At 41.8% G+C, this 288358-nt stretch overlaps 9 protein-coding genes across 26 annotated transcripts in view; 3 read left to right on the plus strand and 6 right to left on the minus strand.

Annotated features, from left to right (window-relative positions):
• Window positions 1-2572, minus strand: part of WDFY1 (WD repeat and FYVE domain containing 1) — a 20000-nt gene extending 17428 nt beyond the window's left edge. The window contains exon 1 of the mRNA XM_072143153.1: window positions 2377-2572. Coding sequence (XP_071999254.1) covers window positions 2377-2510 — 134 coding nt within the window. The 5' untranslated portion in view covers window positions 2511-2572. The remainder of the gene's footprint in view (window positions 1-2376) is intronic.
• A 21744-nt stretch (window positions 2573-24316) lies between these two features.
• Window positions 24317-37610, plus strand: LOC140120641 (dysbindin-like). Its single transcript, XM_072139602.1, has 4 exons — window positions 24317-24441; window positions 24965-25100; window positions 32227-32364; window positions 36852-37610. Exons 1-4 carry the CDS (start codon window positions 24424-24426, stop codon window positions 37049-37051), a joined length of 492 nt encoding a protein of 163 aa, XP_071995703.1. The 5' UTR covers window positions 24317-24423; the 3' UTR covers window positions 37052-37610.
• Window positions 37611-47854: 10244 nt separating this feature from the next.
• Window positions 47855-51730, minus strand: POLR2D (RNA polymerase II subunit D). The gene is made up of 4 exons (XM_072143154.1): window positions 51552-51730; window positions 49120-49300; window positions 48843-48938; window positions 47855-48264 (listed from the first exon to the last, which is right to left on the minus strand). The coding sequence occupies exons 1-4, from the start codon at window positions 51622-51624 to the stop codon at window positions 48186-48188; spliced, it is 429 nt and encodes a 142-aa protein (XP_071999255.1). The 5' UTR covers window positions 51625-51730; the 3' UTR covers window positions 47855-48185.
• Window positions 51731-57343: 5613 nt separating this feature from the next.
• On the minus strand, window positions 57344-71069 carry AMMECR1L (AMMECR1 like). The gene is made up of 7 exons (XM_072143155.1): window positions 70915-71069; window positions 66415-66741; window positions 64903-65013; window positions 61985-62099; window positions 60183-60273; window positions 59032-59128; window positions 57344-58196 (listed from the first exon to the last, which is right to left on the minus strand). Exons 2-7 carry the CDS (start codon window positions 66726-66728, stop codon window positions 58085-58087), a joined length of 840 nt encoding a protein of 279 aa, XP_071999256.1. The 5' UTR covers window positions 66729-66741; window positions 70915-71069; the 3' UTR covers window positions 57344-58084.
• Window positions 71070-73959: 2890 nt separating this feature from the next.
• Window positions 73960-95181, minus strand: SAP130 (Sin3A associated protein 130). Of its 10 annotated transcripts, none has more exons than XM_072143163.1 (22): window positions 94952-95181; window positions 92745-92847; window positions 91654-91865; window positions 89548-89706; window positions 89105-89219; window positions 87877-88004; window positions 87635-87759; window positions 87389-87536; window positions 85925-86015; window positions 85538-85642; window positions 85251-85392; window positions 82614-82735; window positions 81441-81761; window positions 80782-80959; window positions 80590-80694; window positions 79714-80024; window positions 78670-78720; window positions 77827-78078; window positions 77509-77634; window positions 76378-76481; window positions 76188-76301; window positions 73960-74718 (listed from the first exon to the last, which is right to left on the minus strand). In XM_072143163.1, exons 2-22 carry the CDS (start codon window positions 92839-92841, stop codon window positions 74560-74562), a joined length of 3165 nt encoding a protein of 1054 aa, XP_071999264.1. In that variant the 5' UTR covers window positions 92842-92847; window positions 94952-95181; the 3' UTR covers window positions 73960-74559. The 10 variants fall into 10 exon arrangements, with proteins under 10 accessions (XP_071999264.1, XP_071999266.1, XP_071999267.1 ...); XM_072143165.1 differs by having other exon boundaries at window positions 89548-89703; window positions 94948-95181; XM_072143166.1 differs by having other exon boundaries at window positions 85925-86012; window positions 94948-95181.
• WDR33 (WD repeat domain 33) lies at window positions 95169-164378 on the plus strand. Of its 5 annotated transcripts, none has more exons than XM_072143159.1 (23): window positions 95169-95272; window positions 101981-102089; window positions 123879-124109; window positions 124711-124779; window positions 125017-125121; window positions 125215-125310; window positions 126908-127059; window positions 146036-146133; window positions 148589-148715; window positions 150138-150292; window positions 150367-150445; window positions 150544-150654; window positions 150738-150832; window positions 150937-151023; window positions 151115-151254; window positions 151815-151967; window positions 152535-154139; window positions 157482-157587; window positions 158191-158584; window positions 158701-158861; window positions 161179-161265; window positions 163354-163554; window positions 163832-164378. In XM_072143159.1, the coding sequence occupies exons 3-23, from the start codon at window positions 123906-123908 to the stop codon at window positions 164014-164016; spliced, it is 4410 nt and encodes a 1469-aa protein (XP_071999260.1). In that variant the 5' UTR covers window positions 95169-95272; window positions 101981-102089; window positions 123879-123905; the 3' UTR covers window positions 164017-164378. The 5 variants fall into 5 exon arrangements, with proteins under 5 accessions (XP_071999260.1, XP_071999261.1, XP_071999259.1 ...); XM_072143158.1 differs by lacking the exon at window positions 95169-95272 and adding an exon at window positions 95401-95497; XM_072143160.1 differs by lacking the exons at window positions 95169-95272; window positions 101981-102089 and adding an exon at window positions 95399-95497.
• A 4703-nt stretch (window positions 164379-169081) lies between these two features.
• Window positions 169082-176233, minus strand: GPR17 (G protein-coupled receptor 17). 2 transcript variants are annotated; one of them, XM_072143174.1, is made up of 3 exons: window positions 175664-176233; window positions 175447-175514; window positions 169082-171595 (listed from the first exon to the last, which is right to left on the minus strand). In XM_072143174.1, exon 3 carries the CDS (start codon window positions 171573-171575, stop codon window positions 170556-170558), a length of 1020 nt encoding a protein of 339 aa, XP_071999275.1. In that variant the 5' UTR covers window positions 171576-171595; window positions 175447-175514; window positions 175664-176233; the 3' UTR covers window positions 169082-170555. The 2 variants fall into 2 exon arrangements, with proteins under 2 accessions (XP_071999275.1, XP_071999274.1); XM_072143173.1 differs by lacking the exon at window positions 175447-175514.
• A 10210-nt stretch (window positions 176234-186443) lies between these two features.
• MYO7B (myosin VIIB) lies at window positions 186444-271165 on the minus strand. Of its 3 annotated transcripts, XM_072143177.1 has the most exons (50): window positions 270982-271165; window positions 269259-269320; window positions 264004-264053; window positions 261202-261293; window positions 257722-257829; window positions 257358-257510; window positions 257072-257256; window positions 256307-256428; window positions 254048-254190; window positions 253034-253147; window positions 252449-252602; window positions 251783-251859; window positions 250243-250362; window positions 248473-248615; window positions 246720-246930; window positions 246109-246244; window positions 230789-230949; window positions 229110-229247; window positions 226631-226789; window positions 225897-225989; window positions 225160-225254; window positions 224205-224289; window positions 223749-223967; window positions 220479-220607; window positions 220178-220375; window positions 219572-219745; window positions 218417-218500; window positions 215806-215930; window positions 214345-214471; window positions 211962-212081; window positions 210411-210584; window positions 209982-210209; window positions 208863-209030; window positions 207628-207745; window positions 207416-207542; window positions 204962-205137; window positions 204446-204627; window positions 202304-202428; window positions 201961-202118; window positions 201249-201402; window positions 200554-200709; window positions 200238-200343; window positions 199063-199176; window positions 198349-198433; window positions 198159-198265; window positions 197882-198067; window positions 197100-197216; window positions 196917-197000; window positions 196606-196725; window positions 186444-187551 (listed from the first exon to the last, which is right to left on the minus strand). In XM_072143177.1, exons 4-50 carry the CDS (start codon window positions 261241-261243, stop codon window positions 187474-187476), a joined length of 6378 nt encoding a protein of 2125 aa, XP_071999278.1. In that variant the 5' UTR covers window positions 261244-261293; window positions 264004-264053; window positions 269259-269320; window positions 270982-271165; the 3' UTR covers window positions 186444-187473. The 3 variants fall into 3 exon arrangements, with proteins under 3 accessions (XP_071999278.1, XP_071999276.1, XP_071999277.1); XM_072143175.1 differs by lacking the exons at window positions 186444-187551; window positions 196606-196725; window positions 196917-197000; ... (7 more) ...; window positions 201249-201402; window positions 261202-261293 and having other exon boundaries at window positions 201798-202118; XM_072143176.1 differs by lacking the exons at window positions 186444-187551; window positions 196606-196725; window positions 196917-197000; ... (9 more) ...; window positions 269259-269320; window positions 270982-271165 and adding an exon at window positions 265957-266160 and having other exon boundaries at window positions 201798-202118.
• Window positions 271166-283322: 12157 nt separating this feature from the next.
• The window catches only part of IWS1 (interacts with SUPT6H, CTD assembly factor 1), a 14850-nt gene continuing 9814 nt past the window's right edge, over window positions 283323-288358 (plus strand). Inside the window, exons 1-5 of one of the 2 annotated variants that reach the window (XM_072143178.1) lie at window positions 283323-283530; window positions 285560-285672; window positions 285757-287254; window positions 287657-287846; window positions 287976-288033. In XM_072143178.1, coding sequence (XP_071999279.1) covers window positions 283497-283530; window positions 285560-285672; window positions 285757-287254; window positions 287657-287846; window positions 287976-288033 — 1893 coding nt within the window. In that variant the 5' untranslated portion in view covers window positions 283323-283496. The remainder of the gene's footprint in view (window positions 283531-285559; window positions 285673-285756; window positions 287255-287656; window positions 287847-287975; window positions 288034-288358) is intronic. The other variant, XM_072143179.1, reaches the window with a different exon arrangement.

Consider the following 288358-nt stretch of genomic DNA (forward strand, 5'->3'; position numbering starts at 1 on the left):
CAGAAACAAGACTGCTGTAGGTTTGCAAGAAACCGGCTGATAGGTTTCCCATTCAGACTAGGTTTACATTTTCAGGTCTTCTGAGGCCGTCTTTGTAACCAAAAGCAGATGTGGATCATAAAACTCCTGGTTTTGTCAACCCAAAATGATTCCACTTAAGGCTCAACCTTTGTTCTGCATTGTTCTGCTCAGTCATAAGAGGAAAGCAATGGAGATCATGGAGAGATACAAGTTTTAAATGACCAACAAAGCCGATGGACTTTCATTCCCATGTCCATCATGTTGCCATACAAAAGAGTTCTGCCTGAAGACAGAATCTGTGAGGAAGGGTCCTAATAAAGCAAAGCCCAAATGTGTAAGGAAAGATGGAAAATGCTTCAGGCGTCCTTGTTTAAAATTTCAACTTTTATTTGAAAAAAATCCAATAAAAACATGTCAATGGCACACCGGATGAGACATATACAAAAACGGAATAAAAAGAGCGCTGATGTGACCAGTTTTGAACCCTGCTACAGAGTCCTGTACCGAGCCGACTGGACAAACATCTGCTGATCTTGCACTATGAACAATGGATTTGTGGTACATTTTGCGGTCCAAATGTCATCAGTTGCTGGGCCGTCTGTCCACAAAAATGTTCATGTAGAAGTAGACTAAGTAAAAATCATACTTCTTTTTAGTGGTAAATGTTGCGGAATAACATTTCATATACAGACAGTCCCCAGGTTACATACAAGATAGGGTCTGTAGGTTTGTTCTTAAGTTGAATTTGTATGCAAGTCGGAACTGTATATTTTATCATTGTAATCCCAGACAGAACTAAAGCACAATAATTTACCACCATCCAGAGGTCCGTTTGTAACTAGGGGTCGTATGTAAGTCAAGTGTTCTTAAGTAGGGGACCGCCTGTATGTCTACTTTACATTTTCATAATTTTTTAAATGTCTGGATAATTTATTTTGATGTTGCGCGGCTTACAAATCGAATAGCGATTTTCTGTATTTTTCAGAATTGACTATTGTGGGGATAAATACTGTTTTGTATGAAATTTACATATTTAACATTAAAAAACCCCTATATAAACAACTCATTTTCAAATCTGCACCCCTCCATCTATCAGAAACAGCGTGGTTCTTTCCAGGACAACAGAGAAGCAGGGTACTTTATGAGCCTAAGAGAATCCAGACTATATAGAAAGATCACATGAAAGGGGGTGAAGGGTTAAGTGTGACTCTTCATTTCACATGTTATGAGTTATACAAGAATTCCTTGTTCTGCAGGAAGAAGCACAACACCCCCTTTATTCTCAGACATCTACATCTCATCAATAGGGTTTACCAGGGGCATAAAGGACACTGAAGACATTGTGATCAGCCGCCTATGGCCAAAAAAAAAAGTGCCCATAGAAACGCCATAAAGGAGCTGTGTACGACCATAGATACTGACGCCTCACAATTCATGCAGGAAAGCAATGGAGGCTCTATCTGCATTGTGAGAAGGATGACGGCCATATTCACCAATCTATAGTATCTGTGTTTTGCTTCCTGGTGGACTTTATTGCCAAATAGCGTCTAATCTGCTCCGGGGCATATTTTTTAATCATTTGAGAAATGTATTTTATAATTTCCTCAGATTTTACCCTAAATATTTTAAAGGGTTAAATCAATGCAAAATAAGTTAACTCTATAGGGCAGTGGACGCTGCTGATTTAGAAAATTATGTAAGAATTTGTGGGTTTGGCGTACAATGTGACGCTCTCTAGATTTTCCTTCACACCTAAAGTCTCTCTGTGGCTACAAAGTGTAAAAAAATATAACAAGATGGTTAAAACCGCTGTAAAAGCCACAAAAAAACCCCACAGCAACAAGTGCGAATATATATAAAGAAGGGCAGATACAATACATGGCTACGCTATAGTAAGTCTAGGGAACAGTTATGCCTTGCAGTTCACTTAAAGGGGTGGGCGTTAAAGGGGTATGTCACACAACATGAATATCACAGAATATTCATGTGTGATATATGACCCAAGTGTATTACGTTTGTGATTAGTCACGTTTGGAGGTTTTTTGTAATAAAAAATGTAAAAAAAATTTCACAGATAGTTTTGCTTTTTAACCCCATCCTGCATAAAGATGTCATCAAACGAAGGTTATAACATGCAACCAATCAGATTTCAGCTCTCATTTGTCCCACTCCTTTTTGAAAAAGAAAGCAGTGCCGTGATTGGTAGCTAGGGTAAACTCCACCCCTCCCGTGCACTTGTTTTTTAAAGCCTCCCCCGGAGCCCTAGAGCTGTACACGGAGAGACGTGCTGCAGGACAATGGCTGTTACAGCCGGTCTCATCTTCTTGCTCCACCCCCGGCTCCGTGTATACTGACCGGTCCTCGCTGGCGGTAATGACGCCGTCCTCTCGCGGGATGAGGCAGGCCGAGGTCACGTGCTCCCGGTGCCCGGGAATCTTGGTGAGGAGCACAGGGCCGCGGGGAGACCGGGAGTGGATCTCAGCCGCCATCTCGAGTCATGTGACCTGAACAGGACCGGAGCTGTAATAGATGACATAGCCGCGCGCCGTCACTGAGAGTCACCGTAATGTCTGGTGTAGAGGCGCCTCCCCGGGACTGTAATCACTGAAGTATGACCAGTGAGGAGGCTATGCTGCCATATCCCCGTGCACACGCTACTGTTTTTTCTTGCGGACATTTCAGATTTATGTTAAATTGCTTTAAAACATGTCATTGAAACTTGTAAATGGTAAATGTATTTCTAATGTGTGAAGGTTTCTGTATCGGTAAAAATATTCGTTCTGCTCCTCCATACTTATTGTGCATACAGTTCAGATTTTTCATGCCTGCCTTTCACTAAAGTTACAGTCATGGCCACATATGGATCAGTACACATCAGTGTGACCAGTGCTGACAGCATTAATAATAACCACAATAATGACCACAACCCCCATCATCCTCCCTAGGGTCACCCATCGGGCTGCTGAGTGTACACAGGTGCCATTGATGTGCACAGCGGGTGGACAAGACCTGTCAGTATGACCCCCACTGTACTGTATATAGATACTGGGGGTGTGGGAGTAGCTGTATATAGGCACTGGGGGAGGGATGGTCACTCATCCTTATAATCCGGTGCCCCTTATATATGCCCTAGACGTTTTAGCAGGCATTTATTGATGGTGCGCCTTAAAATCATGTGCGCCTTGAAGTCCGCAAAATACGCTAAATAAAATGAAATGAGTTTTTAGATTCACCTTTTGGACTGTCTTGTACAGGTAGGTATTACAACTGGAGAGGAGGGTCCCCTGGTGTATATGACATAACACTTCTCTCTGGAGCACAATCCTCTCTCTGGTTTGTTGCCAAGAGAAACAATAGAAGGAGGTAAACAATGGGCGAGCCTTGTGGTGTTTACTCTGTATTTACACATTGCTGGCTGTCAGGACTCCACACGGTGATGGACTGAACTGCAGAGCAACAGCCTTCCTTCCACCCTTTTAAAGGGAATGTGTCAGAAACATTCATTTTGCATCATTTTATTTTCATGTTTTCATTTTCTTTTAATTCTAGTTTTAGTTGGTAATTATGAGTCCTGCCATCTTGTCTGAGCTCTATCACCAGCTTTAAGTGATATGGTTTATAGCATGGTCACACATATAAGAAAATCTACCATCAAAATCCATCATGATGAAGCATGAATCCAGGCACCGTGACTGTGTTAATCTTCCAATGTTTGTTATATTTCTATTTAAACGGAAAGCATATATGTGTGTGTGTGTGTGAAAAAAAACAAGTCCGTTCCGTTTTTCTTCCGTTTTGTCTCTGTGTCCACAAAAAACTGAAGGTGTAACATTTCTTTGAAAACATCACACCTGGTTTTTTAGCCTGATCAGTGAAAAAAAAACTGAAGTTGCGTCAGTTTTTTTTGCAGACCCATAGACTTCTATTGCCTTCTGTGATCCGTGTCAGTTAAAAAAATAGGTCATGTTTCCTAATTTTTTCCACATACAACATATCAGTAAAAATACAAGGCAATGTGAAAACATTGGGGGTCATTTACTAAGGGCCCGATTCACATTTTCCCGACGTGTTACCCGAATATTTCCGATTTGCGCCGATTTTCCCTGAATTGCCCCGGGATTTTGGCGCACGCGATCGGATTGTGGCGCATCGGCCCTGGAATGCACGCGTCGGAAATTGGTGAGCGTGGCCGAACGGAAAGCCGATGGATTCGGCTTTTAAAACAAAAAATGTGTCGCGGAGCTTGCACTTACCTTCACTCAGCCTGGCTCAGTGTATTCCAGGGCGTTCCGGGGAACTTCAGCGCAGCAGCGCCACCTGGTGGACGTCGGAGGAACTGCCTTAATAAATCCCGTCCGGCCCCGAATCCAGCGCAGAGATTTGAGTTTGGTTCCCAGAATAGTGATCAGTCCATGGCACAGCGCTTCTCACGTTCACAGATAATGTGAATACAGCCTTATGAAGCCTAATGGCGATTATGAGAATTGCAAGGCATAATAATGTCATCAATTCCAAAAAACTATGTTTAACCTAAAAAACATGGGCATATCATGTCGGCTATGTTAATGACTTAATCCTTAAGAGACACACTTATTGCAGTAGGCAGGGGAAAAAAAATATTTAATCATTTCCTCTCATGGGGGAAAATTACACTCAACTGTGGTCAGCTCTGTGCAGTCAGTAATTATTTTCTTCCTATGGAACAATAAGAACACCACTACATCTATTCACAGGAGAATGAGTCATCGGGTAAGTTAGTGTCTATCTGTTCTCTAAAGTGTGGATGTTAGAGCTGAAAAAGTGCATGCACTCACTAGTACTGTACATGTTCGACCAGAGCTGCTCCAGCTGTTTGCACCAGTTCTGTGTTGGGGCTGCATTGTGTCCGACAAGACAGAAAAAGTGTGCACCAAAAGGGGCTGTTACTGCTAAGTTGGACTATGTGACACAATTCTGCAGCATGAACAAAGTGCACCAAAAAATAAAAAATTTAGCCGCAGCCACATGGGGTACCAGATTCATGAAGACCCTGCAACGCAATTCATGAATCTGTCACACACTGTACCCTCTACAGGCAAACTGCAGATTTGTACTATTTTTGACAAATGTAGGTCAATGGGGCTCATTTACTAAGGGTTAGCGGAGCGCACTTTCTTCGGGTTTCCTGGTGATTTCTATTTTGCGCCGCATTTAAGAGGGTATTTTGCCGCACGCATTTGGATTTTGGCTCATCGGCGCCGGCTTGCAAACGGCACAAATTTGGGGGTGGGCCGTTAGACAACCCTACAGATTCGGACTACACGCGGGGTTTAACATTTCAAATTGTGTCGCACGACACACACTTACAGAAGAAGAAGGTGAACTTCGGCGGGGAAGCGACGGATACAGGAACTCCTGGAGCACGAGCTACGTGAATCACACCGCACTTCATCTTCGTCGGACCGTCCGAATTGGGGATCGCGACAGGACCGGGTAAGTAAATTTGCCCCAATGTGTTCAATGCTGGCATCCAATACCACATTATGGTTTGTGGGGGCCCCTGGGTGCAAAATCTGGTGGAGACCCCCACTGAGTGTAGCATACATACTCACTAACTACTATTCCCCTAGTAAAACATCCATATACAGCTGCCACACCCCCACAGTAATAAATCTAAATACAACCCCCAATACTCCCAGTAATACTATATAAAGCTGTCAACACCCCCCACAAGCAATACATCTATATACACTCACCGGCCACTTTATTAGGTACACCATGCTAGTAACGGGTTGGACCCCCTTTTGCCTTCAGAACTGCCTCAATTCTTCGTGGCATAGATTCAACAAGGTGCTGGAAGCATTCCTCAGAGATTTTGGTCCATATTGACATGATGGCATCACACAGTTCCCGCAGATTTGTCGGCTGCACATCCATTATGCGAATCTCCCGTTCCACCACATCCCAAAGATGCTCTATTGGATTGAGATCTGGTGACTGTGGAGGCCATTTGAGTACAGTGAACTCATTGTCATGTTCAAGAAACCAGTCTGAGATGATTCCAGCTTTATGACATGGCGCATTATCCTGCTGAAAGTAGCCATCAGATGTTGGGTACATTGTGGTCATAAAGGGATGGACATGGTCAGCAACAATACTCAGGTAGGCTGTGGCGTTGCAACGATGCTCAATTGGTACCAAGGGGCCCAAAGAGTGCCAAGAAAATATTCCCCACACCATGACACCACCACCACCAGCCTGAACCGTTGATACAAGGCAGGATGGATCCATGCTTTCATGTTGTTGACGCCAAATTCTGACCCTACCATCCGAATGTCGCAGCAGAAATCGAGACTCATCAGACCAGGCAACGTTTTTCCAATCTTCTACTGTCCAATTTCGATGACCTTGTGCAAATTGTAGCCTCAGTTTACTGTTCTTAGCTGAAAGGAGTGGCACCCGGTGTGGTCTTCTGCTGCTGTAGCCCATCTGCCTCAAAGTTCGACGTACTGTGTGTTCAGAGATGCTCTTCTGCCTACCTTGGTTGTAACGGGTGGCGATTTGAGTCACTGTTGCCTTTCTATCAGCTCGAACCAGTCTGCCCATTCTCCTCTGACCTCTGGCATCAACAAGGCATTTCTGCCCACAGAACTGCCGCTCACTGGATGTTTTTTCTTTTTCGGACCATTCTCTGTAAACCCTAGAGATGGTTGTGCGTGAAAATCCCAGTAGATCAGCAGTTTCTGAAATACTCAGACCAGCCCTTCTGGCACCAACAAACATGCCACGTTCAAAGGCACTCAAATCACCTTTCTTCCCCATACTGATGCTCGGTTTGAACTGCAGGAGATTGTCTTGACCATGTCTACATGCCTAAATGCACTGAGTTGCCGCCATGTGATTGGCTGATTAGAAATTAAGTGTTAACGAGCAGTTGGACAGGTGTACCTAATAAAGTGGCCGGTGAGTGTACATCAGCCACACTCCCCCAGTAATACGTCTAAATACAACCACCAACACCCACTGTAATACATCTTTATACAGCCGCCAACACCCTCAGTAATATATATCTAAATACAGCCACCTCACCCCCTGTAATACATCTATATACAGCTGCCTCCCACAGTAATACATCTATATACAGCCTCCAATCCCCCCAAGGAATACATCTACATATAGCCATCTAGACCCCCAGTAATAAATCTATACACAGCGACCCACCCCTAGTAATACTCCTATATACCTAGCCTGTACAGCTACCCCCTGCCCAGTACACTAACCTCCTTCCCAATAAACCTCCCCCATGCTCAGTACTAGCTCAGACCACACCACTGGATGGTTTCAGCCTGCTTGTTGCACCACCCATGAAGGTACTTAGTTATTTAAGTGTAAGTAGATTAGTGTGTATCTACTGTATGCAGACCAATTTTTACTACCATGCGGGGGAGGTGCAGATGAAATAATTTCGGTTGTAATATCCCAGGTATCTTCTCTTCATCTAACCCTTTTTCTAACTCAGACCCTTTTAAGGTTAAGTTTTTCCATCACTGTGTAAAATGGAAGTAGCACAATCTGAGTAATACCGCAGCTTGTTGTGTTGGCAGAGAGCCCGGCTCTTCCAGACAGTACTAGGGCGGAGGCTCACTCAGTTACCAGAGGTCCTGCACATTGACTAACCTATGTCTTCTGTATTATGAGCTCTGTCTGGTGTGGGGCTCGACGATTGCCGTCAGCTCCTTAGAGATGAATGGGGCAGCACGGACATAAGCGGCCAGCTGCTCCTCTCACCATGGGGAGCCATGAGGGGTCCGATGGAGGGACATCGGACCCCCGTATCGTGATCTGTGGAGGTCTCATCACAGACACCACCGTTCAGCAAGTAAAGCTCTATCCACAGGCCCTATCTAACTTGTTTTGTGGGCAAACACCTTTAATCCCTATGTCAATCAGGACGTACTAAAAGGTCCTGGTGTTGCGGGGGTGTATGGAGAGAGCTCACGGGCTGCACTCTCTATATTACACAGTGGGTATCAGCTGTATAACACAGCTAACACCCACCTGTCACTGCCGTGGTCAGTGCAGGCACCAATTGCGGCAGTTAACCAGCTAGGTGCACCTAACTTAGTAGCAGTATATTGTATTAGCATTTAGATCCGACAGGGTTAAAGTACCCAGGAGGGTCTGAATTAACGGTAGAAATCCGTTAAAAAAAAAGTTAAAGCAATATTACAAAATATTACAAAAATAACAGTATTGGCCTTAGAAAAAGGAAAAGCATTGGCCTCAGAAAAAAGGAAAAATTATTGGCCTCAGAAATTGGCAAATATTTTTTATGTACAAAATTTTTTAAAATCTATTGAAACTTAATAAAACCTATATTAATTTGGTATCCCTGTGATCGTACAGACCCAAAGAATAAAGGGAAAGTGTCACTGGGAGCGCAGAATAAATTCCGTAAAGAATACTCCGCAAATGTGTTTTTTGTCAATTTCACCACACTTGAAGTTTTTTCCAACTTTCCAGTACATTGCATGAAATATTAAATGGCACCACTAAAAAAGTACAACTTGTCCCGCAGATAACAAGCCATCACAAAACTCAGTAAACGTAAAAATTAAAAAAAAGTTGTTGCTTTTGGATTGAGGGAAGAAAAAAACAGAAACACAAATGAGTCCACATTCATAAAGGTGAAATAGAACTTGGTAGACTTGCTTTTGACTGGTCTTATTTTTCACCAAAAACTGCACCAAAAAAGTGTCCGAATAAATAAAAGAGCAGGAAAGTGTCGGGATTCACAAGATGCGCCCAAATTGAGTAACAAAAAAAGTGTCGAAAAAGAATCTAATTTAAGGAGCAGACACATAATAAATTAGGTGCACATGGTGCAGGCTGATGCATGAAAACCCCAGAGGCAGCAGATGTGACTCGTTTTCTTGGTCTAAAGTGTCACTTTTTCCGAAATATCTCGCTGATTATGCCATGCACATGCGTTTTCAGCTGACCACAAAAAAAAAATTCTGGAGTAGGTCATATTTTCTTTGATGTCAAGTGTATAACATGAATATAGAGGGAGCTGAATGTAATCATTATAAGCAATCACTCACCACAGTGACATCACAGATACATAATGACATCATCACTGACTGCCTGGAGCAGTTTGATGATTTCATTCGGATCTGGCAACATTCTAATGTGCATGGATGAACCAGCCGGATAAAGCAAATCACAATTACACATTGTACAGCAGGGGGCAACAGTGAGATAAAGTACAGTAAAGGATTTACATGATAACTAAACATGTCCTTCAGTACAATTTTTTCCTTTGCCCGCTAGTATCTGATTTATAGTATGAAAACTACTTCCTTCCCTAGAAAAATATTCACTCACTCACCGGCAAACTCTCACCCATTACATCATGCCCTTAAAGAAGGTGGTATGCAATCGAAGGACAATCACAATTCATGCTTATGGACCTCTTGTGGTATCAGGGGCGGATTAAGACTGCCGTGGGCCCTGGGCTGAATTAGAATATTATTGCCCCTGGAATTCACTTCCTATATATGGTTTCAGAATCAAGCTTTTTGGTGGATACGTCTTTTCTGACTGCTTTCAATGTGTGGTTTCAGGACCTTTGGAGGACCTTCAAAGGTCCTGAAATGTCTCTTGAGTATCTCATGTGTATTGAGAGCAGGGGGGGCTGAAGGCCCTTTTAGTATAAAATTTAATAGGTGGTTTGGGTGGCCAGGGGCCCCCTAGAAGTCTTGGACCCCAGGCTATATTATAAACCACTACTGTGTGGTATTATAGCACAATTCCAGGTATAGGTCATACTTTCTATGATGTTAAGTGTATAACCAAAATATAGAGGGATTGGAATGTAACCATTATAAGCCATCACTCACCACAGTGACATCATAGATACATAGTGACATCATCTCTGATTGACTGGAGCAGTTTGATGATTTCATTCAGATCTGTCAATATTCTAATGTGCATGGATGACCCTGATTATACCCCTACAATTGTTAGATCTTACAGAGGTTGTAATAAGCAGAAAACATGTAACCATTAAAGGGTTTTTAACAACGACTCGCTGTTTTGTGGACATCTGATGGGACCCCTAAAGTTCACAAGAACGCTCTCCTGTGCCCCCAAATAAATGGAGTGGCAGATTGTGAATGTGAGTCTCCCCTATTCAATTCTATGGAACTGATGGAGGTTCACTGTCTTCTTTAGTCACATAGAAAATGAATAAAGTAAAAAAAAAAGTGGTATATTATTTTTTGTAAATTATAAAATGAAAGAATACTCCTTTAAACACTACTACCAGTGTTTGGACGTAGCCCCAGAGAACTGTATAAACATACCTTAGTGTGACTGATATTACAGCATTATAGTTTCTCCTATTGCATATCCTCACACTGTTGTGCTCTTTACTCTCTGTCCTGAGGAAAAGATGTACAGCAGTATACTTCTGTTTGAATGCTACATTGGTTAAATATAGCAGGAAGGAGGGGACGTACAGTAACGCAGTGTAGAGATCTAAGAGCACAGCAGTGTGAGGACTCTGAGAAAAAGTTACAATTTTCAAATACAAATCTATTTTTTGCAATCCTTCTGCTACTTCTCCACGGCTCTCCATCTCTATATAGAGGAGCACAGTCTATCTAGCATGAGTGAGTGTAAATCATTCTATCATACGGGGGGCTGCTGTTTGCCTTTAAACTTGCTTTCCCTGAAATGTTTATTTATCACTGCCGACCCACAATGACATCATCCAGGCCCATCTGGGAGTGGAAAAGAAACCCTTTATGTTTCAGCCTGAATCTAAGCTCAGTACATACCATGTGAATGATGCAATCTGACCTGCTACTTACTCCCCTGCAATAGATAATTGTGGGGGAGATATAGATACATGCACACCCAGGAATGTTCACTCCAGCCTTTCCACAATAATACATATAAAATCCAAAATGAACATAGTGGTCTTAAAACTTACCTCGCCTGTCATCACATGACTTGCTGTCACTCCTGTAATGATGGTGGATTGTTGGCCGCTTTGTGATTTGTAAACCGCTACAGAATAAGATGGCACTACATAGAGTTTTATTATCAGTATTCTCCCTGACTGCTGCCTGCCCTGACCCTGGATTGTCATTTATTATCCTCTAACTGACCTCTAGAATTTGGCTTTCATGTCCACTGACCCCCCCTGTGTGATACGGACCCTAATATGCCACCCTCGGTCTTCTTTTATCTGAAAATAGATTTATTTTTACATCTATTTTTTCCAATCTACTCTTGGTTTAAGATTCAAAACAAGTTTTAAAAATATTTTAATGTGCAAACGCAGTCTAATAGCATGAAGTGAAATGCCACTGGTCACTGCTAGATGTAAATCTATTCATACATTTTCTAGAGCCCTAAGGTGCGCATGCACTGACCCTCGCAGATTTAAAGGGCCAGCACACCGCTGATTGGCACTGGTCACTTCCGGAATTCTTTAATAGCCGGCTGCTCCCAGCAATCCCCGCCGGATCTTAGAGCTCTATGCCTTTGAAAAAGCTTCTCCTGTGTGATTCTTGTTTCCTGTCCCCGGACCCTGACTTCGCTCCTTCGCTGCCAGCCCTGACCTTCTGCTCTGTTCCCATTTCTGCATCATTGCCGCCTGTCCTGACCATCTGCCTGTGCCCGACTTGGACACTGCCTAATGTTCCTGTACCTCGACCTTGGCTGCCACCGCAGACAAGTCGCACCTGTGGAATGACCTGGTGGCACCAACCAGCAAGACCAACCTGCTTTGCAGCGGGCACTGGTGAAGACTGGGTCCCACTTAGATTCCGATCCCAGGTGTCGGTTTGTGTCATCGTCCGCAATGGTCCAGGGGGTTCAGTAACCCTTAAGCGTGACAGTGGGAGACATTTATTATTTTTGGACCTTTTTTTGTGCCTGTTTTTAGTGCTGATTTGCACTGTGATTATATATTGTGGTGCACAACCATAATGCATTTGGCACAGTGCATGAAGAACAAATAAGCATCAGAAATTTCAAGCCGCATTCAAGAAGGGGTTTAGAAGTTGGTAGACTTGCTTTTTGTTGGTCCAATTTTGCGGCAAAAAAGAGTCCGGAAACTGGAAGTGAAGGAGAAGTTTTGGGATTGAGTGTCAGAAAAGAAACAAGGTGGCCAAAAAGCTAGCACAAAGTCAATCATCATTTTTCCACATGGTTTAAGAAAAAGACAGACTGAATCTCCCTAGTTTCCCCTCTGGCTTCAAGCTTGGGCACATCATTGGCAATGCTTAAGATAGAGATGATGGAAAGTATGTCATAGGTCATGACCCATGAACCAGTTCAGAAATGTCTGGAGTCTTCCAGGGAGCTTCCAACAATTCTAAGCAAGTCATGTGGTGATGTTAAGAATAAAACATTCAGTCCCATCTCAGAGACAGGAAGGAGGGTGATGATGGATACAGCAGACTGATGGATTTTCTGTATTGCTGTAAGCAGCTGGAAACTTGCACATTACAGTAATTATTGGTTGGAATCATTGTTCTGCTTCTCCCATAGGCTTAGTTAAAAAGCATGATCATCTATTGTGAAAATGCACTTAGAGAATGGGTTTCTTCTTGTTAATTCATTTGGATCTTCATTATATATGAAGAAAGTGTAAGGGGGCAGATCCCATTCCCTTCATGCATTCAGCAACATTTGATAAACATGCTGCAAAAACATGATATATAGTAATGTATACCTCCAACAGAAAGCTGCATACAGACATATTATTATTATTGGAATAATAATAATCTTCATTATTTTTATTATAAAGCAACATGTATTCCATGCACTCAACATAAAGTGGAAAACATTGTTGTTGGCTTCCATTGAAAAAAATAATACTATCTCGCACAGAGGCCATAAGGACATTCTTTTGGCCTCCTTCAGGTAGAAAGCGCCCTAAGTATATGCACAGTATACCGTATATTCCTTGAGTGCAGACCAAGGGGGTCTTTTATCATTAGTCTGAAAATTTGTACCTGTCTTTTTTGGGGGGGATTGGGATTGGTTTAACTTAGAGAGTATAAAAACTGGAATCCAAGTCTGTTGATTTTTTGCACATTTTTTAGGGCACCTTCTATATTATTTACCATGGCAGCAGGGGAGTGGGGGTACAATTCCACCAATGTGCCCAATAATAGTTGTAAAGAGAAATGCAAAAAAGAGAAAAGAATGTGTTGAATCCCCCCCATCATATGCAATATATAATACATAAAAGATTGTACTGCTTGTAACAGACTACATTGACTCCATGGGAAGGGCAGGCTACCATATAACTCTCTATTGAGGCCTTATCATAAATCAGCAAATCTTGGTTAAAAATAAAAGAACATGAATGATGTGTGGTTAAGTAGATTTGGAGGAGGCACTTCAGTGACATCAATGTCAGATCACAGGAGCCCAAGTGTTTTTGCGCCAGTTTTCTGCCTGACTTTGCACTGAAAAGAAAGTGCAAACTGCTTGTACATGTATTTATACACTGTTTGCACTAGTTTTATGTCGCGACTGCACATTGTCCATCACGGCCCAAAATTCTGCACCTAAAAGGGCGTTCCAGTGCCGATTTGGACCATGCGTCACATTTATTACTGCGACTCGACAACATTTTTCACATGTTGTAGGAGTACGGCTAACAGCTGACATCACGATACTCCCTGCTGTTTAACCCTACAGACGACACAGCAATGGTGATTAAAAAACTTTTTTTTTAAAAATCCCCTAATGCCCCATCTGTCACAAGCCTGTCCAAGCTGTCAGACTGGTAAGCAGTGGCGAAATAATCCGGCGAGGCTATGGTCCTGTAAACAGCACATACAACCATCCCGAACTCACTATCAGAAACCTTACTAACGGACTCTGAGAGCCCCTAAAAGGTTACAATGAAAACTTAGTTTATCTAGGAGCTTCTGGATGGTGGAGCGAACAGGTAACAGGAGATCAGCGACAGACCAGTGTTCACACTAGTACACAGAAAAGTGTCAAGCCAATAACAAACACAAGTCTGAAACAGGGAAAGCGGGGTCACAGCAAGAGAGACAAGACACAGAGGGACAAAGAACAGATAATAGCGAAGTCAGCCAAATTGAATCAAAACTTAGATGGCACCAAGGCACAGAAACCTGTAGCGAGAGAATGGTCAAATAAATGTAGCTGAGGTCAGATACACAGAATAGCAAAGATAACAATAGCACAAGCATAGGTAAAAGAAGACTGAAAATAACCAGCACCATCTGATGGAACTGGGAAGGATATATGGGGAATAATAGACACTGAGCCACTAGCACTCACTCAATCACTCAAACCACAGCCGCACAGAAAATGAGCTAAGACTAAAAATGAATACTAAGATATCATCCAAATTTTTCAGCTGGTCGAAAGCACAACGAAAAAATCAAAATCACCTTAATATGTTAAAGGAAATCTACCATTTGATTTGATATACATTATCAACTAAACATACCTTGAGAATGCTGTAGCTGCACTGATGCAGAAGCATATCTTGTTTCATTCCTGAGCTCAGTGGTTTTTCTGAAAAAACAATTATAAACTTCAGGACCTTCTGAACAGCCAAGACAACACTAATCAACCTGAGCTGGATCACTCATACACATATTATTCTGCCTGGCAGGGAGAACAGTGATTGCATCATCCTCTGGTGCAGTGCATAACTAATGTGAAAGAAAGAACACAGAACCCAGGCACAGAAGCGAGAGAGCTTCATTATCATGATTTTAGAATTGTTTTTTCAGTAAAACCACTCAGCACAGGGATTAACAAAGATATGATTCTCCATCAGTGTAGCTGCAGCATTCACAAGGTATGTTTGGTTCATAATGGATTAAATCAAATGGTAGGTTTCCTTTAAAACGTTCCAAAGTTATAACCACTTAAACATGTACAAATTGAAAAAAGGTCTGGTCTTTAAGGCAAAAACTGGCTTCAACGGCAAGCGGTTAAAAGACGCTTATGTGACGGTTCATGATGCATGTGTGTCATAGTTATCCTCTACTCTCTTTGTAGCATTTCATTCCTCTCTCCCTTCCTTCCAGTGATGTACTTAGGTTGATAAGTCAAAAACTGATGACAGGTTCCCCGTAATCTGACTCTGTTTATTAATAAAAACTGTATTGACTAAGCTATACATTCAACTGTGCTATTCGTGACCACGCTATAAAAAACATTGTAGTGTCCTGATACAACCCACACACTTTCTACATCACACTGCTTATTATTAGGCACATCAATGAGACAGAAAATTGCAGAATATCCTAAAATGAGTAAACTGTTAAAAATTAAAACTATGGTAACCAGAAGTAAGAACATCATTATACAAATATTAGAATACTGTAGGACTGAAGACAATGACAGATACATTAAGAAAAATACTGAAACATAACAGTAAATAAATAGCAAGGGTTATAAGGAAAATTGCACCACTTGTACGGTCCTTAATTATGTCATGTTTATGTCATAAAAAGTTGCGGAAGGACATTTACCAGTGTTTCTACGCCAGTTTTCTTGGGTAAAACCACTGAAATGAAACCACTTTGCCATGTGGGTGTGGAGGGGGCATGAAGGGGCACAGTAGCCAGCTGGAGTGGGCTAGTGTGGGGCTTTCCTGCCCGGTGCCTGCGCACTTTCTAAGAACCTTCTGAACGTTCTCTGTGGAATGTTTGTTTTCCGAAAAACAATGCCAGATCGGAACTGGCACAGCTTTGTCCACCAGCGCAGCACAGCCGGCAGATACATCATTAGGTCTAAGACTAATGATTAGAGATGAGCGAGTATACTCGTCCGAGCTTGATGCTCGTTTGAGTATTAAGGTACTCGAAACGGCTCGTTGCTCGGACGAGTATTTCCCCTGCTCGAGATCGAGCATTTAATTAAAAAAACACAGTGAAGAACAATGAAGAATAGAATAAAAACAGTGAACACAGGATCATTTCAGTGAAAAACACATTGAAGAACACAGTGAAGAATAGATTACAGATGTTCGGCACATCTGCTTACTTGTCGGAAGGGCGCGGAACGGTGCGAACAAAATGTGAAGAACAATATATAGCTCCTGGGCAGCTGCGGAGAGTAAAGGGAAGCAGAAATCTGGGGAGACTGAGGCTGCAGGAAGAGGGGTGTCCCGCTCCCCTGCAACCCTCCCCCAAGACGTGCACCCTGCATGGGCTCGACATGCGGCAGACAGCCCCGCACCCGCCGCCACTGATGACTGAGCCGCTGCATGTAGCTGAATCTTCCTGCTCGCTGTGTGGTATGTGTCAGACTGGCGCTGACTGTTGGATGTGTACCGGTACCTTGTCATGCCCGGCGGCAGAAGGGGTCCAAGCCAGCAGCAACTGTGCCGATCCGCTTTGCCCTCACTGCAGACTCTGATTGGCGGGACGTGTGGCAATGGCACAGGGTTAAGAAACAGGAATGGCAGCGCTGTTGGCCTCTCCGCCCCTCCGATAACCGCCCTGATCACCTCCGAGCCGGTGCGTCACTGCCGCATCCCTGACCTGCCGCTGGGCGGGAGTCTTCTTTTCAAGTTCCTCTTCTTCATCTACCTTCTGGTGTCGCTTTTCATCCAGTACATAAACATCTATAAGACGGCATCGGGGAGACTTCAGTGGAAGCAGAGGAGCGGATCCCGGGACAGCGTATCTCCCGACAAGTAAGCAGATGTGCAGAACATCTGTAATCTATTCTTCACTGTGTTCTTCACTGTGTTTTTCACTTAAATGATTCTGTGTTCACTGTGTTCACTGTTTTTATTCTATTCTTCACTGTTCTTCACATCTGCTAACTTGTCGAGAGATAATATACGCGCGGAACAGTGAAGAATAGATTGCAGATGTTTGCATACATCTGGTAACTTATCAGAAAACATTCTATTTCAATTAAATAACACATTTTATTCCCAAACCATGGTCCCTTTGAAAAATGCTCGAGTCTCCCATTGACTTCAATGGGGCTTGTTATTCGAGACGAGCACTCGAGCATCAGGAAAAGTTTGTCTCGAATAACGAGCACCCGAGCATTTTAGTGCTCGCTCATCTCTACTAATGATGTATCCAACGTGCCACCATATGCTAACTCTCTCCCTATGTCTGCTCTGTGACTAAGAGAAGTGTAGGAAGTGACAGTGATGTAACTTGAAGCTGATGGGCCCCAGTGCAAAGTCTGTGCCTGACTCCAGACTATAATGTATAGTTTATAGTACACTCTTCTCATATGGGAAAGTGACACCTTATGGACCCCTAAGCCTCTTGGACCCAGTTGTGACAGCACCCTCTGCACTCCTCAAGTTACTCCACTTGTAGGTGACAAATTATTGGCAGGAATGGACCAGCCAGGACTGGATAGCTGGAGATGAAACTGGACAAGGCAGATATGAATTTGATTACTGCTTCTTTAAATTAAATTGGACAAGTCTTTTAAAGGGGATATTCGGGGACTTGGATACAGAATAAATCTGCTCTCCACCAGGTTGGGTTAGGGATGGCAATGAAGGCCAAGTGCAAGTGGCAAGCCCAGACACCAAGTAAAGTACAGTCCTCATAATCAAAGGTGTAGATAGAATAAAAAGCAGTAGAGTGAGTGGGTGCATGCAAGTGCACAAGCTGTTATTATCATTCGGCTATGATTACTCTCTGTGATATAACAAGCCCATCACATGGTCAGATTTCTGTCCACTGGAAGTAAACATAAAGAAGCTTCCTATTGAATGACAGCAGGCAGAGATCTGATGATGAACTGATACAGAAAATTGTAAAATTGTATAGCTTTTCCGTCCACAAACAATCAACTATTTGCTGAAAGTGGAAAACCCCTTTAACTCATGGCAATGTTTTCTGCCACCAAAGTTCTGGTGGGAAACGTGACCAAAATCACCACTGCGTTAAGATTAAAACCTTTGTCCTAGACCCAATTTTATAACTTGTAAACTTTACAATGTTTGTCTCTTGGCTTCAATATTGTCATTTGGACATAGTTATGCTACAACTGTCCAATAGGTTTCTCAGGGGACCAGGTAGAAGCAATTAACAATTTAATTATTTAATTACAGTTTTGGCAGTGTGACATAGGTCGTCTCACTTTAAACTTCCCCCCTCTCAGTTTACTAAGATTAAAAGGTCCCTCCCTGTATTTAGGAAGAGTCCAATTATGCTAAGCCGGGCAGGGATATGGCAGACATAGGCCATAGGGAGGGTCATCACAGATAAAAACCTGGATTATTGTGATGGTAATTCCCATCATTTCACGTCTTATAGTAAATGCAACTAATCTTGTGTTCCAATGTGTCTTTAGAAATGTTGGCTGTACATGATTTTTAGATAAGTTCTCCACAGCAATTTTAATGTCAGGTGGGAACCCTGCCTATAGCATTGAGACCTGTGTGACTAAATCATTGAGGCCAATTGAATATGACTTGTGCTCCAGGTATCTGGCAAACAAAGTATGATAAAGTTAAAATATTTGATGAGAGACATGAAATTTACAATTTTTTGGGCCCACTTTTTTTGATGAAAAGGGCATTGAACAAGGCGGGCCAGTGTGTGGACTTTCTGGACAGCCAAATTTACTATAACCTATTTATCAGACGTGTCCGAGAACAGAACAGTTCTAGTTGCACATGGCAACCAATCAGAGCTCAGTTTTCACCCTCCCACATGTGTTTATGAATTTCTCATTGGTTGCCATTGACAGGTTGACACAATGAATAAGCTGCAGTATAGCAATGTGACCAAAGAATGCAACATCATTGGCCAGAAAAAAAAGAGGTCTGCTGTGCCCGGTGTAAACAGTTTTTCTTTGACAGCCTTATGAACCCTTTTAATTCCCTTTTCATTGTTTCATGTTGAAAGAATACTAAAAGCCAAGTAGCAAAACAAACAGCGTTAGGCTGGATTTATATTGTCCATGATTAGTCCCTGATATCGGAATGTTAAAAGTGCCGTTTTATGGACTGATCCCTATATCAATATTATTTACGGGCTTCAGTCCCCAGTAGTGATGTTGGTCCGTGTCTCAGGACTTTTTACAGTCTGTGGTTCAAGGACTGACAACAGCAGTGTGAATCCACCCTTTCAGCTTTTCAGATACAGTTTTTGACGTCCAAACCAGGAGTGGAGTAAAAAAACTGGAGGAGTTGCACCTGTCAATGATATGTTCTCACCCATTATGATCCACACCTGCTTTTGGTTTTGAAAACTGCAGCTGAAAAATTTAACTTGAAAATGCACCCAGGATGATGCCACGTCTGGCATTTTTGGTCTGTTTTTAACCCCTTCCCGACATTTGACGTAATAATACTGCATGGCGGGAGGTGCGTTCCCGCAAAATGCAGTATTATTACGTCATGCTTCTGGCGCCGGCTCCTGAACGGAGCCGGCGCCAGAAGCTGCGGGTGTCGGCTATATATTATAGCCGACACCTGCCTCTAACACCCGCGATCGGAGATTTCTCCGATCGCGGGTGTTAACCCCTAACACGCCGCGGTCGCATAGACCGCGGCGTGTCAGAGGCATTTAAATGCAAGCTGAAGGGAATCGGACCCCCCCGCGGCGCTTACCGGGGGGGTCCGCTGCTCCGATCGCAGCCCCGGGACTGCCGGTGCCCGGGGCTGCGAGATCTTCATCCGGAAGCCGGGTCCTGCCTTCTGGCAGGACCCGGCTGTAAGACACTGGGCATGCGCAGCATGCTCAGTGTCTTACATTACACAGTGCAATACATCTGTATTGCACTGTGTAACCTGTAAAAGAGCTTGAACAAGTGATCAGAAGATCACTTGTTCAAGCTTAGATGTCATTACCTGTAAAAAAAAGTTAAAATAATAAATAAAGGTTTTTAAAAATAAATAATAAAAGAAAGTGAAAGTCCCCCCAAACACCACATTTCCCTTTACACAAGTAATAAAGTATAAAATACACTAAATCACAAAAAAACCCCACTTATTTGGTATCGCCGCGTCCGTAACAATCTGTACAATAAATCCTAATCATAATTGGACCCGCTCGGTGAACGTGGTAAAAAAAAAAACCCAAAAACTTGCCAAAAATTAAAACTTTTTATCAAATTGCTTTACAAAAAATGTTCTAAAAAGTGATCCGAAAAAGTTACAAGCGCCAAAATGATACCACTGAAAAGAACAACTTGTCTCGCAAAAAATAAGCTCACAACCAGCTACGTCAACCAAAAAATACTATAGTTATGCCGCTATAAAGATGGCAATACTAAAACAAATTCAATTTTTTCTATTCTAGTTTTCCTTCAATAAAATTGGACAAATATAAATAAAACTATATAAATGAGGTATCACCGTAATCGTAGTGATCCGTAGAATAAAGATAATATATTATTGTTATGCTACAGCGAACCCCCCCCTCAAAAATGCTAAAAATCCAAAACAAGAATTGATGATTTTATTTTCCTCCACACGAAAAAAGTTAATAAAATTGCTTCAATAAGCTAAACACCCTCTAAAATAAAGTTTTTTTTACAGTGCATCGCGTCTCGCAAAAAATAAGCCCTTATTTGTCTAAATTGCTTAAAAAATAAAGATTGTATAGCCTATTCCCAACGCGCGTTGTAATAGAACGGTGCGGCGGGTAGTGACTTGCCAACACGGTTCAGACACAGTGATCGGGGCAAGATGGCAGCTGATCCTAACAGCCATCCATCCTGCCCCATGGACCAGAAGGGTTATGTCCCCCCCACGCACCCCCAGTTTATTATCGCTGCTATTGGCTCATCAATTCAGACGAGCCAATAGCAGCGAATTTACTTATGACGTCAGTAATACCGGTCACCATGTCTGTAGACACGGTGATCGGGGCAGAGTGGCGGCTGTTCCTGACAGCCACCAATTGTGCCTTGTGGTTCAGAGGGGTTTTGTTGCCCCCCTCTGTCCATGTTTGCCGCTATTGGCTGGTCGATTTGGTCCAGCCAAAAGCAGCAATATTCGTCACAATGGGCATCGCTAGGGTGAATAAGAGCAACACTTGGCGATAATTTCCCTACTAAAACGAAGATATGGTACAAAAGCGCTGGCCGTGTACATTGTACAGATTACGCTGTACAACTCTTACGAGCTGTTCCAATGTGCACGTCCTGCCGTATCATTTCTCCGTTTTCAAGAGGAAGATATTAGGAAACTAATATTGGGACAAGAAGGACGGGGCCCCTGTACCTCTGGTTTAGATGTTCCTGTATTTTGCCAGGACAGCATTTTCCCGGTGAATTCTGCTGCTTCTAATGGTAAGACTCAATAAAGAGTCTGTTCCAAAAGAGGAGTTAGGATGGACACTATATACTAAGGATGGACACTATATACTAAGGATGGACACTATATACTACTAAGAGACCTGTGACAACTCCAAGTGTGACAAAAGTTTAGATGGTTCCCTGGTCTATTCTACCTCCTTATACGCAACACATTCAAAATTCACGCCCAACCTGTTGTGAATTCAGTAAAATGAATAATTGTAACAACTGGTAAGTCACGTTGCTCCCTATACCCCTCCACATTATTTCATAAGGGGCGCCACATAACGGGCACTGAACGTTCCAGAAATAATTGCAATTTCCATCTTGGACTCCATCGCACATCGTATTTGGAAACCACCTGTATGTTCAAATGCTCATTTCACCACGTGTATTACACTACACCACATATTACACCTTGCTAAATTCCCCAAGGGGTGTACATTCAACAATTAGGGTCACTTTTCGGGTTTTCCTCTGTTTTGGTACCACTACGGCTCTCCAAATGTATCCTGACACATGTGAAGGATTTCTTGCAAATTTGGCCTCTAAAAGACAAACACCCCTCTTTTCCTCTACTGTGCGCCCATAAAGCATTTTATATGCACATGTGGGGTACTTCTACACTCGGGAGAAATAGTTTTACACCTTTTTCGGGGTTATTTAATATATTATCCCTTGTGGCTTACATAAATTAGGGGTAAAGTGACATTTATAGGAAAATTTTCACCTTTTTAATGTTTAGGGCCTAATTGGATCATTCACCTGTAGGGGCAAATACATATATTGCACATTGCAAAATTCTCTAAGGGGTGTGTGTTCAAAAATTAGGGTCACTTTTTGGATTCTTATCTGTTTTATACCACTAGGGCTCTCCAAATGCATGTCAAACATTTCTGTCAAATTTGGCTTCTAAAAGGCAAACCTCCCCCTTTCCTTTTACTGTGCGCCCATACAACATTTTATATACACATGTGGGGTACTTCTACACTCAAGAGAAATAGGTTTACACATTTTGGGGGGTTATTAAAATTTTTTTATCCCTTGTGGCTACAAAAAATTAGGGGTACAATGACCTTTATAAGAAAATGTTCACCTTTGTCCTATTTAAGCCCTAATTAAATCAAACACCTATATGGACAAATACTCATATTACACCTTACTAAATTCTCCAAAGGGTGCACTTTCCAAAATAGTGACACTTGTTGGGGTTCCCCTCTGTTTTGGTACCACTAGGACTCTCCAAATGCATCCTGACACATGTAATGGATGATTGTCAAATCTGGCTTCTAAAAGGCCAAAGCTCCTCCTTCCCTTCTGAGCCCCACTGTGTACCCATACAACACTTTATATGCAAAAGTGGTGCAGTTCTGTGCTTAGGAGAAATAGTTTTACACATTTATGGGAGTTGTTTCATCTTTTATCCCTTGTGGCTTACAAAAATTTGGGGTAAAAGTGACTTTTTTGAGAACATTTTCACCTTTTTTCCCTTTTGGGGCCTAATTGAATCAAACACCTGTTTGGGCAAATACACAAATTACACCTTGCTAAACTCTCCAAGGGGTGTACTTTCCAGAATGGTGTCTCTTGATGGGGCTTTCCTCTGTTTTGGTACCACTATGGCTCTCCAAATGCATCCTGACACATGAAAACTTTTTCAGCCATATTTGCCCTGCAAAAACGAAACAACGCTCTTTCCATTCCAAGTGCCCCCCTGTGCCCGTACAGAAGGGTACAGTGACAAAATGGGCATTGGCATGCTCAGGAGGAATTTCCTTAAACATGGTAAAATGCATTTTCCTTTTTAACCCATTGTGAAGTTGCAAATTTTAGTGTTCAATGAATCTATTGTAAGATAAAATTACATTTCTGTAATTTCACTTTCATTTATCTTTCACCCTCATGAAACGCTCAAAGGGTTAACAAAATTCCCAAAGGTTGTTTTGAATATTTTGAGGGGTGTAGTTTCTAAAATGGTGTCATTTGTGGGGGTTTTCTATCATGTAGGCCTTATAAAGTCACTTCTAACTAAACTGACCCTCCAAAAGTAGGTTTTGATGATTTTCGTGAAAATCAGAAAAATTGCACCTAAAGTTATAAGCCTCCTAACATCCTAAAAAAAAGGAAAAGATGTTTGAAAAATGATGCCAAGTTAAAGCAGACATATGGAAAATGTTAGTTATCAAGTTATTTTAGTGATATGACTAACTTTCCAAAAAGTAGAAAATTTTGAATTTTGAAAACATAGTTTTTTTCAAAATTTTGGGCAAATTTCCATTTATTTCATAAATAAATACCAAACATATTGATAAAATTTCTTGACCAACATGAAGTACAATGTGTCACGAAAAAACAATCTCAAAATCAACTGGATATGTTAAAGTGTTCCAAAGTTATAACCACTTAAATAGACACGTCAGATTTTAAAAAATGGGCCGTGTCAGGAAGGTGAAAAGTGGCTTCAGCGTTAAGGGGTTAAGCATGCGTTTTCAGTCCCTTTAAAAATGCATGCGTTTTTAAAACGCATCCGTTTTTTACCATTTACCGTTGGCTTCTTTTTTACACCTTTTTATCTCAATAGATAAAGAGGTTCAAAGCAGCCAAACGCATGGTAAATGGTAAAAAACGCATGCGTTTTTGAGCAGATTGAATTAAGATAACATATGTGTTTCTATGCAAAAGCATGCGATTGGCAATCAGTAAAGGCAGTAAAGACATATAACAATATTTTTATAAAATAAAATGGTAACATAATTTTACTATGTACTGAATCATTAAGAACGGAGATGTAGCAAGAGAAAATTCACTATATGGTAGGCATTATCATGGTATCACATGGAGGGGTTTTACTTAGAACTTCATATGCGCCTACCCTATTATTATATGTCACGAATAGGTGAAGTTCAACAATGAGCTTCATAGAGTTAAATGAGACATTTGTAGCTGTGTTACATCTGTATATATAGTTAGCGGTGTCTGTGGCACTTCATTCTCTGAGGATGAGTAATGAGACGTGAATGTTCCCTCCCAGCTCTGTGCTCACATTGTGCTGAGAACTCCTGACAACTTGTGTACGAGGAGGGAGCTCCCACATTGCACACCGCCGCTGACATGACAGCCAGATCCCAGGTCAGTATTCTCATTACACATGATCCTTATATAACCGCCTGTATATGGATGATACAGCTGCATACTCCTCAATAAGAGGAATTAGGGTGCTGCATGCACCCTAGTGAATCCCAGGCAGGACACCGAGGCAGTAGCTGTGTTCCCAGAGTTTACACTCATCTTATTTTCCGCTGTCATTTGCTATTGTATAAGTCACATTTCCTGTATGACTTAGACATTTAAAAGACTGTGAGATGTTCATGAAAAGTTGGACACAAAAGATAGTTCTGATCGTTTTGCTATGGAAAGAACAATTTTTTCCAGATGAGAACATATACTATAGTCTTTTATTGCCCTAAAAGGAAAATCATCAGGATAAGGGCAGCATTGACTAGCAATCAAAAGACATTGTTAATCATTTCTATTTCTATGATGGAAAGTATTATTTGTCATAGATACTTGGATCACGGTTGACGTTTAAGACCGTCTAGAACTTTCTTTAAAATGTGACCCTGTTGTGACCCTATCTCTCCCCTGTTTTCAGGGACATCCTGTCTTTCAGAGCCAGAGCTCCAGCTCGCAGCACTTGAGAGATCGACAGCGATTCTTTGAGGATGTCCTGGCGCATGATGTAGACATGTATTACCCCCATATTCACATGGTGAACGAGCGGTGGAGACGTAAGTGCAGGGTCCTGGGCTGCGGCTGGGATATACTACCCGGAAAGGATTAGCAAACTCCTCTCATGTAGCCTTGTAGGGTTACACATCTTGTTCTTGAACTGTCACATTCAACTAGAAATTTTTTTTTAGAACGTATCTATCAACATATCTCATATCCAACTGTCCAACTATCTATCTATCAATCGATCTATCTGCCTATCCTTTTACTATCCATTTGTCTGTCTGACTCATCTATCTGCCTATCTATTTACCTATCTATCTATCTATCTATCTATCTGCCTATCTATTTACCTATCTATCTATCTATCTATCTATATCACATCTATCTATCTAATCTATCTATCTATCTATCTATCTATATCACATCTATCTATCTAATCTATCTAATCTATCTATCTATCTATCTATCTATCTATCTATCTATCTATATCACATCTATCTATCTAATCTATCTATCTATCTATCTATCTCATCAATCTTATCTATCTAACCAACTATCTATCTATCTATCTATCTAATCTATCTATCTCATCAATCTTATCTATCTAACCAACTATCTATCTATTTATCTATCTTTCTATCAAGCAACAGAAAGCTTGATGGGATAGATACATTTTCTTATAGGTTTTTCCACATTTGCACACATAACCTATTCAGAACCTCCTTTCCAACACTGCTTAATGTAAGAAAAATGGAGAGAATGCATCTCCCGAACACCTCTCATGTAGCACTGAATAAATAAACAGCGATCAGGAATGGGATCTGGAATTTTTAAAGTGTTCTGTGAACGCAAGTAATAGGATGATATGTGCAGAAATTTTTACTGGAGGCTGAAGAAATGCAGGCAAGAACAAGCCTGAATTCTCAATAAGACGCACTCAGATGTGGAAAGTTCGTTCTGTGCAAGTTAATGTTTGGTGGATCTATAACAATATATCATGGAAAGGAACTCCCATTGGATTTAGGAATCTATACATTACCTAACCAGAGATCACAAGTGCTCCCACAAGGAAAATTAAGGTCTCGTAAACTCTATCCAGGGGGCAACTCAATGGAGAGATGTCTATATAAGCGTGTGTCCATGGAAGAGACAGATACGGCCAAGCATTTCATTTTATTAGACCCTTTATCTTAATAAGATTCAGTGATGAACACTTTTCTACAGTGGCTTCCACCGTTCTCTTCTTATCGGATTGCTCCGTCACCTCTAATGTTAGATATAGGATAATATAGGATAAAAATAAGTTCCTGCTGTAACATAACCAGGTTATGACTGGTGGCCGTAGGTGGATAGTTCATGTGGTAAGACTGTCAGTAAGTAAAGTTTGCAGCAAATGCTTTGTATTTATGGGTTGGGCGCATGAGATGTGGCGGGTGGAGGAAGTGCTGTACTTGTGGAGCAAAGAGATCTGTGCTCATAGTGTGCTCAAGGTGTGTCTGTAGTACTGTACTCCTCATGATCATCACATTTACCCCGTCATCTCTGTTGCATAATAACTCTACAGTGAATTCCCTTTTTTTTAAAAAATACCTCACTTTTGGATATGAGATGGCCCTTTGCTCCACTTCATAATGACCCAAACTAAGCATTTCCTCTGGAATAAATGCACAAAAATAAACACACTTTATATTTTTGTGTTAAAATGGGCAAAGCTTGATTTAAATCTTAAGACTAAAATAATCTCAGTTAAGATCTCCAGCTGTCTGAAATACAGCAACTAGATGAACAGCAAGATGTGGCCGACCATTCTAGCAGAGCCATTATACTTCAACTGCACTAAGGAAGATCTTTGCTCTGGTCCTTCACCATCATGGTCACCAACGCATGACACTACTATTTAGACCTCCTTCAGGTTTACCACTCACACCTCAGCTAATTCACCACCATGAGATTTTACATTCTGTATTAGGAGTAGTGGACTATAATATAAGCACTAGCCCAGGGGCCCAGGCCTTCTAGGGGGTCCAGGACAACCCAAATCACCAACCAAATTTATAATGAGATGGACCTTCACCCCTGGAATTCTCATACATCTGTTCATGCACTTAAAACCCATGTACACAAGAGCCATTTCAGGACGTTTAATGGTCCTCCAAAGGTCCTAAAACCAAACATTGAAAGCAGGCAGAAGGGATGTATCCTTCACCCCTCAATAATCTTAATTCTAATACCACATGTAGAAAGAGAATTTCTTATTTGTAGGGAGTTTAATATTCATGCAGCCCAGGACCCATGACAGTCTTAATCTGCCCCTGTGTATTAGTTAAAAAGAGCCCTTCAATAACATTCCTGCCACTTTCACCTGATTCTCCCTCCCAAACCCATGACCATGTTGCTCCTGGAAGTGTTGACCTCTGAACTTAACCTTAATTTTTACTGACTTAGGCTACATTCACACGATGTATACCCGCCGTACTGTAGTACGGCGGGCATACATCGACGCTGCAGAGAGGAGCAGGGGATGAGTGTTGCACCGTACCCCTCCCGTACAGGGCCGTGAGCCCATAGAAGTATATACGCCCCCCCGCCTTAGGCTGCATTCACACACATGTATGGGGGACGTATATATACGGCCGACGTATGTACGGCCGATATAGGTTCCCCATACACTTCTATGGGCTCACAGCATGGTACGGGAGCGGTACGGTGCCGCACACGTGCTGCTCCAAAGCCCGAGAAAAGATAGGACATGTGTTCCTATGGAGAGGGGCGGGGGTGAGCACCGCTCACCTCCTCCTCTTCTCCCTGCGCGCTGCGGTGTGCCCGCCGTGCTACGGTGCGGAGGGCAACGGCAGTGTGCATGTAGCCATAAACTGTACATGTCATGTAAAATTCCTGTACGTCACACCAGGTATTTAGATACAAGATGTACCAGTCCTAATATTGCCACTAGCCCAGTACAAAGAGGCAAAAATACAGAAGAATGTTATGTATTATGTAAGGAATGTGCTGCATCTCAACTTGTGCTAAAAACAGTAAATATACAGTATGTGCCTGAGGTTAATATAGAAATACTTATACACTATGTTATTTTGCAGAGGTTCATGAATACACATAAGATCTGCTGTATGTAAGGCAGATATCACATCTAAGTTCCTGTAGACGCCCCACCAGGGATATCTGAAAATTCATGAGTTTTACATGCAGTGATTCTGTACATAAAAAGTATTTATGGAACATTTTATGGATATTGTCTGAAGATCCATAATTGAATTTACTGGTATTCAAGTCAAAGGAATATTGCTCACTTTCTTGAGGTTGTATTTTTTTTGGAGACCTCTGTTTGGATGGAGACATATAGTACAGGTGCCATGTAAGGGAGTCATCAAAGATTGGAAGAAAGTCAACTTTTTACCATAACCTCACCACGTAGACTATGAATTATAGCCCTGAATAAATTGTCATTGCTTTTGTTGGTCTCCTAGTACTTGTCGCTCTACAGTAAATAAGTTCAGTATTAACCCCTTAACGCTCTGCGCCGTAGCTCTACGGCGCAGAGGTATAAGGGATGTATGAAGAGGGCTCACTGGCTGAGTCCTCTTCATACAGAGGTGGGGGTTTTTGCATTTTGCACAAAACCCCCACCGCTAATAACCGCGGTCGGTGCTTGCACCGATCGCGGCTATTAACCCCCTAAACGCCGCCGGCAAAGTCGCCGGCGGCGTTTAAAAGACGGCGGCGCGTGGGCGCCGCCATCTTTTTTTCGATCGCCACGCCCCCGAACGTCATCGGGGGGCGGCGATCAGTTGCCATGGTAGCCTCGTGTCTTCTTTTGACACGAGGCTATCTGGCAGCTGCATATTCGTTACAATGAGCCAGTGGCTCATTGTAATGAATGTGCTGCAAAAATGCCATATATTGCAATACAGAAGTATTGCAGTATATGGTAGCAGCGATCTGACTATCTAGGGTTAATGTACCCTAGATGGTCTAAAAGATAGTGAAAAAAAAAAGAAAAAAAAAAGTTTAAAAAATAAAAAAAATTAATAAAATATTAAAAGTTCAAATCACCCCCCTTTCCCTAGAACGGATATAAAACATAACAAACAGTAAAAATCACAGACATATTAGGTATCGCCGCGTCCCAAAATGCCCGATCTATCAAAATATAAAAACGGTTACGGCCGGCGGTGACCTCCGAGGCGGGAAATGGCGCCCAAATGTCCGAAATGCGACTTTTACACCTTTTTACATAACATAAAAAATGAAATAAAAAATGATCAAAATGTCGCACAGACCTCAAAATGGTAGCAATGAAAACGTCGCCTCATTTCGCAAAAAATGACCCCTCACACATCTCCGTGCGCCAAAGTATGAAAAAGTTATTAGCGTCAGAAGATGGCAAAAATTTTTTTTTCTTTTTTGTACACATTCGTTTAATTTTTGAAAATGTATTAAAACACAATAAAACCTGTATAAATTTGGTATCACCGCGATTGCACCGAACCAAAGAATAAAGTAGGCGTGTTATTTGGAGCGAAGAGTGAAAGTCGTAAAAACTGAGCCCACAAGAACGTGACGCACGTGCGGTTTTTTTTCAATTTTTCCACATTTGGAATTTTTTTTCAGCTTTGCAGTACATGGCATGTTAAAATAAATAACATTACGGGAAAGTAAAATTTGTTACGCACAAAATAAGCCCTCACACAGGTCTGTACACGGAAAAATGAAAAAGTTATGGATTTTTGAAGTTGGAGAGCGAGAAATGAGGCGAAAAACCCTGAGTTGGCCGTTGTTCAGACCCTGATGATGTATGATGATAACTTAACAGTGAAGACAAATAAGGGAACTGAAACTTTAAAGTTTACTACTCCTTCTAATGCAAATTTAGCATTTTGTGCAGAATAAAAGTTAACTTTTTTAGAACGGGAAAACCCCTTTAACCTGAAGAATATGAAAACTGTGACTCACTTAGATCCTGTGCCACTTGCAAATAAACATGAGAAAAACCTTTTCTTTTTTCATATTTCATTTTAGGATGTTTTACGATTCAATTTAATTTATATTTTATTTTTTCTCCACTGAAATGAATATGTTACGTATAGTTTCACATATAAACAGAGTTGTGAACCTCAAAACTGTTTGAGAGCAAAACTGTTTTAGTTACGTATGCCAACCAATCAGAGCTCAGCTTTCATTTTATAAACTGAAGTGGGAAAAATAAGTTGGATGTAGAATTTGCTCACATGGTGGTGAAGTCTGGACGCGTTTTTGCAAACTTTAAGAGTTTGAAGCTTGGGAACAGTCTGATGTTTTTGCAGTAATACTGTAACGTCCGTGCTAAAACGTCCTTCTATCCGCAGTTGGCAGAATAGGTGGCGTTAATTTGTGTGTGAACTGTGGCTTGGATTAAATGCTCCTTGCATTTCAGCCCTGCCCAGCAAGGGGTACTAGCCTGATTGACAGTTCCTCCAGTGTGCTGCTGGAGGCAACCGGGAACTGCCTTATATACCTGCCTACTCCCATCAGACCTTATTCAGTTATTCAGTCTGAACTGTGTATCTAGTGCTCTTGCCATTACATTTCTTGCCTTTCTGTGTACTGACTTCGGCTTTGCCTACTGACCATTCTATTTTCTATTAGACTCTGTACATTTGCCGCCATCTTGGTTTGGACCCGTTTGTTTGACTCCGCTTGTCTGTCTGTATCTTTTGTTTGTCCCTCAGTATCCTTTATCCCCTAGTGTGACCCCACTTTCCTGTCTCAGTCTTGTGTCGGTTTCTTTGCACCAGTGTGAACACCGACCTATATCTGTATTCCGGTTACCTGTCCGCTCCACCATCCAGCAGCTGTCAGACGAAGTAAGTCTTCCTTGTCATCTTGTAGGGTCACTCAGGGACAGTCAGATAGGTTCCTGATAGTGGGTTCGCCCTTGTCAGGGTGGTTTATCTGCTGTAGGCAGGGCCTTAGCCCGCAGGGAAGTCACAGGATGAGTTCGCCAGTCTTGAAGCTTTGCCCATTTTAACACAAAAATATAAAGCGTGTTGTGCATTTATTCCAGAGGAAATGCTTAGTTTGGGTCATTATGAAGTGGAGCAAGGGTCCATATGATATCCAAAAGTGAGGTATTTTTTTAAAACAAGGAATTCACTGTACAGTTATAATGCAACATAGATGACGGGGTAAATGTGATGATCATGAGGAGTACAGTACTACAGACACACCTTGAGCACACTATGAGCACAGATGTCTTTGTTCCACAAGTTCAGCACTTCCTCCACCTGCCATATCTCATGCGCCCAAGTTGACAGCTAGCGCCAAGCCTGGTTGTGGTTGTGTGGTTGCTGGACAGGTACTGACAAATACGTTCTAGAATGTGGGGGATAAATCTTTTGTAGCAGTAAGAGGGACAAAAGAGGTCCACATTTTTTCCCCTAAGCGGTGCCTTTTGCTCCACACTTTACTCTAGCTCCACACAGTATAGTTTCCCCCTTAGTGCCCTCTATCTTCCCCCCACATTGGGGCCCCTCCTCCTCCTCACGTTGTAGACTCCCTAATATTGTTTCCCCTGGCTCTCCCTCATATTAAAGCTTTCTTATTATGACACCGCCCTAGTTGGCCCTCACATTATATCCCCCCAGCCACTCCCCGGATATAGTGTCCGCCATCTCCCCTGCATATTAAAGCTCCATCTTATTGCTTCCCCCCCCCCCCTCCAGTAGCATCCCCTCATATGCTAACCCCCCGGTTGCTCCCTCTGATATTGTGGCTCCTCACCACCATTCTTCCTTGTTGCTGCTTAATGAACAAGAAACACAGATACTCAGCTCTCCCCATTCCCCAGCAGCTGCTCTCCTGCTCTCTCCTCTCCTGCTGTGTGTAGCTCTGAAGGTGAGATTACATCATCACATTGCGCCTGTCGGCCCTGCTCCACACAGCAGTAGCAGAGGAACAGAGTGTCTCTGTATTCAACTGTCCCGAGACACTGATGTGACAAGAGTTGAGCTAGATCCTTGAGGAAGCATCCGATTAGAAATGCATAAACTTCTACAAAGATTGCCCTGGATTTATTATTTATATATATATATATATATATATATATATATATATATATATATATATATATATATATATATATCAATCATATTTTCTGAATGTATAAAGCTGTATTCTCTTTTGCAGCTCCACTGGACAGTGTATCATCAATGGAGGTGAATATTGATTCAGTGGAATTGTCTGAACCACTGGACATTAGTGAACTGGAGCCCAGTGATACATTTCTGCCGTCAGAAGACCCTCTGAGCCCAATGGTTACTCCCGGTCAGTATTATACACAGCACCATTCTTCATAATAGCAGTTGTGGGTGTATATACTATACAATACCATGTAACAGCCAGGGATTTTGTCTACAGTTAAGTTCATTATATTGCAAAGAATAAAAATTAGAAGGGATTGTCCATGGTTAGAAAAACATTGCTGCTTTTTCTAAAAAATAGGGCCACTCTTGTCCACAGATTGCGGCTGGTATTGCAGCTGGACTTTTTTACATGAACATTGTGAAATGGAAGATGCAAAAATTGCAGAAAATAATGCATTCCCTTTAAAGGACAGCTACTATCAGTTTCCCACAACACTTCAAGGAGCAACATGCAAAGGGGGTCATGGCTTTGGGTGGGAGAATCAGGTGAAAGTGTCAGGGATGTTATTGAAGGATTTGTTTTAACTAATACACAGGGGCGGATTAAGACTGCCATGGGCCCTTGGCTGCATGAATTTAAATCCCCCACAAATCGGGAATTCTCTTTCTACATGTCGTACTCGAATCAAGATTCTTGAGGAATGGAGGATGCGTCCCTTCTGCCTGCTTTCAATATTTGGTTTCAGGAACTTTGAGAGGACATTTAAATGTCCTGAAATGGCTCTTGTGTACATGTGGGTGAAGAACCTTCTCAATATAAATTTGTTTGGTGGTTTGGGTTGCCCTGGGCCCCCTTGAATGTAACATCTCATGGTGGTGAAATGGCTGAGGTGTGAGTGGTCAGCCTGAAGGAGGTCTAAATAGTAGTGTCATGCATTGGTGACCATGATGGTGAAGGACCAGAGCAAAGATCTTCCTTGGTGCGGTTGAAGTGTAATGGCTCTGCTAGAATGGCCGGCCACATCTTGCTGTTCGTCTAGTTGCTGTATCTCAGACAGCTGGAGATCTTAACTGAGATTATTTTAGTCTTGTGATTAAAATGAAGCTTTGCCCATTTTAAAACCAAAATATAAAGCGTGTTGTGCATTCATTCCAGAGGAAATGCTTAGTTTGGGCCATTATGAAGTGGAGCAAGGGTACATCCGATATCCAAAAGTGAGGTATTTTTTTAAAACAAGGAATTCACTGTACAGTTATAATGCAACATAGATGACGGGGTAAATGTGATGATCATGAGGAGTACAGTACTACAGACACACCTTGAGTACACTATGAGCACAGATCTCTTTGCTCCACAAGTACAGCACTTCCTCCACCTGCCACATCTCATGCACCCAACCCATAAATACAATGATATTCACTGAAATTCATAAGATGATGATGAAAGCTTCCTAGCTAACAAAGCATTTGCTGCAAACTTTACTTACTGACAGTCTCACCACATGAACTATCCACCTACGGCCACTAGTCATGACCTGGTTATGTTACAGCAGGAACTTATTTTTATCCTACATTATCCTATATCTAACATTAGAGGTGATGGAGCAATCCGATAAGAAGAGAACGGTGGAAGCCACTGTAGAAACGTGTTCATCACTGAACGGAAAAGAGGTGCAATATCAGACACAACCTATTGTTTTCATACACTTACAAAAATTAAAACCTCCTGTATAAAAAAAAAAAAAAAATATTCATTTTGACATTTTATGGCAAAAATAACTTTTTCATACTTCGGTGTACGGAGCTGTGGATGGTGTCAGTTTTTGCGACTTTTGATGACATTTGAATGCTAACATATTAAGAACTGTACGGCATTTCGATCACTTTTTATAGAATTTTTTCTATATTTTAAAATGGCAAAAACGTGGCCTTTTTTACTTTGGGCGCTATTTTCCATTATGGGGTTAAACGCCGGGAAAAACCTCTTTTATATTTTGATACGTCACACGTCGGTAAGGGGTTAAAGGACAACTAACATTGCTCCTTAGGACTTCTTTTATTATAACTCTATATGCTGCAATCAGCATATTCCCCTCCCCCCATAGCTCTAGCGGTCCGGCCCCCCAACAGCATAAATTAAAATATGAGGCTCCTTGAGGCGCTTGGGTGATGTAGCCAGCGTATTACCATGGGTAATTTGCATACGTTTTATAAGTCTATATTTCTGTGATCTCCAAATGTAGAGTTATAATAAAAGAAGGAACTTCTTATTAGGAAACTGATAGTCAATATCCATTAAAGGGAATACGTTATTTTCTGCATACTTTTGCATCTTCCATTTCACAATGTTCATTTTGTGGCCCTGTTGTAATGTCTTGTCACTGACACTCACTGCTAAGTACACTGTACCGTCCTGATATATTCTTCTGTGTATACATATATATTCTATATACTTCTGAATACTTGGGCGCCTGCTGCTTCCACTATGTGGATGTATAATGTCTATATTCTTGTAATGAGATTACGGGGCAGGTATTTTATATATGCAAGATGATGGAATTATGCAGCATGAGAGGCACTTGTCATCTCTCCAGGATTTAAAGGAAATCTACCACCAGGATGAAGGATTGTAAACCAAGCACGCTAACATACTGATATGTTTCCCCTATGGCAGGATCTGCTCTTCTTTTAGCTTCTTATGCCCTTGTTTTAACTTAAAAAGGCTTTTAAAAATTATGCAAATGAGTCCGAGGAGCTCCTGCTCCATAACTGTTAATCCAGCCTTGAGCCTCTCAGGCTAATTTGCATAATTGTAAAGCCTTTTTTTTTTTAAAAAAACAAGGACATAAGAAGCTAAAAGAAGAGGGGGTACCAGAAGGGGGCTGTAAGTTTGCTTGGTTTACAAGCCTTGATTCTGGTGGTAGATTTCCTTTAATTTTCAGCGGTTGCAACATTTCTACGCTGATCACTATAGTATGAATTATGGAATCTGCAGTTTATTGGACTTGCATATTATATCGAAATGAGTATAATAGTCCTGCGGGTTGCCCTTACCTGTAGGACCTGGTAAGGTGACAGATATTTCTCACTACCTGACTAAATGGTCCGCCTACTCTTGACCTAAAGAGTGTGAGCATGACCATGATATGTTTTATTGGATAAAGTGAGGGAGATGTCTCTGGAGAGTTTTGCACTGGAAGCATTGACTGGACATATCAGACCGTGCAGGATACAACCCCCTACTAGTAACAACCAGATGTCAATTTATTCATACATTTACTAGCAGGACTTTTTAGTGCGAGTCCAATGTGTTCATCACCGCATTCGACTCACACAAAACTCTGAAACATAGCTGTTATTTAGATCTATGCAAACATCAAACATTTTTTCTCACTGTCCGTCTGCTTTGCGATGTGTCAGAAGTAGGGCATGTCCTACAGACAGTTCCCTACTTAAGGACACCCGACTTACAGATCACCCCTATTTACAGATGAACCCCTCTGCCCACTTTGACCTCTGATGAAGCTCTATGGATGCTTTACTATAGTTCCAGACTGCAATAATCAGCTGTAAGGTGTCTGTAATGAAACTTTATTGATAATCCTTGTTCCCATTACAGCTAAAAATTTTGAAAATACAATTGTCACTGGGACTTAATTTATTTTTTCTGGAGCTGCAATTCTAAAATATACAGTTCCGACTTACATACAAATTTAACGTAAGAACAAACCTAAAGAACCTATCTTGTACGTAACCCAGGGACTGCCTGTACTTTGATGCGAGTCAGGGGGAAAAAATGCATATTTAAGTCTATACGTGCGTGACAATAAAAATTGACCGCACTAGGATCACCCTATTGCGGTCAGTTTTTCCTGGGTGAGTTTCCAGCAAGTAGCTGAGAGCAGAGAGAATCTGACACAGGAGAAAGAAGATTTTGTGCTACAAAAAACGCATTGTTGCATCGCACTCGGACTGAACCATGAAAAACTCTGAATACACTTTGACCAAAATTTGATCAAAATCGCATGAGCAAAGTCGTGCGATTTTCAACACAGTTCTTGGGCAAGAGGCCTTAGAGGAAAAATACAAGATGCTCTAGAATAGCTTTTTATTTTAATTGGGAATACCAGTGTTTATTAAAACAGAGATTTCAGATATTGATATTTAATGATATTTCCTTTAAATCTTATATAATACTAGGATATATAATTATATGTTTTGCTATAACTATAGTGATTACTAGATGGAATTGAAAGATTCTTTTCTGAATTTATTGTTGTGAATTTTTATCAAATTTCTTAAAATTTGATCTTAATATTCATAGAAATTTCGGTGGGGCAGATCATGTATTCATCTAAACTTAGCAATTCAGTAACTGGTATCTGCATAATGTGGTTTCCATATTTTAATCGGAGGTTTAGAACTTACTGTTTTAGGAATCAGGAAACCCACAGGGAATGTATATAGCCAGTGAAGTACCATAAATACAAATTTTGAACTATGATAAGAAACCAACCCAGACACTGGAGCTCATCCAAAACTAAGAAGATCTCCACCCCTAGCTCCAGGATGGAAATAAAGCAGTGACAACCACTAAACTACAGTGCAGATGATATTATATGGTTGTGAAGTGTATAATTTGTATTTTGTTTTTTACTTCTGTTTCAGGCGACTTCCAAGGAATTGACTATTTTAGACTTCACTTCCCATTTTCACCTAGTCCCAGCCAGCAGGGCCCGGCACATGACAATGGTTACGCTAATAAAGGGAAAGAGGAAACTGGGGATGAGCAATCCAAAGAACACATCCTCAATCTGGATTCTGAAAGCAGCGACCACAACAAGACGCCCTTGTCCGAAGCACAATAGCCTGCAGCCTCCTCTGAAAAGACTATGGTACTCGCCAGTGGCCACTATGGCTTTTCTCCTGGGTTAGATTGTAAATGAGGTAAAGAGTGAATTGTTATTGGGGTCGTATGGGATCCGCTGTTGTGTAAGATGGGCATTCATAGGCAGCTAGCTCTGCACAATGCTGTATTTATATAGGTTTTTAATGCATTCCAGTCTTTTTTCACAGTATATTTATCCACACTTGGTTGGTTGGTATTAAGCTCAGGCTGCCCTTTTCAGGGGCCTACGTCTATTAATAATCATGTTCTAGGAAGAGAATGTTGATTGGAACAAAAGTGTAACATCCTTCTATTTCCGTCCTCGCCATGTGAAGTCAGATGAAGCGGTAACATGATCATAATCCTCCAGTGATTATGTCAGAGATTAAAATTTCCTTATGGTGCCCCCTAGTGAAAGTTCTGGTGATGCTGGGTGGCGGTCCTGAGAGATCAGCTTACTACAGGTATAGATTACTGTTTTAGCACAGCCTTCAGCTTTCTATACTGTGTTACTTACAAAATAAATGCAATTTGTAAAAGAAGAATTGTGTGAACCCAGATTATTTGTACAATAGCTGTAATATTAGAATAATCTCTCCTATGAGTAAGAAATGAATATGCGCTGAAAAACTGCTTTATCATTCAACATGATGAAATACTTCAAGAGAAATAGAATTACAGAGAATTTTCACTTGTATCTAGTACTAAAATCCCCACCAGGCACCACCCATATGCAAAGACAGCTGCAGGCTAGTAGCCTAGGATTGCAGTGGCTGGCTTGATGGCGGCTAGGCTGCAGGTGTCACGGGAGCCTTGGTCCTAGATTAGGCTTCGTCCGCATCCATCTGGGCCGGCAAGAAGAGGGGGTGCAGTGTAGCTATGTAGGTTTCACCCTGGGGCACTTGTAGTGTAGGTGAGTTGTCCCCAGTAGATGGGAAGAGGCAAGTGTGAGATGGAAGCAGCAGGCCAGAAACACACAGACAGCAAGCAGAGTTCTTGAATCAACTAACGGTTCCTTTATTGGGAGACGAAATGCACAGCAGCAGGTAACAGGCTGGCTATGAGCGCTGTCCTTCAAAGGGCTAGCAGAGCTGTAGATTGGTTTTGTCTAGGGCACAGCTGGCCAATCTTTATAGACTTTTACTGTTTAGACGCTCTGGGCTGCCAATCAATCACAGCCTGTTATACGTCAGGAATATTACAATATTTTAATAATTTCAGATGGCAGCAAAGTATTAACATAGAATAGCCGAGAAGGTCATTGATGGGGATAATGGCTCTTAAAGGGATAACTCACCCCTAAAGAAGCAATGAGCTTGAAGGTGGCATAAGAGAGCTTGCCAAAGTCTCTCCAACCAATCACAGGAGGCTAACTAGGTGTGTAATTTAGTAGGGCCCGTCCGCTGGGACATTACAGGTATATACAGTAATGTGGACTTTATCATTTCAGTTATGTTATCAGTATTCCAGTGTATAATAGATACTTTCTCAGGCAATGGTGATCCAGCTGCTGGGACACCATCAAAAATGAGAACGGGAGTCCCTCCATGTGTAGGCGACACATGCAGTTTGATGGGACTGTCAGCAATAGTTTTGCAGTGGACATGGATTCTTTTGGATAATTCCACAGAGATAAATTGAGCCTCATAGGGAACTATTCTAGATGAGAGAGAATCAAGACACCAGTTCTCTAGATAAGGCTTCCACAACTGTGGTCAGTCTTTGAATCCTGGACCATGTAGTGGCCGGATTTCCGCAGCGACCACTATGACAGGTGACTTCTTGATACTGTAATTATTAGATCTTCTAATAGCAATATTAGTATAATATGCCAAAAAAAAATTTTTAAATCACAGTTTGAAGTGTACTTCATATTTCCTTATTGCATTATTTTTCAAGGTGATCCTGGGGGAGGTGAGTATTTCTAGGTATTTTTGTTGGTTTTTTTTAATTGGTTGATTTCCTTTAACAAAAAGTGTTAACATGTTGGTGACATATAGGGGCACATTTACTTACCCGGTCCATTCACGATCCAGCGGCGCGTTCTGTGTGGAGGATTCGGGTCTACTGGTAATTCACTAAGGTAGTTCCTCCAACGTCCACCAGGTGTCACTGAACTTCACCAAGCCGGGCCGAGTGCAGGTAAGCGCGTGTCCAGCGACACTTTTTTTTAAATGCGGCGGTTTTTCCAAATCCGTCGGGTTTTTATACGGCCACGATCCCCCGGTTTCCGTTGCGTGCATGCCGATGCGCCACAATCCGATTGCGTGTGCCAAAATCCCGGGGCAATTAATGGAAAATCGGTGCAAAACGGAAATATTCGGGTAAATCGCTGTAAAAACGTGATTCGGGCCCTTAGTAAATGACCCCCATAGTGTGAACATTGCATTTTGTCAATACAAATGTTAACAGCAATGTAATCAGGCAAATCTCCTCTCCTCTGTTGTATAGTGTTTCAAAATGCTAAGTAAACGCCACCTGTGAACACAGCCTTGATGGAATTCTACCACCTGATTAAACTCTACAAAGCACCACCAGTCCTTTGTTTTTACAGATGTTACAAACAAGACATTCCATTGGTCAACAATAAAAAGTATCCTTTCCCTGGACGATATTAACCAGCTGCATTACCGTTTTTAAACACTAGATGGCTCACAGAGGTGATCAGTCTCTATGGGACACATTACATCTAACAGGAGTTTAATTGCGTAACACACTGCTTTGGCAGGGTAGTTATACCTCCTCTTGCACCCCTCCCTATGAGGTCAATCTGCTGTTGATGGAGTGGGTTGGGGGAGAGGAGGCAGGGCCTTTTCCAGTGCCCTTCAGCTTAATTAACATACAGATAACGAACCAGCTGGTTATTACCAAAAATAAAGGTATGTTGGTGTTAAGCTTTTTAACCTCTAAAAAGTTGGAAAAAGTTGTAAAAAAAACTCCTCACTTGGGTATTGAACCTTCATTGCTCCATTCATTTATATGCAGCTGAGCTATAATACCGGCACAAACTATGGTGCTGTAATACGCTGTTTTTTTTGGAAGAAAGCAGCAACAAGTTGGTATAAGTTGACTGAGGTGGTCGATTGCACTATCCAGGCTGGGCGTGCAAAAAGGTGCTGATTGGTATCTTGTGGCAGGTCCCTATTTGATAGGAAGTATCCGTATCATACACAGTGCTGAGTTTTTATCCAGGCAATGTACATATTGTTGCCAAAACTTCCACTTTTTAGTATAACTTAATAAAAGTTAAGTTTTAATAGGTGGTAAATGTGCAAAATTGTCTAAGATCAGTGGGAAAGATTAACAACAGCGAATGCTTCCAAATTCTGCCACAGATAGTGCCAAGAAACAGGCATCCATTACAAGTGGATAGATTTATTACTGGTTTACTTGCTACTTTAATTTCTGCTTAATATTTTTCAAAAGTGTCTTGATGTATGCTACAATTTTGGCACAAACTTTAGAAGTGAAGTAAACCAGCCGAAAGACTGTATAAATACACACACAGCATGTGCCACGATGATAGATTTGGCACAGATACTGCATGCTCTAAGTTTACTCTCCCTTTAATTTAGACATTTTCAATAAATCTACCCCAGTGTTTTAAGCTCTGCTCTGCTGAGGGATCAACTGTTCTACATAACATTGACATCACAAGTTTCAGATTCCAGATATTTCATGGCATCCTTCACTCAGAACATTGAGACAGGATGGAAACAAGCAGGAGAAAACAGCCGGATCTGAATTTCCTCCTTATACAATACAACCCCATGAGGAAAGCGTGGCTCATATTTGCTCAGCTATAATTAGAAATCTGTTTCCAACCCCAACAAATATTCTGAATATATAAAGTGCATGTCATAAACATACGGATTATGTAAGTATACAACCATAATTTAAAGTTCTTAAAGGGAAGATAGTAGATGTTTATCTCAATGCAAAAATCTGCACCACACCTGATGAATGCCCCCCAATAAGGTGCCACAATATAACATCACAGTGCAAATTGTCACGAAAATTGGACTCCAAAATCACCTACTGCCAAAAAAGATAAATACCCCCCAATGGGGCTTATTTATGGGTCCACGGATGCACTTTCGTCAGATTTTCTGACCTTCTCGGGATTTGTGCCGCTGTGACAGGTATTTGTGGCGCAGCTGCGCTGGCTTCCATGCAACAGAAATGGGGGAGGCATGCCGTCGGACGATCCGATTGATTCGGACTGAGCACAGGATATAAGATTCAGATTGTGTCGCAAGACAATGCACTTACATGCACCAGGAAGAAGAAGGTGAACTCCGGCAGACCTGATCGGGGAAGCATCACATGCAGGATATCGGGCACACGATCTTAGTGAATCGCCGTACAGTGTATTCCGGTAGGACAATGCACTTTCGGAGGAACTCCGCAGCCGGGTAAGTAAATTTGCCCCATTGTGTTTACTCCAGTCTTTGGTGTAAAATGCACATCAGAACATGCATGAAATTCTTTTTTACTAGCCATTGTAGGCTAGATTTTAGACCAGCTAGGTCTGCTGTGAAATTCTGCAGTGAACCCGGACCATGGAGATGATTAATCGGGGCTTGTATGGCAGTTTTCTAGCAAGAAAGCCCTGAAATAATCACAGTACTAGAGAGCCACCAGTAATTGTAATCATTTCCACCTTTATGCCAGCTCCACACCAAGTGAATATGGAAGGGCGTGAAGGGGTGCGTGGCCAGCGGCTGCAGGGCCGACCCAGGGCATTCTCTATATCCTGCAAACTTTCATGACTGTAAGGTTGAAAGTTTACAGAGTAATTCTAAATTGTTTGCCAACCCAAACCGCCTGACGGATACATCAGGTGTTCAGCACCTTCTCATGTTTCCGGCAGCACTGGAGTGGTGGGGTCTTCATTGTGTCGGCATATGAAAAATGTCCCTCCCTGTGTGTCTCCAATCTTATGAGCTAAAATGTGACTGTATTTTTTGCCTTGCCCCCATATATAGTCTTTCTATAGCACATAAATATGGTGCACATCCAAAGATTTCTTCACTGTTTATAACTGTACACTATCCATTAGGATTTACCTCTATAGATTCCTACATGAAGTTTTCTGAAAACTAAATCCATAGTTCATGTTACAGGTGATTTACCGACAGGCATTTGCTAACATTGGGCATAGAGCGTTACAGAGAGTAGCTCCACTAATATTTACACAGTCATAATCCTACTTACCTTTTAAGGAACTGTGGTCATATCCTGAGATTATGATTTCACATTTCCCTTGTAAATCTGGACAACATGTGGGGAAAAACCAATCTCAGAATCGCTTTGATAAGTAACAGTGTTCAAAAGTTCTAACCATATAAAGCGACGCAAGTCAGAATCCAAAAAATGGGGCTGAGCCTTAAGCTGTAAAATGGCTGCGTCCTTAAGGGGTTAAGTAAGTGTTTTATCATGCTGGATTTTTATGGTAGATTTCCTTTAAGTGGCATGGGTTGTCTGCATTACACACAGCAAATAATTGATATTGTTTGTGTAAAGAAGAATTCTAAAATTTTCCAATATACTTTCTGTATCAATTCTTCATGGTTTTCTAGATCTCTGCTTGCTGTTATGCAACAGGAAGCTTTATTGTTTACTTCTTGTAGATAAACACCGGTCCGTGGTCATGTGATATCACACAGATGCACGTCACACAGTGTAATCAAAGCGGCGTGATGCTAATGAGCGGTGCACCTGTTTGACATCACATGACCATGGACCGCTGTTTATCTACAAGAAGTGAACAATGAAGGTTCCTGTTACATGACAGCAAGCAGAGATCTAGAAAACCATGAAGAATTGATATAGAAAGTATATTGTAAAATTGTTACATCGTTACACAAACAATATTAATAATTTGCTGGCATGTTCTTAAAGTGGACAGCACTTTAGCCCTGCAATCTCAGTTTTGTGTAAACTATAGGCTCAAGTCCTGAAAAACATAACGAGGGGTTTGTGGAATGGTCTAAAATATTAATAAAACTGCTCTGTGATTGGCTGTTGTAGGCAACAGGTTATCTCTTAGAGCTCTCTATTAATCATTGCCCAATGTTTCATGAATCAAGTATCTCATTATCAAATTATACCAGGAACATATTTCGCACTTCTGTCGAACTTCCTGACGTTTTCGCGTTTCGCACAGCTGGGACAGGTATTTAGAAGGGGATTGTGTCGCATGTGATCCTGAATTTCATGTTAAATTACGTTTGACTCCATTTCTTTTAGAATCACTGGATCCACAGGATTGGGAACGGTGTTCCGAGGTACTTTTGTTGGACGCCTTGTTGCTCCCCGAGATGAATAGAGCAGACGACCTTGCATGTCCGTTCTGCTCCATTAATCTTTATTGAGCTGACGGAGATTGCTGAGTGCCAAGCTCCACAATCTCCGTAGAAATGAATGGAGCAGAACGAACATGTGCGCCCATCTGCTCTATTCATCTCGGGGAGTGACAAGGCGACCAAAAGAGGTCCCTCGGACCCCATTGGACCCCCATTCTTGTGATCTGTTGGGGTTTCATCACTGAGACCCCCAAGTTATGGCGTAACCCGTTTGTTGAGAAAACTCCTTTAAATGAACACTTCTTGTCAGGGCCAGCTACTTGAAAAAGATCCAAATAATTAATATGTTTTTAACTCTGTAATCTTGAGTTCTGTAGCACATGCAACACAGGCCCGATAGTGAAGATGAAAATCTTATCTTAGGTCCTTATAATTAAGGTTCTGGTATCAGATTAAAGATGAGAATCTCAATTTTCAAACTGCTTTGAGGCTGTGGTTTTGCGATCTACAGGGAGTTAAACAAAAAGGCAGAACTTGGAGCTTTATCTGTAGCTTGCATTCCCTGTAAACTATAAATTTACCTGCCCATATGCCCGGTCCTGTAGATCAAGGAACCTCAAGCCTAATGTCATTTAGAAGATAGAGCCCTTCTCTCAACAATAAGAGGCTGCATTATAGGTATGCTCCTGGCCCCTACTGGTCACATACATACATTACACTTGGGTAAATTGTTTTCACAGATTATCTATGTGTTTAAAGTGGTTGTCCGACTATGGCTAAAATCAGGCAGGGGGGCTGGGGAGGTAGGTTTTAAAAAATGAAAGCTGTACTCACCTCCTCCATCGCTCCCAGGGTCCTGCGCTGCCGCCTCGCTGGTCAGTGCCACTGTACACGTTCTTACAGTACCAGCACTGCATTTCAACTAGCAAATAGGGAGTCCTTGTATCATATTTTTGTATGTCCTGTGCAATGTTTCTAGTCTGTGGGATCAAACACCTGCCTATGGATCCATTTCCACAGGCTGAACACAATGGGGCAGATTTACTTACCCGGTCCATTCGCGATCCAGCGGCGCGTTCTCTGCGGTGGATTCGGGTCTTCCGGCGATTCACTAAGGCAGTTCCTCCGACGTCCATCAGGTGTCGCTGCTGTGCTGAAGTCCGCCGGAGTCCACGATCCATTGCTGGGTGAAGGTAAGCGCGTGTCCAGCCACACCCCCCGATTTCCGTCGTGTGCATGCTGGCGCCGATGCGCCACAACCCGATAGCGTGCGCCAAAATCCCGGGGCAATTCAGGAAAAATCGGCGCAAATCCGAAATATTCGGGTAACACGTCGGGAAAACGCGAATCGGGCCCTTAGTAAATGACCCCCAATGTGTTTTTCTCTGGCTATTCTACCATTGAAACAAAAAAAGAGACTGAAAATGAGATCCCCAAAACTTTTAGAGCTTGAGCTTAATATACTGCAAACTGTTATTTCAGGATCAGGAGGGGTGTCCCCTTGGCCAATCATAGCCATGGCTAGTAGCTCGGGGCGTTAATTAGCCAGAGTAGCTGTTTGGAAGCCAATCTGACAATATGTCTGGGTCGCAAGAGGCGCACCTGAACCCTGAATCTGATCTCTAGATATCTGCAAGATTCTGCACAATTTCAGGTAAAAATTACATATGGTTATGAATGATGGAGGCGTCATCTCATATTCATAGATGTGTCACTATACCAGTCCAAACTGAAAGAAAAGTGCATCTGGAATGTCAGAGTCATTGGTTGCGGCAATGTAAATCCTCACCAAAGGTATTGGTTGTTTCCAACACATTTTACGTGATTCTCAAATATTTATTAGGTTTAAAATATATTTCCGAGTTATCTCTAAGAAACACATTTCAAGGTAACAAGACTGCTTCTTCCTCAGGCTAAATAACATATCTATGTCACTGTCACATTTAAATACACATAGATTGGCGCCAAACAAGGTCACATGATTTTTTACAAATCTGTGCAGGGGCGTAACCAGGAGAGACTGGGCCCCATAGCAAACTTGTGAATGGGGCACCCATTCCACTTACATATGTCATAAGGATTTTACATATAGCACAGTGCGGCATCACAGAGGATGGGACTCCTTGCATCATAGTGACATATGATGCAAGAGATCCACGCAGAAAAGCAACACCAAACTGTGATCAATTGGGAAGGCAGGGACTCCATACCAAATATATCCCGACGTCTGTACTATGCTCGGTCTTTGAAACCCGGGCATTGACTGAATGCTGCTGTGTGAATGATTATAAATCCATACCCACACAAACAGTACATTGTACACCCACACCTATGCATAAAGTATATTGTTAACCCATATAGATAAAGTACATTATACACTCATATACATGCATACAGTACATTACACGTATACACTACATCAAACACTCATATATACGCACATTATACATTATACAAGCATATACATGTAAATGGTACGTAATACAACCATATAGATATAAAAATTATGTGCCGTGCAGGATAGTTAGACACTGCTGCACATCTCATCCCCAAATATTTACATTTGTGTCAGTTTGGGGGGCCGGGCCCCCTGATACTGTGGGCCCCATAGCGACTGTAGTTACACCCGTGAACCTGTGTTTACAAATTTCATTTATTCATATTACGGTATGTGCCTACCACATGATTCATTTTAAAAACACCCCAAGTTTTATCCTTGTCTATTTCTATGTGTCATTGTTTATGTGTGATTTCTATTATTTTTATTCTGTTCTGTACATGTGATATAGGTCCACCACTGGCCTATGGGGACGTATATATGACCCCCAAGGGCCGTGTGTATGAGGTCTTATACAGCAAATAAGTACAAATTTGTGCAATTAATACTTGTAATAAGTGCAGAGTAGGAAGAGCTTCTTTTAGCACAGAGACAGAATTCCTGCTAGTTGTTAGGGGATCAAATACTTATTGCAAGCAATAAGATGCTAATTATTGAGAAATCATATGTGTTTTTTTTTAGATTCAGTCACAGTTGGATTGAACCTACAATAAAAATTACAGACCTCTCCATTCTTTGTAGGTGGGAAAACTTGCAAAATCAGTCTGGGAACAAATACTATTTTCCCCTACTGCAGCTTTTCATCCTCCTTTTTCATTCAGGACTGGCGCAAGTGTTATGGTAGTCGTTTCATCTGTATTGGCTTGTCTATGAATGCTGACTGTAATCCTAAAGGATCAGTTCTCTTTGTTCCAGTTATTGGTTATTTTGATCAATGGCGGCTGCTTATCTACAGATGCTGATTTGACGTCAAGAAGAAATGACGCAGGATGGAAGAAGCCACACAGATAAACCAGATCGGGGGGGGGGGGGGATTCATGACTCAAACGATGTTAAATAGCTGCTTGTTCATAGTCCAAAAGGGCTACACTTTGCTTTGACACTTCACAGTCATTAAAGGGAGTCCGTCAAGGGAGTCACAAAGAAGCTAAACAACATAGTACCAAACATAAAAGTGGATGATGGATACCAAACATTAGTGGATGATGATACATCATTTCTGAAATCATAGTTAAAAGTTAAAGGCACCAACTAGGTGAGGTCATATAGAAGTATTTCCATTAATGGAAGAGTTCTTCCCTGAACCATAATGTATTGTATTTTGTGCCACAGATCCTAAATTTAGTCATTTTAACCTTCTGCCATGTTGCTCTCACTGTACCCAGATTTAAATTGTTCACTTGATGTGTATGGTAAGAAGCTTTAGCCACATTTCTATGCGTCCAAAATTCTGAGGAGAGGACTGCCTGGTGGTTCCTTATGTAGTTCATGCTAGTGGTATCAAAATGGCCATTTTGAAAGTGCTGGCAGTTTTGCTGACAGACAGGGAGTCCTTGCATTAGATTTCTTTATGATGCAAGGACTCCCGTCCACTGCATAGTGTTCATTATATGGGATCTGACCAACACAGATCCATTTCCACGAAAGAGATTATACAGGCAGTCCCCAGGTTACGTACAAGATAGGTTCTGCAGGATTGTTCTTAAGTTAAATTTGTATGCAAGTCTGAACTGTATATTTTATAATTGGAACCCTGGAGAAAAAAAAATTCTAATCTCTGTGGCAATTGGATTTTAAAAATGTGTTGTCAGACGAACTAGGATTAACAATAAAGCTTAATTGTAGACACCTTTGATAACTGTTATAGCTGGATATTGTAGCCTAAGGCTAAAGTACAATAAATTACCAATATCCAGAGGTCCACTTGGACCTCAAAGTCGGGTGTTCTTAAATAGGGGACTGCCTGTATACGTGTGCAGCCGGCCTTAAACAGAGTCCTGCCTCCCACTCCAGAAGATATTTTGTGGCAATTTTCTTACATGATCACTGTATAAATTTTTTTCCTAATTCTTTCTACCTAGGGATCATCAGCCACCCCACCCTGTATTGCTACAGGTGTTCTTGACACTACGTCATCTTATACAATGAACATTTTTTATTTCGCTCTTGCAATCTTTACAACAGACAAATCATAATTATGTACAGAATCTTTTTCTCCAGCTACCCTTCTTGTCTAAAACACAAGAAGTTACGCAAAATGTAAAAATCAGAAGAAAACTCCAAGGTTCATTAACAGGACAGCAGTGTTTGCAGGGACTGGTAAGGAATTGAGCGTTATGTTTAAAAAATATATATATATTAAAGGATGGACACTATAAAATAACATACACAACGAGTAAAGAGTCTTTGCTTGAAAGAGAAAGAACAGTGTAGTGGAGGACATCATGGTGGAGGATGAAGATGGTTCTTCAGTACTGAAAGCTTCTCTTGGTCTGAATGTCATCTAATATTTGCTGAAGCTCCTCTTCTTCAAAACGTCCTTCAAGGCTGGAAGTAACAAAGAAGAAAGAAGGTTCATTACAAAAAAAAAAAAAAAAGTGATATTCAGGCTCCCTGCAAATTAATATGTACAAGGCCTGGTACACAGGGATGTTTTCTGACAAACTTGGTTGATGCTTTGTCCAGATTTACCGGTCTGAATCCAGGGTAGATAAAAATCAACTGGCCTTCCATGGTAAATCCAGCTATGTGCAATGGTAAAGGTGGAAAATGGTATATACAATAAAACCACCTGTTGCATTCCTCTACATGGAGGCCAGGGCATGGTTGCATAATGGATATCTTAACTGCTGTAAGGTAGACAGAGGTGAGAAGCCTGAACTTAGTCAATGTTTTTCGATTCTCATACCACAGCAACTAAACAGCTAATGTCTACATAGATTGTAGCCAAGTATCTGGCAGCAATCTGTATAAAAGACATGAGCTCATCCCAAAACAGCGACAAAATGTAGTACTTAAAAGGGATTTGGCCCCCACTGAGCAGCAAATAATTACATATGATGTGGATACCTCGTAAACTTGGCCCCCGAAACTGAGAAGAGCCTGATCACACACAATCTACATACCTTGGAATTAAAGCTTTTGCCTCATCCGCTGTTTCTGGACACAGGTTGGCTAAACATGCCAACTCAAACCTGTGCAGCTTCTTCTGCAGTAGCAGGCTGTAAAAGAAGAAAAGTGTCATTATACAACGGGAGCATAAATGGAAAGGAAAAACTCTAATATGATATATATATGTGCCAATTCCATTTGCATATTTCAATGTTCAGATTTTTTACAAATGCAACCATTTTCATGGTAGACAAAGATACATATTCATCAGAGTTCTAGTTATGGGGTTACCTTCTGACACTGGCAATGGTCTCTCTGTTTTTAAAGCGGCTGAACCTGGCTGTGTAGTTAAGCGTTTTCATGAAGACTTCAGATAACTCCTGTTCCTCTTCTGCGCTTTCATTTTGCTGTTTTCTGTGCTCCAGCAACATGTGCACCTCAGAATTCAGCAGCGTCTCTGCACTCTCAAACTCTGTGCAAAAAAAGAAGATTTTTTTAATTTTTTTTTTTTTTTTTTTTTAAATATGCTGTAGTTGTTTAACAAAATACTCAGAGAAAATAAATGAGTTATGGATCTGCCAGTATCCAGATCCAATGCTGTCCAGGGTCCCCCCCAGTCTTTACTTTCTGCTCCCTTTTGACTCGCAGGAGATTCTGTTGTTATCAGGAGCTCAGAGCAGCGGGGAACCTATTGCCAGTATGTGCAGAGGGAGCAACAACTGGTGGGGAACCCAAACAGTTACCATAGGACTTGTGGGGGATAGGCAAGTATAACCTCATTGATTTCTACTCTAAACCCTTTGTAAAGTTCACTTTCTGGATAAGCTAACGATATTGATGAGCCCAATATTGAGGACAGAACAGTGTGTCTGCTGCCCCATCCACTGTAGATCCCAGCACTGGAAGCAGCCATGATCAGCAGATCATGGGAGAGAGAAGTGTAGGAACCCCTTGATCCGATACTGACCATCTATCCCCAATAAAATTTATTCACAGACATAGGATAGGAATGAGAGGTCTGGGCCTTCAACATCCATTACCTCACAGATCTGATGAAGCAGCGCACACAAGTTCAACAATTTAATAAATTATCACAAACGGATTCTTTTACATCTATTGGGTTGTTCTGAGAGCTGTCTTAGCAGGTTCTAAAGAAGTGACTAGAGTGCCCTTGTTCTCATGATTGCCAGGGGTCAGAACCTCGGCAGCGAACAACTAACCACTGTGCCGTGTAGACGGACGGTGTATTTAAAGGGGGTTATCCCAACTTATTACGCCATCACCTATCCATCCACAAGATGGTAATCATTGAGGGTCCAACTGTTGTGAGGGAACCTCCGTGACCCAGAGGTTTTCACTAAGAGGTCACAATAGGTCACTCCCTCAAAATTGAATGAAGTGGCAGGACCCATGATCAGTTTCTCTCCACCCATTAGGGAGAACTGAAACCATTCTCATGATTGGTAGAGGGCTCCCAGATATGGAAGATCTCTATAGATATAGCTCCTATGTCATGTGTGCCATTCATTTACACCAACACGGTAGCTTCCAAAATAAACCAAAGAAAAGAAAAATGTCTAAAACCTTCCAACTTAATCCAACTTCAACTTGGATTAAAACAAGCTCATGAGCTTTAGGCCTAAAGTTCAGAGGTTATTTCCATCTAAGATGAAATAAAGAGGAAAATGTTTGTGCACACTGGAAGATGCTGCACCTCATGATAAACAACTGGGTGAACATGTGAGGATAGACGCTGGTTGGTGTTCTATTAACTAGGATATATAATTTCCAATAGGGTTAAATAATAAATAAAAGTCAATGCAAACCATGCAACTGGCAGCCAATGCAAAGCCCCCTGCCTGGTATACCCAGCATACAAGCCCACTGTAGTGCCCATCATGATTAAAGGGCACCTACCACCACGATTCTACCTATAAAGGTAGATCGGGTGGTAGCTGGATGAATGGGACGTGAGGATAGCCCTTTTTTGGGCTAATCCTCACGTCCCGGTTATCTTTAAGAAAGATATGTAAAAAATTTTAAGCGGCCACTAGGGCGTGGAATGGTCGGACAAGAGGCTACACGTCGGGGCTACCATGTCATCTTCGGCGCGCAGCCTTCGTCCAAGTACCCAGCATCTCGGCAGTAGCTCCGGCCTCCTAGCTGTGGCCGCACGCCTGCGTTCTGAGAATTTGCAGAACGCCGGGTATTTGGACCAGGACGCGCAGCTACAAAGAGCTGCGCAGCGAAGATGCAATGGTAGGCGGAGAAAAGAGGCTACTGGGGCATGGAGTAGCCGCGACGTGTAGCCTCATGTCCGGCTACCCCACGCCCCAGTAGCCACCTAAAAAAAAAAAAAAAAAGTTACATATCCCCTATTACAGTTTTCTTAAAGATAGCAGGACGTGAGGATTAGCCCAAAAAAGGGCTATCCTCATGTCCCATTCATCCACCTACCACCCCTTCTACCTTTATAGGTAGAATCGTGGTGGTAGGTTCCCTTTAATACTAGGCAACCCCTCTGTGTGATACCATGTAGCTCCCATACACTGAGGCCAAGATATACCGACAGCCCCTCAGCAGGAGCACAGCACAGTCTAGCAGGTAGCGGCCATTGTAGAGGATGTGCTGTGTACACGGTACGCCTCCCTCTGCCGCCACATCTCATCTACGACCTCATACACACAGTCTCCAGTACCGCACCCGCAGGACTACAGCCTCACCTTTAGGAAAGAGTAACTGCGAGGCGTCCTCCTCCGGATCCCCGGCACGAGCATCACCACCACCTGCCGCCATTCTTGCTTTTCTCCAATAAAGCTACCGGAAACGGAAGTATCATAGAAGTGTAGTGATTGTGGGCGGCCGCTCTGGCCGTTGCTCTCCTCTCTATGATGGATCCGGAGGAGCTGCTGCTGTACACACAGAGCGGCAGGCTATGTCTGTGATCACGTGACTGCGTCTGGTCCCTGTGACATCAGGTTACACACAGCAGTAATGGCGCCGTCACTTATGAGGGACGAGTTTGCACAAAATTTGTTTGTAAATGATTTTCTGGAGGGAAAATATACAACAAAATGATCTACTTGTATGGTGCATTAGTGGCTGGTTCACGTCTGAACGTGTGTTAGGCAGCTGTATTCATAGTGACCCCATTGTATGAGTATAATCCTTATGAGGAGCCTCCTCCTACTGAGTCCTCCTAAAATCTGATGCAAAAGCCACTTAAAGGGGTTGGACACTTAACCTCATGTTTTTTGTAATGTATGGGGGAGGCAGGATATTATGCAATTTACCAATATACATATATATTCTGTTTCGCTTTCTTGATATGTAAAGTGGATCCTCCTGTTTTTTACATCAGCCAGACATTCCTGACCATAAAATGGCCACAGACGGAGTGTCATGTGATCTCTATCTGTCCACAAGCAAACCTCACGACTGCGCAGTGAGTTTTCTACCCCGTCATGTGCAGTCAGTGTTGCGGTGAGGCGCATATCACTGTGCATGTGTCCCATACCTCACTGCACATAACTGGGGTAAAAGGCTTATCATGCAGGCACAAGGTTTGCTTGTGCAGTGCACCAACGTCATGAGGTGGAGGGTTGAACACTGAAGAGCGGGGCCGAGGGAAGGCAATATGAATTAGGAAGCGCATGTTAGTTTTTGAAATGGGCCATTCCTTTGGGAGTTTAGAAGAACATTCTGGCACAGAGTCAGGTAAACTTTATAATGGAATATTACAAGAACTAAAGAACACTGAGGTATGATACAAGCATGTCCACTATGGGAATCTAGAGTGTCTATGGCAGTGGCGGTGTACCAATGGCACTGGTGCCAGAGGTTGCACTCATAGCCCTCTATATGGGCAGCCTTGCCTTCACCTCAGCGCAGAGTTCACCAAACAGGGCTCAAGGCGTCTTGCAGTCCCAGGCAGCCCAGAACCCTAGAAGGTTCTTTTTACTGTATTGGTGCCCTCAGGTGCCTTTTACAATTTAAACCTGTGACAGAGCTAATAAGTTACTGCCTATATTGTCGCATCGGCACGAAAAATACGTGAATTTTGGTTGTAGTTTGGGCACTTGGTGTCTAAAAGGTTTGCCCCACTGGTCTATGGGAAGCTATCCACACTTAAATATAGCCCTCTGGTGACAGGCTCCCTGTTAAATGACGATGAAATTATTGTTTTATCGGAGAGTTCTCTTCATGTAGGTGTTTTAATGTATTAAAGAAGCAATGACAACATCACTACGTATCATAGCCTGATCCAATCAGTTCAATTTATTCTCAGCAGCATGAAAGGAAAAACAATCTCCCATGATTGAGCAAAGGGGGGTAGTGGGGTTGCGCCTGGCAGGATACTTGTCAATCTGCTGCCAGAGGAACCAGTTGGGGCAGGCTTTCCATGTAGGGAAACACGAAAACAGAGTTTGACATCAAGAAAGTCTTGACATTTCATGTGCAACATTATCCTCTCTCCCTGTCTCTGCCACGCGAGTTTACAATCTTCCCCTGAGCTGCCTCTCCAGTTTGCCAGCAGACATAAGACATTGTCATGAAAGTTGTAACCGAAGACAGAATTCATAACTTAAAATGAGGTTTATATGGTTAAGGGGTTAACTATTTGCTTATAAGATCAGTGGGTTTTGATTCTCAATCTGGATAGGAAGGGTGGGAGATTCTCTGTTTCTACGTTGATTACATTATAAAATGAATATTCTGCTAAAATCAAGAACATTAAGAATATGGTAAAAACTACCATAGATATTTTCTGTGTCTGAATATGGAACTGTTAATTTTGCACAGATTTTCCTAAAGGACATGTTTTGGCCGCCTGTAGCCACCACTAGAGGGAGCTATCTTCCGCATACTATTAAGACAGCTTAAAACTACACAGGAAACTCCCTTTAGTGTTGGCCACAGAAAAATGTAACTCTATGCATGTGAAGAAAAGATATATCAAGAAATTCATCTATACAGAGTTTTTGATCCAAAAACAACATGTAAACAATTCTTTTAGGCTCCCAGATTTCTAGCTCAGTGTACAAAAAAATACATGTGCCGACATAGCTGTCAGGGAGGGGAAGATGGCTGCCAATACCTAGTGCTAGACTGCAATCCACATGGTATTTTATTCCTGAGGATCAGTTTCCACCTGTATTTGTCAGGTTCCGTTCCCCCTCCTGTTATAAAATAGTGGGAAAAATGGCACAGCAGCCAGCGTCTTTTTACACTACTGTAAATGAAGGTGACCTTCCATATATGAAAGTCAGTCCGTTTCTGTATGGAGAGGATAACGGAAACCCCTGACACAGGTGCGAACTGAGCCATAGTCTGCAGTGCAGGGGATTTAAAGGGGTTCTATACTGATTTATAAATAGAGCTTTAGAAATAGATAGTTCTCTGGATTATTATTGTGCTGGTTGCAGTGACTATTTCTAGAAATATGTATAAATCCAAATTGAAATTGCACAGTTCTGTGTATAGTGGCCAAACCAGCGGCGTGACCACCCCACACTGGAGAGAGACATCTCAACTGGAACAGTTTCAGGTCCTGGGTGTTTTTCTTCCACCATCCCGGTATTGATAGCCATTACCAGGGATATCAATATGAATATTATAAACTATTTTATCGAAGATTTGAATCTCTGATTGTTGAGGGCACAACCTCCGGGACCCAGAGTAATCCGGAGAATTATGTATTTTATCACTGCATCTGGTTCAAAGTTTTCTAACTGCATCAATTTTTTTCACGGATCACATTCTAGCTGATTCTTGACCGTGAAAAACAGGGCTGAGAATCGGCATATTTGTGGAACTATAACCTCAGACTAATAAAGTTTTTGAGTCCCTGTCCTCATCAGTTTCTTAGTGCAGCTACACAAAAAAATTAAGCTGCTAAGAGCCAGTTCCCAACTGTGTTTTGGTTACCATTAAAAAAAACAACAGATTGTAATTTAGCAACTTCAAGACGCAAGTTTTTTTTGTGTTTCTATTTTTCACTCCTCTCCAGAAGCCATACCTTTTCGAATTTTTTTTTTTTCATTTACAAAGCTTTATGCTGGCTTGTAATATGCAATATAAACTTAATTATCCATTTAATATTCTGTGACATGTACTGGGGAGCTAGAAAGAATTTCCAAAGGTAGTGGAATTGGCAAAAAAAATCCCATTGTTGCGCCATATTCTGATGGGATTTAGTTTTACGGCTTTCAATATGCGGTTGAGATGATACCGCTTTCTTATTCTTTGGATAATACGATCACAGAGATACAAAATTTATAGAGACTTTAGTTATATCTCAATACCTTTAAAAAAAAAATCAGACCTTGGAATAATAAAAGAATGCCTTGTATGCCCACATTCTGACACTCGTTACTTTTTCATACTTTGGTGCCCGGAGCCGTGGGAGGTGTCATTGTTTGCAGTATGGGATGACATTTTCATTGATACTATTTTGAAAACTGTACTACATTTTGATCACTTTATTAAAATTTTTATTGAAGGCAAAATGGCAAAAAAGTGTTGATTCAGACATTTGGATGCTATTTTCCATTGCAGGGTTTATCGCTGGGAGTAATTGTTTTTTTATAATTACAACTGCATTGCAGCATATTGTTGATTTACTCCTTCTATATTAGCCTGTCTCAGGCAGCTATGACAGCCTTTAATAGTCTCCCAGCTGTCACTGCCCTGGTCGGTGTCAAAAGGCATTGAAAGATGGCAGCGCCCTGCAGCATGCCTCTTAGGTGCCAAGGTCGGGTTTGACTGCCTTCGACAGGTTAACTGCCGTGATCAGTGCCAGCACCGACCATGACAGTTCCTGGCAGGTGTCAGCTGTCTAATGCAGCCGACACTAGTCGCATATGGAGAGGGCTCTGTATGTGAGCCCTCTCCAAACTCCCCGACGTAGATTTACAATGGGCAGTCGTGAAGTAGTTAATGTCTGGAAGGATATATTAATAGCAAAGTATCATTCTTTTTAATGGATAATTTTAATGGATTTTATAACCGTCCATTTATTTTCCAATTATACGCTCAAATAACGAAAGATGTAAAAACAGACACTAATGGACCTCACTGTAAGTCTACGGAAATCAATGGGGAAAAAAAGTCATAACCGTCATTCATCTTTTTTTAAACGGGAACTCCGAAATGGAAACCTGGACGCAGATGGGAACTGGCCGCAAGCTGTTCAAAATGTATAAATTCTAAAATTTTTCTTTAAAGAAAATCTACTACCAGGATGAAAGATTGTACACCAAGCACTGACATATGGGTGTGCGCCCCCTCTGGCAGGATCCCCTCTTCTTTTAGCTTATGCCCTGGTTTCTACAAAAAAAAAAAAGGTTTTTAAAATTATACAAATGAGGATTCCATAGGTGTTAATGGAGCCCCTCTGACTAATTTGCATAATTTTAAGATCCTTGATCTGGTGTCCTTTAAATCCAGACTGCCATCTCCTAAATTAAAAAAAAATGTTAAGACAAGTGTCTTAGTGTTTTAGAGGAAAAAAAATGTTTTTGACCGTTAATGAGCTTCTTTGTAGCCCAAAACTGCAGCTGTACCGGCTGGTGGGTGTACATTTACTTCTTTCTATGGGGATGTCAATCATACTGGAACGGTCCAGAGCGGCACTGGACAGTATTAAAGGAAGAGCCATCAGGGGCCGGCAATGACTACTGGAGCACCGAGAAGCTCATCTGTATCAATATAAAAACAGAAAGGTCTCTAAAATGATAATTACTAAACAGGAACTATATATATCTGGAAAGCTTCGAGCCCTACACATTGCTTTATGGATAGAACGTACTTCTGAACAGAAATTATTTAGATTTGCATAGAAATAGTTTTATGCAATTTGGGGGATTTATAATGCAGAACAGAGCAAAACTTCAAGAATTGTTAACATGAATTGCAGCCTAATCTGCTATGAGGATCTGATAGAGCTGAGTAGCTTGACATACTATAGTTTTATAGGAAAGATCCAGTATAAATTCTACTTTATTCTTTGCTCCATCTAAGCTTAGAAAAAGTCATGGGGACCGTTCTATTACTGAATGACTGCTTTCTATTTACACCATCATTAATGGTCACATAGGTCAGCACTTCCTGCTCTATAACATGCTGCATGCAGGTAGGACACAATGTAGAATCTGCTCAGCTTCTACTGTTCTATAACATCCTGCCTGCAGATAAGACACTGTGTACAATCTGTCCAACTCCTCCTGCTCCATTAGATACTGCCTGTGGTTAGAACACCATCTACAATCTGCTCAGCTTCTACTGATCTATAACATCCTGCCTGCAGATAGGACACAGTGTACAATATGACCAACTCCTCCTGCTCCATTAGATACTGCCTGTGGTTAGGACACCATCTACAATCTGCTCAGCTTCTACTGCTCTATAACATGCTGCCTGTAGTTATTCCATCTGCTCAGCTCTATAACATGCTGCCTGCAGATAGGGCACTACGTACAATCTGCTCAACTCTTTCTGCTCTATAACACACATACTGCAGATTACAGTGCATTTTCATGGTGTAACATTTAATACCTGGAAGCTAAGGCCCCTACGTAGAGGAATTTCATATACTGGCAAAATAATATCTGCTTCTGGAAATTGCTTTCAGTGGGTCATGCTTACAGCTCAAGACTAGTTTTGGTCTGTTGTAAGTAGGGATCAGTTCACATCTCCAGGTGTTTCATCTGGTTTTTGCATTAGTTCTTAGCCAAAACAAGTTGTGGAGACTTCACAGCAGTAAAATAAGCTGGAAAGATTTGCACCTTCCCTGTCTGTTTGGCCACACTTGGTTTTGGCTCACAATAATGCACAAAGACCATTCTGGAACTAAGGGAGCAGATGTCACAAAGTAGGCCTTATTCTTCAGGTTAAAAAAAAAGATATATTAATATATGCAAATATATAATTAAAAAAATCAATATAGAATGTAAAAACCTAAAAGTGCGTTTTTCCGGGGTGAGTTACCCCAAACACTGTAGGGGTTGAAGGAGACTGTAATTTCGCATTGATCTCTCCCTCCCACTCTAGGTCCCTGGAGTGAGTGGGGTGAGGTAAGGCTGCTTGTGTCTGCAAGTCTCTGGGCAATGCGCCCTCCTATGGTAAAACTCATAAGATGGTGCAGTAGTATAGGTAACTGGACCAGGAGGAGGGGGCTGAGGAGGAGTCAGATGTCAGGAGGTCACAGGCATTGCCGGCGAGCGGGGGGCAGGGCTGCGGTGTTGGCAGCGCTGTGTCAGGAGTAATGCGTATAATGAGGCAGTGCATGCACAGTGCCATTTTGCTGTGCATTCTGGCGGGAGGCCATATATTCTGTGTAGCTGATTGTCACCTTCTCACTGCGGTACCTGCATAAGAGAACACAGTGTTACACTATGACACAAAGAGGGACATATGCAAAGAGTAACCTACTGCTATCACTAAACTGGAGGGACAAATAGTGGCTGAGAATTCATCTACATTATTATCCTGCAGCAGCCTGTGACTGCATTCTTCCTCTGCTCCGCACCACTGATGTGCCATTCATGAACGACAAGAGATGGCTCACTTAACCCCGACCCTTACCGTCTCACCACGGGTTAAAAGTGGTGTGGCTTGGGGTGATTGACTGGCCTGAGGCTCCCTTTTATATATTTAATAGGGAGCCGTTCAGGAGCTGGCTCTTCTTAGTGAGCGGAGCCTAATGAGCCAGCTCCCTAAGAGGAGCCGTAATTCCCATCACTACTCCACACCATGCCCCTCCTGGATGAGTCTGAAGGAGAGGAGACTGACACAGGTATACAAAAGCTGCAGCTGCCCTGGGACTCATCACACGCTCCTGGCAGGGAGTCAGGTAATGTGAAATAAAGTTTTATAAACTTAGTATAGTATAAGCTATTGGAACATGTCAGCAGGTTAAATGACATTGCTAGTGACAGGTTTGCTTTAAATGTATAAATAAAAGTAAATAAGGATCTTTTTTTTCTATCAAGGTGATAAGTCTTCACCACAGCAGTCAGTTTGCAGCAAGACAGCTGTGGGCCCTATAAGTATAAGTGACAGCTATCCTTTCTATTCCCAGATATAGGGTAAGGAGTCATGGGGTATAAGAAAGTCACCCTTCAGCATGCAGAACTTGCCTCACTATAAAAGAGGGTTTTCTAGATGAAACCCTTCCTAGGAAATACATATGACGCTGCTCACCTTGTGAGTTTGATGCTTTTCCTAAATTCGTTAGTAATGGGAGCTTTGAAGCCACCTTTCCTGAGCAGAGAATCTATTGTCTGAATGTGATCCCAATCTGAGAAGAGATGCATACAGAGAAATACAGACATCAGGAGCCTTCCAAGGTACTTACCGTATATACTCGAGTATAAGCCATGTTTTTCAGTACAAAAAATGTTTATACTCGAGTCAAGAAAAAAAAAAAAAAAGTCAAAGGTCACCTTTCCAGCAAACCGGGCAGGTCTTCTCTTCTTCCATCGGCAGGTCTGTGCAGCTATGACTTCAGCCGCCACTGACATTGTGTGCGCCGGCCAGCCATGTGTACGGACCCGGCCCTGACCTGGAGCTGAAGCAAGTAGAGGACCTGCCCTGGGCGTCGGAAATGTGAGTACTCAGTTTATTTTTTTTGTGCTGGGCAAACTGAGGACTGGCTAGCTGTATACTACACGAGGCTGCCTAAATACAAAGAGGCTGGCTGGCTGTATACCCCAGGGGGCTGGCTGGCTGTATACCCCAGGGGGCTGGCTGGCTGTATACCCCAGGGGGCTGGCTGGCTGTATACCCCAGGGGGCTGGCTGGCTGTATACCCCAGGGGGCTGGCTGGCTGTATACCCCAGGGGGTTGGCTGGCTGTATACCCCAGGGGGTTGGCTGGCTGTATACTGGGAGGCTGTGACAAATGCATTTCCCACCCTCGCCTTATACTCGAGTCAATAGGTTCTCCCAGTTTTTGGTGGTAAAATTAGGTACCTTGGGTATATACGGTACATTAGAGTTTCATCACAATTAGATATGTGATTGTTAGACAAGGGCATGTTTTAAGATGTAAGGCTAATCAGATTTCCATAGGGCTTACATGTTAGGCGGTGTTCACATATAAGGACACATTTAAATAAAACCCGTGAAATACACTACTCTGAACACAGATGTCAAGGGCTTACATATAAAGAGAAGAAATTTCAGGGGTAAAGTTTAATAAGGAATAGAGAATTATCAAGCTTTTCACCATGATAGAGAGGAAGGGAGTTTATCTGTGGAACCCCAAACCCATGGCTTCGACAGGGCGACCCAGTTCCACCTCCCCGGCACCTACTCACAAGCCACCATAACAGTTTTAGGTTATACAAGTACCTTGTTCCTTGGCTACTTCTGGTAGGTAGGTGGCTGTGCGTTTTACCCCCTTTTCATTCACAAATTCAATCCGGATCCCATGGATTCCAACCTAAAACAAAAAATATATAAATTAATACTATTCTTCAAGACAAGTCTGTTACAACATTACATTTACTGTATAGTTATGTATCTGCATGGGCTGGTACTTATACAGATGTAGATATCACACATGACCATATGATATAATTAATGTGTAGGTTATATCCTGACGTTTATAGGAACTGCGGGTACATAAACTGTTCATTGCTCAAATCGGTCATATGGCTCTCTCTACATATTATACGTGATACATAATGTCACTATATATTCTAATAGTAATTAACAAATAATCCTACTACTTTTAGAATACAGTTAAAAAGTATTTATCATTAAAGCATGGTTATGTCTATGTGCTATAACCCACATAACAGTGTTAGACTACATGTACAGAAACGGGTATTTTGGCTGCGTTTGGACTACAAATTATAGCGCAGGTCCTATTCTTGCTGGTGTTTGCAGCTCCAGGAGTCTTTTCTACTGTTATTGGCATGTGAGCACCTTGTATGCAGATGACACACGGGCCACAAACAATGGACTATGAGTGAGATGTTTGTGGCCTATGAAAAGGACACTTACGGGTGCAGATAGGCTTGGACCTCATGCACGACCGTATTGGGGGCTGTGATATGGTCTCACAATTTGCAGCTTTATCACGTCTTCCATAGAGGTCAATGGCACCTGCTCACGGTGCAGCGAGCACACAGCTTCTCACATTTCCTATATTTTGCCGGAATGTGGCGTTTGTCCACTGGAGGGGGCATCTATTGAGCGCCAGAACATCATGTGATGTTATCCCTGCATTATATCAGGTGCGGCACAGCTTGGTATAGAATTGTGCTAGATCCCATGCCAGGAATTGGTGCAGGCTATAGTAAATGCAGCCCCACAAGGCACAATCCACACCCACTTGGAGTAAAAGTGGCATAGGGGGGGCAAAGGGTTCATTGTACATCAGTTTATATTTGCCCAATTTGACATTTCGTTTCAGATTCTATTTTAAACAGTTTGGGACACAAAGCAAAACATCCACAGATTACACATTTATTATAAACCCATAAGAGTAGATCATACTGGATATAGGTCTGGCAACAATGGTGTGGACATAGTAGCATACATATAGTCACCCTATTCCATTTACTCCTGTGCTTTGCGTTCTCACACCGCAGAATTAGGGGTTGTCTGGGAAGTAAAATGTGTGTAAGTGCCCCACCTAGGACTCTAACACTGCTCCTTAGCGCCTGTAAATATTTTATTCTTACAGCATCTCCATTATCGTGTTAAAACACACACACAATGGGGGAGATTTATCATCAGGTTTCTGAGGTAAAACTGTTCTAGTTGCCCATTTAAAACAATCAGGGCTCAGCTTTAATTTTATAAAACGCTGTGGGAAAATGAAAGCTGAGCTCTGATTGGTGGCCATGGGCAACTAGAACAGTCCTGCTCTAAGTGACTTATGATAAATCTCCCCCAATATCTTTTAGACTGTGTTATGAGGACACCATCTTCCAGATATTTTATAAACCAATAAGATCATTTCCTTCATGTTACACCCTAGGGTTCTAATTGATTTGGTTTTCCGATTGGTTTCTGGCGCCTCTGTAAAACTGCAGAAGAAAATGAGTAGTGAGAGGATGCTCATTTTTAGCAGTGATGACGCGACTATGCGAAAAACTGAACAGCCCTTGCAGTATTAATTTAAGTCACGTGGAACGTTTTACCTCCCAGTCCAGGAAATCGCCTACATCCTCAAAGTTGGTGAGCAGAGACACGGAGCAGGACAGCTTGGGCAGCTCCTCACGGGTTAGAGGAGGGAAGCGGCTGTCCTTAAGGGCACTGCAGGTTGACAGGAATATAGGTTTTTATTGTAAATAATACAAAGACTACAGTTATGGAAGGCAAAATGTGTATAACACACGTCACCATTGACTTTTTATCGTGAACCTGTCATGTTGAATATAGTTGTGTCACATTATAGATTCAGTATAACTTGTCATTTATTGATTGAAATCCCTTTTTATGCTTAGGAGTCCATGGGGTGGTGATACTGAAAGATTTACAGCCTACATTGTGCATACAGAGATAATAGGGCCACTTCACTCCTGAAAACCAAAATTGAGATTTAGATGAATACATTACAAGCTATACTGCTACAGTGATCTATAAGCATGTCCTGCTCTATAACATGCTGAAATAGACTGCATATTCAACGCGGCAGGTTTCATTTCGCAGTGTATATCAATCCAGTATGTCCACTGTCCACACAATAGTCATAGGAAATACCCCTGGAAGTAGAAGAATGCTAAACTGTCCAATGAAAAAGATACAATTGGAGTGGAATCTTAGAGAAAACTGCACATATTACGGAAAATCCACAGTCTAATACAGTGGCTTTGTTGTGTATGAGATTTATAGCAATCTCATACACAGTGGTGTAACTAGAAGCCGATGGGCCCCAGTGCAAAGTCTGTGCCAGGCCCCCGACTATAATGTATGGTATATAGTAATAGTCTTCTCATACGGGAAAGTGACACCATAAGGGCCCCCTAAGCCTCTTGGGCCCGTGTGCGACCGCAACCTCTGCACCCCCTCAAGTTGTGCCCCTGCTCATATACATATTACAGAAATAATCTGCAGCAGAAACTATTTAGCCCGGCAGATTTTCATTTGTCATTATATTATATTCCTGCCGATGCCCAGGGGCGTCATTTTTCACACACTTTTTTGTGCTTTTAAAGCATTTTCAATCCGTTTTTCATGCGCAGACAACGCCCATAAAAAACCTCATGATTGTGGTCTAATTTTTTTATCTAAAACTTGTGCAGATATCCTCCATCATTTTACATTTTGTTTTTTGCATCAAGTGGATGGACTTTGTATAAAACCCATCCATAATGCTGGTACTGTAAATCATTGTTGGTTACCCATGAGAGATATAACAGCAGCTAACCTACATAATTGTTTGAAAGGAGTAAATTGGGGGGTTATTGTGCACCAGTTGTGATACTCCCCCCATCGGTGCACCCATATATAAGAGGCTTCAGTGTAGGATGCTGCTATAGCCTGGCGTGAGCAAGTTGAAGCCCACTGTCCCTCCATGCCCAAGGATAGGTTTCCATTTGCACCGATTTTAAGAAAGGCTCTGAGTCCCCATTCTGGCGAGCCTAGGGGTCTACTGACAATATCTAACCGTCCTTTAGATAGTTGGTGAATGGCGATTGTGGCCCAAAAATGTTGCTATTTAGCTACAAGAAGCAGTTAAAATACAACACATAGTAAAGGTCAGATGAATAACGCAAACCTAGGAAAGAACGTGCAAACTGCGTGTGCATGTAATTTTAAAGTGTTTGCGCCAGGTTTGTGTTGCATCTGAACTGTGTTCGACAAGACAGAAAAAATGTGCACCTGAGGCACACATGGCGTTTTGTTTGCATTTAAAGCATGTATTTTCAAACAGCTGCAGAGGAGATTTGCCCAATTACATTGTTTACAACATTGCCTTTACAAAGCACAAGTGTTAACGCAATGTTAACATGCACGTTAATAAAGCGTTGACAAATACATATGTTAACATTGCGATAATGCGTGTGTTAACAACGTGTTAACACATGTTTTGTAAACACAATGTCGACAACAATGTAATTAGGCAAATCTCCTCTTCAGCTGTTTGAAAACGCATGCGTTAAACGCAAACAAAACGCAACGTGTGTGACCGCAGCCTAAAGGGCTGTTAGGTGGTTAGTCATACATGCACCACAATTCTGTATGACGAGCGCCACATTTTGCCGCACCCTGCACACTGTTTAATCAGTTTGCACTGATAAAATGTGGGCCATTGTGTTTGTACCTTATTTTACAGTCTTTTTTTCTGTTAGGGTATTAGGTTGAAGCACAATCTTTTCTGAGCTGTGGAGACTTGGCAGGACTATACTATGTTTGACATCTCTTAAAACATAAAACCCAATTCACACACCAGATGATATCAGCTCACAACAGGGGGCACGTAAAGGGACAGTCCTCTCTGCGTCCCACGACAATAGACAGCATTAAAAGTAGTGCATAGCAAGCAATCTGACACGTTTCTGACCGTCAAGGTCCTAAGGACTGCTATGCACTACTTTTATTGCTCTACTGTATATGTGACAAATAAAGCTGGATGTCGATTTTGCAAAGACGGTGGAGTGCCCACTTTTCTTCTGAGGTATTGTTCATCTATTTCTTAAAACATGTCAGGAGATTTGCTGATCAGGGTGATGACCCTGTAGGGTGCGGTCACATGTGGAGTCTGTGATGCATTTTTACACATGTCATCATGCATTTAGCTGGATTGAAATTTTTCATTTTTCTTCATTGCTGGAAGTGTAAGCAGCTGTGAAAATGCTAACACGGCTGCTTACACTTCCAACAATAAAAAAAAATAATACTTTTAATCCAGCCAAAACGCATGTAAAAACACATCACAAATGCCATGCCACTCGCTCTCCCAGCAATCAAGAAAATAGACACGTTACACCCCTGGTCACCAGAATCCACTGTTCATGTCAAGTCAGACAGTTTTGTAATTGACAGAAGCTTTTCAATAGGATTATCTATATATGCAGTTATTGTGCTCAGTAAAAGTTAATGTTGCATAAAGTACCTTGTTAAGGTGTATTCCCTGAGTCCTGAGTGTAAGTTCATGGCGGAAAAAGTGCCAATACAGCCACGAAGACGCTTGTCACGCCCAGCCTTCCATGTGACAAATAGAGGGCTACAGGTGAGGAAAAAAGATACAGTATGATAAAGCACAGGATAAAATATAATACACCGGGGAGAACTGTATAAAAGAAAAACCTGACACCAGGCGAATGGACACACACACACATACAAAGCTAACACCGGCCAACATATTTATACTTCCCTCTAAAAAAATAAATGTTCATGGAAGCCTTATTATTATTATAATATCTTCTTCTACGAACGTCTATGATTTAATGGAGGACATGGGGACAAATCATCTTTTGAAGGGGATTTCCCACTATATAAACTTAAAGGGAACTTTTCATCTACTTTTATCCCAGTAAACTAGTAGCCCCCTCATGTAGGGTATGAAATGTCCTATCACTCCTTTATGTAAAATCTCCAAAGTCAAGGGAAAATGAGTAGAAAATGGTCATCTTTAGTCAGGGATGAGTCAGGCTCAGAGGCTGGAGAGGGAGCGTTACTTTAGATTCTTATATCTTGGGTTTTATAGCAGCTAGAAGTATGGCAAAGCAGAGAATATTTGAGGAGGATTTATCATACACCAGTACATGGTGCACCAGTGTATTATGTTCCTCCTACTGGATCTATCCAAAGGTTCTGGCCTCCTGATAAATCTGGCAGGGGTTGTGCCGTGAGCAGTTCTATGCCAGGTCCACGTCACCCTTCATGCCCACTTGGGTGGCGTAAAGGGGTAAGCAGGCCCAATTCCTGGCCGTAAGCCTATTTCAGGACTTGTAACCAGAAAACTGCCTACAAGCCCTGATAGATCCTACCCCTTGGACTTTCAAACCGCACCCAACGTAAGGTTGGAACTGGATCTTTATCTGAAGCCAGCATTCCCAACTATGTTTTACCTGCCATATCTCCAGTTCTGTATATCCCAGAACCACAAACCTGGTTTGTAAAAATTTTTTATTGTCTTCTTTAATAAAATACCAAAAAAACGTGGTTTTAGCTTTTGTAGAGCCCAGGATATTGGTATCTGAATTAATGTTCCCTCTCCAGCCTCCGAGCCCGACGCACAGACTTTGGATGAGATTTTTTAAAGGTAAACAGGTGAAATCTCACATAAAAAGAGACAATTCTAAAAGTACGATTCATCCTCTACTTAAGGAGGCTGCTAGTTTAAGGGGGGGGGGTGTAGGTGACTGGATCCCTTTTAAGAGTGGATTGCTGAGGCCTGACCGCCGGAAGGGAGTCACCAAGTGCCCTACATGAAAGAAGCAATGTTGTGCAAAATTGGCCAGTGCTTCTTTCATTTTTATTTTTTCCTTTAAGAGATGTGGATTTTTATTACAGACTGGCAGCCAGAATGTTGTTTGTCCCAGTGTGAATTGTAGTTGAAGGGTAAACCTTTATAAGCATTGTATGCTGCAGTGTGTGATAGGTCTATAAGCTGAACACTTACTAGGGGTCATTGGTGAAACGTGGCAGACGTGGCTGTGGGAAGCCATGCAGGTGACAGTAAAGAACATCAAAACAGTAGCAGCCCATTTCAGCTGTCACCACCAACTGCTCCCTTCCGCTTGTGATCCCATTAGGGCGGGAGAGTGGGGTGAGAGCACCTGGCCCCACCGTTTTGTCTTCGTGGGGTTGGCAGTTATGTGGGACTGGAGGCTGAACACTGCCAGCGGGAGAGGGGCACAATTTGGGCTTTTTCACTCCGCAGCAGCCTGAAGATGGCTTATTCTCTGTTGTTGACACGCAGCGTCTCTTCCCCATTCTGGGATACCCCCTGCAGGTAACAGACAATGTGTAAGCTCAGCTTGCTCTATCCAGATTTTACATGTTAGGACAGTCACATCGCTTTATGATGATGAGATGCTTTGGGTAGATACAACTTTAATATGTAATAGTTCTAAAATTTTCCAAGGTAATAAATTATCTATATTACCTTTATGGTAACAATTGCAGCAATTGGTGGCTTGGATTGATTTATTTGCTGTCATGTGAACATCCGTCTGAATGTAAAGGTTAAGCCTAAAGTTACCATCAGGCATTATGGAGGCGCCAGTGTCTATTCTGTCGCTGGCACAAATAGTAAAGGGGGTGTTTTATGCAGGGAGAGCTTGACTTCAGTGCTAAATTCTCCTCCTCCTTGATACAACTAATTCACATCTCACTTCTAAGCTGATTTTCTGGATGATGCCACCAAACAGGACCATGAAAGAAACATTATCTGAAAGGTGTTCAGCTGCATGACAACATACTAGTAGTGGTTTATTAGGTCAATATCAATATATTTATCCCTTTAAATTCACGCCTAACTCCAGGTCTTAAAGGGGAACTATCCATAAAAGAATAACCAACACATCAAGAAGGTATAATGTACTCTATCTGCTAGGAACCATCGCAAACAACCACAACGCTCATAGATATTGTTTTATATGACAATGCAAACATGTACTGATACTAAAAATAGAACAGAATTACAAAAATACAAACAAAAAACAATCATTATCAAACTTCAATGACAAAAACACAGAAAAGTTGCAACACTCATTTAACCCATCTAGAGTGGAATGTATCCAAAATATTTCTTGTTGTAGCAGGCAGCGCCTAATGCAGTCAGTGCTGTTTATCTCAACTTCATAAATCATACACTTTATGTTTCAATTCATGAGAATGTTTAGCCACTGTTGTCTCACCATAGTGTTTTTTTTAGTGGTCTCATGTGTCTCTTTCCTTGTCTTTATTCATTTTAGCCTCAAAAGACTTAAATCGCTGAGCGATGCTCGTTCAGCCTTAATTTCACAGGGCGAGTGGTCTCCCCTACATATATTTTACCACCGGGACATTTCTACAAGTACACCACATTGCTTGAATTGGGTGAGTCCTCTTTATACACACATTAAGTTTGCTGAATATTGCAGCAAACACCCATCTCTAACACCCGAGGTCAGTGCTAGCATAGTTTGCAGCTGTTAACCCCTGGATTGCCGCCAGCAAAGACAGTGTGTGCACCCAAGCCCTCTCCCCCCACCCCGCAGTCCCAGGCCACCCATTACGTGCTGTGATCAGTGCTATTTTGAAACAATACATCCTGAGCTTACTTGAGGCTAGAGGAGAAGGTGTGAACAGAGGTGGATAATCATTGGTGCTCCTGGTCTGGGCCCTGCAATTCTTCCTACTTAGTGGACCCTGGAGGAAAGCTACAATAATAATCCCAATTTCTCCTCCCCCTGTCTACTGTATTGGTGTCCTCTGGATGATGATACGATTGAAAGCTGTGACAAAGCAGGGAGCAATAAGTCACTGTTTAAACTGCTGTGTTGGCACTGTGTGATAAGTGGGTTTTTGTTGTAGTTTGGGCACTTGGTCACTAAAAGCTTCACCATCACTGGCCTAGGGGATCATGAGTGGGTGACGGACAGTGGGTTCCCCCACCATTGCCAGGTTCCAGGTCTTATGTTATACTTGGTGCAGTCACACGCACCGCTAGTACGGCGTTTACGTTGTTTTAGCGCACATGGGTGGGTCTCTACCTGATCGCATGTATGTTTCTATGGAAATGCATGTGATCAGTAACCAGAATCCGGTGCATTAAAACAATGCAAGGTAGAAGGTAGGTTAATGTCTTTTGAGACTTTGAAAGATATGTTTAATATAAATGACCAAAATTTTTATAATTATATTCCGTTGATTCACAGAATAAAGTCTAGGACAGTGGTGGCGAAACTATGGCACGGGTGCCAGAGGAGGCACTCCGAGCTCTTTCTGTGGGCACTAGGGCCATTGCCCCAGCACACCAGACAGGAGTCAAAGAATCTCCCTGCAGTTCCAAACAACTTAAAAGATGCTGCTTTCAGTGATATTTTAAAGTGAAGCGTACATGGGACTGTAGGAAGAGGGAGAATGTGTAGACAGGACCAAATTATCTTTGGAGGACCTCCTGCTGGCCCCATGATTCTCTTTGTACAGAGGGACACTGGAATAAAGCTGCAATGATGCAAATTTTCCATCTTATTTTTCTACTATGTTGGTGCCCTCAGGAGGCCAGTACAATTGAACGTTGTTGAAGAACAGGGAGCAATAAGTTACTGCTTTATTTTTGGTTGGCACCTCGCAATAAATGAGGGGGCTTTGGGGTTGCAGTTTGGGCACTCTGTCCCTAAAAGGTTCACCATCACTGGTCTAGGAGATAAGAAGAAGACACTAGAAGTTAGGTATTATCACGTAATAGATTATTTTGCAAAGCTTAATGGCGGGAAGAAACTATTATCTAAAATATATAAATATATAATCACGAACTTAAAAAATGTAGAGTTTCACATAAGTAGAAGTAAGTGGGAAAGGGAAGTCGGTATATTATCAACAAAACAATGGTTAAGTATATTTCAAAACATGAACATAGTTAGCTCCAAATCAATCTGGGTAATTCAACTTAAAATTATATGTAGACCCTATTATCCCCCTGAGGCGGTAAATATCTTTAGGAAGACACACTCAGAAAAGTGCCTAAAATGTCAGGATCCAAAAGCGGACTTTCTCCACATGATGTAGAATTGTGTAGAAGTTTTAGAATTTTGGGAGGAAGTACACACGGAGGTCTGTCGAGCAACGAACTTGAGGGTCCCTATGACTCCTGATGTTTTGGTGCTTGGTAACACGAGTGATATTGTTGGCCCTATACAATTAATTAGATGGGTGGGGATGGCATTACAAGTAGCACGATGTACAATTGTTTATGTCTGGAAGTCCCCGAAAAAGCCTAATATAGTAGAGTGGGAAAATAGGCTAAATAAAATAAAAAAAGTTTGAGGAGATTAAATTTGCAGACCTAGGGAAAGGTGAAATCTGGCAGAAAAAAATGGTTATGTGTGAAATAGAGCGGAATTTCTTCTTCTCCTTTTTTTTTTTTTTTTCTTGACTGAGGGAGGGTGGGAATAGGGGAGGCATGGGCATTGTATTTCAATATATGATAAGACATTTATTGCATTCAGAATTGGATATCTGTATTGATAATTCTATATTGAATGTTAATGTTTAAATACTAAGGTTAGAATTAACAGTTTATAACTGGAAATATATAGTGTTTAGACTATTGCAGACTACAATAACATCGATATTTCACAATATGTATGTGATATAAACTGTATATATATCTCTGACAGTGAATGTCTTCGATAATTCTTGTTTTTATTAATTTTGTATGCATAAAATATTAATAAAAAGATTTAAAAAAAAACAAAAAAAAAAACAATGCAAGGCACCGAATTCTGGTTACCGATTGCTTGCGTTATAGGCCAGGGCCCGTCCCAATACTCTGCATTTGTGAACAACTCGCCCAGTGAAACACGACCGTGTTCCGTCTATGAATGTGCTGACCCGATTTCAGGGACCCAATACAGAACAGAGGATGGCGCTTTAAACATCAGAGTGATATGTGATGACCCAGTTTCCACCTGAAACAACAGCAGCGAACAGTTATAATGATTACAATGGGATCCGGGTGGGCACACGGGATTCTGTGACCCATCACAGGCGTGTGCCGCTGTCACTGAGAGGAGTCCTTATTTCCCCTGCAGATACTGCTTTCTATAATACAGATCCATGTCATGCACTGACTGGCCTGGTCCTCCAGAGGCGCCCTACACTTTGCAGAGCCTTTATCTAATAGAGGGGGGTTCCTAGTAGGGATCCCCCAACCACTTATAACATCACAGTCTCCAGTATCCATGACTGGTTCATTAATGCATTAGAAGAACTCTGATACATGTATATGTAGGGTGAGACATGGCCCAGCATTGTCTGACAGCTCATTACCATATATCATAGCGGGTTGTCGTCGGGGTCGGATGCCTCATTAGTGATGACAGCTCACATCTGCACATCTGTTATAGATGAATAATGTCTGGCTGGCAGCTTACTGCACATCTATAATGTCAAAAGATATACAAGGTCTCACCCGCTCCACCCAGTGCTGGTTCCGGTTCCTTTTTTCTTCCACCCCCCGGGCCGGATTCTGCCATCCGCAGCCGAACCGAACCGGCCGGTAGATGCTAGAGCCCACAGAGAGCTAAAGGACCTTTGATGATGTCATCACCATGTGGTCTATCACGTGCCGGGGAGATGCGAGCCTCCAGGCTATGCCTGATGAGTCAGGACGTGAGCAGAGAGTCCTTCACAGCAGAGCCGGGCGTGCGTGTCCTAGAGGCGCCGCAGAGCCGGGTGTACGAGTCCTAGGTGCTCCGCAGAGCCGGGTGTGCGAGTCCTAGGGGCGCCGCAGAGCCGGGCTTGCGTGTCGTAGAGGCGCCGCAGAGCCGGGTGTGCAGCTGGGTGTAGGCGCCTGTTCACATCTCAGTTCATATTTCATCAGTTTTTCTCTGCATCGGTTATTGTAAACTGAAACCAGGTGTGGAGGTTACACGGAGAGAAGGAATAATATTACATCTGATAAAAAAAAAAAAGCTGAATGTTAGTGCAGTGCGTGGTGTGTGCATACAGCGGAGTTGTCTGTAGTCAGCCATAGCATTATAGCTAGATTATATATATTTTATTATAATTATGGTGGGATATGTTGGCACAGAAATCAAATTAGGCCTCATTCACACGCCTGTCTGGGGGACATATATATATATATATATATATATATATATATATATATATAGCCCCATTTATGTCCCCATACACGGCAATTGTAGTGGTGCCACACGTGTCGGGCTAGCATATGTGTGTGTGCATATACCCTTACCAAGGTACTACGCCACAAAATGTAGGACATTTTCCATATATTGCATTGAGTCAAATAGCAAAATTATACCAAAATGTGCGACAGAGTTTTAGACTGCGGCACTTGATTTAGCTTAAAGTTCCAGATGTGGATGTCAGAAAAAGTCATACACTTTTACACAATCGTGGTCCAGAGAAGGTGGAGTCAAGGGGTTGCTTTAACATTTTAGACTTGTGTGCAATATTTGAGATTTCTCAAGAAACTACAGACTCGCATGCCTCAACCACTACGATAAATCAGGCAGGCCAAAATAATTCAAACGTTTCCAGACTTAAGATAAATGCCACCGTGTGTGCTCACCATACCTGTGACCAGGGGCCTTTGACCTGTATGAGGGCTGATCTCGAGAACGGTCATGTGCATGAGACCTTAGGCTCTAGGTTGGCACAGAGAAAAGGACATGTGGTCCACACAGTAGAGGAAGTATGGACCGGTTCTGTGACCAGACGGGGTCTAGAGGCAAGCGTTTTATAAAAGTAATCAGTAATACACAATGGCCCATGGCAGTCTGAATCCAACCCTGCAGACAGCATTGAATCACTCAAATGATTTACATCTCTATATTTGACTGTGGATGAATTCCAAACAGAACCTTAAAGGACATCGATCACCAGATCAGAGGTGTGCCCCTCTGGCAGGATCAGCTGTTCTCTTAGCTTCTTATGCCCCAGGTTTTTAAAAAAATTTTTTTAAGGCTTTTAAAACTATGCAATTGAGCCTGAGGGGCTCCAGGTTTCATATGAGTTAATAGGCTCATTTGCATAATATTTTTCAATATGTAATATTTTTCAACATGTAATTGGTGCACAAATTGTGCTATACACAGGGATGTTAGATTGTGTTAAAAGAGGTTAAGAATGGTGAAATAGAACCCCATACAACAGCTGTTACAGCTACTGTACATCAAAACCAACAGTTATACAACCTGGTAATGAAAATATAGAGTTAATACAAAAGTTTTTTTTCTAAAATGATTGCCATGTTACACAAACCAAAACGATGAAGAGAATTGTAAGGGTATATGTCCCCATCGCAGGTCATCTTTATAAAGAATGGCTGGACAATTATACAAGCTCTTTACCTTGTGTCACCCCCTCATCCCCAGACTGTAAGCTCTTGTGTCACCCCCTCATCCTCATAGACTGTAAGCTCTTGTGTCACCCCCTCATCCTCATAGACTGTAAGCTCTTGTGTCACCCCCTCATCCTCATAGACTGTAAGCTCTTGTGTCACCCCCTCATCCTCATAGACTGTAAGCTCTTGTGTCACCACCTCATCCTCATAGACTGTAAGCTCTTGTGTCACCCCTCATCCTCATAGACGGTAAGCTCTTGTGACCAAAGTCATCATCACTCCTATTGTTCCATGACTGTTTTTACTCTATTTATTAGTCTATTTGTACATGGTCTCCCCCCCCCCCCCCCAATAATTTGCAAAGCACTACTAGGGGATATGATGGCGCAATATAAAGATTATGGGATTGTTACATTTTAAGTGGCTACTAAGTGCTTCAAGCTATACAATGAAAAAAAGAGTGAATCTAGTGCAGCAATGGCCAATCTTGTGTGAAAATAAAACACACAGGAATTATTCAGGTGGTGTCACTTTTAGACAAAACCATCATTTTGTGATTGCTATTGCTTAGCAATGACTGAGGAGGGGTACACCGGCAGATAATGGCTGGTGTGTAAGGCGCACATACCTTCAGTTGACTCTCCTATCCCCCCCGGTAGTTACTGGAATGGACCTTGGACCAGCCACCTGCCTGACACCTGTAGGACATAGTTCTAGCATAGTTCATCCCAATGCTTGTATTCACCACAAGAGAACATTCCTTTATTCTTTATAAAGGGGGAAGGTAGTCACCCTTTTTGGTCTCCTTTTCAGTAAATCCTTGTATTATCCATGAAATGACAATTCAGACTTTTTTAAATTAAAAACAACAGCTGGGTGTTCTTATCGCCTTGGTGTGATACCCTGTCACTTTCAGAATTATTCACCATTTTCCTGCAGGAATAAGAGCAGTTAAAAGTAAAGGCAATCCTGTTCTGATATCAGGAATATGTCAGGAGAGACGGGATCAGTCCTCTTCAATAAACATACACATTTTATGTTTTTTTTTTCTCATTACAGATCACATTCACTATTTTTTTTGTTAAAAAAAACAAAAATTGAAGAAGTGAAAGCGTTTGTTGAAAGGCATTACAAATAAATACATGATGAGTTTTGTCCAGTACGGATTTATAGAAATACTAGAGAAGAAAGCATAAGCAGTTACATAAAAATGAAATGTAGAGGGTATGTACATGAGTGTTTTTTTTGTGTTTTTTGATTATTTTAAAACACAGACACATAATCAGGTCACTACAGTTAACAGCAATACAATGACAGATTCTGCGAGTGAATGTGTGGCATCTTAAAAAGGATTCTCTTCAAAATATGGAGCACAAATAAGAATCACTTTTGAAGTGTGTGCACATAGGGGTGAAAAAAAAACAGCACTATACACAAGCATGTGTCACACACACTAAAAATTAGTTCCCATACACAGCACCAGGTAATAAATGACAGGTTTCCCCTCACGGCAGAGGAAGTATTGAAGTGTCCAAAAAAAGAAAATAAAAACTGAGCCATCAGTCCTGAAGCAGGCCAAGAATACAGGAATGACGCATTACTAGGTTCATTCCAGTTTCTTAAAAAAAAAAATTAGGATATATACATTTTAGGTGAATGGTCTGCTGTCACTAGAGCAACCCTACGTGAGCAGCTGCAAGTACGCTATGGTCTTGGGTAAACTGGAAATGGCGCATCGTCCTCCGCTCAAACTTTGTCTTTGTGTTTCACTTTTGAAAGCCTGCGTGATGTGCCGCTTTTGTTCAGTAATTTGAGGACCCGATCCTTGTGATCAAGTACTTTAAGCATGCAGTCCCGGGATTCTGTAATCTGATCCATCACTAGTTTACACCGCTGCATGTTACCCTGCAAAAAAAGGAAGAATAAAAAGAGTATAATTACATCCACATCACTCACTGTATGTACATATTATACACAAATATATCTACATACACATACTATATATTTTGGACTGTAACACACACCTTAGATTCAGTGTTCCAAAGGAAAGAAAAATATTTGACTCCAATTAAAAAAAAAAAAATGTTGGTCTGGCATAAGCACAGCACACACAGCTCTGCTACATAAATTCATATGAACACATTCGGTAGTGCTACATCCATGCACACATAGCTCTTGTTCATTTCCAGGGGATAACTTCTTCTCTGACCCATCCCCTGGCACGATGAAAGGGGTTTAAAGGACACCTGTCACCACTACCTTATGGAGCAGCTCACAAGGATCCCATCCCAGCCTTTATCTAGTTATTTCATACATTAATCATTGCAAAATCATCTTTTCTTTATTATGTAAATGAGGCTGTCACATGGTCAGAGGCAGTGATGTCACCCCTGTTACCCCTCCCCTCTCCTCCCCCTGCTCATGTCTGTGTGTAATGTATAGTAAAGCATTGCGGGTGTCTGTGCTTTATCTGCTGACATGCTGCATCCTCCTAATACACAGGTGAGAGACACAGACATCAGCTACACATGAATCTGACATGTTCTGCTGTAACATGGCTGCCTGGAGCTGCTGTATCTCTCCTATACACACGCACACACAGGCTGCAGGGAGCGTGGCCACCAGCACCAGGAAGCACATCATTATACAGGCTGTCAGTCAAGCACTGGGGGTGTGGCTGTGCCTCCCACTCGTGAATAAGCTGGACAGCTTGAATATGCTAATGACTCATTGGACATTTCACAGGTCATTTGCATACAGCTTTAGGACCTCATTGCTTAAGTTTACAGGCATGTAGTGGGACAATGAAGGGATAGAGGAAATGCTCTCTAAAGGCAGTTTATGAAAATATATTTAGTTTAGGGGGTTATTTTGCCTGACTGGTTCTCTTTAAGGACCTTGCAGTGAAGCATGTGGTCAGTCACATGCTTCTGACATCACTACAGGTCCTGCAGGAGAGCATTGTAGAGTTTCTGCTCTCCCGGTGATCTCCAGGACAATGCTCACAAAACTTTTTCCTTTATAAAAAGACTGTTTTACAGTCCATGAAATATGATGTTTATATATCTGCTATGTCCACGTTTAGAATTTTACAAAATTCTGACAACTACAATATTATTCACACTATCCTGAAGAATCCGGGAATATGTTCATATCTTCAATTACATTGATGTGTACCAAGGACAGTCTTCTATAAAAACATTCAGTACTCTAAACATGGATTTGCTGAGCTGGCTGGGGTTGAACAAACACTCATGTTCACCTGACTATGTTGTTTTTAGGAAAGGACTTCTAGAAACAACAAAGCAAATGGCAGGAAGTAAACCATTCTAGAGACAGGTGGGGGACATAAAGGAGAGCAGTAATGAATGTACCTGTATGAGTTCATTGATCCTGTGCAGGTCATCATCTGTGGCAGTTTTCTTTTTGGGAATAAGACCTTCTTGAAGCACAGTTAAGCGATCAAACACGTCTTGCTCTAGTTTAGTCTGAAGGAGAATTATATATGCAAATGTAAAGAGGTGGAAGTAATAATGTAAAAGAAAACAAATGACAGACACTCACTAATTGGAGAAGCTGCGCAGCACAGAGATGAGTCTTCCAGCCTTGCACCCGACAAGCAATCCCCTTCTGGTTGGCAATCTCCTGCAACGTCAACTTCTTCTCTTCTGCAAAGAAAAATTTCTTTAACAATCCTCAGGATAGGGGATAGGATCTCACTGCTAGGCCCCTTACTGATTACAAGAAAAGGGGACCCATTCCAACCAATTAATGAAGCTGTATGCATACCAGCATTGCATTCAATATGTTGGAGCCACAAAAATTGAAAATCACTCTGGTTATCTCAGATAGGGAATATGAGTGCTGGAGATAAAGCGCTGTGCTCAATAATATCTGACACTGTTGTATGCAATGGAGTGCCAGAGCGGAAGCTCAACATTCTCCATCAATTAGAGAGAGCGGGACCTTCATCAATTTGTGATTGTGGCGGTCCCAGAATCAGACTGACCATCAGATTGTTTTACCCTAAGCTTTGGATTGGAGATAAAATTCAAAATGGGATCAACTCCCTTCATGGCTTAAAGGGAATCCATCAAAATCCAGCATAATAAACCAGGGACACTTACCTGTAGATCCAGGCACCGTGACTGTCATTCTTATATTTGTTATCCATGGCCTCCCTCCTTCTGAAATCAACTTTTACAATTACGCTAAGGAGCCTGATGGGCTACCCTAGTCCCTCTGATCTGGCTTTACAGGCTGTTAAATGGTCTCACCCTCCTACATGCTCCATTAGCACTTGTGGAAGTTCTCACTGCACAGGGTAGCCCCTCCAGGCTCATTAGCATAAATGATTTTAGAAGGAATAAGCCCATGGATAACAAATATAAAATAGGATTACCAATATAAAAGTCGGCCCTGGTTTATCATGCTTGATTTTGATGGTAGATTTCATTTATATTCCTTCTTCCACATACACAGGTCCTACTCAGTGGCAATGCTGCCTAGTGATGCAACCAGGTCCCAGTAGTTTAAAAGGATATTGCACTACCATGCAATGCTGATAGCAAGTAGACATTGTGCATAGACAAAGAAACAGAAATGTTCAAAGTGTCACCTTCAAACCAAAACCGCATACTGAAGGACTTTAACATATATATAGGCCACCCATATGCTAATTCTTCATTCACTTACCTTTAACCCGTACATCACTGTAACGCTGGAAATGATGATATGCAGCTTTCCAAGGATTGCGGTAATGGCGTAGAAGAGTAATTGGGGGTCGAGGTTTAACTGGGACATAACGTACACCTTCCTCATCTGAAATAAAGTACCATGACTGGCTTAGATTACTGCTGCTCTGACCTTGTGTTCAGCCACAATAATACATTTAAATAGAAGATTTTTAGAGTTTTTGGAATTTCCTCTTTGCAAGAAGACCGAAAATACTTAAGTGCTTTAACTAAATTTACCATAACCCCCATGACCGAATGCAAAAATAACATGCAGTACCTATGTACTCTTTAGGTGGGGACTTGCGTTTCTCTGGACGAGAAGTTAGAGGTTTTATAGAGTGGCATTTCTCTTCATCTGTACTATTTGTCTCCATCATATCTCCTTCCTCCGTAGATATGACATGCTGCTGTTTGCGAGGCTTTTTACGTGGGGAAGCTCCCGGTGGCAATTCGCCAGCACTAACAGAGATGTTATTGGCTAATAGAGCTAGTGGGGAAGAGATAGATCCTGAAGTCAGTGGCGGCACTGCTGATGAAAAAAAACAAAAAAAACATTTTAGCATGGTAAATAATCTAACAATAAACTAAAGCCAAACTCTAACATTAACAGGGTTGCCCATCTGAATACACATTGAGATCTTATATACCAGTGGTGGCGAACCTATGGCACTGGTGCCGGAGGTGGCACTCCTAGCCTTTTCTGTGGGCACCCAGGCCTTCACCCCAGCATAGAGTTTACCAGACTCAAGGTTTCCTCCTGCGGTCCAAGACAGCTCATGATGTGCCATGCTCAGTCCTATTTTAAAGCAACATCCTTGGCTGCCAGGAGGAGCAAGAAGGTGTGGATAGAGATGGATTGTCATTAGAATTCCTGCTCTGGGTCCCCTGATTCTTCCTCTTCAGGACACCTTGAAGGTAAGCTACAATCCAAATTTCTATTGTTTTGGTGTCCTCAGGATGCCAATACAATTGAAACCTGTGATATAGCAGGAATCAATAAATAATTGCTTAAATTGGCATGTCGGCACTTATAGATGGGTTTTGGTTGTAGTTTGGGCACTCTGTCTCTAAAAGGTTCGCCATCACTGTTATATACACATACAAACATGCGTTTTCTTACCCTTCATTTCCCCCACAGGTCCTGCAGCTGCAGCAGCAATTACCAGGGGACCTGCAGGGGAAGGGAATGGCAAGTATAAAAAGGTTAAATTTTTTTTTTTTTTACCCAAAATCATTAATGCTTTAAAAAGGTTAGACAGTCCCATTAAGTGCCAAAAAAGCTACTGGTGTTACTACCCTCTGGGTCGCTGCACCCATGAAAACCATTTATGACTTATCCACTGGATAGGACAGAGAATAGATACGGGTCCTACCTTTGGGATCTCCACCATTGCAACATTGGAATGGCAAGTGATTTAACAGGTAAGAAATGTTCCACCATAAATTCAATTCTATGGGAATGTATGGTCTTGGCCATTTTCTTTGCTCTCAGAGATGAATGGAGAATTACTTTTCAGCCCAGCTGCGGGCAGTACTTTCACTGGACCCACGTTGCCAAAATAGATATCAGTCCCCAATTATTACCATCAGTTACATCACTTGCCACTCAAATGATCCACGGGTCCATGATAGTCTCTGTATTCTTGATTTGATAACAGCATATAACCACAGAGGCCAACGATTGGCTGCATGGATATATGGCATGTTATCACTCCACAAAAACAGATACCAGTAAGGCTACATTCACAGAACACGGCAGTGCCAGGGAGAGGAGTAGGGCGAAGAGCGCCGCTCACCCCCGCCCCTCTCCAAAGGAATATGTGGCGCACTGTGCCATATCTTGTCAAAAGATAGGACATGCCCTATCTTTCTACAGGGTACGGAGCAGTACGGTGCCGCACGTTCCCGTTGGGCGCCGTGCGCCCATTGCCGTCTATGGGGGAAGTATATCGGCCGTATATACGCCCCCCATATGGCCATGTGAATGTAGCGCAAAGACAAATAAAGTGTTGCCGTTTTTTTTTCTTTTTAAAGCACATTTCATTTATCTTCTTTATCCCTCAGACAACCCCTTAAATTCACTTCAGCCCAGGTCCCCAATGTAGCTCACAATATATTAGGAGAAGCTTTGTATCAGAAGAATTGTAAAAAGAAGATGGCATACCAGAAACTGGCCTTGCTATGTCCATTGGTTCTGCTTCTTCCTTCACTTTCGGTTCAGGGACAGCTGTTCCAGATGGTGCACTGCTCAGAAGAGGTGGAGGTGCTGATAATGTAGGGACAGCGGCTGGAGGGACATGGATACTGCTGGGTAGAGGTCCAGGCACAGGCTGAGAGGGAGGGCTGGGTACAGCGGCTGCAGGATGATGAGAAGATGGCAGTGATGCAGCTGCACTCGGCTGCTCACCACCTGTGCCTGGATCCCCAGTCACTCCTGGTGCCACAGTGATGTGAAGTTCAGCTTTAGGTTTAGCACTGCAACATTAAAAAAAAAAAAGAAATACATGAATAATTTTAAGGGGGGGGGGGCAGTATGCAAATATACAGTACTGTAAAGAAGAAAAGGGATAATGCAACCCGTAATGTGCAGACATTTGCCTGGGAAAGCAGTTAACGATTAATATATGTATCCAGTCAGTGGATTTCTTGGTACAGGACAAGGGATAACTACATTTAATAGTGATCTAAAAGAAAACTGGTCCTGAGACTGAAGCCATACTTCTTTCAATACGCAGAAGAAATAATTATACCCCCTTCCAGCCTTCACACAGAAGATCTGAAGGCAGATCAACATCTGTGCTGGAGGCTTCCACTACGATGCAACGGGAACCATTCCCATCTCTTATGAATTGGTAGGAGATGAAAATGGAACCAAAATTATAACAGTGCCATAGACGGTAGTCAACTATGAGTGCCACTAGTGTTTATAGATATAATTTTGTAGGAGAAAATTATTTTTTGGATGCAAAAAAAGAACATAATCATTACACTGCTAAATAATATACAATTGATATTTTTGTGTAGGAATAGAAAAAATTACCTAGCAGGTCGAGGGGAGGCAGATGTAGTCCGCAGGGCACTGTCATGGCGAGGACTCACTGCATCTGCTGGGTGAGGAGGAATAAGGCTTTTCCGAACAGACAACCTTTTAGTAAGGAGAAAAAAAAAATGTAAGTGTATACATGACAATAACTGCATCAAAATGGGACTAGATCAAAGCTAAGTAACTCACCCATCAGTGGCAGGCTTCTTGCGCAAGATGCTGGGACGTGGAGAGGAGCCCTGAGCTGGGGCACTGCCAATACCTGGGCTTTGATTGTGACCCTGCATGACTGTAGCACTTGCTGGTGCTGTAGTGAAAGCACTATTTAGCGGATTCGCAACTATTGTGGCTCCTTCGGCAAGAACAACTGTAGGAAAAGGGGTGGTTATAGAGTCACTACATATTCTTTGTAGAGGATATTATATTATATTACTGTGATATTCCATGTAAGAAGTAGTTCCCACAGACTAAAAGCATTAAAATACCTACTCCAGAAACTACATAATTCAATGTTAAGTCTAAAATATTAAAGGGGTTGGCAATATATACAAACTTTAACTTGGTAAGTATAAGACGCCAATATGGTCACTCACATTATACTTATACCCGGTATCATAACTTTTCTGCAACTAATGATATGGGAGAGGTTAAGACGAAGGGGACACAGGAATCCTGCTTCCAGGGTCATGTGACCCACAGCTAATACTAATGGTTATACTTCCCCTCTTAAAGTTTGGTATAAGTGGCCAACTCCTTTAATATTAATTTTTAAAGATACTTAGAAGCAACTAATTTCGAATCGGATTTCAGCAAAAGAAAACATTTTTGGCATTAAACCAAGACAATACCAGGCTTGGCGTCACTTGAAGATTGCTGAACATTAACGGAAGAGGTCTGGACACCCTGAGTGGCAATTGACCCAGCAGGATGGATTCCTTGGCTGCTGATTGGAGGTGGCTGAATTCCCTGGGTACCAATTGATGTTGCTTGAATGCCTTGGGTAGTGAAGGGTGCAGGTTGCATCCCTTGTGCACCGACTGGTGCGGGTTGGATTCCTTGAATGTGACGCGGGTGTGTTGGGTCAACATTTATTAGCGTCATAGGGTTCAAATGGACTGTGGATGCCACCGACTGTGCCGTGAGGGCAGAATTTGGTGCTTGAGCTGAAACTAAATGAAGAAGCAGGCATTATCCTTCAACTGAAGTGAAATATTATTGTGCATAAAGCCATTATTTAATTGGTGTTCAAGCTTTGGGATATTTAATGACCAATTCCATCGCTCAGGACCTGCACCTAACAGTTGATTCTGGCAGTCTTGGACACCAGAGCAGCAACAAAAGATGTGTAGTGGCCAGACCATGGTTATGATGTTGAGCTAACTACATGGTGATAAAAAATAGAAATATGGCCATAAAATATTCCCAGTTTAGATATATGACATATCCATGAGATATGCCATAAATGCATAATAGATGTCTGTCGCATCTCACAATTGCATAAATTATGAAAACAAAGTTGGGTTTCTGCCACAGGAGATGTGAAAAATGTGGCAGCGGACTTGTAGAAATCAGACATCGGCAGAAACTTCTAAATGCTTTAAAGAGGTTTTCCCACAGAGAAAAGTTAGGCTCTATCCACGGGATAGGGCCTAACTTGCTGATCAGTGGTGGTCTGAGTGATGAGACCCCCACAGATCACGACAAAAAGGGGTACGTCAGTCCCCTCATTGCTCCGTCAGACTATTGGAGGAGAAGGCCGCGCATGACCATTTGCTCCATTGATCTCTATCGAGCTGACGGAAATTGCCGAGCACCGCGCTCAGCGATCTCTGACCGCTCCATGGAGATTAATGGAGCAGAATGGTCATGTGCAGCCGTCTGCTCCATTAGACTGACAGACCGACTAGGGGTCTGACAGGGGTACGTACGTCTCATCAATGATCTCGTGGATAGGGCGTAACTTTTGTTCGTGGGAAAACCCCTTTATGCCAAAAGATGGATATGTTTATCCATATACTGACCTGGATACTGACGAATAGTAGATACAGAACTGGTTATGGGGGTGTAAGTGTGGGCAGCCAATGGATAGCCTGGTTGAGGATATGTGGGTAGAAAATACTGTAACTGCACTGGTACTGGGGGTCTGTAAAAGAAATACAAAAAATGTAGAAAAAAAAAAATGCATTACACAACCAATTATGAACGTGCTACTCTCTGGATTTTGTCATGAAACTGAAGTAGAAGTAATCACTGGGAAATTTTCTTTTTTAGACCTTATTTTTATTTCACCGACAACTCTTTTTAACCCCTTTAAGGACGGAGCCATTTTTTTTGACTCAAGTCTCAGCCACATTCTTTCTGGCATGCATCAATTTATATGGTTATAACTTTTGAACACTAACTTATCAAAAGTGACTCTGAGATTCACGTTAGTGGTTAACTTTGGTTAAAACAATTTTTTTAAACTTTTTTTTTTTTTATAATTTTTGAAAAATTTGCCATTTTCGAAATTATCTAGGTTTCAGACAGATCGTTTTACCACACAAATTAGTTATTAAATTTCACATGTCTTTATGTTTTCATCATTTTTTAAATGTCTGTATATTTTATTTTGAGGTCACGCGGCTTACCAATCGATTCGAACATCGGTTTTCCGTAATTATAAAGAGATTTAAGACGGAGGGTCATTTTTGTTTTTAATAAGCTTTGAAACATCTAATATTAAAAAACCCTATATAATCAACCCATTATCAAATCTGCACCACTCAAACCATCAGAAACAGCTTTGAGATCTTCATAGTAATTAAAGTAACGAAATGAAGGTAAAATTTAGAATGCTCCAATTTTGTCACTGCTACGTTCGTTTAGCCCCCAAATTTAAAAAAGAGAAAAAGAGAAAAACCATCTTGAATTTTGTAATGCAATTTCTCCCTAGTATGAAGAACAGTGTGTGTGTGGGGTTGTAGAAAAACATCATCGCTACAGCTCCCCATACATTAGTATATCATATATATATGTATTCCAAGAGGTTGTGACATGGAGGAAGAATTAAAGGAAACCTACCACTTGAAGTGGCAGGTTTCAGATGGAAATACCGAGCACCAGCTCAGGGTGAGCTGGTGCCGGAGCTTATTTTTGTTAGTGTTTTAAACCGCTGTATCGCAGTTTAAAACACTTTTTAAACTTTATAGCCGGCGCATGGTAAGCGGCTATAAAGTTTAAAAAGTGTTTTAAACCGCGATACAGCGGTTTAAAACACTAACGAAAATAAGCTCCGGCACCAGCTCACCCTGAGCTGGTGCTCGGTATTTCCATCTGAAACCTGCCACTTCAAGTGGTAGGTTTCCTTTAATGGGATAAAATGTCGGTGGGGTTGGAAATGCATTATTAGCAGCTACCAGGACAAGAAGGTGTCACTGAAGTTAAGTGCTAAACAAGAAAGATTGGGATCAGTGATTCCAATTGAATTGGAGACGCTAGAAATTCATTGTGAAATTTCGTTTGTAAAGTTTTAAGGACTTTAGAGAAGTTGTTGACTTGATGTTGACTTTGTTCATAAATTCCAGGATCGTTAAAATGCACCATAAATTATTGTACATGGAAATAGACTCCTAAGAAATTCTTGATGTAATTTAGGCTGTTATGCTAATGCATGTGATGGCATGACTACAGTATATTAATAAATGCTGATTATGTAAATTCTTGTTCGTGGAAAAATAAGATAATCCCTGAAAATAAGCAAAAATTAATATGAGACACTGTCTAAGGAAACATGGTATATACAGGCAGTCCCTGGGTTACTTACAAGACATGTTCTGTAGGTTTGTTCTTAAGTTGAATTTGTATGCAAGTCAGAACTGTATAATTTATAATTGGTCTCTGTGACAATAGGATTTTACAAATGTTGGATTGTTATAAGAACCAGGGTTAACAATAAAGCTTAATTGCAGACACCTTAAGTAACTGTTACAGCTGTTTATTGTATTCTAGGGATAAAGTACAGTAAATTACCAATTACAAGAGGTCCTTATGCAACTAGGGGTCGTCTGTAAGTCAGGTGTTCTTAAGTAGGGAACTGCCGCAACAATCTCGTAGGAAAACCACATAGGTACCTGTATAATTGCATTCCGACTGGCCTTAGGCATCTAGAGTCACTTCCCTTCCCGCCCCCCTCCCTCTCCAGATGTGTGTGTCCTGTGTTTGTTGCTTTGTGTCCTGATACAATAACATGTCTAAGACAGATGATGATATAAACTACCATGTTTAAAATGGAACAGACTTAATTGTCTGTACTTTTCTTTTCTTTCTTGTTAATATTTTGTTTGATACAAATATTTGTAATAAGTTTATTGTAGCTACTAATTGTTACAACACTTGAGTTCTATGACCGGAATTCCGGTACAAGTTGTATACCCTATGTAAAGTTTTTTGCCATGTCTCTATGAGAAAAACTAAATAAAAATACAGTTAAAAAAAAAAAGTAGGGAACTGCCTTTATTAGAGCTTAATGGTCTCTATAATAAAATCTTATTATTTCAGGGAATGTTATTAATAGGCAAAAATCACTAATTTAACCAAGAGCCACAAAAATAAATAAATAATTGAATTAGAAATAAGAAACTTGTTGCATTACATGCAAATCAGAGGCTACAACTCACCTATTTTCACTCCTAGCCTCCATCGTCATGGGATTGGGTGAGGCTCTGTGACCAGGAATAGGTATCAGATTACTTCTTTCAGGTCCATACTCTGACTGTATCCGAGGTGAAGTGTGTGTGATTTGCTGTGGGACAACTTTTGCTATATAAAAAAAAAAAAAAAAAAAAAAAAAAAAAAAAGTAAAAATGAAAAAGAAATGCATTGAAATGCAGATCTTAGACATCTTGGATTATGTTAATAAGTTTCACAAATATAAAAAGGAAAAACAAAAAACAGATTTACTTACCCACAGGAATGTTAGAAGTGGTCACCGCTGTAGCATGGGAAGAGTGAGTTGGCATCGTCATAGTGACAATGGTGCTCGTAGGAACTTGTGTGTGGGGGGCAGAACCTGTGCCAACAAAACAAAAAGTGGTGAAGTTAACTATAACAAATGGTGACAAAGCATATACATTGTTACAGAATTACTCTACTAAGGTAGCTCTATTGGCTGTAAAGCAATCACAAATGTTATTTACAATCTCATCATTTGAGGGGTTTCTGGTCCCCAATCTATGAAGGAATATGCGGTGCATTGTGTGAAGGCAGTGGATATGCCATTGCCCTACACTATGACGCAATACAGAGTTTCATATACATGTACTACATTTTTATTGGATAAATAATTTCTTACCTGATGTTGTAACAGATGGCAAAGTGTTTGTTGCCAAAATAGGAGCCACGGTTGCTGCAGCTACAGGGTTTCCTGTGCCAAAGAGAGTCTTCTGCCAAAGATATGGTGCATAATTTGTTAAAAAAATTTAATGAAATAATGTAGTACTTTCAAAATCAATGACAGCAGATGTCTGCATAATCAAAAACAACAACTTTATTTCTAAAAGTTCAAATCTCTGGATCATTAAAGGGAACCTGTCACTAGGGACCTCATTTTCACTAAAGACAGGTTGCAGAAGCCCATTACACATGCAGTGCACATATGCCTTTGCGTTTTCTAAGCATTTGCATTACAATATAATTGTGTGTTATAACTTACATTGCACCCTGACAGAATCCTCTGTGTAGCCCCAGGGGTTGGCTTTGGTTTGGATGCATTTCAAAAAACACCATGTGACTTGTCTGTGCTACTCATTCCTCAGCTCTTGGCCCCCACCTTTGTGCTCCTGTACAGCTCCTCCCTTCCACACGGATGTCAGCGCACCAGGCTGTGAACTCTGAGGAGGCAGAAGCTGTACAGGAGCACAGAAGATGGGGGCCAAGAGCCCTGTAGCGAGTAGCACAGACAAATCATGTGTTTTTTAAAATGCATCCAAACCAAAGCCAAATCCATAAACAGAGGATTTTGTCAGGGTGCAAGGTAAATTATAACAATTATATTGCAATACAAATGCTTAAAAATGGCAAAATTTGCAGCGCAGGTATGATGGGCTTCTGCAACCTCTCTTTACAGTGCAAGGTTCCTTACACATGAATGTATGCGAAGCCTGGGCCAGGACCCGGTCGTTGCATAAGTTGGGCTATAGAGATGAGAAGCGCTCACCCCTCCCATCTCCAGAGGGATGCATGCTGCCAAGCCTTTTTTCCAGTGACACACGTGTGTGTGCTCACTGTACTGAACCGTGTACAATGCTACAGCGGCCAGCTAGCATACGGAGACCAAATATAGTCATGTGCAAGTGGCCTAAATATGAAGGTAAACCAGAAGTAGAGCACAGGAGGAAAACATGACTGGAAGATGTAGAGTTTTGTTTGCAGTCATGGAACAGCAGCTTTATCAAGCTAGAGTATATAGGGCTACACTTCGGCTGCATACAGCAAGATGTTAAACCTGTGATAAACCTGTGATCATGCTTTTGTTTTTCCATGCTGCCACTACACTTACAACTGTACATATAACAAATGCAAATGTGATTTATAAACAAATGCTAACTGGAGCCAAATCTAATATATAACCTGTATCCAAAGTATAAAACAGACATCTGTCATATCTAGAGTATGAGCAAGATTGACCACAAGTCTGACCTGAGGCCCTACTCACTCTACAAAATAATGTAGTGAATTAAAATGTATTTATATATTTATAAATACATGTATCTAAATGAACATCAAAGTATGGGACAAAAGCCCCCAATTACTGTACCTGCGCCATTGCATGCAGCTGTGGTTTCTGTGCTCCCAAAGCGGGATGTGTTGGCAGAGTAATGCGTGTTCCAGTATCACGCACCTGAGCGGGTCTCTGAATGCTGATTGTTGAGGGAGGAGGGTGCTGTTGTATCGACAAAGTTGGTCTAGGAAGGGGCAGATTAGTTCAGAAAAAGTGAATGCTAAGTGATGATAAAAACAATTAAAAAAACATAACATAAGAAAAAGAAGAGTCCACACTTACCTAAGGACTGGTTCTGCAGAATGTGCCGGAGTGGTGGTGATAACTGGGGACTGCGCTCGAGTAGCGGACACTGTAGCCACTACAGCAGGTGTTACTGAAGTGGCTGTAGTAACAGGAGGGCGCGACTGTGACAATTACATAGAAGTAAAACAATTATGCTTTTTACGGTCATTATCAGCATTTTTATTTTCCAAAATACAATTTAAAATACCATAGTGCAATACAAAAATAAACACACTCACCTGTATAGGGGGATGTATGATGTGCTGAGCTACTGACTGGGCAGCTGCAGCAGACGGCATCTGGTTAGAAGCTGGTCTTAAAACTGTAGTTACTTTGGAGCTGGACATCACAGCAGCTGCAGCAGCACCTAATAAACAGATTGTTGAGAAACTAAGGATAGCTTACTCACATAAACATTAATATGCAAACTTAGAATTCAAAAGATGGTGTTTTGGGGGGTCATTTGCCAGAAAACATGCCTGAATATCCCTTGAGTATGTCCACAAGACAAAATGTGGTGCATGGCTTAATCTATGCAGATTTTGATGCTCATGCTATAGGGCTAAATAAATCCTATTGGCAAATTCCTGTGCAGAAAAGACATTTATAGCCTTTTGAAGTTGGTCACTGTCATGATGTTTATATCTTCTGGACCCTGGCACCTAGAAACACAATTCTGTCATATTATACAAGAGAATCTCCCCTTTAATATGAAATAAGGATTGTGCATGGATGCTTCAGAGAACCGGACAAATCCACTCTTAAAGTACTGGTAAAAAAAATAAATTTTAAAAAAAATCACAGCTTTCCATTTCCGAGATCTCGGTTTTTAACTTTAAGAGTGGATGTATCCGGTTCTCTGAAGCATTTATACACAAACCTTAAACTATAGTAAAGGGGAGATTCTACATGCCAGGGTTCAGGAGATGAAGGCAGAATGTAGAAGGAGCTCCTTCTACATTCTGCCTTCATCTCCTGAACCCTGGCATGTAGAATCTCCCCTTTACTATAGTTTAAGGTTTGTGTATAAGAATTAGCTTACAGTTTGCAGAAGTACATGCACCCTCTGCATATGTAGCTGAAATTGGGGAAAGGGTGATGGAATGGAAGCTGTACACATTTAGAAAATATTTTGGTAAATTTTTTTTCAGTTTTATTACTTATTTAAAAAAAAAACTTTAATTGGAAAAATGACCAAAAAAAGCAAATTATTTTCACATTTGTCCTTTATCGGCTAATTTTATAAAGAAAAATATGTAATTAATAAAATTTATCCTACATGTTAAAGTCTCATAGATAAAAAATTCAGGCATCAATGACCATCGGTCACAAAGGAGTTAAGAAGAATCAGGAGCTCATTTCCCCTTTTGGGGTGTTCTTGTGTAAGACACCAGTTTTTCAATGTAACACTACCAGAAGAATATGGAATGATGGCACAACGCAGACACACTGTCTAATAAGCATTACCTCTTGGGAGATGGGAGGCTCCAATATGCAGAGGTGGTCCTGGGGCGTTGCTGCGTATTATAGACATCTGAACATTAGTTGCGGTCATTATGTGATGAAGATTGTTGGGGTGTCCCTAAAAGTAAAGTTAAAAAAAAAACCAGACAGTGAGCAAATAGAGAAGAAATGTAAAAATGCTTATTAGTAAGTAAACCATAAAAATCAAGTACTCCTCCAAAAGAAATGCATGGATGAAAAAAGGCCACTTTTATACAGTACAAGTTTTGCAGGTTTCCTAAAGAATTTTTGATAATCTAATGGAGCATTCAACACAGATGTGAACCAAGTCTTAACATATAATATTAGTATAAAACAGAACAGAATAAAGGAAGAGAAAACACAGTCTGATAGTTAGATGAACTTCACACTGTACAAGTTGTGAGGTTATCAGTGCTGATACTAACCTGCTGACCACTAATAGTAGCCACAGGGATAGCTGAAGCCTGAGGTAGGCCACTCTCCATTGTGACCGTCACTGGCCCAGATACCTTTGGAACAGCAGACAGGGCAGAGGGAGGTGCTGGAGCAATGGGTCTGCTGGGAATCGTTGGTTTCAAAGGCTGCTGTGAGAATACATCAATGATGAACTACTACGTGAGATCCATACAAGATCTACAAGGTGGTCCAAGTATGGAGACACCACAATAAAGAGAAAACAATGGCTGGGAACGCTGTATAATGTTCTGTGAGAGGTTGTGTCCAAAATGGTGCCCATTTTGAAAGTGGCAATATTTTTTTTCTCAGATGGTAAGGTGTGCAGGTGACATTTACCCAATTAATTTTCCTCTTTGTTACAGGAGAGGACAGAGACTGTGCCGATATACTCTGATGAGGTTATCAATGCTTACCATCCTAACAGAACCCACCATTAGAGATGAGCGGACTTGATGTTCGGGTTTGGTCACCCGACCTAGACATATTGCCGGGTGAACAGCCAAATGAACGCCCCTAGCAACTAGCTATGGATTAGCCAGTCATAGCTGTCGCTAGGAATGTTCAATTGCCAGATTGGCTTTTCGGCAGGCAATGCAGAAATATATTCGGGGTGTGCGTCTAAACCCCAATGAGTACAACAAGCCTGCTCATCTCTACCCGCCAATTATTACGCCACAGTTGGTTTTGTGTTGGACATGCCAAAAAGAGAATGTAACAAAATTAAAAAGGACATCTACCACCAGGATCAAGGATTGAAAACTAAGCATTGCCACTGACATACTGGCAAGATCCGCTCCTCTTTAAACTCCATATGCCCTTGCTTTTAACAAGGAAAGAAAAAAAAAAGCTTAAAAAATTATGCAAATGAGCCTGAGGGGGCCCAGGTTCCATTAACACCTATGGAGCCAGTAGCACCTCAAACTAATTTGCACAATTACAACGGCCTTTTTTTGTGAAAAATCAGGGCATAAGACGCAAAGGGGGAAAAAAAATGGGGATCATACCAGTATGTCAGTGTGCTTGGTTTACATCCTTGATTTTGGTAGTAGATGTCCTTTAAGCCAATGGTCCCCAACCTTTTTGTATTTGGGGATCAGCTGAACCCAAATTTTTTTTTCAGGGACCGAACCCATGGTGCCTTTGGCCGTCTGCCGAGAAGCCACTGGGAGAAGAGTAGCGGCAGAGGTGAGTTTACATCCCGGTCTTGGGCTGCGTGTTCTATGACCTTTAACAACACTGGAAGTTATATTTACCTGTCCCTGCACGGATTCCTCACCAGATACAGATGTGATCTGCACTCCCTCCCATCACTCCCCTTCAACATAGAAACATCCCTCACACAGGATGCAGTTTGCAACCATTGTTTTCCATTTACTCAGGTGTCTAAATAGTCTTGGACCTTCCAGTAGATGACATGTTATAGAGGAGATCAATAGAAGACCCAAACAGATCATCTATATATACTCCACAACATTGATTTTCATAGGGTCCTATTACACAACAGATAGCTGTTAGCTGAGTTAGCTAAAAGTTTGTGCAAACCCCTCAGACGGATCAGACAAACATTCATGCATCTTTTCTTTTCACTCAATAGATTATCTAATAGAACAGTGCAATTGTTCTAATGCTACAACATATTAAGGCACATTAAATTTTTTGTTATGGATCATTCAGATGGCAGTGTTCCCCATGCCTGAACACACACTGCATTAAATACATTGAACTAAATGGGTATAATGACATACATTACCAGCACATCCACATTTACCATCAACCATAATCACAGCAAACGAGTGTATAAGCAGGAATGTATTTCATACCCGATCTGAAGGTTTAGAAGTCAAAAAATGCTGACAGATAACTTTTAAGATGTATTTATCATAGTTGTATAAAAGTAGATTTGGGCAAAAATTTAAAGACTTTGTATTTTAAAGGAGTTTCTAAATATTTTGATAACTGTGATCACCGTATATGACATTCATATCGATTTGACATGGATATTTTCTGTCTATTCAAGTTATTAATTGCTCTCCACCAAAGCACACAGCAGATTCATGCAAAGACAGGATAATCACCTTGAGCATATTCTCCGAGAAGGTCAGTGGAACATTTGGGAGATGAGCGGACTGGGCGGTCATAGTGAGGGGACTTGCTGAGTGGTTAGGAACCATCTGTAACTGAGGGTAAGGCCTGACCACCACAGCTTCTTGTTTGTCGTCCCTTGGGGGAAGAACTGTATTTGCAGTAAGACTGTCACGTGATGGCCCCTCCATTTCCCTCCCTGAATCTTCAGAAAACAAAAACACACACAAAAGAATTTTAAATGGAATCAAATTAGCATAATTGAATATTAGAGACTTAGGCGTTTTTGGTCCATTTTTAAACAGGCTTTTTCAGTCCATTTAAAAATCCATCCGTTTTTTGCGGTTTACCATGCGTTTGGCTGCTTTGAACTTGTTTATCATGGTAAACGGTAAAAAACTGATGCATTTTAAAAACGCATGCTTAAAAACGGACCAAAAACATCTTGTGTGGCATCACCCATAGTGATGTCTTCTCTCTTATGTTCTTACATATTATCTCATATCTTGTGTTCACATTGAGGCTCTTAGAGGAGCATTCAAAGCAGATTGTTGGAGAGAAAGGAAGGTAAAATAATAGACACAGCAATAATAGGCACTAGGAATAGGACCCCATTATAGTTAGTGGGGTCTTTTTTTAGCACAGTTGGAGACTAATCAGAGGCTACCTCTTTTTCTTCTGCAACAGAGCAGACCGGAAGTCCCTGAGGAAATGTGAACACAGCCTTATTTAATATGGCTTCTTTCTCAACTTCTATGTTTCACTCTAAACTCTCTAATGAATGCAATTGAACTCTACTACTAGCCCTAGATATGGCCATTGATGGCCGGTATAGAATAAATTCTATGTCCTTGGCCAATAATTTGCTGCTCTGAAAGGCTGTAGGAGACTTGTCATTGGCAGTGGAAGGACACGACTTGTCACTGAGCCACTATAAGGTAGATACAAATAAAATTACAGCAAAATCCAAAGTGCTGGATCCACACATGCGTATATGCGCCATCTGCCTAGGAATTGCCAATAATCTTATGAATGAAAGGGAAAGATACAAAGTTGATACACATGCACATCTTAAGGATATTACCTGTCCCTTGAATATTTGGCCCCACAGCTGTTCCACCACTTACAATCTGGGGAGAGGGAATGGGAGCCCCTTGACGAGGGTACTGTTGCGAACTCATGTCCTCCTTAAAAGAAAAAAAAAAAAAAAAAGCAATATTTATTTTTTATAGAGCACCACAATGCTGTACAATTTGTAAGGGCTTCACATGCATTAATGCAAAAAGAAATGCAAATACAAAATCTACAGAGATCTGGAAAAAGTGGGAGGAGGACCCTCCCTGCGCAAAGAAGTGCAGTTATTGCGTGTTGTAGGCAATCTCGAACAGGTAGTTTTTCAGGTTACGTTTGAAAGTTTGGTGACAGTCTGGCACATTTTGGTAGAGAGTTCCAGTTAAGGGGGTATGCACGAGAGAAGTCCTGAAGAAGGTTGTAAGAAGAGCGGATGGTAACTGAGCGAAGCAGAATATTCCTGATTTACAAAAGACCCTTAGTTAGAGACTGACCTTTCTGGCCACTGTGACCTCTGGATGCTTTACCTTGTACGTAACTCGGGGATTGCCTGTAAATAGGAGATGTGAAAAGACGACACCAGTACACAACCGTGTCTGGGCCTTCAATCACATTCAGGTGACCGAAGGTCAACACAAGGCCTCACGTTCCCTATAGACTTGTGTTTTTAAGTGCCAGTGTTCAGAAGATATAGCAGAATGGAGAAGAATCTGCAGGCAGACAGAATTGAGAGTTTGCTGATGTACAAGCTGCTACACATTTGTAAACTATCCTGGTAAAGGTCTATTCAATTTTACTACTTATGGGAAAAATAAAAAATTTTTTGTTAAACATTAACAATAAATAAAACATATCAAGATAAAGGCTAAGAACAATTGTTAGAACAGAACAGCAAAATTCACCTGGATATTGAAACACCAGTGACAGTTGTTCTTGAAAGGGTTAACCAAAAAATAAAATAATTAAAAAAAAAAAATAAAAAAAAAAAAGGATATAAATTATCTGGACGTAATGACTTAAAGAATAGAATAAAGACCAATTTGACCTGCATTGTGCAGCGCTGCGTAATCTGTGTGCGCGATATAAAGAATTATTTTGATTATTATTAAGAAAAAAACCATCAAGTAAAAGCCATAAGAAAAAAAGTTATAAAACTGGCAGAAGTAAAAATCTAACACATACTGGAATTTCTTTTTCCAGCTCCCAGTTGGAAAAAAACTTGGATTACCTTAAAAAAAATCCTCTGAAAAATGAAAACACTGGGGGACACTTCTTAAGAATCATTGCCAAGGAGCATTTCACGGAGGTTTAACAAAAGTGCACTACCCCACAGATTTATCATTTGGTTGGCTAGTGTCTTCCAGAATCTTATGAGCTCACAGATCAAGATAGGCTGGTATATAATGTAGACCAGGGAGAGGGACCATCATTAGGGGACAAACTGCAGCATTATCACCAAGATGCTGCTCTATAATATGCTGACAGGACACTGTACAATCTGCTCAGCTCCTCCTGCTCTATAACATGCAGCCTGCAGATAGGACACTATGCACATGCACCATGGGGTTCCCAGATGTCTGCCCTATAAAAAAGTAGACTGCTATAAACTTAAAGGGCAAAAAAAAAAGTTAAAAAAATTAAGGTGCAGGAAAAGGTATTTTTTTATTGCATTCTTCTTTGCAAATTTCACCCCATGCATTGCAGCAGCTGAAATCTACTGCATATCCTTGACACAGCCATAGACATATATCATGAGCGGGTATCTTCTGCAGTGTCAGGAGTGACAGTTCTACCAATCTCCTCCAAATCGCTACAGGTTTTTCTACACCAAAATTCAGCCCTCTAAGAACACAACCCTAGGGTGTAGATGCCTCCCTCTACTATGAGCTGAATTATGAGGGTCGATGGAGTCACATCTACAGAATATTAATAGTCAGATTACATGTATACAGATGACAGGGCAGAGGTGTCACACAAGACACAGCTTTATACTGTGTGTAGTGTACGCCAGTGCCGCACTCTTCCCTTCGCTGCTGTTCACACACGAGCTATTACCGCGGTACCTGACGTAATCAGTTCTGCAGCTGCAAAGTGCCCGGTCCCCCCCCGGTGATGAGCACAGCCCGGTGCACACCAATGCTTCACACCACAGCAGTACAGGTCACTTTACAAATACAACAAGGTAGAGAAAACAACAAAAAAAAACAACAACGTACATACGAGGTGATGGACACAGCCCGCAGCGCCTCTGCCCGCCGCGATACACCTGACGACCGCGCCGTCCCCGAGCCCCACTCACTGCTCCGCTCTCTCAGTTACTCTTTCGGTTTCCGGTTCCGGTCTCGGTGCTTCTCTTCCCTCAGTCTGACTGAACCGCGCTCCGCCGCCAATCACGTGACACGTCACGCCCCGCCCACAAGACAGCCAAACAAGACCAGTAGCGGCGTCCAGGCTCCCCACACATGACGTCTGCCTTCTAATTCTTTTTTTTTTTTTTTTTTTTGACGAACCCAACTTTATTGCCGGAATATGGAAATTACCGTACGTACAGTATGTCAGCGCTGTAATAATGTAACACTTCCTAGATTTTCAGATCTCGCACGCATTTACTTTCACCAGACAAACGAGAGGAGTTATAATCAACGTAGTTTGTCTGAGGGACAATAAAGTTTATTGAAACGTACAATGGTTTGGGAGAAATTCAGTCAGTGGGGAACACAACTCAGGGCTGCGGCCGAGCAGATCATGTCACGTGATCCAGTGCAGGTATGGAGCTTGTTGTATCCGAACAAGTGCACACAGGGGCTACAGTACATGCCAATGGAAGCCTCTGTGCTGGCAATAAGCAGCTGTCTGCTTCTTGGCTGTTAGGGGAAGCTGCTCCATTACTACACAAGAGTGGTTTTGGACAGGGGACCATGATTTTTGGTCATGCACAGTAGCATGGGAATTTTACAGCACTGTATTGTTTTTGGGACACAGCACAGGTGAGATTGACAGGGTCATCGGATTGTAATGTAAACCGGTAGGACTGAATCAGTACATTGGTGGAAATCACTTTAAAGAAGGACTGTCTGCACGATTTGGGACACTAAAGCCGGTGACACATGAAGCGTTTTTGTTGCGTTTCAGCTGCGATTTTGAAGGCATTGAAAACCCATGCGTTTTTCAAATGTTTGCTTGCGCGTGCGTTTTTAAAATCGCAACGCTTGATGTGCGGTAATTGCAGGCAGCTGTATCTCTTGGAATTTTTGAAAACGCATGTGGGCATGTAATCACATGTGCTTCAAAACGTACACCACAAACACATCCGTTTTCAAAAACGCAATCAAAAGGCACAAAAAAAATGCAGGGGAGAAAACGCCAAGTTAAGACACTTTAACCTAAAACCCATTGAAAAGCCAATATGTAAATATGATGCGTTTTTCAAGGATACAAAAACGCCATGAAAAAAACGCCACACCTGTCACAGGCCTAAACCACCCACAGGTCCTTTAGCAAGTCCCTCTGTGGACGCTATAAAAAAACAAAAACTCACAGGACCACGTTGGACAGGACCATTGTTCGCCACCCAAGAACTGCAAACATTCACGTGCACGAAGCTTTAGATGGTTGTCCAGTGCAGCTGAAATTTCAGCATTTTTTTCCCTGCAAATTGCTGCAACATAGATGAATCTGTTTACTGTGCAGTAGTTAAAGGGGTTGTCCGAGAGCATAAAAAAAACTATTGATGGCAGGGAGGTGGCTGAATTAAAAAAAAAAAAACATTTTACTTACCTTTGCAGTCCCTCCCGGTGTCCTGCGCTGCTATTTCTCCGGTCTGTGTCCCATGTAAACAAACAGGGGCAAGGAAGCCACACTGCGTTCAGCTTCCGGCCAACCAAGGTGGCCGCCCCGCATTATACAGAGCTGGGAATAGGGACAAGTGGGCATGGAAGCTACCCGGAAGCTAAACGCAGTGTGATCAGAAGATCACTTGTTCAAGCTTAGATGTCAGTAACTGTAAAAAAAAGTTAAAACAATAAAGGTTTTTTAAAATAAAAATAAATAATAAAAGAAAGTGAAAGTCCCCCCAAACACCACATTTCCCTGTACACAAGTAATAAAGTATAAAATACACTAAATCACGAAAAAACCCCACTTATTTGGTATCGCCGCGTCCGTAACAATCTGTACAATAAATCCTAATCATAATTGGACCCTCTAGGTGAACGTGGTAAAAAAAAAAACCCCAAAAACTTGCCAAAAATTAAAACTTTTTATCAAATTGCTTTACAAAAAATGTTCTAAAAAGTGATCCGAAAAAGTTACAAGCGCCAAAATGATACCACTGAAAAGAACAACTTGTCACGCAAAAAATAAGCTCACAACCAGCTCCGTCAACCAAAAAATACTATAGTTATGCCGCTATAAAGATGGCAATACTAAAACAAATGCAATTTTTTCTATTCTAGTTTTCCTTCAATAAAATTGGACAAATATAAATAAAACTATATAAATGAGGTATCACCGTAATCGTAGTGATCCGTAGAATAAAGATAATATATTATTGTTATGCTATAGTGAACAACCCCCCCAAAAAAATGCTAAAAATCCAAAACAAGAATTGACGATTTTATTTTCCTCCACACGAAAAAAGTTAATAAAATTGCTTTGATAAGCTAAACACCCTCTAAAATAAAGGTTTTTTTACAGTGCATCTCGTCTCGCAAAAAATAAGCCCTTATTTGTCTAAATTGCTTAAAAAATAAAGATTGTATAGCCTATTCCCAACGCGCGTTGTAATAGAACGGTGCGGCGGGTAGTGACTTGCCAACACGGTTCAGACACAGTGATCGGGGCAAGACGGCGGCTGATCCTGACAGCCATTCATCCTGCCCCATGGACCAGAAGGGTTACGTCCCCCCCACACACCCCCAGTTTATTATCGCTGCTATTGGCTCATCAATTCAGACGAGCCAATAGCAGAGAATTTACTTATGACGTCAGTAATACCGGTCACTATGTCTGTAGACACGGTGATCGGGGCAGAGTGGCGGCTGTTCCTGACAGCCACCAATTGTGCCTTGTGGTTCAGAGGGGTTTTGTTGCCCCCCTCTGTCCCTGTTTGCCGCTATTGGCTGGTTGATTTGGTCCAGCTAAAAGCAGCAATATTCGTCACAATGGGCATCGCTAGGGTGAATAAGAGCAACACTTGGCGATAATTTCCCTACGAAAAACGAAGATATGGTACAAAAGCGCTGGCTGTGCACATTGTTCAGATTACGCTGTACAACTCTTACGAGCTGTTCCAATGCACGTCCTGCCGTATCATTTCTCCGTTTTCAAGAGGAAGATATTAGGAAACTAATATTGGGACAAGAAGGACGGAGCCCCCCAGTACCTCTGATTTAGATGTTCCTGTGTTTTGTCAGGGCAGCATTTTCCCGGTAAATTCTGCTGCTTCTAAAGGTAGGACTCAATAAAGAGTCTGTTCCAAAAGAGGAGTTAGGATGGACACTACATACTAAGAGACCTGCGACAACTCCAGTGTGACAAAAGTTTAGTTGGTCCCTTGGTATATTCTACCTCCTTATACACAACACATTCACAATTCACACCCAACCTGTTGTGAATTCAGTAAAATGAATAATTGTAACAACTGTTATGTCCCGTTGCTCCCTATACCCCTCCATTATTTCATAAGGGACGCCACATAACGGGCACTGAACGTTCCAGAAATAATTGCAATTTCCATCTTGGACTCCATTGCACATCATATTTGGAAACCACCTGTATGTTCAAAATGATCATTTCACCATGTGTATTACACTACACCACATAATACACTTGCTATATTCCCCGAGGGGTGTACATTCAACAATTAGGGTTTTCCTCCGCTTTGGTACCACTACGGCTCTCCAAATGTATCCTGACACATGTGAAGGATTTCTGTAAAATTTGGCCTCTAAAAGACAAACATCCCTCTTTTCCTCTACTGTGCGCCCATAAAGTATTTTATATGCACATGTGGGGTACTTCTACACTCAGGAGAAATAGTTTTACACCTTTTTCGGGGTTATTTAATATATTATCCCTTGTGGCTTACATAAATTAGGGGTAAAGTGACATTTATAGGAAAATTTTCACCTTTTTAATGTTTAGGGCCTAATTGGATCATTCACCTGTAGGGTCAAATACATATATTACACATTGCAAAATTCTCTAAGGGGTGTGCATTCAAAAATTAGGGTCACTTTTCGGATTCTTATCTGTTTTATACCACTAGGGCTCTCCAAATGCATGTCAAACATTTCTGTCAAATTTGGCTTCTAAAAGGCAAACCTCCCCCTTTCCTTTTACTGTGCGCCCATACAACATTTTATATACACATGTGAGGTACTTCTACACTCGAGAGAAATAGGTTTAGACATTTTGGGGGGTTATTAAATTTTTTTTATCCCTTGTGGCTATAAAAAATTAGGGGTACAATGACCTTTATAAGAAAATGTTCACCTTTGTCCTATTTAAGCCTTAATTAAATCAAACACCTATATGGACAAATACTCATATTACACCTTACTAAATTCTCTAAGGAGTGTGCTTTCCAAAATGGTGACACTTGTTGGGGTTCCCCTCTGTTTTGGTACCACTACGGCTCTCTAAATGCATCCTGACACATGTAAAGGATGTCTGTCAAATTTGGCTTCTAAAAGGCCAACGCCCCTCTTTCCCTTCTGAGCTTCACTGCGTACCCATACAACATTTTATTTGCATGTGTGGGGCAATTTTATACTCGGGAGAAATGCTAGTACACATTTTTTGGGGTTGTTTCATCTTTTATGCCTTATGGGATACAAAAATTAGCCGTAAAAGTGACTTTTTTGGGAAAATGTTCATCTTTTTGCTTTTAGGGACCTAATTGAAGCAAACACCTGTAGGGGAAAATACACATATTACACCTTGCTAAATTCTCCAAAGGGGGCACTTTCCAAAATGGTGACACTTGTTGGGGTTCCCCTCTGTTTTGGTACCACTAGGGCTTTCCAAATGCATCCTGACACATGTAAAGGATGATTGTCAAATCTGGCTTCTAAAAGGCCAAAGCCCCTCTTTCCCTTCTGAGCCCTACTGTGTACCCATACAACACTTTATATAAAAAAGTGGTGCAGTTCTGTGCTTAGGAGAAATAGTTTTACACATTTATGGGGGTTGTTTCATCTTTTATCCCTTGTGGCTTACAAAAATTTTGGGTAAAAGTGACTTTTTTGAGAAAATTTTCACCTTTTTTCCCTTTTGGGGCCTAATTGTATCAAACACCTGTTGGGGAAAATACACAAATTACACGTTGCTAAACTCTCCAAGGGGTGTACTTTCCAAAATGGTGTCTCATGTTGGGGCTTTCATCTGTTTTGGTACCATTATGGCTCTCCAAATGCATCCTGACACATGAAAACGTTTTCAGCCATATTTGCCCTGCAAAAACGAAACAACGCTCTTTCCCTTCCAGGTGCCCCCCTGTGCCCGTACAGCAGGGTACAGTGACAAAATGGGTAATGGCATACTCAGGAGGAATTGCCCTAAACATTGTAAAATGCATTTTCCTATTTAACCCATTCTGAAGGTGCAAATTTTAGTGTTCAATGAATCTATAGTAAGATAAAATTACATTTCTCTAATTTCACTTTCATTTATCTTTCACGCTCATGAAACGCTCAAAGGGTTAACAAAATTCCCAAAGGTTGTTTTGAATATTTTGAGGGGTGTAGTTTCTAAAATGGTGTCATTTGTGGGGGTTTTCTGTCATGTGGGCCTTATAAAGTCACTTCTAACTAAATTGACCCTCCGAAAGTAGGTTTTGATGATTTTCGTGAAAATCTGAAAAATTGCACCTAAAGTTATAAGCCTCCTAACATCCTAAATAAAGGAAAAGATGTTTAAAAAATGATGCCAAGTTAAAGCAGACATATGGAAAATGTTAGTTATCAAGTTATTTTAGTGATATGACCAACTTTCCAAAAAGTAGAAAATTTTGAATTTGGATAACATTGTTTTTTTCAAAATTTTTGCCAAATTTCAATTTATTTCATAAATAAATACTAAATATATTGATTAAATTTCTCAACCAGCATGAAGTACAATGTGTCACGAAAAAAACAATCTCAAAATCAACTGGATATGTTAAAGCGTTCCAAAGTTATAACCACTTAAATAGACACATGTCAGATTTTAAAAAATGGGCCGTGTCAGGAAGGTGAAAAGTGGCTTCAGCGTTAAGGGGTTAAAATAACACCCAAATTGTGGTTATATGTGTCACCTAACAGAAGTTCTGGCCATCTAAAACTGTGCTCCGCTTCAGCTAAAGAAACATGGAGGGAGGGATTTGGAGTGTGCAAATAGTGAAAATGCTCTCTGTATCAGGGCATAAATCAACCACCTTCCCGAGGATGGGACTTTGATATCGTAGGGATATAATAATTAGTTTACTCATTTGTTAGTTATGTATTAAGGCTACATTGATATATGGGATGAACAAAAGGATACAAAGTAGAGAGTGACCGAAATAATTTCTAATGAATATCACAAATGCAATTTTTATTTATCACAATAAAAAAGCGAATAAATACATACAGTAATATGTGGACCAAAAAAGGGATAAAAAGTGACTTATACAAAAGTGATAGCCAGGAAATGAGAGGCTTAGAGGTAGGTTGTACAATCCATAATAAGATAAGGCATGAGGAAAAAACAAACATGGAAGAGAAAGTTATATGTTCACACAGCCAAATCTAGAGCCTAGACTTAGTAGATATACCATGCCACGGACCCCGACACGTGTTTCGCCCATAGGCTTTATCAAGGGGAGTGCTATGTGTTGGGAATGTCCAATATTTAAGCTGCCTTTGGGCCAATAGTAGCTGCGCTAAATGATTGACACATAAATAGTAACCAATACCGTATAGAGACATACCGGGGAGACGGGCGTCTGGTGGTGCACGCTGTACAACGGTCGCAGCCCAGCGAAACAGCCCGCATGCGCAGGAATAGCGGAGCAGCGCGAGAGCACGTGCAACAAGCCGACATGAAGGGCCCGATGTTGGAGAAACACTCGCGCATGCGCAGGACCGGAAGACCTGTAACCTGCATGCGCGAGTGTTTCTCCAACATCGGGCCCCACCACTAGCTCTTGTCTTTCTTTTGTGTGTACATTGATATATGGGATGTAAAATTAAATACCTGTCCGCTATTCAATTTTTCTTTGTACTGCAGATTTAGTGTTCCTTTTGACACCTGCTCTGGTGACTATAGACATGTGGAATATGTATGAACGCCTCCCAAGTTGCATGCAGATTGTACAGACCGTCAATAGTTTATCAAGGTAAATGCTAAGGGCAGGTTGTCTGCTTTCTAATAAATGCAGGTCTTAGGAGTGCACTTTTTATATGCTTTATCACAATAGATCTTTGTAGGTTGTTAGTTTTATCAAGTTTATAACTTATAGCTTGTTTATGATTGTTTAACGTTCATGGGGTACAGTGAAGATGAAACAATAGGTGTGTGGGCCCTTCTTGTAAGGAATTAGGGTGGGACACAGGAGTAGTCATTTAGTTTTTATGATCTATTTTGATGGCCATAGGACATGTTCAGCTTGTATATATTTAGGGGATAGGAGCATATTTGTTTTGTTGCTTTTTTTTTTCCATAAAAATCAATTTTTATGTATTTTTAATTTTTAAAAAAAGTAACCACTATATAACCCCTTAGCAAAGTGTGAAGTTTTCGTACATCACATATTGGCTGCCATTGTATGGAATGGGCTCACAGGCTGAGCCCTCTCCATACAAGGTGGGTGTTTGCTGCATATTGCAGTAAATGGACACCGGTAACACCCCTGATTGGTGCAGGTGTTAACCCTGCGTTTGCAAAAACTCGTTGTGGTGCCGCCATCTTGACTTTGGCTTCCCGTGACATCATCAAGGAGCATCCATCTGTTGCTATGACAGTCTCGGATCTTTGTAAGACCTGAGGCTGTATAGTGTCTGATCATTGTTACATACATAATCAGTAAAATCCCCATATACTGCCATACAGTATTATGGCAGTATATGGTAGGATCAATCAGACAACCTAGGGTTAAAGTACAATAGGGGTTCTGAAAAGCAGTAAAAATAAATAAATACATTTAAAAAAAAAAACATTAAAAATCCCCTTTTCCGTAGAACTGATATAAAAATAAACAGTAAAAATCATAAACATGTTAGGTAAAGCTGCATCCCAAAATGTACGATCTGTCAAAATATAATATTGATTATTCTCGCCGTTTAACCCCATAACAGAAAATGGCACCCTCAAGTCCAAAAAATGCCACATTTTGCAACGTACACTACTGCTCAAAAGTTTGAGGTAACTTAGCAATTTCCTTATTTTAGCAAGAAAAGCAGATTTTCTTTCAATGAAGCCAACATTAAATAAATCATAAATACACTAATGTCTATTCTAGCTGCAATCGTCTGGTTTTTAATGCAATATCTAAAAAGGTGTATATAGGCCCATTTTCAACAACCGCTACTCCACTTGTTCAAGTATGCTAGCACAGCTGAAAACAGTTTGCCTGATTAGAGAAGCTATAAAACTGCCCTTCTTTCCTGAAAGCTGGAGCATCGCATTTGTTTGTTCTATAAAAATCTCCCAATGGGCAGAAAAAACAACTTTCTCACGTGCCGTTTTTGCTGCATTTTTAAACGCATCCAAAACACAAGTGGGAGGGGGATTGGCCAAAATGCATATGCGTTTCCAATTAATCTTACAGGCACTGCCTGCGGACAGCCCTTGGGTCCTGATCGGACCTCAAGGCTGCCATGACAGTGATCGGCACCCCCAGAAGACAGCGCAAGCGCAGGGGAAAGGCCCCTGGCAGGCACTTTAAATCTTGACAGGTTAAACAACCGTGATCGGAGCTCAATCCAATTGCGAGTGTTACACTAAGGGCGGTTTCCCACGTGTCCTTTTTGTTGCGTTTTTAAATGCATCCAAAAGCGTTTTGGCCAAAACGACATGTGGAAAACCGGCCTTATGTGAAACTCCACAGTCTATTTTTGTTCTTAGAAATGAAGGCCATTCCAAGCGACAAAATTCCAAGAAACTGAAGATTTCCTACAATGGTGTATACTACTCTCTTCAGAGGAGAGCACAAACACGCTCTAACCAGAGTAGAAAGAGAAGTGGGAGGCCCCGCTGCACAACTAAGCAACAAGACAAGTACATTAGAGTCCCTAGTTTGAGAAACATACGCCTCACAGGTCCTCAACTGGCAGCTTTATTAAATAGAATCCACCAAACACCAGTGTCAACCTCTACAGAGAAGAGGCGACTCCAGGATGCTGGCCTTCAGGGCAGAGCGGCAAAGAAAAAGCCATATCTGAGACTGGCTAATAAAAGGAAAAGTTTAATATGGGCAAAAGGAAACATTGGACAGAGGTGTTATGAACAGATAAATCTAAGTTTGAGGTGTTTGGATCACAGAGAAGAACTGAAAAGATGCTGGAAGATGCCTGGCGCCATTTGTCAAGCACAGTAGAGGTCATGTGATGCCCTGGGTCACATAGAAACGTAAAAGAACAAGAGTAGAGCACGTTTCAAGAACGATTCAGTTAGAAATCCCTTGTTTAAAAAAAAAAAAAAAAAAAGTGCTCTAGAAAGGAACCCAATCCCTTTTAATATGTGGTAAGGTCACAATAAATGTCACCTTACTAAATAGTGATGTTTTGGTCTTAACAACCGGAAATAGGCGTATACATAGGCTGAACACCCTGCAGTACATCAGTGTTTCGGTATTATCATGTGCAAGCAATCAGATGATTACCTGTTCTTGTACCTTATAGGGACTATTGGGGGAGGGGGTTAAAAAAAATTAATAAAAATGCCCCCAAAGCCTCTATACTGACAAGTGACTTATATAAATACAATTGAAAATGACAATAAAACCCACATATACGGCATATACAGTACAGACCAAAAGTTTGGACACACCTTCTCATTCAAAGAGTTTTCTGTATTTTAACTGGTTCACGACCGCCCCGCCGTGTATTCATGGCGGCGGTCGGGTCTCGCTGCATGGAGGGGGCTCATGGGCTGAGCCCTCTCCATAGCTGATAAGTCTTTGCTGCATATTGCAGCAAAGACTTACTGGTAACAGCGATTACCGGTAGCGATTACCGGCAGTGACCGCTGCCGTCAAAGCTGCTGGCAGCCTCAAAAAGATAGCGATGCATGGGCGCTGCCATCTTGCCTTGGATCGTCACTCCCCGTGACGTCATCGGGGAATGGCGATCCTTCTCCATGGTAGCCTCGGGTCTTTCGTTTTACCCCCTTCATGAATGAGGAGGAAAATCCCCATGTACTGTAGTATGGCAGTATATGATCGGATCGATCAGACAACCTAGGGTTATAGTACCCTAGGGAGTCTGAAAAATAGTAAAAAGAAAAATAAAAAAGTTTAAAAAAAAAATTATAATAAAAAACCCTAAAAATTAAAATCGCCTCCCCTTTCCCTAGAACTGATATAAATAAAAAGTAAAAATCATAAACACATTAGGTATCGACGCGTCCGAAAATGCCCGATCTATCAAAATATATTAACGGTTTTTCAATGCGTTTAACCCGTAACGGAAAATAGCGCCCAAAGTTGAAAATAGCACTTTTTTGCCATTTTGAAAAATATTAAAAACATCTATAAGAAGTGATCAAAATGTCGTACAGTCCTAAAAATGATATAATTGAAAATATTATCAAATGTCGCAAAAAAATGACACCACCCACAGCTCCGTACACCAAAGTATAAAAAAGTTATTAGCGCCAGAAGTTGGCAAAATCAAAAAAATAATTTTTGTACAGGAGGTTTTAATTTTTGTAAATGTATGAAAACATTATAAAACCTGTACAAATTTGGTATCCCCGTAATCGTACCAACCCAAAGAATAAAGTAGACATGTCATCTGGGGCGCTCAGTGAAAAACGTAATATCCAAGCACACAAGAAAATGGCGCAAATGTGTTTTTTCACCATTTTCACTGCATTTGGAATTTTTTTCCCGCTTCCCAGTACATGGCATGGAATATTCAATATCATCACTATGAAGTGCAATTTGTTACACAGAAAACAAGCCGTCACACAGCTCTTTACGTGTAAAAATAAAAAAGTTATAGATTTTTGAAGGTGGGGAGTGAAAAATGGAAATGAAAAAACAGGAAAGGGCCCGGTCCTTAACCGGTTAATGACTATAAAAATTAGAGATTTACACTGAAGGCATTAAAACTGTGAATTAACACATGTGGAATTGTCACCCATAAATTGGGCACTAGGGGCTGCTTACTAAAGTAAGCAACTCCTAGTGCTTAAACAAACGCCGCAATGTTAGAGTGACATCCGGTAACGCTATCTAACACTGCGGCGGAGTACAATGTAAACTCTCGCTCGCAAACGGTCCAACGTATTCATGGGGGGGGGGGTCGGAGGCCCTGCCTCTTCCCCGGACCGCTCGCTCCATAGGGCGGCGGTGACTTCTGCACGTCATGTCGCAGTTACCGCCCCTAATCCCGCTCCCTCTGGCGAGCGGTCCGGCGTTTACATTGTGCTCCGCCACTGTGTTAGATAGCGTTACCAGATGTCACTCTAACATTGCGGCGTTTGTTTAAGCACTAGGAGCTGCTTACTTTAGTTGGGGCCATCAGTTGTGTTGTGCAGTAGTCAGATGTATACACAGCTGATAGTCCTACTGAATAGACTGGTAGCTGCTTTTTCTAGCTTTTTTTTATTTGGGGTTGAAAGTTTAAAAAGGTTTTTTTTTTTTGTAATATATACTTCTTATTATTTTCAAATGAACTCAAAATGAACATCATTTTGTTCTGCTCGTTTTGATATATAATATGCATAGTCTTGGGCAAACAGAGCGACTATGGTTTTTTTTATTATTATACATTCACATTGGGAAATGTGAATTTTTATTAAATTTTTTTGGTGTCTTTACGTCCCCTATGAGGCCATAAAAGACCCCTGGAGACTTTTTTACCATTTTTTGTTTTTAATTTTTTTTTTTTCTTTTGCAAGATTTCCCCGGTAACTAGGGCATCTATAAGAGCCCCAGTTACAGGGGGAACCAACCTGGTGTGAGGACTGATGTTGATCAGAGCTGTAATGGGTTTGATCAGACCCAGCAGCTCTGATTAACCCCTTTAATAATATCACAATAAGCCTGTATGGAGGTATAGAAGGTACAGTCCTCAGAACAAGTCAAGGTATTTGCTTACAAACAAGTAGTGCCCATTACCCAGAGGAATAATAAAGGACAAGGGACACATCAACAGGTATATACAGACCACGAGTGGACTCCGCCCCACATGTGTTTCACCTTGCTTTGTCAGGGGTATCACGTGGTGATGGTGGTCTTCTTTAATGTTTTAACTTACCGTATTGTTAACCGGACAGTAATACAACTGTCTTGAGTCATTATTAAAGGACACCTGTCATCAGGTCTCTGCCACTAGTCCTGTCACCTCTACCTGTTGGAGCAGCTCACAAGGATCCCATCCCAGCCTTTATCTAGTTATTTCATACATTATTCATTATAATATCATCTTTTCTTTATTATGTAAATGAGGCTGTCACATGGTCAGAGGCAGTGATGTCACTCCTGTTACCCCTCCCCTCTCCTCCCCCTTCTCATGTCTGTGTGTAATGTTTAGTAAAGCATTGCTGGTGTCTGTGCTTTATCTGCTGACATGCTCCCCTCCTAATACACATGTGAGACACAGACATCAGCTACACATGTACCTGACATGTTCTGCTAGAACATGGCTGCCTGGAGCTGCTGTATCTCTCCTATACATACACACAGGCTGCAGGGGCTCCAGCACCCGGAAGCACATGGAGGAGCCATTACACTATTACACCTCACACCATTATACAGGCTGTCAGTCATACACTGGGGGTGTGGCTGTGCCTCCCACTCATGAATAAGATGAACAGCTTGAATATGATAATGACTCATTGGACATTTCACAGGTCATTTGCATACAGCTTTAGGACCTCATTGCTTAGGGTTACAGGCATGTAGAGGGACAATGAAGGGATAGAGGCAATGCTCTCTAATGGCAGTTTATGTAATATATTTAGTTTAGGGGGTTAATTCGCCTGGGTTCTCTTTGAGGGGTGATTCTAATGGTCATGATGTTTTGGGCCTTAAATAAGGTTCATATTGATCGTTGTATAGTGTTTTTCACAGTATGTTGATATTATGTGGTCACTACGAAGCGTTAAATGGGTTTGCCCATGAAAGAAAGTTCTCAAATGTTAACCCCCTAGTGATGTTTACACAATAAACATAATATTTTACCCCCTTACTTTACAATTTTACACAGTTTTATTGCTGTTTTGGGTCCTATCACTCTGTGATGGTCAATGTAAAGAGGATCTATTTATGAGAAGAATCTGCCCTGCCCGACCCTCAAGTCAGAAAATTTATGGTCGTATCCAGGGGCAACCAAAACTGTATACACCAGGACAGATTTGTACAGTTTGGAATTATATATGTGAAATGCTTTATTTTGTTAATGGTGAATTAAAGAATGTGTTTTGTTATCTTGAGTATATTTAACTCCTTAACGCAGTGTCCAATATATCGGACACTGAGCGCGGTTACTTAGCCGATACCAGCTCAGCTCGAGATTGGAGCTGAGCCGGCATCTGATAAACAGTCTTTGGGGGGCGCGATCGCTGTCATGGCAGCCCTGAGGTCCGATAAGATGACCTGTAAGGTGCCGTCTGTGCATAGACTGACACTGCTAATACCCTGCAGCACATCAGTATTGCAGGGTATTATCATGAACAAGCAATCAGATGATTGCTTGTTCATGTCCCATCGTGGAAATAATTAAAAAAAGTTTAAAAACTGTTCTCAAATTCTTAAAAATGCCAATAAGCCCCATAAACCTGCCTAAAATTGAGATACAAATGTTGTCTGATGAGGATGGTTATCGTCCCCTTTCATGTTATCCAGCAGAAAAAATATCTAGGGAACTGAAGAAAATTCTGGATGGAGCCCTAAATGTTAATCTGATCAGTGAACAGGAGCACAAAATTCCTGTTCCCCAAATTTCCAACCACAGCAAGTTCCATAAGGGGTTCCCCAACCCTTTAAAGGATGACCCATTGTTTCTGGGAGTACCCCATAGTCTGACCCAGAACATCCGCCTCTATGTGGATCAAATATTAAGACCATTTGTCACGAGCTTTCCATCTTATGTTCGTGACACTACTGACGTCCTGAAACAGGTCTTGTTATCCAAGACAATTCCTTCAATCAATCTGTCTAGTCTGCATGTGGAGTTTCTCTACTCCTCCATCCCCCACACTAATGGATTTTAGGCAGTGGAGGCCTTCTTAAGTACGAGAGGCACACAGTTTGGTAGGCATAATCGGTTTGTGAAAGATCTCCTCAAATTTATACTGAAGAAGAACGTTTTCTGCTTTGAGAACAGCTGAGGGGTACAGCTATGGGGAGCCCAATTGCCCCCAGCTAAGCTAATCTATACCTCGGCTGGTGCGAGGACCGCATAGTATTCTCAGAGGAGCATGCCAGATGGATATCCTCTATATCCATCTGGCTGTGGGATATAGATGACAATGCTTTTGGTCATCTACGCCCTCTGATTTCCATGATTTCGTCCAGGCACTGAATTCAAATGACCTGGGTCTGAAATTTACTAGTGAAATTCATGAGAAATCTATTGCATTCCTGGATATACGCATTATGAAATCCGTTGATGGTCAACTCCAGACCAAGGTGCATAGGAAGGTTTCACCCTATCCAGCTTAAAAGGGGGATACCAAAGGGACAGTTTCTCAGACCACGCTGCAACTGTAGTCATGTTGAGGACTTTTTGTCACAAGCCAGAGATCTGAGTGACAGATTTGCACAGCAAGGTTTTCCTAGAAGAACTGTCACTAAAACCTTTCAGTACACTCTATCCTCAAAAAGGGAGGATCTTTTAGTCCCTCGAACAAGAGAGAATGGTAACATTTTACGTCTAATAGGCACCTTTGATTTGAAAACAGATACTGTCAAACAGATCCTTATTAAATTCTGGAGTATATTCAGAAAAGATCCAGACCCTTGCAGTCAGTCACATATAGGAGGGGGAAAAAAGTTTACGTGACAGGCTTGTCCATTGCCATCTAGAGCCAGTACAATAACCTAGAACAGGGATGTTTTTAAATGTGGCAATTGCAGTAAGTTTGCCCATTTGGTTTTGTAAGTTATACCTTTCAGAGTGGAAACACTGGTGAGATTTTTTTTCTATCGGGGACTATGCCAACTGGGGGACAGAGGGAGTGGTCTATATGCTGACATGCCCCAGTCCTGTGAATTATGTGGGTAAAACTTAACGTCCTGTCAAAGTCAGGATCCAAGATTATGTTGGAGATCATGTTGGAATGTCCTCCTGTCAGGCCATTGGTTGTATTATCTATGACGCTAAGGGGCATCTCCATAGCAGGGGGCTTCGGCTTCTGCATTGGATCAGTACCACTCTGTGATGTGGCTTTGGTCATAAATACCCGCCGCCCCCCAACAACCCCCCACCCCACCCTGCGGGCAACTGTCGCTATAATCGATGCGGGGACACGCTATCCAAATGTGTTATACTATGTGTTGACCGTACATGAGTCATGAACATCAGACCTAGTGTGTGGACCATACAGTAGTTACTAATATCAGATTCTTGATGAATGTGTTCAGGAAACGCTTCAGATGGATATATTTGTAGGAGAGCTAGCTGAGGATAGAGAGTATCTATGTAGCTGCAGTACGACAGTGTATGAAGGCACCTAGTCTGTGGTCTCTTTCTGTGTGGCAGCAGACTCTATCCATACACTATATCAGCAATCGCCCTCCAAAACACTATTACTGATCCCAGAGTATGTCGGCGATCATCATGCATTAATTTGGGTCGGATGACTGATTTTAAAACCCAGGTTTAAATCAAGGTTATGGTGGCACTTATCAATCTCTGTTGTGCCGAGTCTGAGTGCATCCACAGTAGGTCTCAACACCGAATGAGACCAGAGAAAATAGAGCAATCTTTTTAAATGGGTGTGGGCACAATCAAAAACGGTTTCAGATGTACAGAAGTAACACGTTTTTTTAATTTATAATAGTTTCTAAAATATGACAGACATTGAGTAATAATTAAAATGAATAATGTAAACACATCTGCGTACAAATCATGTAAAGATCTTAATATAGATATAGGAACTTAGTTCGACCTTAATTGTATGTGTATCTTGTTAACAGGATTCATTTAGAGCTTTGTAAACAATTTTGTAAACAATTTTGTAACCACTTTTGTAAACACTTTTGTAAACACGTTTGTAAACACTTTTGTAAACACTTTTGTAAACAATTTGGTAAACAATTTGGTAAACAACTTCGTAAACAATTTCTATTCCTTCTGATACTCAGAGACAATATAGCGGTTGATTATCTAGATATAGTAATATTAGTAGTCCCGTACACAGTGGGGAGTCCTATGTCCCAATAGAAAGATTCATAAAGATGAAAAAATTCGTAGAGCTGAAAAATTCATGGGGATGAAAAAGTACATAAAAAAGAAAATTGCATGCATTAAAAAAAAAAAAATAAAAAATAAAAAAAAATAAAAATAAAAATGAAAATGGATAGTTAAAAACAAATTTGTTTAAGAGTAAATTGGTATCCAGGAGGCTTTTATGTTGCACAAAGTGTAGGGCCCTACACTTGTGTAGACTCTTACAGCTATTTGCCAAAATATATAGGATGTTTAAAATCTAATCACTCACAGTTAGTTGATCATATGCGTCTTTCTCTCTGTTCGAACTGGAAACGTTCACTCTTGTGGAGGTTTTGGTAATCGTTTTTAATATGTGATGGCGTCCTCCACGTGCAGCGGCATCTGTGTATGTCCTCCGGGAGCGCTTCCACGGGAAACAAGTTCGTACGTTTCACACTCCTCACTCTCCTCCCTTCACGGTGTGGACTCCGTGCCTGCCAGATGCCGCGGGGGATGTCACACCCGAGAACATGCAACGTTCCAAACAATAGGCTCGAGCCCACCCACGACTCGTAGGTGAAAGTTTTCTTGTATTTGTATCGAGGGTGGTGTAATGGATCAAATTGTGAGGATATTTAGGTTCTGTAAGAGTCCAGTAATTTGTGGATAATGGCTAGACGCGTTTCAAAGCGCAATGCTTCTTCCTCAGTAGCCTTGCAGTTTTAAAACCCTTGATTAGAAAAAAAACATTAATTTGATTTAATCACTATAAAGATCTCAATTGGTTAACAATCTTCCTAAAAGCTGTTTCTGATAGTTTGAGGGTTGCACATTTGAAAAAAGGTTGATTATATAGGGGGCTTTAAATATTTAAAATGTCATTAAAAACCGTAATTATCCCAAAAATAGTCAATTTGGAAAAAAACAGAAAACCGAAATTCAATTTATAAGCCGCGTGACATCAAAATAAATTATCCAGACATTTCAAAAATTCTGAAAATGTAAAGTAGACATATGGGAAATGTTATTTAGCTGGTGAAACGATCTGCCTGAAAATGTGATGATTTTGAATTTTGAAAATGGCAAATTTTTTTAAAAAATTCATCACTTTTCTTATCTCTTTGTTTATGAAAAAAAAAAACCGCAAAACTCATCGGCCAAAATTTACCACTAAAATGAAGTACAACGGGAGGAAAAAACAGAATCGTTTAGATAAGTAACAGTGTTCAAAAGTTAAAACCATATTAAGCTATAAACTGGCTGCGTCCTTAGGGTGGTGGCACACGTGCCGCTTTGTCTACGTTTGCAATCGCAGACAAAGCCGCACCCACCGGGCGCGGGCCATGGCCCGATCGCATCGGCGTTTCTATGGAAACGCCTGCGATCGGGAACGAGCCGCCGGTGTGTTGCATTAAATTAACGCAAGTACTGATTTAGGGCCAGTTCAGACCCGTTAAACTCTATATTTTAGTAGAGTGTAAATGGAAACGTGAAGGCTAACAATGCATCCATCTATTCACCGTAGACTCTAATGAACCTTCTGTTGTCTTTCATTATGCATCCGTTATTAGTAGCAAGAAAAAAAAAAAGGTGAGGTCTGAAAAAGGGGTATTCTCGTCCGGGCATTCACATTCAGTTTCATTAATCTTCCATATGTAAACATTTCTTCAATTGGATGTTATTAAAAAAAAAAGTTCCTGTGTGAAGATAATTTCTCATAAATGTAGTCATGTTGTCCCTTAGAAACGAGATAGCTTCCTCGGATACGGCCACCTCACATTTTGGCAGCAGTGGCCAGACATGCGCTATAGAGCCCTGCCTGACCACCAGGATTCAGCAATCATTACCACAGGATGGCTGTGGTATATACAGTAACTCCCAGACATTTCATACACAAACACCTTTTGTTTATTAGTGCAATCCCTCCAGCAGAGGTGGCCGTATCCGCGGAGTAAGTCCTGTTTCTAAGGGACCTTATGACTACATTTATGAGAAATTATCTTCACAAAGGAACATTTTTTTTTAATAACATCTAATTGAAGAAATGTTTATATATGGCATATTAATGACACTGAATGTGAGTGCCCAGATGAGAATACCCCTTTAACCTTAAGCCACATTTACACGTATGCCTGCCCGGCCGTAGTGACCCCTCCCCTCTCCATAGAGATGCATAGCACACGGCTATGCACACGGGAAAAGATAGGACATGTCTTATCTTTTCCTTGTGAGCAGAGTGGTACGTAGCTGCACGCGTGCGGCACCGTATTGCTCCGTGCGCCCATTGCCATCAAAGGGGACATATGTACATCCGCAGGCTTGTGGCTGTACATACATCCCCCATATGGTCACGTGAATGCAGCCTTAGCTGAAAGTGTCTGTTTTCTATGTCTGGTATTTTAGTATTATGGTCCTGTAACTCCAGCCCTGGGGCCAGTGTCATTTTAGAGCTGCACAGATCAGCGGCAGGAGAAGGGACAGGAGATCTGCTGCAGGGAGACCAGGGTATTAATAGTTGGTGGGACAAATTAGGGGTGTGCTACATTATACAGTGTAGGAGCCCTAGATTGGGGTGTTATACTGTGTGGTTACACTAGGAGGCGTGGGGTTTAGAGGTGGGTAAAAGGTCAAGACATAGGACATCATGTGGGTCCTTCTTTCTTCACCTTTAAAGGGGTTTTCCATGAATATGGAAAGCCAAAAAACACACCTGCTTAACCACTCCCTGTCACTGCATTACTCCCGTGCCTTGAATCTGACTAAAGGTTTTAGGGGTCACATGACTTGTTTCATTCACTGACTGACCCACCTGTTTAGACCAGGGGACAACACAGGAAGTCGTGTCCCTGGTTCATGAAGGATAATCAGGGATTGAAGCCCTCTGGTTCATTTTCATGGAAAACCCCTTTAAAGTTTTCAAGTCTTGTATAAAGTGACTTATATTACTGGTGAATTCTGACTGTAGCCATCTTTTATGACATAGTAAACAACTAGCACTGGATCTGACAGACGCCCCCTATGCTGGTTACGTGTTGTGGTCCCCTTCCCCCCCCCCCCCTTTTTTTTTTTTTTTTAAATAAAGTTTCTGACAATTAAAAAAAACAGATGCTGACGTAATTCGCAGTTTTCTACAGGGGAAGGGGCGGGCTGTGTAGTCACGTGATTAATGGCGGAGCGGCGGCGGCTCAGCGCTGCTGTGGGGGAGAGAAAGACCGAGACTGGAACCGGAAGTGTACAGAGAGTCTTAGAGCCGCGTAGTCGTTAACGAACAGGGGGTGAATAAGAAGGAGGAGGTGACGGAGGCCCGGGCTTCGTATGTATATAGTACGTTCGCGCTTGGTGGGTTTGGTAGAGTGGACGGGCCTGTACCGGAGCGGTACTACTGGCCTAGCTGTAATAACACTTGTACTGAGGTGTAGTCCCGCGAGGGGCCCCATCACCCATCTATGCGGTGTGCTGTGTAGGCCGTCATAGCAAGGCCTCCCAGACTGTCCTGTGTCCTCCATCAGCGCTGGGCAGAGCCTGTACAATGTGCAGCTGTGCTGAGCCATACTTACCCGGGGCACACAATGATCTAGGTCATGGGGTGTGTTCACACTACGGAATTTGGCCCAGTTTTTTGTGCCCAGAAATGTCGAAATCAGTTATCGGGTGTTTCACTGTGCCATTTCTAGTGGAATCCATACGAATTCTCCTCTTTTCTCCATTTCCTTATGGATCCAAGTTTTAGTGTACCATATCGCCCTGTATTTGTTGTTTTCTCCATGCCTGCAATAAAATAAATAAAATGTATATAAGTTCAAAGCTCTCTGCGCACTCAGTCAGTGAAGCTGGTGTAGTACATACTTCATTTGATTCACCGCTGAGAGCTGATGAGATGCCTGGATAATCTCCAGGTTGGTATAAACCTTATTTTTTAAAGGAAACCTACCACTTGTAGTGGCAGGTTTCTGATGGCAATACCGAGCACCAGCTCAGGGTGAGCTGGTGCCAGAGCTTATTTTAGTTAGTGTTTTAAACCGCGGTATCGCGGTTTAAAACACTTTTTAAACTTTATAGCCGGCGCAGGCAGGTACGCGCTCGGCGCTTACCGTGCGCGCGGCTACATAGGAAGTGAATGAGAGCCGCGTACCTGCCTGCGCCGGCTATAAAGTTTAAAAAGTGTTTTAAACCGCGATACCGCGGTTTAAAACACTAACTAAAATAAGCTCCTGCACCAGCTCACCCTGAGCTGGTGCTCGGTATTGCCATCGGAAACCTGCCACTACAAGTGGTAGGTTTCCTTTAAAGCTGAATAAAACAAACTAGCTGCACTTAATGAAAGATTCTCTTTAGCCTTCTAACAGTTATGTCACCATGAAAATCCTAGCAGAACATACCAAAAAGCTGCGGCACGTAGTGGTCCGATAGACCGATCTATCTTCCAGCGGCCCGGCGTACTCATGAGGGTACTGTGACTGCAGCATCAAGCCTGGCAGTCACCACCGGCATCTGGGAGTGATGGTACAGGGGAGAAGCAGAAGATCGGGGAATGCCTGGACGACACCCCCCCCCCCCCCCCCCCCCCCCCTCGTGAATACGCCGGACTGCTGGAAGATGAGTCCTTCTATTAGAACACTATATGGCCCAGTGTGGCACAGCTTTTTGGTATGTTCTGATAAAGCTAGGAATTTCACAGCGACATAACTGTTAGAGGACTAGGCAGGTTCTTTCATTAGTAGGTGCAGCTAGTTCATTTTATTGAGCTGACTGGTGTTTTTTAAGCCAGTCCACAAGGAGCCTTTTAAAGGTTCCTTTTAAACGCCTATAGATTCAAGGGTTTTGGCACAGATTTTCCTCAACATGCCTGTTGTAGCCTATTCTAGAATGTGAACAGCGCTCACCGATAAATGAAGCTGCTGGACATATACTGGATCTGTTGATCCCTGTATTTGGGGTGGGCGCCTTGTTCTCATGATTGGTCGGTGTTTAACCCCCAAGATCAGCATGTTATCTCCTCCTTGAATAGGGGGTAACATTGAAACTTGGGACAACCCTTCCGGAGTAATGTGTTCACAGAACAGTAGCAACTGGGAAAGGGCATCTTCACACTTGGTATGAAGAACCCATGGTCACGGGCTGACCATACTGCAGGGCTGTGGTTCCTTACATCATATCAATATGATACAAAGAATCCTGTCCCTGCATTGTGGTCAGCACAATACTCTGGATTGTTCTTGATTATACCCTCATCACACTGTGTGTGAAACCACCCGATGATGCAGTTGCTTTGTTATCCCTCTTAAAAAAGTTTGACTATTGTGTCGCCAGGGTTAATGTCCCTGCGTAGTCAAAGGGCTCTTTCATATTACTGTGGTCGGTCCACGGGTTAAGATGGGACGAGAGACCATGAAACATGGTCCCACCACGGCAGTGTGAAAGAGCCCTGACACTGTGGTGCTATTTGTGAAGGGTTACACACAAGAGTTGCCATGTTCTAAAAGGGTTAAAGGGGTTGTTGGGGATTAGGACATTTTACATATATGGACCCCCAGGGGCATAAAAATAATACAGAGCACATTCTCACCCTCTGTCCCCCGGCACCCACTACAGTGGAAGTTGTGCTTAAGAGGTGAGTATGTGATCTTTAGCATTTTTATACACCACAGGGTCCATATGTGAAAAGCTGAAAAAACACTTAACTTTTTTGTTCATCAAAAAAGGGATTTTTTTTTTTTGTAAGGTTGATAATTTCGTTGGTGTTATTTCTTGTATGTAAACCTTTTTAAACACATTTTGTCAGGATGTGCAATAATTGTAATTTTGGCATAAGTTTTTATATATTTTTACTTTTTTATGCTCTTCACATAAAAGGGGTGTAACAACCTAATATCCCCGTTACCATAACATAACGAACATGCATTTGACGTGTTAACCCCCCCTAAATGTAGTGGTAGATGTCCTTTAAATTAACACAGTTCCCTGTTACATGTAAAATAATCCACGCTGGACACATGGTAATACTGATGCTCCTGATACTTCTATACCTCCATGTTTATATAAACTCATTAATGTCTAACTTGACTACTGATAGGTATTAGACTTATATACTAGTAGAGAGTGGAGCACGTAGATTTGGGAGAACTTCTCCCTCTTCTCTCCATCTGTTAGAGATGCTAACTTGATCAACATTCACCTCAATAATCCTCACCTCACTGTTGCTTGGGCAAGTGTCCTACCTGCTCCTCCTAGTACAGCGAGCATGTTCTGATTTTTACATATCAAGATCTGAAATGTACATATTATATATAATCTTATAGGGAGTCTTGTATTTTACCTTAATAAAGTAATATCCACAGGTTATGCTGTAAATGTAGCAGACCTGCAGGATGAGGGATTGTTGGGAGACAAATGCAGCCACCTCTACCCACTAAGTTGTGTCCATAGTAGGCACCTCAGATATTAATGACACTAATATTTGTTGCTGGCTTTTGAACCCCTATCTGATATATCTGATATTTATCATCTTTATATAATAGGATGGCTAACCTCTTTCTGGTGGTTGAAGACTGTTCTTTGGGCTATTATGGCTTTGTATGGATCTCTTCTGGCTGTTTATAAGCCTGCTCATCATTTCATACTACAGGGAAAGTTAAATACACACAGAGGGGCTTGGTAATCTTTGTAATGGCATCTCAGACCATAAAAATATAATAGTTATCTTCCAGTTAACTAGGATACTAAGGATGGAAAATGTTTCTTAATTGTTGCCTGAAAACTTTTTTGCCAGTATATTTTGTGATCTTCTTTGTGATGGCAAAAATAGCACAGTCTGAAGCACTTCTGGTTGATGATGGTGTTTGTGCCTAACATTCCTTATATAATATGTGTATATTGGTAAATCCCATTTAAATACCATTAGGCATAGCTGCATTATGAGCATTGGGCACTGGAGTGTATTGGGGTATAGTCTGCATTAGTTTTGCTTCTTGTATGTATCGTGATTCTGTTGAATATAATCCCTGAATGGTTGGTGGATTAATTCCAGTTTTGTTGGTCTTGTGACTTCTTGTCGATTGTGACAGCAATCATTCACATGATGTATATCGTGTATATAATGTCCCTGCTTACAGCTGTAGGAAGGTTGTAAGTATTTACTCTGGGACATCTCTTTACTCAATATAAGGTTTACATCAAAGAAGCCTTCATGAACAGACAGTGAGGCACCTGTCCTGCTCAGGTTGCCCATGTCATGGCACAGATGTCGGTTTGTTACAAATTTTTATTGCAGATTCCAAACTAATTTAATGCTGTATTTTGTAACAAAACTGTGACGTGCATTTACAGTCAGTATGAAAGTATTCAGACCCCTTTAAATTGTTAAGATCAAAATAGTTCTTTTTTTTTTTTTTGCTCATTAATGTACACTCTGCACCCATCTTGATAGAAAATAACAGAAATGTAGATATTTTTGTTTATTAAACAATTTAGTTATCATTATTAAAGAAAAGCTGAATACTTTCCGTACGCACTGTATATTCCAGGATTGTAGCTGGACATGAAGCAGTGGTGGAGAACTCCTCCCTGTAACTGTTTGTATGCAAATAAGGAACTAGTAACATGTAAGAATGTGCCTCTCATAGTGTATGCATGTAACTTTAAAGGGAACCTGTCGCCGGGAGCCCTTTTTCTGGCTCCCCCATGTCCCCATAGAGAATAGTTTACACATTGCCAAAGAGTTTTTATAGTAAAACTGTCTCCCCACCCCCTCGGGAAACCTTTCTGCCACGCATCGATATCACAAAAACCTCCCATGTCCCTCACATCTCCCCCAACTCATACATGTTTAACCCAATTGCTCTCTGGAGGACGGGGTCAAAAATGCCTTTTCGTACACTTTTTTAAAATAAAAGTTCTATATTTTAAATTGTGAAAATTGCATATACTAGGAACCTTTACCTGTTCCTGGTTATCAACCTGGGAGACAAGCCCATGACTGCTCCAGATTTGCTAAAGGTAGACTATACTCTGTTATATTAATCGGTCCCATAGATGGGACGGCACTTGGGAACGGCTGTTGGATTGGTGCACGGGACCCCCAGACTTGTGCTTAATAAACCAGAATTTGGGTATAAATGCATCTTATAAAGTTCCTCTTTATTTCAGTTTAGAACTCTTAAAAGCCTCATTAGCAGAAGTGGATCTTCCTGTAAAATTGTTGATGTAGTATACTGTCATGTTGAAATGTGTCTCCAGGAGACGTTGGTTACCTTGACTCTCTGGCAACATGGTTTTCTCTGAGGAGCTTGGTGAATCTGTGAATGTTGGATTTTGCACAAGGCTACAGTACAGGAGTATTAATAGCGCATGATGAGATACTATTGAGGCCATTGAACTGCAGCACAGAGCTCCTGACAATGTAATGGCAGTGCCATCATGTACTTGTTGCTATACGCTAGACTGCTCATGACTCGTTTTCTTTCCGAGAGCCGTTGACTTCAGCAGGTGGTCCATGAAAACTGACAGAATGCGATTAATATGGACTGCTGCGGAATAAGCACAAATGCAAAAGATAATTTAGAGGTCCTTTTCCACTTTCATATTTATTAATGTAGTTTTTTTTTTTTTTTTTTAAATAAGTCTAGAGCCTTGGCTTCAATTAAGAGTGGTTTCGCCTATCCCTTATACTTTTTCTCCCAGTATGATCCATACCTTGGTTTGACTTAACCCCTTAAGGTCGTGGCTCTTTTCGTGTTTGCGTCTTCATTTTTCACTCCCCACCCTCAAAAATGTATAACTTTATTTTTCCATGAATAGAGCGGTGCGAGGGCTTCTTTTCTGCATAATAAATTGCAATTTGTAGTTAATTTGTTAATATTCCATGCCGATTACTGGATAGTGGGGGGAAAAATCCAAATGCAGTAAAATTGGTGAAAAAATGCATTTGCAGCATTTTATTGTGTACTGTATATACTCGTGTATAAGCCGAGTTTTTCAGCACAAAAAATGTGCTGAAAAACGTCCCCTCTGCTTATACACGAGTCAATACTTAATATATATACTTAAAAAATATTTTAAAAATAATAAACTTATATACTCACCCTCGTTCCCGATGTCCGCACGGGTCCTCTTCTGGCTTCGGCGGCCGTCTTCTTGCTTCTCTAACTTCGTGCCGGGCGCCACCATTTTTTTCTTACAGGCGGCGCCTAGTATGACGTCAGCAGCAGCGCATCATACTAGGCGCCGTCCGGGGGAGAACAATGGCGGCGCCCGGCACGAAGTTAGAGAAGCAAGAAGACGGGCACCGAAGCTAGAAGAGGACCCGCACGGACATTGAGAGAGCAGCGCTGCACGTCGGGGGCACCGGAGGGTGAGTATATAAGTTTATTACTTTCTTTTTAACGCTGGGCAGACTGTATACTACTGGGGTCTGTGCTGTATACTACTGGGGGCTGTATACTACGGGGGGCAGGCTGGCTATATACTGGGGGGGTCTGTGACCATTGCATTTCCCTACCTCGGCTTATACTCGAGTCAGTAGGTTTTCCCAATTTTTGATGGTAAAATTAGGGGTCTCGGCTTATACTCGAGTCAGTAGGTTTTCCCAATTTTTGATGGTAAAATTAGGGGTCTTGGCTTATACTCGGGTCGGCTTACACTCGAGTACACACAGTAATTGGTCTTTGGACTTTTGGGCACTATTTTCTGTTGACCATTATAAAATTTTGATCAGACATTTTGGGACGCGACATAACCTTACATGTTTATGATTTTTACTGCTTATTTATAACCGTTCTAGGGAAAGGAGAGTGATTTGAATTTTAAGGTGTTTTTTTTCTCTATTTTTCAGACCCCCTAGGGTAATTTAACCCTAGGTTGTGTGGTCCTACCATATACTGCCATATTAGAGTCATGGTAATAATCACCGCTCCCCAATGACATTACGGGGTGCAACGATCTAAGCCAATATGCTGGCACCCACAAGCCACCCGCTTTTTAATGCTGCTGGCAAAGCTAGCAGGCTAGTGGGTGTTACCAGTGGGTGTTTGCTTCAAATGCTCACAATGTATGGAGTGGGCCCAGCCCGTGAGCCCTTTCCAAACACCTGCACCTGGTTTTCCCATGTCTGCACACTGCAGTGCTCTCTGTATCCTTCCCCCACCCCACCCCTGCATTACAAGACCAACTCAGACACAGGCACTTCCTGTCAGCAAGCAGTGTGCAAAGACTTAATCTACAAGAATATAACAGAGCTGACTCTGTGTATGTGTGTGTGTGTGTGTGTGTGTGTGTTATAGGTGACTTAGCAAAGCTGAGAGTCCATTGTGTTTTATATCCATCTCAAGGATCTCATCATCTCTGATCTGACTGTGTCGGATGTTAGTAAAATGTTCCGAATTTTTTTTTTTTTTATGTTGGTCTACTGCAAACTTTACATGCATATAATTACTAATCCTTATGTTTAGTATGTTCTTTAAATAAATTAATTTACAAAAAAATCATAAATCCTTTTGTGTCAGCTCTAATGTTTACAAGAACCTGAAAAAAAATTTTGGAAGTGATTTTGTGGGTGCAGAATCCAGGGTCAAGCTCTCCCTGCCCCCCACCACAGCAAAATCACAGCATAGAATGCATCAGAAGTAGCCCTTCTTCTATTTAGGAGACCCTGATTCATGTATGTGTCTGATCCACAGAAAGTTGTATTGCCGCTAGTGTTGGGCTATATTCACACGAACGTATGGTGGGTGTATATACAGGGTATATATGTCCCCCATACATCGCAATAGCCTCATGGCGCCGTACGGGAGCTGTACGGTGCGGCACCATAACGTTCCGTAGCTCCAGAATGTGGCGCCATGTGCCATATATTCCTCTGGAGAGGTGTGGGGGTACATGTGATTTCTCCAGTCCCGTATTTTCTTGCCGTATGAGACAGTATATACGTAACGTTTTTTCATCCGTATGCAGCACGTTTTTATATTTCCCCATAGCCTACTAAGGACATACAGAACTGAAATACAGGAGAAAATAGGACATGATCTATTTTTAAACGGTGTAAACAATGGCAATGTAAATGGTTACACATTTTGGCCATTGAAATGAATGTGGCCATATGTAACTAACCATTGGCTTTCGCTTTGGTATTCACTAGTAATGCTGCTTTTATTATCACACAAAGTATGTATGGTATTAGCAACAGTTGTTGTAAGAAGAATTAACCCTCATTTATTTTGTCATGGGGGGGTAAGAAGCCTTTTCTATTACAGTTGACAAAGTTAGTTTTGTATGTAGTCCTTCTATGGGTGAAATGTAATGTTGCTTTACTGTGGTTATATAACCCTATAGTATTTGGCTGGGTTCTCGCCATGTTTTTTCCCTCCATTGTAAGGATATGTTGGGAGGTTTCCTGGTGTATCCTTACAATGGAGGGCAAAGACTTATCCCACTGTGTGTTACGTTGTCCTGCTCCTCTCCCTCCCCACTGAAAGGGGGAGTGAACATGGATAGCATCCGGTAATTGGACATACTGTATATACATAATAATAATTATATAGTGCACACAGATTATGCAGCGATGCACAGAGTTTGCCAAATCGGTCCCTGTCTCCACGGGGCTCAAAATCTAATCAACCTACCAGTATGTTTTGAAGTGTGGGAGGAAACCCAAGGACTCGGAGCAAACCCACGCAAACATGGAGAGAGCATACAAACTCTGCAGATTTTAACTCTGGGACGTGAACCCAAGTCCCCAGTGCTGCAAGGCTGTAATTTTAAGCACTAAACCACCGTGCGGAGAGCGTTGTTACTGGGGACCTACCTCCTGCTGAGCGACGTATATGTTCAGGAGAGGTCAGAGGAGGGATGCAATATGTTGCAATGTGTTTTCCAGCAGATATTATGTGTATTATACAGACCAAGGCAAACAGGATGTTGTCTCCTGCCAGTATATGTCAATGTACACTTTGCTGATTGTAGCCATAAATGTGATGTGAATATAGCCTTTCCCCAGTTCCAGCATCTCTTCTGCCGTCTGTACACATACTCCTGGCTAGCCTGAATTGTCCAGACAGGACTAATCAACTTGAGCTGGAGGACTCCTACACAGCAGCTGGGGGAGGGGGGGGGGTGCAGCGAGAAGCGCCACACAGGCACAGGAACGTCAGAGCCTCATTAGCATAGTTTAAAAAAAAAAATAATAATAATAATTTCAGCAAAGCTACTTAGTTCAAGTATTAAACAAGATATGTTTCTGCATCAGTGTAGCTACAACATGCTTAACGATGGATAAAAGCAAATGGTAGATTTCCTTTAAATTACCTGGGCATTAATCAGCCTGGTTATATTGGGAAATGTAGTTGAGAGACAAAACAACATTTATGTATAGTGTCAAAGCATGCTGACATGTAAAAATTAATTCAAATGGTGCTGTAGCTAAAAGTTCTTCTCCGCAGTCTACTCTGGATTCGCATATCTGCATCTATGTGATGTAGATATAATATTGGCCACTTTTGGGATACTTGATTAGTTTTAGGCAAGTTGTTGTTTGTATGTATTAGTTATTTTCATGAATTTGTTTACTAATGCTTCTTTTAATTTTTATTCAGGTGTTCTAGCCCTCCGTAAGCTTCAGGATGGCAACAGAAATTGGTTCCCCGCCTCGCTTTTTCCACATGCCGCGTTTCCAGCACCAGGCTCCCCGGCAGCTGTTCTACAAACGCCCTGACTATGCCCAGCAGCAGGCCATGCAGCAGCTCACATTTGATGGCAAGCGCATGAGGAAGGCTGTGAATCGCAAGACCATAGATTACAATCCTTCTGTCATAAAGTATCTTGAGGTGAGAAGTCCATATGGCTTGATTTGTTTTGAGTATTTTGTCCCCATAATGTGTGATTAACCCCTTAATGACCGCCGTATCGACTTTGTACGGCGGTCATTAAGGGTACTTCTTCTGACGCGTACGCCTTTCTACGGCGGCGCGTCAGAAGAAGATTTCGGGACACCGGGTCCATGCAAGTGCCGGTGTCGGGCTGTGATATCCGTTTGTCAGTGTGCTTGGTTTATAATCCTTGATCCAGGTGGTAGATATATCCTTTAACACTTAGCTAAAACTGGTTTAGTTCCGTGTCGCCCTGAGTGATTTTTTTTTTTTTTTTTTTTGTTTGTGTTGTCCTCATCATCTAAACCCAAATTATTGTGTTTTAATCTTTGTGTACCTCTGGTTTCATAATGATTTTCACAAACAAACACAACTACTATGCAATGTCATGTTTTAGTCTCCTCCTCTTTGCTGCTTCTGCAAAAGAAAGGACATGTAATGACTATGTAATTTCTGCTATTGTTCTGTAGAATCATATTTTATTTATATTATGTGAAAATACACCAAGCAGTTCATTTGATGCTGCCACTAAACACAATAAATTTTTACTTTTTCTCAGAATCGGGTATGGCAAAGAGATCAAAGAGACATGAGAGCCATCCAACCAGACGCTGGATATTATAATGATGTAAGTAACACTAAATGTTGAATAAAGTATCACATTGGCTTCATGGACCCCTGCATATGTTGGCTGTATGTTGGGAAGACATGTAATTAATATTTGTAGACTGCAGATTTATTATGGCTCTCTTAAGTGTGTATAAATATCCTAAAAGAAACATATTTTTTGTAATATATATGTGTATATATATGTGTGTGTGTGTGTGTGTGTGTATATTTATATATATTTTTTTCCATTTCACAGTTAGTACCTCCTATAGGGATGCTGAACAACCCACTCAATGCTGTGACTACAAAGTTTGTGCGTACATCTACCAACAAAGTAAAGTGCCCTGTGTTTGTAGTAAGGGTATGTATTTTGGCTTTATATTTTTCACTTCATAAACTGTTAATTTGCTGCTGTGCAGATAAGTAGTAAAACTAAATTTTTGTGTCTTTGCAGTGGACTCCTGAAGGTCGCCGATTAGTAACTGGAGCTTCTAGCGGGGAATTCACTTTATGGAATGGGCTCACCTTTAATTTTGAGACCATTTTACAGGCAAGCTTTTTTTGATTGAATCTTTAGAATTTTAATGTGTACCTAAAATAAAGTCCAAATAAAATAATTTAATATTCTGTTTTTAAAAACTCATGTGTTAACCCCTTTTAGACTCGATGATGTAAAGGTACGTCATGAAGCACTGCAACTAAGCACTCCATGCCATACCCTTGTGTCATGGAGCTGATGCCTTTTCAGCTCATTACCAGAGCTGAACCGGCATCAGGAAACACAGGTTGTCAGCTGTGACTCGGGGTAAATTGCACAACAAATTTTAAGATGTCCTTTGTTTTTTTGTGAATTTGTAAGTGTTAGGGCTAAATGAACGTAAACTGTTTAAATTTCACGTCCATTATGTCTTAAGTACTATTAAGTTCTCAAAATATGTTTGTGTGGTGCAGATTTAAAATGGTTACGCAGAGCCTAGGTTCCGTAGATTTATTCGAACGTTGAATTTGTACACAAGTTGTGAAAGGTATATTTTGTATGTATACAACATATTTTTTGTTTAAAAAAAATTTTGTCCCGGTGACAAATCGATTTTTCTAAATTTTGGGTTGTCATGGGAAAAATGATTAACAAAGCTTCATTGCATATACCTTTGACAACTCTTACAGTTGAACATTGGAGCCTGGTAGTAAAGTTCAGTAAATTAACAGTATGCAGAGGATTGTCTGTGTGTGAGGTGTCCTTAACGGAAACCTACCATTAGAAGTATATCTGATGGTAGATTCCTTCTGCCTCTGCCCTAATCTGTAATTTAATAATCCTGGAACCTAACTTTTTAAAAACTCTATTTTAGTAATATTTAAATTAACTGCGGAGACTAATGGGGCATGTACTAGCCTGGCCGGGCACTGGGAGCTAAGGCTAGTACACCCCCCAGTCGCCTCTGCAGTTAATTCACATATTACTAAAATAAAGTTTTTAACAGGTTAGGTTAGGTTCCAGGATTATTCAATTACAGATTAGGGCAGAGGCAGCAGGAGGAATCTACCATCGGGTCTAGTTCTGAAGGTAGATTTCTCATGGTAGGTTTCCTTTAAGTCTGGGACTGCTTGTATATGGATGGTTTCTTATCTTGCATATTTCAGATCTAATTTAAAACAAAAATGATCCCCAAAAACGTACAAAATTCCCTTAAAAATCTGGAAAATCACTGATCGATTTGGAAGCAGTCTCACTTCATATTTCTGTACAATGCACAGACTGTCTTGTGCATTTTGTTCAGGCCATCATACGATGCCATTTCCATGGACTGAACGCATTTGTTTGCAGTCAGCCTTGTACTGAGTGACCTCGCGCAAAAATATATATCAATATTCTCCGCTAATCCTGCTCTTTAACGTTCAGTCTGCAGATTACACCACTATGTAATGTTTGGGGAAATGCAAACCTGCCTTCCACTCCTTTTTTTTTATGTTTATATCAGTAGAGGTCCTACCTATAGGTCAGGCCTTTTAATGTTTTACTTGATTTAATCTGTAACAGCTATAATATTATGCACATAACTGAAATATTTGGTCTTTTTAATGTGTTATACATTCATTTGTCTTTTAGTAATTTAATGTTATATTCTGTTTTATATTTTGTTTAGGCTCACGACAGCCCAGTCCGAGCTATGACCTGGTCCCATAATGACATGTGGATGTTGACTGCTGATCATAGCGGATATGTGAAGTACTGGCAATCCAACATGAATAACGTCAAGATGTTCCAGGCGCATAAGGAGGCGATTAGAGAGGCCAGGTTTATAACCACTCTACCCTTTTCCATAGATGTTGCTAATCTCTGCCTTCTTTGTTGTATCTATTTGCAGTCTTTAGGTTTTCACTGGGGGGCAGGCTTAGTCAGGTTAAAGCAGTATCTTATGCACGTCCATTCCTGTTATTCATTGTGTTCGCTCACAGCATTGTGTACTGTTTCTCGCACAAACTGTGTATGCAAAGACTTTTGCTTTATAAATAAAGAATTCTGTGCCTCTAATAGTTCACAGATGCAAAATAAAGCTCTAATCCATACAATAAAACCAACAGCTACACTTACCATGACAATAAATCAAATCGCCTACCCCCCACAGTGCTGAATCCTACAAGAAATGGAAATGGGTTATACTTTATAGCAATGATAAGGCCTGGCACTTTTTCCCCTATGTTCATCTTCTTCTAAAGCAAATTTAGGCTTTTCCTGGTAACAATTTGGTACTGGTGCATAGTTTGTGTAAAGTAATAAGCATAATCCATCAAATTCATGTCACGTCAAGTAGGGACAACGTTGAATTCACTAATATTGTAATCTCTATTAACAGTACAATGCAGTTAAACAAGGCAAATTGCTTGAAATACAGAGTCCTTTTTAGTAGATAATTGACTTTTGCTAACCAAAATGTATATAAATGATTTTTATTGGGGCCAATCATATTCTGGAGAGCCGAAGTAAGTTATACCCATAAGTTGTAATGCTCAGATCTTTTGCTTCCTTCAAAACTAATGCTAGTCTTTGTAGCCATCCTCTACTCACTTGTTGGAGTTTGACCTACCAACCCTTTGGTAGCCCAATATATGCCACCAGCATTTCAATTCTGACAAATCCTGTAGGTTCAAACATAGCGTTCAGATGAATACATCACACATCTAATTTTTATATTTTTTTTTATTTGGATAGCTTGGTCCATTGCATTTAGTGTCCGTGTGGCATACAGGGAGTCCTAGCAAAATATTTCTCTGTGGTGCAAGGACCCCTGCCCACTGCACTGTGCTTTGTACAAGGGATCTGACGTAAAATGGCTTACTGAGGATTTGGGCTTCACTGTTTTCCAGTAAATTATGAAATGATTCTAACACCTGGTGATTGCAGAAGGGCTGCAGCAAAGCTCAATAGTGCAACTGTCCATCATAACATTTTGTGGTGGGCAAACTTTAGAGTAAAAGATAACAAATTGGATTTCCACCTGTTAACATTTTAGCGGGTTTGAGATAGTGGTCGTCATAGTTTATAATAAAATGGCCTGTATAACATGCTGCAGACTCATGCAGTCTTGGCGAGGAGCTTTGCTTGTAAAGGGCTGATTTATCAACCTGGACCTTGAGGTAAGTAATCACTTGTAGTTTTATATAGTTTTATATCATGAATTCAGAAACAGAAGCCATACTTAAAGGGACTTTCCCAAGTTTCATACTTAGCCCCATAGAATTATGTATGTATGTATATATATATTTTATTATTATATATTTCTATTCTATTCTGGATCGAAGTATTAAGGCTGGGGTGAACAGCATTTATTGGTCCTCTCAACTTTAAAGGGCCGCACTAGTAACCAGCACCCTACATACAGCAAAGCAATAATGCCAGTGGAAAGATTCTAAATACTGCAATCAGGTTCCCCCCCTCCCTGCCAAGTGCAGACAAAAAAATCCTACTATGTCCTGGCTCCTCTCTTCCTCCCCGCACCACACTGCTGTGGAGCGGCAGGAGACCCAGAGCAGTGATAACTTCCCAGCTGCACACACCACTACCTGGCCTCCTACACCAATGAACATTCTCATGAGTTATGGAATCGCTCGTTGGACTCTATCAGAAGGGTGCAAGCCGCAACTCAAGGCTTGCCAGGCTGCATGTGGCCTAGGGTTGTGCATCTTCCAGGCTTTTTGTTGAAATGAATGTGTACATGCTCAATAGTGAAGCTCCTCTACTACAGATGACAGGAATAAGGCACTGGGAAGGAATAACTGCTATCATGCTAGAACTGCTAGAGGAAAACAGAACAGTGGAGTTGGATACTGCATTGGAGCTAGGGAAATTAAGCAGTAGGGGTCAGAAGTTTGGCTTGCAGCCTCCACAACCCTGCTATGAGGGCTTGTTTGGAGCAGCAGAACGCATACTTGACCTGCCTCTCTCTATCATGTGGACAAATCCCCAATAATGTAATACGGACAGGCTATATAAGTTTATTTCTCATTGGAATGTGGGAAGATAATTCTATCGTAACTTGGGTAAGTATTGAACGTTAAGGAAATCCACTTGGACCTGTGGTTTTTGTTTAAAAAGTGGTTCAAGTGCAGCATATGGAATTCCGGGAAAGGCTTGGGCTCTCACAGGAGGCAAAGTCACAGGGACACATACATGCAGAGACCTGTCTAATGGAGCAGATTTATTGAAAATCGGCCAACCCCTTAAAACCATGGTGTCCGCCTTCAGCTTGAGGAAGACCTACATAGGAGCGCTATTTTGGAAATTTTTACCCTCTTATACCCTCTATATACCAGTGGGCAAGTGTCCCAAATACCAGTGACCACTTTCCTTTTTAAAAAGGCTGGTAATTTTTATGATGATGACAATGGAAATTATATTGCAATACGTCCCTTTTGCAAGTGTTTAGGTCTGAAAGGATCAGCTTTAAAGAGAATATTCTCCCGGCTGTGCTTCAATTGGGTTTCTTAACACAATTCAAATGCAGCTTTTCAGTGTTAAAGGACATTGACTACCAGGATGAAGGATTGTAAAGCAAGCACACTGACATACTTGTGTGTGCCTCCTCCGGCAGGATCCGCTCTTCTTTTAACTTCTTATCCCCTGGTTTTTACGAAAAAAGGCTTTATAAGTTATGCAAGTGGACCTAAAGGGTTGTTTTTTTTTTTTTGTTTTTTTTTTTGGTGAAAACTATAGCGGAATAGTAGATCCTGGCACAGGGGGCGCACATAAGTTTGCCATTGTGCTTGGTTTACAATCCTGGTGGTGGATGTCCTTTAACCCCTTAAGGATGCAGCCACTTTATAGCTTAAGGCTCAGCCCGATATTTTTTTTTTTTTTTTTTTAAATTTATTTTTTTTGTATTCTGACTTGCGTCGCTTTATGGTTATAACTTTTGAACGCTGTTACTTATCAAATTTTGAAATGAAATTTTGAATGGTCAAATTGTGCCTGTTATATGTTCATTTAGCCATAAAATTTACACATTTCCAAAAGATAAAAAGAAAAAAAAACCCACCTTACAATTTGTTATGCAATTTCTCCTGAGTACAAAGCCCCCCACATTTGGCCGTTACTTGTGTTATGGGCGCACAGAGAGGCACAGAAGGGAAGGAGCGCCCTGCAGCTGCCAGGGTTTTGGTTTTCTCATTGGCCCCTTTTGTAGGCTATAAGATTTTAGCTTTTCAGTTATTGGGGCCATGTGACGGCATTTTTTTTTTTTTGCAGGATGAGATGCTTTTTCCAGTGTTACCATTTTGGGGTATTGTTGAAAATTTAGGAACTTTTTTTTGAGGGGAGAAGTAGAAAAGCATCAATTCTGTACTGGATTTTTTACTTTTTTTGGTGTTCCCCATATAGCCTAATAAAACCCTAATATGGGGAAAAAAAAATCTATCATTTGTGCATCTCCATCTTCCAAGTGGCATAAGATTTTAAAATTTTTTTGGCAATGGAGCTGGTTGATAGCTTGTTTTTTGCGGGACATGATGCAACGGTATCATTCTGGAGTACATATGTTTTTTTTGTTCACTTTTTATTGCATTTTTTGTGGGTTTCAATAGGTAAAAATCATCATTTTTGGCAGGTTTTTAAACGGTTGTTTTAGCGGAGTTCATCGTGCGGACGCGCTGATACTATATATGTGGCGTTTGTGTTTTGATTTAGACAGGTTTTTTGTTTTATATGTTATGGGGATTATGGGCATTTTTATTGATTTATTGTTGTATTTTTTTTTTTTTAATTCAAAAACTTTTACTGTTTCCACCATCTGATTGTTTGTTCATGATAATACTCATGAGACACCATCTTTCAGGCAGTGCCTACAGGCAGCACTGGGGTCCTGATCAGACCCCAGGGCTGCCATAGCAACGATCGATGCCGCCCGAAAACAGCTTGGTGGGGGGGAAGACCCCCCCTTCCCAAAGGCATGTTAAATGCCGCGGTTGCGCTGACTGCGGCATTTAACGAGTTAAATACCCGAGGTCGGAGCCCACTCCGACCACGGTTGTTACACTGGGGTGTCGGCTATGAGTTATAGCCGGCACCCCATGTGTCCCGATGCCGGTTCGGCTCATATGTTGAGCTGAGCCAGCATCAGCACCATGGCGAATATATCGGCCGCAGAGCGGGAAGGGGTTAGTATTGTATGAGGGATATTTTTGTGTTGAGTTACTTAGGCCACCTGTCATCAGGTCTCTGTCACTTGTCCTGTCACCTCTAGCTGTTGGAGCAGCTCACAAGGATCCCATCCCAGCCTTTATCTAGTCAATTCATATATTAATCATTGTAAAATCATCTTTTCTTTATTATGTAAATGATACTGGTCACATGGTCAGAGGCAGTGATGTCAGCCCTGTTACTCCTTCCCTCTCCTCCCCCTGCTCATGTCTGTGTGTAATGTATATAGTAAAGCATTGCTAGTGTGTGTGCTGCATCTGCTGACATGCTCTCCCTCCTAATACACAGAGACAGACATCAGCTGCACAAGTACCTGACAAGTTCTGCTATAACATGGCTGCCAGGAAGCACATCATTATACAGCCTCACATCATTATACAGGCTGTCAGTCATGCACTGGGGGTGTGGCTGTACCTCCCACTCATGAATAAGCCGGAGAGCTTGAATATGCTAATGACTCATTGGACATTTCACAGGTCATTTACATACAGCTTTATGATCTCATTGCTTAGGTTTGCAGGCATGTAGAGGGACAATGAAGGGATAGAGGCAATGCTCTCTAATGGCAGTTTATGAAAATATATTTAGTTTAGGAGGGTTATTTTGCATGACGAGTTCTCTTTAACATATTCTGTAACTCCTTCTCGACGCACTCTGTAATAGTATGGCGCATATGGGTGCAAGTTCAAGGAGAGGGCTCACGGGTTGAGCCCTCTCCATAGCTGGTAATTCTTTGCTGCATATTGCTAGCACCGATTGAGGGTGTGCCGCCATCTTGGCGACGATCATCGCTCCCCGTGATGTCATTCGGGAGCGGTGATCGGCCACCATGATAGCCGCGGGTCTTCCAAAGACCTGACGCTGTCTCTTTTTAACCATTTTATTACAATGTGCGATTAGCATATTGTAATGAATGAGTTGAAAAATCCCCATAAACTGCCATGGCGGTATATGGTAGGATCAATCAGACAACCTAGGGTTAAAGTACCCTAGGGGGTCTGAAAAATAGTATTACATTTTTTTTACTTTTATTTAATTTAAAAAAACTAAAAATTCAAATCGCCCCCTTTCCCTAGAACTGATATAAATAAAAAGTAAATATCATAAACACATTAGGTATCGCCTAATGCCCAATCTATCAAAATAAAATAAGAATTAAGTAGAAATGTTATTTGGGGTGCACAGTGAAATCTGTAAAATCCAAGCCCACAAGAAAACTGCACAAAAGCATTTTTTCACTGCATTTGAAATTTTTTCCAGCTTCCCAGTACACGGCATGGAACATTTAAATGCCGTCACTGTGAAGTACAATTTGTTACACAGCTCTGTACATGTAAAAATGAAAAAGTTATAGATTTTTGAAGGTGGGGAGTGTAAAATTGAAATGAAAAAACAAGGGAGGGCCTGGTCGTTAACGGGTTAATATAGATTGACAGAAACCGAGACCGTGCATTGCAAAACTGAGCCACTATAAGTGCAGGTGCAGCTGGGTGTTAAAGTTTTCAGTTTTACATGAAAGGTTAGGTTCAAGCTGCAGCCGGTTTTAGGGAGATTTGGATAACTTGATTTTGGGCCGACTGCACACATATGTGCTTGGTCCATTGCAGTTACAGAGTCAGTGCGGCTGTTCTAGCACCACATTTCTCTGACACCAGGCCCACTGCACTGTGCTTGGTCTGTGGGATCTGACATAATATGGCATCCTGAGGATTTGGGCTTCACTGTTTTCTCCACAATGGACACCTTTGCCTCACTTTTGAATAATCCAGGAATCTGCAAAATGCTTCTTACACCTGGTGATTTCAGAAGGGCTGCAGCAATGCTCAATAGTGCAACCCTCCATCATAACATTTGTGGTGGGCAAACACTTCGTAACAGGGTAAAAGATGAGAAATTGGAGTTGTTTTAGCATGGTTTGAGATAGTGGTCGTCCATGGTTTATAATAGTTGCCTGTTTAGACTGTGAGATTGCAAATCTGAGAGTCACTATTGGTGCAGGTGCTGCTGGATGTTAGCTTTAAATTTTACTTGAAAGGTTAGGCGATGCCATGCAAAAGGTCACGCTGCAGCCCGTTATAGAGCGTTAAGGCCTGCTCAGAGAGGAATGGGTAACTGCATAATATTTGCAACAACATTATTTTTTTTTTTTTTTTTAATTCTCAACAGCATTTTTAGAATACACAATTATTTTGTGTTGAGCATTTATAAAATAAATATGTTGTGGACTGCAATACATTAGTATTCCATCTCCTATCTAGTGAACTACTTAGTTCAGTGCTCAGATATGTCTTTAGTAAAGACAGATTTCAGTTCAAGTTCTACTAATAGTTAAGGAGCAGTGTAGATGAGCCACCCACGCATCAACGATTTCTACCTTTTCATAGCAAATTTCCAGGCGACCATTCTGAGATGCATAAGACAGGGACAGAGAAACCAGCAAAACGCACACAGACAGCTCTGCTACAAGCATCCACGCATGCGTGCATGCACGCGCTCACTCACACAAACACACATAGGGACAGCTCTGCTACGTGCGCTCACTCACTCACACAAACACACAGGTACAGCTTTGCTACATGCGCGCACACACACACAGGTACAGCTTTGCTACATGCGCGCACACACACACACACGGGGACAGCTTTGCTACATGCGCATACACATGCGCGCACACAGGGACAGCTCTGCTACATGTGCACACATAGATAATCCTGCTTGTGCTTTTCACTCCCTTTAACCAAAATGGCTCATTGCCTGCATGTGACTGACCAAATGCTTCTTGCATTAGTGATGGTCTTTTTATACTCTTCATTTTACTGGTGATAGCCATGTCAAGATTGGCTGGGAGATTTGGGTGTAAAGCTTTGTCAGCTCCCTGACCTGATCTCCTGGACAGCGGTCAGGTGGGTCAGTCACTGCTGGATGCTCCTGCCTTCAGACTATAAAACGCAGGCACTACTTACCAAGAGTTTTTCTTGCAAAAAAGTGCATCTTCTAGTCTTTAAAAATACGGTATTAAAAGGGTTCATATATGAATCTGGACTCTTGATTCACAAAAAAATATGCACAGCAGCTTACTTTCAACAAAATCTACCATCACAATCCATCACGATAAACCAGGGACACTTGCTCATAGATCCAGGAACCGTGACTGTGGCAATCATCTTATATGTGTTATCCGTGGCCTCCTTCCTTCTAAGATCAACTTTTAAAATTATGCTTATAAGATTACATTGGGAGGAGGAGGGACTGAGGGAACCTGTGAAGCTACAGTGTGGATGGGCTTTGGTTACACCCCCAGAGCTCTTCTGGCTCATTAGTATAATATTAAAAGTTGATTTTAGAAGGAAGGATTGCTTGTATAACAAACATAAGAAGATTACCACAGTAGCAGTGTGGATCATGATGGATTTTGATGGTAGCTTTCCTTTAAATATTAAAATAGGATATTTTCATATTTTTGTCCTCACCAATTCTATGTTACATGACTGTCACCAGGAGACCCATTTTTAGCACTCCCCCAGTCCCCACAGAGCATAGTACATACACTGCCAAAAATAGGTTATATTGTACCTTTCATTAGCATGTGCTGTGTGACTAGGCAGTTGCCTTTTGGGAGGAGCTGGAAATGAGCAGTCCCCCCCCCCCCCACCCTTGGGGAACAGCTTCTCCATGTGACCTTTTCAAATATATGAAAACACCCATCACTGGGCTTAGCGACGCCCCCTGCTCCTCTACAGCCAATCCCAAGTGAGGGGAGTTATTCATATATTTGAAAAGGTCACATGTTTCCCAAGGGTGGGGGGGAACTGCTCCTTTCCAGCTCCTCCCATTAGGCAACTGCCTAGTCACACAGCAGATGCTAATGAAAGGTACAATATAACATATCTTTTTTTCTGTAAAACCTATTTTTTATACAAAAATGTCCAAAGCATATTTTTTTTTTCCTAGCAACGCCTTTTGACTATAAGATGCTGTACAGCAAAATATGTCACCTCAAGATCTATTTTGCAAATCCTGATCCAAATGCCTTTTTAGAGTTCTATATTTTGTATCCTTCAAATCTACTTTCTATATGTTAAAGATTTAAAATACAGGCAGTCCCCAGGTTACATACAATATAGGGTCCATTGGTTTGTTCTTAAGTTGAATTTGTATGTAAGTCGAAACTGTATATTTTATAATTGTAGCTCCAGACGAAAAAAGAATTTTGCCCCAGTGACAATTGGATTTTCAAAATTTATCTGCAATGGGATCAAGGGTTATCAATAAAACTCCCTTACAGACAAATTACAGCTGATAATTGTAACTGGGGACTAAAGTAAAGCATCTAGAGAGCTTCACCAGGTGTCACAGTGGGCAAAGGGATCCATCTTTAACTAGGGGTTGTCTGCAAGTCGGGTGTCCTTAAGTAGGGGACCGCCTGTATTCCTTTTTTTTTTTTCAAACCTAAACAACCGTCCTTGTCCAGCTTGTTAAGGGTTCTCTATAGTTAGAAATGTTCAGCCAAGCAAGCTGACCCTCCAACAGGTTGAGCTAAGCAGCTTCCAGCATTGATGGGAGTAAAACATTCAGAAAGATGCTGAAAAGGTAAATATGCATATTATGTAATTATTAACAACACGCCTATGAAAGAATTGCTTTTATAACTGATTTTCTCTAAATGATTGCCCATGGTGATTGTGACTTTGCCATTTTACTACATGTTGACTTCCCTACACCTTTTAAGCTTGGTTTGTATGATTGCTACCTTGACGTGCATATAATATTTATTTATACACCATATAAGCCGAGGCACCCAATTTTAACACACAAAACTGGGAAAACCTTTGTAGTCGAATATAAGTTTAGGATGGGAAATGCATTGGTCACAGACTCCACCCAGTATATAGACAACCAGCATATAGCCATCCAGCCCATGTCCTCTAGTACAATGATCACCAACCTTTTTTTTTTTTGCCCAGGGACTGGCTGTAAACATAAATTTTCTCCAAGGACTGGTGGGTGGGGGCGGATGTGGTCTGGTGTCATAGTTTCATAGCAAAAACCATAGCAGAGGTGACTCTTATCCTCCGCTGCAACGGTGACTCTTGGTCTTCCTTTCCTGGGGCAGTCCTCATGTGAACCAGTTTATTTGATGGTTTTTACAACTGCACTTGGGGACACTTTCAAAGTTTTTCCAATTTTTTGGAGTGACTGACCTTCATTTCTTAAAGTAATGATGATCACTCGTTTTTCTTTACTTTGCTGCTTTTTTCTAGCCATAATACAAATTCTACCAGTCTATTCAGTATGACTATCAGCTGTGTATCCACATGACTCCTGCACAACACAACTGATGGTCCCAACCCCATTTATAAGACAAAAATCCCACTTATTAAACCTTACCGTGTGTGGAAACCTTTTCTGTTGACTACCTGTTGAAGCTCATTAGGCAGTGTGCAAGCAATAATCAGAGCAAAAGGCGGCTACTTTGTTTGTCAGCACACAGACAGAATTTTCTGGTACCTGGGTTAGGCCACTCCCCTTCCCAGAGGCCATAACTTTTTTTTTTTTCTGGTAAGTCGGGAATTCCCCTAACATGGCTTAAAACCCTTGATAAATAAGGCACACTGTTTTTCAAGCGGAAATTACTCCAGAATTCTGGCATAGACAGTAATACATTTGCAAAATAGGTGAAATGAAGATTGAACAAATCCAAGAGTCGGAGCAGTCTCACCAGATGTCTAACAACTCATCCAATCTACTCTGGCAAATAAATCAAATCATAGATGTCGATGAATAAGTTATCTATAATAATAAGAAATGCACCAGTTGTGGGCAAACGGTGCAAAACTCCCCTTAAAAAAAACCTTTAGAAAGCCATGACACCATCTGAGATCTCTCCTGCAACTTGTTTCAAAAATGATCAGCTGGTTTTAATGCTGGCCTAAGAAAAGTTTCAAGGTGCCATACAAGAGACATCTCGTGTCTCAATACCTTTGCAGCCTTATTTGTGACCAGGTGTTATTGGAAGAGTTGTCCATAAGCCAAGGCCCACCTGATGTAGAAGCTGCTGTTTGAACAAGGCTTAAAGTGTAATTTCATAATGATTTTTACCAAATTGTTCTATGTGAATCCCCCCTTTTTTTAAAACAAACAAAATGATGCCCATAATGTACTGTTCACGTGTTTCTTTCCAGAGTTAGGGCATTTTCTGTACAAAGCTACTTGTCAGAAATGTGTCTAAGCAGCAGTGATGTGGGTGGTTTAACCTCTTCCTGTCTTTTCCCTAAAGATGTCAGTTATAGGCTTCAGGCAGCATGCAGTAGAAACCAGCAGGATAATGCATTAAGTGCTAAAGATAACTTCCCTGCTGTGTAGATACTGGGGGGGGGTTGCTGCTGAGGAGTCTGAGACAGAAAGTTCTGCAGAAGCAGACTGAGATGGAGCGACTTATATCTCTGCAGCAGACAACTACATCCACTCATCTGCACAGACACAGCTCTTCTGCTAGCTACACATAGACTGCATCACACAACCCCCCCCCCCCTCTTATTTTAGTCAATTGATTTTTCTCTTTTGTCACTATTAATATTCAGGAGATGGACCTAATTAATAGTAGATGAATATCACAAATTTCATAGAACATTTTTTACATGTGAACAGAGGTTTTGTTATATATTTATCTTGTCTGCTTGCTTTGTCATCCCCCCTCCTTCCTAATTTGATTTTCACTGAAGTTTCTGTAAATTCCTTCTTGCTAGTAAGACACACAGAGGGTTATGTAGAATAAAAACGAAAAACGTGGCACTCCTGAATGTTGTAATTCTCTTTTATTGTGAGAAGGATGCAGTAATACAAATAGTATAACGTATCAAACATGGATTACACAGGGAGGTTGGGAAATGATCCAGAGCGAGAGGTTCAGAGGTACGCACCACCATAGAAGGTGAATACCATCAAACCTCTCACTCTGCTCACAGAAATGCTACAGAGATGACTGACATTGAAGACTTCAGCTTTTGTATCTCCTCATGTGGACACACTGGAGTTCAGATTGCTGCAAAGCCTGTGGGGAAACTCACAATTTTTGGCAGGGAGGGGGGGGGGGGGGGTTGTAGATAATAACAATTCTATTGAATATGGTGGTAAGGTTATTTGTCCGAATGTCCGCCATGCATCGCTATTCTTGCATTTAACATGTCAAAAACAAGATTGACTGACTCGGTCAATCACAGCTTTTTGGATTTTGTTGAATCTGTGACACTAACATGAAGTACAAGTTGGAAGGTAAACAACCAATACCATCCTTTTTATAGTAACTTTTTTTTTTTTTTTTTGAAAAAAGATACAATCTTACAGTGGTTATGTATGATACATTGGTCTGATTTTACTTGGTGTTGTCATAATGACATCTAAAGGTGTGAAGGAAAAAAAAGAGAGAACAGGTTCTCTCTCCTTTTTTTGTTTTTTCTTTTTTTGTGACTTTGACCCTTGATTTTTAAGCTGCCTTGAAAAAATAGATGAATAGAAGGGAAATTATTAACTTTGACAAAAAATGAAATAATCACAAATCCAACAAGTGACCGTTAATTGACAACAAAAATCCATATTAAAGCTACTGTTAGATATTTAACACCGGTCTTCCCTGTTCACACCTTTTTTGGTCAGTTTTGCCAAGCTAATTTGGGGTTTTGTTTTCTTGGGCAACATAACAAAGAAAAATCTATTTTGAAGACATTTATTAGATTACATGTTGGTGTATTAGTATTCAAGTGTCTATGTATTCAACTTCATTATTAAAAAACAGATTGAAGAATGTCACCAAAAGAGCAATAAATACTGCTCCATATAGTTCAACCAATAATCATACAGTATTTTTTTTTAAAAGGAAGACCTCCTCCTCAAGTTCTCAAATTCCTCCAATTATAACAATCGGTATGAACCTTTGAATCAATGTTACGTCTCAAACATAGCTCTGATTCCTGTAAAGTGCTTGTTATACTCTTGGGAAAGGTATTCCAGCCCCTTTTGGGCTTTTTGCGGATTGGTACTGTAACTGAAAGCCAAAACTTGAACAAATTTCTTAATTTCACAGCTTTTTTCCCAGTCTATGACAGAATGTGACTTTCTGCTTACTGCCCCTTTTGCCTTTTTTGTTCTTTTACACCAAAGACCATAACAAATTGCAAGATCTCTATACAGTCCATTCACCCATTATACAGTCCATTCACCCATTATACAGTCCATTCACTCATTATAATTAAGTCACCCCTATTATTACTTTCACCAGGACGTAACTACAGTGGTAGCCGTCATAGCAACCTGATACACTAAAGAATGGAGGATGTGCACCATTTTATACGTGTTATACTACACATTGTACAGCACGATGTATAACTGTACACATCTTTACAGTACACAGACTTTGTAATTTTTTCATCCGTCAAAAAAAACGCATGGATAACAGATCCCCTCCTAAATGGAACATAATGAGTGATGCAAAATTTACATTGATTTCAATAGGATTTTTAATTTTAAAGGTTAATCCTCCATTCCAAGTTACTGACGTTATTACCTTACCTTTCTAGGAACGATAAACTTTTTACTGCACATGATTTAGTAAGCACCATTTCACTTTGTAAACCTGCAGAGTCTTTTATCAAATACAAGCAATGTCAGGTCACAGTTACTTTGAGAATATTTTATTAAGAATTTACATGGTCAATCTTTTGGATAATGTGAACTTCGTGAATGTAGGTTCATCTTGGTCATCTTGTTCCACCGCTGGGCACCCAGTTTATGGTGGTGCTGAGCTATTTAGCCATGTAGTGCCATGTCTGGAGTCCAGTTCCCTGTCCACATTTTGTACAGTACAGGAAGCTCTTAAATATGTTTGAAGCCAGTGCTGTAATTTAATGCCACATTGTCTGAGACCATGAGAGCTTCCCTTTTAACTTATTACAACTTATTTTATGAATGTATCTTAAACATGACTTCTGCCTTGCAGCGCTCGGGTCCTGGGTTCGAATCCGACCCAGGTCAACATCTGCAAAGAGTTTGTATGTTCTCTCCGTGTTTGCGTGGGTTTCCTCCCATACTTCAAAACATACTGTTTAGATTGGGTTGTTTAGATTGTGAGCCCCATGGGGACAGGGACCAATTTGACATGTGCAGCGCTGCGTAATCTGTGTGCGCTATATAAATAAAGAATTATTATTATCTCCAACATTAAAGGGAACCTGTCACCACATTTGCACATATACAGCCAGTGACAGGTTCCTATAGAGCCCTATTAGCTGACTGACCCCCCTTCTTTTAGCTAATGATTGTTTCGCTTAAATCCACATAAATCACCTTTTATCTTGTATTCCCTGGCATGCTTGGCTGGCCACTCCCCCCCCCCCCCCCCCCCCCCCCCAAATTCCTTATGCCTCCTTACTGGTCACAGTTCATGTCATGTGACCAGTGACATCATCTCAGGTCCTTTAGCCTCTGAATAATAACAAACTACCCAATGGCATCTGGACTTCTTCTTCTCCTTTCCATCCTCCATGGAGGCTGCTGTGGCTTCATGTAATCATATACATGGTGTACAGTTTTCTATTGTTAGGAGATTGAGAGACCTGCGATGTCACTGGTCACATGTAATGAATGTAACACATGGCACCGTTTTAAAAGATTGACACAATATTTCCCATCTCTAAATAGAGCTTTAAATGTCCGTAGTTTAATATTGGTAGATGTCCCCAAGTACAAGGAGCAGGGCAGTGATTTGTAGAGACACGGAGCTTTCAGTCACAATAATTTGGCGTGGTTCACTGCCAGCCTAGGAGAGCGAAGAGTCACAGATACCAGAGATGATTTGTATATCAGAAAAATGGCTGTAATTAAGGTACAGCACCTAATGGCAGCTAATCTCAGATAATATAGGGAGGCCTTGTAACCCCTTATCAGCAGGCATTGTTAGAGGCATTAAAATGCTAGAGGATGTACTATTCTCAAGTTCTAGAACTTTTAGTTATCCTTTCAAATGGCCTGCAACTCTTTCATTTATATCATTTACAATCCATTGTCTCACACAGTTGCAAAGGTAATGTTTCAGATCATGGCAACCTAGGGTTAATCTTATCTGTAGTAATTTAACATGCCAAATATTTAAATAATACCTCATCTTTCAGAGTACTTATTTCTAGCAGTTTTTGACCTGCAAACTGTGTGTTGTTTTCAATTTTAAGATGGTTAACTTAGCTGCTGTGACTCATGTCCACTCCTACCTCTTCCCAATCTATAAAGCTTAAAGGGAACCTGTCACCACGGACCTTGAACCCTGACAAAATCCTGGGGTATTCCAAGGGGCTGGGCTTTGGTTTGGATGCATATTAAAAAACAACATGTGCGTCTGTACTACTCCCTCCTCAGATCTTTTCCCCCACCTTTGTGTTCCTGTACAGCTTCTCCCTCCTGCTCCTTCACAGAGGTCACAGCCTGGTGAGCTGACATCAGTGGAGGATAAGATCTGAGGAGTGATTAACACAAACAAGTCACATGTTGTTTATTGTCCAAAGTCCAGCCCCTGTCACAAACCCCAGGATTTTGTCAGTGTGCAAGGTAAGTTATAACACATTATATTGTAATGTAAATGGTTATAAAAGGCACTGCAGGTGTGATGGGCTTCTGCAACCGTTTATAGTGAAAGAGTTCACTGGTGACAGCTTCCCTTTAGAGGGAACCTGTCATCAGAAATTGGCCTAATAATCCACTACTATTATGTTGTGAAGCAGTTGAAAAGCTTCTAGATCATGTTTGTTTCCTGGCCCAGCTTGTTGGCATCATCCAGTAAATCTACATTGAAGTGAAATATTAATTGGTTGTATAAAGTCAGGGAGGCAGCGAGTTTAACAATGAAGCCGAACTCTCCCTGTCTCTGAACACCTCCATCTATGTGATAGACATCATGTGCGAACTTCAGGAGATCTGGTCAATTATGTCCTTGGATGCAGGACCATCAATTACAGTGAAAGGGGCGTTCCAAGGCAGGGAGAGCTGGACTTCAGTGTTAAACTCTCTGTCTCCTTCCTTGACTTCATAAAGCAAATATCATTTCAAAGTTGATTTTCTGGATGATGGCATCACACCAGACCATGAAACAAACATGATGCAGAAGCTGCTCAGCAACATACCGTGCTTATTAGGGCGATTTCTGATTACAGGTTCTCTTTAAGGCAGAGATTTATCAGGGCTTCTATGCCAGCTTTTCTGTGCACTGCAGGAAATTGACTTGCGAGTATGCCGCCTCTATCCCATGTGGCCCAGCATGGGGTGTTCCTGCCCCATGCCTGCGCACTTTCTAAAAACCTAAGAAAATTCCCTGCTGAATGTTAGCAGGTTTTTACCCAAACACTATGCCAAGTTGGACCTGGTGTAGTTTTGTCAGCCTCTTTTGCCCGGGTTATTCACAAAGCTGATTTAATGCTAATCAAGTTGCCCGCACCCAGTTTATGAAGCTCCATTCAGCTCTTATCATGACCTACCACTTGCAGGTGACGCTGCAGGGCCTTTGCGCTGACCTCTGCTATAACAAGTGATGTAAAGGTCTCTGCTCTGAACAGCATATTCTGCACATCTGAAGTCATTGGGTTGGAGGCGGGCAGTTTAGTTTAAAGGAAATCGTCAAAATCAATAATTGAATATCCAGGGACACTTACTTATAGATTCAGGCGCTGTGACTATATTGAATATTTGTTATCCATCAACTTCAAGAGCTCTGGAGAAGGGGTTGTTACCAGAGTACCTTTGTGCTGAAGCTTCGCAGGTTATTGAGCCATCTTTTCCCTTCCCTCTCCCTGATGTAATCTCACTGCAGCAGAGGAAGTTTCAGCACAGTGGAGGCGGAAGTGCTCCTGCACAGTTTAAAGGGAACCTGCCATTGAAACTCACCCACCCATAGAAATACTTAATTTAAAAAAAAAAAAAAACATATGATTGAAAAGCATCACCCTTTTACAGAAATGGTACCGTTCCATGACTGTGGTTTTTAAAGAAAATCAGTTTGGGTGATCCGTATAGTAGTTTACAATGTGAGTCCTATGATATTAATTGGATCCTTCATATGCAGTGTTCACTGCACTGCCCTTCGTCCCTAGTTCTGATTGACGGGTCGCACTGTTACCTGTATTTCTGTAGGAAATACTGTGTCATATACTGTTTTACACAGTTTCTTGCATCAACATTAAGAGAGAGCTCTGTTACATCATTAACCGGGGTGATGTCATCTAATGTTCTTTAGATTTGCCAAATCTACCCCATGTATGTATCTGATCACATGAAATCACAGCGGCCTCAATGGAGGGTGGAGAGAAGCCTATGGAGGCTGTTGTGATTTCACGTGATCAGATACATACATGGTGTAGATTTTGGTTAAAGGACCTTACATGACATCACCCTGGTCACATGATATAAAATGCTGAATGGAAAGAGGCGGCATAAGGCTTGGAGAGGAAATGCTGGACTGGGCCGAGGCAGCCATGCCCTCTCTGATGTCTGGTAAGTAACAAAGTTGATTTTATGGGGATGTAAGGGAAACCGTTTTTAGCTAAAAGATGGGTGGCATTTAGTTAATGTGTCTCTGTGGGAACCTGTCACTAGCTGTAATTGTGAAAAATGACAGGTTCTCTTTAACAGTCTGTGAATCTGCTGCATGGATGGGCTCTGGTAACACCCCTAGGAACCCTTCTGACTCATAGCTCATAAACTTAAATGTTGATTTTAGAAGGTAGGAGGCCATGGATAACAAATTTGAGCCACTGTTACAATGCCCCTGCTTTATCTTACTTAACTTTGATGGTAGATTATCTTTAACACAAAGTTACATCAATGCAGCTAAGTGCATGACCTGAACAACGCCTTTTTAAAGGTGTTTAAAGGAAATGTACCATTATATTTTACCAAAATCAGACTACACATAATTGCCTCTCACTGTCTTTTCCACAATCCTGGCGTTAGTCTTCTTCAATGTTGACATGCCGGGAAAAATTATAAATTAAATTTTTCAATCTCGCGTGGCATCTCCTCCCTCTCCCATGCTAGAGAGGTAACTTCACGTGAGAGGCGTGATCCCGCCGTGTCAAGATTAAAGACGACAGCGATAGGTGAAGATAGGTAAGTATGTGTAGTTTAATATTATATATGTATGCTTACATTCATTACAAAGAAAGTTTTGACTGCAATCCAAAGTGTCTCCTGGTTGTTCCCACTCAATGATTTGGACTGGGCACTTTGCATTCAGCACTACCCAATGCCAGGCCTTGCTTTTGTTTGACGCCTTTAAAGCGTTATTCTCTTTTTGGAAAATTACTGTTATTTTTTGCACGATGAAAAATTATACATTTTTCCCATATACTTTCTGTATCAATTCCTTGTGTTTTTCTGGATCTCTGCTTGATGTAGAAAGCTTCTGCAGTTACTTCCAGTGGACAGAAATCTGAGCATGGTCACACAGGTGCACGGCTCGTTAGTATCAGAGTAATCAGAGCTGTGTGATATAACGAGCCGTGCACCTGTGTGGCCATGGTCAGATTTATGTCCACTGGAAGTAAACATAGAAGCTTTCTGTTGAGTGACAGCAAGCAGAGATCTATAAAATTGTAAAGAATTGATACAGGAAGTATATTGGAAAATTGTAAAACTTTTCATTATACAAACAATAACATTTATTGTTGCTGAGATGGGATTTCTGAGATTGCTGAATCCCTGTTAATGGTTTCTGGAGGGGGCTATAGTTCTCATTGAAGAGGCGGGGATAGGGGGATTTGGCATAAAAAAACCTCTTCCTGCTTTACACATTGCGTATCTAGAATATCACCCTCATTTCAATGTTCTATGAAGTGGCTCTTCTCTTCCTATGAAATGGACTACTTTACAGGGACACCTCCAGAGCCTAAAATAATCTTCATTTGCCCTTTTGAAAAATGGCAAACGTATCTGGTATTTTAAGTCAAACATATATCGAGATCTATATATCTGGGTGAACTAGAAGCCTGTGATGGATGCAGTTGTATGGGGGCTTTCATGTACAGGATGACACAGAATCAGATGGGACAAGGTTTGACTTCTGAGGCCATGATGACAACAGAGTGCGGCATTAGACATGTAACTTCTAGGGAACAAGTACAACTATAAGTACATGTTATCAGTGTAGAAATGTATTTGTACATATGTGATGTACACTACTTCTTGTAGGGCTTTAGTAAAGTTTATGTGAGTTGAAGGCCTCTAGATAGTAAGTATGTATGTATATATATGTGTGTGTATATATATATATATATATTATACACACATGTTGGTTGGACTGATTAAACAACCAATTTTGGAGATTCTTTATTGTGGTGACAATTTCTAAATGGGAATGGACGCACATATTTTCTAGTAATTCTATAATCCTCTTTGTTCTTTTTTTTGTTAATTAAGGGTTAGGTCCAAGCAATGACTTGTAAAGCCTGCCCCCCCCCCCCCCCTCCCTTACCTCCAATTAGGGAATCTTTCACAGAAGCAATACCCAGGGCTTTTCCTCATGATGCTCCTTTTCATTCCACAGTTTCTCCCCTACTGATAATAAGTTTGCCACCTGCTCTGATGACGGCACAGTTAGAATATGGGACTTTCTCCGTTGCCACGAAGAGCGGATTCTACGAGGTTTGTTACTTTACCAATTTCATTCTTTTCCTTCTTCCAGGACATCAGCTGTGCATTACAGTTATCAAGTAAAAACATATTATTTTAGGGTCTTTAGTGTATCTTGCTTACTACAGATGACTTCTACCAATATACTTGTATTCCTCATAACATGACAATTTCCTATAACTCTGATCCTTTGCTGTTTAGATGTACAACTGTGTGTTAGGATCAGAGCGAGCAGTGGCACATCCACATTGATTGGTTGCTGTCGGACCATACATACACCTTTTTCATAACGAGATTGGGAACACCCATTTGCCAATTTAATTTTAAATGCCTTGGAGTATTCACAGAGAAGCCGTGCGAAACAGAGTTATAATAAAACATGAACAATTCTCTCATGGAGTATACAAGTATTTGCGAAAAATTTTTTGCATCTTTTTATCCTCAAACACAACTAATACAAAAATGCTGATTTGAGGAATTAAAAAGTGAGGCAAAAGATAATGTGGATCGGGCAGAGGTTGGTGATGGCTCCATTTTGAAGGAAATCTACCATCAAAATCAAGCAAGATAAAAGCAGGACACTTGCTCATAGATCCAGGCTTCCTGCTCACCGCAAAAGTGCCGAGTAGGCAGATCACATTAGCATCATTTTAGAAGTAAGGAGGACATGGATAACAAATATAAGAAGATTCCCACAGTCAGTGTTTGGAGCTATAAAATAATTGATGTGGTTTGTAAAAGGAAAAGTCATGGAATTTTCCAAAATACTTTCTGTATCCATTCCTCATGGTTTTCTAGATCTCTGCTTGCTGTCCTTGGATAGAAAAAGTCTATTTTACTTCCAGTGGATAGAAATCTGTCCAGGGTCATGTGATGTCACACAGGTGCACGAGCCATTATAATCACAGAGAGTAATAGGAGGTGTGTGATACTAACAGCTCACGCACCTGTGTGACATCACATGACCATGGACAGATTATATCCACTGGAAGTAAAATAGACTCTTTGTATCCAAGCAGAGATCTAGAAAACCGTGTGGAATTGATACCGAAAGTACATTGGAAAGTTGTATAACGTTTCAGTTCACAAAAACATTAATTATTTGCTGAAAGAGGACAGCCTCTTTTAAGGTTTGTTGGATTGTCATTACACTGCACAAATTTATCTGTCCAAATCAAAAGTGTCTCTCATGTTTCCATATCAAATAAAGGGAATATGTCAGCCATTTGACTATACAAAGTTGTTGGCCTGGAAAGCTATAAAACCATACATTTTTATTTTGCTGTTAGCTGCAGGACTGTGAAAATTGAACTTTTATTCCAGATTTGCAGCACCTCAGAACTGCTCTGAGTGACTGCTGCAGCATACACCTGGAATACTGCTACAGGCCTTTCTTATAACGGATGGGCATGGACTGCAAAGCATCTTGTTTAGAAGAGCAGAAACCTCTTGAGGGCCACATTCACACATTTTTGTACGCAATTCAAACGCAACAGGGAGGGGCTTGGCAAATGCATATGTGTTTCCCCTAAAATGCATGTGCTCTGGAATGAGAAAGCTGAGTTTTGCGTGTAAAGAATTCAAAACACCTGGTGCTCATTCCCAAACTCATGCATTTTATTGGAAATGCAAATGTATTCTGGCCAAGCCCCTCTCCGTTGCCTTAAAAAATGCTACGTGATCGCAGCCATATGTTGAAAAACCCGTCCAGACCCCTTGCAGGAGCTGCACGCCTAGATTATAACTTTTTGTTTTTCACAGTCCTGCTTCTACTAACAACACACACAAAGGTATGAAACATATCTTCAGAGCCATTACCTATTTGAATCATATCTTCATGTAGACAACCTAAGAAATTTTTTCAACACAAAATTTATGTCCGTTAGAAATCTTTTGGATGCACTTGGGCCCCTTGCACACAAACATGTAGAGAACGTATTAAAACGGCCATATATACTGCCCCATGCATTCCAATGGGCAATACGGCCATCCACATACATGGCCGTATTGTCCCCCGTACCGCGAGCAGGACGTATAAAAATATAGCGCATGTCCTTTTTTTCCACTGTATTTCCGTTCCGTACGGCCCATAGAAGTCAATGGCAACATATAAATTACGAGGTAAATAATTGCTGAATACGGCTCCGTTTGCTGCCGTATACAGGTGCAGTATCCAGAACCAGTGGGAGGTGCATTGTGTCAGCCAGCCAATAGTCAGCCATCCATCATCTGCAGCCCACCGTATTTTATACGGATACCGTGCAATACGTGCCGTATTTACGGCCAGTATACAGAATACAGCTGTATATACAGAACAGAAAAGACCGTACATTCATGTGCATGAGGCCTTAGAGTTTTTGTGTTCCATCTGCTTTTCCTATTTTGGGCACTTTACATTTTGTAGTGAAGTTATTTGATGTTCTTGTCCTTCTCCAGCAATTCTGTTATAAATTGTTACGTATTATAGGTCATGGTGCTGATGTCAAGTGTGTTGACTGGCATCCAACCAAAGGACTTCTTGTCTCTGGAAGTAAAGACAGTCAACAGCCCATCAAGTTTTGGGACCCCAAAAATGGTCAGAGTCTTGCAACACTGTAAGTATTAATCCATATAACAAAGTATTTATTGTAAAATTCCTTTACTAGTGCAAGCGGTCACATACTTGCCATATGGACTAAATCTTGATCCATACTCAGTCACACCAGAATAGGGAAAGGAGCAGCCACAACATTTTCTGAAGACAAAGAAAATTTGGTCCAAAAATACTTTCTGTTTTGAATAAGATATAAGGGTGGTCCCAAGTACCAAGTTTTTCTGAAAATAAAACCATCCCCAAAAATAAACCCATGTTTCAACTGGTAATATCCTCTGAACCATGGCACCTAGAAACAGAGTTGTGGTCTCATTGTAAAGAGTGAATCTCTCATTTGATAGATCAGTACTTGTATCTCTAGGAGACATTTAACCATTGTTAAAGTTACAGCCTGGAGTGTAATTTTTATATATTGCTTCCACTCCTAACAATAGCTTTAACATTGGAAATCTCCTTTTGGAACCTAGAAACACAATCCTTGTGCAATATAAAAGGACAGATTCTCCTTTTAAACAAAAAAAACTCAGCTTCTGGGTACCACAGAATTTATCACTGTTTGAAGTGTGCCCCTTTCTGCTGAAGATATTATGGAGAAGGAAGGTGGAGGAAAGATGCAATGGCTACGAGCAGAAGTAGCTCTATTTACAGGAGGGGCTCATTTAAGGAAAATGGAACCAGTTTTTTTTTTACAAAAAATTATAATATAAGACCCTGTTTAATTTTTGGTGTAACACTGTATCAAAACTATCCCCTATAAGGATAGGGAATCGGTTAGGCTCACACTTCTGGGACCACCAGAGGTCACAAGAACATAATCTACTTCTCAATAATAGGAACATTGGTCCTGCCGCAATATTCACTGTCCAAGTTGAACGAAGTGATGGGACACATGCACGTCCTGCCTCTCCACCCATTAGAAAGAGTGGGATCTCCGTCCTCATGATCAGTGGGGTTTCTAGCAGTCAGACCCTCCTTTTGATAGGGAATAACTAATGGAGCTTAAACTTCCCAATATTAAGGACACCCGACTTACAGACGACCCCTAGTTACAGACAGTCCCTTCTGCCCCCTGTGACCTCTGGTGAAGCTCTCTGGATGTTACTATAGTTTCAGGCTGCAATAATCAGCTGTAAGGTGTCGGTAATGAAGCTTTATTTATAATCCTTGGTCCCATTACAGCAAAAAATTTTTCAACTCCAATTGTCACTGGGACAAGAAAAAAAATTAGCCTCAAACTACAATTATAAAATACACAGTTTCGACTTACATACAAATTCAACTTAGGAACAAACCTTCAGAACCTATCTTGTACGTAACCCGGGGCCTGGCTGTATTGCCTAATGTGTTATTCCATTATGATGTGATCACTGCATTGTTTATGGGTGTAAACCTAGTTTCATGTATTTTCTCATGTGTTTAATAGACATGCTCATAAGAATACTGTGATGGAGGTGAAGTGGAACTTGAATGGGAACTGGCTCCTCACTGCCTCGCGGGATCATCTCTGCAAGCTGTTTGACATCCGTAATCTTCGGGAAGAACTTCAGGTTTTTAGAGGACACAAAAAAGAGGCAACAGGTCAGGAGATAAGTGGATGATGTGAGACCAGAGAGTAATGAGCTTCCAGTTGAACATTGATGTTCTCTTTGTAGCTGTTGCGTGGCATCCGGTACATGAGGGCTTGTTTGCTAGTGGTGGTTCTGATGGCTCCCTGCTGTTCTGGAATGTTGGGTATGTGTAATATTTGTTCTCTTTTCCTTTTTTTATTTAATTTTTTTGGTTACCGGCTTCATTACATTTTTCTTCTTCTTTTTTTTTTTTTTTTTTAGTGTGGAAAAAGAAGTGGGTGGTATGGAGATAGCACATGAAGGAATGATCTGGAGTCTTGCCTGGCATCCCCTTGGTCATATACTGTGTTCTGGATCTAATGATCACACAAGGTATTAAAGTCATGACGGCTTTTATACAGCAGGTAATCGTATCCTGTATGTCTTCCCATTAGTAACACTTGTTTTCCATTTAGTAAATTCTGGACAAGAAATCGTCCTGGGGACAAAATGAGAGATCGCTACAACCTAAATCTTCTTGCTGGAATGTCAGAAGATGGTGTTGAATATGGTAACCGCTTCTAGCTAGTCCTTCTAGAGTCCTTTACTCAATTACATATACCTGCCTTGAGAAGGTGCTATACCTTCTTATGTGTGTTTTCTCTACTTCTTTAGATGATGTTGAGCCAAACAATTTGGCTGTTATACCTGGCATGGGTATTCCAGAACAGCTCAAAATGGCAATGGAACAGGAACAGATAGGTAAGACGATGTGGCAGGTTTCTTCATTTGTTTCATTTCTCCACTTTCTTGTTTGCCCCCTGTGGTTAAGCTTTATTGTTCTATTTTATAGGAAAAGAAGAGTCTAATTCAGTGGAAATGACAATCCCAGGTCTGGACTGGGGAATGGATGAGGTGATGCAGAAGGACCAGAAAAAAGTCCCACAGAAGAAAGTTCCATATGCCAAACCTATACCTGCACAGTTTCAACAAGTTAGTGAACCCAATTCTTTTAACCAAATTTTTAGTTAAAGATTCTGCTTTTTCAGAACGGCAACTTGAAACGATGGAGCGAGGCGATCATTACACATAGATATTTAGAACAAGAGCCATTGTGTGGTGCACAATCCATCCACGACCATTGCCTTTTTATTACATATCCACCACAAGATCAGATGTTTTCCAATGTGGAATTCTTTATGCATTGAATGAAACAATGCAAATTCTGTAACATCTAATTTACAATGTGAAAACCCTTGAAGTAGCTTACCCTATTTTCCAAGAGGAATGCTTGTGGATTCTGCCAGAGATACAGGGCTTATCAGGTACCATGGGTGCCCACCCCAATAACTATTATAGGGTCTATCAGCTTTCTATCATTTCGCGCTGTGCTCGAAAAACTAAGAAAGATATGAACATCCTATAATTCAAGAGTAATAGTAAAGTAATGCTTTCTAATAGTTTTTTAATTTGTTCGATGGCAGGTTTTGCTTTGCTTCATATAAAAACTGTGTGAAAACCTCTAAAGTTGCGTTGTGTTTTAATACATCTAGGCCTGGCTTCAGAATAAAGTACCACTCATGCCCCCTTCAGAAGCCGTCCCAGAACGAAAAGAAGAAGTAAAAACTGATGAGAAGAAAAAAAATCAGGCTGAAATTGAACAAGAGATGGCAGCGCTACAGTATACCAACCCCCAACTGCTTGAGGTATATGCCAGATTCTAGAGAAGGATTGCATTTTTGTGTAATGTAAGGCAATGTAGACTGTTTCTGAAAGCTAAAAAAATCTTGTGAATCTCCCCAGTATGCATATTAGACTGTCCTCAAGGTTTAGTCTAGTGGGCCGCCGTCAGTTTACTTGCAGTATAATATATTGTGCTATATAAGTGCTGCTATCCTTAAAATTGTTACATGTTAAAGGCCCCATTTCTATGAGATTAAAAAATTTAAAGAAATGACCAATTTAAAAAAGATTTAATAAAATGTTTGGGGGGAAAAACTTAGAGGTACATGGTTGTTATTACTGGATCTGAAATGACCAGAGCTATACAAATGTTATGGTTCTCAACAAAATTATATATACATTTCTGTTTGGGGGAGAAAAATTTACAAAAAACGATCAAAAATCAAATTGGCAACCACAAAACCTTCCATAAACACTTCTGATTTCACCAAAAACATTTTTCAATTGAGAAATGCCAAAAAATTGTCTACTACATGATTTCAGGCTTTATATTAACTCTATATTTTACACATTTTTTTCTGTTTTTGTAGCAACTGAAGATTGAAAGGATAGCACAGAAGCAAGCAGAAGCTCCAGGGCAATCCCCAGGCCTTGCATCACCTTTAGGGGCCCCTCCACAAGGTTCTTCAGCCTTTTCTGCCTCAGGTCCCCAATCTCAGCCGCCACTTAATTTCCAACAACCTCATCCATCACAACCAATGGCAATGAACATGCAGCATGGCCCTCAAGGACAGTTCAGGCCACAAGGTCCCCAAGTATCTGCAGGTCCCCAAGGTTTCATGGGTCCAGGTCCACAAAATCTTCGACCTCAGGAAATGCATCCTGGAATGCCTCGGCTTTCGGCGCCAGTTGGTCCTATGGGCCCCCAAGGTCCTCCAGGCAATCCTGGGGCACCTGGACATTTAGCTCCCCAAATTCCACAAGGTAACAGAGGAGTTCCACCCCCTCATCATGGGATGCAGGGAGGTCCTGGTCCTCAAGGGCCTTTAATGGGTGTTGCTCCTAGAGGTGTCCAGCAGGGTCCTAATCAAGGAATGCTTATGGGGCATCCAGCACAAGATTTGAGAGGCCCTTCAGGTGCAATGCTTGGGCATGGCCCAGATGTTAGAGGACCAATGGATATGAGAGGACCTTCTGATATGCGTGGACCTCAAGATATGAGGGGTCCTCCTGAAATGCATGTACCTCAAGACATGAGAGGCCTTCCTGACATGCGAGGCCCTCAAGACATGAGGGGTCCTTTAGACATGCATGGCCCTCAGGACATAAGAGCACCAGACTTGCGTGGACCTCAGGATATGAGAGGACTTTCTGATATGCATGGCTCTGTAGACATGAGAGGGCCACCAGATATGCGAGGTCCTCATGATATGCGAGGACCCCTGGATATGCGCGGACCACATGATATGCGTGGTCCTCCTGACGTGCGTGGACTTCAAGATATGAGAGGACCACTTGACATGCGTGGTCCCCCTGACATGAGGGGCGGCCCTGACATGCGTGGTCCTCCTGACATGAGGGGAGGCCCCGACATGCGTGGTCCATCTGAAATGAGGGCTGGGCCTGACATGCGTGGTCCTCCTGACATGAGGGGGGGCCCAGAAATGCGGGGCCTTTCGGAAATGAGGAGTGGTCCTGACATGCGCGGCCCACCTGACATGAGGGGTGGTCCTCAAGACATGAGGGGCGGGCCTCTTGATATGCGAGGCTCACATGACATGAGAGGGCCACCTGATGCACGTGGTCCACAGGATATGAGGCGATCTGATATGAGAGGGCCACCCGATATTCGTGGCCAGCAACATATGAGGGGTGCTCAGGACACTAGAGGGGCGTCTGACATGCACATGTCTCCAGACATAAGAAGCCCTCAGGACATAAGGGGTCCTCAAGACATGCGAAATCTTCAAGATGTTAGAGGACCACCAGATATGGGTGGTCCTCATGAATTGAGAGCTCCCCAAAGCAGGGGGTCAAATATGGGACTTTCTCAGGATACTCGTGGACAGTCAGTAACCCAAGGTCCCACAGGAAATTCTCAAGGTCCTCATAATTCGCAGAATCCAACAAGGGCATCCCACCAATCACAGCAGAAAACCCCATTACTGGGAGATGGTCCTAGGCCTTTTAACCAGGTAAATGCCTTTAATAATGACAGGAAATACTTTGACAGAAGACGCCATTTCTAGTGTCACATTGTAGTCTGAAAGACCTTTCCAGATCCATTGCACGACAAGCGGTACAGACCACCCGGAGCAAATCACTTCTTAACTTAAATCTGACTTTAAGAAGTCTGCAACTTGAAGTGTTTTTGCTAACCTTAAGATAAATCTATGTGAATAAGCACATTTCTGAGCTGGTCATGGCAGAAAATACATGGTCCGTAGATATTGTGTACACCATGATATAGCAGAAGTAAGGATAACCGATTATTACAGTATTGCCTCTGAGAGGAAGTCTGAAGACCATGTGCAATGGATCAGCCTCCTGTTAGTGATCTGGAAGTTATGTGCCCGCACTGTAAATGGTTGATGCTGAAATTGAAAATTTAAACAGTATATTTTTTATACAAGAGAAAACGTATTTTGAAATTCTTCAATGACAATAAATTTTTTTACATTTTTTGCATCATTTAAAGTCTCTGCACTGAAAAGGTTTTTATTAAGAGCGACCCGCAATGCACCACAAGATCACATTAACATCAGTTTCTAGACACTGAAACCACTTGTACTTAAAGGGCATCTACCGCCAGGATGAAGGACTGTATGCAAATGAGCCTGTGGGGCTCCACACTCCATAGGTTTGTTTGCATACAGTTTTTCATCCTGGGGGTAGATGCCCTTTAAAGTGAACGTCCGGTATTGACATTAGATTATAGTATGTGTGCTGGAGGGGGGGATAGGTTTACAAGTGTGATCTAGTCATACAGGCTCGTAATCCGTTACGAGAGAGACTGAATGGCCTGGGGTGTCGCTGTACGAGACGAGCTTATGATAATTTCTTTGTAAGGGCCTGATATGTGAATTGTCTTTGAAATAGTTGATGCTTTCCAATTCATCAGGGTACCATTACTTTGATTCCAGGTTCCCCAAGGCAAATTCACTTATTGACCACAGTTGACCCTTAATTTCCTCAGATATTAGGGAAACTCTTTCTTACTTTACTTAGAAACTTGTCTATTGCTTTGCAAATTTTGCAACTTTTCCACTAAGGTCAAAGAGAGCAATGTCCAACTAGAAATAGGAAAAAAGACCTTGTTTACTTCTACGTACGACTTTGGCCTCCCTTATTCCTGTTCACATACGTATTTTCCATTTATTAAGTATATGCCTTCTTTTATTTCTGTTGGATGTCGCTGACTTCCGGTGAGGGTCAAGTGCCCAACCGGGCATATTAATACAAACGCCATCTGAGACATTCAGACTACGTCTAAGAATCGGCCATATTCGAAACGTGTCAGTTCCCTATAGTTCTTCTCATGGCGCCATGACTCCCTCTTTAATTTTTCTTTAATAAAGTGTGTTTTTAACTACTTTTTTTTTTCTACATTCTCTCTACGGAATGTCCAACCAGGTTTGGGAAAACTAGTGGCAGGCCCAAAGGGGCACAAGATTTACTTACAGGTTGTTAGTGGGCAGATATTGTTGTGGACTATATTATATAATAAAGTTAAAAAAAAGATTCGGTACAAGTTATAATTTATTTGTACTTCCAGTGGGCGGGGTCTAATCGATCTTCGACCCCTTCTGCATGTACACCCTTACCGAGAAGACTGTTAGTCATTCTTTACTGGACTCCTCAAAACACGTGAAGCTTTACTTCATCAATCTGCTCTGCATCTCCTGTGCTATAACAGGCTGCCTCTAGCTTCAGAATCGTGCAGGTCGTCAGAATATACGGTTACACAATGCTTTGTACCGCCGAACTTACAGTCATGAAATAAGTTATATTTGGAACCAATAAAGTTAAAATGGCCAATGAGCAGAAAACTCCAATGTATTCTTGATGATGGTTTAAGTAAAACAAAACCCGGTAGATCAAAAGCAAAGGATGAAGGAAGAAGAGGCATGGGACGGGATGGGATTGGATGGAAACTGCTTTGTTTTCCCATGTCACAATCTCCTGAGGCCAGTGTTGCCCGTTTGATCTTAAAGAGGACAACAGTCTGAAAAATATTTCTAATATGTATTCAATGGTCTGTAGGGCACAATACCCTAAGTCTAATCCCTACTCTACTCTAATATGTTCCCCATTAGTTTTAGTGAACTTGAAATGCCCAATTTATGTGGGAAAAGCATCTGAAGATGAGAAACTGATCGCTCCAATTTATGTCCACCGGGCCATGTAATGGTACCATGATTTTAAAACTAAAAATTGTCCATTCTTTACATACATTACCAATTCCAAAGATGTATCCTCTGCGCATAAGAGACTATTTTGGACACATGATCAGGGCCCAGGTGGGAGTTAATTTCCCCTCTGGCTCCATCCACTTATAGTCATTCAAATAAAAATACATTATCAGTGGAGTGACAGAAAAAGTGCATTTCTACAAGGTAGGAAGTAGAACACTTTAACCTGTAAATGGTGCCTTCTCTAGTAACATTACTAAGAATTAGGAATTGCCCCAGTGTATGAAGTGTGTTCAATGGCAGATCATACCCTCTGGGTTGATGACCTGGTTGGTGTTTTACTGTACTTTGCACTTTACACTTATCAGACCGTGCAGGGACCCTGTGAGGGTGTCTACAAAACCCGCAGATTAGTCGTAGAAGGACCTGGATTCCTTAGATTCGGGACAATACAGCTTTGCATCATCTGCATCTGCCATACTAATAGTGTAACGTTGCACGAGGAGCTATTCTTCCCCTTCCCCAAACCTCAATTAGAGGACATGCCAAAAAAATTCTTAATTCACAGCCAATGATGATAAATACTGAAGGCACTTCAATTAAGAATATTAATATCTTTATGTATTTGGAAATCATGTGCAGATTATCTCAAATGCCTTAGTTGATCGGCTATGAACTGCTTCAGATACTGAGCTTAATAGAGTGTGTTCGTGTCCTGCTGGTCGACCACTGTGATCAGAAAACGTGGTTCATTACTTGTAGGAAGCTGACCCCGGCACCAAAACCATTGCTAAGGTAGTTTCTTGTAACATGCAAATCTTCTGTTGATCAGCCCTGCACATAGACACTTTGACTTATAAGGCATCAATTAAAGTGTTGAAATGAGAATTCCCCTACGACACAAAGAGAAGGAGAAAGGACATTAAACAGAATATAACCGTGTAGCTGGTCCTCGTTCCAGAAATGTGTATTCATTTCAAAATGGTGGCAGTGGGTTTTGAAAATGTAGTATCTAACCATATACTTGAGAATTCAGACGTTTATTTGTAATACTGGCAAAGCAAGAAGGTGATGGACAAATACACTAAGGCTTTATTATAAGCCTTTATCTAATTTATTCTTCAGGGCGGCAAAGGTCAGGCCCCACCTCCTTTATTACCAGGCCTAGGAGGACAAGCGAATGCACAAGGACGTCCACCACCTCTGGGCCAAGGACCCAATGCTAACAAAGGTACTTGTCTTATAATTAATGTTAATATTAGTTTACTATGGCTTCTATTTGTGGCAAGTAAGATATGGTGGGGGGGTTATTTATGACTTGTATGCATGTATTAACTAAAAAGTTTCATATCCCTGCAAACACTGAACTGGAAAACTAGGCATATAAGGTTTCTACAGGTGGCCTGAAGCCATTGCCCATGAGGAAATGAGGGAACCTAGAATCGCTGAACTGATCGGACATGCTGAGTTCAGTTCGGTCCCGTAAATTTGCTGAAACTCACTTGTTGGCAATGAGTTTACACTTTAAATACTTGTCTGCCAAACACTCATTAAGCTTACTGCTGGTTTTCCTTTAAGGCAAACCATGATGATTATCTGAGGTCTTATTGTTTTTTTTCTTTTTGTTTCTACATGTTCTAATCTTTTCCACTACTTAAGTCTCTCTGATTGAAAAGTATCTTATTGCAGATCAGTCGTCCTTTATACATCCATTATACCATGTTAGTAGTTAAAAATTGCAGTTTTCATTGTCTAGATATATCCAACTTCAACTTTTCCAGAGCGCTTGTTTTTCACGTAATCTGGGAATTTCATATCCACCCTTGACTTGTAGGTGACATACGTGGTCCTTCAAATCATCCATCTGAACGGAGACGAGAGCCAAGTCCATTCAGAGGTGGACCTGAGTGGATGGATTCGAGAGACAATAGAGGACCATCTGACAGAAGGGGTCCACACTCTGAGGGACATGATCGACCAGATGATTACCAACAGGATGATCGCTACGGACCACGAGGACGTGACTTTGATGGAAGAGGTGCCGGTCCTTCCTTGCAAGATGAAAAATGGAGGCGTGGTAGTTCAGGTCCACAGTTTTCGTCAAATCATAGAGATTTCCCTGATCGAGACGGAAGGGATTCAAGTCGATGGGAGGGAAGGAGACACTCTGATGATCAGTATGCCAGGGACTCGGATGATGCAAGGTTTCGAGGACAAAGAGATGATAAGTGAGTTGAATATAGTAAGATAATATATGCATATCACTTGGTGACTTCAACCTCAAATCTGATCAGAGACCATCTCGACATAGACTATATATGGCTCACATATTTAACTTTTTCAGTTTCCGTCGAAGTGGTCCCCCAAGAAATGAGGGACGTGGTTCTCATGGAAGGGAAGGATTTTCTAGTTCTGATGACTTTGGTGCTAGTGATAGCTACGATAAGGATGAACCTGGTAGAGGGCGAGATAGTTCCAGAGGACGTGGCCGTGGTCCTCAGAGAGGTGAGCATTTTCATACTGCTTTCTTTGTTTGATAACTAGATAGTTTGGTTATACACAGAATCCAAAAAAATTTAAGGATGTGAAGGGTAAAATATCTAAAAAAAAAAAAAAAAAACACTTTTGCTACACTTTGGCACACTGCTCCGATAGATCAAATATCCCCCGATTCCATAGATTCTATTTGTGTGGTGATTGTAATACACACTTGAAAAAAGGAGTCAATCCAGAAAGCAAAGGTTTCATAGAACTTATCTTATTCTTCCAACAACGTCTCCTTCTAGAAAGAGGGGGCTCTCTTGACATTTGGGGGTTACAGAAATAGAAGCCTTCACACAGCAACACAGCTGATCCCATAAATGTTCAATGGGATTCAGTTCTGGAGAAAGTACAGGCCGTTCCATTTGGTGTACACCAGAATGAGATTAACATCCATGAAAATGAAATTGCCTGCATTGCTCATACAGAGGCACAATGACTCCATGATGTTAGAACATGAGAGTGTCCAGTACAGACACTAAATGCGTTTTACAGCTGATCATTACAGTCTGGGACTAAAGTAACATCCAGAGCGCATCACCGGAGGTCACAGTGGGCAGAGGGGTCCGTCTTTTAACTAGGGGACGCCTGTAAGTGTTCTTAAAGGACATCTACCATCAGGATAATGGATTATAAACCAAGTACACTTACATGCTGGTGTGTGCCCCCTTTTTATGTCTTTGTTTTTACAAAAAAAGGCTTCAAAATGAGCCTGGGGGGCTCCACGCTCCATAAAAGTTAATGGAGCCTGGAGCCCCTCAGGCTCAATTGCATAGTTTTTAGAGCATAATTTCTTAAAAATGAAGGGCATAAGAAGTTAAAAGAAGAGCAGATCCTGATAAATGGGCCCACACCAGCATGTACGTGTATTTGATTTATAATACATGATCCTGATGGTAGATTTCCTTTAAGTAGGTGACCGCCTCTAAACTAATTACAGAGTTGTGCCTTCAGCACAACCCAATACTTTCCACAATATACTTTTGTTATATAGATTTGCTTGATCAGGTACCCTTACACACAGACCACACTGATGTAAATGGCATTGAATGGTCTGATTTGAAACTTTGGTGCCTCTGAAACCCCTCAAATGTGACTGGTGTTGTGTGATGTGGTACATTTAACCACTGCTTCCACAGGACATTGTTTACAATGAAGCAGTCTTCAGTGTGTGATTGTAGCCAAAGTACATCTACTCCTATGCCTTTCAGAGACCCTTCCAGACACACATTTCTGTTGCAGCTACGTGATACTCTAAGCTCAGTGCTAACTTCAAGACTGAGAACGACTCGCTTGAAGTCTTGCAATGGCAAGGTGCTGTCATTTCTTGCCATTGTCAAAATGTGAACGGCATGATGAGGAGGACTGTTTAAATACAAACTATAACTGAACAAGGAAATTCATGGATGAAATGGCTGTTAAGCCCATTGTTAGAGAACAGAATGTTGTTCAAAAAGTTATGAAGTTATGAACATACACATTCAAACGTTTAGAGAGGGTCACAATATGGTTGCCTGTAAAGGTTAAAGTGCAATGTAGTTTTATCCAAAAATTTCACCTGAAAACAAACTATCCCCAACTTTTTGTGTGTAGTGTAGATCGTCCAAGGACAATTGGCAGCACCCTCATGCTGTTCCTGAGATGCCCCTAAATGGTTCCTTAAATTTAAAAATCTATATGAGCGACTATGACTATTACCAGAGGCCAATATGACTATTGGCATCAATGGCAGCAACATAGGTAGATGAGCCATAATGTATCTATATGAGCTGTTTCCTTTCCTCATACAGATACTATAGTCATACTGTAATATAAATATATATCTACAATTTTCTATCAGTGTATGATATTGGTGTTCACACTGTGTAGCCATTAACATTGAAAAAATAAGCAATTTTTGGACACCTATTTTCAACCACTGTGTTACGGAAATTTAAGTTTTTCACCAATTTCCCCTAAACTTTAAATAAATTAAAGATAAAACAATGCAGTGTAATAATGTGTAATGTAACATGAAGTCATATCCACTCCGATCTGTTCTGCCTCTTCTATCACCTGCCATGTGCTGTGATTACAAGTGATATTACCCACATTCATCGGCAATAGACTGAGCCCTCTAATGTGATGGATTGTGATCATGTGACCCAAGACAAATAAACTTTTGGTTCTTTTTGATCATGGCGAAGGGGGGATTTAAATGACTCTACAAGACACTTGGGTAAAAGAGAATTGTACTATTTCCCTAAAACCCACACATGATACTTTTTGTTTTGCTAAACAGAAACCAGAAAAGGACTTCTCCCCACTCCAGAGCAGTTCTCAGATCGTGGTCCTAACCACCAGGTCCGGGATTCAGCCAGGGAACCAGGTACATTTTATAATTGGTTGGGTATTCTCCATATCGGTATCTAAATATAAAAACTATTTGACACTGATGACTTTATTATCATTAGAAGGACTTTAAATTAGATGAACCAGAACATATTGCAAATGATATATATAACAAGAACTCAGGACACTGGAGGCAATGCATCGGAAATAATTTCAGCCCATATCAATGTAATGTTAACGTTGCTTTTTTCTCTTCTGTAGATGCTCCTCCTCACACTCGCTAAACACTTGTTCGTAGAGTCCATCGGAGAAGCAGTCTGACATGTCAGGTGTATCTATTATCACTGTTCTTCTAAGTGATGAGAAACACTAGTTGAAGCTGAACTATCAAGCTGACCATAAATTTGCTTTGTTAAAGGGGTATTCCGGGAATATGAACGTCTGACACAAAAACCCATGATGATATAAATAAATGAATGCAACAATACTCAATGTCATTAGTCACAAAAAGGAGCTTAAATAATTTGATTTTATGATTTACAAAATTTATGGCCTCTCTAAAGTAGGTGGAGTTATCACTAAGATGGCCGCCACTACAAGTTCCATGATCCTTTAGTTCTCAGTAACTCCTCCTCCGTCTTATGCTCTGCTACCAGTGATGATCTAACAGGTTTTCTTGCTCTGTTACCATAGTAATGATGTGTAACTGCCATCACCACAACACTGGCCATACTGGATGCACTGCAACCAACCGACTACAGCCTAACTTAGTGGTGGTCACATGACCCTGCCCAGGCAGGTACAGGACATGTGATGTGGACATGTGACCAGCGGCCATCTTCTTTTCTGCGACGGACCGCGCAGAGGAAATTAACGGACTGATTAAAGGGCCGGTAGCATTTTAATTCTTCATCACTGTGTATGTCACCAGCATTTTCTGCTAAGGGGAGCAAAATTTTAAATAACAACTAATTACACATTAGCTTATATTTTGAGTGCCCACTTGTATATGAATTATGCTGATTCCTGGAATACCCCTTTAAGTGTTTACAGCCACTGGAGAACACAGATACACTGAGCCATCCTGGCTGCTTCTCTGCTTACACGTTCTACTCAAGAGAAGAACCAACCTGCGGTGAGCGTGAGACCGAGCATCTACAGAAGAGATATACACACAACTAATTATTTTTTCGTAAAAGCCAATTTTGGAAATTTTTGGTCTATAATAGATGTAATGCATTAATTAAAATTTGTCCTTGGAGGTGTAGATTGCCTTTAAGAGAGCTGTGGTTTTATGTCATGATAGAACGTACATCCTCTAAGTTCTACAGATTTACATTTTACTTATGACTTTGGGTAACACTGGATCACAAAACTCACAATAGATGATGGAAACTACTCGCCTCCTCACCCACCACAGGTCGCTATTAAATTTGGGAAACTATAGATGGTGTTCTGTATAAAGGGGTTGTCTTCAGGGGCGTAACTTGAGGGGGTGCAGAGGTTGCGGTTGCACCCGGGCCCAAGAAGTTTAGGGGGCCCATAAGGTGTCACTTTCCCATATGAGAAGACTATTACTATAAACCATACATTATAGTCGGGGGCCCGGCACAGACTTTGCTCTGGGGCCCATCAGCTTCTAGTTACGCCACTAGTCTTCTTATCTGCCTTTTATCTTGCTGCTGGCTTTAATTTACATGAGACTTCCAGTTTTAGCTTTGGTGGTCTTATAAACAGTTCTTCCACAAGTGCAGAGAGTATCTTCACTGCCAGGAGGCTCCTGGACTATGAACACATCTGTATCCATTTGTTGCAGCTTATTGCAGGGAAGAGCACTAATAGTGCACAGGATAGGGCCTAACTTGCTGATCAGTTTGGGTTTCAGTGATGGGACCCCCTTGAATCATGAAAACAGGGTTCCGCTCAGCTATCTTCACCAGCACCATAAAGATGAACGGAGCAGCTGGCACATGCACGACTGGCTACTCCAGTCACAACAGACCCCCATCACTGGGGTCCCATCACTGATCAGCAATTTAGGACCTATCCCGTGGATTGGGCCTAACTTGCTATGACCAGACAGGCATTTTAACTACATTAATTCCCACTTTATATGTCTGCTCAGGTCCTGATCACTTCCAAGGCAGTCCTAACCGGGACACTCCGACCCCTGATGGTCACTCCCCAGCAAGTAGGGAACGTTCCTCCTCTCTGCAAGGAATGGACATGGCTTCCTTACCACCACGTAAGAGACCTTGGCATGATGGCCCTGGAACACCTGATCACAGAGATATGGACCCAAGTCTATCAGATGATTCGGGAAAAGGTAAATATTCTTCATTTTTATGGTAGATGAGGGTAATAAATTGTTAGCGTCCCAAAATATATATATATACTACCAAAATAATGATTTAGTGCATGTACAGGTTACATGGAGGTTAATGCTGTAAGTTTAACTCAGTTTAGCCATAAAGGTTTTAATCTTGCACTGAGGCCTTGGGATAGGGATCATAGGGATATTTGGAGGTTATACATCAGTCTACTTATGCTTCCGATCCCTTCTGTTTGCATCATGACTTTATTTTTGTTATTTCTAACTCTAGGACCACCATCCAGGTCACAGAGACTAAGCCGCTCCAGCTCTCGAGAACAAGATGAAGGCTCGTCTAGGAGTAATCGAGGAAACTGGGGAAGAGGGGGATCTGGATCCAGTAGCAATATGAACTCTCAGTGGAGAGGGGGTCCTCGGAGTAGTGGAAGTAGCAGCGGAGGTGGGAGAAATCGATAAGTCACCTAAGAAATATCTTGTTTCCAAGTCCATATTGGACCAAAATAAATTGAACTTCTATTGGATAAGGACAGCATCGCTGTGGAGATCCCTGTTTGAGATTCTAGATACATTCACAAGAACTGGAACACTGGAAGCAATGTTACGGACTTCACAGAACTCAGAATCCAATCCTGTTTGTTTCCTCTTTCTGTTAAGATTTTTCACTCGTCCACACGACCCATCACTTGTTCTCTCCTCCAGAGACGGGAGTTATAAACCGCAGAATCCTCGTCTACAGTTTGTTGGGAATTGAATTAATTTTTTTTTGTATGAAAAGCTGAATGTAATATGTTTAAGTAATAATTAAGGGGCGAAAAAGAGTCTTTTAATAGTTATTTCATGTTGTGGTTACAAGAGCCTCCGTGCCTGAGTTTGTATAACACTGTGAACTCTACATCCACATATCACTATTGGGATCGCCGCTGGTTCTGGACATCACAGGGCACAGAACTAGACATCCCAATGGGGAAAAAATAATCCTGGACCTGAATGATAAACGTGACTGTGTGATCATCTCCAGTTATACAGTCAGACACTGGGTACTGGTGATCTCCTGTTACACATAGGAAGCCGTGTTTCTCAAATTATTTGCAGAATCTTCACTAGAATAATACATTTATTGCAGGAATAACAAAAAAATGTTACATGTCATATTATTACATAGAGAATGCAAGTTTTACTAACATAGACATGCCACTAGGGTTTTGTTTATAAAAAAGACTTCTCTCCTAAAGGGAACCTGTCACCACATTCGCACTTACACAGCCAGTGACAGGTTCCTATAGAGCTCTATTAACTAACAGACCCTCTTCTTTTAGCTAAAAATGATTTGCTTACATCCACATAAATCGCCTTATTGGTCACAGTTCATGTCATGTGACCAGAGTGACATCACCTCAGGTCCTTTAGCCTCTTAACAACAGCAAACTGTACCCCATACATGTATCTGACCACATGAAGTCACAGTAGCTTCTATGGACTTCTGATCCTCCATGGAGGCTGCTGTAATTTCATGTAATTACATACATGGTGTACAGTTTGCTACTCTTAGAAGGCTGAGAGACCTGCGATTATGTCACTGGTCACATGTCATGAATGTAACACAAGGCACTGTGTAAAAAATTGCCACAATATTTCCCATCTGTACATAGAGCTTTATATGTCTGTAGTTGAATATTAGCAGACAGTGCCTAAGTACAAGGAGGCAGAGCAGTGATTTGTAGAGACACAGAGCTGTCAGTCAGAATAATGGGGGGTGGTTCACTGCCAGCCTGAGAGAGAGAAGAGCCACAAATACCTCTGGCAGCTAATTTTGGGTGATATGGAGAGGACTTGTAACCCTTTATCAGCAGCCATTGTTACTCAGGGTGGTCAAAATCTGGTGACAGGTCCTCTTTAAAGTCACTTTTCAGAAATGTTCCATCATAGCGATACTGAGCACAGCAACAAGACACATGGCAGTAAGGCTACATGTACACAACATGTGAAGGTATAAGGGATAAAAATAATGGTCTCGATGACTGTTGTTTGCATCTTGTGTGTCATCCATCTGAGAGCTCCACTCATGCACTAAAGACAGTGGAAAATGACTGCTCAGTATGCAAAAACTGGTAGTAATAGGACCCTCTCTATCGTTTTCATCTGAGACATTCACCTTATGCATAGGACCTTTTTTCAGTCCTAAATTCTGCATCAGAAAGGGCTTTCCAGGAAAAAGATTTCATCACAGACTGGGTTCCCTGCAGCAAAAATCAAGAACAATGTCGAGGACCTACTGTAGACACAGTGGACAGATATAGAAACTTTGTGCAGGAGATGAGGCACTTCATTCCCTGTCCATGCTGTAGCAGTCTCCCTTGGCTTTGCTGCTTATTTCTTTTACATCGCTTCTTCTTTACACAAAAAACAGATGGATTCTAACTACTGGAGGAGGGGCTTTTGCTCACTCTGGAGAGCGAGGTCATGTGATGCTCTCTGTATGTAGCTAGCAGGAGAACCTCATGTCTGTACAGATCTGTAGATGTAGAAGGGCCTCCCCTGTTCCATCTCATTCCTTCATCCCAGTCTCTGATTCTGCAGACCTTTCTCTGTATCGCTATACCTCAAGCTGTGTCATACACCTCACCCAGGCTCCTCCCTCTGGACACTATCTACACAATAGGGAAGCGTTTAACCATTAGTGTTCACAGTCTGTTCGCTTTATCTAACTGTTTTACTCTTGGTTTATACTACTTATTACATGCTGCATGCTCCTCCATGTAATGAAAACTGCCGGTATAGATCCTCTATGTAAACACTACGCAGAGCTCAGTTCATTTACTTATGGGAATGTCACAGGATTTGCTTCTTAAATGAACACAAAGCATCGTGGGAAGTGAGGGCAACTTGTAACTGAATCTGCTTTAGGGCAAAGACAGGAAGAGATAAGTGCCCACTTCACTGCTATTAAGAAGGATTTCTGACAGGTGTCTTTAGAACAGAAAATGGAATTACTGTGCAAAGAAAAGGGTGTTCAAAACAATATGGGTATCATATATAAAATATATATAAAATCCCGATGAAATCTGAGTTACACTTTAAAATAACAGCAGAAGCTTTGGACTGGTGAGCCGAAATGTGAAATATTTGGCCATAATACAAGGCAGATAATTGCTGCAGGGGACCTCCTTGTCAGTTTGGGCATTTACAACCACAGATAGAGTTCAGGATTTGGCAAGGATTAATAGTGCCGTCGTAGAAATGCAAACTCACCACCGGGCTGCGCCATCAGGGAGGCCGATTGGAACCACAAACCTACAATCAGCCTTATCGAGCACTATATTTAGCATAAAGGAGCCCTGGAATTTATGATAGCGCTCCCCATCTCAAAATCATCCATTCTGTGCAGGGTTTTAAAATTGTAGAAATGATTTGGTCAACTCCACATCTACAGAAAATTTATGGTTAGTTCTTCAAGATGTTTGAGACGACTTCTCTTTAGAGAAACACTGCAGGTTTACACAGAAGCGGCGAGTGAGTGTCTGGCATCTGCTACTTCCCCGTAGACATGTAGGGGATATTTCTCACAAATGTAAGTATTGGCAACAAATAGGTGTCTGGAGGCTGCTACTTCATCAGAGAATAACTGGTACCCAACAAAGATGATTCCTACAAATTAGTAGCTGAAATAAGTGTCCCCCTTTGTCAAAGGAAATACGATACAACACTTCTAAGTATAAAATAACAGTCTTTGGTTATTTCACACCAGAAAATATGCTAGGCTGAGTCCACACTATTCTCAGCATTTCCGTTAATTTATCTATGGTAAAAATAAATAATGGATAACTAAACATAACTGAAGATGTCAATGTCAGTCTTTAACATTTAACACACTGGGATGTTTAGAACAAAAAGTTCTACGCCACACCACCGGGCCAGAACCGGCCACAGGGCCTGAGCAGCCAGAGTGAGACCGACACCACATGCACCCCCGACCTCTGGGTTGTGGGACCTAACAAATTTTTTGCATAATAAACCACGCCACATCCCCTGCCCCTTATCCCAACCCCTAGCATGGGTTCTGTGGCTCACAATATTTAGTCATTTATAACCAAGGCTTATTTTTGGAGTAGGTCTTATTTTCAGTGAAACCCATATACTGGGTAATGTTATATCTGCGCTGCTTTTTGGATTTTAAAGGTAAATGTAATTTTTTCATCTGAAAATCAACATATCAGATTATTACTGAATATTACTTCCCTTAATTACATAAAACGCATGAAACTCACAAATTGTTTTTTATTTTTTCATGAAGATTCGCTCACATTGTACAAAAATCAAATCCTTGTCAGGTAACAAAAAATTTACACTTCTCTTAATTTCAGACAATGAGGAAAAGAATTCGCTATTTATGTTATTTCCATTAAATAGAAGTAATTAATTTATAATATTTATAGTCACAGAGTACAGAATGATGGGTAATAAAATATATCATGCAAATACATAGGATTTACACTGATTTTCAACATAAATTACATTGTATAAAAGAAGAAAAATCTGACTAATATCTGACTAGTGTAGAGTAAAATAAGCTGCGAGTATATAATTTATTTTAGATTATGAGCTCTTGTCGGCCATCTTTATATTTCACAATACTGCGACATGATCCACCACTATGACAATGTTATGTTTGTTCGTTTATTTATTGGAAAATGATAGAAGAAAAAAAGGTAAAGAGACAATATATTGGGGCACATTTATCATAAACAGTCCAGTCTGTACTATGTGCAGTTTGCCTATGTATAGTGCAGGGGGCGCCAGATTCAGGATTTCTGGGGTACATTCTTCGTGAACCTGGCGCCTCCTGCACTCCTCCGACAGACTGCAGCAACTTTTTTGGTGCACATTTAACATTGGGCATGCAAAACATGCAAAGAACCCCAAAATAACTATCTACAAATGGGGGTATAAGCTTTCACTGATATTATTTCATTTAGATAACATTTTTTTCTTGCATTCCTCATGTAATAGAAGTTCTTAGTACAGACAGTCCCCGGGTTACATACAAGATAGGTTCTGTAGGTTTGTTCTTAAGTTGAATTTGTATGTAAGTCAGAACTGTATATTTTATCATTGTAATCCCAGCCAGAATTTTTTTGGTCTTTGTGACAATTGGATTTTAAAAATGTTGGATTGTCATAAGAACCAGGATTAACACTCAACTGTGTGTGCTCTATGGAAATAGACTGCACCAGTCGCACGTATGTTAAACATCTGCTCAATTTCTGCCTTTTAGCAATGTTTTTGCACAGGAAATTCTCAGATACCTCAAACATAAAATTGAGCAAAAACTTTAAAATTGACCAAAAACCTCCCCTGTAGTAGCAATGGACCCACATACACCAGCTCCTATGTGGTGTAGTTGTGTGATTAAATTTGCGTTCTTTTGGAAATCCTCTGTTGATAAATGTGGTGTTGCACACTCTGTGGTGTATTTATTCCGCCATTGCGTGACTTTAGAGTTGCTTTTTTTTCTTGCTAAAAAAACTACCATATGATTTTTAGGATACATTTTAAAAATTCTGTATTGATGCAATTCTATGAGCCTGCATAACATGATATAAGTTGTACTTGATTGGAAGCACTGGGTCACTATATGTTGCCGAGTTCTAGAGAGTGAAACCCATACTTCAACTCTGTCCAAAATTTCAGGATATTTATCATATTTCTGAGATAGAATCGGGTATGACCTGGGCCAGCCCAGTCTAGAGGTGTCACTACAGTCTGTAGGCAGGCCCAGGGGGTGTCTGAGGTGCAGTTTGACACTACTTGTCGTAAACACCTTTCCATAAAGGCGCACATTTATCAAGCACCTGCGCCATTATTCTGGCGTAGATTGTACATAAATACTTGTGAAAACTGTTTGCACATGTATTTATAAAGAGTTTGCACCATTATTGTGTCACTGCTCCACTATGCACACCGGGACACAATACTGTGCACTTTATGGGGCGTTCCGGTACGTATTCACAGCGGCCACCACATTTATGTAGGAAGTTTGACATAATTGTGCCGCACGGCCATTAAACTGAGTGCACCAGAAAAAATATGGGTGCACTCAGTCCATATACTTTGGGCACCTGCAGGGTGCCCCAGATTCATGAAGAATGGGCGCACTCTGCACGATAGTAAGGCAAACTGCATGTTGTTTGCCTCTCTATTAATAAATGTGGGTCAAAAATGCATAAATCAATAGCAAAGATGATAATAGTAAACTTTGTAATAAATCAGATTTCAGACCCACACCCAGACTTACAGCTAATAGATATGGAGACAGTTTTCAGACTGCTCACAGAGCTGAATTATCATTAGAGATAATCTCTAGATATGCACAAAGTAAAATGTTAGCCCCCTGACCATGTTTATTTACTTTGTACCAACTGGAAAAGGCTTTCAGAAACACTGCTCACTACAGGAAAAGAAAGTAGAAAAAAAAAAAAAACCTTTACTGATAAGATTTAAACTTAGTGAAGTATGTTCCAAAGTTTACAATTATCATGTGCATGATGCATTTCTGAAAAAAATGATTTATACTTAAAAAACAAATTGTCCAAAGGTAAATAAAATTGAAAATTTGTCATATTGTTGTTTTTCCTTCACTATGAGATAATTAATATTATGTAGCTTGTACTTGTAGCTAGACATTCTTTTGTCCACCAAAACATATTATTGTGAATGCAAATTGTAGTATTTCCCATGTAGCCATAGTCCTCTTCTGGTTCTTATCCTGAATGACACACATCAGGATGGTTTGGACATCTGCGAAAGTCAGCTGCATACAAGCTACGGAATTTCTATTCTTGTGACCCAGTTTAACATCCCTGGACCACATAAATGCAGAATGTAGTTATGTGTCTCAATATTTTCCCAATATTGAGAAGGAATATTACTGACAATGTATTTTTTATTCCGCAAAAATGTTTTTATTTATTTGTGGTTTGCTATTGAAGAGATCCCACTTACACATCTGTCTTGGCACTGAGAGAACTGTCCTCTGTTCTGCCTTCCTCTCGGTTTTTCACATTGTCGACCCCATCCTGTTTACATGGCAAATGGAGAAGAATCTGACGGAATTTCTTGACAGCAAAGAAATAGACGAGTGGGTCAAGGGCTGCATTTAGGGTGCTGAGACACGAAGTGAAGCGATTTGCTAAGGCTAACCCTTGCCTTAACTCACAGGGGGATAGCATAGCTGCACTTTCACCTCCTGGCATCAGCACATGGTAAAGTGCTCGACTTAGATGGTAAGGGACAAAGCAGATGAGGAATATTGTAAGGACCAGGAGCACCATCTTGACAGCACGCTCTTTGGGTTTCCTGTCACCTCCTTTCCGGAGTCTCCTCAATATTAGACCATAGCAAATGACTGTAGCCAAGAAGGGGATGGCAAATGCTGCACTGAGTGATGATAATGCCCGCAGAGATGGTGTTTCACGATATAGTAGACGACAAACCCTTTCCTCTGTTGTCGCTCCTCGACCTAATAGTAAGGGTGCCGTGGCAAATGCCACAATAGCCCACAAGAAGCCACAAGCCAAGTGAGCATGTAGAGGTTTCCGAAACTTGACTGAGTTGAGAGGATGCACAATGGCCAAATACCTATCAATGCTTATGCCCGACAAGAAGTAAAGACTGGCATACATATTAAGGTAGAAGACAAAGCCGGAAATCCTGCATGCCAAAGCACCAAAGGGCCAGCTATTTCCAGACAGGTGATAGAAGAGCCGAGTGGGTAAGCTGAGCAACAGGAAGAGATCGGATAAGGCAAGGTGAAGGAGAAAGATGTCGGAGGGTGACTTGGGCTGCCGGTCTCTTATAAACAATGACAGGGCGACAATATTTCCCAGACCTCCAACAAATAGGCCAAGTAGGTAGCATACAGACAGCAGAGCGTTTTCCAGCCATGTTTCATGAACACATGGATCCACCCATCCCAGATTGGAAAAGTTATTGAACATTTTGTCTTCAAAATGAGTCATTGCCACCAAGATTTTTCACACTGGAAGACAGAGGCAAATGCATTAATTATTACTTACATTTCAGCTGTAATTCATTACTTATCTAATACAACTATATATAATAATATTTATTCCAGCTCTAATTAAAAGTTAAAAATTATGTGAAGTAACTTGAGGTTTTACATGTTCTCAGGAATGAGAAACTCACCATCTCCACACATACTACAAAAGGGACAGGCAGTCCCCGGGTTACATACAAGATAGGTTCTGTAGGTTTGTTCTTAAGTTGAATGTAAGTCGAAACTGTATATTTTATAATTGGAACTCCAGACAAGTTTTTTTTGGTCTCTGTGACAATTGGAATTTAAAACTTTTGGATTGTCATAAAAAACAGGATTAGCCACAAATCTTAATTGCAGACATCTTAAATAACTGTTACAGCAGATCATTGTAGCCAGGGGCTAAAGTACAGTAAGTTACTAACATTCAGAGGATCGTCTGTAAGTTGGGTATTCTTAAGTAGGGGACCGCCTGTAGTGTATAACAAAAGAAAGAAGACAAGGGAATGAGATAACTCTGTTTAAAGCAAACCTGTCACCAGGAATTTGATTTTTAGCTGGTGACAGGTTCCACTAGCCTAAGCTATGCTGACTTTAAAAATGCTTTTGTCAGCATTCTGAATCATTTCAGTACTTTTTATAAGTTTAAAGCACATTACCCGACTCCCTACCAGCAGCATGTGGTGAGTCCTGGGGAGGGGGCAGCTGCAGCCTGTGTGTGCCTGTGTCAGTCTTCTCTCCCTTGCAGCTTCCTCCTCACTTCCTGTCATGTGCATTGAGCAGGCAGGGAGTGGAGGGAGATGGTGTGGAGTAATGAGGAGAAACAGGCACACATAGGCTCAGGCTTAAACCACACCCAGGCCTTCACCCAAACACAGAGTTTGCCAGATAGGACTCAAGGCTTCCTCCTGTGGTCCAAAACAGCCCAGGACATGCTGTGCTCAGCACTATTTTAATGCGACATCCTTGGCTGCCAGGACTACAGGAGCAGAAGGTGTAAATAGAGATGAATTGCCATTAGAGCTCCTGCTCTGGTTCCCCCGATTCTTCCTCTTCAGGGGACCCTGGAGAGAAGCTTCAATCCAAATTTCTTCATCATCTTTCTATTGTATTGTTTAACTCAGGACGCCAATACGATTAAAACCTGTGATACACCAGGAATCAATAAGTTTCTGCTTTAATTGTCATGTTGGCACTCTGCAACATATAAGTGGGTTTTGGTTGTAGCTTGGGCACTCTATCTCCAAAAGATTGCGAAAGTGAGTGCGAAACCAGTGCAGTAAGTGACACAGAAATATCAGAGAAGGAGAGTTGGATTTAGGGCGGCTTCACAGTTGGTCCATGAACCACAGACCCCGGATGGTCCTGCTTCATGGATCTAACATACTGCTGGGGCAGGACTCCAAGTACCATATTTATATATAATCACAGGAAAACGTATTAACTTGTTGTGCCAAATTTTCAACTTTTTAGTCATAAAAGGCAGAACTGTACTGTGGTCATATGCCACACTTATCGAGGCTGTCTAATCCAACAGGATATATCTAAAGACACTTGTGTAAGATGATAAATCTGCCCCACTGAGGGTATTCAGACTCTGCTGTGTGAGCAGGACATGATGCAGTGAGGCTTGTAGCCTCTTGACGTAAACAAAGAACACATTAATATTAGCTAAAAACATAAAACTGTCACCAAATGTGGCAATTTATCAATTACTTTACAGCAAAAATATGTCATAAAAATTCCTTGTGCCATATGTATCAATAGTTTATGTCAGTTTTCAACACTTTTACGACTCGTACAACAGAAGGGACATGGTTTTACTGGGAAAAGGGTTGGTTTCAATGAACGACACTTGATTGCCACCAAGAATGTCAATGCTACATAACATTTATTATACAATTAATATGCTGAACCTAAACTTACAGACAAATATGTAAAAGATAAGAAATTAAATGGCTTGGTAAATGTGTTTTCCTATTCCTGAGTAAGTGTGTGCCACTAGGGGACTGGAGTGGTTTTGCACTTGAAATTTTGGACTTTTTGAAAGACAATGTTCATAAATCTGTCGTCACATAAGTGATAGAAGGAGTAGGCTGTCATGTTCTAGGTCAGTGATGGCAAACCTTTTAGACACCGAGTGCCCAAACTACAACCAAAACCCATGTATTTTTCGCAAGGTGCCAAGGCGACAATTTAAGCAGTAACTTATTACTCCCTGCTCTTTTGCAGGTTTGAATTGTATAGGCATCTGAGGAGGCCAATACAGTAGAAAGAAGGAGAAAAAGTTTGGATTATCATTGTAGCTTCCTTCTAGGGCAGTGATGGCGAACCTTTTGGAGACAGAGTGCCTAAGCTACAACCAAAACCCACCTGTATGTCGCAAAGTGCCAACATGACAATTTAAGCAGTAACTTATTCATCCCTGCTGTATCACAGGTTTTAATCGTATTGGCGTCCTGAGTTCACCAATACAATAGAAAGATGGAGAAATTTGGATTGTAGCTTCTCTCCAGGGTCCCCTAAAGAGGAAGAATCAGGGGACCCAGAGCAGGAGCTCAAATGACAATCCATCTCTATTCACACCTTCTTGTTCCTCTTGTAGTCCTGGCAGCTGAGGATGTCACTTTAAAATAGTGCTGAGCATGGTGCGTCCTGGGCCGTATTGGACCACAGGAGAAAGCCTGGTGTCATATCTGGCAAACTCTTTGTTGGGATGAAGGCCTGGGTGCCCACAGAAAGGGCTCTGAGTGCCACCTCTGGCACCCGTGCCATAGGTTCGCCACCACTGTTCTAGGGTCCTGGGCTGCAAGAGGCCTTAAGTCCTGTCTGATGAACACTGCCTTTGGGTGATGGCAAGGGTGCCCATAGAGATGGCTCTGAGTGCCACCTCTGGCACCCGTGCCATAGGTTCGCCACCACTGTTCTAGGTTATAGGATGCTTCATGAGCTCAATACTCAGCAGCTGCTGGACAAATCGCACTGAATGTTTCCTACAATTTACCAGTCTAGAGCCAAAGCTACTGAGCTCACAGAGCATTGTATAATAATAAGAATAATAATCTTTATTTATATGGCGCCATCAAATTCAGTAGCGCTTTACAGATTCTGGGGAACATATACAAATATAATAAGACATTACAGAGTAACACCAGTCATATGAAACAATAAGAGTGAGGACACAAATAGCAGATTTGTGCTCACGGCATGTAATATGTTAACGTCATATTTTACTGTACCCCTTTCTGGATTATTTAGCCTAAAAACTAACATCTTTGCAGGAAAAGTAAAAAAAAAACCCTAAAAATAATTGGTAGATATGATATATATAATGATATGTAGATGATGTCAGTAGATCTGATAATATTTTAAGCACATTAGGACCAATGACTAAATACTGGAAAACAATAACGATGTTCATAATTACCTGAACAAAAAATATTATTACAGGCAGTCCCTGGGTTACGTACAAGATAGGTTTTATAGGTTTGTTCTTAAGTTGAATTCGTATGTAAGTCAGAACTGTATATTTTATAATTGTAACCCCCAGCCAGAACTTTTTTGGTCTCTGTGACAATTGGATTTTAAAAATGTTGGGTTGTCATAAGAAGCAGGATTAACAATAAAGCTTCAATGCAGACATCTGTGATAACTGTTATAGCTGATCATTGTAGCCCAAGGCTAAAGTACAGTAAATTGCCAACATCAAGAGGTCCGTTTGTAACTGGGGTTGTATGTAGGTCAGGTGTTCTAAAGTATTATTAAAAAATTATTATTTTTACATTGATTGCCCAGAAATCTATGTTGCCATATAGCTAGGTTATTTTTCTCACCAATAATTTCCAAGATGAGATGAAACCATATAGCTGAGAGTACGTATTCACTTACAGCAAGCAGAAATCTGAAAATTTGCAGGAAATTAAAACAGAAAGTACATAAGAAAGTTGGGATTGAGTACTATACAGTGAGATTTTATAATGATAAGGACCAGATCCGATGAATCCGACCAAATGTGACAATGATATTCACTACAATAGATAATATACTTACAGTCTCATCAGTCTCCTGCTCCGTCCGTCACATGAAATGGTCCTCTGCTTTCTGTGTCTTAGTTTATGTAGCATTGCATGTCTGTATTGGGGTAATCAAAAAGGCTCTTTCACTAGCGGGGAGGGTGTCCCCCACATTCCTATCCCCTTCTTCACCCCCCGAACAGATAGGAACAGCAACATTTTTCACAGTTGGACAAAGAGGGGAGTGTGTCTGTAAAACGGATGAGTGCACTGTTGCCATAGGAACTTAGGGGGGAACTTGTAAAAGGGGGGTTATGACTTTTTGTCAGAAGAGACTATCATCCCTTGTGTGCTATTAAGCATAATAAGCTGCTCATCAGAGAGCCCCCGCCATGTGCTAGGCTCACACATACTCATCTTGTTCTACAGTCCAGCACAGCTGCAGACACATTGGGAGACTGTAGTCTGGCCCAGGACACAGAAAATAGTAGACTATATTTTTGGAAATGGGTCAATTAGGAGATGTCTCCTGTAGAAGTCACCTGTAGTCAATAAATGGTTCACAAATAACAAGGGCTTTTACCCATTATAAGTAATCACAGTTGTAGCACAATCTGTAAAAGAATCAATAATCCAAAAGAGCAAGAACTGCAAATGAACACAAAGTACAATTGTGTAGAGCGCGTTACTTTATAATGTGTGACCTTGCTAGACTTTCTAAGCGAAGGCACTCCCTCATAGATCCAGACACGGTGACTGTGGTCATCTTCTTATATTTGTTATCAATGGCCTCTTTCCTTTCAAAATCAACTTGTAATATAATGCTAATGAGTCTGAAGGGTTCTAGCAGATTTTCATTTTAAAAGTTGATTTTAGATGCATAAAAGCCTAAAAAACTGGTACAACGAGCCTGATCACTACCACCTTCTGTTGTTCTATTGCTGCAGAATCAACATTTGGCAGGGATGCAGGTTTTCTCCAGCTCTAGGAAGCAGGAACAGGTCATGTCTGCAGGATTTAGCTCTGTAAAGCTAAGTTCACACTACCGTCAGGATTTCCGTCTATTTACCTCCGTTACAAAAAGATAATGGATGGTAAATAAACAATAATGCAACTGAACATAGCTGATGATAGTGTCCACTAACAGTACAAACACTTTACTTTAACTTTCAAGACATCGATCTATAGTTTTTATATTTGTATATCTATCCGTCCCTCAAATCTATTTATCTATCTATCTACCTATCTATCCAAGAGAATGAGCAGCACTCCGTTTGTAGTGTAATCCAGATATGTTCCTTTTATTCCATCAACAATGACAGTAGCGACGTTTCGGCTCTGGAAGCCGTCGGCTTCGAAAAGACTCTTCGGGTGCCGAAACGTCGTTACTGTCACTGTTGATGGAATAAAAGGACCATATCTGGTTTACACTACAAACGTAGTGCTGCTCATTCCCTTGTATTTATGGTTGGAGGACTTGAAGCCCAGTCCTGAGACACCTGCACCCACCTGGTCAACACGTTGAGTGTGCTGCTTGGATTTTCTTATCGTATCTATCTATCTATCTATCTATCTATCTAAACAAACAAAAATTGCAAAGCAGCACAGCCTTCAGGAAAAAAAAGGGTTCAGACGGGTGCTATCCCAATACTCTTACCCAAAGAGTGTAGATATAGAAGCAAAAAAGTGGCAGCACTCCAAGGAATCGTGGAAAAAAATGTGAGGTTTATTCCATCTCTAGCAACGTTTCAGCTGTTAATCAGCTTGTGCTGCCACTTTTTTGCTTCTATATCTATCTATCTATCTATCTATCTATCTATCTATCTATCTATCTATCTATCATCTATCTATCATCTAACTATCTATCATCTATTCCTAAAATCTATCTGTCTATCCCTAATAGATGTCATCATTATAGATATCTCATTTCTACCTACCTATCGATCTCCTTTTCTATATATCTACTTATCTATCTACCTATTGATCTGTAATTTCTATCTGCCTACCTAGTTTTCTCTCTTTACCTCACATTTATCAATAATCTATCCATCATCTCCTTTTCTACCTATATATGTATATATTTACTATTTCTGTCTATTGATATCTGTCTATTTCTGAGACTTACTATTCATCTCCATTGACATCAATGTAAAAGATAACGGAATGTAATACGTTATAGTCCGTTATTACTTCAAACACTGTAATTTTTTCAATCCAAAAAAAGGGGAAAAAACGGATGACTGTCTAACAGATGACAAAGGATGACATTAAAAATTACATTGAATTCTATGGAATTTATAACAGATCCATTCAGTGTCGGACTGGCCCAGCAGAGGACCGGAGAATCCACCGGTGGGCCCCGATACTGGTTCGGGCCCCCTGGTAAGGGGAGAGAAACTTTTTTTAATTAAAAGAAAAAACAAAAAAAAGGCCCCCCGGGGTTCCGGGCGGTGATAGGGGTGGGCTGCGAGGACCAGGCGCAGGGCGCATCTTCACTTTCCCCGCTGGCTCCTGCACATCACTGTACAATGGTAAAGGACCTTTGATGAGGTCATTACCATGTGACGGGGAGGAGCTACTCAGCATGTTCTTGGATAGAGCTGCCCTGGGGTATGTAAAGTTATGCTGCACCTGTATGTATGTAGGGGGAATTTGGTGGTGCAGTGTAATATGCATGTAATGTAGGGGTGCAAGGGGGAATGTGGGGGTGCAGTGTAATATGCATGTAATGTAGGGGTGCAAGGGGGAAATGTGAATGTATGTAATGTAGACATTACAGTACATTACAGTGCGACATGGATGTAATGTGGGGGTGCAGTGTGACATGTATGTAATGTGGGGTGCAGGGTGACATGTATGTAATGTGGGGTGCAGGTGGATGTAATGTGGGGGTGCAGGGTGACATGGATGTAATGTGGAGTGCAGGTGGATGTAATGTGGGGTGCAGGGTGACAAGGATGTAATGTGGAGTGCAGGTGGATGTAATGTGGGGTGCAGTGTGACATGTATGTAATGTGGGGTGCAGGGTGACATGTATGTAATGTGGGGTGCAGGTGGATGTAATGTAGGGGTGCAGGGTGACATGAATGTAATGTGGAGTGCAGGGTGTCATGGATGTAATGTGGGGTGCAGGGTGACATGGATGTAATGTGGGGGTGCAGGGTGACATGGATGTAATGTGGGGTGCAGGGTGACATGTATGTAATGTGGGGTGCAGGTGGATGTAATGTGGGGGTGCAGGGTGACATGGATGTAATGTGGAGTGCAGGTGGATGTAATGTGGGGTGCAGTGTGACATGTATGTAATGTGGGGTGCAGGGTGACATGTATGTAATGTGGGGTGCAGGTGGATGTAATGTAGGGGTGCAGGGTGACATGAATGTAATGTGGAGTGCAGGGTGTCATGGATGTAATGTGGGGTGCAGGGTGACATGGATGTAATGTGGGGGTGCAGGGTGACATGGATGTAATGTGGGGTGCAGGGTGACATGTATGTAATGTGGGGTGCAGGTGGATGTAATGTGGGGGTGCAGGGTGACATGGATGTAATGTGGAGTGCAGGTGGATGTAATGTGGGGGTGCAGTGTGACATGTATGTAATGTGGGGTGCAGGGTGACATGTATGTAATGTGGGGTGCAGGTGGATGTAATGTAGGGGTGCAGGGTGACATGAATGTAATGTGGAGTGCAGGGTGACATGGATGTAATGTGGAGTGCAGGTGGATGTAATGTGGGGTGCAGGGTGACAAGGATGTAATGTGGAGTGCAGGTGGATGTAATGTGGGGGTGCAGTGTGACATGTATGTAATGTGGGGTGCAGGGTGACATGTATGTAATGTGGGGTGCAGGTGGATGTAATGTAGGGGTGCAGGGTGACATGAATGTAATGTGGAGTGCAGGGTGTCATGGATGTAATGTGGGGTGCAGGGTGACATGGATGTAATGTGGGGGTGCAGGGTGACATGGATGTAATGTGGGGTGCAGGGTGACATGTATGTAATGTGGGGTGCAGGTGGATGTAATGTGGGGGTGCAGGGTGACATGGATGTAATGTGGAGTGCAGGTGGATGTAATGTGGGGGTGCAGTGTGACATGTATGTAATGTGGGGTGCAGGGTGACATGTATGTAATGTGGGGTGCAGGTGGATGTAATGTAGGGGTGCAGGGTGACATGAATGTAATGTGGAGTGCAGGGTGTCATGGATGTAATGTGGGGTGCAGGGTGACATGGATGTAATGTGGGGGTGCAGGGTGACATGGATGTAATGTGGGGGTGCAGGGTAATATAGGTGTAATGTGGGGGTGCAGGGTGACATGGATGTAATGTGGGGTGCAGGGTGACATGGATGTAATGTGGGGGTGCAGGGTGACATCGATGTAATGTGGGGGTGCAGGGTGACATGGGTGTAATGTGGGGGTGCAGGGTGACATGGGTGTAATGTGGGGGTGCAGTGTGACATGGGTGTAATGTGGGGTGCAGGATGACATGGATGTAATGTGGGGGTGCAGTGTGACATAGATGTAATGTGGGGGTGCAGTGTGACATAGATGTAATGTAGGGGTGCAGGGTGACATGCACCTTCACTACTTTGGGGGGGGCAAGAATTGTGGCTACGTGGGGTCAAGACTATATCCACTAGAGGAGAATAATTGTGATCTCTAGGGGACACAGAACACTATTACATTTGTCATAAGAAGGTGGGGGAGATGATGATAAAGTGAGTATGTATACAAAGATACAGCCGTGACGTCACCACCATAGCGCCCCCTGTGCAGCCTCTGCCTGCAGCCTGTAAGCGTAACACTGACCACAGCCAGAACCTGCCACGGCTGCTGGTTGTGATGTCACTGCTGTGCCTCTGTATACATACAGCCCGCTGGTAATGGGGGACACAGCGCCAGAGGGGGGTAAATACAACTTCTTTTTTGTTCTTACACTTTCAAACCCCTTGAATTATGGAGGGCACTGTACACTCACCGGCCACTTTATTAGGTACACCTGTCCAACTGCTCGTTAACACTTAATTTCTAATCAGCCAATCACATGGCGGCAACTCAGTGCATTTAGGCATGTAGACATGGTCAAGACAATCTCCTGCAGTTCAAACCGAGCATCAGTATGGGGAAGAAAGGTGATTTGAGGCCTTTGAACGTGGCATGGTTGTTGGTGCCAGAAGGGCTGGTCTGAGTATTTCAGAAACTGCTGATCTACTGGGATTTTCACGCACAACCATCTCTAGGGTTTACAGAGAATGGTCCGAAAAAGTAAAACCATCCAGTGAGCGGCAGTTCTGTGGGCGGAAATGCCTTGTTGATGCCAGAGGTCAGAGGAGAATGGGCAGACTGGTTCGAGCTGATAGAAAGGCAACAGGGACTCAAATTGCCACCCGTTACAACCAAGGTAGACAGAAGAGCATCTCTGAACGCACAGTACGTCGAACTTTGAGGCAGATGGGCTACAGCAGCAGAAGACCACACCGGGTGCCACTCCTTTCAGCTAAGAACAGGAAACTGAGGCTACAATTTGCACAAGCTCATCGAAATTGGACAGTAGAAGATTGGAAAAACGTTGCCTGGTCTGATGAGTCTCGATTTCTACTGCGACATTCTGATGGTAGGGTCAGAATTTGGCGTCAACAACATGAAAGCATGGATCCATCCTGCCTTGTATCAACGGTTCAGGCTGGTGGTGGTGGTGTCATGGTGTGGGGAATATTTTCTTGGCACTCTTTGGGCCCCTTGGTACCAATTGAGCATCGTTGCAACGCCACAGCCTACCTGAGTATTGTTGCTGACCATGTCCATCCCTTTATGACCGCAATGTACACAACATCTGATGGCTACCTTCAGCAGGATAATGCGCCATGTCATAAAGCTGGAATCATCTCAGACTGGTTTCTTGAACATGACAATGAGGTCACTGTACTCAAATGGCCTCCACAGTCACCAGATCTCAATCCAATAGAGCATCTTTGGGATGTGGTGGAACGGGAGATTCGCACCATGGATGTGCAGCCGACAAATCTGCGGCAACTGTGTGATGCCATCATGTCAATATGGACCAAAATCTCTGAGGAGCTTCCAGCACCTTGTTGAATCTATTCCACGAAGAATTGAGACAGTTCTGAAGGCAAAAGGGGGTTCAACCCGTTATTAGCATGGTGTACCTAATAAAGTGGCCGGTGAGTGTATATGTTAGTGGGTCAGTAGCTTATGGTTAGTGGGGCTGGGTATAGTTGGCTTAGGGCTAGTGGCCACATTTAGGTTCCTTATGGTTGTGTTCACACACTGTATTTAGGAACACCGCACTGCACTGGAATTGCCTTCCTAAATGTAATTCAAGTGCAGAGTGTGAACGCAGTCAGAGGCCGCTTTCTGATGATACGTTTGCCATTGAAATTATTTGGGCAAAATGCATCAAATGCATCTGTGCTCTGTAAGTAGTAACATGTGCTTTGTCTTTTAATGTGACTCATGGCAACCAATCAGAGCTCAGATTTTGTTTCATAAACTGCTATGGGAAAATGAATGCTGAACTCTGATTGGAGATGGGTGGGGTTGTGCAGCGCTCTCCCCCTCCTCCTCTCCTGGGCGCTGCCGTGTGCCCGCTATGCTACAGTACGGAGATCATATTGTTCTGTGAATGTAGCCTAAAACTGTACACCTTTCTGCTGTTTTTATAAAGATAGGGTGGGCCCCAAAAATTATTTCCTCTGGTGGGCCCCAGGTACTCCAGTCCGACCCTGGATCCATTCAATTTCAGTTTATACTTTTTTAAGCAGGAGCTATAAACTGATATCTGATCGGTAGTGTGAACTGAGCCTAACCTTCATATACCCTATAGATAAAGGAGTTGTAAAAAACAGATAACCCCTTTAAAGAAGAGAGCTGTCCCTTGATATTGTTAAGGGAATCTTGAAATAAAACTTTTCATTACTAAAACTTCCAAATACAGGAATGTGGGTGTTTTTTAGATTAGTAAAGCCCTTTTTTATGTACTTTATGGGTTTACTTATTAGTTTCACCAATGTGCCTTACCTGGTTCTCGAGCTCTTACAGTCGGCTCTGCTACATATCGGGGAAACAAGAACTCGTGCATCATATATTGATAAATATCATATATCAGTATCACTATATATATATGTATATATATATATATATATATATATATATATATATATATACCGTATTTTTCGGATGATAAGGCGCACCGGATTATAAGGTGCATTTTCAATAAAGGCCTGCTAAGACGTCTAGGTGCATATATAAGGCGCACCAGATTATAAGGTGCAGGTAGCTTCTTGGTGGCTGCTTGGGTTAGAAGGGGGCCTGTGCGCGCGGCAGATGAAGAAGTCCCGTGGTTCGCACTATGGAGCCTGTTGTTGGCGCCCCGCGTGGTCTCCAGTTCCCGCTGGAGATTTGCTGTGAAGGGGCCGTCTCCGGTAGCGGGGACCCATGTAAGCAGAGTCTGCTGCCCTCCTCTGACTTGCCTCCTTGCCTCCTCCAGTCACTGCCGAGTCCTCCTCTGGTACTGCCGCCCATGCAGGGTCGCAGCCGCCGCTCCGGTCTCTCCATGTTACTGCCCTGCACTATGTTGTTATCACAATGCCAGGGCACCGGTGTGGGGTATTGCAGTGTGTGTAGGATGTTGGCAGAATATTGCTGGCATGGCCCGGAGCTCTTGTTAAACACGACCGTTTCATATATAAGGCGCACCGGACTATATCCGAAAAATACTGTATATATATAGTTCAATCCCCACTATAGTGATCAGTTCGTGGCATGGCACTCGTCACATCCATGACCACAGACTGATCACGTATTACTGTGAAACAGCCCTAAGAAACAACTTTTCACCTCTGATCAAGAGTATAGTTAAGTTAAAGGGAACCTGTCAACAACTTTTACATCACCAAACTAATATCCCAGTCAGGTAAGGTATGAAATATCCTTCTTAGAATTCCCTCTTTTATGGTAAATACTTTTTTTTTAAATCACAGTAAGGCAGTATGCTGGGGGAGTGTCACTGTAGACGCCTCTATATGCGTTTGTATAGTACCTAGAAACATGATTTAATGTGAAATTAAAGATAAGAATGTCATTTTCTAATAACACCAGTGTGGTTCTTTGAGGCATACAGCAATAAAAGACATACTTGGAAAATAGACCTTTATCAGCAGATCCATTTCCAAGCAATCTTTTTAACTGCCTGTGTCTCAAATTTTGTTGCTCACAGAACTACAAACGATATGATGCAATATTAAAGATGAGATTCTAGGCTGCAAAGAGACCAGGATTGGGGTGTCTGAAGTGATGCTTCTGCTGCAACCTATAAAAGTGACCCATCTCAGGAATGTCTCTATTCAACTTATGATAATAGGTGAGTTTTAACAAAACAAAAGGAATTATAGATAATAAATTTCATACTCTCCCTGATGGGCTGGTAGTTGAGTGGTGTAAATGCTGATGGCAGACCGTAGTGGATTATAATATAGGTGGTTTGGGCAGTAGCCCGGGGTCAAAGCCTTCTAGGGGGCCCATGGCAACTCAAACCACCCACCAAATTTTATTCTGATCATACATCTCTTCTTGCTCTCCATACACATGTACACAAGAGCCATTTCAGGACCTTTGAAGTTCCTCCAAAAGAACTGAAACCACAGATTGAAAGCAGGCAGATGGGACACATCTTCATTCTCCAATTAGCTTGATTTTATTATCATATGTAGGAAGTGATCCCAGACTTGTAGGAATAATATAATATACAAACAGGGAATATTCATACAAGGAATAATACAATATTCATACAGCCCAGTGCTCATCGCAGTCGGCCCCTGGTGACAGACACATGTTGAAGCTCTGCTGTTATTCACAACTGCCCTGGATACTACATGGTTTACCCTTTTTGTAACTTAAAGGGAACCTGTCACCAGGAGACCCATTTTTAGCACTCCCCCAGTCCCCACAGAGCATAGTACATACACTGCCAAAGTGTTTTTGTATTAAAAATTGATTTTACAGAAAAAAAGATATGTTATATTGTACCTTTCATTAGCATCTGCTGTGTGACTAGGCACTCGTCCCCTGGGAGTGGCTGGAAAGGAGCAGTTCCCCCCCACCCTTGGGGAACAGTTACTCCATGTGTCCTTTTCAAATATATGAAAACACCCATCACTGGGCTTAGCGACGCCCCCTGCTCCTCTACAGCCAATCCCAAGTGAGGGGAGTTATTCATATATTTGAAATGGACACATGGAGGAGCAGTTTCCCAAGGGTGGTGGTGGGGAAACTGCTCCTTTCCAGCCACTCCCAGGTGACGAGTGCCTAGTCACACAGCAGATGCTAATGAAAGGTACAATATAACATATCTTTTTTTCTGCAAAACCTTTTTTTTATACAAAAACACTTTGGCAGTGTATGAACTATGCTCTGTGGGGACTGGGGGAGTGCTAAAAATGGGTCTCCTGGTGACAGGTTCCCTTTAAAGAGAGCTCATCATCAAGTACAAAATACAATATTCTGTAATAATTTGATGACAGCTTTGCCAGAAATCAATAAGGAATTTGTCCATCCATTCAAAAGATATAACCCCCAAAAGCATCTACCAGTTCCTGGCAGTCATGGGGAGGTAGCCTTTACTTTTCTGGGATGTGTCCGTGCAGTGCATGAAAATAAAAGGTCACCACTCATTTGGCTAATATGAGCTCATTCACATAGAAGTAATGGAAGTACTAGTACTCACTCTGAGTATGAGGGCCTCCGGACACAACCTTATTTTGAGTGTGCATGTGTAAGGGAGGGCTGGGAGTCATTCTGCTCTGACCACTATCTAACTTACAAGACGAGAGATACAAACTACATGAGATCTAAAGATGTGTAGGGTCATAGATCAAGTATTAACCTCTTTGTATAAAATTTGGCAGTCAGTTCTGAGCAGGGTTTAATTATCCATAGCAAATGAATAAGCAGCACATCAGATTATAAAGGAAGGGACCCGAACAATGAATGTGGGGCTATAGCCAAAGGATCCTGGGATTTCTTGCCAAGATTTTGTATCAATGAGAGAACCCAAGGTTTTATTCCAGTGCACTCACTGCTATGATAGGACTGGCTAGTTAGTTCTAGCAGTGGTATTGTGAGACATTGCTTTAGACCCTAGTAACTACTATCTCTATATATTCAGTCAATGACATTGTATCAATCCAATCTTTATTGTATTCACTTACAGCCGGAGACTGATTTTACTTGTAAACATAATGATAAGTTACAAAGGTTTAAGTTACATTTCGCAATCTCGCTGTCATTTAAAAAAAAAAGAAAATATTCCACTAATTTCTCTGACATCTCATCCCGATACCAGGCATATGTCCAAGTGTGTTTTCTTTATCTTACATAACTGATATAGGCACCAGCATAGTAAACAGGGACTGTTGCAGCACACACGTATACCAAAGCATAGCAAGTCATGTGTGATATACATAAGAGTCTTAAATGATGAGTGCATTGCTTTTAGTAGATTTATGTTAGTAATAGAGAGCAAATATCAAGGGATCACGTACACCCCACTGATAACTTTATAACATGTCGGGTATCCATAGCACATGGGGCACAGGTACGCGCACTCACTGACTGAACCTGTATACCTATATACCTTACAGTATTTTGTTTTGTATCCCAGCTAGACCCTGCCTATGAAGGTACCACAGCCTCCTTTAAATTGTATAGTTTCCCCTAATAAACTTATTAAAGGGAACCTGTCATCACAAATTGACCTAATACACCACTACCAGTATGTTGTCTAGAAGCTTTACAGCTTTACAGCTTCTAGATCATGTTTCTTTCATGGCCCAATGCGGTTCCATCATCCTTAAAATAAAGTGAAATGTAAATTGGTTGCATAAAGTCAAGGAGGAGGAGAGTTTATCACTGAAGTCAATATCTTCCTGGCCCTAAACACCTTCTCCCCTGTGATGTTGCGCCGGATTTCTGGAGATATGGTCAGTGATGTCTCTGGGTGCAGGACCACCAATTATGGTAGAGGGGGCATTTAGTGTTCATGTCTCTGTCTCCATGACTTTATACAACCACTTTAAAGTATATTTTCTGTATGATGCTGCTACAATGGGTCATGAAAGAAACATGATCTGGAAGGAGTTCCGCTGATTGACAATATACTGGTAGTGGTTTATTAGGTCAATTTCTTCTGACAGGTTCCCTTTAACATATTAACTACTTACTTATATCAACATTACATTCACACATAAGCTCATTCTTGCTGCAATTTTTTTTGTCAATGAGTTTTATATACCCAGAGGTAGTATCGAAAAAAGACTAATGCGTTTTGAGATGTATCCTGCTTCAATGGCTTTTGTGTAATAACATGCTCCAGCAGTAGCTAAAGGTGTAAAGGTGAGTGTGTATACTGTATGTGTATATATATATATATATGTGTGTGTGTGTGTGTAATTTACATTACAATAAGTTGTGGCTGCTTTATGTACTAACACCTTTTCGGCCTATTATTTTACATAATGTCAAATTATGTAAAATAATCATCTATTGCCATGTATGGATATGACAGAACAGAGGTTCCAGGTAATAGTCAGATATATTTATAAATCCACTTGTACAGTATTGTCCATGTCCGTGATGTGGAATAATGACAGAAAATACCATTGTGAATAACACACAAGGCACAAATATTCTGTGTGTTCAGTGAAGATGAAACAGAGGAAGATACCAGGCAACACTTGTGGTGTTTCTGGATTTGCTGTCTTTTTATGGCAACATCAGGCACAATTGGCTAGAAAGAAGGATGGAAAATACGAGGGTCTTCCACCAGACGTACTAAGGATTGGTTGGTTTTTGTTGCATTGAGATGAAGTAACTTATATATGATGTCAGAAGGTCATCCATCTTATAGCCCTGTAGATAAAAAATACATATTACTATTGAATACAATACTGATCTACATTCATTATGTATCTAATCGTCTAAAGGACCAAGCACTGAAGGGAACCTGTAACCAGTGTTACCCAACTAAAGTACCAACCATCTCAGGTAAAGCATGATACTTCCTTTTTGGAATTCCTTCTGATATGTCAAATGTCTCCCTCAGCTATAAAAAAAATCTCTGCTCATTTTTATATCACTTTGGAGGAGAAGAGTCCTATTTTATATAAGACGAGTCAGGTTTAGAGGCTTTAAGTGGAGTATCAGTTCAGACGCTCCTATCTTCATTTCTCTAGCACCTAGAATCATGCTGGCGTCATATTGAAGATCACACGTGAACTACAGAACCCAAGATACAGGACACAGAACCCTAGATACAAGACATTGAACCCAAGATACAGGACACTGAACCCAAGATACAGGACACTGAAACCAAGATACAGGACACTGAACCCAAGATACAGGACACTGAAACCTAGATACAGGACACTGAACCCAAGATACAGGACACTGAAACCTAGATACAGGACACTGAACCCTAGATACAGGACACTGAACCCTAGACACAGGACACTGAACCCAAGATACAGGACACTGAACCCAAGATACAGGACACTGAACCCAAGATACAGGACACAGAACCCAAGATACAGGACACTGAACCCTAGATACAGGACACTGAACCCAAGATACAGGACACTGAACCCAAGATACAGGACACTGAACCCAAGATACAGGACACTGAACCCAAGATACAGGACACTGAACCCAAGATACAGGACACTGAACCCAAGATACAGGACACTGAACCCAAGATACAGGACACAGAACCCAAGATACAGGACACAGAACCCAAGATACAGGACACCGAACCCAAGATACAGGAAGCTGAACCCAAGATACAGGACACTGAACGCAAGATACAGGACACAGAAGCCAAGATACAGGACACAGAAGCCAAGATACAGGACACTGAACCCAAGATACAGGACACAGAAGCCAAGATGCAGGACACTGAACCCAAGATACAGGACACTGAACCCAAGATACAGGACACTGAACCCAAGATACAGGACACTGAACCCAAGATACAGGACACAGAACCCAAGATACAGGACACAGAACCCAAGATACAGGACACTGAACCCAAGATACAGGACACAGAACCCAAGATACAGGACACAGAACCCAAGATACAGGACACTGAACCCAAGATACAGGACACAGAACCCAAGATACAGGACACAGAACCCAAGATACAGGACACAGAACCCAAGATACAGGACACAGAACCCAAGAAACAGAACACTGAACCCAAGATACAGGACACAGAACCCAAGATACAGGACACTGAACCCAAGATACAGGACACAGAACCCAAGATACAGGACACTGAACCCAAGATACAGGACACAGAACCCAAGATACAGGACACTGAACCCTAGATACAGGACACTGAACCCTAGATACAGGACACAGAAACCAAGATACAGGACACTGAACCCAAGATACAGGACACAGAAACCAAGATACAGGACACTGAACCCAAGATACAGGACACTGAACCCTAGATACAGGACACTGAACCCAAGATACAGGACACAGAACCCAAGATACAGGACACTGAACCCAAGATACAGGACACAGAACCCAAGATACAGGACACTGAACCCAAGATACAGGACACAGAACCCAAGATACAGGACACTGAACCCAAGATACAGGACACTGAACCCAAGATACAGGACACTGAACCCAAGATACAGGACACTGAACCCAGGATACAGGACACTGAACCCAGGATACAGGACACTGAACCCAAGATACAGGACACTGAACCCAAGATACAGGACACAGAAGCCAAGATACAGGACACTGAACCCAAGATACAGGACACTGAACCCAAGATACAGGACACTGAAGCCAAGATACAGGACACTGAACCCAAGATACAGGACACTGAACCCAAGATACAGGACACTGAACCCAAGATACAGGACACAGAAGCCAAAATACAGGACACTGAACCCAAGATACAGGACACTGAACCCAAGATACAGGACACAGAACCCAAGATACAGGACACAGAACCCAAGATACAGGACACTGAACCCAAGATACAGGACACTGAACCCAAGATACAGGACACAGAACCCAAGATACAGGACACTGAACCCAAGATACAGGACACTGAACCCAAGATACAGGACACTGAACCCAAGATACAGGACACTGAACCCAAGATACAGGACACAGAACCCAAGATACAGGACACTGAACCCAAGATACAGGACACTGAACCCAAGATACAGGACACAGAAGCCAAGATACAGGACACTGAACCCAAGATACAGGACACTGAACCCAAGATACAGGACACTGAACCCAAGATACAGGACACTGAACCCAAGATACAGGACACTGAATCCAAGATACAGGACACTGAACCCTAGATACAGGACACTGAACCCTAGATACAGGACACAGAACCCAAGATACAGGACACAGAACCCAAGATACAGGACACTGAACCCAAGATACAGGACACAGAACCCAAGATACAGGACACTGAACCCAAGATACAGGACACAGAACCCAAGATACAGGACACTGAACCCAAGATACAGGACACAGAACCCAAGATACAGGACACTGAACCCTAGATACAGGACACTGAACCCTAGATACAGGACACAGAAACCAAGATACAGGACACTGAACCCTAGATACAGGACACTGAACCCTAGATACAGGACACTGAACCCTAGATACAGGACACAGAACCCAAGATACAGGACACAGAACCCAAGAAACAGAACACTGAACCCAAGATACAGGACACAGAACCCAAGATACAGGACACTGAACCCAAGATACAGGACACAGAACCCAAGATACAGGACACTGAACCCAAGATACAGGACACAGAACCCAAGATACAGGACACTGAACCCTAGATACAGGACACTGAACCCTAGATACAGGACACAGAAACCAAGATACAGGACACTGAACCCAAGATACAGGACACAGAAACCAAGATACAGGACACTGAACCCAAGATACAGGACACTGAACCCTAGATACAGGACACTGAACCCAAGATACAGGACACAGAACCCAAGATACAGGACACTGAACCCAAGATACAGGACACAGAACCCAAGATACAGGACACTGAACCCAAGATACAGGACACAGAACCCTAGATACAAGACATTGAACCCAAGATACAGGACACTGAACCCAAGATACAGGACACTGAACCCTAGATACAGGACACTGAACCCAAGATACAGGACACTGAACCCAAGATACAGGACACTGAACCCAAGATACAGGACACTGAACCCAAGATACAGGACACAGAACCCAAGATACAGGACACAGAACCCAAGATACAGGACACTGAAACCAAGATACAGGACACTGAACCCAAGATACAGGACACTGAAACCTAGATACAGGACACTGAACCCAAGATACAGGACACTGAAACCTAGATACAGGACACTGAACCCTAGATACAGGACACTGAACCCTAGACACAGGACACTGAACCCAAGATACAGGACACTGAACCCAAGATACAGGACACTGAACCCAAGATACAGGACACAGAACCCAAGATACAGGACACTGAACCCTAGATACAGGACACTGAACCCAAGATACAGGACACTGAACCCAAGATACAGGACACTGAACCCAAGATACAGGACACTGAACCCAAGATACAGGACACTGAACCCAAGATACAGGACACTGAACCCAAGATACAGGACACAGAACCCAAGATACAGGACACAGAACCCAAGATACAGGACACAGAACCCAAGATACAGGACACAGAACCCTAGATACAAGACACTGAACCCAAGATACAGGACACAGAACCCTAGATACAGGACACTGAACCCAAGATACAGGACACTGAACCCAAGATACAGGACACTGAACCCTAGATACAGGACACTGAACCCAAGATACAGGACACAGAACCCAAGATACAGGACACAGAACCCAAGATATGGGACACAGAAGCCAAGATACATGACACAGAAGCCAAGATACATGACACAGAACCCAAGAAACAGGACACAGAAGCCAAGATACATGACACAGAACCCAAGATACAGGACACAGAACCCAAGATACATGACATTGAACCCAAGATACATGACACAGAAGCCAAGATACAGGACACTGAACCCTAGATACAGGACACTGAACCCAAGATACAGGACACTGAACCCAAGATACAGGACACTGAACCCAAGATACAGGACACTGAACCAAAGATACAGGACACTGAACCCTAGATACAGGACACTGAACCCAAGATACAGGACACTGAACCCTAGATACAGGACACTGAACCCAAGATACAGGACACTGAACCCTAGATACAGGACACTGAACCCAAGATACAGGACACTGAACCCAAGATACATGACACAGAACCCAAGATACAGGACACAGAACCCAAGATACAGGACACAGAAGCCAAGATACAGGACACTGAACCCAAGATACAGGACACAGAACCCAAGATACAGGACACCGAACCCAAGATACAGGAAGCTGAACCCAAGATACAGGACACTGAACCCAAGATACAGGACACAGAAGCCAAGATACAGGACACAGAAGCCAAGATACAGGACACTGAACCCAAGATACAGGACACAGAAGCCAAGATGCAGGACACTGAACCCAAGATGCAGGACACTGAACCCAAGATACAGGACACAGAACCCAAGATACAGGACACTGAACCCAAGATACAGGACACTGAACCCAAGATACAGGACACAGAACCCAAGATACAGGACACAGAACCCAAGATACAGGACACTGAACCCAAGATACAGGACACAGAACCCAAGATACAGGACACAGAACCCAAGATACAGGACACTGAACCCAAGATACAGGACACAGAACCCAAGATACAGGACACAGAACCCAAGATACAGGACACAGAACCCAAGATACAGGACACAGAACCCAAGAAACAGAACACTGAACCCAAGATACAGGACACAGAACCCAAGATACAGGACACTGAACCCAAGATACAGGACACAGAACCCAAGATACAGGACACTGAACCCAAGATACAGGACACAGAACCCAAGATACAGGACACTGAACCCTAGATACAGGACACTGAACCCTAGATACAGGACACAGAAACCAAGATACAGGACACTGAACCCAAGATACAGGACACAGAAACCAAGATACAGGACACTGAACCCAAGATACAGGACACTGAACCCTAGATACAGGACACTGAACCCAAGATACAGGACACAGAACCCAAGATACAGGACACTGAACCCAAGATACAGGACACAGAACCCAAGATACAGGACACTGAACCCAAGATACAGGACACAGAACCCAAGATACAGGACACTGAACCCAAGATACAGGACACTGAACCCAAGATACAGGACACTGAACCCAAGATACAGGACACTGAACCCAGGATACAGGACACTGAACCCAGGATACAGGACACTGAACCCAAGATACAGGACACTGAACCCAAGATACAGGACACAGAAGCCAAGATACAGGACACTGAACCCAAGATACAGGACACTGAACCCAAGATACAGGACACTGAAGCCAAGATACAGGACACTGAACCCAAGATACAGGACACTGAACCCAAGATACAGGACACTGAACCCAAGATACAGGACACAGAAGCCAAAATACAGGACACTGAACCCAAGATACAGGACACAGAACCCAAGATACAGGACACAGAACCCAAGATACAGGACACTGAACCCAAGATAAAGGACACTGAACCCAAGATACAGGACACAGAACCCAAGATACAGGACACTGAACCCAAGATACAGGACACTGAACCCAAGATACAGGACACTGAACCCAAGATACAGGACACTGAACCCAAGATACAGGACACAGAACCCAAGATACAGGACACTGAACCCAAGATACAGGACACTGAACCCAAGATACAGGACACAGAAGCCAAGATACAGGACACTGAACCCAAGATACAGGACACTGAACCCAAGATACAGGACACTGAACCCAAGATACAGGACACTGAACCCAAGATACAGGACACTGAATCCAAGATACAGGACACTGAACCCTAGATACAGGACACTGAACCCTAGATACAGGACACAGAACCCAAGATACAGGACACAGAACCCAAGATACAGGACACTGAACCCAAGATACAGGACACAGAACCCAAGATACAGGACACTGAACCCAAGATACAGGACACTGAACCCAAGATACAGGACACTGAACCCTAGATACAGGACACAGAACCCAAGATACAGGACACAGAACCCAAGATACAGGACACTGAACCCAAGATACAGGACACAGAACCCAAGATACAGGACACTGAACCCTAGATACAGGACACAGAACCCAAGATACAGGACACTGAACCCAAGATACAGGACACAGAACCCAAGATACAGGACACTGAACCCAAGATACAGGACACAGAACCCAAGATACAGGACACTGAACCCAAGATACATGACACAGAACCCAAGATACAGGACACTGAACCCAAGATACAGGACACTGAACCCTAGATACAGGACACTGAATCCAAGATACAGGACACTGAACCCTAGATACAGGACACTGAACCCAAGATACAGGACACTGAACCCTAGATACAGGACACTGAACCCTAGATACAGGACACAGAACCCAAGATACAGGACACTGAACCCAAGATACAGGACACTGAACCCAAGATACAGGACACTGAACCCAAGATACAGGACACTGAACCCAAGATACAGGACACTGAATCCAAGATACAGGACACTGAACCCTAGATACAGGACACTGAACCCTAGATACAGGACACAGAACCCAAGATACAGGACACAGAACCCAAGATACAGGACACTGAACCCAAGATACAGGACACAGAACCCAAGATACAGGACACAGAACCCAAGATACAGGACACTGAACCCTAGATACAGGACACAGAACCCAAGATACAGGACACTGAACCCAAGATACAGGACACAGAACCCAAGATACAGGACACTGAACCCAAGATACAGGACACAGAACCCAAGATACAGGACACTGAACCCAAGATACATGACACAGAACCCAAGATACAGGACACTGAACCCAAGATACAGGACACTGAACCCTAGATACAGGACACTGAATCCAAGATACAGGACACTGAACCCTAGATACAGGACACTGAACCCAAGATACAGGACACTGAACCCTAGATACAGGACACTGAACCCTAGATACAGGACACAGAACCCAAGATACAGGACACAGAACCCAAGATACAGGACACTGAACCCAAGGTACAGGACACAGAACCCAAGATACAGGACACTGAACCCAAGATACAGGACACTGAACCCAAGATACAGGACACTGAACCCTAGATACAGGACACTGAACCCAAGATACAGGACACTGAACCCAAGATACAGGACACTGAACCCTAGATACAGGACACTGAACCCAAGATACAGGACACTGAACCCAAGATACAGGACACTGAACCCAAGATACAGGACACAGAACCCAAGATACAGGACACTGAACCCAAGATACAGGACACTGAACCCTAGATACAGGACACTGAACCCAAGATACAGGACACTGAACCCAAGATACAGGACACTGAACCCAAGATACAGGACACAGAACCCAAGATACAGGACACTGAACCCAAGATACAGGACACTGAACCCAAGATACAGGACACTGAACCCTAGATACAGGACACTGAACCCAAGATACAGGACACTGAACCCAAGATACAGGACACTGAACCCTAGATACAGGACACTGAACCCTAGATACAGGACACTGAACCCAAGATATAGGACACTGAACCCAAGATACAGGCAGTTAAAGAAATAGGCAGGAACTGGATCTTTATCTGCAGCTCACATTTCCAACTATCTCTCTGTTTGTATCTCTGGGTCTGTAAATTACATAACCACAATACTGATGTGATCAGAAATATTCTATTTTTCTCTCATGTTTTAGGTGTTATAGATCTGAAGATTAAGACCTTTGAATTGACAATCCCTAATAAACTTCACTTGATTTTTATAGAAATTCTAGAAAGGACATTTCATACTCTACCCAAAGGGGGCTGGTAATTAAAAGGGGTAAAATAAGGTGACAGGTTTCCTTTATACTAGGAGATGCATAATAAGCCCATTTCCATGTCTGCAATGTAACACACAACCCTATTTCTCCTGTAATAAAACACAATTTGAACAGTAACACAACCCATCAGTATGCAACTTCTGGATACAGAATCTCAAAAAACATGTATATATTTTAATATAAATCCTGTTACTATAAGAGGCCCAACAGAGGGGCATACAGAAGGAGCATCACATAACAGATTCAATTACACTTTCATAACCTTTAGGGGTTGTACAGGATAACAGTGTCCTTACACAGAGTAAAAATAACAAATGTACCCCACTTGATCATGATCACTTACGGTAATCAAAATAAGGAAGAGAAACATACTAATGACCTATTTGGATAGGTCTGGGAAAAAAAAAGCATAATGCTAATGAATTATGCAAATGAGGCTGAAGGGCTCCAGGCTCCGTTAAATCCTATGGAGGCCGGAGCTCCTCAGACTCATTTACATAATTATTAAAGCCTTTTTTTTTTTTTTTTTTTAAACAAGGCATACCAAGCTAAGAGAAGAACAGATCCTGCCAGAAGGGGCACACACCAGTATGTCAGTGTGCTTGGTTTATAATCCTTCATCCTAGTGGTAGATATCTTTTAAAAATGGCAGTACACATAATATGGCAGCATGGAATAAAATTATGTGGTTACACATGGTTAACTGGTTATTAAGATCTCAAGATCCAATTTTTATCTTTTATCAACATGAACAATATCATGAATTGTGAAGGGAAATATAACGTGAAGGTAACAAAGTACTATTAATGTACACAGACAGCAAGACATGTCACTTACCAAAGAAGTCTCACATAGGATCTTGTTATCTCGTACCAGGTTCCCAGTTGTCATCTGAAAATATGTGTTTCCACTGTTCCAGCGAGAGATTTTATTTAATGGATGGTTCACAAGCAACTCCTATGTGGAAGAATATAGAGTAGAGCTCACACTTTGCTACTGTCACCTCTTTCATCTGAAGGAGGATTCAGGAACTTTTATTTGCCCCATTAGTGATTAGGGATTATATTTAATCTTGTGACTGTAATCCACACTTTACCTACTTATTTAGAGTAAGATAATACTTACTCTACCGTAAACCTTACTCATACCTTAGTCTTGGGATGGAATAAGGATACTCCATGTTTGTTTATTGCAATAAGTACAATATCGGGCAATGATGGATCAGACGATTGCTGAAAGGTAAAGTTGTATTATCTAAGTTATATGGTAATAGTAAAAGCAGAATGATGTAACACACACATGAACTTTCCATAACTAGGAACAATACTTACCTTGACTTCAAAAAATGCAGAGCCAAAAGTCGGCCACCTGCTGATGTGCTTCAGAAACGCTATCTTAGCCTCTTCCACCGTTTTCTTCTCATGTTTATTATAAGCAGCTATTATGTTCTAGAAATAAAAGAATAATGTAAAAGTTTCCTTATTGGGCAGAATTGATTCCTATATACAGGCATCAATATGTTCTTAAGTTGAATTTGTTTGTAAGTCGGAAATGTATATTTTATAATTGTAGATCCAGACAAAAAACAATTGGGGTTTCAAAATTTTTTGCTGTAATGGGACCAAGGATTATCAATAAAACTTAATTACAGACACCTTACAGCTGATGATTGCAGTCTGGGACTATAGTAAAGCCTTCAGAGAGCTTCACCAGAGGTCACAGTGTACAGGGAGGTAGGTCTGTAACTAGCGGTTGTCTGTAAGTTGGGTGTCCTTAAGTAGGGGACTGCCTGTACTTGGCCTCTAGTGTTGGTTTGCCATGTGCTGCACTGTTTATTCAGTATCACTTCCCAAATCCAAATTAATACTAAATCTAGAGGGTTAAAGTGAATCACTTAGTTTACTGCCCTGCATCATTTTTGAGACATTTTGTGTTCCCCCAACACCCATAGTGACGATATGATCATCTACAAAAAAATGAAAATAATGATTCCTCTGCAAGGCCACAGATTTTCTAAAAAATGACCTTTAAGGTCATTGGAGGTCTGACTTCTGGAAATAGTAAAGGAGGAAGGGCAGGACTAGTGTATTATAAAATGATAGATTTCACCCACCTTCTTCCATTCTTCTTGTGTACTCATACGCAAAAGGTACTCCGGAACAAAATCTCGTAGGGTTTTATTGAGGTTGACAAGTTGAGAGCGGTCATTATTGTACTGTATTTTGTATATCAGTCCTGCTAGGTTCACAGCATCTTCTACAGTACATCGGTGGTAACCACGCATATACTTCGGCAATTCCTGAATAATACATGAAGAAAAGTATGGATGATTAATTTTTCCATTCTCCATAGGCGATATAAATATATCTGGGAGTATAAATGTTACTCACCTGATGATAGTGAAATATAGCATCAGCCTTAACATCCTTCCCGGGCTGAACAGACACCCACAGCTTCCGCATAAAGTACAACTGGAAACTGGCAAAGTAAGGCGCTCCTGTATAACAAGATCATGTTACACATGTTATCAACATTGTGTGATAAAATTAAGTATTTTGTCTGCTGGTCAGGCACTTTTACCTGCAGTAGGACGACTCTTTCGGATATAATCATTCAGTTGCCTCAGTGCATCATAGAAATAATCCTGTTCATTCAAGCTAATAACCTGTAGAAGAATCAGCATGCGATTAAAGGACATCTACCACCAGGATGAAGGATTGTAAAACAAGCACACAGGCATACTAGTGTGTGCCCCCTCTGGCAGGATCCGTTCTTCTTTTAGCTTCTTATGGCCTAGTTTTTAGAAAAAAGGGGTTTTGAGTGGATCCTGACACCAGTATGTCAGTGTGCTTGATTTACAATCCTTCATCTTGGTGATAGATGTCCTTTAATGTATCCAAAGATTTACTGACTGTGTGAAAGTGTCCTTGATGAAAGCTTAGCTGCAGTAACCCCGTACAGCCACTACATAATGCACAGGCATTTTGCCTCTGGATCATAGTTTGGTGGCTACATCTGCTGATATAAGGGGGGGCCGCCATGTATCTGAGATACACTGATGAAAACCCCTTTGGTTTATATACTGAAGAGTAAAAAGTTGCTTCTGGACTTACAGAATCCAAATAAATTTGATTCATCCTCAACTCAAATTCTCAATTTAAATTAATTTCATATAATATCAGCAAATATCAGCAGCAGGAAGTGATGTCAGAAATATATATTATAATAATGTCTTTATAATAAAACTTAGCCTCGCTTAATGACATTTTTGGAATGAAACCCTATTAGTCTTACCTTGTCTCCTATCTTTAAAAAGATGCTGAATCCATCCCAGGAGGTGAGCTGTAGTTTGTTAGCAATGTTCTGGCACACTTCCCTCACCTTAGTGTTAGTGCCAACTTCAAAGGCCTATGTGAGACATAACACTGACATTACAAGAAGTATACAAGTAGTGTACCTATACAATAGGTGGCCATACACCTCCATCAGCTGTCAGCTAAAGACCAGTTCCCATCTGCATTCAGCTTTCTCTTTTGCCGTTTCCATTTAAAAACAGATCCATTTTTTCCCCATTGATTTCAATAGACTTTCAATTTTAACATCTTCCGTTAGACCTTCTGCTATTTGGAATAAAAATGGAAGGCTATATAATAATAATTAAACAGAAAGTGACACTAACGGAAAGCAAAGTTTCTTTTTTTAAAACGGATCACTTAAAATTATCCTTTAAGACTGCACAAGAGGTGTCCTGTGGTTTCTTGTTGATTCCTTTTTAATTCCTTTTTATTGAATATAACGCACACAGATTACGCAGCAATGCACAGATCTTGCCAAACCGGTCCCTGTCCCCATGGGACACACAATCTAATCATTCTACCTGTATGTTTTGGTGTGTGGGTGGAAACCAGAGGACCCAGAGGAAACCCACAGAGAGAATATACAAACTCTTTGTATTGTATTGTTATTGCACATATTGCTTTTTATATGTCTTTTTGATCTACCTTGTTAACCCAAAAACATTTGAATAAACTGCTAAACGGAAGCCAAAATGGAGAACAGCTATTTTTTGTACTTAGCTGAGCCAAGCATACATGTGTTTACAATGAGGAAAGTGAAATAAGCCTCATTTCCAATGGGTGAAAAGGATCAAGCATGATGATATCCAGTGACCCATCTCTTTTATCCCAATACCAGTTTATATGAAAGGTTGGTACACCCCAATAAACACTTAAAAGTCAGGTGATGCTGCTGAAATAAGTAGGCTTGGGTGACTTTTATCTAATGTGTATGGCTACCTGGAAAAAAGTGGAAAAACTTTAAACGCTAATATTGGATTATTTCAGTAATATTCACCATAGTTAAATGTGTAAGTAATGTAAGAATCCTTCATCTATACAGATTTCTAGTGACATAAAAAGCGGGATGTACCATGGGGCACGTTTGAGTCTACAGAAGGATTGTACTCATACCTCTTCTGTCTCATTTGGAAAGTACACTTTGTGGTAGATCTTAGTGCTTATCTGTTGTATGGCTTCAACTTCTACCTGGTGCGGGGGCTGTTTTCTAGGGCCACTTCTATGGACCAAAACAAAAACACAGTGAGTAACATGTCCAGGAAATTAACTTGATATTCTAAACATTGTAAATTTTACTTTTACATATCTACAATTTACATATCACTTTAACAACTAATGACCCATCCATAAGGACGGATCAGACAGTGCCGTGTATCCAAGTGAATAACGCAGTCTATGAACTGTATATAAGATAAACAAGAGATATTACTGTAGTATTCTCTGGATCCTTCTTTTACATTCCTTGGATAGTGGTTCCCTTTGACGGTTCTCAATAAATCTCTGAACATGCACCAACAAAGTTTTACTTGGTGGAAAGAGCCCGGTGCATAGCCAAAGAAGCTGCCACCCACTGCTCAAACTATAACTGGAAGAGAAAGAAGCACAGTTTTATCTTCTGGAAGTCAAACAGAGAACAAAATTATGTGCTAAACAAAATATGGAAAACTAGAAAAAGTTTTATATCTTAGATTCTTCACTGTTGCCCCTTTTGATTTGATGCCAGCTGGTATTACAAGCACTTTTAAGGTACCCTCAAGAGAAGTCAAGAAAATCATTAAATACTGTGATAGAATCGGTTCGCATTGGTACCAGTCCAGAAAAGGAAGAGAAAAGTTACTACTACTGAAGAGGAGACATTTTTATTTTAAAAATATGTACCATAATGTATATAGATTTCTGTGTCAGAACGTAAAGATAAAACAGCCAATGTTGGAAGATCATTCAAGACTGTTGGGAAACTATTCCAGGTGACTACCTCATAAGGCTGACCGAGAGACTGGCAAGAATGTGCAAAGCTGCCATCAATACAAAAGAATGGCCAAAACTATGTTACTGTGTGTATATCTAATATGTATATGCATACAGTGTACTAAATACAAAAGGGGTCATTTTACAGTATTTTACCTGTTGCTATTTGCTGTCATTTGCTTCAAGATCTGGCAATAGATTTCATCTCTAAGGGATTCTTCACGCACAGGGCCAGAGAATATCTGATCTGTAAGTTCCACTGGGGAGTTGGTCTGTTTTGATGGATAGTCTCCCATGTATTTCATAATAGGTAGGTTATGTTAAGGTCAAATATTATACATTTAGAATCTGTATTTTAGAGAAGCATTTGCTCCATCATACCAATTATTACAAACACAATAGGGCAAGGGTGCAGAACCTTTTTTGTCTGCAGGTAGCATTCTCACAACGCTTAACTTCAAGGGGCCATACAAGTAAACAGGTCACCCATAAATACAGTACAGCACTAAATACCACCCCAGGAAAATATTGCATTTAGATGTTAACTAATACAGACACTGGAACAGGCTATACATACAGCACCCAGACCAGATGATAAATAATAACCACAGAACAGACAATTATAATGAAAACCCCCAGAGCAGAAAAATAATATAATGATTACGTTAGAAAAAGACTAATATTAAGCAGACACAAATATTAAAACGGACAGATCAGACAGAGACCCCTCTCCTACAAGAACAGAAAAGGATAATAATAGATCTAAACATTAAAACTTCAAAGGAAACTAAGAATAATAGTATACTACAAGATTTACTGCATATCATCCGTGTCATGTCACCTGTCCCCTGACTATAATAAAGGATATCAATGAAAGCCTGGCAGGCATAATCCCGCAGATCAGCCACTTCACAAACTTTCCGAAGCAAAGGTTGTCTTAGTGGTTCCCTGGAGTAAGCCCAGAGCTGTGACTTACCCCGTGTTCTCTGCAGAAAAGCCTTAGAAACACTCTCAGGGTCTGGAGGTCTTAAAGTGACAAAACAAAATAAAAACATTATACAAAACATTATATACAGTGCATTACAATATTACCTTGTTAGAAAAATTTGCAGATTTTTTTTTTAATTATTAACTGGAATATTTTTCTTCTATAAATGATTTAATTATACAACTGTACATATATTATATAATATTTGTAACAATGTGTGTACCTGAAATACTGCATGGAAAATTCCTCTAACGTGTATGGCTGAACTACTTCTTGTTGGGCAGACTCATCAATTGAAGAACCAAGTAATTCAGATTTCCGCTGTTCTGGTGACATAGCAATCACTCTCTATGGGCAAAAATGTAATCCATGAGTCAATAAACTATAACAGTCCTACAGCCTAAAGAAATGTTAGTAACAAATTCACAACAATAAAAGAAAACCACACTTACGGTAACTTGTTCACTTAAGTTATATAAAAAAAATGTTAAAATCCTGATAAAAGTGACAGTATTTCAGAAACTGCTGATCTACTGGGATTTTCACGCACAACCATCTCTAGGGTTTACAGAGAATGGTCCGAAAAAGAAAAAACATCCAGTGAGCGGCAGTTCTGTGGGCGGAAATGCCTTGTTGATGCCAGAGGTCAGAGGAGAATGGGCAGACTGGTTCGAGCTGATAGAAAGGCAACAGTGACTCAAATCGCCACTCGTTACAACCAAGGTAGGCAGAAGAGCATCTCTGAACGCACAGTACGTCAAACTTTGAGGCAGATGGGCTACAGCAGCAGAAGACCACACCGGGTGCCACTCCTTTCAGCTAAGAACAGGAAACTGAGGCTACAATTTGCACAAGCTAATCGAAATTGGACAGTAGAAGATTGGAAAAACGTTGCCTGGTCTGATGAGTCTCGATTTCTGCTGCGACATTCGGATGGTAGGGTCAGAATTTGGCGTCAACAACATGAAAGCATGGATCCATCCTGGGGAATATTTTCTTGGCACTCTTTGGGCCCCTTGGTACCAATTAGCATCGTTGCAATGCCACAGCCTACCTGAGTATTGTTGCTGACCATGTCCATCCCTTTATGACCACAATGTACCCAACATCTGATGGCTACTTTCAGCAGCATAATGCGCCATGTCATAAAGCTGGAATCATCTCAGACTGGTTTCTTGAACATGACAATGAGGTCACTGTACTCAAATGGCCTCCACAGTCACCAGATCTCAATCCAATAGAGCATCTTTGGGATGTGGTGGAACGGGAGATTCGCATCATGGATGTGCAGCCGACAAATCTGCGGCAACTGTGTGATGCCATCATGTCAATATGGACCAAAATCTCTGAGGAATGCTTCCAGCACCTTGTTGAATCTATGCCACGAAGAATTGAGGCAGTTCTGAAGGCAAAAGGGGGTCCAACCCGTTACTAGCATGGTGTACCTAATAAAGTGGCTGGTGAGTGTATATGTGTGACTTAAAGGAGATCTACCATCAAAATCAAGCATGAACCAGGGATCCTTAGTCATAGATCCAGAAACCGTGTCTGTGGAAATCGTCTTATATTTGTTATCCATGGCCCCCCTCCTTCTAAAATCAACTATGCTAATGAACCTTAAGGAGGTGTTACCAGAGCCCCTCTGTGCTGCAATTTCACAAGCTGTTACACTGTGCAGGAGCACTTCCCTTCTCCCAGTGTCTGCTGAAATTTCCTCTGTTGTAGTGAGATTACATTGGGCAGAGGTAAAGGGGAAGTGCTTAGAGGGCAGGGTGGAGCGGGAGGGAGAGACATTCCTGTGAAGTTGAAGCTGGAAGGGCTCTGGTAAAAACCCTAGGAGCCCTTCTATCTCATTAGCATAATTGTAAAAGTCGATTTTTAGATGGAATGAGATCATGTTAACAAATTACCAAAGATTACCACAGTTACAGTGCCTGTATCTATGAGTAGGTGTGCCTTGTTTATCATGATGGAATATTTTCTTTAACGTTAGGATGTAAAAAAGGAAGTGCAGCTACCCTTCCGAATAGTGGTACAAAGGCTGACACTTTATTTCTAACATTTGCCCCCTCTTTTCCCAGTAACATAAGGACATAGTGTAGAACCCCCAATGCAGGTGTAAACCTAGCCATACTGGGTCCAAAAATGTAATATAATACCGGTATAAACACATATATTTAGTTTTTTAGTGATTTTTTAGGTCTCTTTGTAAACAATTTAAAAAAAACACACAGGCAAAATTCATTACATTCTAAATTACAATATTTAGAAGAGTTCAAATTCTTACAAAATTTTTGTGCTATTTGCAAAATTCCAATCTACATCCATTTATACTGAACCATGCATACTGACAATGTTTGATTACCAGTATTTCAGCACTTGGTTTGGTAAGGGTTGGTACAACATAGATGGCATCCAAAGGCACAGCACCACTGTTTCCTGTTCTTTCATTTTTTGCATTGGTCCAGTTTGGCCCATTCTGAAGCTCTGGACTTTTGTTTAGAAGAAGCAGATCTCCATTCCGAAAGCTTAACAGGTCCGGCTCATCTGGGAAGCGGAATAAAGACATTGGGGGAAATTTATCAGGACTTGTATGGTTTGCAATAGAGGGAGTGTGGATGGAGAGGTGTGAAGGTGGGCAAATCTGTGGTGAGTTGACGCGGTGCCTGCACACTCCAAGCTGTATGGTCGCTGGTTAAAAGCTCAAATCTACACCAGACAGGACATAGCTTTGTACACTAGCACAGCCCGGCCGAAATATACATCAGATAAATATACCGCCAGGGTATGATAAATCTCCTCCATTATACAGTAAAAAAAACATTGTTATTCTCCCTTACAATCTCCATTAATATGGTCCCTAAATAAGGAACTCTGATACCTGTCAATGACTTGGAGCTGTCTTGCAAAGCTACCGCATACACAGATCTCTCCTTCAACCCATCCAAAAAGTGGAGAAGCAATTTAGCAATTTCTTCGCTGTTCTGTGAGGTCAGAACGAACTGCTCTCCTCTCAGTGTATTCAAGACACAGCACTGACCAAATGATTTTTCAGCCCTGTAGAAAGTAATTATACAGTTATTACACAAATATGGTATTTCAGCATGTATAGAAAACATACCAGTCTACCAGTACCCAAATTACATAAAGTAAAAATAGTAATGTATATGGCACTTAGACTTTACAGACAATACTATTCCTGTTTCTGACTTTTCTGATATAAAAAAAATGTATTTTTTAGGATTATGCTAATTAGGTTTGGATATGATATTACTCTATTGATTCCGGGGGGGGGGGATCTTTTGTACAAATATGTCCAGGCAAATTTTACACAATATTAAGATTTAAGGCTAAGGTAGAGTTGCACACATACATTAGGAAATTATTTTTATGTTGCTAGTTATGAACAAGGAGCACATTAACACTTACACAATTACCTTATATACTCGAGTATAAGCCTAGTTTTTCAGCACAAAAAATGTGCTGAAAAACCCAAACTCAGCTTATATTCGAGTCAAAAACTAAATATATCTAAACTCACCTTTCCGGCGACCCCTGTATATCTTCTGTGCGATCTGTCCGGCAGCGGCGGAAGGCTATATACACTGGGGCAGGGGCTGGCAGGCTATATACACTAGGGCAGGGCCTGGCAGGCTATATACACTGGGGCAGGGCCTGGCAGGCTATATACACTGGGGCAGGGCCTGGCAGGCTATATACACTGGGGCAGGGCCTGGCAGGCTATATACACTGGGGCAGGGCCTGGCTGGCTATATACACTGGGGCAGGGCCTGGCTGGCTATATACACTGGGGCAGGGGCTGGCTGGCTATATACACTGGGGCAGAAGCTGGCTATATACACTGGGGCAGGGGCTGGCTGGCTATATCAGGAGGCTGTGACCAATGCATTTCCCACCCTCGGCCTATACTCGAGTCAATAGGTTTTCCCAGTATTTTGTGGTAAAATTAGGGGCCTCGGCTTATACTCGGGTCGGCTTATACTCGAGTATATACGGTATATGCTTTCAAAGTTACACTTCCACAATGACTATACACAAAAACAATAATAACAATTACAATAGACTCAAGCTACGCACTCATAGGTCGCATTCCCGGTGCCGGTGCTGCTAGCAATGTTGCGGAGGAACAGCCCTTAGTTGCTGTTAGTTTTGGCATGGCGCGCACAATACATTGCCCCCATGGCGCCAGGTACCATCGCTTTAAGATGTCACTTGCAGGCTGCCCCAGAAGCAATTAGTACAGTGTTCACCCCACCTGGTGCTGAAACACTGGTAGCCGCAGGGCGGTCACTTACATTGCGGTTGCGCCCATGCCCCACGTACCGACATTCTTGGATGCCAGATTCCGGTGCCCTTTGCACCCAGTCGATTGACATGAGCAATCTGGTGCAGGTGACTGCCTGGTGCTGTGGTGGTGAGGTGGGTTGGTCAGGCAGAGGGTGCCACTTCCCTTGGCATGGTGGGTATATAGGTGGTCTGAATGGCTTTGTGAGCACAGGGGCCTCGGGCTAAGTGTGTCCCTGGTGAGCAGGGATGCCACTTGGACAGCTGAAATTCCATGTAGACCTTGTGGGACCTAGGCAATTGTTGGGAATCAAGCAGCCGGCTGTATATCAAGCAGGGCATAGATAACCAAGCAGGACACTCCATTTTACCACTGGTGTGGTCATGACTGCTGGTGTAGCAGTTTTCTCCTTTTATCAGCACTAGCACTTCCTTACACAATGATCGACATGGCCCATGGAGAATATAAAACGGATGAACTACTAGGCATGGCAACACTCTTGCAATAAGATGAGAAGTTAACTAAAACTAAACACATTTAATGAAAAGAAATTTAAATCCTATGAATGGCTTTGTTAACCACAACAGTGCCATCCCTTGCTTATAATATGAATGTCTACTAAAGGATCGTTTACCAAAATATCTGTACAAAGTACAGTTAACACCATCAGGTCCGCCGGAGTTCACCATCTTCCTCCCAGTGTATGTAAGTGCATGTCTTGCGACACAATTTTAGTTAAATCCCGCCAATCAGTTGGATCGTCTGACGGCTGGGCCCCTGATTTGTGTCGCATGAAAGTCGTTGCGATTGTGGCAAAATCCAATCATGTGCTACACAATCACCTGCTAAATACCTGTCCCAGCGGCGCGACCCCCGAAAATGTTGGAAAACCCGATGGAAATGCCATCAGTGGACCCTTAGTAAATAAGCCCCATAGAGTTTATTGGCTAAACTGAAAATAAGACTTACTTTTTAAGTTACATATTTGTTCCACTGTTCCAACTATTGTATAAGGATTGCTTTATATACCTTTTTGTAAGGATACCAGTTAACTCTGGATAAGTAAGATCCAACAACCTTTTCTCAGTCTCGTCCAGGAAACTAACTCCTTTCCAGTTAATTGCAACAATGAAGTGGTTTCTGCTGATGCTGGGTCCTGCAGAATATGTGAGGAAAAAAATTTATGATCATGAATTGTATATTTATAATGAGATTCTGCAATAAACCTGTATTTATCGTACCTGCAAATCTGGAGGCTTCGAAGAACTTTGAAAACAATAAAGGCCACTGTTGTCGTGAGTAATCTACTACCGTTTCCTTAACTTGTAGTGCTGGAGCCTTCTCTATTATGTACTGCACCTAAGATAAATGAGCCCACATTACATGACTATTATAATATTCTAATAATAACAATAATAATACACTATGTGGCAAGGAATATATAGACTCCAGACCCAGGCCCAGTTCCAGGTTTCAGTAGGCCCCTGGGCGACAGAGCCTCAGTGGGCCCCTTTGCAGTGAACTCATATGGTGGCATTAAAAATTCAGAAACTAAAACAGTCAACTGTTCCCTGAAATATCCCCTAGTCCCCCTAGTTTATTATCCCAAACAGCTCCCTCATGGTTATTTTATATACAGACCCCACATGGTTTTATTTTTATAAAGCCCCCTTCAGCCCCTAGGGATTCATTAGATACAGCCCCCCTTACTCCCATGGATGCTTTATGTACAGCCTAATGTGGGCCCCCTCAGCAGCTCTTGGCCTCGGCACTTGCCCAGGTATGTCCAGTGCTGGCCCTGACCAGACCATCACTTCTATATGTGCTTACTGGACACTCAAAAAATTGATGAGCATCATGTTAGACCCACTGAAGCCTTGGTCATTCATAAGGACATTATCTATTTGATCTCTCTGGTTTTCCACCTTTAACACTTCATACAAAAACATGGTCTCTGCTTTGGAAGTAGTTCCAGTATAGATGACAGTCGCCTAAACCCGAGACACTGGTGCCACAAGCCATCCAACATAAGATGAGGTCAGGGTACACAACGTCAGGTCATAGGTAGGGGCAGGCAGCACAGATTTACAGTCAGAAGCCAACTAGGGCCAATATGGAGTTGAGAAGCCAAAGGTGCAGAAATATTGGATTAGGCAAGCTAGAACATTTATTGATGAGACAACATCCAGTAGATGGATTCTTATACAACCGGAAGGCACGGGATAGTTGCCAGGAAACCAAAGACACTGGACCTTTAAGGTGGCCCATACAGGAAAACTGCACAGTAATAGAAAAACTCTGCAGAGGTAATACGAGACTCAGAGAGAGAACTAGACCTCATGAGAAAACAGTATGTAATGGTCTAGACACAGAACCTTTATTTGGCGATGTTTTGTCTGATCTAACAAGAAAAAAACATTCAAAATAGTTAAAAATGTAAGACCTAAATATCGAGCAATTGTTGTTTTTTTTTTACCTTGGCTTGTTTTTCCTTCAGTAGATTTGCCCAGTAGGCAATAGGCTTAGAGGCTAACTGTTTTGCAGGAATGCAGTCTTTTAGGACATTTTGTATGTGTTCATCTTTGAAAACCTCCCCATATTTTATATAGTAGTGTTGTGACATAAGTTCCACTAAATCATTCTCCTGCAAGAGAAATAATTATTCAAATAACACACCATAGCACAACTGTTCAAACATTCCATGGATTTCACAGATACACATTGGGGCACATTTACTTACCTGTCCTGCGGAGTTCACGAAAGTGCATTGTCCGGCCATCATGCATTGGGCTGCGATTCACTAAGATCGTGCACCCGATATCCTGCATGTGTCGCTTCCCCGCTCAGGTCCGACGGAGTTCACCTTCTTCTTCGTGGTGTACGTAAGTGCATTGTCTTGCAACACAATTTGAAAGTTAAATCCAGCGCTCAGTCCGAATTAGTTGGATCATCCGACGGCCACGCCCCCCGATTTCTGTTGCATGAAAGCCAGAGCAGCCGCGCCACAATCTGATCGCGTGCGACACAATCCCCTGTTAAATGACTGTCACAGCGGCGCAAATCCCGAAAATGTCGGAAAAAACAGTGAAAGTGTGACCGCAAACCCTTAGTAAATAAGCCCCATTGAATAAATTCAAATTAGAACATTTAAAACGCTTACACATTTACATTTACAGTAAAACTTCTTTTTTAACTTTTTCAATGAACATGATCATTGGAACACATAAAAACTAGAGGAAAATAATGTCACTATAGACGAGTTGTTCGTTTATGTCCACTGAGAAGAGAGAAGCTTGTCAGGTTGAAAAAAGCTAAAGCAGTATAAATCTGCTGGAGTGGGGTCTTTTGTAATATAGTTGTAGTGAATTCAGTGTAAAGGAAACCCATTGACTAAATCTTTTTTTAAAAATCCCTGTCTGATGGCCAGTAGTCTGCCCTTAGTAAAGGAAAAAAAACCTTTAATTCTGGGTTTGTATTGCAAGATGCTGACTTAGGACTTGTAATAGATTAATGCCAGTTGTATTCATCAACAATTGTATTAATCATTCATTTAGTGCAATGAATCAACATGTAAAAAGTTTCTGTCGCAATTTACCTTCTCACAGCGATACTCTCCAAAGCTTAGCCCACGTATAACCTGGTTATAGATTAGGTCAGTGCTCACAGGGTCCTCTGAAGAGTTGTGCCATGGCGTGAAGACTTCCTTACGGAAGTAGAGACGCCAGGGAGCATGTTTTTCTTGGTCTCCTCTTTCCCTGGCTATCTGCTCACATTGAGAAATGCCATCCATCAGATGCTCGGATCCACTGCCCAGTGACCACACCTAAAAGGTTTATACATTTAAAGATCTTTATGTTAGAAAAATGCAGCATTGTAATATATTGGAAAGATACATGTATATTAAGTTCATGTATAGATTGATACATGGGAATTACACAATTAAGTAGAGTATTAGCTCACTCTGGACTTATATTGTAATCTCTATAATGAACACACTACTTGAACAAAAAAAAGCTTCATGCACCTGATCATATATTGCAATATAAACCGAAAAACCAAATGTGTCCTTCATCTTTAGTTTCTGGGCAATACTTCTGCAAATCTCCTTAGCAGAAGTTGCAGAATCTGCTTGGATGACTACAGTCTCACCGGTCATGATCTTGACAGGCACATCTAGAGCTGCCAAACCTCTCAATGCCTGTGGAAGAGAGAATGAAATTTAAATCACAATATACAAATTCTGAATAAGATCACATGCCCTAACTACAGCAAGACACCCATAGGAGACCCTACCTATCAAACAATTTACATGTCACAATCACTATTCAACATGACACCTGATAAGTTTTTGACACCTATGATATGCTGCTGATGGAGAGGTTCTACCGTAGTGGATTATATGTAATATGATAGTAGATTGCACAGCGTTGCGTTGAAGTATTAGCTTTGAAGGTTGAGGGTGTTGTGAGTGGGGAGTTGCAAAGCTTAAAACTTTATTCAAAATCTGATCAATAGTGCAAATGATTAAAATTAACTTTGTATTATATTTTATGAAATAAATTTGTTCCTGTGTCTTTTCTCCTTTTTCTCCCGCGTTTCTTCCTTATTTAAGCAATTTGTGTAAATCAGCTTTCTCTCTTGTATCCACTGACATCTGAGAGACAAAGGAACCTGATAAAATGTCTAATCACTTATCTCTTTCCCTGGATAGACTTATCTCCTCAGAGAGATTAATCATCAAGGGAAATATTCTCTAGGTATGGAAAGAGTTTATTATTAGCCTCCTTATCTCTCACTTGTGGACTGAGGAGAAATAGCAGAAAAAAAGGCACAGAGAACCTTCTTTATTTAATGAAGTATATTACAGAGTTTACTATTATCACCTGCTCAATCCTTTTGTGAATAAAAAGAACTTCCTTCAACGGATAAGTTACTCGTTTTTATTGTTACAACTTAAAATATAAAACATTATACTTTGTATTAAAATAATAGCAGGGGTAAGACAAACTGTTTCACCATATTATACAGGTACATTGGACAAATTGATCCCTATCAATTTATGGAATATTAGCACTTTGACCCTAAATAAAGTGTAACCTGTACAGGGCGTTATCTAACATTTAATAGAATAAACAGTTATTCCTACTGAATACTAATGTAAATTGCTCTATTACGGGGCATTTATCATTCCTTTTATGCCAATTTTATTCCCCTTACACCAAGTGGGAATGACAGGGCACCTAGCAAGGAACATTTACTTTAGCCTGTGGCAGCATCAGGTTATGCCACAGGATATAGCAAAATTTATACGCAAGGCTGGACTTGGTGTAGAACACATCAGGGCGCACATGCTAAGAGTAGGGCAGCCTTCTTAATATATCTGTCACACCATGTGACTGGGGAGTCAGGATATCAAGATGCACCCAGTATTAATAAATATCCTCTATTATATGACACACTAACAGTCTTGGATGAATTTATCATATCTATTGTTACAGAAACTGAAGAAACTGAAAGTTTAGGAAATGACAGATTTTACATTAAACCATAAAACAGAATAGAAAATACACTTTACCTGTAGTTCTAACCAGCTGGGGGGCTGTGACCGTGCACCATTAGCGATTATTCGAACCAGTTGTCTCATACACACAGAACTGTGCGCTATCTGCTGTCCACGGATAAAATTCTGTAGGTACTGCAATAGGGATCAGTATGAATACAGATTAAACTTTATGAAAACACATTTAGATCTTTTCTGGGTTTTGAACTTTTAGATAATTCTAAACTTTTTTTGGATTGATCTCTCTCTCTTAAAATGCATTGTTAACACTGCAGTAAGTTTCAACAATAAATCAAGCAGAAAAGTTATAACTTAGTAGACAATGCTCAGCATTGAACAACCTCACACGCCAAGGGGCATGGCATATTATTTATGTGAACTTTCTCAATACTCTGTATTGTTACATGAACTGAGTCTCTTGCATGCATTTAATTCCAGCAGGATGTTACCAGATAAAAGAAGACTTTTCAAACGCTGTGTGTTATAATGGTGCATGTAAAATGGGAAGACAGGACAAGTTAAGTTCATCACCTCTCTCTGTATTTACTGCACTGCACAAATGCAACTGTTAACAAAACCCATAGTATCACTGTAATCCAACGTCGTTTTCATATACACATGTTACTCGGGCAGCCAGTCACTGGCCTTGGTGCTGAGACACCCCTCACACTGATCAGCTGTTGGGTGCTGCATTGACAAAGAGCATGGAGCTGGAAGCAGTTAGCCACATGCCCCTGTAGTGGTCAGAAGTTGTAACTACATTCACTTTAATAGGGGAACTGCGGCTGCTAAGGCCGCACCCATCCACAACAGAGACATGGTGCAAATTGCTTCTAGATTGGTGCACTCTGTATATACCTCGCCTAACAGCAGATCACTGCAGGGGCTGATTGTCCATCCCACTCCGATCAACCGTTGATGGTCGATATTGATCATAATAATTCTTGGCCTACTTTGTTTGCTCCAAAAGCTAACACACATTCTGTGCACCACACCAATTATTTGATACAATATCTGACCTCCTACGTAACAATATCTGTGAATAAATACTACAAAATGAGATTCAGAAATCTGTATTAGAGTAAGCCTATCAATATGTGGTGTAAGCCTTGGAAAAAGGAGAAGACTGCATCTGAAATTCTGGCGTTGGAGCACATCTCCTGTTTACTATGAAGCCAAAGCCTCTTAGTAAATCCAGCGGGTAGTGCACCACAGGGGGGGGGAAATTAAGACTGGCGTTCAATACAACAGTCTGAATACTGTATATATCCCCCCTAGTAAGTGGCAATTATGGTGAAACATTGGACATCTTACTGTGCCTAGACTCTAACTGAGATAATGCGCGGACCCAACGCCCTGACTTCATAAGTCCAGGTCCAGGGTGTGCCTCAAACACCCCACCGGTAACACCTGCAATCGGGACTCGGACCAATTGCAGGCGTTAAGAGTTGAAAGAGTTTAAAGTCGCCGGTGACATCAAAATTCATCTGGAGCATGCATATCACTATTTACATGCTGCCGACTCTGCATGCCACCATCATGGGTAGGATCAGCACTCCAGAATTACATCATTGAGAGGGCTGATCCTTCCCAAAATAGTGGCGTGCTTGTGCTGCTGCAATTTAAATGTCACCAAGAGCATTTAAACAGTTACCACCTGAAACCCGACCCTGAACCCAGCCGGACCCGAACTTCAGTGGGTCTGTTCATCCCTAATAGTAAACAATAAAATCTTTAAAAATCTTACCCACCAAAAATAACAAAAATTATCGCACAACATGGTTACCAATACAAACGTATGTCAAAGCCAAGGTTTCAGAAACCATGAATTAAATAATGGTATAAATGAGACACTGGCACACAGTTTTTGGGGCACTTTTTAAAGCCACATTGCTAATGTGTTCTTATTGGCTACTCTGCTTTTCCACTGTCTATTTCAACAAAAGTTGGATGGCTGGTTTTATGTGGTGCACATTTGCAACATTTTGTGTGACTTTTCAAAATGCTTTAAATCATGAATGAAATTTCCAGCAGCATGTCACACAAATTCCTCCTACAAAACACACCAAAATGATTTTAAAAATGTTGCCAATGGAGCAGAGACCCAAGAAAGGCGCTGAGCAAGAATAAATCAGACAAATCAGAAAAAACACAAATAAAGACACATTTGCCCTACTTTCTTTAGATATAATAGTAATAATAATTAGAAAAAAAGTCACTTTCTCTTCCCTTTTTACCCCTCTTGTCCACTAATGTATTCCGAAGAATCAATATTTTGGCATAAATTTTGGATTTATAGATTATATTGACTGAATGTATTATTTCATTCTCCAATATTATAAAATATTTTATCTTTATTGCAGAATCTCTTTTTTTTAAAATAAAAATAGTTATTTACCTTAATAAATTTTTCTGTTGGTGGAAAGCATCCAAGACAGAGAGACAGTAGTATCCAACCACGAGCATAGCTATTCCTGTTTTTATTCCCAGTCAGTTGTTTGCAGATTTGACAGTAAATCTCATCCCTTTAAAACACATAAAGGAGGTTTTTAAACTCTGCTGATTTCCCTTCATACAAAAGTGCACATATTTTTTTTATCATCAGCATAGGGCTTGCTGACATTTTTATGAAAGGGGAAGTATTAAAGGGGTTTTTCCACTAACTGAAGTTAGAGCCTATCCATAGGATAGGGCCTAACTTGCTGATCAGTGGGGGTCTCAGTGCTGAAACCCCCACACATCGCGCGAGAACCCCTCGCCGCTCCTCCCACTAATGGAGCAGATGGCCGCGCATGACCGTTCTGCTCCATTAATCTCTATGGAGCTGATGGAAATTGCTGAGTGCGGCGCTCACCGATCTCCGTCAGCTCCATAGAGATTAATGGAGCAGAACAGTCACGCACGGCTATCTGCTCGATTAGTCTGAGGAGCAGCGAGTGGTCCGTCACTGAGACCCCCACTAATCAACAAGTTAGGCCCTATTCCGTGGATAGGGCCTAACTTCAGTTCGTGGGAAAACCTCTTTAAGGAACTGTCCATAACTCTTTTTCAAAAACCTATTTAACTGCGACTACTGACAAATTATGTCTTTGTTATGGTAGATCTGAATTAATGATAAATAAGTCAAACATGTTACTTATACAATGAATCTTAAATCCGCTAAAACAAATTTAGTAATATTTCCATATTTCTAAATTATTACTATATGCTATATTAAGTAATATTTTTAACTCATTATGGACCAGTTTTCTTGGGGCCTTTGCGGCTGAGCATTTTCCAGAAAAACTTCAGCAAAAACTTCAAATTAAAAAAGTTTTTTTTGTACAAAAAAAAGAAGATATGTATGTGGAATAAAAAGTAATGCATTGTATGTAATCCTATTCAAAATGTCTTATTCCATAATCTGTAACATCTGGCCACAACATTTGTAACTGGGTTTTTCAATGTTTCAAAAATTATAATGGGAGGCCAAAACCTCTTTATTTTACTTTTTAAAATGATATTCCCATGTAACCATATGGCTTTTTTTGGTACAAGTGGCACCATTTTGGGCTACAATGTGCTGTAAGTCAAAGCTGGCCATGCATGGATGTGCCAGGTCACAGGATGCTCCATCAGTGGGCGCAACAAATCTGGAATCTGGCGCCCTCTGCACAGGCAAACTGCACACTGTGTCAATGACTACAAATTCATTGGTTAGAGGTGAACTGTATTTGGGTCTTTTTTCTCATTTGAATGGATTATTATTCTTTTGTTATAAAGGTGAATTAGAATCATTCAGTGGAATGAATTGATACCATTTGGTAGGTTAAGACCTCAATTTCCTGTGGCTGTACAAATTTTGGTTTACATTTCTCACCTTATTTCAGGCCTTAGTATTCCATTCCCAGCAATAAAATGGACTTTTTCTAACAATGACATGGGTTTATCAATGAGTGGGCTCTCCTCTGGCATGTCTGCTGCACTGTTTAATTGACTTGACACCTATAAAAAAGATATAACACATATTCTACTAAATATATTATTCTTATTATATATTATTATATTTTATCATTGTTTATGCCTATAAGGGGGCATGGAATGACAGCAAGCAGGATCTACAATAATCAGAGGAATTGATGCAGAAAATACAGTATTTTGTGAAAATTGTATACATTTATCTGAAGAAAGTGGACAACCCCTTCAAGTTATTTTGGAAAGCAGCTTTCCTATGCCTAGGGCCATCTTAATTCTAGCTTGGATATCATCATATAATCCACAAAATATTTTATTAATAGATTGGATTATACACCTTGTTATAACCTGTATGACATATGAATTACAATAAAATTTGTCACACGGTAAAAATGTTACAAGATCCTGAAAGTCATACATTGGCTTTTTTTTTGCAAATGTACAAAACATGTCTTTTTTTTACATGTTTCATAGATTTACAGTACCACCAAAAACTTTTTTCTATATGAATGCTGAAAGCATAGGCAACACGGTTTTTGGAGACATACCCATATACCTGAGTAATAGCCAACCTAAGTATAAGCAGAGGTACCTAATTTTAACACAAAAAAACTGGGAAAACCTATTGACTCGAGTATGAGCCGAATATATAGCCTGCCAGTTCACGCTCCCAGTATATAGCCAGCAAACCCTTTGCCCCAGTTTATGTCCAGCCGCTCCCCAGTAAATAGCCAGCAGCCCCTACCCCCAGTATACAGTCTGCAGCCCTGCCCCCCAGTATATAGCCTGCAGCCCCTACCCCTCAGTCAATAGCCTGCAGCCCCTACCCACAGTATATAGCCTGCAGCTCCTGCCCCTCAGTATATAGCTTGCAGCCCCTTCCCCCCAGTATGTAGCCTGCAGCCCCTGCCCCCCAATATATAGCCTGGAGCCCCTGTTCCCAGTATATAGCCAGCAGCCCCTACCCTCAGTGTATAGCCTGTAGCTTTTGCCCGCCCCCCCTCAGTATATAGGCTGCATCCCCTGCCCCCAGTATATAGCCTTTAGCCCCTTCCAGTGGAATGACCAGCCTATAAGTAAAAAACAAAGTGAGTACTCACCTTCCGACGCCTCCACCCCCAGCAGGTCTTCTTATTTCCATTGATGCTCTGGAGACGATGCCGTACATCAATGAAAAGAAGAGGACCCGTCAGGGGGCGTCGGAAGATGAATACACATTTTGTTTGTTTTTATAGACTCGAGTATAAGCCAAGTTAGGTTTTTTCAGCTTTTTCAGCACATTTTTTGTGCTGAAAAGATCGGCTTATACTCAAGTATTTATGGTAAATATAAATATTAAAGGAAATCAACCACTCAAAAGCACGGGGTGTGGGGACAAGATGTCCGCTGCTCTGGGCTGCTAATTAACTGGAAGGTACCTGGGAGTACCCGGGAGGAAAGTCTCTATGGGAAGAGTCCGGAGGGTGGAGTCTGTGGACCAGTGGACCCTCTGGACCACTGCGCGAGATGGTATGAGGACTGCTGTGGCAGCCAAGGTACAGGATATGCAAGAAACAGTCCAAGCCTGGGATGACAGCAGGAACACGGAGAAACACTGGTAACACTGGCACGGACTGGAGACACCGCTGGACTGGAGCCCTGGAAGGCAAAGGCAGGAAGCATATGGGAACGCTGAAGATAGGACACACGGAGGCGTCTGGAAACGCTGGAAGACAGAACACACCAGGAGCGTATGGGAACGCTGGAGACAGGGGACACGGAAGCGTCTGGAAACACTGAATGAACACGGAGGCGTCTGGAAACGCTGGAAGACAGGAGCGTCTGGGAATCACTTCAACAAGAACCGCTGTGGGGAGCAAGGTGTGGAAACCTTGGAAGTTCCGCTAGAATGCTGAAGATCTGGCCAGGAAGGAAGGGAGGTGCCGGATTATAAAGGCTCAGCCGGATTAGCCAGCGCCAATCAGGGGGACGCTGGCCCTTTAAATCCTGAGAAGTCGGCACGCGCACACGCCCTATCAGTGGGCGCGCGGCCTGTAGGGAATGAGGCGTGTGGCCTACACGCCAGGACCTGGAGCAGGATCCAGGAGAGGTAAGTCCGGGCAGGGGGGCAGGGACAGGCATACAGCAGAGCACGGGTGTACCTGCGATCTGCGACATTGATCGCGGAAGCACCCGTGACATAGGTGATCCTGGCGTGTCAAGACTAGCGATCAACATCAAGAGGAGTGGAGGTGAGGAGTGGAGGTGAGTATTTGTTGAGTGGTTGATTTCCTTTAAGTTTTATTAGTCACCATATTGGATTGGCAGAAAAAATGTAAGGCCCCTTCCTCACTTGCGAGTGTGATGCGCTGACATTCCGAGTTCAATTCCAGTTTGCAGCGATTGGGCCGGGCGATCCAGGCGTCTCTCACTGCGAGTGTGATGCGAGTTTAGCGCATCACACTCGCAAGTGTGGAAGGGGACTAACACAAAAACTTCACTTATACCACCATTAGTTAATATTGTTTGTGTGTTACCTGCCCAGCTAATTTTGATGATCTTTTAAGTTTCATAGAGGAAATTTCTTTGGAATATTTTGCTCTATGGTTGATTCTTGGTGACTGAAAAAGAAATGCATGTTTCATCATAGCATCATAGCTATCAGAACAATGGCGGTGCTTTATTTGTCTATGTGTGGCTTTCTTTATGCGCAGTGGTGGTGCAATTTGTGAACATAGCCAGAGCACCCTTGATCGATTAACATAATTTTTATAACTGTATTTTGCTGCAATCGCGGTGTATAGAGTTATAATAAAAGAAACAATGTGTAGTGGTGTTATTGCTAATGTAGCTGCAATACTGTGTTAGGCTATATTCACACTGCCGTTGCCCGCCCGTACCGTACCGTAGCGGGCAACGGCAGTGCACGGGGAGAGGAGGAGGGGGTGAGCGCAGCTCACCCCTGCCCCTCTCCATAGGAAGGCGCCGTACTACGGGTAAAGATAGGACAGCGCCGTACTACGGGTAAAGATAGGACAGGTCCTATCTTTTTCCCGGGTACGGAGCGGTACGGTGCCCCACGTGTGCTGCACCGTACCGCTCCCGTAAGGCGCCATGCGCCCATTGCCCTCTATGGGGGGCGTATATACGTCCCCCATACGTCACTGTGAATATAGCCTTAAGCCTGTTCAGTAGGAATTTTTTTTTTTTCAATGAAGATTTAGTAGGATGCTTACTATATGCACTATCGAATTGTGCAAAATGTATTTAATGTATTTAAGTACATATCTATTAAAAGGGCTTAAAATAGGGCTGTTTTCTTCTGAAAACAGCACCACATCTGACCATGGATAATAATTTATATAGCGCACACAGATTACACAGAGCTGCACAGAGTTTGCCAAATCTGTCCCTGTACTCAATGGGGCTCACAATCTAATCAGCCTACCAGTATGTTTTGGAGTGTGTGAGGAAACCAGAGGAAACCCACGCAAAAATGGAGAGAACATAGAAACTCTTTGCAGATGTTGATGTGTTTGTGGTATTGCAACTAAGTTCCATTAATTTAATTACAGCAGAAATACCATGTACTACCATGGTCAGTTGTGGGACTGTTTTTGGAAGAAAATAGCCATGATTTTTTTACCTCCGAACCACCCCTTTAAAAAAATTAAAAAATAATTGATACTCACTTCTGGCATGCTATCTTTTGTCCCAGCCTGTATAATGTTGTTCTTTCTAGTTAATGTATCATAAATTTGTGTAATAACAGAGCTATTCTGGCTGGTAGATCTGGGCTTATACAATGCTGGTTCAGGAAGATCACCCATAAATCTCAGTATAATTTTCCACACTGCTAAAGATGCCTAAAATGAAAATACAATTTGAAATATACAAAACATCACAAACATGCACAAGTTACAACAAATCAACATAAAATATAAATCAACCTTTGACCACTTTATAAGCATACAACCTGGCCACAATCAATGGACAAAACATCAAAACTGCATATTTTATAATATTATTATGAATTACCTACAGTTTGACCTGTAAGCTGGAAATACATAGTATATTTTCTTAAAGGGGTTTTCCCACAAACTAAAGTTAGGCTCTATCCACAGGGGTCCTAAGGACCCCTCGTTTTCACAATCTGTGGGGGTCTCAGCACTATCCTGTGTATAGGGCCTAACTTTAGTTTGTCGGAAAATGTTTAGAATGTTGAGAATTGCATTATTATACAGATATTTTTTAATATAAATACAAAGCATTACATAATATAAGCATAAGAACCGTACTAGAACATCACCATGATCTTCGTGATATAATAGTGGCTGGTGTAAAGTCTTCCGAATGTGGGTATCTGTCGCTGACCCTTGAAAGTAGGTAGCAGCAAACTTTGGAAAAGTGAAATCTGCAAGATGGTCGATCACTTTCTCTGATTCAAGAGGCAATGTATCCAGGTCTATTTCATCTAGAGAAGGGGAATCTACATCCTTATGGAAAATAAGTTTAGATTAAGTTAGCTTAAGCGCGTATTAAAATTAATTCAATTAATTAATGTAAAATTCACATTTTATTTATTTTATTGCCATTTACCATAAGGGGTAAAAATCCAAACACTTGCTCCACCATTGCCAGGTTTTCCTTCTCTTGTTGTAGTAGAAGCTCTTTTTGTTGCATCTTCTTTTTCTTCTCCAAAGCTAATTCTTGCTGATTTAGTAACTCCTACAGGGGAGAATGAAACGTTCACAAGAAGCAGCCACTTTATTATTTTTCATTAACATTTCATTTGATTTTTTTTGCAGACTGTCCTGAAATTTGATGCATAGATTCAGGGCCGGATTATAGGGGCCCCCACCATCTTGCCCCCCCTAGGGGCCCCCACCAGATCGCACCTCCCGTGCCCCCCCTCATGAGCCGAACGCTGCCCTCCGCCTCCGGGCATAGGTGAGCGCCTCCCCGGCGATCCAGCCCCTGAATAAACTGCCCGCCCACTCATCCCGCTGCATGGGGAGCCGCCAGCCCGCCACTCCGCCCCCCCCTCCGGCACAGGTGACAAGCAACCCCGCTCACTCCCCGCTCCGCTCAATCCCGGCTTAACATCGCCTCCGGCTCCCCGCCCACCCCGCTCGCTCACCACCCCCCGGTCCCCGCTCCACTCGCTCACCAACCCCCGGTCCCCGCTCCGCTCGCTCATCAACCCCGGCTCCCCGCTCCGCTCGCTCACCACCCCCTGGTCCCCACTCCACTCGCTCACCACCCCCCGGTCCCCACTCCACTCGCTCACCACCCCCGGCTCCCCGCTCCGCTCGCTCACCAACCCCCGCTCATCGCTCCGCTTGCTCCCCACCCCCCGACCCCCGTTCCGCTCGCTCACCACCCCCCGCTCCCCACTCCGCTCGCTCACCACCCCCCGCTCCGCTCGCTCACCACCCACCACCCCCCGCTCATCGCTACGCTCGCTCACCACCCCCCGCTTCCCGGTCCCCGCTCCACTCGCTCACCACCCCCCGCTCCCCGCTCCGCTCGGTCAACCAACAACCCCCGCTCCCCGCTCCTCTCGCTCACCACCCCCCGCTCCGCTCGCTCACCACCCCCCACTCCCCGCTCCTCTCGCTCACCCCCCCGCTCCCCGCGTTTAACCCCCCTTCCTTCCCGGCCGAATAAGCAACCGACCGACTCCCCCCGCCCGCCCCCCCCTGGCGAACAAGCACTGGCAAGACCCCCCAACCGTACGAACAAACAGGCACCCGGTCAACCCTAACAGGTAAGTATATACATATGTGTTTTTCTGTGTGTTTATATATATATATATATATATATATACAGAGTATATATGTATATACAGTGTATATATGTATATACAGTGTATGTGTATATACAGTGTATATGTGTATATATGTATATACAGTGTATGTGTATACAGTGTATTTTTGCATCTACTGTGTATATATGTATATACTGTATATACATTCATCTACTGTGTATATATGTGTATATATGTATATACTGTGTATATATGCATCTACTGTGTATATATGTGTATATATGTATATACTGTGTATATATGCATATACTGTGTATATATGCATCTACTGTGTATATGTGTATATATGTATATATTGTGTATATGTGCATCTACTGTGTATATGTGTATATATGTATATATTGTGTATATATGCATCTACTGTGTATATGTGTATATATGTATAATATGTGTATATATGTATATACTGTGTATATGCATCTACTGTGTATATGTGTATATACTGTGTATATATGCATCTGCTGTGTATATATGTATATACTGTGTATATATGCATCTGCTGTGTATATATGTATATATGCATCTACTGTGTATATGTGTATATATGTATATACTGTGTATATATGCATCTACTGTGTTTATACACGCATATATTTATATAAGCATATATGTGTGTACATTTATATATATGTGAATGATGTGGTTTTTGTATATACTGTGTATATGGAATGTATGTATATACTCATATATATAAATATACATATGTACATATATATATGTTTTGTGCTGTCGTCGCTGTATGTAGCTGTGTTACTGGGGGTGAGGCAGCTGTATGTAACTGTGTTACTGGGGATGAGGCGGCTGTATGTAGCTGTGTTACTGGGAGCGAGGCGGCTGTATGTAGCGGTGTTACTGGGGATGAGGCGGCTGTATGTAGCTGTGTTACTGGGGGTGAGGCGGCTGTATGTAGCGGTGTTATTGGGGATGAGGCGGCTGTATGTAGCGGTGTTATTGGGGATGAGGCGGCTCTATGTAACTGTGTTACTGGGGATGAGGCGGCTGTATGTAGCGGTGTTACTGGGGATGAGGGGGCTGTATGTAGCTGTGTTACTGGGGATGAGGCGGCTGTATGTAGCGGTGTTATTGGGGATGAGGCGGCTGTATGTAGCGGTGTTATTGGGGATGAGGCGGCTGTATGTAACTGTGTTACTGGGGATGAGGCGGCTGTATGTAACTGTGTTACTGGGGATGAGGCGGCTGTATGTAGCTGTGTTACTGGGGATGAGGCGGCTGTATGTAGCGGTGTTATTGGGGATGAGGCGGCTGTATGTAGCGGTGTTACTGGGGATGAGGCGGCTGTATGTAGCTGTGTTACTGGGGATGAGGCGGCTGTATGTAGCTGTGTTAATGGGGTGAGACGGCTGTATGTAGCTGTGTTACTGGGGTGAGGCGGCTGTATGTAGCTGTGTTACTGGGGGTGAGGCGGCTGTGTATAGCTGTGTTACTGGCAGTGAGGCGGTTGTATGTAGCTGGGATAGTGGAAAGGAAGCAGGAGGACGTGTGTGTACGCTACACTTAGTGGGGGCCTCCACCAGATTTTGCGCCCAAGGGCCCCCACCAACCTTAATCCGGCCCTGCATAGATTTCTACAATCTTTGATTATACAAAGCTTTCTGAAGTCTGTTTTATGTTTATAAAACATGGAATCTGCAGTCTCTGCAGTGGGATATTGGATACAGCCTGAATGATCGAATATTGGGGCACATTTACTCACCCGGTCGCGATCCCCGATCCAGACTGTCCGACGAGGAAGAAGTCTGGCGCGATTCACCGATATCCTGCATGTGTCACTTCCCCGCCGAGTTCCGTCGGAGTTCAACATCTTCTTCCCGGTGCTTAGTCTGAATCAGTCAGGTTGTCCGGCGGCCAGGCCCCCGATTTGTGCCGCATGAAAGTCGATTGCACCAAAATCCGATCGCGTGCTCCAAAAAACCCTGTTAAATGCGGCGCAAATTGGAAATAGTCGGGAAACCCGACGGAAATGCAGTCTCCGGACCCTTAGTAAATGTGCCCCATTGAGTCCCTGTGATTATACTTACACTCTTCTTCATCCTCCGGTACATATTACGAGCCAGCATCCCTCTGGTGTATGTTTGAAGAAGAAGTGCCGCATTCTTCTGCTGTGCAAGCTTCTTTCTTAGTAGATAACCCCTGCATTTTGCCTGTAGTTTTGTAATTATTGCTTGAGACTTCTGATACTGTATACGTATATGTCTGCTTCTTATCACCGCTTGCAGCCTTTGGAAACCATGTTGCATCTAAAACAAAAATCATTAAAACTTCACCAAGGTCTGTTATTATATATCACTATAGTTAAAAGAGATGCGCCACCAACGTGAGATACATTAAACAATAATTAGGCTGGAAGCTAAATAAATGTATAATACACAATGACCAGATAGAATTCACATACCGAAGGTGCATGCGCATGGCCTATTGTAGACATACACTACTCGTTAAATTTAGCAATTTATACAACACAAATGAAAAATTACCTTCAGGTAAGATTTCCTATCGTGATAACCTCTCCACACAGCTTGAATCTTCACAGCAGCCTCTCTCTGTCGAAGAAATCGTTTCCTGCAAGGTGAGAATGTAGGAAGACACTTTAATAAATGTGATAAAAGCATATATAACACCTCTTTAATATTTAAGGGGTACAAAAATAAATTGAAATAAAAGTTTATTAAAAGAGAAATAATGATACATTTATTCACTGATAATATACACATAAAGAGCTGTGTAAAAAAAGGGGGGATCCCCTAGCGGAGTCCCTTAGCTTATCCTCTGTCCCTGCTTACTTGCCAGACCATGTACTAACCCACAGGCGACAGATGTTATGTGTATGATATGTGTTCAGACCAGAAGAAAAACCAACAGATAGACAGACAAACAGCCAAATCAGAATAATTCAGGTCAAAATCAAAATGGCGGCAAGGTACAGAATTGTTAGGAAAACATAGTCAAAAACACAGCACAGGTCTGAATACACAGCAATTTCACAATAGAACAAGCACAACACGAGTCAGGTATACAGGTATATGTAGATTACCTGGACATCACCCCAGTCACTGATTGGTTCAGCCATGCATCACTCAAACAAAACCTTTACACAAACAACCAGAATACTCTGCTCACAGCACAAGTTCTGACAATTCCACTGCAAACCCTTATCCATACGTTTTGGCTTTCTGATTTTTTTCAAGCTTGAAAAAAGGAGGAGAGCATGAAAAAGGTGGATTGCCAAAACATATAGATGTGTAGTTGGCTGTATCAATGAACTTCTTGGATAAATAATGAATTTGATATTGTATGGATTGTGGAAAATGCTAAACTTCAGTGACAGAAAGAAGTGAACGCTAAAGCTGAACACCCTAATGGTCTAGCCAACACTTTTAACATTACTAGTATAGAAATGTATGACATCAGCTTAATGCAATATTACCATACCTGTCTTTGTATCCCCTTAAAACCCTTTGTATGAGGACAGCTCTGGATATGAGCGCTTTCTCACGTTCCACCTCCAGTTTTGTATCATGATGATCCTAAACAAAGGATAGAGAAAAGCAAATACTTTATTATCCTGCCTGTATAGGGAAATACATGTTACAATGATATTGCAAATACTTTAAATGTACAAATACAGGAGGTCCCCTACTTAAGGACACCGACTTACAGACAACTCCTAGTTATGGACGGACGGACCCCTCTGCCCACTGTGATCTTTGTCGAAGCTCTCTGGATGATTTACTATAGTCTCAGAATGCAATGATCAGCTGTGAGGTTTATCAACACTTTTATACTTTTTCTATGTTTTTGGCAAATAATTACTGATATAATCGCAATTCATTATGATAGCGACTACCAAGTGGGCGTGGAAGAGGTTTATTGGGGTGGGGCCGCTAGAGAAGTGGGCGGCCATGGGGCGTTCCTGACCAGCTCCTGTGTATTTTTTAAGCACCTGTGAATTTTTGGACTTGATGCAGCTTCACCCGCCGGCCAGACACTATAGGAAGACACTATAATATGCCGATGCACGAATGCCTGCGTATGATAAATTTTCCTGCATAGATTGTAGCCTTTAATGTGGAATATATAGTCTGTAAAAGCTTGGATAAGCTCTGATGTATACCAAACTGATAATGCAGTTAGGTCTCAATACATATGGTTCGAACAATGGTTCTTACCTTCAAGAAAAGTTTTGTCTTTCCTACTTTCCACTCTTCATCTTTTCCAATGATTTCCCCAACAATATCAATACAACAAGCAAGATGGTCCCACTGATACAAAAGCAAATATTTTCATTAAACAGAATATATTATACAACTCTTAAGAAAATTATGATTGGCAAGTTATTCTTGTTGCTGTATATTTACTAGACTGTTGTACATTTAAAGGGTTGTATCATTACGGAACACATATCATATTAAAGTCCATCCACACTAGTGGGACAGATTAGTATGTATAGTTGTAACAAGAGAAATCATCTCATTTTAGCGTTTGGTACCAAACGGTGTCTTTTAAAAATGCTATATTCCCCAAAATGCCAGTGTTCGCTACTTATTGTCCAGTAAGTTTGGACACGTGATTGATTTACTGTATTCTGAATTTTTTTCCCTGGTATTTTAAATACATCTCTCCACTACAATCATGTTTTGATTTTATATTCCAGAAGAATCATCATTACACCATCATTACAGGAAATCTACCATCAAAATCAAGCATGATAGACAGTAGTGTAGCAGCAGCAGCTCCACTTGTTAATATACTTTCCAATAAGCCACCTTATTAAATTACTGTCCAGCAGGAGCCCCGCTTTGAATGTTATTTCTGTTTTTGTTTTTTTTTTGCTTGCTCTTCTGTACCACTACATTAAATTTCCCCTATTATTACTTCAAGTGAATAAGATTTAAACTCTTACCGCATCACGACTAGAGGACTTCAATGGCAGCAACACTCGAAAGCGGTGGAAGAAGTCAGAGAAACTGTAACGTATTGGATACCCTGCCTTCCGGATTCGTATAGTCTCCATCATTCCAGAGTATCTTAGTTGTCGGATACAAAGTTCTCGATCAAACAGCTAAGGAAACATGAAGGCAAAACTTTAAATAGGTGAAGGCAGATTGATATAAATATTATACTGTATAAATAAACCATGGAACCTATTTTTTACTATAAGCTGATATTTTTCAGCACAACAAATGTGCTGAAAAAACCAAGCTCGGCTTATACTCGAGTGTATAAAAATAAACTCAGTACTCACCTTTTCGAAGCCCCCCGCAGGTCCTCTTCTTGATTCCTGTGGGTGGTCAGTGACAGGCCTGTGCACACTATAATGTCAGATGTCTGCTGAAATCATTGTGTGCCATCGCACATGGACCTGTCACTGCCCCTGCACACACTATGATGTCAGCAAGCACAGGAATCAAGAAAAGGATTTGTGTGGGGTGACGGAAAGGTGAGTACTGAGTTAAAAAAAATGTATGTGCTGTCATATTGGGGGCAGTGGACTGGCTGGCTATATTCTGGGGTAATAGGATGGCTATATAATGGGGGGTATGGGTGGCCTGGATAGCTATATACTAATGGGCATGAGCAGGGTGGCTTTCTATATACTAGGAGGCATAAGCAGACTGACTTACTATATACTGTGGGGCATTGGCTGGCAGTCTATATACGGGGGTGTAAGGACTGGCAGGCTATATACTGGGGGGCAGGAGGCTGGCTATATACTAGAAGGCATGAGATGACTGCCTTTATACTGGGAAGTATGTGCTGGCTGGCTATATATTGAGGGTCATGGGCTCGCTTGCTATATACTGTGGGTATGAACAGGGGGCTGGCAGGCTATATATAGGGTGCAGGGGCCTGCCCAGCTATATACTGGGGGGCAGGGGACTGGCTAGCTATACACTGGGTGGAGGCTGTGACCAATGCATTTCCCCTCCTAGGCTTTTACTTGGGTCAGTAGGTTATCCCAGTTTTGTGGTAAATTAAGGATGCCTCTGCTTTTATTTGGGTCAGCTTATACTTCAGTATATACAGTATGTGTCTTACTTTGGTTTAAATAGGAATTCAGTGTTCAAAAATAATGGTTATAAAAATACATAACATTATTTGTCTGTATATCGTCAGTAGAATCCTATAGAAATATGGTTACATGTATACAATAGTAATCTAAAAATAATTTAAAGAGAAACATGAAGAATGTCTACCTACTATAAAGATAGAACTTATTCCTATATTGTTTTAAGTCAGACTCTACATAGTATAGGACAAATATAATGTCTACATACTTTGCTTAAAACAATTATTATAATGTTTTTTAAGGGATTGCCTGAATTAATTTATCTTACATATCTCCAGCAATTCCAGCGCTGCATCAATCATTTGCCTCCATCAATGGTTGGTCACTGTGATCTATAGACTGCTACGGGACTTCCAGAATTATGTTCCCTTGTTCTGCCAATGACAGGGGGACCCAGCAGTCATAAAGCTGCCCTCTCCCCCCTCATACCATTAGAGATGCATCCCCATTGTGTGGATAGTGGATCTACTGTTTATGGGAAAACACCTTTAAAAGGCATCTACCACCAGGATGAAGGACTGTATGCAAATGAGCCTGAGGGGCTCCATAGATGTTAATGGAGCCTGGAGCCCCTCAGGCTTATTTGCATATACTTTTTCTGGTTTTTCTGGTGGTTGATGCCCCTTAAGGATTTAATCAACCTAATTATGATTCCCATGCACAGTGTTCTATAGAAAAAAATTAAACTTGATGCATCAATATTGCCAAAAGGCAATTCTAATATCTAAGAGCAAAGTACGCTGCTGCGGATATGAAAATTGAAGTAGCTTTAGGACATGTCCTAAATTTATGAAGCATCTGAAACCCTATATTTTATTCTTCCGCAACTTTTAATTTGGATTTGTGCTTAAAATTTGTCTATATCGGCATAACCGGCCTTAAAAGCAGATTCTGTGAAAATTTTAGACAAAAACATAAAACAGCACAACACAACAGATCCCATTACATTCAATAGGATCTAATGAGCTTCATTAGTGTCCGTCAAGGCCTGGATCTGTCTGTAGCATGCATTCTGTTTCTAGATTCGTATAACTGAATAGAACCCTCAGTGGCAGCCAAAAATCTGTAGATTGAATGTTTTGCAGGTGACATAAAATTAATTATGACACATTCATATGACATATTAGGTTTTAGTGGCTAATCAAGATTTATGAACCCTTATATATGGTATGTAAGCTACAAATACTCATACCTAATATGCACAATTACAGTATACCCTAACAAGACATTAAGTGGAACTCTATTGTACATAAACTTAAACACATAAATGTACAAGTAAGTTTGGCAACACAATACTATAGATTACACCTACCAAAGGCTTCTTGCACTCGTTAGGTTTAATGCAGCGAACAAAATAAGGCTGACAATTTCCCAAAATTTTCATCAACTGCTCCAGCGACTGTTTGAATTGACCTCCAAGAGTGGGTAAGGACTTATTTGTATCTGTGATCTGCAAGTAGAAGGTGTAAGATATACTGAAAAGTAAAGTGAGGTTTGACATTGCTAATATTAAACGGTATATTTTCCATAATCTAAAAAATATGGCTAGAAGTATGGACGACTGTCTAGAAATCTCCTTTTCACCTGTAGTACAGTGAACAATGAGGCAGATTGGCCATTGTTGACTTGTTGCCAACAACCTGCTTCTCTGAGAAAAAAAAAGAGAACAATACAAAGTGGCCTACACTGAGGGTTATCCATCCTGACATGCTGACATGTCAATCTATGTTGCAGGTTTTGAGCTTTGGGAAGTTAAAGTAGTTAGTGATAAACACTATCAACTAAATCTTTGGACAGACTGGTCTACAGGCCTACAAGGTGGACTTAAAGAGGACCTGTCACCTAAATTTTTGGCACTAGGAGCTGCTTACTAAACTAAGCATCTCCTAGTGCTTGATCAAACGCTGCAGTGTTAGAGTGATAGCGTTACCGGAAACCTCTATCAAACACTGTGGCAGGGGACAGTGTAATCATCGGACAGCTTGCAAAGCTGTCCGATGTATTCATGAGGGGGCAGTCCGAGGCGCTGTCTCTTCCCTGGACCGCCCCGCTAGCTCCATAAGCCGGCAGTGACTGCCGCGTGCTAGGCGGCAGTCACCGCCCCTAGCCATGCCCCAACCCCGCCCCCTCATGAATACGTCGGACAGCTTTGCGAGCTGTCCGACAATTACATGGTACCCCCCTGCAGTGTTTGATAGCGTTACCGGAGGTTTCCGGTAATGCTATCACTCTAACACTGCGGCGTTTGATCAAGCACTAGGAGCTGCTTACTTCAGTAAGCAGCTCCTAGTGCCTATAAACTGGGTGACAGGTCCTCTTTAATTGGTAGCCTCCATAAGGAGAATTCCTACTTCCCGACCCTGGTCAATAGCCTCTCACTCAGCCAAACCAGTTCCCTATGCTGTATTGAAGAGATGCAACTACATTGAAACAGTGCTGTCTACAGTTGGGATTCTGTTCCTTCTGGAATAGATATACTGGTTTGGCTTTAATCCTAAATCATGTCATTAAGATTCTTGAAAGTTGCTGCTTGATATTAAGGGAGCTGCCTTACAGGGTAGTAAAAAGAGGCAATGTTTTTTTTATCCCATCCTGGAAACGTAGATACATATTTCACAGACTCCTTTAGCATGAAAGTATAGCTAATGTTTTCATAGGCATCAATTAAATGCCCATTGCAATTCATGCATTTGCCCTAAATACTGCAAGTGCAGGTTCCCCTTGCTCAGCGAGTACTTACTCACAGTTTTACAGTTTGTAGGCATAATAGTAATAGTAATAGACACAATAGTGCTGCATGCAGCTTTATTTTCACTATTGAAATACTGTGCAGGTATTTGAATAGCTTCCCTAAGTGGAACCCAATGGACCATATCATAGTCAAAAGGGGACAGCAGATGCCATTTTTATCTATCATGATATAGATCTTCTATATTTTATTGTCCTAGTACCCTAATCCTAACCCAAAAGAACGTCAAAATAGATGTTCACCTTCTGATAATTAAGGCCAGTGTTCCGAATGATTCCTCGAATATTACTGCCACTGGAATTCTTTTCCACCTGAAAAACTTGCTTTAGGAATTTACTGGTGGAGGAATGTACCAAAAGCAGAAGGTCTGTGCTCAACAAATCCCGATTCTTGTCCAGGAATCCTTAATAAAAATAAATACAAAAACATATTAATTTTGGGCTAAAGGTTTAAAGTGTCACGGGCACCCAGGCGATCCATACCGCGGATCGCGGGTGCACCCGTGCCTCCGTTGCGGGCACCCCCGCGATCCATATCGCGGATCGCGGGTGCACCCGTGCCTCCCTCCGCTGCCCCACTGCTGCTTCGGTGCACTCACCTCTCCTGGCTCCCGCTCCCGTCCGGACTGGGTCTCGCGCGCGGCCCCGCTCCCTAGGGCGCGCGCGCGGCACTGCCTCAAGATTTAAAGGGCCAGCGCACAGGTGATTAGTATTGGTCATTTCCTGTTTTGTATATAACCCTTTGTTTCCCATCATTCCCTGCCGGATCTTTGTGCCTCTTAGCCTTAGAGAAAGCTTCCTAGCGAGTATTGCTGTGTTCCTGCGTATTCCTGTATTCCTGCGTTCCAGTGTATTCCTGTGTGTTCCCGTTCCTGAGTTCAGTGTTGCCGTGTTACCTGTGTTCCTCCCTGTTGCTGTGTGCCTGTGTTCCCGTTCCCTCCTGCCTGGACCTCCTGTTGCTGACCCCGGACTTGAACCTGACGTTGCATCTCTGCCGCCTGCCCTGACCCTGTGCCTGGACCCGACTACGAGTTTGTCATCCGTTAAGGTACCTCGACCTCGGCTGCCACCGTGGGCTAGTCACACCTGGGAACGACCTAGTGGTATCCTGCCGCAGCAAGTCCAACCCGCTTTGCGGCGGGCTCTGGTGAAAACCAGGTGCCGCTAGGCTCCGGTTCCGGGTGTTGGCTAGTTACATCTCCCGCGGTGGTCCAGAGGATCCACTGATCCTAACAGTAAGATCCGGCCATGGATCCCGCCGAGGCTCCTTCTCCCAGTCAGCCTGATCTCGCCACCATCGTGATCCACCAGTCCCGGCAGATTGCAGCACAGCGGAATCAGCTAGAGCAAGTCACCGCCATGCTCCAACAACTACTTGCTACCCAACATCAGCAACAGTCTCCTGAAGCGGCCGCTGCGCCCCCTGCTGCTCCGGCTTATCTTCCTGCTGCTGAACCCAGGCTACGCCTCTCTTTGCCCGGCAAGTATGATGGAGATCCAAAGATGTGCAGGGGCTTCATAACCCAGTGCTCCTTGCACATAGAACTGATGCCGTCGCAATTTGCCACAGAGCGGTCCAAGGTGGCATTTGTCCTCAGCCTTCTTTCCGGGAAAGCCCTGGCCTGGGCTACTCCGCTTTGGGACAGAGATGACCCGGTTGTGTCTAACCTCACTGCGTTTCTGTCAGAGTTCCGGTCTGTCTTCGAGGAACCAGCACGAGCCTCCTCTGCGGAGTCTGCATTGTTGAACTTGCGTCAGGGCAACTCATAGGTGGGAGAGTACGCAGTTCAATTCCGCACCCTGGCTTCTGAACTTGCGTGGAACGATGCAGCCCTCATCGCTACATTTAAGAAAGGGCTCTCTGCGCAGGTCAAGGACGCACTGGCAGCTCGGGATCTTCCATCTACTCTGAGTGACCTCATCACCTTGGCCACTCGAATTGATGTTCGGTTTAAGGAGCGAGCTGAGGAACTACGCTCCGAGTATCCCCAAGGCCGTGTTAGACGCATTCCTCGCCTGGCGCCAGTCTTCCAAAGGCCGCTCCAGGGTCCGCCTGAATCTTCTGCTGAGGAACCCATGCAGGTTGTCCGAACCCGGCTCACTCTACGTGAGCGTTCAAGACGCCGACAGGAGAACCTATGTCTGTACTGTGCCAGCCCTGAGCATTTCATCGGTTCCTGTCCTGTCCGTCCTCAACGTCCGGGAAACGCCAGCACCTAGGCTTCTTGGGAGAAGCGTCCCTAGGTGTAAATACAGCTTCTCCACGTCTGACTCTTCCCGTGCTCCTCAGCGTTGGCACCGGTACCCAGATCCAGGTTACTGCCTTCCTGGACTCGGGCTCTACAGCGAACTTCGTGGATGCAGCCTTGGTCTCTCGGCATCACTTCCCGGTGGTTCATCTTGAGAAGCCATTGTCTATTGCCTCGGTCAATGGTCAGATTCTCTCCGTACCCATCTGGTTTCGCACGGAGCCCCTGCTTCTGCAAGTTGGTGCCCTACATCAAGAGAGACTTTCGTTTTTTGTGCTGCCCCAAAGCACATCTGCTCTACTGCTGGGTCTCCCCTGGTTGCAGCTTCATGCCCCTGTACTGGACTGGTCCTCCGGGCATATCCTCCGTTGGGGTCCGAACTGTGCTTCACGTTGTATGCAGGTTCCCCGTCCGCTACCTGTGAGGACTTCGACTCTGGCTCCCAAGTCTCTGGAGGGTCTGCCAGCTTGTTATCGGGACTTTTCGGACGTTTTCTCCAAGAAGCAGGCGGAGATTCTACCACCACATCGTCCCTATGATTGCCCTGTGGATCTTCTTCCTGGCGCCACTCCTCCCAGAGGTCGTGTCTACCCTCTTTCAGTACCTGAGTCTCTAGCCATGTCCGACTACATCAAGGAGAATCTGCAGAGGGGTTTTATACGCAAGTCCTCCTCTCCGGCTGGCGCAGGGTTTTTCTTCGTTACCAAGAAGGACGGCTCCCTACGTCCCTGTATAGACTATCGTGGGCTGAATAAGATCACGGTAAAAAACCGTTACCCTCTGCCGTTGATTACAGAACTCTTTGATTGCCTACGTGGTTCCAAGGTGTTCTCCAAGCTGGACCTCCGTGGTGCTTACAATCTCATCCGGATCCGCAAAGGTGATGAGTGGAAGACGGCGTTTAACACCCGTGACGGGCACTTTGAGTACCTAGTGATGCCCTTTGGACTGTGTAATGCCCCTGCTGTTTTTCAGGAGTTTGTGAACGACATTTTTCGGGACCTTCTTTATACTTGTGTCGTGGTCTACCTCGATGACATCTTGGTGTACTCTCCAGACCTTGAGTCCCACCAGGCACACGTACGACAAGTTCTAGGTCGACTTCGTGCCAATCACCTCTATGCCAAGTTAGAAAAATGCCTGTTTCACCAGCACTGCCTTCCCTTCCTTGGTTACATAATTTCCAACAGAGGCCTTCAGATGGACCCCGCGAAGCTGTCTGCAGTTCTTCAGTGGCCACGTCCAGAGGGTCTCCGAGCCATACAGAGGTTCCTGGGGTTTGCGAACTATTACCGTCAGTTTATTCCCCATTTCTCCACTCTGGTGTCCCCCATCGTGGCGCTCACCAAGAAGGGTGCCAATCCACGTGCCTGGTCTCCAGCTGCTGAAATGGCCTTCTCCAAGTTAAAGTCTGCTTTCTCCTCGGCTCCCGTACTCTCTAGGCCAGATACGGACAAACCCTTTCTTCTGGAGGTGGACGCATCCTCCATAGGAGCTGGAGCGGTGCTCACTCAGAAAGGGCCCAAGGGCCGAACTTTGACTTGCGGTTTCTTTTCCAAGACTTTTTCTCCTGCTGAGAGAAATTATTCCATTGGAGACAGAGAACTATTAGCCATCAAACTTGCTCTTGAAGAATGGCGATATCTTCTGGAGGGAGCTCTCCATCCTGTTTGTGTGTACACTGACCACAAGAATCTTCTGTACCTCCAGACAGCCCAGCGCCTGAATCCCAGGCAAGCCCGGTGGTCTTTGTTCTTCTCCCGCTTTGACTTGCTGATTCATTTTCGTCCGGCAGACAAGAATATCAAGGCTGATGCTCTGTCCCGTTCGTCAGATGTTGTTGGAGATGAACCAGTTCCTCGGCACATAATTTCTCCTGATCAACTTGTTGTTGCAGCTCCGGTGGACCTTCGGCAGCTGCCTCCTGGCAAGACGTATATTAGACCTGCTCTCAGGAAGAGGATTCTGTCTTGGGGACATTCTTCTCGTCTGGCTGGGCACCCTGGGGTGCAGCGCTCCTTGGCCCTCATCTCCCGCTATTACTGGTGGCCAGACCTGGTCAAAGATGTTCGGGAGTTTGTGGGATCCTGCTCCTCCTGTGCCCGCAATAAAGCCTCTCGTCTCAAACCGGCTGGACTGTTACTCCCGTTGCCGATACCCAGTCGCCCGTGGTCTCACGTGGCAATGGACTTTGTTACTGATTTGCCTGTCTCCTCGGGCAATACTGTCATCTGGGTGGTGACGGACCGGTTTTCCAAAATGTCCCATTTTGTTCCCCTTCCAGGTCTTCCGTCTTCTCCACAGCTTGCCAGTTTGTTCTTCAAACATATCTTCCGTCTCCATGGCCTTCCGCTTCACATTGTGTCCGATCGAGGAGTCCAGTTTGTCTCTAAATTCTGGCGTTCTTTATGTAACCAACTGCAGGTCATCCTTGACTTTTCTTCTGCTTACCACCCTCAGTCGAATGGTCAAGTAGAGAGGGTGAACCAGACTTTGGGCTGCTACTTGCGCCACTTCGTCTCAGCCCGTCAAGACAATTGGACTGACCTTCTACCTTGGGCTGAGTTCTCTTACAATTCTCTGGACTCGGGATCTACTGGTTCGGCTCCGTTCTTCGTGGTCTATGGACGTATTCCTCGCCCACCTCTCCCGCTGTCTACTCCCTCTGTTGTCCCTGCGGTGGAGGATCTGGTGCAGGATCTCAAGGCTGTTTGGGACCAGACCCGCCAGTCCCTTCTACGAGCTTCAGACCGTACCAAGAACCAGGCTGATAAAAGACGTCGAGCTCCTCCTGTCTTCTCTCCTGGTGACAAAGTATGGCTATCCTCCAGATACGTCTGGCTTAAGATACCCAGCTATAAACTTGGGCCCCGGTTCCTTGGCCCCTTTGAGGTAATCAAGCGCATTAATCAAGTGGCATACAAGCTCCGCCTTCCTCCATCTATGCGCATCCCGAACTCCTTTCATGTATCCCTCCTGAAGCCAGTCTTCTTGAACCGCTTCTCCCAGCAATCCCCTCCTCCGGCTCCTGAGGCTGATTCTCCAGATGTATATGAAGTCAAGGAGGTTCTGGACATGAAGTTCGTAAGGGGTAAGCGGTTCTTCCTTGCGGTTCTTCCTTCGTTGCGGGCACCCCCGCGATCCATATCGCGGATCGCGGGTGCACCCGTGCCTCCCTCCGCTGCCCCACTGCTGCTCCGGTGCACTCACCTCTCCTGGCTCCCGCTCCCGTCCGGACTGGGTCTCGCGCGCGGCCCCGCTCCCTAGGGCGCGCGCGCGGCACTGCCTCAAGATTTAAAGGGCCAGCGCACAGGTGATTAGTATTGGTCATTTCCTGTTTTGTATATAACCCTTTGTTTCCCATCATTCCCTGCTGGATCTTTGTGCCTCTTAGCCTTAGAGAAAGCTTCCTAGCGAGTATTGCTGTGTTCCTGCGTATTCCTGTATTCCTGCGTTCCAGTGTATTCCTGTGTGTTCCCGTTCCTGAGTTCAGTGTTGCCGTGTTACCTGTGTTCCTCCCTGTTGCTGTGTGCCTGTGTTCCCGTTCCCTCCTGCCTGGACCTCCTGTTGCTGACCCCGGACTTGAACCTGACGTTGCATCTCTGCCGCCTGCCCTGACCCTGTGCCTGGACCCGACTACGAGTTTGTCATCCGTTAAGGTACCTCGACCTCGGCTGCCACCGTGGGCTAGTCACACCTGGGAACGACCTAGTGGTATCCTGCCGCAGCAAGTCCAACCCGCTTTGCGGCGGGCTCTGGTGAAAACCAGGTGCCGCTAGGCTCCGGTTCCGGGTGTTGGCTAGTTACATCTCCCGCGGTGGTCCAGAGGATCCACTGATCCTAACATAAAGTTTAAATATTTTTAATAATAAATTCAAATTAGGAAAATTAGAAAAGAGAAAAAACATCACATACTGTACATCATAAATATATATACATTAGAGATGAGCGAGCACTAAAATGCTCGGGTACTCGTTATTCGAGACGAACTTTTCCCGATGCATTTTTCAAGGGGACCAAGGCTCTGCACAGGGAAGCTTGGCCAAACACCTGGGAACCTCAGAAAAGGATGGAAACACCACGGAAATGGACAGGAAACAGCAGGGGCAGCATGCATGGATGCCTCTGAGGCTGCTTAATCGCACCATTATGCCAAAATTATGGGCAACAGCAGGGCCATGACAGAGTGACCGAATGAGGCTAGATAGCATCTAAAACATCCAATAATTGACCCTGACACTATAGGGGACGGCATGCAGAGGCAGCGGCAGCAGCGGCAGGCTAGAGTGTGTCATGGCAACATACCCTAAATGGACTCAGGCTTCAAACCAATGGGTGGCAGAGAGGAACCAAAGGAGGTGAGCAAGAAGCGCTCAAATAATATCGGTACATGATAAAAGTTTGCCAGTATATTTTGTGGATTACACAGCAGGGTGGCGACAAAGTTAACAAGTTTGATGTGGAAGCCATGAAAACAACCCAAAATTCTGCCTGACACAGCTCGTTTGATAAGGGGACCATGTATGGAGGCAGTGAACTAGTAGTAGATTAAAGGTGCTGCAGTTAAAACTATGTTAGTTGGATCTTGGCATGGAGCTGGCGCTCCGCTGCCAGGCGAGCTTTTGCCAATCCAAGCCCCTGTCTCTAGGCTACTCCCCAAACAGCACTTCTAAGAACCTTTTGTATAAGATCAAGTGTAGTAGCATTCTTATAAGTTTGGGATATGGCGGGTGAGGGGAATGTAAACATCTGCGCAAGAAGCGCTGAAATAATATCCGTAAATGAAAAAAGTTTTCCAGTATATTTTGTGGCTTACACAGCACGGTGGCGACAAAGTTAACAAGTTTGATGCGGAATGCCCTGTAATAGCTCTTGGGCGGTGTGCCTTTTATCACCTAGGCTCAGCAGTTTGAGCACCGCCTGCTGTCGCTTAGCGACGGCACTGCTGCTGTGCCTAGAGCTACCGACTGATGGCGCCATGCCCACGGATGGTAATTCGGAGGAGGAGGAGGAGGTGGAGGAGGGGTGGGAGGAGGAGGAGGCATAGTAGGCCTGAAACACCTGGACCGAGGTAGGCCCCGCAATCCTCTGCGTCGGCAGTATATGACCAGCCCCAGGGTCAGACTCGGTCCCAGCCTGCACCAAGTTAAGTGTAGTAGCGTTCTTATAAGTTTGGAATATGGCGGGTGAGGGGAATTTAAACAGATGCGCAAGAAGCGCTGAAATAATATCCGTAAATGGTAAAAGTTTGCCAGTATATTTTGAGGATTACACAGCAGGGTGGCGACAAAGTTAACAAGTTTGTTGTGGAAGCCATGAAAACAACCCAAAATTCTGCCTGACACAGCATGTTTGATAAGGCAGCCATGTATGGAGGCAGTGAACTAGTAGTAGATTAAAGGTGCTGCAGTTAAAACTATGTTAGTTGGTTCTTGGCATGGAGCTGGCGCTCCGCTGCCAGGCGAGCTTTCGCCAATCCAAGCCCCTGTCTCTAGGCTACTCCCCAAACAGCACTTCTAAGAACCTTTTGTATAAGATCAAGTGTAGTAGCGTTCTTATAAGTTTAGGATATGGCGGGTGAGGGGAATGTAAACAGATGCGCAAGAAGCGCTGAAATAATATCCGTAAATGGTAAAAGTTTGCCAGTATATTTTGAGGATTACACAGCAGGGTGGCGACAAAGTTAACAAGTTTGTTGTGGAAGCCATGAAAACAACCCAAAATTCTGCCTGACACAGCACGTTTGATAAGGCGGCCATGTATGGAGGCAGTGAACTAGTAGTAGATTAAAGGTGCTGCAGTTAAAACTATGTTAGTTGGTTCTTGGCATGGAGCTGGCGCTCCGCTGCCAGGCGAGCTTTTGCCAATCCAAGCCCCTGTCTCTAGGCTACTCCCCAAACAGCACTTCTAAGAACCTTTTGTATAAGATCAAGTGTAGTAGCGTTCTAATAAGTTTAGGATATGGCGGGTGAGGGGAATGTAAACAGATGCGCAAGAAGCGCTGAAATAATATCCGTAAATGGTAAAAGTTTGCCAGTATATTTTGTGGATTACACAGCTGGGTGGCGACAAAGTTAACAACTTTGATGTGGAATCCATGAAAACAACCCAAATTTCGGCCTGACACACCTCGTTTGATAAAGTGACGATGTATGGAGGCAGCTATATGGACGACTTTTGGAGGTAGCAATGGAGACAACGTGTGGAGGCTGCTATGGAGACAATTCAATTTGGATAGTGCCTGTATGTGGCAGTCCAAAAAAGTTTTCAAACCAGAGGAGCAGGTAGGTGGCCCTCCAGAAAAATGGAATAGATTGAGTGCCTGTATGTGGCAGTCCAAAAAAGTTTTCAAACCAGAGGAGCAGGTAGGTGGCCCTCCATAAAAATTGAATAGATTGAGTGCCTGTATGTGGCAGTCCAAAAAAGTTTTCAAACCAGAGGAGCAGGTAGGTGGCCCTCCATAAAAATGGAATAGATTGAGTGCCTGTATGTAGCAGTCCAAAAAAGTTTTCAAACCAGAGGAGCAGGTAGGTGGCCCTCCAGAAAAATTGAATAGATTGAGTGCCTGTATGTGGCAGTCCAAAAAAGTTTTCAAACCAGAGGAGCAGGTAGGTGGCCCTCCATAAAAATGGAATAGATTGAGTGCCTGTATGTGGCAGTCCAAAAAAGTTTTCAAACCAGAGGAGCAGGTAGGTGGCCCTCCAGAAAAATTGAATAGATTGAGTGCCTGTATGTGGCAGTCCAAAAAAGTTTTCAAACCAGAGGAGCAGGTAGGTGGCCCTCCAGAAAAATGGAATAGATTGAGTGCCTGTATGTGGCAGTCCAAAAAAGTTTTCAAACCAGAGGAGCAGGTAGGTGGCCCTCCATAAAAATGGAATAGATTGAGTGCCTGCATGTGACAGTCCAAAAAAGTTTTCAAACCAGAGGAGCAGGTAGGTGGCCCTCCAGAAAAATGGAATAGATTGAGTGCCTGTATGTGGCAGTCCAAAAAAGTTTTCAAACCAGAGGAGCAGGTAGGTGGCCCTCCAGAAAAATTGAATAGATTGAGTGCCTGTATGTGGCAGTCCAAAAAAGTTTTCAAACCAGAGGAGCAGGTAGGTGGCCCTCCAGAAAAATTGAATAGATTGAGTGCCTGTATGTGGCAGTCCAAAAAAGTTTTCAAACCAGAGGAGCAGGTAGGTGGCCCTCCAGAAAAATTGAATAGATTGAGTGCCTGTATGTGGCAGTCCAAAAAAGTTTTCAAACCAGAGGAGCAGGTAGGTGGCCCTCCAGAAAAATGGAATAGATTGAGTGCCTGTATGTGGCAGTCCAAAAAAGTTTTCAAACCAGAGGAGCAGGTAGGTGGCCCTCCATAAAAATGGAATAGATTGAGTGCCTGCATGTGACAGTCCAAAAAAGTTTTCAAACCAGAGGAGCAGGTAGGTGGCCCTCCAGAAAAATGGAATAGATTGAGTGCCTGTATGTGGCAGTCCAAAAAAGTTTTCAAACCAGAGGAGCAGGTAGGTGGCCCTCCAGAAAAATTGAATAGATTGAGTGCCTGTATGTGGCAGTCCAAAAAAGTTTTCAAACCAGAGGAGCAGGTAGGTGGCCCTCCAGAAAAATTGAATAGATTGAGTGCCTGTATGTGGCACTCCCAAAAATTGTTTAAAACAGAGGACCGGGTCGGTGGCCCTCCATAAAAATTAAATGCATAAAGTACTATAGCTAGAGCCAGTGGGCCCTGTAAAAAAATAGCCAGTTTCCTCTGCTTTACTGTACAAAGAGGAGGAGAAGGAGGAAAATGAGGAGGAGTGGATAAATTATTCAGGTTGAGCTTCCTTCACCTGGTGGAGATTGGAAATTAGGAGAAATCCAGGCTTTATTCATCTTGATAAGCGTCAGCCTGTCAGCGCTGTCAGTCGACAGGCGTGTACGCTTATCGGTGATGATGCCACCAGCTGCACTGAAAACCCGCTCGGACAAGACGCTAGCGGCAGGGCAGGCAAGAACCTCCAAGGCGTACAGCGCCAGTTCGTGCCACATGTCCAGCTTTGAAACCCAGTAGTTGTAGGGAGCTGTGTGATCATTTAGGACGATGGTATGGTCAGCTACGTACTCCCTCACCATCTTTCTGTAAAGATCAGCCCTACTCTGCCGAGACTGGGGACAGGTGACAGTGTCTTGCTGGGGTGACATAAAGCTGGCAAAAGCCTTGTAAAGCGTACCCTTGCCAGTGCTGGACAAGCTGCCTGCTCGCCTACTCTCCCTCGCTACTTGTCGCGCAGAACTACACACTCTGCTGCTAGCGCTGTCAGAAGGGAAATACTGTTTCAGCTTGTGCACCAGGGCCTGCTGGTATTCATGCATTCTCACACTCCTTTCCTCTCCAGGGATGAGAGTGGAAAGATTTTGCTTGTACCGTGGGTCCAGGAGAGTGAACACCCAGTAATCGGTGCTGGAATAAATTCTTTGAACGCAAGGGTCACGGGATAGGCAGCCTAGCATGAAATCTGCCATATGCGCCAGAGTACCAACGCGTAAGAATTCACTCCCCTCACTGGCCTGACTGTCCATTTCCTCCTCCTCCAACTCCTCCAACTCCTCTTCTTCTGCCCATACACGCTCAACAGTGAAGGACTCAACAATGGTCCCCTCTTGTGTCTCGCCAACATTCTCCTCCTCTTCCTCCTCATCCTCCTCCACCTCCTCCGATATGCGCTGAGAAACAGACCTAAGGGTGCTTTGGCTATCAACAAGGGAATCTTCTTCCCCCGTCTCTTGTGAGGAGCGCAAAGCTTCCGACTTCATGCTGACCAGAGAGTTTTTCAACAGGCCAAGCAGCGGGATGGTGAGGCTGATGATGGCGGCATCGCCACTGACCATCTGTGTTGACTCCTCAAAGTTACTCAGCACCTGACAGATATCAGACATCCACGTCCACTCCTCATTGTAGACTTGAGGAAGCTGACTGACCTGACTACCAGTTCTGGTGGAAGTTGACATCTGGCAGTCTACAATCGCTCGGCGCTGCTGGTAAACTCTGGATAACATGGTCAGTGTTGAATTCCACCTCGTGGGCACGTCGCACAACAGTCGGTGAGCGGGCAGTTGGAGGCGGCGCTGCGCTGCCCTGAGAGTGGCAGCATCTGTGCTGGACTTCCTGAAATGCGCACAGATGCGGCGCACCTTCGTGAGCAAATCAGACAGATTGGGGTATGTCTTGAGGAAACGCTGAACTATCAGATTTAACACATGGGCCAGGCATGGCACATGTGTCAGTCTGCCGAGTTGCAGAGCCGCCACCAGGTTACGGCCGTTGTCACACACAACCATGCCTGGCTTCAGGTTCAGCGGTGCCAGCCACAGATCAGTCTGCGCCGTGATGCCCTGTAATAGTTCTTGGGCGGTGTGCCTTTTATCGCCTAGGCTCAGCAGTTTCAGCACCGCCTGCTGTCGCTTAGCGACGGCACTGCTGCTGTGCCTAGAGCTACCGACTGATGGCGCCATGCCCACGGATGGTCGTTCGGAGGAGGAGGTGGAGGAGGGGTGGGAGGAGGAGGAGGCATAGTAGGCCTGAAACACCTGGACCGAGGTAGGCCCCGCAATCCTCGGCGTCGGCAGTATATGACCAGCCGCAGGGTCAGACTCGGTCCCAGCCTCCACCAAGTTAACCCAATGTGCCGTCAGCGATATATAGTGGCCCTGCCCGGCAGCACTCGTCCACGTGTCCGTGGTCAGGTGGACCTTGTCAGAAACGGCGTTGGTCAGGGCACGGATTATGTTGTCTGACACGTGCTGGTGTAGGGCTGGGACGGCACATCGGGAAAAGTAGTGGCGGCTGGGGACCGAATACCGAGGGGCGGCCGCCGCCATGAGGCTGCGAAAGGCCTCGGTCTCTACTAGCCTATAGGGCAGCATCTCCAGGCTTAGCAATCTGGAGATGTGCACATTAAGGGCTTGGGCGTGCGGGTGGGTTGCACTATATTTGCGTTTCCGCTCCAGCGTCTGGGGTATGGAGAGCTGAACGCTGGTGGATGCTGTGGAGGATCGTGGAGGCGACGATGGGGTTTTTGTGGCAGGGTCCTGGGCAGGGGGCTGACTATCAGCTGACACAGGGGAAGGAGCAGTGGTGTGCACGGCCGGAGGTGAACGCGCTTGTTGCCACTGAGTGGGGTGTTTAGCATTCATATGCCTGCGCATACTGGTGGTAGTTAAGCTAGTAGTGGTGGAACCCCTGCTGATCCTGGTTTGGCAAATGTGGCACACCACAGTCCGTCGGTCATCCGGTATTTCCTTAAAGAACCTCCAGACTTCTGAAAATCTAGCCCTCACCGCAGGAGCCCTCGCCACGGGAGCTTCACTAGTTGACACATTTGGCGCTGATGCACCAGCTCTGGCCCTGCCTCTCCGTCTGGCCCCACCACTGCCTCTTCCAACCTGTTCTGGTCGAGGACTCTCCTCCGTCTCAGAAGCACTGTGTTCACCCGGCCTCTCAACCCAGCTTGGGTCTGTCACCTCATCATCCTCCGATCCCTCAGTCTGCTCCCCCCTCGGACTTCCTGCCCTGACAACAACTTCCCCACTGTCTGACAACCGTGTCTCCTCATCGTCGGACACCTCTTTACACACTTCTTCCAGTACGTCAACAAGGTCATCATCACCCACAGACTGCGACTGGTGGAAAACCTGGGCATCGGAAAATTGCTCATCAGCAACCGGACAAGTGGTTTGTGACTGTGGGAATGATCCAGAAAACAGTTCCTCAGAGTATGCCGGTTCAAATGGCAAATTTTGCTGGGAGGGGGCAAACTGGGGGGGAGGAGGCTGAGGTGCAGGAGCTGGAGGAGTGCCGATTTCGGTGACATGGGTGGACTGCGTGGAAGACTGACTGGTGGACAAATTGCTCGAAGCATTGTCGGCAATCCACGACATCACCTGTTCGCACTGTTCTGGCCTCGACAGTGCTCTACCACGATTCCCAGTAACTTCAGACATGAACCTAGGGAGTGTAGCTCTGCGGCGTTCCCCTGCTCCCTCATAAGCAGGTGGTGTCTCACCCCGCCCAGGACCACGGCCTCTGACCCCTGCAGTAGTTGGACGCCCACGTCCCCGCCCTCGTCCTCTACCCCTAGCCCTCGGGTTAAACATTTTGAAAATGAGAGTTATAACTTGAATTTTTTTTTTAACTTTTTTTTTTTTTTTGTTTTTTTTTTGTGTTTTTTAGTTTTTAAAACCAAACGATGCTATCCTATTGCTATGGCTATTTTATAGCCAAGTATGAAAGCACACTACTATGCCAGATGAGATGACGCTGAGTTATGAAAAAAATAAACGTAAAATAAAAAAGGAAATGGCAGACTGTGCCTAATTGAAATACAACCCCGGGCCCTAATAAATTTTCCCACTTCGGTCTTTGCGATGGATATGTGCGTCACTAAGCGCAAAACACAGTGGTCGCAAGTCTGACTCCAAATTGCTCACAATTTGCTAGTAGATGCACTGCAACAACTACAGCCACCAGCAGATCAACCAGAAATCAAATATATATAACGCTACTGTAGGCGTAATTAAGCCGTTTGTATTCTCCTATGGCTATTTTCTAGCCAAGTATTACAGCACACTACTATGCCAGATGAGATGACGCTGAGTTATGAAAAAAATAAACGTAAAATAAAAAAGGAAATGGCAGACTGTGCCTAATTGAAATACAACCCCGGGCCCTAATAAATTTTCCCACTTCGGTCTTTGCGATGGATATGTGCGACACTAAAACACAGTGGTCGCAAGTCTGACTCCAAATTGCTCACAATTTACTAGTAGATGCACTGCAACAACTACAGCCACCAGCAGATCAACCAGAAATCAAATATATATAACGCTACTGTAGGCGTAATTAAGCCGTTTGTATTCTCCTATGGCTATTTTCTAGCCAAGTATTACACCACACTACTATGCCAGATGAGATGACGCTGAGTTATGAAAAAAATAAACGTAAAATAAAAAAGGAAATGGCAGACTGTGCCTAATTGAAATACAACCCCGGGCCCTAATAAATTTTCCCACTTCGGTCTTTGCGATGGATATGTGCGTCACTAAAACACAGTGGTCGCAAGTCTGACTCCAAATTGCTCACAATTTACTAGTAGATGCACTGCAACAACTACAGCCACCAGCAGATCAACCAGAAATCAAATATATATAACGCTACTGTAGGCGTAATTAAGCCGTTTGTATTCTCCTATGGCTATTTTCTAGCCAAGTATTACAGCACACTACTATGCCAGATGAGATGACGCTGAGTTATGAAAAAAATAAACGTAAAATAAAAAAGGAAATGGCAGACTGTGCCTAATTGAAATACAACCCCGGGCCCTAATAAATTTTCCCACTTCGGTCTTTGCGATGGATATGTGCGTCACTAAAACACAGTGGTCGCAAGTCTGACTCCAAATTGCTCACAATTTACTAGTAGATGCACTGCAACAACTACAGCCACCAGCAGATCAACCAGAAATCAAATATATATAACGCTACTGTAGGCGTAATTAAGCCGTTTGTATTCTCCTATGGCTATTTTCTAGCCAAGTATTACAGCACACTACTATGCAAGATGAGATGACACTGAGTTATTAAAACAATAAACGTAAAATAAAAAGAAACTGGCAGACTGTGCCTAATTCTACTCAAACCCCTAATAAATTTTCCCACTTTGGTGTTTGAGGTGGATATGTGTGTCACTAAGAGCTAAACACAACGGTAGCAAGTCCCCCTGCTAATTCCTCACAATATGGTACTAGCTGCAAAAAAAAAAAAAAAAATTAGCCCTAAGAAGTGCTGTTGGGTTCTTTTAGAATCACTCCTGCCTAACAGTAAGCTAATAGAACACCCTAACGCTTTCCCTGACCAGCAGCAGCTCTCTCCCTAGCGGCATCCAGACAGAGAATGATCCGAGCAGCGCGGGCAGCGGCTAGTCTATCCCAGGGTCACCTGTTCTGGCCAGCCAACCACTGCTATCTACGTGTAAGGGTACCACGTCATGCTGGGTGGAGTGCAGAGTCTCCTGGCTTGTGATTGGCTCTGTTTCTGGCCGCCAAAAAGCAAAACGGCGGGAGCTGCCATTTTCTCGAGCGGGCGAAATACTCGTCTGAGCAACGAGCAGTTACGAGTATGCTAATGCTCGATCGAGCATCAAGCTCGGACGAGTATGTTCGCTCATCTCTAATATACATCTATAACATTGCAATACTATGTTGTATCATATACAGACACTACTTCATATGATTTGTTGAATTACACATATACAAGAGATTTCTGCAGAAAATATACAGCACTCACCTTCCGTTTCATAATATACAAGTCCTGCAAAATGCTGTATCCCAAATTTTGTGTCACGAACACTTTTGGGTGCAATGTAAATATTACTTTTGCCATGAATACTATTTAGTTTGGTTAGCATCGTAGCATCAGTTCCCTAAAGAGTAAAACATCGGTGAAACACTTTCAATTTACCAAAGTAGTTTACATTCTGTAAAGAGAGTTTGGGGCACTAATATTTAATATACCTATATGGGTATTAACTTGTCTAATATGCAATTCCCCTCCTATACCAGTGGTTGTAACGGAATGTCAAAACATCTGCATGCCCCTCCAACCACCGATATGGCAGCGTTGATCATGAAGGGGTCATGCATACAGTAATGACTGCACAGCCCCTTCATCTGCCAGAAGTCAGCAGGACACAGGAAGTCACAGGAAGCCACAATTGCTTCTACTGGTGGGTCACATGACGGCAGACCCGAGAACAAGACGACCTTTGCCCAGACAGGTACAATATGGGTGACTCCATTAGGGTCTTGAACTTACCCTGGTAACCTTTTGTTGCTAGTGGCCAACCCTTTTAAATGTGTTGAAAAAAAAATAAAGGTTGGTTAAAAATAAGACTGTACCTGGGGAAATTTACTTTCTTCATCTATGAGGGAGATAATATTCATGGGTTGGAGTGCTATGATATCCAATGCACGCTGGTTATCAGTGAAATCAATGTGTTGCCAGGGTATCTGTTCTGCATTGTATTCCTCCTGTTCAAGTTTGAATATGTGGCGCACAAAAAATTGCTGAAGATGTTCATTTGCAAAATTAATGCAAAGTTGTTCAAAACTGAAATGAAAAACAAATGTTATATCAATGTAAAAAGCATAAAATTAATGTAACATAGTTTTGTCTTTCTTGCAACCAGCTTAACTATATCCAAAAATATATAGTTTTTATATAATCATAGTAATATCGCATTTGCTCCATTTTCTTGTGGGCACAGTTTTTACAGCTTGCACTGTGCACTCCGAATGACACCTCGACTATATTCCTTGAGTCGGTACGATCAGCGGGTACCATCACCAAATTTATACAGGTTTTATTAAGTTTTAACAGATTTTTTTAAAAAAAGTTAAGACCTTTTGTGCTACAAAAAAATTTCACTTTGCCCTATTCTGACACTAATAACTTTTTCATACCTCAGCATATGGCATACAGCATAAGGTAATTTTTTGAGTGACATGATGATGTTTGTATTGTGACCTTTGTGACATTTAAAAGTTTTTGACATTTGGGCGCTATTTTCCATTATGGGGTTCAGCGCCAGGAATAACCGTTTTTTAATGTTTATAGATCAAGAATTTTGGGATACGACATTACCTAACAAGTTTATGAATTTATTTGTTTATTTTTATATCAGTTCTAGGGAAAAGGGAGTGGTATGAATTTTTAGTTAAAGTACACTTGGGTGTCTAAAAAGTATTTTAAAAAAGTAAAAAAGTCAACCTACTATATACTGAGATACTGCAGTATATGGATGATATGCTAGGCATTTATAACACTTATAGGTCCTTCCCAATGACATGTCCTGGAGTCTCATACACACTGCAGGCTGCCATGGGAATGGATTGTCGCTCCTCGATGACGTCACAGGGAGCGATGTCCAACCTAAGGTGGCTGGGGCTCAGGCGATACCAGCATTCACCTGCTGCTGGCGGCACTGATCACGGGTGTCAGCAGTGGCACCATGTATGAAGAGAGCTCAGCATGTGAGCCCTCTTAATACATTGTTAACGGCATTAGGGCATATATGTACATTCTAATTCGTTAAGGGGTTAATGGACAATCCATGCCAATGAATAACTCCCCATTACCATACAATATCATCTGCAATTTCCTCTAAAAGTTACATAATGGGAAATACTGAACATTTAGGTTTCAATCTTATAGGGAACCTGTTACCAGAAATCTAATTTTAGCTGAATTGTTTCAGTACTTTATAAAAGTTTATTAGACATCACCTGGCTCCCTGCCAACACCTCCAGCAAGTCATGGTGGAGGGGCAATTCCAATGGTCAGAGTCCCCCTCTCCCTGATTCTACTGACATCTTTAGCTGATGTAGGGAGATGAGTGGTAGAAAGTGAGGATGGAAACGCTGGACGGTGCTGGGAGGGAGCCAGGCAATGTCTAATATACTTTTATAAAGTACTGAAACAGTACTGCCGACAAATGCATTTATAAACTCATAACTGCAGAGGCTATTGGGACCTGTTACCAGCTAAAAATGACCCTCCTGGTGACAGGTTTCCTCTAAGTATTAATATGGTTGTGGAGAACAAATGAATAAAAAGACAGAACTGCACCTTATGCATCCTTCAAAAACTTACCTATTTGTATTAAAATGTTCAAAGCCAAAGATGTCCAACAATCCAATCGACCTTCGTTCAGTCCCAAGATCCTTTGATGCTGGAGTGAAAATAGCTTCATTGATTTTATGTACTATCCACATGAACAGGCGGCCATAAATACCCTATAACAAAATCACTTTGTATAATCATTATTCTCTACAACACATACTGACAAAAACTTTTTGGAAAAGGAAGGAGGTTTTTTTTGTCAACTTTAAGTTCCGCAGTTTGAGGACCTTGGGAGGCTCTTGTGTAGATGTGTGTTGAGAATTACATTGTACTTTCTCTATTTTAGAGCACGGATGGATTCATACATGTCAGATTTTTCTACACACAATTCTCTTCAGGTTCAAAATATAGGGGTCAGATTTTTGACAATAACTGTGCCACTCTTGTACTTTGGCTATGTACATATTCTATATATATCTAAGAGGCATTGTTTCTAGAAAAAAAACACAGAGCCCATTTTTTAGTTAAATCTTCAAAATAAATATTATGTGTTTTAACCCCTACGGGACTCTTTTGGCCTTAAGGACGCGGTCCCATTTTTCAAATCTGCCCTGTGTCACTATAAGTGCTTATAGCTTTGGAACAATATAAGGTATCCAGGGGATTTTGAGATTGCTTTCTCGTGACACATTGTACTTCAAATTAGTTTAAAAATTTGGATGATATCTTTTGTGTTTAGTTATGAATAAACTAAATTTGGCAAAAATTTGTTCTCAATTCTCTACTTTTGATGCAGATAGTCATAGCACCCAAATAAATTCATAACTTACATTTCCCAAATGTCTGCTTTATGTTGGCACGGTTTTTTAAGATTCCACATATTTTACTAGAATGTTATGATGCTCAGAATTTGGGTGCCATTTTTAAAATTTTTGGGAAAATCACCAAAACTAATATTTAGATGGACCTGCTCAACTTTTAATTGACTGTGAGAGGCCGAAATAAAGCTAGAATTGTTAATGACCCCATTATGGAAACTACACACCTCAACATATGAAATACTACTTTTAAGATGTTTGTTCACCTTTTAGGTGTTTTATAGGGGTTAAAACGAAATGGAGGTGCAGTCTACAAATTGTAATATTTTTTCACAATACATTCAGACCCATCCTTCCTAGCGCATCATATTTAATAATGTAACGGGCCTCTCTTTGTATGAGCAGTCGGGCACGATCCACGCTATTCTGAGTTACTTTTTCCAGCCCTCCAAAGTGCATCACATATGGGTTGCCACTATGATGTTCCCTAATGTGGGCTATCAATCTGGGGCATCCATTGCCCGTGATACTGAGTGAAAGTGTTCTCTGAAAATGGATGGTCTTACCAATGTAATGTAATATTTCCCACAAGGGCATATCAGAATATAAACCACAAAGGACGTTCTGCATGTTATAAAAGACCTAATTCTGTGTGTATGGCCTCCAAAATTGATCACCTTGCTCCTTAAGTTATATTGGCAGAAGTGGCAATGACCATCGGATTTCCCACCTTCGGCTTATACTGGAATCAGTAGGTTTTTCCCAGTTTTTTTGTGGTAAAATTAGGTGCCTTGGCTTATACTCTGGTTGGCTTATACTAGAGTATATATGGTAACTGATCAGTCAGAAGCTTGTTGAGACTTCAATACAAATATGGTTTGTATGAAGAATTTCTACATGCTAGGTTTTGCAATAAATCAAAATGTTGTTACATACAGCAGACCACAGTCTTATCTTAATCCTTGTTATATCATTAAATTACCTTAGTGAAAGCATCTCTACCATCCGAAGCCTGTGCGCAAGTCAGAGGTTTGGAAACACTGTCTCCGCGTACTATGATGGTGTGTCTAGTAAGGCAACTTTTTAACTCCATTTGGTTCATCTATTTGACAAAAAAATTAAAGGGGTATTCCAGAAATATGCAGGTCTGACACAAAAACCCATGATGATATAACTAAATGAATACAACAATACTCAATGTCATTAGTTACAAAACTGAGCTTAAATAATTTGATTTTATGATTTACAAAGTTTATGGCCTCTCTAAAGTAGGTGGAGTTATCACTAAGATGGCCGCCACTGGAAACTACAAGTTCCATGATCCTTTAGTTCTCAGTAACTCCTCCTACCACTTATGCTCTGATGATATAACAGACTTTCTTGCTCTGTTACCATAGTAATGATGTGTAACTGCCATCACCACAACACTGACCATACTGGATGTACTGCAACCAACCGACTACAGCCAAACGTAGTGGTGATCACATGACCCTGCCCACGCAGGTGCAGGACATGTGATGTGGACATGTGACCAGCAGCCATCTTCTGTCCTGCAACGGACCACGCGGAGGAAATTAACGGACTGATTAAAGGGCCGGTAGCATTTTAATTCTTCATTACAGTCTATGTCATCAGCATTTTCTGCTAAGGGGAGTAAAATTTTAAATAACAACTAATTACATATTAGCTTCTATTTTGAGTGCCCATTTGTATATGAATTATGCTGATTCCTGGAATACCCCTTTAAATATAGATATTATACATGCCATAAAGATATGCTATACAAAATTAATCGGATATGGGACAATTCAAAAACGCATTTACTAAGGCAGAACTAGAGCCATTCTAAGTCACAAGCCAAAAAAAAAGAACAAACCAGGCGCAAAAATAGGCGAATCTGAGACCCACTATGATTAATGTCCCCCAAAATATACAGTATGACATGCCTCCTGAGGAAGTAAAACGAAACGTGTGGCAGGATACGAGGAAGACACATCAGCCCAACAATTTTATGTTTTTGATTTTTAAAGCATTTTGGTGACAGACCTTATTCTTGTAGGTGATATGTTTGATGACTAGGGTTCCCCAGGTGGAATTGGTACAATTTGGTCATCTTTATATATGGCCTACTTATTGCACGTCATGCCAATCTATTAATAACCCTAACTGTGTACAATGTTCCTTATGATAAATCATATCTTTAGCATATGGGGTCCTTTTATGCATTCCATCCAATCATGTACCTTTATATACAGCCGTCCACCCCATTAATGCTGCAGCCCTATTTTGGGTTTTTCTTTTCATTTTGTACTCAATAGCCCTTGCTTATTAAAGTGTTTGCGCCAGTTTTCTGTCCGACTAGAAAGAACGTGCAAACTGCTTCACATGTATTTATAAAGTGTCTGCGCCATTTTTGTGTCACGGATGCGGATTGTGTCTGCTCCACAATTCTGCAGCATGAACAAAGTGCAACAGAAAAAAATGTGATAAAATATGGATTACTCTGAAATGCAATATGTTACCTCAAGCAAAGTAGCAACAGTGGACAGATGGGAAGACTCAGGAACATCACAACCATCAATATTGCCAAACATTGCACCTAAAAATGAAATGTTACAGTTTATATAGCAAAAACATTCATTTAGAAATGCACATGACAGATTGTTGGGTTACATGAAGGACAATGTAAATAGAGATGCCTCATGAGTATGTATAAATATCAAGAGATATCAGTATATAGGATCAGTACTTGTTATCTAACCTTATGATTATTTTAAAAGCTAACAATGATTTAAATGATTTACCCTTATCATTCCGTGCAATTCTAATGCCAAAGTCATAGAATTCCATGTTTATCAATGTTTACCCGCCTCTAGCAATGTTGTCTCAATGTGTAACTGCTGCAGCCAATCATTGGACACAATGAGGACCTTAGGGGTGTGAACAAATCATTGCTTAAGCCAGTTGGTGCACAGCAGTCACATGTCTGCACAACACATCATTGCTTTAGCCCAATATAACAAAGTCCAGCAGGAGGCACGGAACGCATTCACATAGTATTGGCAGAATATTGGTAAAGTGTTCATTTTTTTATACAATTTTAGGAAAATTAATTTATTTACAGGACAATCAACTTTACATTTAATTTAATATATTCTATAAAGTATAATAGTTACAACAATGCCTACTTTGGAAGTTAATGTTCCCAAGATGTAGCATAGCTGCCAGCAGTCTATTTAGGCTTGTAATGTCTTCTTCAGAAAAAAGAAGAATCTTCATGGCAGAACGGACTTGTGTGTAGTCTCTGTCATCATTGCGTCCCTCACAAGTTGTGCAGTTGCCCTAAAAAAAAAAAACATGTACATATAAAAATATTTTTATATTGATGTATTGTGGTACCATGAGCTAAGTAAGAAAAATTATATGTGTCCTATTAGAAACTAATAACACGGCTATATCACAAATGTTGTATAGTTTGTTAGCTAATAAAATATTATGATCTTTTTGTTTTTGGAATCTTATACAGTATTAAAAAACCTAAAAAGCTATTAAAATAATTACTACACTTATCATGACTTTTACACATGGTATTTTTTATATTTGTGGATTTTATTTATCAGAGGTCTTGGAAAAAACATCTGCTTACTCGGCTAGTATGAAACCGTTCACTGGTGTACTGACCCCTCTACTGCACTGTTTTCCATTACAAATAATAACATGATTGCTTATAGCATTTCAAGATGTCTGAATACAAAGAAAGCAGGGTATAATACCATGGTGAGGTATCTGTAATCTGAAGATTTTCCCAGGTTCAGTTGCTTCTTTTCTTCTGAAGTCATTCCGAGCAGCATGCAATAAAATATGTGATAATTTCTTTCCCCTGGGGCCTATGGAATAACATTGGATAATATGATAACAATCAAAGAGATAAAGCTAATTTAGGCATATATTTTTACACCAGCTTTTATGATAGTTTTGTACCACTATTGCTTCTGTTTCCTTGGTGTGAAACACAACATATGAATAAAGTGCAAACAGTATTCCTAGAGCCAGGGCTAAATCGTAAAGTCCACAATGACATGCGCCATTATTATTTTTTTATCTACCATAAGGTACTTCTTCATGTCAGGCTCCAGGGGTAGTGGACCCACTGGACCAGCGTGGACATAAGCACCTAGGACAGGAATCTAAGTGGCACCCAGTTTTCACCAGAGCCCGCCGCAAAGCGAGTTGGACTTACTGCGGCGTGGTACCACCAAGTCGTTCCACAGGTGCGACTTTGTCTGCGGCGGACTTGGCAGCCAAGCCGAAAGGCAGGTTCTTGGCCGGGGACAAGCAGGAGGTCAAGACAGGCGGCAAAGGTTTAAGGGCAGAGGCAGAGCAGAAGGTCAGGGCTGGCAGTGGAGGAGCATAAACAGGAACAGGTCCGGGATCACAACGGGAAAGCACACTAATCGCAAAGATCATAGGAAAAAATTTTTTCGACGGCTGTGAGGCTCAAAGATCCGGCGGGGTGTGCGGGAGGAGGCTGGTATATAAAGGATTCTGGGTAGAGCCAGCGCCAATCAGCGGTGCGCTGGCCCTTTAAATTTTCTAAAGCTGGGAGACGGGGACGCGCATGCACAGCCACCGGACCGGAAACAGGAGCGGGGACAGGTGAGTCTGAACTGCGGGGCTCAAGGGTTCACACAGGAGTAAGGGTGGGCACAAGAGATATGGGTCGCGGGAGCACCCGTGACACTTCAGATATGTAAAATCTTTAAGTAAAATGTATACAAAGGACTGACCTGCCTGCATACTCGAGATTTTTCCAAAAGAAACTGTTCAATACGAGATCCCTCAATGACATTCTCTTTGGAGAAATGAATTTCTATGTATTTTCCAAATCGACTAGAATTGTCATTGCGGATGGTCTTGGCATTTCCAAAAGCTGAAAAGTAAAAATATCAATAAACTTTAAAATAAATAAGTCATGATCAAAATGTAAGTCATTAACAAAGGTATTGATATACTGATGGATCAAACAAAGGTGAGAAAAGAGAACTGAATCCTATTTACAAATGGCAGGTAGATGTAACAGAAATTACACTACCCGTGTATTGTGAAAGTGGCACATAAAAAGAAATTCCTGTAACAAAGTTAAGTCATTCTGTAATCTGTGATAAGATGGTCTATGAACAGAACAAATGTCTACAATCTCAAAAATGTTCCCTATAATAAAACATCACAGGCTAGCAGGGTCCACAGGAGTCTGCTTTTTACCCAAAATGCTGCAAGGCTCTGCTCATTACAATAACCTGTGAAGCTACATCACTGAAAGGCTCTGGTAACACCCCCAGAGTCAATCAGGTGCATTAGAATAATTGCAAAAGTTGATTTTAGAAGTAAAGAGGCCAAAAATAACAAATAGAAGATTACCACAGTAACAATATAAAAAGAATCACAGAAGTAAACAAGGAGTGTGACAGGGAGTGAATGCAGAGAAACTCAGAGTGCCAGGGAATAGAAGAAATCACAGGCAAAGAATCAATGACAGATTGTTTTTTCTCGGCTATTAATTAGAGGCTGAATTGGTGACCTTTTATGTGATTTTTTTTATTCCAAGCATCTGTCTGATTGAGAAGATCCCCCCAAAGTTTAGCTTATCAACCCTCAAGAGATGGGCATGTGACAAACATGTTCACACTCTCCTTTGATACTGCTGGACCTTACTTAGTGGTCCACATTTTTTAAAGTGTTTGTACCAGTTTTCTGTCTGACTTTGCACTGAAAAGAACATGAAAACTGCTTGTACATGTATTTATAAAGTGTCTGCGCAAGTTTTGTGTCGCGGCTGCACTGTGTCCGACAAGGGAAAAAAAATGTGCACCTAAAGGGACTGTCACTGCTTAGTCGGTCTTTGCGCCACATTTATTACTGATGTGCACCACAGTTCTGCAGCATGAACAAAGTGCAGGGGGCGCGAAATTCATGAACACTTTGCGCCAGTTTGCATGAATCTGATTCGCTGGAAAAGTGTGGTCTCCTGCCAATTCCCCAACATCTATAGGGAAACTGTCTTTAACATTCTAAAAGTTGCAAATATAAGAGAAAAAATTGAAATACTATGATAAATTACCCCAATTGACTTCTATAGTGTTTTAGACATGCTCTGCGAGGTGTGCAGAAGGTGGGAGGAAGTGATTATTTCCTATTGGAAAGTTAAGATTTGGTTTTATACACATAGTTGTCATGTTTCAATGTAATTGTGTCTGTGATAATGAGGAGGAGACAATTTCTAAAACGTTTTCTCTAAAGAACGGGAAGTGTCCATTGATTGTAAAATTCAGAGGCTAGTGTGAAAACTAAAGTCAGGATTATGACTACAAATTCTCATTTCCACAAAAAATCTTCATGAAGACTCTCTTTAAGATTCTAGGGACCTTAATAAATGTACTGTGAAATTGTACGGAATGTTCAAATGAATGTCCTCATTATGTGTAAAATGTACATAATCTGTTACAATGTAAGATTCAGAGAGAACCATAATAGTGTTGCCAAGGCTGAAATCTGATTAATTCCCAAATGGCCAAAGATATATTATTTTAAGATATTTTTAAGATTTTATTTGAATATACAGAAGTATACTCAGATCTTCAAACTGTTTAGTATCAAGCTGTCTTAGCCTTTCTTATATCCTCATAAAGAAAACGGTATGAGAATCAGTTACAAGCATCAAATTGTCTCTGACATATCAGGGTGCGGTCATATCTGGAACTAGCATTGTATTTACAACGCATACTATCGGGAACCAGCACCCGTTGTCTTGCATTAAAACAATTTTGCTATTAAAAAGCATATGCAATTGGTCTAAGGCCTGCCCCAGGGTGCTAGCCTAAATAGGCCCTTCCATTTGTACCCCACCAATCTAATTTTCAAAACCTATTGCTGAATACCTGGCTCATAGGGCTCATAAAAAGTAATGATTTTGTACTTATTTTAACCAACTTTTAACCAACTTGCCAAAAGTGAATTAATACAAACTCCTTGTCATTTGTTCAGAATACCTTCCATGATAGGATTGGCCTCGAGAATCTGCTGCTCTATCCAGGAATGTTGGCCACTCGAAGATGCCAGGAACTGCAACATTAATTTAGTACTCTCAGTCTTCCCAGCTCCAGACTCTCCACTGGAATTAGAAATTTGGAATGTTTGAAAGAAATAATACTTTGACCACAGAAAAAGACAGTATCTGGAAAGTTGTTTTGCAAAATGACACATTACATTACATGCAAGCCAAACTGATTGCCCCATTCTAGAGGTGGCCTTTAATGGCAAAGGGGCACGTGTATCATAGTTTTTCGGGTGCCACTTTTTCAAGTTTCCTGAAGTTGGCCTAGTTAATTATTGCAATATAACTTAAGTTTTTTCCCTTTGTGATACATGTGATGAGTTGCCTGTTCAGTCTCACTTTTGCAACTTTTTAGGTGCAAAAATGGGACAACTTCAGAGCCCAAAAGTTGTACTAGTTTAACAAACATCTGGGCTACAAAGATTAATATGGCACACTGCATTTTATCCTTGGGACCATAACTTTGGTAAGCTGCTTGATTCAGCGCCTAAAAACTTGCAAACTGCGAAAAGTCACGCAAAAAATGAAAAAACTTTTTTTAAATGTACACATCTGGATTCTGAAGATATATATATTTACATATATATATATCATCATACATATATATATATATATATATATATATATATATATATATGTATAAAAGATAATATATAAATTATATTATTTTTAGAATTATTCTTGTTATTATCATCAGTACCTTATAACACAGCATTGATCATTTCCATTTCTTTGCATATTGAAGTAACAGGTATCTGCCAGGGCAAAAATATGTGGCGGGAGCTCTCCAATGCGTCTGTTTCTGTACATCTGGATCTGTTCAGTGTGGTAAAGAGGCAGCTCTTCATAAGGATTTATAGCAACTAAAATGGCTCCAGTATATGTCTGTAATAAATATATGCTGTTATATAATAAGCCTTGGTCTATAACCTATGAAAAAAGCAGAATGATTTTCTTGCAAGTGTACATCAATGTCAATGTCTTACATAAATGTTATTTTCTTTGTATCGGATATGCAAATTGTGAACAATTCCAGCTTCATTGAGGTCTCCGAGTCTGATCATATCCTCTACTCCTTGGGCTGAGCTAGGATGCATAGAATGTATACTGCTCATGTCCCGAGCCGATATCCAATGTTCCTACAACAGTAAGGGAAAAAACCTGAAACATAAAGTCTAAGGCAAGTGGCACACGACTGTGGTGTGAAAAACTATGTGCTTGCTGACCACCGTGCAGTATTGCAATATAATATATCATTATTACCATTCAGCGCTGCTGTGTTGCTGTTTACCTTCCGCAAATTAAACCTATTATATCTTTTTATATAAGATGTATACTAGTTACACTTACCTTGCCATCATCATCCTCGAGCAAGGTCTGTCCAGTACGTGTATCCTGAACCACTGCACCAATGGGCACCCGGCTGTCAGATGGGATTTCCAACCAAACATGTTCCCCCTGTAATAATGCAATGTGTTATGGCAGCAGTAAAATAGATGTGTGAAGCACAGGATTTATAAGTATAGGACTGAAAATGTAAAAATACTTAGGTTTTATACAAATAATCAATATTTAACTAAAGTATCATTTGTGCAACATTGAGCAAACCATCTAAAAGGTAGCGTGCTTCCCTGGAATACTGAGATCTGTGGGATACCCAGTTCGCCACTCCAGTTGGTTAAACTGAGATACTTTCTGACGCCTGACATGGAGACTTAGCCCCTTCAGGATTTTTATTTTTCTCTATTTTTAACTACTCTTACTGCTCTGTTCTTTCTCTGACTTAAACGGGTTGTCCACTTCCAGCAAATTATTGTTATTGTTTGTGTAATGAAAAGTTGTACAATTTTCCATTAAACTTTCTGTATCAATTCCTCACAATTTTCTAGATCTCCGCTCATTTTCAGTGTTTACTTCCTGTAAATAAAAACTAGTCCCAGTTCATGTGATGTCACAAAGGTCCATGCCTCGTTATATCACAGAGAGTAATTAGAGCTGTATGATATAACGAGCCGTGCTCCTTTGTGACATCACATGATTAGGGACCAGTTTATATTCACAATGAAGATTCCTGTTAAATGACAGCAAGCAGAGATCTAGAAAACCAAGAGGAAACTGTAGAGAAAGTATATTGGAAAATTGTATAACTTTTGAACAATATCAATTATTTGCTGAAATAAATGTAGCTAGCATTAGATATAAAGCTTGGAAACCACAGAGAAGAATATTGTAGTAGACCAAGCAGGAGAGGATGAGGGCATGGACTAGCAATTGAGACTCCTTTTCCAATGTAAATGTGAATCTCTATGGCTAAGTGGTGTTAGTGGAATGGAAGGTGGTTTGGCGGGTAGAGCTGTAGCCACACACATACATTTTAGGGACATTGGTATGTCCAAAATATGATCTTAAAATAGAAGTATAAAGGTTTAGATATAAAAGAAAAATCCCCAATGAACATAGCAAAAGAGTAATGAAAGTTAAACTTTATGTTTTATTATATATTATAATATACAACACAATATGTGGAATCATTATTATTTGGATAATAATGACTATAATATGAGGACTATTGTACCCTGGGTGTATCTGCACCCATAATATGTCATACAACAATGTGCCCTGCACTGTGGTCAAAGCTGATACATATTGTGTAAGCTGTAATATGAAAGTCATATGATATAACCTTGTTATCCACTTTAGCTTTGTTACTTTTTATGGATAACATCATTCAATAAAATACTGGGTACAGGATAAATTGTACCTTTAAGTAAATGGAAACACCCCTGGTAATGTAATTTGTAAGTATCAGAGAGCAATATCATGTTTGACGCAATGTGGACACATCTGTTAGTCTAATATTTAACTTTTCTATAACTCCTCATTTTATGAACCTTTAGGAATGAAGCTAATATCAGTGACATCTAAGTTTACAGACACCACGTTTTATAGTTTCTCTGACCATGGGTGCCAAAATCTTCCCCCTCCCCACCTACAACATAACATTTTATGCAACAGATTGTAAGCAGCTCATATAATCAACACAGAGATGTCACAGTACTTAGATAATACACACAGTTATGTCACAGTCCAAGATATGTAAATGCCTGAAAAATACTTTTTAGGGTAAAAACATACTGCACGTATGTTAGAAATGCTTGCTATTCAGTCATCATAATGTAAATTACTAGCCTGCAAGGCTGTTATATAGTAATTTAGGTCATAAATAGCTTTCTGCTATATAGTAATGTACATATTGAGTAGTTCAAGGTTCAAACAACCCCTTATCATATGCTATTTTGTAGGCACATGGATGGAATGAAAAGGTTGATGTTTTTGGAGATGAAGGCCGGCTTATCTTTGCTGTCTATAGTGCGAACTAGGGCTACAGATCTGATAAGCAAATGAAAGATCTGTGTGAACATGATCAGAAGGGGTAAAATATCATCATTATACTCATCCTACTCCACCGTAGACATGCACACTCAGTTCAGCCAAGTAACTTTTTCCATTATCATTGGCTTAATGCAGGCGTTAGTAATTACAGTGAATGTGTTCTTAATTGTAGCTGCACTACAATTATTACAAGTATATAGGTGGTCCTTTACTTAAGAACGCCGACTTACAGACGACCCCTAGTTACAGACAGACCTCTGGATGTTGGTAATTTACTGTACACAATGATCAGCTATAACAGTTATCACAGGTGTCTGTAATGAAGCTTTATTGTTAATCCTGGTTCTTATGGCAACCCAACATTTTTAAAATCCAATTGTCACAGAGACCAAAAAAAATTTGTCTGGGGTTACATACAAATTTAACTTGAGAACAAACTTACAGAACCTATCTTGTCCACAACCCTAGGACTGCCTGTATATGACATTTGTATATCACGATTTATTATGGTTATTATGTATGTAAATGTAGAAAAGATGAGCAACCATGCTATCAGAGGAGAGTTGGAAGACCTCATGCATGTTAGATGGTTGGATAAACAAGTTAAAAAACAGCAAGGCTGGTACACATCTAATTTATATGGCCAGGCTATGCAATAAGTAGTCATAGGGGCACATGTATCATAGTTTCGGCTGCCACTTTTTCAAGTTTCCTGAGGTTGGCCTACTTAATCATTGCAATGTATTTTAAGTTTTTCCCCTTTGTGGTACATGTGAAGAGTTGCCTGTTTAGTCTCACTTTTGCAACTTTTTGTGGTGTGCAACTTTTTAGTCCCAAATACTTCCAAGTGTGTTAACATTCTAGCTGCTCACTCCAGTCTTGAAAAGTCGCTGGGAAGCTATGGATGTAAAAAGCTTTTTTATCCAGATTTAGCAAATGAAAAAAAAATTGACAAAAATAGTCTCAAACTCAGTATCGGACAAAGGTGCCTTAGTAAGTAGAGTAATATCCCAGACAGACATAATGGTGCACCGAATTTATCAACACTTAAAAACTCTATACACCTTGCAGGAGATTTTATCAGGGCTTGTATGCCATTTTTATAGCTATTTTATTATTTATTTATAGAGCACCATTAATTCCTTGGTGCTTTATGAATCTCAATGTTTGGGGAACGGCCAGGCATTGCAATTGTTATCTCCTTTATGCCACCTCCACACCAAGGGGAATAGAGAGGCTTGAAGGACGCGTGGCTGATGGCACAGTTCCATGATAATAGATTCCCTCCAATAAAGTTTTCTACTGATTACAGTTGACGATTCTATGGGAGCAGCATTACTATAACTACAGGGATTGTCAGTATAAGGAAGCAAATGAACATATAAAGATCAAGCATCTACCACACAGGATTGTCTACACTACATGTGGCATACTGGCCTGTTCATATGAGGATCCATTGGCCTTCTGGGAAAAGGCCATTGGAAGGCTGATTTTAGAAATGATTTGTTGTGTATTCTTTTGCCACAAAGCTAGAATATAAGAATAATTTATGAGCACACATAACAAATTTTCATCAGGAATTACTTCAGAGACAGTCTACAGATAAGAGACATTCGATATACCCTTTATCTGTTATCAGTTATATACTTTGCATTCAAAAACAAAAAAAAGTGCCCCTGAAAGTGAGGGCCTTTTTACTGTAGTATTTTTGTCAGTATTTGTAAGCCGAAAGCAGAAATGGATTTTAAACACAGAAGACAAACAAATCTTCCCATTATTTTTGTCTGTAAAATCACCTACTAATTTTGGCTTACACATGCTGATGCAAAATACTTACCCGAACACTGCCGTGTGGATACTGAACACTGCCGTGTCAATACTGAACACTGCCGTGTCAATACTGAACACTGCCATGTGAATACTGAACACTGCCGTGTCAATACTGAACACTGCCCTGTGAATACTGAACACTGCCGTGTCAATACTGAACACTGCCGTGTGAATACTCAACACTGCCGTGTCAATACTGAACACTGCCGTGTGAATACTGAACACTGCCGTGTGAATACTGAACACTGCCGTGTGAATACTGAACACTGCCATGTGAATACTGAACACTGTCGTGTAAATACTGAACACTGCCATGTCAATACTGAACATTGCCATGTGAATCCTGAATACTGCCGTGTGGATACTGAACACTGCCCTGTGAATACTGAACACTGCAGTGTAAATACTGAACACTGCCATGTCAATACTGAACATTGCCATGTGAATCCTGAATACTGCCGTGTGGATACTGAACACTGCCGTGTGAATACTGAATACTGCCACGTGAATACTCAATACTGCCATGTGAATACTGAATACTGCTGTGTGAACCATTGCCTATGGTTGACTTTCACAATAAATGTCTAAGGGCCAGCTACAAAAAAATATATTCCTCAGATACTTTGTTGATTGCACGTCTAATCTTCTGGATTACTAGAGGTCTCCACTTTAACTAAATGGATTAGCAAATGTAACCTTACTTTACCGCACTAAAGACTTGTTTACAAATTCTACAAAGTGTTAGAACACAGCTTAGATACTAACCCTACATAACCCAAACTTGCGACGATTGCATGCAAACAATAAATAACATTTATGTATAGTAAATTGGCCACACATGATATTTAATTGCTTCAAGCACATGATGCGATACATTCACTACAAAAAAATATGTAAATGCATAAAAATAAAAGGATAGCCCACAACAGAAAGGTTAGCGGTAGCACAGATCAAGCACTCCATACCCTTTAGAGTTTTCACTTTCATTTTTTACTAAGGACCCCAACAATATTGGGGAAAAAAACGCTTCAGAAAAAAAACAATGTATTGTGTTATAACACGTACCGGCCTAAAAGGTCAAAGTGAGACAAAAGGTTAAAAATGTCTTTGGATTTTTTTGATATTCCTGCACTAGTCATAACATATTATACAAGTTATACAGGAGCAGAATGGAGCAGCGGTGAACCCGCTTCTACACTACTTAATACATACAGTCCTATCTCAGCAGCTTTCTTCCTACTGTGGAAACAATGTAATGCTATCCTTCCATTTAGAATTAGGAACAAACTTCAAACTTGCTTCCATTATACCACATAGAAATGAAAAGAAGGAAAGATTCCCCCCTATACTCGTGCAGTGACATTGTATGGTAATCCATTACTCCTCTTACCAACTGGTGTCTGGAGTTGGAAGTAGCACGTTCTCCGATCTCCTTTCTTTCCTTTCCCTATGATCCTTCCCATGTCCATTATCTCCCCTACCCTTACATTTTATTTTCTTTCTCACGCTTTGCTCGCATCAAATAAAGGTATTATATAATCACAACTCACCTTCATTTCCAGTAATTATAAGACCAATCTTATGATGGAAAAAAACTAATAGGACCTCTTACTGTGTGGCTTTTCTCTTGCAGTGTCATTATCCTACTGTATACATGCTAGTACTGCATAACTGATCCACCCCACTTTCCGCACCCCGCCCTGCCCGTTTCCTTATTTCCTAGTTACTTGTTTACTTAGAATTTACACCAGGTTTAAAAATTAAATATTCTATAAAGACAAGGTTAGAGAAGTGTTCTTTTTCTATGTTAGATCATCCTGCATTTCCTGTCCCTTTCACTTGAATGTTGTTTCAATGCTCAAAAAAAAAGTTATTTTGCCAAATACTGAAGTAAACCTCTTCACTGCTAACAACCATACAGAGATGGGCATATGACGTGTTCAGCTACACAATTCCTCGGATAAGGAGGTAGGCTTCTCCAGCTCCTGCAAGTATTCCCAGCTCACAACCTTGAGCATCCTTGTTCCTATCAACCCATTTACTGCCATTAATGACTAGAAATGTATAACTCAGTATGATCTCCAGTTGAAAAAATACTATGTACACAAGTTAGCAGGTTAACTTCCATGTAGATAGGGGTTCCCTCATTTAGAAGCCATCTCAATAACCCACAATAGAAATCTGGGAAACAAAGCAACTCTGTATATACAAAGGGCATAATTGGCTGACTGGTGGAACGAGACCCATATTTTGCTTTGGACCCTTTAATGCCTGTGTCCACTCCTGCTAACAACTGGTAAATACCTACAATAAGAGTTTTCATATTGAAAATGATATCTATAACATTGAACTCAGAACATGAATAGAGCACAGGTGTGTAAAAGAGGTATTAGAACAGTTGCAGCTTACCTTTTGAAGAATAACCATTTCTTCTCAGGGTTTGGTGTTTCTACCCTTATCTGTAAATAATAAAACATAACTATAAGCACAACTGGGTTAGGAAAGAAAAGATGCTTAGAAAGTACAAGTATGTCAATATTAAAATTACACTGCTTTATTTAAAGGGCGTTTCTTTGAAACAAACATTGAATATCCATGGAATAGGAAATCAATATTAGATAAATACAAGTTCAAGATACAGTTGTGGTTATACAAGTCTACTTACTGCTTACCATGGACAATACAATACTTGTATTAGATTTACCTAATATTGGAGTTCACCCCATCTACATGCGGTCCCCTACTTAAAAACACCCGACTTACAGACGACCCCTAGTTACACACGGACCTCTGGATCTTGGTAATTTACTGTACTTTAGACCCAGGCTACAATGATCTGCTGTAGGGTGTCTGCAATTCAGGTTTATTGTTAATCCTGGTTCTTATGACATCCCAAAGGTTTTAAAATCCAATTGTCACAGAGACCAGAGAGATGTAAGTTCTGACTTACATACAAATTCAACTTAAGAACAAACCTAGAGAACCTATCTTGTACATAACCCGGGGACTGCCTGTACTTGGGACTAAAGTGCAATTAGACCATATAACAAATGGACAGTGCCGAGTGTCTTTTTTAAGTTTTATGTTCTGATGTTACTCTGTTATTCATTGGGTGGAATTTATATTGTGAGCCTTGTTAGAGATAGATAGTGATGGCAATGGGCAGGAAATGTTGGTGCGATATATATATATAGTATAGTTATAAAATAAATAGTTATAAAATAAATAGTTATAAAAATTAAAATAATTTAAAAAAATTAAAAATTAATTTAGAGGGAATAATATAGGAATAAAATATCTGAGATATAAGAATATTTTATGTTATGCTATGGGGAAATGCAATTATTTACTAAAATACCAGGAGAGGTGACAGTGGTTCTTTTCAACAAAATACCTACACATACAATTATTAACATGCAATTTACAGTAATATTTAAAATATAGAGTACAAGGTACACAGTCTTAAAAACAATGTATCTCTATTGTATTACTTTTCTGCCAGGCATGTAAACTACTTCTAAGGTGCTTTTTTAAAACTAGCAAGAATTAAAGGGGATTACAGTGGTACATATAAACCTGGCTGCAATTGTGCTTGTACTTTTATATCACTGCCATGTCTGTGATGCATCTGCCTAATGGCTGTATTTGGAATCTTGAGATGCTTTTTGTACATTGATTTTTAGACAACACAATAAAGATACATGGTTTTTAAGACTGTGTACCTTGTACCTTGTACTCCATCTTTTTGGTAAAGTGTATATTACAGGAGTAGGTATGTGTTCACGATTGGAGGTCAATGCTTGGTGATCTAATCCATATTGAAAGTTGGCTAATGAAGATCCATTTGTTATACTGTTATCTAGTCTATGTCTGGCACTCTCCAGATACATGCTTGACCTGCTGATTCATTCAATTAGTCAGAACATGATCAGTTGGGGTCCCAGCAGTCGGACCTCCACCAATAAATTTGTTATCTTCTATTCTGCGGATAAGACATAACAATTTAACTTGTTAAAACCCCTCTAACCTAGATCTCTTTACCTTACCCTTGCCTGTTGAGTGTATAATATTTCTCATGGTAAGTTCACACCTACTCTAGCCATTTCTGTTCATCTGCTCCATAGAAAATTTAAAAAATACATGTCTTACACCAACGGGGTCCAAAGATCTAAAATAATATTATGATGATGTATGGGCAGCACCTTAATCTATGTAATATCATCGTCAAGCTTATGTGAAAGACAAGGCTCTTCCATTGTGTATTATTATACTTTGCTATACATAGGTACATTACAGGCTACCAGTTGAATTCCTTACTTTGTACATGTTACTTTTCTACATGTTACGTTATATAAATATTACCTTCTGTGTGTGCTGCTTGGTAGATATTCCAACGAAAAAGAAGCTTTGTCACTGCTCTCCTCTCATTCATGAGTGGACTTTGCTCTTCTTGTACTCAAGCTAATGCCTCTTCCTTTCCTCCTTTGCATAGTCATAAATGAATATCTAGTAACCTTTTAATTGCCTACTGCCTTAAATTTCACACAGCTAAGCAGAAAATTTAACAAGACGAGACCACTTTTTCCTGATGATGACCTGGCCTAGTTGCTTCTACATTTTTTTCCATTATAGGGGGCTTCTTTTATTTATTTTTTTTACAGTTTTTAATAGTATTTTTACATTTAAGGGTTAAATCAAGGGAATGTATAAAAAAGAAAAATAATGTCAGTTTTTTTGCTACCGTTTTGTAGAACAAAGTAACAACAAAAATTTACGTTGTGCTCAGAGGTCGCACTAAATTTTCTTCCAGAAGAGTAATTATACTCCTCTTACCATTTTTAAGGAGTATTTTTCGCTGAGGAGTATTATATTTTCACTTATAAAAATAAATAACTCATAGGTGTAGACAATGGCATAATACAATGGGTGGGTGGTATTATACAGTGTGGGCGGGGCAGCATCATACAGTGGTGGGCTGATGATATTATAAATTGTGGTGGGAGGATGGCATTATACAGTGTGAGGGGTAGCATTATACAGTGTGAGGGGTAGCATTATTCAGTGTGAGGTGTGGTGTTATACTGTGTAGGCGGGGCAGCATCATACAGTGTTGGGGGGATGATATTATAATGTGTGGTGGGAGGATGGCATTATACAGTGTGGCGGGTAGCATTATACAGTGTGGGGGTAGCATTACTCAGTGTGGGGTGGAGTGTTATACAGTGTGGTCGGGGCAGCATCATACAGCGGTGGAGGGATGATATTATAAATTGTGGTGGGAGGATGGCATTATACAGTGTGAGGTGTAGCATTATTCAGTGTAGGGGTAGCATTATTCAGTGTGGGGTGTGGTGTTATACTGTGTGAGTGGGGCAGCATCATACAGTGTTGGGGGGATGATATTATAATGTGTGGTGGGAGGATGGCATTATACAGTGTGGCGGGTAGCATTATACAGTGTGGGGGTAGCATTACTCAGTGTGGGGTGGAGTGTTATACAGTGTGGTCGGGGCAGCATCATACAGCAGTGGAGGGATGATATTATAAATTGTGGTGGGAGGATGGAATTATACAGTGTGAGGGGAAGCATTATACAGTGTGAGGGGTAGCATTATACAGTGTGAGGGGTAGCATTATTCAGTGTGGGGTGTGGTGTTATACTGTGTGAGTGGGGCAGCATCATACAGTGTTGGGGGGATGATATTATAATGTGTGGTGGGAGGATGGCATTATACAGTGTGGCGGGTAGCATTATACAGTGTGGGGGTAGCATTACTCAGTGTGGGGTGGAGTGTTATACAGTGTGGTCGGGGCAGCATCATACAGCAGTGGAGGGATGATATTATAAATTGTGGTGGGAGGATGGCATTATACAGTGTGAGGGGAAGCATTATACAGTGTGAGGTGTAGCATTATTCAGTGTGGGGTGTGGTGTTATACTGTGTGGGTGGGGCAGCATCATACAGTGTTGGGGGGATGATATTATAATGTGTGGTGGGAGGATGGCATTATACAGTGGTAGAGTGCCATTATACAGTGTGGGGGGATGGGTGTTTTTACACAAACCATATACAGTACAAACAAACACATGCACACACTATATTTATACATTATACATGTGAATAAACATGAACACAATATGCACGTGTAGATCAGATATCTAACCTACTTACACAATTGGCACACTACACATACACGCCAGACACATTCGGGCTTATTTACTAAGGGCCCCTTGGCCGCATTTTAATGGGGTTTCCCAACTTTTCGGGGATCGCGCAGGGATTGTGTTGCAAGCGATCGGATTTTGGCGCATCGGCTTTCACGCGACAGAAATCGGAGGGGGGGGCGGCTGTTGGACGATCCAACGGATTTGGACAACGCGCTGGATTTAACATTTAAATTTGTATCGCAAGTCAAGCACTTACATGCACTGGGAAGAAGAACGTGAACTTCGGCGGACCTGTGCGGGGAAGCCACACATGCAGGATATCGGGCGCAGGATCTTCTTGAATCGTGGCAGATGTGCATTCCGGCTAACACTCCAGATCGGGGATCGCGCAGGTCTTGGTAAGTAAATGTGCCCCATTAACTTTAATTAATTTTCACAGTGTTGTTTCTACTTTACATGATGTTGATGAGGGCACTGACTGTAGGGCTGACTCGTACTGACGCTGACATCACACGTGTTTCCCTTATGTTCCGACTAATGTAGCAGAGCTCAGTACACACAGGCAGGATAGGTGATCCTACAGCAACACAGAAGCAGCAGAGCAGCAAGAAGCAAGAAGCTTCTGCCTCAGCAGGCTGATAAATGTTGCTGGGCGCCTGTGCCCCTGACCTCCGATTACAGACTGCCTCCACTACTGTTTCCACAGCTTTAGAAGGTCATGGGACTGGAGCCTGTACTGAGTAACTGAGCTCCGGTCAGATGACCTTCTATCGGAACCGAAAGGTGAAGCGGTAATGAAACAAGAAGAGGCTGCAGCTCCCGGCCTCGACATAAGGAGATGAGATACGGATTTATCCACCTTAGGCTATTCTGAAGGGGTAAAACATTCCTGTTCATAAAATGCAGGGTCATATTATCCTAAGTGTATGTATCTGACCACATGACGTCACAGCAGCCTCCATAGACTTCTACTCCTCTCCATCCTCCATGGAGGCTGCTGTGATCTGTAGACATTGTTAGTCAGGGGGGGGGTCAAAATCTGGTGACAGGTCCTCTTTAAGGTCCTGGAAAGATGTTCGGTGATTGATTTTCATGACCCTCCATTTCCGGAAATTTTATGGTCACGAATCTCTGGCTGATGAGATAAAAGACAGGAGGCTTCACTTTACATATCAAGAAAGCAGTGAAGAACATTAAATAGATGTATATTGGAAATTACCTAATATCCCCCTACACACACATTTCAAGAACATGCAGTAAAGCAGCCAACCCCTTGAAGACATTATAGCTTTATTATATGGGTTGTTACAGCCACAGTTATATTATTTTATGTTTTAAAATTTTTATTATTAAATTAAAAATTATTGCTTTAAATATGTGTTTGTTTTTTTTAAATTCATCAGTCTGTCGAATGACAGTGTCTGTCTGTAATAGAAGTAGGTACAGAAGTAAGCAATTTGTCTAAATGAGTGGCCCTTTATTCTCTTGTACTTGCCATATACAGGTTCCATGGTAGAAGTGGGATCAGTGTGATTGAAACAATATCCGTCAGTCAACCTGTAAATGAATTAAAGTCATATTAGAGTTTCATAATTTGGAAGACACTCTCACTCTGAAAAACATACAACAGAAATATTCCCAGGCCAGCAACTCCAGTATTTTATTATTGTTGTGGTAATGCAACAAACCCCCTGCTATACATTGGGGCACATTTACTTACCTGGTCCCTGCGCGATCCCCAATCTGGAATGTCCGACGAGGATGAAGTCTGCCGGGATTCGTTACCAGCGTGCGCCCGATATCCTGCATGTGTCGCTTCCATAATAAGGTCTGCTGGAGTTCACCTTCTTGTTCCCGGTAAATGTAAGTGCTTGGCTTGCGACACACTCCTTGTACTACTCCTGCCATTCTCTGCACCCCTAAAGCATGTGCAGCTAGATTTATGTTCACAGTGATAGCATGGTTTCTGTTTTTAACAGCAATATGATGGTAATGCTTGAAACATCTTAACAAATCCTGACAAATGCCATCAGGTTTTCACCAGGATTGTAAGTTATTTGGCAGCAAGAATTTGCTGCTGTTTTCACTATTATTGCCATAAAAATTTTTTGTTGGAATAGGAAAAATATTTGTGTAATTATAACACCAATGGTTTGTAGTCCAAAATATGAATACAGTGACCAAGTAATGTGACTTCTTGGCTACTCCAACCATACCATTCACCTTGACTAATGCGAGGTTATGGTAAAAAGTCAATAGTAGGCCAATAAGGGGAAATCCTACTTTCTTTTCCAAAAAAGAACACAGTAAAAAATCAGTCGTCTAGAAGTAATCTTTCGCAGATTAATTTTTACTGCAAAGGAATTGATATAACAAGGTGCATTTTTTGGAAATTATCACAATAGAGAACATTTACTTACCTGGTCCGCGGAGTTCACAGAGAGTGCGTTGTCCTATCATAATGCACTGTGCTGCGATTCACTAAGATCGTGTCCCCGATATCCTGCATGTGTCGCTTCCCCGCTCAGGGCCTACAGAGTTCACCAACTTTTTAGTGGTGCATGTTAGGGCTAGGGTTCGCGACACAATTTAACGGCATGCCCCCTAAGTTGTGTCGCATGAAAGCCAGCGCAGTCGTGCCACAAAAGGGTCGCGTGTGGCACAATCCCAGCGCACGCGCTTCTTAAATACCTGAGCAAGCCGTTTTAGCCCCGAAAACGGTGCACAGTCCATCAAAAGTGAGCACATAATATAAAGAAGATTGCTGCCCCACCATTATCAAAATCCTCTCCTAAGACCTTATCAAATTAATTTACAAGTTACAATATGAGCATTGCTTGATGGATATGTTTGTCACCAGTTTTGCCCTATAGTAGCAGAGATCTTTAGATTGTTGCCTTTATAGACATATGAAAAAATATATAGAAACATTCTACAACTAGAGAAAAAAACTGGAAACAATTATAAGCAACAAAGATTGTGTTAGTACCACACTTCTCTGTGACATGAAGGAATTGTTCTAAAATGTCAAGGATGTATAAAATATATAAAATTGAAGTGTCTCCATATCTAAAAATATGTCTATTTGCCACAATAAAAAAAACAAATGAGTAACTATTCAATTAATCATAATTAAAGAACAATACAAATATATAATCCAGAAAACAAAATACAAATACTCATATAAAGCCAATCCTCCAGGTATGTTTAATACTTACTGGATTATATGGATGCCATCTGCTACAGAACAGAGAGGTAGCTACACACATCCATATAGGATCTAACTGTAAATGTCTATTGTCATATTTGGTTTTGCATTTCTTGTTAATTTGTGCAAAGATAGAGGACTTCCAGGGTAACTGAGGCTTCTTCACACTCAAGATGAAAACAGGTCAGCGTTCCCTACTGAGAAATCCCATTATGTTCTCACATGCTTACTTCACCCCTCCCGATGTCTGCTCGAAACGGATTAACTACTGCACTGACATACGAGACTTGGTAAAATATTAAATTAACATTATGCTTGTAATTTGTACTACTCTTAAGATTGGTTAAAATAAGAAAATTTAACCATTTCCCAGGACATGCTGCATTCATAGGAATTAGGAAAATTATCAAATTTCACAAGTGTAAAAATAACATTATAATTAAAAAAAAACCTTCCATATCGTAGCTACATAAAAAAGACATCTGGCACATTGTTAAAGCAATTTCATAAACTTTTCCATTTACCATTCTTTGGGGCACATTTATCATTATGAAGGATCTTACTCCAGTTTTTAGAGTGACTAAGAAGCTCTTTTGATGTCTTTTGCACATCAAATTTATCAGAGGCTTAGATACCTTGATAAATGTGACGCTTGAAGTGTTAATATGCTAACTTTTTGTTGAAAAGTTTAAAATTTGTCTCAACTAGCAAGTTTTTCCTAATCCAGAAGGGAACTGCAACAGAGTATCACCTAAATTTGCAACTATTTGAAAATTTGCACTTTATAAATATGTCTAACACATCTGGATTCACAGGATAAATCCAGAGTTGTCTGAAGCGAAATGTTTATGGGTTGACAAAACTTTACCAAAAAGTTGTAAATTTGGCACAAATTGCTTTTGAAGACAGGAAAATGTTATAAATACAATGATACATCTTCCTCACTATCTTTAAAAAGAATGCAAGAAACAAATTCTGCCATCGAAAAGTCTAACAGAACCAGACATAGAGCTGCAAATTTAGAAAAAGTGCCTTCAAGTTAAACTACACAGTCTTATCCTGCAACAGATTTATCAAAGTGCTTGATGCTGGATGATAGTATGGTCGCACTGCGCACATCCTATTACTTGGCTTAGTTAATATGAGAAACATGCCACAAAATTATGATGTATTTGCATAATTTAAAATTATTTTCTTTTGTTAAGCAATGTCTCCCTTTCAGAGTTCTCCATTATTATGGATTTACTGATAATGCAGGAGGTTGTAATGCAGGGTCTGGCAAAGGGCTGAGACACAGTCAGAAACAGTAGGTTCTAAGACAAAACTCTATTGTCACCTGTTGGTGCCTATTGCCCGACCTACCCTAGGCAGTGGACAGACAACTATGAGATGTTCCCTCCCTGAGACAAAGTGGACAATATGCAGACAGAACAAGACAATACAATACAAACAATTACCGTAAGAGTAGCCAGCAGAGATGGGTTGACACCAACAGGACAAACCCAATACAAAACCAATGATAAAAAGAAGGTGTGAGGGACACAGCTATAATCCGGGGTGCACCATACAATAGTTTGTGGGAGACAAAATACTGGGTATAGATCATGAAGATATGTGGAGGTACTCTAACTCAGAAGTCCATAAGATCAATGTAGCAAATTCATATAGAAGAAGAAAATGAGCTGGCACTCACCAGTACAAAATCAGAAGGGCAGAGAATAGTCAAAACACAAGCCAAAGATCAGTATACATGAAAACAGAAATCAGAATCACAAGATATCAGAGACCAGGCCCCAAATAGTGATTGGGTAAGGATAAAACAGAGAGCAAAGGAGTAATGTGTGTGGCAGGTTAACTATTGATAAACCAGAGCCAAGCTGCTGGAGAACGATATTGCTTGTATATTGTTTTGACGTCAGCCTTCTTCATAAAGGACAACTGATAACTGAACTGCTGGTATGTGAGGTTTTTATTTATACAATATCTTAAAGCTGAAATAAAGTTGGACTCTTTGTTACACCAAGATTGGGTGTGCCTGAGTTTTCCTTTTGTATTTCTTGCATATTGCTTTGGGTGCAGGTTGTGTGTGGCAGCCTGCTGATTGCTGCAAGTTGAATGGTAAAAGGAAAAAGTTCTGCACGAAGGATCTTTATATGATATTTGTACCACAAGGATCATTCACAAGTGCTGTTCTATTGTCTCTGTACAGAACATACAACAGTACATTAAGTACAGCTAAGAGGACCGTCCACCCACACATTTTCTCCTAATGCTCATTTTAAAAAATGCATAGTAAATACTTTACCTTTCAATAAACCCTCAAGCACTCATTAGACAGCTCTGAATGATAAAACTCTCTGCCTGTAGCCCACTAGGGGGAGCATAGGAATAAGCATTGCTGCTAGTGACTGCAATGAAAGCCACTGAGCTCCCTCTAGTGGTGGCTACAGGAAGAGGAAGTGAATTTATGTCAGGAATCATAAGGCTAGCTATACACAATGGCACACATTTATCAGTGCAGTCTGTACTATGTGCAGTTTGCCTCTGAAATGTGCAGGGTGGACCAGAGTCAGGATACCTGGCGCATGTATTTCATTAATCTGTCTCCCCCTGCACTGCTCCAACAGAGTGCACCAACTTTTTTGGCAAGACAGGGGAAAGAAAAAACAACAGGCGCTGCCTAGTGCAAATAAAAGTGATTTCTTTTGAGTGTATATGAATTCATATGTGTATTCCGCTCACCTTTAGTGGTTGTATAATCAGGCACAACACTATCAGATCACATTTTTGGGTGCTGCCCCGTCCTTGCCCGTGGGTGATTTGCTCTCCTCGGGTTGTAGAAAATGCATAGGTGGATCCAAAAGATGTGTATTGTAATTTCCTCAATGGATACCAGATAAAAAATAGGGACTTCTTCTGGCGCAGCCCAAGGAATCACAGCTATACGTAAAGCTCAATCGTGACTCAATTTAATATTCTAATCAGGATAAAATACATACAGATTAAATCGGATGAATAAAAATGACAACACGTTTCGCGCCACAGCCGGGCGCTTCGTCGGCACATGTGTGCTGTTTGTATGAATTCCCGTTGTTACCCTGGTTCCGTTTCTGGTATTGCTCCTTTGCCGCCTGCCCTGACATGTTGCTACGTCTCCAACTCCAATCCTGTGCTGCCCGTCCTGACCTCCTGCCTGCCCCCGACTAGTGTCCCAGGTAGTGGCTTGTGTTATCGTCCTCAGTGGTTCAGAGGATCCACAACCTCTAAGGCCCCTTCCACACTTGCGTTGCAGATCACATCAGAGTCTGATCAGGGTGCGATCAGGGTTTGGTCCGTGAAAAACGCACATTTTGCATCAGAGTGAAATCAGTTTTCAGTCAGAGTTTGTTCAGTGTCTCAGTTTTTCACGCGCGTTTTCAATGCAATTTCAATGCAATTTCAATGCGTTTTTTACATGCAGAAAATGCGCATGAAATGGACTCAGGACTGAGCTCTATCTTTTCTATGGCAATTGATGCGTGAAAAACGCATTGCACTTGCATTGCACTTGCAAGTGTCTCAGAGTGCAATGCGTTTTTGATGCATCTCGATAGATTTGTATGGTGTGTTTCTCACACGCGCGACTTGCAAAAGTAGAGCATGCTGAGATTAAAACGTGCGTTAAAAAAAACGTGCGTGAAAAAAATGCAAGTCTGAAAAGACCCATTGATTACAATGGGTCAGAGTGCAATGCAAGTTCTGCGTGTCAAAAGCACGCGCAGAAAACGCACGTGAAAAATGCAAGTGTGAAAGGGGCCTAAGCCTTATATTTGTTATTCATGGACTCCTTTCTTCTAAAAAAACTATTTTTAATATAATGTTTTAGAACACAGTGGGAGGAAAGAGCCTACTGGTAGTAGGGGAGGATAAGAAGGTGTAAGACCCTTTAATGCTATAGCTTGGAGGGGTACATTTAACAACTGGCCCTTCAGACTAATTAGCATAAATTTAAAAGTTGCTTTTAGAAGGAAAGAGGCTGTGGATAACAAATATAAGATTACCACAGTCACGGTACCACAATCAGTAAGTGGATGAAAATATACATCTAAGTAGTATAAGGGAAACTCCCCACTACTCCAACTCCAACCCTGTCATATGAATGCATTTTCACGGTCCTCCTGCAACCCACAATACACACAGGTATGGGCTAAGCCATTATTATGTCTCCCAGTGAATGTCGTAAAAAAAAAGTAGTTTAACATAGGGGTTGGAACCAGAAGCACAATCCATCAATTATATAGCGGCCTTACAGGCTGCATTCACACTTTGCATTTGAATAACATTTACAATTTGTTTACAATGCCTGAACATTGCATTCACATCGCTTTAATGCTCACAGATAGTGTAAATGGATTGTAACTGAAATGAGAACACCATGTGTGAATGTGGTCAAAGGCTCAACTTTGTACTTAAAGGTTTTGTCCACTTAAAGGGTTTGTTTGTGTAATGAAAAGTTATACAATTTTCTTCTAGATCTCTGCTTGCTGTCCTTCTATAGAAAACTTCTATGTTTACTTCCAGTGCATAGAAATCTGTCAACGGTCACGTGATGTCACACTGGTGCGTGAGCTGTTAGTATCACACAGCTCTGATTACTCTCTGTGATACTAACGTCTTGTGCAACTGTGTGACATCACATGACCATGGACATACTTCTATCCACTGGAAGTAAACAATGAGGGTGCAATCATACATAGTGCAAGACACCGGCTACTGGATCCTGGTGTGACTGCACCCTGAAGCTTCTTATAGAATAATAGAAACCAGAGATCTAGTAAACCTTGAGGATTTAACACAGAAAGTATATTGGAAAATTTTTGCATGCGCAGACGGCAGGATCGGCGGGCGAGGGCGCGCAGCTACGAGCAGCTGCGCGCCGAACATGGTGAGTACGAGGGGTAAAGTGGCTACCGGGGCGTGGAGTAGCCGCCTCGTGTAACCTCAGATGCGGCTACTCCACGCCCCAGTAGCCGCATAAGTAAATTAACATATTAGGGTAATAAAAGTTTACAAAACAGTGCGGGGACGTGAGGATTAGCCCTTAAAAGGGCTATCCTCACGTCCCATTGATTCACCTACCACCCGATCTACCTTTATAGGTAGATTTGTGGTGGTAGGTTTCCTTTAAGTGTACAACCCCTTTAATTCCTTTTTTATGGGTGTGGATGATATGACTGGTGTGACCTCTGCTGCCCAGGTCACATGGATGCAGGGCACTGTCTAACCATGATGAGAGGGAGAAACGGGACAAAGAAACTGGGCAAGAGACGGCGCAACACACAGCTCTTGGCCACACCCTTTGTGAACTAAAAGGCTAATTTGCATATACATACATAGAAGCTTCCTATAGCAGGACAGCAAGAAGAGATCTAGAAGACTATGAGCAATTGATTCTTCTAGAAAAAATATTTAAAAATTGTATAACGTTTCTTTACACAAACAATATCAATTCTTTGCTAAAAGTGGACAACGCCTTTCCCTGCATCTCACACGTCCTTGTAGGGTGGCAGGTAATGGATATATTTACGTTAAAAGTGAGAATTTCAAGTGCAATAGTTAATAGTTAATTTCTCTGGTTCACTGGTACATAGAAACACAATCTTAGATTCATATGAAAGATTTCAAAAGAAAAAAGAACAGAGATTCTAGAAAGCACAGAGCCGAAGTTATAGCCCACTGAAGTGTGTCCCCTTCCGGATTCTTAGACTGCAGGCTGCAGGAAGAACTTAGAGGAAGGTACAGAGAGGAGCTGCTGATACCTCACAGATACAGTAAATATTGACTTTATATGTTGCTAAATTTTGATAAGGGATAATGGTAACTAATGTTCATGTTATTAACCCTCTCCTCCCCAGAACAATCTAAGAGTACACTAGCTCTCTGATTGTCATATATAGAGCAATGGTGTTTTTTACATAAATTGAGCAAAAGGATAAAATTCGATCCTCTTTGCCTGATGAGGCTACATATTAAAACCACAAACCAGAATATGTCCTAAAATTTATATGTAACACACACACATTTCTGAATCCAGTTTTTATTTCACACCATCCTCCATTATTTATACCTATGTTATGGCTTTCTTACTAAAATTTTTATAAACCGCAGAAGTTTCTGTTATTGTGTGGCTAATACAATGGCGCACATCTGTTATCTCATTAGTTTGGTTTATGGATATATATTTATTCATCTTTTGTCAGGGTTGTGAGTATGTGGACCCTCTGGACCACCGCGGGAGATGGTACTAGGACCAGAGTCTAAGTGGCACCTGGTCTTCACCAGAGCCTGCCGCAAAGCGGGATGGTCTTTCTGCGGCGGGGTACCACCAGGTCGTTTCACAGGTACGACTAGCCCGCAGTGGTAGCCAAGGTAGCGAAGCAAAGACAGTAGGACTCAAGTCAGGAACCTGGTGCTGGCACACGGGACAAGAACACAGGATTGTTGGAGACACAGGAACACTGGAGACACAGGAATACGGAGGGCTTTCACTTCATAGGAATAGCTTGAAGATCTGGCAAGGATCACAGGAAGGGGCAGGAAATTATAGCAGGCCAGCGCCAATTATCGGCACGTGTGCCCTTTAAATCTTTGAGAGCCCGCGAACGCTCGCCCTAGGAGACGGGACGCGTGCCAAGACACGTGAGTCAGTGAGACCGCCGCTGGAGTCAGGGGAGGTAAGATCTGCCGGGCTCCAGGGGCACACGCAGGGACACGGGGATTGCTGGAGCACCCATGACATTTTTGTAACTGTAGTGGAAGAGATCATACAGTAATATATTTGTGTGAAGCTCTGTGCAATTCTCTGCAAAATAAGTTTGTCCCCTGTGCTTTTAACATTCCCTTTGCTGCATACTTTGGGGAATATACACATGTGTGGTATGTATGAACTCCTCACATCTTACCATTTTTAGGAAAGTACATTTTCTTCATTTAAGTAGTCAATTTTTGTACATATTGTAGTGGAAATTTTGAACTTAAATGTAATTTTTGCATTTTATCTGTCAGGGGTGCCCCCGCGTCTGGGGAGGCACACACATGCCTCCCTGCGGCCCCGGCTCCCCCCCTGCCTTACCTGTCTGCGTTCCTGCCGGCACTCGGAGATTTAAATGGCCAGCACGTTCAGCAACTTGGTCAAGTCTCTGCTATGCTACAGCAGCTATTGTCATCCCTGCAGCAGCATCCGGTTCCTGCGGTACCCTCCGCTACTGCAGAACCAAGACTGCGTCTATCCATGCCATCCAAATATGATGGTGATCCCAAGTTGTACTGGGGGTTCATCACGCAGTGCTCTCTGCATATCAAGCTTATGCCCAAATAGTTCATCACAGAGAGTTCGAAGTTGGCTTTCGGGAATCAGCCTTCTATCTGGGAAAGCTCTGGGACAGAAGGGACATGGTCACGGGTGACTTCCCACGTTCCTCAATGAATTCCGATCCGTCTTCGAGGAACCAGCCCGGCCGTCATCTGTTGAGACTGCCCTGCTGAACTTACGGCAAGGGGACTCTTCTGTTGGTGACTATGCAGTTCAATTCCGTACCTTAGCCTCGAAGCTGGACTGGAATGGAGCAACCTTACTTGCTACCTTTAACCCCTTTCCGATGCATGGAGAGGGCTCGCGGGCCGAGCTCTCTCCATAGCCGGTAAGTCTCTGCTGCAAAATTCAGCAAAGTCTGACCGGTAACACCCGCGATCGGTGCTAGCACCGATCACAGGTGCTTTCACGTCAATTGCCGCCCGCTATCAGCACATTGTAATGAATGAGGAGTAAAATCCCCATATACTGCCATATTGCCGTATGGCAGTATATGGTAGGATCAATCAGACAACCTAGGGTTAAAGTACCCTAGGGAGTCCGAAAAATAGTAAAAGTAAAAATAAAAAGAAGTTTAAAAAAAAATTATAATAAAAAAATCTAAAAATTCAAATCACCTCCTTTTCCCTAGAACTGATATAAATATTAATAAACAGTAAAAATCATAAACACATTAGGTATGGCCTCGTCTGAAAATGCTCGGTCTATCAAAATATAATAACGGTTTTTCACTGCGTTTAACCTTGTAACGGAAAATAGCGTCCAAAGTCAAAAATGGCATTTTTTTGCCATTTTGGAAAACATAAAAAAATTAATAAAAAGTGATCAAAAGGTCCTACAGTCCTAATAATGGTAGCATTGAAAATGTCATCAAAAGTTGCACAAAATGACACCACCCACAGCTCTGTACAAAGTATGGAAAAAGTTATTAGTGCCAGAAGATGGCAAAATCCCCCCAAATTTTTATACAGGTTTTAATTTTTGTAAATGTATTATAAAACCTATACAAATTTGGTATCCACGTAATCGTACTGACCCAAAGAATAACGTAGACATGTCATCTGGTGCGCACAGTGAAAACTGTAAAATCCAAGCCCACAAGAAAACGTTGCAAATGTGGTTTTTCACCATTTTCACTGCATTTGGAATTTTTTTCCCGCTTCCCAGTACACGGCATGGAATATTAAATACCGTCACTAGGAAGTGCAATTTGTTACGCAGAAAATAAGCCGTCACAGAGCTCTTTATGTGGATATTATAGACTTTTGAAGGTGTCGAGTGAAAAATGGAAGTGAAAAAACTAAAAAGGCCAAGTCGTTAATGGGTTAAAAAAAGACTTTTCGGACCGATCAAACATGCCTTGTCTGCACGGGACCTGCCATCTTCCCTGAGTGAGTTTATTTCCTTGGTTACTCAGATAGACATCTGGTTCTCTGAGCGCCTCGAAAAGCAATATCTTGATCAAGACTCAACGCCTTCCCCGCCTGGCCCTGGTTTTTCAAAATCCACCTCTATCTTCCTCCAAGGAACTCATGGAGGTGGATAGAGCATGGCTTATGACTCCCCAAGAGCAGACAAGAGGACATCCTCTGCTTCCAGGGAAACACACTCACCTAGGGTTCTTGGGAGAACCTGCATATTGCTGTTCTGCTCAGTTTTGGAACCAGTGGTCTGGTTCAAGTCTCGGCCTTCCTGGATTCCGGCTCTGCAGGGAATTTCATGGATGCCACTCTGGTCCATCTAGAGAAGCCGCTGCATATCTCGTCCGTCAGTAGGCAGATACTCTGTGACCCAGTCCAGTATTGCACTGAGACAATATGTCTGCAAGTTGGTGCCTTGCATAAAGAGAGACTGTATTTCTATGTACTTCCCCATTCCACATCCTCAGTTCTATTGGGAAATCCTTGGTTACAGCAACACGGACCTGTCCTCGACTGGCAGAGCGGGGAGGTTCTTCGCTGGGGTCCTGAATGCCAGTCTCGTTGTCTTATGGCTCTCCATCTGGTCTCTGCTATGCCATCTTCCTCGTCTCTCAAGTCTCTGGAGGGTCTTCCCGCTGCTTATCTGGACTATGCTGACGTCTTCTCTGAAAAGCAAGCAGAGACTCTACCACCGCATCGTCCATACGATTTTTCTATAGAGCTTCAGCCACGATGTCGAGTTTACCAGCTGTCCATGCCCGAAACTGAGGCCATGTCGACCTATATCAAGGAGAATCTGCAGAAGGAGTTCATCCTCAAATCCTCTTCTCCTGCTGGCGCCGGTTTTTCTTTGTGGCCAAGAAAGACGGTTCTCTCCTCCCCTGCATTGATTATAGGGGGCTCAATAAAGTGACAGTAAAGAACCGGTATGAGCTGCCCTTGATCACGGAACTATTTGACCGCCTCCATGGTGCCAAGTTCTTATCTAAATTGGACCTTCGAGTGGCATATAATCTTATCCGTGAGGGCTTTGAGTGGAAGACCGCCTTTAACACCCGAGGCGGGCACTTTGAATACCTGGTCATGCCCTTTGGACTGTGCAATGCGCCTGCAGTATTTCAGGAATTTAGTAAATGACATCTTCAGAAACTTGCTATACACCTGTGTCGTAGTATCGTAGACGGCATATTGGTGTTCGCTGCTGACCTGGAGACTCATCAAGTCCACGTATGACAAGTTCTTAGGCACCTAAGGGTCAGTCGTCTCCATGCCAAACTGGACAAGTGTCAGTTCCATCTGAAGAGCCTTCCGTTTTTCTCGTAAACATCATCTCCGATAAAGGCCTACAGATGGATCCAACCAAGTTGTCTGTGGTACTTCAGTGGTCTTGCCCTGTAGGACTTTGTGCCATACAGAGATTCATGGGCTGCACAAATTATTACAGGCAATTCATTTCACACTTCTCTTCTCTCGTATCTCCCATTGTGGCATTAACAAGAAAAGGCGCTGATCTCAGACTCTGGCCTCCGGCGGATGAGGAAGCGTTCTCTAAACTGAAGTCTGCCTTTGCTTCTGCTCCTGTTCTGACATGGCCAGATGTAGAGAAACCGTTCCAGCTTGAGGTTGACACCTCCTCGGTAGGTGCCAGAGCTGTTCTCACTCAGAAAGGGCCTAAAGGCCAAACGCTTCCCTGTGGGTTTTTCTCTAAAACTTTTTCTTCGGCTGAGAGGAATTACTCCATAGGAGATTGGGAACTCCTCCATAGGAGATCTGGATGTCTCTGCTCGCTGTTCAGGTGTCCCCACGACCCACATCCTGAGTTGCGGGCATACCCGTGCCTCTCCCTGGCCCCCGGCTCCTCTCCCGCATTACCTGTCCGTGTTCCTGCTCTGGCAGTCCACCGCACAGCTAATTGGTGCTTGCCATCTCCAGGAAATTGATAAAAGCCGGCCGATTGCCTCAGAGAAAGCTGTTCCATGCGATTTACTGTGTTTTTGAATCCCGGTTGTGACCCTGGGTACGTTATTGACTCTGATCCTGTGCTGCCTGTCCTGACCTTCCGCTACATCCCCGACTCCAATCCTGTTTTGCCTGGCTCGTTCTTCTGCCTGTCCCCGACCATGAGTTTGCCTGACGTTTCTGTACTTCTCCTTACCCACCACTGCGGACAAGGTCGCGCCTGTGGAACAACCTGGTGGTACCAGCGGCGGGCTCTGGTACCACTTAGACTCCGGTTCCAGGTGTCAGCTTATGTCATCGTCCGTGGTGGTACAGAGGATCCACTACCACTGATCCTGACATTATTACTGTTGCTGCAAAGTTGCATGAAAGTGGTAGTGTTATTTTTGTATACATGGCAGGCTATGATTTCTAAAAAAAAAAAATATTTTGACTTACATATGTCTAAACACATTTGTGGATTGTAACCAAATAGTGCTTGTTTTTGTTTTAGCATTCTTGTGAGTGTAAATTCTTGTTGATCTTGTGGTATATATGAATCATCACTTGTGTTATTGTGTCAATGTGTTATTATTTCTACATCCCTATTGGGGCCTAAACCTCCACTTTGATGTGAGTTTTATGTAAAAATCTACATTTTCATTGCATTTCCAATACATTTTCTTTTTACAAAGTTGAATGACGGTGGCACAGACTGTCAATTGTTAATTAAAACAAATTCAGTCGACTGGTTGTCTGCTTCAAAAAGTATACAGATTGTAGAGGTGTCTTTACTTTTTTATCTGTTTTATTGCTATATTTTGCAGGTAGTAGCTGAAAAGCAGATTTTTGTTTATTTTAGGTTTAACTGATATTATGATGATTTATTTAGTGAATATATGACATATGAGGTATCTGTGACATGTCCATCTATTAAATTTAGCAGGTGTGAAGATATATACTTTCTGTTTGAGGGTACATGTTTGGCCAATTTTTAGGCATTATTTAAAAACATTTATTTATTTTTTTAATCAAAATTGCATGAAGGCGCCTTTGTCTATAAACTCTGTAATGTGATTTTAAAAATCGGCCAAGTGTCTACTTTAAGAAAATATATGGTTGGGGTTTAGTATAAATCTTTATGCAGTAATTAAGGTTTTATTTGTATATGTCAAAACTGTAAAAACGGCTTTGTCCAAAAACGCATCAAAATTTCCAGAAATGCCTTGCAGCAAAAGGGTTAAATGTGCCGCCATTGCTGAGCCTCTGTATACACACAGTGGTGACAGGAGGCACTGGAGCTGAGTGTATGTACCTTTTATTTCTGTAACCCCCCTGGAGTCTGTATAAAACAACAAACTAAAACCTAGACACCCCCTTTAAGTATAAAGCTGGCACTGAGAGCCCTGTTCTAATATTAGTGGTTGTCACCAAAGTCTAAGAATTGTGCCTAGATAACCATTGACAATATTACAAATGCAGATGAACTTTACTCCCTAAAATAGTGACGTGTACTAACGCCACGAATTATAAGTTTGTCTCTTCCATTTCACAATGTTTTAGCATCTACTATTCACATTGCGCACTTCCGCCCGCATGGTTTCCCGCCCTTGTTTCCCCGGGTCACGTGGTGATAACGTGACGTCTTTGCGCCGCCTCTTCCAGGTACTGACCCCGCTCCGTGCTGCTCCTACGGCGCATGCGCAACCCGGTTTTTCCGCGGCCTACACATTCTAACTACTTCGCTAACACCGTAAGCGGAGGGCGCTGATCGCGTCTCTTAGTTCCGGGATCTCGGCTTGTGGGAGGCAAGTCATGGAGGCGGATTATTACAGCCCGGAGCACTCAGGTAAGAGGCGGGCCCCAGCTGCCACAGTGCTTCTCTACCTGAGAGGTACAGCGGGAGGCGGAGGGCCAGGGCAGTGAGTCCGCCTGTCCTATGGGGGAGCTGTAGCCCCGGCTCAGGTGTTAGGAGGGTGTACCTTACACTACAGGTGTGTAGTATATGGGGTCACAGCCTGTCCTGTATGGGGGATCAGCTATTAAAGGGACCCCACCTCCCCATGTGATGTGTATCAGTCTTACCGTTTCTGTCTGTAGTTATGACTTTGGGATGATGCTTTCTATTCTGGATTCTATGGAAATCTATTTGACTCCCATCACTGGTATTATATGCTCTGTGTAGTGGGCTACACCTCTCATGAAGACCTCCATAATAATAATCATTCTTTATTGATAGCGCACACAGATTACACAGCGCTGCACAGAGCTTACCAAATCAGTCCCTGTTCCCTAATGGGGCTCACAATCTAATCAACCTACCAGTATGTTTTGGAGTGTAGGAGGAAAGCAGAAGAAACCCATGCAAACACGGCGATAACATACAAACTCTTTACAGATAGTTCAGTGCTGGTGTTTTGTAGGAAAACAGGGGCTCCTTTTATCATACATGCGCATCTCTGCATCAGACTGTAATGACGCAGTGCTTCGCTTCCTGTGCTCCTGGTTTCCTCAATGAGATTTACGGAAAACTGTCTGTTTCTATCATCTCTGCTGCAAAATGAATGGGTAAAGCAGCGATGGGAAGACAAGATGTTTTTAGCAAAGCAAACCTATTTAACCTCTTAAACCACAATTTTTTTTTTAAGTTTTGCGTTATTGTTCTTAAAGTCCAATATCTCAAAAGCCTTTAATATTTTTTTTCCTGATTCTTATAATCTGTGAGAGAAATTGTTCATATATGGATTTTAGGAAAGGGAGTGGTTTTACTTTTTTTTCCCATATTTTTTTTTTAACCTCCTAGCCGGTTTGTTTATACAGTATACTGCAATACAACTATTAATAGAAAGTGACAAGACTGGAACCCTCTGGTTAGCACCCAGCTATGAGACAAATATTCTGTTGCCCACGAACCGCCTCTGCATAGTTAACTGCTGGTGTCTGCTGTATTATACCTGTGATCCCACTCCATACATCCCTAACCAGACCATGGCATAGGGTTGTGTCATGGTGGATTAAGGGATTAATTCCATTTTTATAGGATAGGCCAGGAATATAAGATTAGTGGGGTTGTTATTGTTGTATTTACTGGAAGACAAGACCTCTACGTCTCTGGTTGACCCTTAAACAACATATAGACATGTATGTATGTATGTATGTCAACCGTATAAACTATGTATACAGACTGCTTCTTCTACCTCTGTCCACCGCAAAGAGTGCAGCTAGGTGGCAATAGCAAACACCTGACTGGTGCAGAAATTCTCTGTTGGTTCCCTATCATAATCAATATTATTGATATCTTACCCCAATAAATGTGGATTTCTTTCATACACAGTCTGTTTTGGGTTTTTTTTGGCATTTTTCACAATACAAAAACAATATAAGAAAACAGATGCCGGTAAATATCACAGCACAATGGCAAGAGCAGGTAGATGTTTTCTTAGCTATAGCTCTCACTTTATAAATTCTAATATTATCCCAGCGAAAACATCCCGGCTGCTGCTTGTACCCTAATCTTTATTCCTCATTTATACAGGAACCTTTTCTCACAAACCACAGTGAGAAACAACCCATGAATAGCTTTTTAGTTACAGTCAGCATATACATAATGCACGTTCGCTAAATAAAGTAATAATTATATATCACTGTTCCCAAGGGGAATTGGCCTTTCTGTGGCCCTCCCCTTCTGCAATCTGCTAAGCCGACTGACATCGGGAGGAGATGGCTGGAGGAGGCAGCAGGTGGGTTAGAAAGGAGTGCACCTCTGGAGCGTTGTAGCTGTTAAATCATGGGATAGATTTATTTTCAGAATGCCTTCAATGAAACTAGGACTGTTATTTGTCCATAGCAGATCAGTGATTTTTCATCTTTGTTTGCAGATGATGGTGGTGCAACTCCAGTGCAAGATGAGCGCGAGTCTGGCTCTGACGACGAAGGGAATGACCGTGATCAGCATGGATCAGAGGGTGACAGTCCAGTGAATAGATATGAAGTATGAAAAAAAATTGTGTCCTTGTAAATATTGTTTGTTTTTCATGTTCTCTGAACAAATCAAATTTTCGTTTCCATCCCCTAGAATGACAACAGTGATGCTGAAGAAGAGAACAAAGGTGGAGGCAGCGGTTCAGAGAACGAAGCTAATGATTCAGACGATGAGGATCGGAGGCCACGCAACTCCAGTGACTTGGAGAACGATAGTTTTAATCGCAATGCTAGTGACTCTGAAAATGAAGGAGTTAATAATCATGGTGCCAGTGACTCGGAGGACGAGGCCCCCCGACAAAAGGATAGTGGAGATGAAGATGGAACTCCTGTTAAAGGGGCTGCAAGTGACTCTGAAGAAGAGGTACAATCTAGACATTCAGCTAGTGATTCTGAAGATGATAGACCTTCTAAAAGAAGTGGAGCTAAAGCAAATGATTCAGAAGATGAAGCCCCTTCAAAGAATGCCAATAGCGACTCGGAGGATGAAGCCCCTAAGAATCATGCTGCCAGTGACTCTGAAGATGAGACCCCTAAGAAGCGCACAGCCCTTAGGAGACGCGCAGCCAGTGATTCAGAAGATGAGACTCCAAAGAAGCATGCAGGCAGTGACTCGGAGGATGATATCCAAAAAAAACATGTAGATAGCGACTCGGAGGATGACGCCCCTAAGAATCATGCTGCCAGTGACTCTGAAGATGAGACGCCTAAGAAGCGCAAAGCCCCTAGGCGACGTTCAGCCAGCGATTCAGAAAATGAGACCCCAAAGAAGCGTGTGGCCAGTGACTCTGAGGATGAAGCTCCTGCCAAGCGTGTGGCCAGTGACTCTGAAGATGAGGCACCTGCCAAGCGTGTGGCCAGTGACTCTGAAGATGAGACACCTGCCAAGCGTGTGGCCAGTGACTCTGAAGATGAAGCTCCTACCAAGCGTGTGGCCAGTGACTCTGAAGATGAAGCTCCTACCAAGCGTGTGGCCAGTGACTCTGAAGATGAAGCTCCTACCAAGCGTGTGGCCAGTGACTCTGAAGATGAAGCTCCTACCAAGCGTGTGGCCAGTGACTCTGAAGATGAAGCACCTGCCAAGCGTGTGGCCAGTGACTCTGAGGATGAGAGACCTGTTAAGCGTCCCGCTAGACGTGCTGCAAAGGGATCAGATGATGATACCCCTAAAAAAAATGCTAGTGAGTCAGAAGATGAGTCTCCTGCTAAACCAAAAATTGTTGACTCAGATGATGAAGCTCCTTCCAAGCGTGCAGCTAGTGACTCCGATGAGGACCGTCCTCGCAAACCAGTACACAGTGATTCTGAAGAGGAAACGCCGGCAAAACAAGCCGCAGCCAATTCGGAGGATGAATTTCCCAGGATGAAAAGAAAAATTCTGTCCTCAGACGATAGTGATGATGAAGAGGAAAGGAAAATGACCAAGAGAAAGAAAAAAAGGGTATCTCGTCGAAGTTCAGGCAGTGACAACAGTGCAAGTGAAAGTGGCAAAAAGAAGGCAGATTCAGACAGCGAAGAAGAAGGTGACAAAAAAACATCTAAAAAGACTATTCTTTCTGACAGCGAAGATGATGAAACGGCAGACAAGCCAGGTATGGGACAGGACTATAATGGCCTATTGTTTGAGTTACAATGCACACAGTTATTCGTAACAATTATGGGAGTTGTCCCAAAACAGTATATTGCTGCTCAGTATGTTGAGGAATAAAGGAATGCAATTTTGTGACTGAGAGGGCCCATTGGTCAGACCAAAATGTTCGCTCACCTGTCCAGTGGTAAAGCTGAAATTCGACCATCCCTTGAATTGGCTTCTTGTATTGACCCCTAATGTAATGTCTCCTTCATAGGGAAAATACACCAACTGCAAAATGTATTATAAACTACTGTACTAGATCACTGTTTATTTTTCAGTGTTACACTGTATAGTCCTGAATTATTCAGATATTATGGGCCTTATTTGCATAGTTCATAACTATTTGGTTACTTTAATGCAGCCAATAAGAAGAGTCGGATCCTGTCAGATGGGGATGACTCTGACAGCGACGAGCCCTCTAAGAAAACTCAGAAAAAGAAAGCAGTGTCATCCGATAGTGAAGCAGAGGATGGAGAAAAGGCTAAAGATGAGCCAAAGAGTGGAGAAAATAAGCTATTTGGTAGTGACAGTGAATCTGGAAATGATGAGGAGTAAGTAAAATTAATTGTTCTTTTACAGATGTTTTCTGGAATTCAGTACAAGATACTTGCATAATTCAGTTTTTTAAAATAATATTTGGAAAAGGATTAACAGGTTTTACTAATTTTTTTTTTATGCAGAAATCTAATTGCAGACATTTTTGGAGAGTCAGGGGATGAAGAAGAGGAAGAGTTTACGGTAAGAAGAGGATAATGTAATTGTCTTAAAAACTTGTCACATCTGTGATGGTCTTTTCCATTGTTCACCTTCAAGATAGCAGTGTAGCAATAACAATAAAATAGTGAAGGGCATAAATGTCATTGAAGTGGTGCCTTTCGAGACAATTTCACACAATGAGCTAATTTGTTTCTAGAATTTTCCATCTCTATAGGTGTAACAGAAACTGCATATAAAAAGTTGTTATACTCATTATTCACATCTGACTATTCTTGTCTTGGTGAAAGGTTCCTGTATATATGTATACGTATGTATATATGTATGTATGTGTTGTACAGATGGCAAG

This window comes from Engystomops pustulosus, chromosome 3 (genome assembly GCF_040894005.1).
Source record: "Engystomops pustulosus chromosome 3, aEngPut4.maternal, whole genome shotgun sequence".
NCBI classification, from domain to species: domain Eukaryota; kingdom Metazoa; phylum Chordata; class Amphibia; order Anura; family Leptodactylidae; genus Engystomops; species Engystomops pustulosus.

Excerpts from the sequence above, each read along its gene's own strand:
- LOC140120641 (XM_072139602.1), top strand. Across the intron at positions 25,101-32,226 it reads GGTGAACGAGCGGTGGAGAC|CTCCACTGGACAGTGTATCA; the intron begins GTAAGTGCAGGG and ends TCTCTTTTGCAG. Across the intron at positions 32,365-36,851 it reads GAGCCCAATGGTTACTCCCG|GCGACTTCCAAGGAATTGAC; the intron begins GTCAGTATTATA and ends CTTCTGTTTCAG.
- POLR2D (XM_072143154.1), bottom strand. The coding sequence starts at position 51,624 with ATGGCGGCAGGTGGTGGTGATGCTCGTGCCGGGGATCCGGAGGAGGAC. Across the intron at positions 48,939-49,119 it reads ACCATTGCCAGTGTCAGAAG|CCTGCTACTGCAGAAGAAGC; the intron begins GTAACCCCATAA and ends CTTCTTTTACAG. Across the intron at positions 48,265-48,842 it reads GCAAAAGCTTTAATTCCAAG|CCTTGAAGGACGTTTTGAAG; the intron begins GTATGTAGATTG and ends TGTTACTTCCAG.
- AMMECR1L (XM_072143155.1), bottom strand. The coding sequence starts at position 66,728 with ATGGGGAAGAGACGCTGCGTGTCAACAACAGAGAATAAGCCATCTTCA. Across the intron at positions 60,274-61,984 it reads GCGATTTCCTGGACTGGGAG|GTTGGAATCCATGGGATCCG; the intron begins GTAAAACGTTCC and ends TTTTTGTTTTAG. Across the intron at positions 58,197-59,031 it reads AAAAGCATCAAACTCACAAG|GTACCGCAGTGAGAAGGTGA; the intron begins GTGAGCAGCGTC and ends TCTCTTATGCAG.
- SAP130 (XM_072143163.1), bottom strand. The coding sequence starts at position 92,841 with ATGAGTTCGCAACAGTACCCTCGTCAAGGGGCTCCCATTCCCTCTCCC. Across the intron at positions 81,762-82,613 it reads TACTATTCGTCAGTATCCAG|TTTCAGCTCAAGCACCAAAT; the intron begins GTCAGTATATGG and ends TTCTTCATTTAG. Across the intron at positions 80,695-80,781 it reads AAGAAGCCTGCCACTGATGG|GTTGTCTGTTCGGAAAAGCC; the intron begins GTGAGTTACTTA and ends CCTTACTAAAAG.
- WDR33 (XM_072143159.1), top strand. The coding sequence starts at position 123,906 with ATGGCAACAGAAATTGGTTCCCCGCCTCGCTTTTTCCACATGCCGCGT. Across the intron at positions 124,780-125,016 it reads ACGCTGGATATTATAATGAT|TTAGTACCTCCTATAGGGAT; the intron begins GTAAGTAACACT and ends TCCATTTCACAG. Across the intron at positions 150,446-150,543 it reads CTGCTGTTCTGGAATGTTGG|TGTGGAAAAAGAAGTGGGTG; the intron begins GTATGTGTAATA and ends TTTTTTTTTTAG.
- GPR17 (XM_072143173.1), bottom strand. The coding sequence starts at position 171,575 with ATGACTCATTTTGAAGACAAAATGTTCAATAACTTTTCCAATCTGGGA.
- MYO7B (XM_072143177.1), bottom strand. The coding sequence starts at position 261,243 with ATGGCCTTTTCCCAGAAGGCCAATGGATCCTCATATGAACAG. Across the intron at positions 257,830-261,201 it reads ATGGATCCTCATATGAACAG|GGGGAACATGTTTGGTTGGA; the intron begins GCCAGTATGCCA and ends GCATTATTACAG. Across the intron at positions 226,790-229,109 it reads ACGAGTGCAAGAAGCCTTTG|CTGTTTGATCGAGAACTTTG; the intron begins GTAGGTGTAATC and ends ATGTTTCCTTAG.